General features: G+C 42.0%; 4 protein-coding genes across 17 annotated transcripts; all 4 read left to right on the top strand.

The window, feature by feature from the left end:
* The first annotated feature begins 20,596 nt into the window (after nucleotides 1-20,596).
* On the top strand, nucleotides 20,597-77,469 carry ACSL6 (acyl-CoA synthetase long chain family member 6). 3 transcript variants are annotated; one of them, XM_056502433.1, is made up of 21 exons: nucleotides 20,597-20,708; nucleotides 47,580-47,800; nucleotides 49,389-49,503; nucleotides 50,133-50,197; nucleotides 50,575-50,676; nucleotides 50,798-50,897; nucleotides 51,571-51,749; nucleotides 52,602-52,634; nucleotides 53,582-53,633; nucleotides 58,516-58,589; nucleotides 61,607-61,684; nucleotides 64,167-64,301; nucleotides 65,386-65,520; nucleotides 67,285-67,380; nucleotides 68,185-68,257; nucleotides 68,650-68,738; nucleotides 69,287-69,403; nucleotides 69,661-69,804; nucleotides 70,529-70,630; nucleotides 71,576-71,647; nucleotides 73,487-77,469. In XM_056502433.1, the coding sequence occupies exons 1-21, from the start codon at nucleotides 20,660-20,662 to the stop codon at nucleotides 73,625-73,627; spliced, it is 2,172 nt and encodes a 723-aa protein (XP_056358408.1). In that variant the 5' UTR covers nucleotides 20,597-20,659; the 3' UTR covers nucleotides 73,628-77,469. The 3 variants fall into 3 exon arrangements, with proteins under 3 accessions (XP_056358408.1, XP_056358407.1, XP_056358409.1); XM_056502432.1 differs by lacking the exon at nucleotides 61,607-61,684 and adding an exon at nucleotides 61,472-61,549; XM_056502434.1 differs by lacking the exons at nucleotides 20,597-20,708; nucleotides 61,607-61,684 and adding exons at nucleotides 34,501-34,609; nucleotides 61,472-61,549.
* A 1,860-nt stretch (nucleotides 77,470-79,329) lies between these two features.
* On the top strand, nucleotides 79,330-89,991 carry MEIKIN (meiotic kinetochore factor). 2 transcript variants are annotated; one of them, XM_056502528.1, is made up of 14 exons: nucleotides 79,330-79,656; nucleotides 80,686-80,773; nucleotides 80,990-81,068; nucleotides 82,049-82,109; nucleotides 82,758-82,898; nucleotides 83,334-83,453; nucleotides 83,688-83,727; nucleotides 84,924-84,985; nucleotides 85,766-85,860; nucleotides 86,190-86,363; nucleotides 86,697-86,774; nucleotides 87,258-87,413; nucleotides 87,699-87,822; nucleotides 88,918-89,991. In XM_056502528.1, exons 1-14 carry the CDS (start codon nucleotides 79,380-79,382, stop codon nucleotides 88,962-88,964), a joined length of 1,542 nt encoding a protein of 513 aa, XP_056358503.1. In that variant the 5' UTR covers nucleotides 79,330-79,379; the 3' UTR covers nucleotides 88,965-89,991. The 2 variants fall into 2 exon arrangements, with proteins under 2 accessions (XP_056358503.1, XP_056358502.1); XM_056502527.1 differs by having other exon boundaries at nucleotides 86,694-86,774.
* A 2,888-nt stretch (nucleotides 89,992-92,879) lies between these two features.
* On the top strand, nucleotides 92,880-155,758 carry FNIP1 (folliculin interacting protein 1). 4 transcript variants are annotated; one of them, XM_056502823.1, is made up of 18 exons: nucleotides 92,880-93,082; nucleotides 119,614-119,740; nucleotides 128,106-128,249; nucleotides 132,388-132,488; nucleotides 132,739-132,813; nucleotides 133,305-133,396; nucleotides 135,844-135,927; nucleotides 136,889-136,960; nucleotides 137,824-137,959; nucleotides 138,490-138,691; nucleotides 139,074-139,159; nucleotides 145,346-145,492; nucleotides 146,463-146,632; nucleotides 147,795-149,220; nucleotides 149,578-149,746; nucleotides 151,117-151,314; nucleotides 151,649-151,764; nucleotides 152,551-155,758. In XM_056502823.1, the coding sequence occupies exons 1-18, from the start codon at nucleotides 92,994-92,996 to the stop codon at nucleotides 152,627-152,629; spliced, it is 3,513 nt and encodes a 1,170-aa protein (XP_056358798.1). In that variant the 5' UTR covers nucleotides 92,880-92,993; the 3' UTR covers nucleotides 152,630-155,758. The 4 variants fall into 4 exon arrangements, with proteins under 4 accessions (XP_056358798.1, XP_056358800.1, XP_056358801.1 ...); XM_056502824.1 differs by lacking the exon at nucleotides 92,880-93,082 and adding an exon at nucleotides 112,618-113,064; XM_056502825.1 differs by lacking the exon at nucleotides 135,844-135,927.
* A 13,197-nt stretch (nucleotides 155,759-168,955) lies between these two features.
* Nucleotides 168,956-283,272, top strand: RAPGEF6 (Rap guanine nucleotide exchange factor 6). 8 transcript variants are annotated; one of them, XM_056502815.1, is made up of 31 exons: nucleotides 168,964-169,358; nucleotides 193,596-193,666; nucleotides 194,216-194,272; nucleotides 195,181-195,264; nucleotides 203,558-203,627; nucleotides 208,252-208,395; nucleotides 238,429-238,560; nucleotides 243,055-243,238; nucleotides 244,071-244,207; nucleotides 244,702-244,860; nucleotides 245,091-245,243; nucleotides 245,398-245,562; nucleotides 246,452-246,559; nucleotides 246,899-247,102; nucleotides 247,787-247,895; nucleotides 249,601-249,844; nucleotides 250,451-250,608; nucleotides 251,745-251,759; nucleotides 253,908-254,148; nucleotides 255,190-255,573; nucleotides 257,742-257,953; nucleotides 258,817-258,940; nucleotides 261,317-261,340; nucleotides 264,043-264,263; nucleotides 266,272-266,463; nucleotides 267,718-267,852; nucleotides 269,204-269,317; nucleotides 271,327-271,552; nucleotides 273,329-273,840; nucleotides 276,697-277,002; nucleotides 278,698-283,272. In XM_056502815.1, exons 1-31 carry the CDS (start codon nucleotides 169,290-169,292, stop codon nucleotides 278,721-278,723), a joined length of 4,980 nt encoding a protein of 1,659 aa, XP_056358790.1. In that variant the 5' UTR covers nucleotides 168,964-169,289; the 3' UTR covers nucleotides 278,724-283,272. The 8 variants fall into 8 exon arrangements, with proteins under 8 accessions (XP_056358796.1, XP_056358797.1, XP_056358794.1 ...); XM_056502821.1 differs by lacking the exon at nucleotides 276,697-277,002 and having other exon boundaries at nucleotides 168,956-169,358; XM_056502816.1 differs by lacking the exon at nucleotides 251,745-251,759 and having other exon boundaries at nucleotides 168,965-169,358.
* The last annotated feature ends 3,944 nt before the right edge of the window (nucleotides 283,273-287,216 follow it).

Below are 287,216 nucleotides of genomic sequence, written 5' to 3'. Positions count from 1 at the left end.
CGTGACTGCCCTGCCACATTCCCCTGTGCAGCTATTCCAGAACCATCTACAGCCTGGAAAGTGGGACTCAAGGAGAGAGACCCCCAGACAAGCTGAAAAACATGGACTTGTGAAGCTGGTGCCTGTGTGCTGTGTGTCCCACACGTTCCCAGAGCCCAACATCTCTTGGCAAACCTTCCCTCAGACCTGCTTGTTGTGGTGGCACAGGACAGCTGCCACCATTGAAGATCTGGAGAGCATCCAGAAGATTGTGGCTGGTCCTGCACAGGGTGGATGGACTACTTCCACCCTTGGAGTGCTCATCACAGATCTCATGAACACAGGCAAGTCTAGGCATGTGGTCTGCACCCCAAAGGAGTTTGGCAGACTGGAGGGGGTCTGCTCTGCTGTCACTGTGTGGGAAATGGGTTTTACCGTGAATAATTTCTTGTTTATCAAATGAGGAATGCTAAATATAACTCACACCTACAACTTCTAAAAGTAGCACATGGCTCTGTGCAGCATACTTTCCCCCACTGTGCCACCAGCTCACACATTTTGTCCCCCACTGAGGCTCACAGAGCTGCTTTTTCTGCTTTGGTGTAAGAAATGCAACAATAATTTTTTGACAGAAAATCTACTTCCAATATAAACAAATCTGCAGCAGCCCTCGAAAGTCAAAGTCACAGCTTAGCTGAGACATCCAGGGAGGGGTGTTTTGTTGTATTATGGAGATGGAAGATGCCTGTCAGGGCTGTTAGAGCTGTGATGAAGCTGTTTGGGTTATCATGTTCAGGCAGCTGAGCTTTGTGCACAGGTGCTGTCAGTCTGGGGATAAGACTGTCTCACCTGCTGAAACCAGGCATTCCCTTCACTACTGTTTGCACAACAGTTTCTGCTTGGCTTAATGGTATCAGCTTATTTCGGAGTCGGTGTGAGATCAGAGATGACGGCAGGGCCCTTGGAAGCCCCAGCCAAATGGACTTTGGCCTTGCCAGGGCAGGGTAGTGAAGAGAAAGGGCTGTGCCAGTCTTGAGAGCTTTACAGGCTGCTGCTGGCATTGTGCCTGGGAGGCCTGTGACCTGCTGCCCCACTGCCTGCATCCCACTGCCTGCACCCCACTACCTGCACCCCACTACCTGCACCCCACTACCTGCATCCCACTGCCTGCACCACTGCCTGCACTCCACTGCTTGCATCCCACAGCCTGCACCCCAATACCTGCATCCCACTGCCTTCACCCCACTGCCTGCATCCCACAGCCTGCATCCCACTGCCTGCATCCTGCAAGGCCCCAGAGCTGTCCCACCAGGCCGGTGCTTTCCCTGGCCGTCTGCTGCCCTGGGCAACAGCTCCGGCTGCCTTTTCCTGCAGCCAGCCCAGTGTTGACTTAGAGTTATTTAATGCTTCACTTTTCCCTCCTGTCTGTTTGTCAGAATTTCCTGGACTGCTGTGCCAGGAATGCTGAACCTGATTAATGTTTCCTCCATAAAATCCTGGTAATCTTCTCCTTTTCATATACATGTGATTCTGAGACTTCCCATTTATCTGAAGGGTGAATTTAAAATTTAGTGTAAAACATTTAAATGTAATTTCAGATAGTGTATCTGAAATATTAAACACTCACTGCTAAAGAAAACTTTGAAATTCAGGAAGGATTTCTTCAGGGTTATTACTCCTAGAACTAGTACAGCACTGAATGAGATGGAGATCAGGAGCAGAGATTTTCCTGACTGTTTAACCTGAGGGAGTTCATCTGGATACTCACTCATTCCTCTGACCTTAGAAAACAGAGTCAGGGTTTGGTTTGATTTCCATTTTTCACAGTTGTTACAAGAATTCAATATAAAATAAGGTATAGTGATCTTGCTTACAGAGCCTGGGCAGTTTGTGGTACCCAGGGACAGTCAGGGCACTTGTCCCCATCCAGGGCTAGCGGCTGTCCACCACTGTGGGGGTTTTTGAGGCTACTAGCCCTGTGTCAGGAGATGAAGTCTCTGTCCAGCCTGACTGGGCTCTGCCAACATACAGTGTTTGCATGGGGAGGTGTTGTTTGGATGCAAAGCACCTGCTTTTGTTTCAGCCATTGGAAGGGTGCATCTGAAAAAAGGGATGTGCTCTGCACCATAGAAGGGATGGGATCTGTGTAGGAGCTGTACACAGCTCCTGCTGTAGCAAGCCCTATCCAGGGCCACCATGCTGTCATCAGGGAAAAAACACATTTTTGGAGGTTTCTGCAAGGGATTTCTGTCTCCATGGGTGCTTGCCATGGTGGCTGTATGTCTCTGGCTCTTTGGATGTTAATTTCTGCATCACCTGGGCTGTCCCTCCATCCCAACCCTCTTGGTGAACATGGATGCTTCTCAATTTTTTGGGGCTGGGAGCTCTCCACACCAGTGAAGGCCAGGGGATGGTTCTCAGCTGTGAAAAGTGAAAGCTCTTTTGCTCTCACATCACTGCAGGTGTGGCAGGGACATGGTGCAGCCAGGAGTGAGTTATCCCGGACAAAAGGACACATCTTAAAGGTTCAAGAAAATATGACTCAATAAAGCTGATTTCAGGGCCAGGCTGCAGCAGGTGGCTCTGGGCCTTGGGAAGGTGAAGGTAGGTGAGGGCAGATGTGGGGTGCTTGTCCTGATCAGGGGCATCTCCTCTACTGCTCGCAGCACCTGTTGTGTCCATCACACTTGGAAATCAAACAGCTCCTCTGAAGAGTGCTGAAACCACTCATCCTTCACAAATAAAGCACTCTTAATAATGTAGGAAAATTTGTTTATTTTTGTAAAGGTGCATTTTCATTAATGGCAGGTTGCAAACATTCAATAACAGGTACATAAGTATAGGCAGCACGTGACAGAAGTCCTTAAAAACCAGTCATTGCAGGGACACTCCCTTTCAATGCTCTTTTATTAAACATTAACTTTCAGAATCTTAACTGATAGCTTTACATGGATATGTACTTTGTGATTACCTGCCATAGCTATGGCTACTTAAACAGTTTGAAAAACAAGTATTGTCTGATTCAGTTCAGTAGAATTTAGCTCACATGAGATGTAGAAACACCTCGTATCAGCTGAGAAAACTTGGAGGAAAAACAAACAAGACCCCTTTGCTTTTGTGTTACCCAGCTTGGCTGGATTTATGGCTCTGCTTCAGCAGCAATAAAACATGTAGTGGCTGAAGTTACCCCCTGGTCTGAACCCTCAGGGAGAGAGTGGAGGTGGAAGTGAATCTTCTCCAGTCCTGGAGCTAGTTCAGGAGACAAGGGGAAGTGAATGGGCTGGGTGGCACCAATGGCCTCATCCCTGTCCCACAGACTGACTTTGACCCAGCTCTGAGAGCCCTGGCGCTGTGGCTTGGGACAGTGTGAGAAAAATATTGTGACAGCCATCCCTAAGCAGATATCCAGAGCTCCTCCTCCCACCCCATCACACAGCAGTTTCCTGAAGCAAATACTTAAATACAGCAGCATCACAATAAATATTGCAAAGTCTCCATAAATAAATAAATAAATAATAAAACCTGCTTTTTCATTATGAAAAAGACATGTTAAAATATTAAAATTACCTAAAATATATAAATATTTAAGTGCTTATCTTTTCAAAAATCAGCGTATTTCAATCATTATAGTGAACATGACTGCTGTTGTAACATCACTTTTTATACATACATACATACATATATATATGTATATATATGTGTGTATATAAATATATATATGTATACACATACACTCAACATATCTCTCTATTTAAATATTCTATGGCCACATTCCTGAGGATAAGTTAATTGAGTCACAGTTTGGTTGCAGTTCAAGTTCTCCTTCTCAGATTTGGACGAGTTGCTCTATTTAGGCATTTTGAATTTTCTCAGAGAGCAATCTCAAGAACCTGTCTAGTGTGTCCAGGAAGTCATCCCATGTTACTTGTGCAGTCTTACATTCCTTATCGAGATCCTTTAAAAAAAAATAACAATGTAATTTAGCCACGTGACTTGGATATCACATCTAAGTCTATGGTATTTGATACCTCAACTGACAAGTGGGCTGAAATAGCCCACAGCATGTTTTGGAGAGCTGGGTCAGCTGCCCCTGGAGGTTCCAAGACAGGGTGATTATGTGTGGGTGACAGCTCATCACCTGGCAGTGTGCACAGGTGCCCTGAGCCCCACTGATGTCCCAGCTTCTACTCACATTTGAGATTTTTTTTCATATTATTATCTTCCTGGCTATTTGGATTACTACAGAAAAAGATGTCAGAGTGTGATCTAAGGAAGAAGGTGGATGTATTTACACCCTTCTTAATCATATCATCTTCAGAAGAGATTTCTAGTGTGCACTGCAGCCAGCTCAGTGCTATCCCAGCTGCCACAACCCATAATTGAATAGCCTTTCCTGATTATTTTGTGTTAAGTACCAAAAAGCCAAACTTACTTTGGGGAGGATGTTTTTGTGAGTGTTAAGTCTGGTCAGTTTTCTGGCAATGACTTTGCTGTAAGTGTCAAGACCTGTCAAGGTGCTAATAAAGGTTTTCAGGTGGCTGTGCATGCATCTCTCCACCTGCAGGGATAGAGAAGAGTTATTTCAACAATAATAATTGGTAGCACATAAACAAAACATAATATTCCAGGAATTTAAATACCCATGAAAAATAATAACCTACAGGAATTAAGAGCCATGTTTTTTCAACTAGCCCTGATTCTGTATTCAGCCACTTACTGGACACCAAATTTAGGAAATCATTTTCATTTAAGAACATGCCAGGGTCCAAAAACTGCCAACTGCCTTAAGTAAGTTACAGGTGCCACTAGAAACTGGACATACTAAATTTGGATGTCTTCAATTCTGGAGATATTTGTTCCTCGAAGAAAAGCAGGGCCAACCCTGCATTAAGGCATCATTTCTTTATGTCTCTCTTGAAACTGGATCAGAATTGTCTTAATGAAATAAAAGTGATTATTGCTGCTGGTGTGAATTTTCAGCTTTTCTCCCTGAAATTAAGAGGGACTGATGCCCATTTGTCTTCTGTTCACTTGTAATAGGAGATGGGCTGCTATTTCTCACTGGTACTCCTTGTGTCCTCTAGTGAAAGCTCATTTCTTCACTGGATTTCTGGAAAATACAGGTCAGTGAAATGAAAGGGTCTGTATAGGATATGGATTAAACACCCTGTTCTAAACCTAAGGGATCAGAGGGAATTTGTGAGGCTTCCAGAGGATGCTGGTGCACATCTAAGAACTTTGCCTGCTGAGAGACCTACAGCATTTTAGCATGGGCAGCAGCTTTCTGTAGGTTCTTGGAAAAACTTCTCATTTCCCTAAGTTTGTAAAGTTATCTTACTGCTATTAGAATTCTGAAGTGGGAAAGAAATTTGGGGATTTTAGACAATAATTTTAGATAGAAGTATGTGGTTTCTTACCGTACCATTCACAGTTACGAGGCTGGGAACCTGCTCAAGAGAAAATTAAGTTAGTAAGTTCAGAATAGAAGCTGGAATAGAAGGGCAGCTTGGGATAAGTAATTCAAAATTAAGGAACTTACTACATTTAAATTTAATTTCTTCATATCTTCGAGAAGTTCTCGAATGATGAATCCCACCAAAGCCCTGGAGCGCTCCTCCTGCGGTTGTGCTGAGCTGCCCAGCACTCCCAGACCCAGCAGAGCCACAACCTGGACCAGCATTTTGAGAGTCAGCTCTGCTTCTCTGCTGGGTGAACTGTGTGTGGCTCTGCCTTGGGCTCTTTTATACAAACAGTGCTGCAGGAAATGATTAATATCTCACCACAAACATGCTTATGCTAAAGGGGAGGCGGGGAAGAATTACCTGAGGAATGGAATCTGCTGGTTATTCAAATGAGTAAGAGTCTATGTACTTTCTGCATCAAGAGCTATCTTATAGACTCTGTACCTGAACCTCTTTGCAGTACATATTTCCAAGGCAAACTGTGCAACCCTTTAGTGTGGATAAAGTGTAGACAGATATCTGTATCCATCTGAAGTTATTGGAGTATGTATTCATAGACTATACATACACATATATAAACAAATGTCCACACAACTGTGGATGCTGGAAAACTAAATCTTACTTTATATTAGTTTCTCAGCACTTCCAAAAATTTGGAGGTAATTTAAAGAAAATGTACAGGTTTCAGAAAACTAGGTTTATAGTTCTCAATATTAGTAGATTTGCATTTTTTAAAAGATTTTAAATAAAACTACCAAAAGTATTAAGTATAATTTCTATGGGGAATTCTGCCTAATTCAGGAAATATATTACAGCCTGACTGAGTTAGGACTGAGATTCCAAGGTGTTGTTCTTTTTAGGAAAGGCACTGTGGCCTCAGGATATATTTTTCAGCTATCTGTGGAGAAAACAAACTGAACAGTAACTGAGAAATTTTGCAGCCAAACTTCATTTAATATGGGTGGAGCTGCACAGGACAATCTAATTATGAATATCAAGTGGAGAAATTCGGTAAAGAATAATTCAGAAGCCTGCTGACCTATGAATATAAAAAAAATCAGATTTCATAAGAACAGCTGTCCCCTGGATTGCTTTAGAGAAAGATCACCACGGATGCTGCTGCTGCAAAGAGAGGTTAGATCAGCTTTACCCTGGACAGAATGGTTGTGTCATCTCTCACTGACTTGGCCTGGGACTACAAGCGAGGATGGGAACCAAGCTGTAGTTTTCCATGTTCTATTTAGCATGTGAAAAAAGTGTTCCCAAATCAGAGTGTTACCAGGATTCACTCGTGGATTACTGAGGATGCAATTGTAGGTGCTGGGTGAGGTTGTAGCTGTATCCTGGGAAGGAAAAGGAACCCTCTACTCAGTATTTTCCCCATACCTAATACACTTTCACAGCCAGTAGTAGATGTACACACTGTCATCCAGAAATTTTGTTAGAATGTACTTTTCTCTTCAATATAATTTGTTGATGAAAATCCTGACTAATACTGGACCCAGACCAGATCCTTACAGACAAGGCTAGGCACGACCTTGCAAGCTGATGATGAATTGCTTGTACAGTGATATATTTAATTCATTAATTTCAGTTCTTTTCGCCTAGTTTGCTTATGAACACGTGGCTGTGCCTTTGGACAAAAATCTCAATAAATGTTTTTCTACTAACCAAAGCAGAAGTCAAGTAAACCATTTTTAGCAAATGTTACATATTAGATGATTTCCTTTGCTCTCTGTGTTTGTTATTGCTCTGTAGAAATGAAAGAAATTTCATAATCAGATTGTCCCTTGAGCATGCTGTGCCATTATTCTGGATGGACCATGCTGAGTGATATTCAGGGACAACAACACTCCCCAGCCTACATGCAGGTGCTTCATCACCTCCAGCTCAGGTTTTCCTCCTGTATGGTCAGGTATGTTCAGGTCACACTCAATTTTGCATTTTTCTATCTTTCAGATGCATTTTGTTAAATCCATTGAATACATTCCTCTCCTGAAAAGTCAAACCTATGATAACAATCCCCTTTTTTCCAGTTGTATTATGAGAGCCCTTGCATTGTGACAAACATAGATGATACTGTGAATTTGAATATTCTTTAAAAGATGTGAAGTAAGAGGGGAGAGGAGAAAGCATATCTCATACGTCAGTGCTAGATCAGATCACATTATCAGCAGGGTTTCTTCCAACTGCCTCTGTTTCTCCATATCTATATGGTTCATCTCAGGGGTAGTTTCCAGCAGTGACCCATAGTTTCCTCGAAATTTTACTAGTATTTCAGCTGTGCTTAACAATTCCTTCCACATTCCATCAATAATCTATGACATTTCTCTGGTAATTCCCAATTTATTTAGTACAGCTGTCAGGGTCATGCATATTTCATGATTAATTTTTTACCGTCCTGGACATACTTTCACGCCCAGGCAGGGGACACGATGTGCAGGCGAGGGCTGGAGACTGGCTGAAAAACAACTAACAACTGTAAAATGTATTAGTAAGAAAACTTCAAATACAGCAAGTGATTTACAACAGGCAAGCATAAAGCAGTTACTCATACACTTGGTTACATCCTGCAATCAGGGCACTTGCCAGAAACAACAGAAAACAGTGTTAAAATCTGAAATTATAATCTGAGATAAGTGCCAGGACTATGACTTTTACAATTACTTTCTTGGATTCAGTCTAGAGCATCAGAGTGAGTAAAAAGCTATGCTGAGGAGGCTATGGAAAAACAGTGTAGCTGTCTGTGTCAGCATCATCTTTCTGAGGGAGTATTTTTTTGGGAAAAGGCTTTTGCGAGATGCTTTGTTATGTTTGCAGCGATGTGCAGGACAGAATAAGCATCTGTCATACTTTACATCTCCACAGCTTTCTTGTACACAGGGAGTGTGCACATTTATAAAATGGGAAGCAGGAAGAAAATAAATCAGAAGAAAAAAAAATAAAAACACAAAAATCTGCACCAGGCAAATGTAGCTGATACTTCTGATCCTTCAGTGATGCTTGGCCACTCTGTGTGTGTGTTTTGGCCATTTGCCTCCCTAATCATTGCACTTTATATCTTGTCTTCCCAAGAGCACATAACATTTAATTCTGACAAGGATTGCCCCTGGTTTATGATCCAAAAAGTTCATAATTACTTTTTAAAAATTATTATATCTGGATCAGGAAACTGCCTGTTTGGGAACCTGCTCAAGAGAAAATTCCATTGTTCTCCCTCCATTTGATAGGAAGTCATCCACAATGATGAAATGTTTCATTCTTTGAAGAAAATGTCTTCAAACATTACAGCATTTTAGTCCCCAGCCTGTCATGCCAGGATCCCAGAAATCCTTTCACCCTCACCCACATCAAAGAACAGTTTAACTGTGAACAGCAGTGTCATCCCAGCTCTACACTGACTACTTTAAAATGCTCCATTTCTAGAAACATTCAGGGCCAGGCTGAGCTGGGTGCTGAGCTACCTGGTGTGATTGTAGATGTCCCTGCCCATTGCAGGGGGTTTGAAATAGATGCACTTTAAAGGTCTTTTCCAACACAAGTTATTCTATGATTATATGAAATCAATCACCTTATTTTTAGTAGAAATGACTGGTGGAGAACTGGTTCCCAGATCCTCCCACAGCTTAAGTTGAACTGATTGCTCTCTAAGTGGCTCCTCATCTTTCTACTGGTCCCAGGCTGTGTTTATCTTACTCCACTCCCAGAAATTCCCACAGTCCTCTGGGTTTTCCAGGATTGTTAGCAATCATCCACAGTCACACTGCACAGAGCCTTAGAAGCTCAAAAATTAATTGCATCATGTCCTGAAGACTTGGCTATGGTTAGTTTATTTAAATAGTTTCTGCTAGGGGATTTTTTTATGAAGACAACTCTTATGTTTTGTTGATGTTCTACATACATCCTGGTTTACAGAGTCTTTGCTCCAAATTTCTGCAATCGATGAGTAATAACTGTTGTGTGTTTGTGGCAAAGGAAGATTCTCAAAAAGACAGCCCAGTTACAGGAGACTATGTGGTCAGCAAACAGGTGGTCCTGTACAGAGACATCTCAGAGTCTGGCTCATTCTGTATTCTGTATTTGTACTTAAAGGAAGTCTCCCCAAAGCCTTGAACTTCAAACTTGAAGAGCATTTCACAAAATCATTACCATTGAATCACTGTGACAGTTTTCTCAATCTGTGAAACAACAAATTCCTTCCAAATATGTACAAGTCTGTTCTAAGAAACCTGCAAAAGCCCTTTCTAGGAAACAGGGTACCTCTGGCAAGTTAGCTATGTTGACCTACATTGGAGAGTGGAGTAGAGGGAGATTTGTGTGCAGCCATCAGTGGAAATTCCATCAGCCCATAGGCTATTTCTGTATTCTCAGAGGTGCCTGAAGGTGTCTAAAGTCCAAGAAGTTATTTTAGTCATGGAGAACAGTGCTGGAAGACATGGTGGGAGGAAGGACACCCTCTGTTCCCGCTCCAAACAGAATCTCATGTTAGCGAGATGGATTTAATTTCCCTGAATGGAGCATATTGCAGTAACCTTGTGCTGCTAATACAAGTGAATACTGAAAAAATCTGTATGTTTCAGGCTATAGTCCAAGTGGCAAGTGAGCCCACACCCACAGGATTCATTGCTGCTCATTACATGCAGTCACACAGAGAAGTGTTTGATTTCTTCTGCTGTACTGCAAGACACTGAATTACTCTACTCTCAGCTTCCCACTAAACTGAGCTGAAAATATGAATATTTTTGGGATGCCCACTCTGGAGTGCACTTGTGCAAAATTGTACATTTCTTCCATGCTCAGTAATCTCAATTAATTTACTTTTCTTCCAATTACTTACTTTGAAATGTTTGTATGTTTGCAAATATATAAAACTTTCTCCTGGAATTATCAGGACCAACTATTGGGTGATCTTGATTAAATAATTATGTTAATTATATTTACTTAACCAAATTCCTGAGGGAATAAAGGAGTAGAATCATAGAATCATGGAATGGTTTGGGTTGGAAGGGACCTTAAAGATCATCTCACTTTCCTATGGGCAGGGAACCATGGGGAGAATAAGAGAAATATTTGTGTCAGAAAGTTAATGTATCTTATCTAGGTTTTAGTTCCACTTTCTTATGGAAGCTTTATAGATGTTTCGTCAGGAAACCCACAAGTGCAGATAGCAAGTGCTTTCGTGTGCTTAGTAAACCTTTTGTGAGATCAAATGAGGGCACCAGAGATGCAATGGTATGATGAGATCTTTAACTTCCCATTCGCATTTGCAAATTCTCACTGCTGTGAAATGCACCTCTGCAAAAGCTGCTCAGAGTTGTGGATTCAAATACCCCTTTAGGGCCCCCTTGGAACTTTCTCCCCTAAGATAAGAAATCCTTCCTTAGGATGACTCATCCTAGAGAAATGTTCATCCACTTGTAGACCCCCATGTTATCTTTTAGAGTTTTTACTGGTCTTTATCTCTTCTAAGCAATCGGTCACTTCTTTACCCAAAACCTTAAAGTAATTGGATAGCTTTCAACTTAAAATTCCATTGGTCACTTTCCAATTCAATCCTACATAACCCTTTTGATATTCTATGTATTCGGAAACTCCTCTTCCCGGATGTGATGAGCTGATGGTGCTCACAAGTCATATGGTGGTTTCTGTATCAGAGGAAAAATGCCACCTGTGCACAGTAACTGCAAAGACAAACAAAACCAATTTTTTACAAGTAGTTGTGGATTTATATATTAATATCTTCCATGAAATGGACCTTCAAACCTGAGAAAGGAATTATCATCACAGCCACAGCTCCAGGATTCTTGTAGCCAAAGATTTTACTTGGGCATTTTTTACAGGTTTGTCTGGGATAAAAATGACCTGGTAAAACATTTCATAAATCTGACTTCTTGTCTTTGTAGTGAATCCTTTTATCATCTTTTATACCTTATTGTGAATAAAAACAAAGTTGAACACTGAGAAGTTTTTCTCAAGGGTCTTTTACAAACTAAATAATTGTATAATTCCTAACAAAATACTAAAATGTAGTTTGCTTATGTGACCATATATTGGTATCCTTACATCATGCTTTCAAACTTTCTTTAGTTATATTTTGCCTATTTTTCCCATGAAAAATTAGTTGAATCTTTATTTTGCTGAGGGTGGACCTCTCTTGAGTGGCAGTTTTTCTGTAGCATTTCTATCTTGTAAGTCATTGTTTTGCAAGCTAATAATCCTTTAAAGTATTTTTTCCCATGTAATTTTGGGGTTTCTTTTACCAAGTAAACCAAACCCCAAAATCCCAGGCAATGTACCTTGTGGAACCACAGTGATACCAGCATGGTTAAGAATTCAGTGAACTGCACTGTATAAGGCCATAGAGATTTCAAACAAAAAGTCATTTCATGTTTTCAGTCTTACTAAATATCTTTTTATACTAGGTCCTATTTTTAGAACCTACTGACATCTTCCAGATGAGTCAGCATCCCAGTCAACATGGAAAATTTTGTCCTGGTGATTAAACATTGATAAGTCTGTTGAGAAAAGAAAATGACAGCTAACACATGAGGCTTCCCACAAAAGCCAAAAGATGCATCTTTTGGGAGTGTGCTAGGAAAAAGCATCACCTCCATCTTGGTACAACCAGTGGGATTCAGTGAGATGGAAAAATACCTGGGGCTGTGTGGGAGCTGGTGATGCACCCCAGCTCCTCAATGGCAAAAATGCCCAGAGTCAGAGGTTAAAGAGCCCAATATGGAGTTTGTGGACAAAGTCTCAAGGCACTTTGTGGCTGCAAGAAAACCTGCTTGAAAGATTAATCACATCCTTTGGAAGTTTCTGACATCTCCAGATCAGCTGAGAGGAACATCAATGTTTAGAATTGCTATGCTATTTTTAAACAAACAAGAGAGACAATTTATTTTTAACTGATTTCAAACAACCAGGATATTTTTTCTCTCTGTCTCTCAGCTTGCTTTCCCCACAGTGCTATGGAGAGGGCAGCACACAGCCCATACCCTGCACACTGAGCAGGCCAGGGCCCATGGCAGTGTCCCCATGGCTGTGAGCAAACTGATGTTTGCACAGGTAAGAAATCACATATGTATCAATGTCAGTTTGTTGTATTTGGGAAAAAAAAAGGGGGAATTTTCAGGTTGCTGTGAGGGTTTCAGTCTGGTTTTCTACACTTGAGTACTGAGAAATAGGTTTCTAGATCTCATTTGATTGTCTAATAAACTACTGCATTCCAATACCTCTTACCCTTGGGAAAAGAGAAGTAGGTTCTGGGAGTAAGTGTGCTACTTTAAAGCAACAGCAGACATCATTATCCAGAAGTGCCAGGCAGCACAACATGCCTTTTGCTTAAGTGCTGCTGGCTGGCAGCTCCTGCTGCTCCTGCCCTGCTCCTCTGGAAGGCAGAAGGAAACATTGCTCTCCAAGGAATGGCTTGGTCTGTATCAGGAAAAGATCTTGATGTCTCTTGTGTGCTTAAAGGCAGCTGCTTTAACATTCAAGAGGTGTTTTCAAAATACTGACATAAATGGAAAATAAAAGCCTTCTGGAAAAGCACTTTGCTATGGAGAGCATCATGTGTTTGCACATGGCAGTGACCTGGAAGAGTTACCACTCTAGGGTGTAAAGAGTTTAGCTCAACAGAAACATTCCTCATGTCATTAAAAAAGCCATCTCACTCTCTGTTGTACTATTTAGGTTATGTTTTCTGGGTGCATGTCTTTGCTTACCAACACTGGGGTTTTTGTGCCATCTTCTTGCCCAACCACTTATCTTTGTTAGATCTTACTATGATGCCTCATAGTCAAATTCAGAGAGTACTTTGCATCACTCCAGTCCTTCTCAGATTTCATCCACCTCCTTTTCCAGAGGACATTAAGCAATGCAGGCCTTTGTTACTGTTAATTCTGGATTGAAAGGCTGCTGCTGAAGCATGGTCTTGTGAGCACTTAATTGTTTCATGCAATAGCTTTTCCCTTTGACTGAAGTGATCCAAACCACTCATCACTTTGGTTTTATTTATGCCCCCTTTTTGCACATTCAGTCCTGCATCCATTCATTGAGACTGGGATTTGGTTCCCTTACATCCAATTTATTAGACCATACTGTCTATTTTACTCCCTTTCAAGAAATAATATTTGAGTCAAAATACTAATAAAAATCTACTATTTAATGGCTACTTTTGCTATTACCTTGATAAACAGTGAGTTTCCCCTGTGCAACAATCTCAATGCTGATGCTTCTACAGTACTTGTAAAAGACCATATTATTAAGGTTCAGCTCTGATATTCATACCTCTTTTACCTTTGTTTTTGAATGGTTTTCTAAATTCTTAAACTTGCTATTATAAAAATTTAATGACCAATCAATTCTATCCTTTAATTAAACCAGCACAAATAGGCAGCTTGCAGATGGTCATGGCAAGAAGGCAAATGACATCAAAAGCCCTGATAAACTGGGCTAAAGGGCTTTTTTTCTGCAACAAAAAAGTTTGTTTAAAAGATGTTCCATTTAAGTACAAGCCGATAGAAAATAGTGAATAAATGTGTGAGATGATAGATAATAATAAAGTTTTATAAAGGCATTTCAGCCTGCACTCTCAATGGGGATATTTGTGCAGCTCTTTTACTTTTAATGCTTTTACTGGAGTTGACTCTCTCCCAATTGTCTGAATGAGTTTCTGACAGCAGATGGCATCTTCCTCAAAACCAGAAATCAAAAAGGGATTGCTACAAAAGGAAACAAGGTAGAAAGCTCATTGCCTTGCTCTGCCAGTCTGCTGCTATTGACAAGGTCACATTATGGATCAATGGCAAAATTTGGCTATGAGGACTCTCTCTGCTCACACAGGCTGGTGTAGCAGAGTCCTTTACTGGAGCACTTAAGCTAGAAAGAGCCTGGATGCTTCTTAAATGACAGGGTTGACACTTCAATGGCTCACCAGCAGGAACAGTCAGTTGCTTTGCCCACACAACTCTGCCATGAACAGGTCAGTACTCAGCTGCCTCCAGTCAAAATCTGTGGCAAAATTACTTAATATACATTAGATATCACTTAAAACTCCACCTAAAGTTGAGGAGTTCTGAGCTTTTGGATATGTTCAGGTCTTGGCTTTAACCTTTAATTACTTTAGAGGTGTGGCTCATAGGCTGCAGGCTGAACCACAGTACCTGTATTTGTCCATTATCCAAATCCCAAGAGAAAAGCTTTTGTCTAAAGAAAGCTCAAAGGTCATTACAGTGTATGTTTATATCTATATAGAAGCTGAAGGTTTTCTTCCAGTCTGATGAAGGTCTAACATAATTTCCTGCAGTAGTATTAAGCTCTTCTGCACAGCATAAGTGTGACCAGAGCTTGCTCCACTTTATTGACAGGATCTTTTTGGATTTGAGCTGTGAGTATGTTCTCTAAGACAGAAGAGGTTAAGTGAGTATCACTTATTTTCTTAATGTGATTTCAGCATAGCTGCCATGAAAGGTTATGGGAATAAATGACTTCTGTCAAACTCTGGCATCTTCATTTGTTCCATAACAATTGTAATAGAACTACTTGTTTTCTCCCTTCTTACTGTAATGTAAGATAAGTGGGTCTGGGATTTGTTTTTTTTCTAAAAACCCTCTTGTTACTTTCTTTGCAGTTGGGGCAGCAGCAGAGCAGCAGTAGCACCTATGCTCCTTGCATAACCCTACCAGAAGTAGCTCAGAGAGTTAATGGTAATTATTGCAAACAGAAATGAAAAGAACAAACTATGTCATTAAACCACTTCTAATCTAATGCTTGTTGGTATTTCTGTATCCTCAAAATGAAATATTCTATTTTTCCTTGTTTTTCCACAGTCAATCAACTATTCCTGTGAATAGTTGAGTGGAGATCTTGTCTCCATTTCTTACAGCCATGAAGATTTTGGCACTAAGGTCATTGATCTCAGCTAACACTGATGCATAGGTGTAATTTTATGAAATTAATGAGACATACAAAAATTTGCACTTGGTAAATTGCTTCAGAGTCCAAGAATTATAATTTGTGTGTATGTGTGTATATTAAAAGTATTAATAGTGAAAGTTTAACAGATAAAAGAGCTAATTAGTGCTATTTCAGAATCATGTGGGACCTTTGTTATGCCAAGTATCTGGAGTCAAACATTAAGAGACTGCTCTCAAAGAAGAAATATTTTAACTTTTGGAATCCTGAGAGCTCTGAGCTTTCAACAGCAATTAGAACATTCTCTTGGCTATGAGATGCAAAAGAGATTTATTGTAAGGGCAGTCCTACCTCTTCATCTGGATTTGGGCTGCTAGTAGCACTGATCTGTGCACTGCCCCTCTGGTAAATAAATCTTCCCATCCTGAGCACACCTGCTGCCTCCAGCCCTTAGGCAGAGGCCCACAATCATCTGTGGGTTGACCATTGGGGAGTATGAGGAGCAGCTAGAGGGGCTCAGAATGGAGAAAAGGCATCCCAGGGGGGACTTTTTCTCCCTTCAATTCCCAAAAAGGGGCTTGGAGCCAGGTGGGGTTGATCTTTTCTCCCATGGAACAAGTGGCAGGACGAGATGAAATGGCCTCAATTTTCACCAGGGGAGGTTTAGATTTGCTATTAGGAAACATTTCTTCAGACACTGGCAGAAGCTGCCCAGCTCAGTGGTGGAGTCACTGTCCCTGGAAGGTTTAAAAAGGTGTAGTTGTGGCACATGTTGAGGACATGGCTTAGTGGTGGACTAGATTACCCCAAAAGCATTTACTAACTTAAACAGTTCTATTAGTCCGGCGCAGAATGGACTTAATTATCTTCTCTTCCACAGGTAGAAAAAGCTAAAATGGCAGAAGAGGAGGCCGGTGATGAAGAAGACAAGGAAGAAACAACTGCAACTTCTAGGGTAATACATTAATCACTATTGCTATCTCTAATGTTGGCAGTAACATGGAACACAGCAGGGAGTCACTTAGAACTGCCAGTGATTTAATGGGGCGAAGAACGGCTTTGTTAATAAATAACAATAATTACAGGGCTGCCGCTGTCCGTGGTGCTGGAGGTGTCGCCGGAGCCCCCGGGGACCAGGCACGCCCCGGCCTTGGTCTTTGAAAGGGCCTCGAGCTTCCTGTGTAGTGTCAGGATCGGGACGGCTCGGAATAGCTGAGAAAAAAAGTGAATGATACCTGTAGGGCTAGACAGAAAAATTAATTCTTCCTCAGGCATGTTTTTGCATTCCAGGTCTAAAAGAACTACTGAAAAAATACCTTAACCCCACATACATTTGCTATATTACTTGTCATAAATCTGTCAGCTGCAATTTTAGAAAGTTAAAGTTGAGAAACTAACTCAGCTGAGATCCCCAGCCAGCCACTTTAAAGTCACTTTCTTCCAGAATGTCACAATACAGTAAAACAACCACCTCAATGGCAGGAAAATCCATGATGGGCGAATTCACACCCTTTTAGCTCTGGGGAAATCCAACCATGAGGTGAGAAACCACAGACTTCGCAAGTTTCACTGTTATCAAAAAGAATTTCTTCTAAATTGATGACTTGCCAAAACCTTTTCATGCTCTCAGACTTGATAAATTGAATGACTGTAGTAGATAAAGTATTGGCTGGATGGTCACACTCAAAGAGTTTTGGTAACAATGGTAACTGGTTCACCAGTCGCCTCTGTGTTGAACTGAAAGAAAGGATAAAAGAGAAGACTCAAGGTGTAAATACAACCTTCAAAGCAAGGTAAATAAAAAATAAAAATAAAAACACCAACCGGGAACCCACAAGAACAGAAAGCAAGAAGCTTTCAATACTAACAGAGAGATGGGGACCTTCTGCTCACAGTCAAACAGACAGGGATATTTTGGAGCTGGGTGTGTTGTGGTTTGATATGAGACAAGTTCACTTGGCAATATAAAGCTCCAAAGAAACACTGAGAAATGATGGAAACAATTCAAACATCTTTGTGATCAACACAAAAGGAAAGTTGAAATAGCATCCTGAATAGGTATGATCTTTATTTATCAGATTCTTGCACTGATTCCACCAATAAATGCTGAGTTTCTCAAGGAAAGAATGATATTTTGAATATCATAATTCTGCAATGAAACAATAAAGAGAAGACAAGGTTATAATCATAAGAAACCAGAAGGGTAGACAGTGCTGCTACTGGAATGAGAGGGAGTGCTGAGTCACTGCATTGGTTGCTGCCATAGTAACTGTTTACCAGCGGGTTGGGAACAAGCACAGACTGAAAAATCTGAAATAATGTAAATCCCAGCCTGAAATGTATTTCATATGCTTTTAAAAAATTTAACAAAATTGAATACCTCTGAAGGTTTTTTATATTAGTATTACTTGGGGCAAGTAGATTATATTGGACTACTGAATAGACATATAAATGTATTCAAGCAAGAAATGAACTGATTTCTTCCCTGCTAGGTTAATGTTACTGTATCTAATTGTGGGAGCAAGTAGGAACTGGTTTGTATTCATAGAGAGGTGATGGAGTTCTTGTTCTCTATAACCCAGCCTAGGCTGTGATGCAAAGAGAAGATGAGAGTTCTGAGAATAACAGCTTCTGGGGTGGATTGGAAAACTTAACATACTTTCGAGAGGTGTAAGCTCAGATTCCTAGGCCAGTTTTTTCCTGATATTGCTCTCTGCTCTGACTGTTAGTAAGGTCACTGCTGGTGGTGGCTTTAATGTCTTGGTGGCTGAAGGTGCCCTGCAGGAGAGATAGCTCTTGTGTAGTAGTGATTTGCATAGTTCTGTGAATCATAAGATTCTGGGTGGTTTCCTAGCATGGAAAATTTCAGCATCATTATGACAGGTGTCTGTCACTGTGACACCTTCAAAGGCAGAACATCCACTATTATTATACCAGTAAGAGCACTTAAACTGCTGTTGAGGTGTGGTCAATCTCAGAAAACTGTAGGTGGGCCTTTTGATAATCAGTTTAGCCAAGTTTGCCATGCACTGTTACAGTGAAGCAGAAAGCTAATAAAGGTTTTGAAGCCAAGAATAAGAGAGGTTTATGAGAACTCTGCAGAGAGGCAGGAAGTTTGTGGTGAAACACGGGAAGTCACTTGGCTTTTTTTATTCTGTGTAGAGCTTCAAGGAGCTGCTGCAGGAGATGCTGAGGTCAGAAAAGCTCTGCTTTGCAGAGCATAGGCAGACACCTTGCAGCTCCCCAAAGCAAGGGCACAGAGGTCCAGCTGGGATTTGTTGTGCCAATGATCTTCACTGTTATGGTAGATGAACAAAAGGTGTTTTCAGGACTCATTGTGCAACTGCATGCATAGATCTGTTTGCATAAAACTTAGTGAAGTTTTGGGAGCTGGTACTCTTCAGCCAGTTTCCTCTAATCCCTCAACTTCCCTAAGGAAGTATTATTTAAAAATATCATCTCCTCAAAGATCAAGACATCCTGAACATTTTGGATTGGAAGGGCCATCTAGTATAATTCCTCTCCTGTGAGCAGGGACATCTTCAGTTAGATCATGTTGCTCAGAGCCCTGTCCCACCTGGCCTGGAATATTTCTAGGATAGTTTGTTTTGTTGTACTGGATAGCTTCAGTATTGTGATTTCCAGCTAACAGATTTCAGGAGTCCAGAAGCAAGGCTCAGTTAAAGACACTGGCGATTCAAGGAGAAGTCTGGGCTTGCTTAGACACAGAAACTGTAGGATGCAGGTAGCCTGCAGAAGATGAGACATGCTAACAGCCTTGCAACACAAAATTTACCAGACAGGCAGGTAAAAATTGGCATAGAAACTGTTTTTCATTCTCAAAAAAGAGGCTGTAGGAATAGGCTACTAATGTTCTTAAGTAAAATAGATTGTTCAGTGTTTAATCTATAATCTTTCTCACTCTTAAGCAAAATAGATGGCAGTAGAAATTATTTTGCCAAGTCCTATTTTATAGCTGTTATATTTGATTTTATGGCACTTGAAGGTGTAGCTGAAGTCCCAATTGCTCTACAGGCATTTACTATAAGAATTGCAGTCTGAGGAAGCAGATAAAGCTCTCTTTGGTTTTTCAGCTCCCTTGTTCGAATGCTTGATGATAGTTTTCTGCCTTGAGACTTTGAGTCTTGAAAGACAAAGAGCTCTTGACTAAAATGGACATGACAATTTTATAACAGCTTTCAGGAGTGGGAAGTGATAACTATTACAAATTCCATCAGGTTTAATCAGCTGCTGGGCTTTTGTACACAGGAAGGTTTTTTAAGTCCTTCTCATATTGAATCAGAAGGAAACCACATGGTGATTTTTTTTTTTTTTTTTTTTTTTTGCCATGTAATAGAAATACTTCATTTTCATATGCTTCATTTTCACCTTTAAGAAAACGAAAAATTTTTATCTGCAAAGGAAATATGTGCCCTTCACAGCTGTAATCATACCTGAACTAGTGTTAATTCCTGGTACAACCAGGGAATTTTATTGGTGTATCTTGGCCCACACTCTCAAAGAGTTAAACAATTGCATATCACAGCTTGGAACAGGCAGCTCTGCCTGCAGTGCAGATCTGCCATGTTAGTGACTCAAATGGCCGAAAAAAAAGACAGCTGAATAAAAAGACAGCGTCTCTTCTACCCTTTAGCACTCCCATCCTGTTTATTCCACTGGCACTCTGATTCCCAGGGGGACTCAAGGCGTGTTCTCACCACTGGTGCAGCCCTTTTAACACCTTCTTTGGCAAAGCCCTTCATGTACCATGGAGCTGGGACACTAATTTTTTTACAACGAGCTTGTTCAGGGAAGAGTCAGAACATAAATCTGCTCATGTCTCCATGTATTTACTATCACACACAGATTGCCTCCTTTTTTTATTTAAGTAGCCATGAGCTGCGTGATGATGAGATGTCTAGAGGCAATGCCGATCTGTCCCTGCTGATGAAGCCGGATGTGTTTTAGCATCTCTGATGGTCTTTAGTACCGCTGTTGTGTTGTACAGGTCATCGGCCAAAGGTGAAAATAAAGCTATAGAGGAGTAAAATTCTCCCTCCCCCTCGCTCCCACCCACCGCCGCTCATGGATCCGAAGGGGCAGGGATGCTCTGGCGAGCATCCGCGCACCGTCGGCAGCGTAGCCCCTTTTAGGAGGGATCTGGAGGGCTCGGCAGGATGGGGAGAGGAGGAGGGCTGCTAAAAACCCCACCCTCTGCCGGGGAGCGTGCGGGCGGTGCGGGGCGCGGCGGTGCGGGGAGCGCCGCAGTGCGCGGAGCGGGGCGCGGGGGCCGCGCCGCAGGGATGCTCGCCCCGCTCCTGGGCTCCGCGGGCTCCGGCTGGCTGCTGCTGGGTGAGTGGGCCCCCGACCCCCCTCGCCAGCGCGGGTTTGTCCTTCTCCCCGCCCCTCTCCCTGCTTCCCGGCTCCTTTCTCCGCAGCGGGTGGGGACCCGCTCCCCGCCTTAGTACGGTGGTAGCGGCCCGAACCCTCCGAAGCGGCCTCTGGACCCGCTGTCCGGCTCCCCATGGCCCTCCCTGCTCCGGGATAAAGGGTATTCCAAGCTCTTTATGGGGAAGAGGCAGGCGGGAGCGGCACTGTGCATGGGGATGGGATGATGTGCGGCGGGGAGCCGGCACCATGAGCCGCTATGGCATGGTGCAGAGAGCTCAGCGGATGCATTACATAATATCTGCCAAATAGTCCTGCTGGTTTGTCCCACCAGTCCATCTCTGGTAAATTTATTGGGGCACTGTGTCTGTAGTGGCAGCGTGCTTGGAGGAGTGTGTGCGAGTTAAGAGCTGCTGGGCAGAGGGTGATGCTGGATCCCATTGTTTTATGGGCAGGCAGTGACGATTCCGAGTGGGTCTGCATTAGGAAATGCTTGCAAGTCTGAAACGGGAAGATTTCTGTAAGGTATTTAAAGGTTGATCTTGAATTGATCTGCTCTGCTGATTTGAAATTGAGTCCTTTGAATCTGTGTGATGTGTCTTTTCTAAAGAATGGTAATGTTCAATATCTGCGCTATTTCCCGCTTTATGTATCAAAGACCTTCCCTCTAGACAAGCAGTTTTCCAAGCAGAAGTACAAAGGGGGAAATTATTTTAAAAGACAACATCTTAGCATCATTAGGTAAATGTTCTGAGGGGAGTGTTGATAATGGAAAAGATTGTAATTATTTATGTTCACACCTACTTGCTATTTTTGATTATGAAAAAGGATAATTCACACTGAAAAAAAAGGGAACCTAAAATTGCTAGCCTGAATTTTGCCTCTGAAAATATCCTGGTGGCTCTCATTAAACGCAGTGATCTTATAGCTGCTTATATCAGCAGCTTGAATCAGCTGCTTTAGAACTGTAGTAAAACTCACGCAGTGAAATATGGGCCAGAGAGAATTACATGGGGGAAGCAGAAAGGAGGACTTGGCTGGGAAGCTGTGGGCAAATGTTTGTTACTGTATTTTGGGGCCCAAGGCCCTAGGGACTGCTCTGAGCCACATTACTGGTTTCACCAGGATTGTTTATGACAACAGGAGGAGAACAGAACCCACTGGGAGCAGGTCTCCTGTGCAAGCTCCTACCCTCAGTCCTCCACATCTGCCCTGCGGTATTGATTTCTGTGCTTCACATCTCAGTGCTTCTGCTGTGTCCCAGCTCCCCTCTCTTGTGCATCTGACTATCCCAAAGTGTGTGTCTGGGGCCTTGCTTAATGCCACTTTATTTTAGTGTGGGCAGGACTTCAGTTCAACGCTTCTGTCTGCAGAATAGTTGCCCTCAGAAGACAGATGTGTTGTTATTGCCTTTTGCACTGAGTTGTATGCCACCACGGGTCATCTCTGTGAGATGGATCCCACCAGAGAGCCAATGGCTCTGCCTGACCTGGCAGTGTGGCATCTGCTCAGCCCTGGAGCAACAGCTGTTGCTCTCATGTCTGGTTTTGGCTTTCTGGTGGCCCCATCCCATCAGTCATAGGTCCATGTTGCAAAGGACTCACCATGGCTGTGCTGATTTACTGAACAAGGAGCTCCTTGGCCATTAGAGCCCAGTGAAGCATGCTTTAATTCAAATTAATTTCTGGTGCCATTAGAAAAGTTTTAACAAGTTGAGAACAGGTCTATAATGTTCATCTCAGTGAAATAATGGCAGAAGTCAGTAAAAGTCAAAGTGAACTATTTCCTACTGTGCAGCCTTGGATGGTCTGATGTATGCAGACAGCAGTATAGTAAACAAAACACAAACCTAATGGCAAATTCCCCTAGGGATTTGAACATTGTTGGTTTGGTTGAAATTGTCCAAGAATTCACCTTACCCCTTGAATCTTTGGGATTTCCAGCTGTTACTCTTCTGCTCTTCTCTTCCACACGGCTGCAACCATGAGCCTCTTGCCTGCCCTGTCAGTCCTGTCTTACAGAAACAAAGTCTTTGTTCTCTTGCCTCCTGGCAGCAGCTGGAGGCCAGGCAGGCACCTGCATCCATGTGTGGAGGCACAAGAAGGGAAATTTTGTCCTCACAGTGTCCCTTCTCTCTGGCACCAGTGCATCTCCAAATATTTCTTGGTGCATGCTTGCAAAGAGCTGGGAGGTCATCTGGGGTCACAATAGACTTGTACAATCCCACTCTTGATCCTGGCTCTCATGCTGTGACAGGAGTCCTTGGTGATGCTTTGTGTACAGAGGAGATGCCCAAGGCTGCTCAGCCCAGCCTGTGGAGTGCCACGTGCTGCACCAGAGGCAAAGCTCATGGTGTTGGTTGAGATACATTTAGTAGCTTTTATTCTCCATCCCTCTATTACTTCTCCACTTGAACATTTGCTAAATACTCTCAAAAGGAAAGAGTAGATACATTTGGATTTCCCTGCCCCCTCACAGGAAAAGACAGGACATAAAAACTCTTCTCTGCTGCTCTGGACTAACCTAGACATTTATATGATTTGTCTCCACAATAGAACTATGAATATTATAATTATATTCAAGTAATAAAAAATAGGAGGAAAACCTTGAAGACAGATGGTAAACTGAATTAACTGAACACCCTCAGAAATAAGAAAGCTGACTTGGGAGTGAGCCAGAAACAAAGAAATGCAACATTACATCAGTAAGGATATAATTGCCCTTTGATGTCACCAAACACTGCAGAGCACCAGATGGTTTAAATGTTTCATTGTGAGTACATTTCTGAGAGCACTTTGAGAAAAATACCTTCTTCCTTTGTCACTGCACAGTTGCAATCAGCACCCGGATATCTTACAGGTAACTGGAGGCATGTCTGGGTGAGATGGAAAGAGATGGTGGATAATGTGACACAGGCAGTTACCTTCTGGTGGGTTTACTAGCGTCCTCTTTTCCAATGGCTTTGTTCTTAACTTTGCTACATTATTTCTTCATGTAGATCCAAATAAAATGATTTAATCACTCTCTTCCTGATCAGAAATCAACACAAAAGAAAAAAAATCTGTTAATTCATTCTTTTATTTTTAAGTGCTCTGCATACATTCTTTGGGGATGGGCCAATATAAGTAATGAGGTTTTTCCATCACTGCTATTTCTGTCTCTAGTGCTACTGTGTGAAGCCAAAGCCCTGCAGGTCCTTGGCACCAGGGACCCATCTGTCCCTGCTGTTGTCCCTGCAGGGACAGCTAGGAGGAGGGACAGTGCAGACCTCCACTCCTGCAGGTTACTAGTCTTGTTGCCTCTGGAGAAGCTACTGGTGGTCCAAGCTGCTCCATCCTCTCACCTCTTTTCCCACTGAACAGGAGGGTTTACAGAGCTCAAGAATCCAGACACCCTCTTACCCTCAAATACAGTGGAGAAAGGTGTATCAGAGAGCATGTGGCTATAATATATATATATATGTGTGTATATATATGCTTGAACTATACCTGTAAAATCCATTAATCTCCTGCAGGGACCCTCATGCTCCTTTCCACACTCTCCTGCATTTTGCTGTGAGCCATGATTGGCTCTCCAGGAGCTTTTCTTCCCAGATATGCTGATTCAGAGTTTTTGCAAATCCTTTTTGGAGACTTCAAGGAACTGAGTGTTGATTCTGTAAAGCATGATACAGGGATATGTTTTGCCGGGCTTGGATTTATTACAGTGTGTCACCAGGACTAATTGATGACAACTCATTTGCTGTGTCAAAGCCTCCTTGCAGCATAGACATTGTCACAGAGCCTCCAAGGTGACCTGAGGCTGGTGGGAAGATGGGCACTGAAGTAGACCAGGGGCTTTGCCTCATTCTGCTTCTTCCTACACTCTGTATTATAGGTAAAATTATATTTTACCATCTTGCTGGAGACTGCACTGTGGAAAACACAGTAGCTGGTGATGAGAAAGGAAGACACTAGAATGAGTGGGGATTTTTAGTCAGGAAAGAGTGTCAAAGCCAAAGGGGTAGTTCAGCACCTGTGAGCTGGTCTGCAGCTCCCTGTTGCAACCATGCTGCAACACCCTTTACCCATTGCTTGGGCTTTTGCAAGCAGTGATGCAGCTGCTTCAGCTACAGTGTGGAGCAGATACTTCAGAAAAGCATGGCTGAAAATGCAGCCTCTTCTTGTCATGGGCTGAGTCCATAGCAAGGTTTTGGCAAAACCCCATGACGATTCCCCCACAACCCCCAAATTAGTCACTTGAACTCCCCTGTCAGATACACAGGGGTTTTTTCTGTCTTCTGTATTGTGTAGGATATTCTACTCTCATAAACTTGGAAAGAAGCTAAATCCAACCAACCTCTCCAAGTCAATTTCTTCCACACCACAGGAAGAAAGTGTCACTTGTCAAAAAAAAAAGTGTCATTCAGTGAAAATCACTGTTTCTCTAGGAAAGCCCCAGTTCAGGGAGGAAAAGTCTTTTTATTCACCTGCCATGTTATTGCAAGACTGCAGCTCATATTTTCATTTGCTCAACAAAGCGCTTGGGTTGTGTAGATAAAATCTCAGAGACACCACCATATGTGAGCTACAGTGAGGAGTTTCCACTAAGCACTGTGGCAGTCACACTGCAAAATCCCAAAATCTGTGCTGAATGGGTTGGTCTCTGAGAGTAACAGGCTCCAAAGGCACCTGGCACTCCACAGGTTTTTGGGCGACTTTTCTCTTTGGGGTCAAGTGTGTCACTTGGTCCAGAAGCAGCAATTCCAAATGATGAGTTATTTGGAATAACAACCATAGCAAAGGGTCTTTTGTCCACTGTTGCCTGAGGCAGAGGTGGGTGGTTATCTGTGTAAATCCATCTTTTAGTGACCAGATTCTGAGACCCTTCACTGCTTTCACTGCTGTGGGTTTTGAGGCCAAGAAGGAGAAGCATCAGTCCCACACCTGGGAACAGACCTGGATGCTCCTCCTGGTTGCCCGAGTTTGTTTTGACCACAGAGGAAGGACAGCCACACCAAAACTATCAGCCAGATCAGTCACTGCAGTGAGACTTTTTGCTCTTCCAGAAGAGGTTTAGGTTAGATATTAGAAAAAGTTTCTTCATGAAAGGAGGGGTCAGACATTGGAACAGGTTGCCCAGGGAAGTATTGGAGTTTTGTCCCTGAAAGTGTTCAAAAAACACGTAGATGTGGTGCTTGGGAATGTGGTGGGCTTGGCAGTGATGGATTAACCATTGGACTCAATGACCTTTGAGGGCTTTTCCAAGCATAATATAATTCTATGATTCTGTAATATTTTAAGAAGCAGAAGCGCTGAGGTGGCAGGGACCTGGTGTGTGGTGCCATGTCAGGTGATCCTTCCACGGAAGTGTGACTCTCCCTGCTATGAACATACTTTCATTTGGGAAAGTTCTAGAAACTACAAAATCGTCCAGGTTTTCTCTCAGATTTGCTTATGACTAATCCAGATCCTGCTGTTTTGGATGCCAACAGGATGTTTCAGCCAAGCTATTTGTTTTTCCCCAGCAATTTCACCCCAGACAATGGCACAGCCTCCTCTCTGGGACAGTTGCCCATGTGGCAGATCTCTACCCCATCCTGTCTGCTCCTGGAGCTGTGTCCCCTCTTCAGCCTGGCATCTTTTGTGCTTGGAAAGGATGGGTTTTTCCTGCTGCTGAGAGCATGGACAGTGCATGGATAGGTGCAGAAGGCACCATAGCTCACTTTGGGCTGCTGCTTGTCCTGCTGTTGGACGGAAAATTGCACAGCCTTCACTTCCTTTTCTGAGCAAGGCACTGTGCTTGTTCATAGCCAAGAATCAAAGGTGCTGGCTGAAATGACCTTTCCTTCTCCTAGCAGGCATTAGGAAATTGAGGCTGAATTGCCCCCATGCACAAGTTGGAGCAGCCCCTGGGCTGTGCCCACCCATGTGGGCCAGGGATGGTGCCCAGGGGGAAAGGGGGTCAGGAGCAGCCTCCTTAGGAAGGGCCTGCACATACCTCCAGGTGGTAAGGGTCAGAGCCCCGCTCCTCTTTGCCTCCAGAGCAACAATAAACTCCTTTCCAAGGGCTATGAAATCCCTAAAATTACCTTCAGGAGCCATACTGACATTGCTGTGACTGCTGGGGTGTCCCACTTGCTGCTAGATGGCCCCAGCCAAAAAGGCAAAAGCTGCAGCAGGGAAAGTACTGAGGTGTTTGCTAAACTGCCTTCTTTTTTTTTTTTTTTTTTTTTTTTTTTTTTTCCTCCATCTCCAATAGCAAGTATGAGCTGGTCGGCACAGGAACAAGCACTAAGATTGTGAAACTGATTTACGTTTTATTTTCCTCTTTGAAAAATTATCTGGAAAAAAGTCAATCATTCTGCTGTTGATTGAAGTGAGTTGGAAGCGATCTAAGCACTAAAATTATTGAAGATGTGAACGATGCAAATAATGTCTTTTCTGCAGAAAACAGTACTTAGTTATAAGAAGTGGAGAAAATATTTTTTAGTTTGTTGTAAGATTCTTTGCAATGCTGGAGAAAAAATGTATTGGAACCCCTCTTGAAATGTTAAATATACTGTATTTAGTATCTCCAATTGCCAGTGGTTAGGATTTCTTCCTTTTTTTTCCTTTCTCTCAGGGAATTTTGTCCCATTTGATGCCCAAGAGATAACAACTGGTTAAGACTTAAAAGAACAAAATATGTGCATGGGAGAAGAAGGGGGAAGGATGCAGCTGGCTACTCTCTTAGCTGAGGGGTTTTCTCTTGGGAAGGGCAGAGATACTGCAAGATTTTGGCTGGGAGTGAGGAGCCAGGCTGAAGTCCTCGCTCTCGGATCAGAGCGGAGATGGCTGGGCTGAGGCTGCTGTGGGAAGAACTCACTGCCACCACAGAGTTCTGTCACTGAAACAGCAGGAAAACCAAAACCCTTCCAACAACATTTTTAATGTTAGAGAGTCAAGGCATTACTTTAATTTGGCCAGGATGTTGTTCCAGCTAGGATGTACCACAGAAATAATCTCATCCACTTATAGCCTGGGTGTGCAGCGAGAATCATTGCACGACGTGTTTTTGCAGGATTCCCCCCTAAACTTTATACAGTCAAAACCCATAGAGACATATTGTTTCAAAGTTCATTGGTCTAGATTTGAGCGACATCTAGTATTCAGTTTTCCATTGGATCCGAATTTCTTTGCCACTGATGTTAATTAGATCTTCATTCTTTGATTTTCTTATCAGTCCTTTCTGGACCAGATGTCCCCAGCTTTGCAAGAGACAGCATCTAAAGGTAGATGTTTGTAGGTGGCCCCTGATGCTCCATTGATGCTCTGTTGATGGCCTTTTATCTTTACTCCCAGTCTGTTCGTATGTTAAGCCCATCTTCTTAGAGTGATGTTACATCTCTCCTAAAAAACTGAAGAAAATTCCTTTCTCCAAGGCAAAGTCAAGTCAAACCTATCTAGAAAGAAATAATAGAAATTTTAAACTTATATTGTTTCCAACAGTTCCATTGTTGCTATTGGGCTAGGAGAATGGTGAAAAGGATGTAGCAACAATACTTCCAGAAGGCAGAAGACAAGCAAAAAGCCCTTTATTAAAGAAACAAACTACACTTTTATAGACTAGATCGTAGAACTGGGGATAGACTTGATCTCATTGGTGCAAGGAAGGTAACACCCTTTGTCACGTCTCTCATGCACCCTGCAGGTGCTTATCTTTATTATTAATTCTTTCTTTTATGTTTTCTTTGAGCAGCTTGAGAAAATCCAAGGCTGCTTTTCCCTGGCTTTTATCAGTATCCACATTCCATATTTTACTGCTTCTCCTACCATGAGCGAGCCTTTGCTCATAAAAGCAGCTGTTGAACTGGGATCTGATCAACACCTGACCTCACTGGAAAAGGGCCCTCACCACCTACTGGGTGAAAACCCAGGGCCCTGAGCCCCTCCCAGGGCCCTGAACCCAGCTGCTGCTGCACAGCCCCGGCCATTTTTTGCCACTGCTTGTGGTTTTTTTGCTGCACTTTATCCTGACCCCCAGCACCTGGCAGGACCCCCAGCTGCTCCTGCCTCTGCCTTCCCTCAGGGCTGTGCTTTCTTTGCCCCACGGGCTGCGCTGTCTCCGCCCCTCTGTTCCCGCCGCCCTCTGAGGTCTCTGCCGCTGCCCCTGGGCGGATGCCAAGGAAACCCCGTTTCCGTCTCTCCCGCCCGCTGTGCAGAGAGGGGCCGGGCCCGCGCCACAGCGCCCCCTGCAGGCGCGGGGGAGTCACTGCGCCCGCCCTGCCCGGCCGGGAGCCAGCAGCGCCCCTGCCGGCTGTGACCAGAACTGCAGCACAGGGAAAGGCTGGCAGCTGAGAGAGGCTCGTCGGGTTTCTGCTTCTGTTTGTTGTTGCTGCCGCTGTTGTTGTTTGTTTGTCTTGTTATACACATACATACTAGTAAAGAACTGTTTTTCCTTTTCCCGTTTCAAAGGGGGGGGGGTTTGCATTTTCCATTTCAAGGGATGTTCCTGCCTTCTGTGGCAGACACCTGTCTTTCAAACCAAGATACCAATACAGCTCAGTTTTAGGTAAAACCATTCTCCATAACCCCAGGTAATCTCATTCAGAATTATCTTTTCTTCAGCCAAATGTTCAAATTGCTCCTTGGAGCTGTGAGCAACTTGTGGCTAGCCTGTGAGAGGTCACACAAGTTGTGCCAGTGTCCTGATGTCCTCTGAATCTTTGTTCACTGTGGGTCTCCCCTGTGCACCCATTCATGTTTCTACAGGGCAGGGACATCTGTCACTAAACCAGGTTGCTCCAAGCCCCCTCCAATCTGGTCTTGAGCACTCCCAGGGATGGGGCAGCCACAGCTTCTCTGGAAAGCCTGTGCCAGGGCCTCATCACCTTCACAGGGAGCCAGGGTTGTGAGGTGCCAGGGGAGCCATCCCCAGTGACCTCCTCACTCTGTCTCCTTGGAATACCCGAGTCCTGCTTTTTTTTTGCCTGAAAAGGGTCTTTTTGAGCCGCTGCCTCCTCCAGCCCAAATCTCTCACAGCTGAGAGGCTGCTGAGGGTGGTGTGATGCTCTGACCTGCCAACAACAATTCAGGGCTGTGTTTCCTCTTGAAAAAGACATTTGCATATCCTCTATTCACTTTATTTGGTTAAATATATTTGAAAGGGCAAAAGCTCTGGGTCATTGAGACTGCAGAATGAGCCGTCTGGGGCCTCCTCCATCTTAACCCTTTGGTAACCCTTTGGAACCTTGCTGCAGCATCCTGGAGGCTTAAAATATTTAGAAAATGAGATTTTAAGGCTGTTTTGCAGCAGGTATGGGGAAGGAGGCTGGAGACAGGGAAATCCCTGACAGAAGTCAGCAAAATGTGCCATATACATTTTAACTGAAAATTCACTTATGTGTATTCACAGACTGACTTGCAGAGAGTTTGCAAAACATGGACAGAAATGCCTTCAGGGTGACTTGAACGCACCTGTGAAAACAGGAGAGCAAAAGCAAGTTACAACAGTGTCAGGCACAGAAAGGTGCAGGGTGCTTCAGGGTGTGGGATCAGCAAAGGGAACTTTCTAGAAACAAAAATAGAAATAACCTAATTGCTGCTTTAGTTAACAAAATACGTAAAAAACCCTGAAGCAGCAACAAAGATCCTGAAACATAAACCATGTATTTGAAAATAATTCAAACAATGTAACTGTTTGTTATTAGTTTCAGGAGAAAAAAATATTTCAGCAAAGTATTTAATTTGGAATATTTAAGGACATCTCAAATCACAGCCAAACCACAGATTTCTCAAAAACCCTCCATGAGATGATGCCAAATCCCCCCTTTCCCCCCATTTTTTAGCTCAGTGCCAGTCCCTTGCTGCCAGAGGAGGTGGAGCTGGTTGTGGGATGTGGTTGGGGGTCTCTGGCTGGTGGATGCCAGCCCTGTTGACATGCCAGGGTACAGAAAAGATCCCCTTGGACTGGGCCAGATCAGAGCCTCTGCACCTCAATGTGTGCTGTATCTACCAAGCTCAGCTGCAATGTGGAGACTGTACTTCTGGATGCCTGTAAAGTGTTTTGAGGATGACAGCTGGGAAGAGATGCAGAAGCAATAAATTAATCATACTGGGTTTATTTTTGTTACCTTGCCACCAGTTGGCATCCCTGTGGTGTAAGGAAATTGAGGGCTAGAGGGAGAGGAGGCAGAAACACTTGCCCAGTAACATAATATTAATGTTTCTAATTATTGAATTAATCCTCTATTTGTGCTGTATGCTTTCTTCCTGCTGCTCTTTGGAAGTGTTAAAAAATACAGGCTGTATAAACATAAAAGCATATTATCTGACCAGAAGATATAGAAAAGGAAAGAAGACCACTAAAAACACATACAAGGCAGTAAATTTCCCCTTTCTTACACATTATTTGAAATAGTGGCTGTTTGTTATTTCTACTTGAGGCAGAATTTTCCATGGATGGGCGTTCAGAAATGTAGAGATACTTTTGGCAGATTTCTGTTCTGTAACTGAAGCTAGCACTCTGGTTTATGGTAACGTCCTGAAAACCATAGCATCAGCTGGGGTTTTTCTGAGTTATCCTTGGGATTCTGAAGGGCCAAGTGGAACTCTTCCACAGAGCAATGGAAGCTCCCAGCAATCTCAGCTCTGTGTGGTTTCCTGGTGGTACAGCCTCGTTTAGCTGCTCTGATTACTCTGCATAGAGTCATAGGATAGTTTGTTTTGGAAAGAACCTTTGAAGTTCATCTAGTTTAACTCCCCTACAGTGAGTGACATCTTCAACTAGACCAGGTTGTATCAAGCCCTGTCCAACTTCACCCTGTATGTTTTCAGGGCTGAGTCATCCACAGCTGCTCTGGGCAACCTGTGCCGGTGTGTCACCACCTTCCTTATAAAAAAATCATTCCTTATATCTAGTCTGAATTGACCATCTTTTAGTTTAAAACCTTTACACCATGTCCTATACATGTATTCTCCTGGCTATAAGCAGCAATGTTTAAACTTCAACCTTAATCTTTTAATTTTTTCTCATTAATTTTGATAAAGTGTAAAAGCATAGAGAGATTCCATAGGTTGCTATCTTTTATAGGACTCTTTAACTTTGTCTTTGGCTGAGAGCATTAAATACACTGTGATTTACTGATATTTCTTTTTCTTTTTTTTCCCCTGGATGGGTCAGGTCTCAGCCAAATCCCACAGAAGTCCTTTGAAATCTTTACAATAATTTTACTGGTAGGTGGGTCTCACTGGGCTTTAGACTGAGCACAAAAGGTGAAGTTTAATTTCCTTTGTACTAGTATAAACATCCCTGCTACTTAATGCTCTAAGATGAAGGCAAATTTGGAGCAGATTTCTACAGAAGCAGAAGTCACCCACTCCTGGTTTGAAGCTTAAATGGTTTTGTGGCTCCTGTTGCTGACGGGGTTCTGGATGCTCAGCATCTCCATGCTCAGCCCCACCAGCTCTCAGCTTTCTGTTCTGCAGAGTGCAGCTCACACATCTGCAGGAGGATCTGAAAACAGACTTGAGCTGTTCCCTGTGCTCCCATGTCAAAAGATCTCATAGCAAATCCCTGTTTATGGAGAATTGCTTGCTTTCCCTTGGCTGTGAGTCAAAAAATGATGTTGTCTTCCCATAAAGCCCTATCCCCATCACTCTGCCCTGCAAGTTACCTGGCAGAAAATTCTGGGGCAGGGGAAAAGCTTTTGTTCAGTGTTTTACTTAGAGTATGCTTACATAATTTTTCCCTTAAGATAGTCAGCCCACATCCAGCTTCCTCTCTTTGTTCTTCAAATATCTCCAATCTTTATTTCAGAGGGTGAGCCCATATAAGTATGTGCATGCAATGAAAGCAAGACAATAGAAAGGGAATTACTGCTCAGGGTATTTACAGAGTAGATAAAGGGTATTTCAGACTCTACCATGTTATACTCAATCTCACCACCTATGCTGAGGGTATATTGCCCATGGTGAGCATCATCTTGGTAGGCAAGACCAGCCCTTACCAGCAGGAGCTTTAAATAAGGGCTTCATAGCACAATATGTTGTTTTTAATCCAATAATCATTTGAAATCAGGATTCTCACATCCTCTTTAGGGCATTTCATCATGAACACAGATATGCTGAGACTGTGGGCTACTGGCTCTGAAGCACCCAGTCAGCCCAGGACTATCCACACACCTGAAATATTTTCCTGACTACAGAGATTCTGTCAAGCTGTGGCTCATAAGGAACAAAGGGGCAGGAATCTGAGCTGGTGAATATTGCTGAGGTCCCATTAAGCCAGCACTGTGATGCTGATTTGCACCTGCAGACCATTCAGTCCAGTACTTCCTGCCCTACCCTGGCACTTTGATGAATTAAGCCTGATTGCAGAACACCACGTGACCCAAAAGAGTGATATTTGACAATCTTGCCTGAAATCTCATTAAATAGTCTCCTCATTCATGGGTGTTAAGTGCTCTTTGAGAGTTCTCCATTATGAACTCCAATATCAGAAGTAAAATTTAGTACAGGTCAGGCAGAAGCTTTATTAACTACAGTGAGTCTTCAGACAGCTGTTCACCCTCTGCTCCCCCCTTTTCTGCCAAGCAGTTTTGGGGATCCAGCCAGGGAACAAAGGAGTTGAGGAAAACAATAATTTCAGTGTTTATAATGCCAAATACTCAGCCTCTGGAAGGGCAGACCCCTCAAATGCCTTCCTAACAGCCAGAGTCCTAAGCAGGAATTGAACAGTAAAAAATGAACAGTAAATAACTGATGATATGGAGCAAGGGTGGCACACCCATGTTATCTTTCCTCAGGAGTGGGAAGCTGGAAGCTATCAGACACTGTTGGCTTTCAATTGAAAGGAATGTTCTTGTAGTTAAGAGTATCTCAGCCAGATCTCTCAAGTGTAAATGTTAATAATTTGCCATGACAAATGAATTTCAAAGTTCTGTACTTGTTATTTTGAGTGTAAATTAACAAAATTCAGTTTGGGCTGAAATATCAGGGTGTTAGGTTTTTTTCTTTTAATATATGTAGCAGTATAAAGATGATATTGGCAATAGTTACTCTCTTACTATTTTATTGATTCAGGGGATTTGTATTTATTCCAATTGATCATCACAGAATGTTTTGGGTTGGAAGGGTCATCCAGTTCCAGTCCCTCTGCCCTGGGCAGGGACACCTTCCACTAAACCAGGTTGCTCCAAGCCCCATCCAACCTGGCCTTGGATATCCAGGGGTCAGGCATCCCCAGCTTCTCAGGACAGCCTGCTCCAGTGTCTCACCATCCTCACAGGGAAGAATTTCTTCCCAATATCTAAAGTAACTCTGCTTTCTCTCAGTGTGAACCCACTACTCTTTTTCCTGTCACCATCTGCCCATTTAAACGTCTGCCCATATCTGACCTATGAAGCTTCTAGCTCAGCAGATCTGAACTGGTGGCCCAGACTTTCTCAGTGTAAGAAACTTTCTTTCTCGATGACTCTTCCCAAAAGAAAAAAAAAGAAAAAAAGAAAAAAAGAAGAAAAAAAAGAAGCTGTTTCTAATTTTAAACTGCGCATTTGCAGGAAGGTATTACAGTTTTACACCGAAAGCCTTGCTTTCAGCCTGTAAATCCTCCAGCATGACAGAAATGTGCGAAAATACTGCAATATTAATGAGGGGAGAGGGTGGTTCCTCTCTGGAAGGCGGCTCCCATCGCCGGGATGCGGAACCTCAAGGGTTACAGCGGGCACCGCTGCTGCTGCTGCGCTAATACAGCCTAAGCCGATATTAGCCAAGCTTAACTTCTCTCAGCCGCTCGCAGATGGGAGGGGGAGGGACGGCCTGCAGTCAGCAGTTCTGTGCGGGCAGCGGGACGGCAGAGCCCGGGCCATGAGCTGAGGGCACCGGGGGGACCGGCAGCGGCGGGCGGTGAGTGCCCGAGGGGTTTTATTGTCACTATTGCTGCAGAGCGTGCGAGCAGCCCGGCGGGGATCCGGGAGCTGCTCCGGGAAAGGCTCGCCTGGGTCTGCCAGGACCCGGGAGGCTCAGACGGGACCCCCATCCCAGGCGGGACCCTCATCCCAGGCGGTCCCGGGGGCTCCGGCGGAGCCGGGCTCCGGGAGGCTGAGCAGAGCCGAGTGGCAAAAAGCAGAGCGGCGGGAGGGTGCTGTGCAGAGGGACCCCGGTGTGCCAGGGCTGGGTGGGCTTGTTCTGCAGGGGGCGATGCAGGAGAGCTCCTGGCGGGGCTGTGGGACGGGGCCACTGGGCTTTGGGGGTTTCCATCAGGGCTGTGGGATGGGGGTCACAGGGCTTTGGTGATTTCCCGTTGTTGCGGGTGTTTCCAACAGCCCTAGTGAGGGGGAAGCCCTTGCCCGGCTCTGGCTGGAGTTCTCAGTGCTGGAGGCAATGGCCCCGTTTGTCCCGCGTGGGCTGCGGGGCTCCAGAGCACGGGGTGACAGCTCTGGGGCCAGAGACTTCCCCAGCGCCCCTGGGATCAGCGGTGATCAGCTCTACCTGCACCCAGCCAGGCGTGGGGGCAACTTCACTGGGATGTGGAGATGGAGCCAGGAGTCTGGGGCTACTCTGCCCCTCCTAGTTCACTGCCCCAAAGTCTTGACTCTACGTATCGAGGCTTGTTTCCCACAGCAGGAGCTCTGCAGAACCCAGCACACCTGTATAGTTGTGGCTGACCTTGAATCCTGTGTTGAGTTTTGGGCCCCTCACTCTGAGAGAGACATTGAGGTGCTAGAGTGTGTCTAGAGAAGGGCAGTGGAGCTGAGGAAGGGTGTGGAGCACAAGACTGATAAGGAGCAGCTGGGGGAGCTCAGCCTGTGGAAAAGGATGCTCACAAGGGACCTCACTACTCTACTACTCTTACCTACTCTGCAAAGGAGGTTGAAGTTATGTAGGGAGGTTGGTCTCCTCACAAGCAGCAAATGGAAGAACAAGATGAAGTGACCTCAAGGTGTGCCAGGGGAAGTTTAGGCTGGATATTAAGAACAATTTGTTCACCGGGATTTTTCAGCTCTGGAATAAGCTGCCCAGGAGAATGGTGAATTGCCACCCATGGAGTGATTTAACAAATAGATATGTAGATATGGCGCTTTGGGACATGGTTTAGTGGCAAGCCTGGCAGTGCTGGGGGAATGGTTAGATTACAGTCTTAGAGGGCTTTTCCAGCCTAAATGACTCTGGGATTTTGTGACATCCTTCTGGTTTTATAGGTTTTGTGTGTCTCAACTTTCAGCCACTCAGACTTCATTGTAGGCTCTTTGCAATGTATGTCTCTGCTTGAGGGATCTCCTGGAGCTGGTGGCAAAACTTGCCTTTGCCCAAGCTATGCAGCAGTAGTAGGTTGCAAGCATTCAGTGTACTGTGTGATGTTGTTCCTATTTCCATGCTGTGCATTCACACTTTCCCCAAGCATGGAACCGTGGGCATGCTCCATCCACATGGGATGATCCTGCTGCTTGTGAGAGCTCATGGGGGTGTCAGGGACAGACCATGAAAAACTTATCTGTAGCCATGAAATCCCCTATCTGGACACAGTGTAGTTTCTTGCTTGCTGTGTTGTGTATGTGCCTCTTGCTGGTGCATCCCTTCCTTTGGCATGCTGGGGACAGAGAGGGTTGGGGATGTGAAGCAAATGGGAGGATGATGCTTTCAGTAGTTTCAGAGAGCCTCCTGGAAGGTGGAGGGTCCCTGCTTGCTCCTGGAGGTGTACCATGTGCTTGGCCAGGCATGGCCCTGGTACAGCTGCAGAGGTGACTGTGTGCACTGTGGGGCCTCCCTGGAAAACCTTCTGCACCTGGGAAGTGAGAGTGTCCCTAACACCATGACCCTTTCTGCAGTAATCACTCTGCAGTTCTTACTGATAGTATGCAAGAGAGAAACATCAAGTAGTGCTCCTTTAAAAGCATGGTGATACTCTCAAGCACAGAAGAGATTATTTTGAGAAGCTCTGGCTCTTTGCAGGCAGCGTGTTTCAGTTCTGACTGTAGGCTACTGGCACAGGGCCCAGGCAGGCAGAGGACACAGCAGGGCTGGCAGGTCTGGGGCAAGGCTGCTGCATCGTGCTGCTCCTGCCCCAACTGCTGTCCCCCACCTGCAGTGGGAGGGGGAGTTGCTTTCCTTTGGGTTTTTGGCACACAGTCTGCCTCTTTATTTTCTTGCCCCTTACTGCACTGCAAGGTTGCCAAATAAGCCTTGAATAACTTTCTAAGCTGCCTTCAGTTTCTGGTTTGTTTTGGAATAAGACCTGGAGCAGATTCAGGCAGTAACAATCTATGTGCACAGGGTCTGGGTAAAACTCTGCTCTCTCCATATGTACTTAACCTTTGGTATCCCCTCATTCCTTCCCATCTGTGCAGACAGGGTCCTTTAGAAAACACTACAGCTACTGGGCCAGGTTGGATGTAGCCCTGAGCAATCTGACCTACTGAAGGGCATCTCTGCCTGTTGTCTGGGGGATGGCTGGATGATCTTCAATGTCTCTTCCAAGCCATTTGTGATTCCATGAACTTGCAGGGCACCTTCTTGGTAATTAGCCAGGTCTAATTACTTGAAGAGAGGGATACAATTGTATTTGTTATAGTTAGTGACACTACAGTTACTTTTTTGTAAGCTCCCATTTTGATGTCATTTTCCATTTCAGTTTCCAGTGTGACAGTTGTAATACTGTCTTCATGTGCATGTGTTTGACACAGAGCTAGCAGAGCCTTTCAGTCCTCTCCTTTTTCATATGGTTTTGCTTTAACTGCAGTGGCAGGTCAGTAAGTATTGGAGCTCTTCAAACTGTAGAATTGGCATAAAGAAAATTGCTCCTTATAATAATAAAGGCAGTGTTTAGCTATGATATGGCCCAAACTGTGAGGTGTCTCTCTACATCTGCAGCAGAAGATGAAAATCTGTGGTGTGATAATGCACAGGCAGCTTCTTGCAGACAGCAACAGGCCAAATTTCCAGGATCTTCATGACTGGAGACAATGCCAGCTGCAGTCTGGCCTGGTTAGCCCTGCTGTGAACACTTGCTACATAATTATTGATATTGCAGAAGGCAACACAAAATTGAAGTTTGACCAAGTAAATATTTTGGTCCAGTCTGAGCTGTCAGAGAGACAGTGCAGGCTAACACCTGGCTTGGAAGTGGTATTCAAGATATTCCTGTTCTTCCCTGTCCTTTGCAGGACTAACTCTGGGCATGCCACTGTGTCATGTCTTAAGCATTATGGAAGATTTTCTGTTATGAGCTTGTTTAGTTTTCTGTGTCACTCTGGATGAAGCACTCCCATGCTTTCCTGAATGCAATGGGCTGGCAGGATACTCAGAGGGTTATTCAGAAACCACTTTATTCTGGTACTGCTGCCAAAAGAAATGGCAGCAATGAACCCAAAAAGGTTTGCAGCTGGATCAGAACCCCAGGACTGGTGCACAAATATTTGTGCTGGTGCCTGGGAAAGGCAGGATGGGTGTGGGAGTGATGGAAGGGGCAGATAGTCAGGAGGACTCCTTGCCCTGGCAGGCCTGGAATACTGTGGGGCATCCTAGCCCCTGTGGGCTCCACCAAATTGTGCTCCAGGCAGGGATAGAGGTGAATGTGTGTGGGTCAGGGAGTCATGCAGGGAGGACATGACCCCACCCTGGCACCAGGATGCTATCTGATCGTGCCAGGAGGGGATTTGCTTGTAAACTAGCCACTTTTTCTGATACTATAGCAGGACAGTTATTTCTGTGCCAACAGCCACGAGGGGCCCCAGTGTGCATGGCTCAGTGCAGCAGTGGTGTGAGTTGGGGCCATCCATCCTACCCTGCCAGAAGCCAGCAGGAATCAGACCTGTGCAGTTTGTGCATGCAGCAGGAGGGCAACCAGGGCCAGGGCTGACCCTATATGACTGTACCCAGTCTCACACAGTGACCCTCCAGATGCAGCCAAGGGCAGGGTGTGAATGGTCATGGAGAGCTGGGAACTGGCAGTGCAGGGACTTGTTTGCATGTGTGTCCTTGTCTGGCAGTGACCTGCTGTGGGGACAGCAGAGCAAGCCCTCAACAGCCAGGACAATGCATAATTTGGTACCAGCTCCTTCCCTGCCTGGTGTTGTACCCAAAATCTCCTTGCCTCTACCCAACCATGGGTTAGGGGCTTTGTAGAGTGAGATGGCCACAGAAGGCCTGGCTGTGGCATGTTCATGTGCAGAGACTGAAAATGAGCTGGGCAGTGAGCTGAGGAGAAGAGTACATCCCACCTGGGTACATTGAAGGGAAAGTCCCCTTGTGGTCCCTGCCCCTCTGCACTGCCCAGCACTGGCAGTGCTGCAGAGCCTTCAGGTGACTGAGGTTCTTAGCTTGGACCAGGGCCTCTACAGACAGTACTAAGGTTTATTTAAATTCAGTATTTAAAGGCAAACATCAAAACTTTTCCTGGCAACAAGCCATCAAGCTCTTTGCAAAGCACATTCACATTTCTGCTCTGCCAAGCCAACTGTCAGGGGCACAGCTCCCTTCTCCCTTTCCATTCAGTGCTTCTCTTTGTACTCTGCCCCAGATAACTATTTTTATGCCAGTCTTTAAGCTGTTTGCTGCCTGACACAGTATTCAGGAATCATATAGTATATGGGACAATCAACCATCAATGTCATTAAAAAATAAAAAAAATGCCAAAACCCAACCCAACCAACCACATTCTTCACAAGAACTGAAGTTGACAATTGCTTATAGGTACTTCTGGAAACAGGGGAGCTTTGCAGATGTTCTATGAGCAGTGTCCAGAAGGAAGCCCCAGCCCTGGCAAAAGCAGCCCCACGATCAGGATCCAGCCCTGTGTGACAATGCCAGCAGCACATGGCACTTCAGCCCAGAAAACTTGTGCAGGGTTCGCTGCCACCTGCAAGCTTTGCCATAAGGCTGAGTGGCAAATTCTCTCCTGCTTTAGTCACCTCAGTGGGATGCTCCTGCGGACTATGCTGCTTGTGAGCCAGGGAATCAGACAAGGAAGGAACCCCTCCTTTCCCCAGATGGAACTTTGCAGCCCCTGTGCTGATTTTGGCACAGTTGTGTGAGCAGGCTCCAGAGAACTGAAGACAGCCAGAAAACCCCACAGCTTTGGTGGTTTGCTTTTCCTTTTGGCTGGGTTGTTTTTTAGCTTGGAGGAATAGCCTGAGTTTGCTTGGGGTGAGCACACAGAAGCTACACTGGCATAAGGGGACCAAGATGAATATGATGAGGGGAATAGTGGGTGCAAAAATATCCTAAGTAGGTTTACCCATCTGAACTCCATTTTCTGCAACCACAGGCTGAGGTTTTTAGCCTGATCAATGAAACCTTGTGACTCTGGCTCATGCCAGTGCTGTCCTTTTAAGGATGTTTCAGCAGTTAGAGGAGCTTTTTTGTTACTGTGCCTAAGGCAACTGATGGACTTCAGAGACAGCAGAGCTGTTGAGCTTTTCTCTTTTGGTAGGAAACTTAAAATGCTTGTACTCGCTTCCTGATGCTTTGTTTTCCACAGGAGTGGCAGATTTGCACCAGATTCCCAGTCATAGCTTTTCCATATGTGTGAGTCCTAGTGGCTTCTGAGGGCTGCTGCACTGCTCTGCTCAGGGATGCAAAAGGTATTTGTAGGTTGGTCCACATGTGTGAGATGTGATGAGTGGGTGAGGAGGTGTGAGATGAAGGATGAAACTTTCCACAAGGATTTGGTATCAGTGGATGAAGAGGGATGTGATGCAGAGATATGAGAATGAGTTTATGGTCTGTGCATGGCTCTGAGCAAGGGGCATTTCCAGACAGCTGGGGCTGGATTTTGCTCTCTGAAAAATCTCAAATGTCTAAAGTAAGATCTCTGCATAGCACTGAATAATTTATTGAACAATTTCTCTAGGCAAGGGACTGATATGCTGTAGATATTTTGGATACTTTAAATACTTCTATTTACATGTGATTACTGGTCTCTTTCAGGACATTGAGCTCCTTGTTAGCATTTTTCCCTTTTTAGTGGATGATTGCAAAGATCTTGTGTTTTGCAAATACATTTCCCAGCAGTGCAGAGCAGGAGGGAACAGAGGCTAATGCTGCTACTCTGGTTGGTCAGATATTCCCATCCTTTGTCTGTGCCCAATAGCTCTGTCCCCAGGGACCATGGAAAAATATGGTGCCATGGTCACACCCAGGCTGTTAATGCACCAGCTACTTAGTTTTTTAAGGTTAATCATCAGTCACCCAGAGTAGGGGGAAAATCTACTTTTTATATTTATATCTTATATATGTGCCCATGCACACACAAGCATTTGCATCCACACACACAGATATATAATTGCATGTGTGTAAATACCATAAATGAATGGGACCCAGTACTTTAGCAGCCTTTTCTCTGAGACATTTTTTCTGTCCTGAGTGAAACTGCTTGTCTCCTAAAAAAATAATACACCACTGGGCTAAGTTTATGCCACAGCCTCTGCTACATGCTGATGCTGAACTGGTCTCTTTCATTCATCCCTGTGCTCTCACTCACTCACTCACTCACTCACTCACTCACTCACTCACTTCACCAGAGGACACAGGAAAGCATGGCTGGACTCCTTGCTACGCAGTTTATTTGCTTTATTCTTCTCCCACAGATTTAAGGCTTGACCTGGATGCAAAGCCTTTTTCCACTGTGGATAACTCTGTCTTGCTGAGTGGGAGGGAGGGCACTGGGAGGAGGTGAGTGGGGAGGCAAGGGCATGGGGACAGTCCCTGATGGCATTGCTGCAGCCCCATGTCTGCTCCCATGCCCCAGACCCTGAGTTCAGGGTGCACTGAGCCCCCAGCCAGCTCTGCCAGCACAAAAGCAATTTGAGCTAAAGAGGCTTAGGTACTATTGAAACCCTGTTCTTTAATAGTCATGTTGGCAAAAGGCCAGACTCACAGATTGGATGGGTCTGCTTCTCAAAGGAAAGGGAGAAGGGTATCCTTTGCTAGTAAAAATAGAATATAAAAGTTATAAACTGCTTTTATAACATTTCTTGGTCATGGGGTGCTTCTCCAGTGTCTGCTCCCCAGAGAAGTGCCACAGCCTCACAGACACTGTGTGCCTGTCCTCCCCTGTTTGCTATCCATCACCTCTCACCCTCTCTTATGTTGCCTGAGCACCAGCATAATAATCCAAAAAAAGAAATTTTATCTCTAAACCAGTTCCTTTTGTCCCCCCTCTTTTTTTCTCTCCTTCCCAATTATAACTCATTGAGTTATAGTGGAACCACAGTCAATGAGGCCAAATGCCTTGGCTTTGAGTCCTGAGTATTATTATTTGACCCTGCAAAGAATTGTGTGATCTAAGTAAAACGCAGTAATTGTGGTTGTGCATTGGAGAGGCAATTATTTCAGTCAGTGGGTAAAATCAAGCACCTGTAAGAGTTCAGTTTGGTCTGGTTTTGGTAGCTAGGGGGCATTTTTTTAACAGAAAACACAGTTTTAATGAAAATGCACTGTCCCAAAAATCCCAAACATAATGTAGAGGCTGTGGTAGTTGGCTTATCTGAAGGTGAGAGACATTTAAATGGAGAGAAGGACCTATAGTGAGTTAGGTCACTTTAGAGGAGCAAAAGCAGGTATCATTTCAGAAAGTTTTAAGTAGTATTAACCTTGGCTTGATCAATAATCCTAATAATTGCTGAATCCCATGTGTGGCTGATTAATCCTTGCAGGGTACAGAGGGTCCCTGTTCATGCATCCAAGTATGTGTGGTGGGTCAGGGCTGTGGGGTCACCCCTGCCCAGGCTGCTCTGGAGGGATGCAGGATGAGCAGTGAAATGTTTTGGGTCACTGTTGTGGTGATGTGTTTATACCACAATTGCATGCCTGGGACAGAAGCTGTTAGGTGTCCTGCAAAACTATGTGAGCCAACTATTGCTTGTCTCCTACTTCATTTTGGGGCTGTTTGCTGGATTTCCACACAGCAATAATTTCAGATATTTCTGGTGTTCCTATTTTCCCCACTTCTGGTGTTCCTAATTTCCCCTTTAGATTTATCACACCCTCTACTCTTTCTCAAGCAGTTTGCAAGCTTGCAGACTGCCTGGCTTCCTGTCTCACAGCAGGGAATTGTTCTGTAAGGTTTTCAGTAGCTCTCTGTAATGCAATGCCCAACAAATACATAATGGTATTTTCTCTCTGTAATTAACATTGGCTTTATCCTGCTGTAAAGTGTAGCATTGCCATTTCCATAAACACTATAGTGTGAAATCATTAAAACAGAAGAAATTGACCTGATCTCTAGTTGAAAATAGCAAGGTGGCCAAGTGCCATGAGTTTTCCAAATTTTCCTGTTTAAATAAAACAAATGAGAATGAATCTGCAGGTTTGGATTAAACTGGGTATTGCATTTGTGGCTGAGGCACTGCACAGTCTGTAGTAGGAGATCTCATTACATCACTTGTACCCCTAAAATCTAGGGAAATGTGAGCTCAGCCTGCTGCAGAGTGGTCAGTGTCCCCCTTCCTCACCTGAGCCCAACCCACACCGGCTTCAGGATGAGAACTGAAGGCTCATCCAGCTTCTCATCCTCGGTGCCCACACTGGGAAAACTTGTGGAGCTGCAGAGCAGAGGCTGACTTGGCATCATCTCTCTGGTTTTAATTACAGCAGTGATTAGGAATCCTGTGGTGTCCCAGGAGCTTCCTGGCCAAGTTGGAGGTCAGAGCTGCATTTAATGGCAGAAGCTCCTCCCAGGGTTGATGTCCTACTGCATGCCTACATGGAGTTTGAGGAAGAAGGAAAAATAAGAATGATTATACTCTGCAAGCAATACACAACATCCCCAAATGCCTCTGGCTTGCATGGCTGTGGCAGCCTCTGTGCTTGTTTTCATAAAGATGTTAATTATTGCAACAGCTTTCATTTAAATAAACAAATGATTTCCAGTGATGCAGTCTGACTAATAGCTTTATGTGACCCTGGGAATGCTGATGCTCCCTTTCTCCTTGGCAAATGGAAACTCTCTTGTAGTGACATAGCCATAATTTGAGTGCCAAATTTGTGATTTGAATCCCTATTGCAAAGGCTCCTGAGCCCTCTGTACAGAGCACTAGGCATATTTTTGTTCTGCACAGGAAGATAAGGGAGAGTGGTCCAAGTTTTGCTGGATGCTTCTTTATGCAAATCTTCTGTCACTGACCCCATTTCAGGAAAGCAGCTATAAACCTCAGGGTCTGGGATCTGCAGAACTGAACGTGAGAAGATAATTAAAGAAGCTTGTAGTGTTTCACTGGAGTGAAATCCCTCTAAATCTGCCTGTCCAGATTGAGACGTTTTAGATCCTGTAAATTCTGTTTCCTCAGTGAAATGAGTGAGCAGGCAGTGCTGTAGCCAAGGACATGGATCCATGGTGACTGCTGGCTGACGGATGTTCCAGCTTGCTCCGAGAGAAGCGGAGGGTGTGTGGGCTCTGAGCCATTGCCTGCCGCTGGTTCTGCTTGGTAGTTCCCCACTGCAAGAAGATAATTCTCTCAGACATATTGAAAAGCTGGGTTGGTTTTGTGCTGTGAAGTCTGTGCTGTAAATAGCCTTTTCTGGGGCTTGAATGGGATGGTGACGGGACGCTTTGCCCATTTTCCAGGACAAAACGAATCACCCACCTCTTCCCCATCCCACTGTGAATGCAGGGGGGCAGGAGGATATGGGTGCCCCAACAGGGGTTGTTCTTCCCAAGCAGGCACTGATGGAATGGTAGGAGGGATGTGATTGCGTGGCCACAAAGGATCTGTAAAATTTTAATTGCTCAGAAATCTGAGGCAGTTCCCATGCTGGCTTATGTCACTGAACTCCATTGACTAGAGTTACAGAATCACTTCCCGTAGAAAAAGATGAAAACTAAATGGTACAAGAGAGCCGTTTGTTTCCAAAAGAAATAAATAAGCCCTGTTCTGGGGGTGACTGCTGTGAACACAGGCTGGTAGGTGACCTGGAGCCAGTGTCCCTGCTGGCTGCCCCAAGGCTGCAGGAGCCCTGCTCAGCCTGGACCCAGGCTGGGAAGTTCCCCTGTGCCAGGCACCTGCAGCTCTTACTCATGGCTGTGCTCTCTTGGCACTTCTCCAGCTCTCCTGCCTGCCTTCCTACCTACCCACCACTTTTTTCTGTCCTTCTTTGCATATTTTTTCTCTTTTCTTTGCCATGAGAATGTTTTAGAAATTGGGTGATGTGAAGTGCTATTAGGAATAAATGGAAATGTCCGTGTTTCCATGTACCACATGCATGGATGCTGTGCTCTGCTTGCTGGCACCCAGGGCTGCTTGCTTGTGGGGAACATGAACTGTAGCAGGGTGGTAGATCCACTTTGGGCAACCCAAGTGGGGCATAAAGGTAACAGAAATATAGAGAAGTGGTGTAGAGAGTATCCTGCTGCTGATCCTGGGCCTGAGGTGACAGCAGCAGCTGCTTGCTGTGTGCTCTGGAGTGCAGCCCTGCCTTGCTGATGGGTAACCCAACCCAACTGTGCTGTACTATTATTTATTTTCCTGATCACATAAGACATGTACTCCCAGAGCATGTGACCATGCTTGTCTTGACTCGTCAGAGGAGGCTGTGATCCAGGCAGCCCTGGCCCCTCTTTCTGTAGGTACAGAGACGGGGTGAGGCAGTTCTCTCTGATCATCCCAAACACACCTGGGCCCCTTTCCTGGGCACCATCCCAGGGCAGGTTGGCTGCTCTGAGCAGATCAAGTATGGGCTCATCATGAATCACTTTGGCATGCAAAACCTGGGATTAACTATTGCAAAAGGCAACTTTTTTGTGAACTCTGCAGTGCCAGACTTGTATGTGAACAGAAATTGCAGCCCTGACTCTCATGATCCTTCTGTTGATGCTATATGATGAGCTCTAGATGTCTGTGGATGCCCTCGACCCAGACAGATGTAAAGGCAGCTGAGCAGGGCAGAAGCAGAACAGAAGCAAATGGCTGTAGCCAAGCATCCCCTCATGGCAGTGCTGTTCCCACAGGCTTTCCACTTTCAACTTAACTGCAGGGATGGATACAAAACAGCACTTACAGGCTGCTGTTGAGGGAGTAATTCCCAGGATTTCAGTGTAACCAGCAAACTGGGTGGTTGCTTTTGGCAGGACAGGCTGTTTCTGGGAGCAGACAGTCTTAATTGGGACTTGCTGGAATGCTTTTGCACAAATAGGCAATTCATTGGTAAATTAATAGCTCCCTTGCTAAGCTCTCCCAGTTTTTATAGTAAGTGTGTTTGTCAGGCTGCTTTCATAGTCTGGTGTCGAGAAATATTGAGGGGAGAAATCAGTACTCTGTCTCAGTTCATAGCATCATTTTATCCCAGAATGGTTTGGTTTGAAAGGGACCCTAAAGCTCATTCAGTTCCAACTGCCCTGCCAAGGACTCTTTTTGTTATACCTGGTTCCTTCAAGCTCCATCCAGCCTGTCCTTGAACACTTCCAGGGATGGGGCATCCACAGCTTCTCTGCGCAACCTGTGCCACCTCCACAGTTCATCCTAACATCATTGTCAGTATTTTATCACATGTGGAGATTTCTGAAAAGATTCTCAGTCTCAGGAGAAAATTGCCTCCTGTGTGGGTATTTCCCAGTAACATCATCTGGATGTGATTATTGGAGGGGTTCAACCATTCTTGAAGAGGCTGGTAGCAGTCCTAGAGGGTTTGCACAGTTGGGAGTTCTCTGGGAGCAGAGGTGACTGTGGGATGTTGGGCCAGCATCAGGGAGCAGCAAGGGGCAAGAGGGACATTTGGGCCAGAGCTCTCAGGGGGAGACAGATGACCCTGAACATGGGCTCTGTGTCACTGTACCCTAGCTGCTGCCCTCACCGTTTCATAACACAAAAGTAAGTGAGGTTAATGGTTTGTTATGTTGGCTTTTTTCTTGTGCAAACTTATAAACCTTCTCCAGAGCCTTGTGCAGGGGGTGCCCCTTTGTTCAACACCTGGCCTGTGCCAGCCCCAATGCCCACTTGGCACAAACACAGGAGAAGGCTACTGGAGGATAGTCCTGACCCTCAGGACTTCAGGATAATGCAGGAAGAAAAACGCAGGTTTATGTTAGTGGTGCTGTCGTGTGGGAAGTCCTGGCCTCCCCACGGAAGTGAAGCCATGTTCCACAAGCTGGAGCAAGGCCAGAGGGCAAGAGGGAAGGGGATGCCTGAGCTCATGTGGCTGAAAAACTTTTTTAAGACCTTGACTCTTGTAAAGTCGTAACTAGAGCTGTGGGAAACCTTAACTGTTTGGATTCCCCCTGGGCAGCACCTGCTTGGCTCATCCCTCAGAGGGCTGGCTGATACTGGAGATTTCCCAGTGAGGAGTTGATAGGGGCTGTCACTGTAAACGGGAGTTATTTAAAATGCTGCTTGTGTACTCAACACCCAAACATGAGTCCCCTGAGGACAGCCTGACCTCTCACTCAGTGAGCCACCTGCCTGGCTCCTCTATGTGCAAAAGGGAAAAGCAAGGCCAGTCTAGATCGATACCCGATCCGTAGCGTGACCTTGCCTTCCCCTAGGAGCAGGTCCCACTCTTCGAGCCAGCACAACTGTTTGTGTAGTGCTGCTCAGGGAAGGCAGAGAAAGTTTCTGGCAGCTCTGAGGGGTTGTAGCTGGATCCCAGAGCTTTTCCTAGCAGCTCTCACTCCAGATAACTGCAGCTGCATCACCTCCTGTACACTGGTGCTCAGTTGTCCTTAGGGAGCCAGCTGCCTGCTCCTGCTCACCCTGCTACAGATGTTTTCTCTTTTCTTCTATCCCTTCCACAGATGCTGTTTTTCTCAGTTAGGGTGGCTGTTGGCTCAGCAGAGCAGGGTGTGTGCAATGGCTGATAAGGCAAAGCGTGTTCCCCCCTTCCCAGAGCCCTGTGCTGCCTGTGCCCATCTGCAGCCTGACCTGACCCGTCCCTGTGGCTCTTGCAGAGTTCGCCGTTTCGCTGGTGGAGAAGATGCAGGCTCAGGAGATCCTGCGGAGCCTGCGGCTCCCCGAGTTCGACGACCTCAGCCAGTTCTTCCGCAACCTGCCGGCCACGGCGCTGGTGGGCATCGGGGCCTTCGCGGCCGTGGTCGCCTACTGGTTTGCCAGCCGGCCCAGGGCCGTGAAGCCGCCCTGTGACCTGTGCATGCAGTCGGAGGAAGTCGAGGTGAGGCCAGGGCAACCCCAGCTGGCTTTCCAAGACCGGCATGCCTGAAAGTCACGGAGCGGTTTGGGTTGCAAGGGAACTTAAAGATCATCGCATTCCGACCTCCTGCCATGGGCACTGTCCCAGACTGCTCCGAGCCCCATCCAGCCTGGCCTTTAACACTTGCAGGGACAGGGCAGCCACAGCTTTTCTGGGCAGCCTGTGCCAGTGTCCCATCACCCTCACACAGGAGAATTTCTTCCCAACATTTAATTTAAACCTACTTTATTTCAGTGTGAAGCCACAACCTCTTGTTCTGTCACTATGTGCCCTTGTAAATAGTCCCCTTCCAGCTCTCTTGTAGTCCACTGTCATTAAGGTCCCTGTAGCCTTCTCTTCTTCAGGCTGAACAACCCCAACTGTCTCAGCATTTCCTCATAGGGTAGGTGTCCCATCCCTCTAATCACCTTCATGACCTCCTTTGGACATGTTTCTACTGATCTGTGCTCACAGGGAATGCCAGGAAGGCTTTTTTGCTGTTGTTTCAGTAGTTCCCCGACCTCATCCTGAAATCAACCATGTAATGCATTGTGCCAGGGGTCACTTCACCCCTTAATTCACCTTTTTCTGTAAACGAAAAACTAGAATACAGCATGTTGTTCTCTTAGATTTTCAGTAAAATGTTGGTTTTAGCTTTGCTTAACCATCCATGACCAAAAATTAGAGGCACTGCCATTGCATGGGATAAACAACTGAAAGGCAACAGCTGTTGAGACCAGATCACCTGGCATTCTTCATGTGTGCCCATTGCTGAGTTTGGTGCTGCAAACCTGGTAATAGTAAGAAAAAGTAAACCTGAATCCACACTTAGAGGCTGAGGAGTTACTAATTGTTATACTTGCAAAAGGCTTTAATGATGCAGCTCTGTTTTAAAGAACAGAAATATTTCTGAGTATTGTCTCAGCTTATTTTAATATCTGATGAGAATTTTTAAAGCCTTTTGTGATGTTCCCTTCCTCTTTGTCTTTAATTCCAGCTTTTTAAAAGAATGGGAGGAATTTACATTTTTCAAGCTGTCATTTTCCTGTACTTAGGGTTAAGTTAGACTTTTTTTTCTGGCTCCAACTGTACTCCTGGTTTGATCATTCTCACCCTGGTTGCCCACTCCTAGAACACCTCTGTCAAGCTCATGGCACTGGGGGCTGGCCTCTGCCTTAGTCTGTATTTCTTGTTTGCCTTGATGTCCTTGTGGAGGTTCTCATGGTGCTAGACCTGGAGACCTGTGAAGCCCAGAGCACTTGGATCCCCCAGCACATCCCTACTTTCAGATCCATAATTCCTTATTAAATTCCCTAGGTAACTATCAATGATCTCAGTGCCAATGAGCTGGGTCAGATGCTCCTCTGTGACCAGAGGGCTCCTCGTATCCCTGAGGTGCTGAGATCAATGTCCCCCCCTCACATCCCTCCGGGTCTTGGGGCAGGTGCTGGTCACAGAGGTCTTGCTGGCATTTGGGAAGAGTACTGCTTTGTGGTGGGGGTTTTCCCATCTCCCACCCCTTGAGCAGTGCTGAAGGCTGTGTAATCTGGTGTCCCCTCCTGTCACCCAGGGCCTGGCCGGGGCGCGCCGCTCGGTGATTGGGGACAGCCCACAGCTGCTGACGCACTACTACGATGATGCCAGGACCATGTACGAGGTCTTCAGGAGGGGATTCAGCATCTCTGGTGAGAGCACAGTGGTGAGGAGGCCTCAGAGCAGAAACTGGGAGAGGTGGTGTCCTGCCTCACTGGATACAACGTCATGGTCAGATTATTATTTTTGGTGCCATAAAAAAACTCAGTGGAACTGCACATATTCTGCCCCACAGGAGAGGGGTAAATGAAGGACTCGGTAGGTCTATGGAGAAATGGATCTCTGTAAGTAGGTACCATTAGCAAATCATTCAAACTTTTCAAATTTTCATCTGGTCACACACTGCTGCGTGTTGTTTTACCTTCCTCCAGAGCAGGCTGGACTAAATATAGTACTTTTCACCTTTTTAAATTAAAAGGCAGCACAGGCAGTGGGAACTGGTGTTTGGGATGAGTGCCCTTGTCAGACACTAATGCTCATGTGACCTTTGGAAAAGTGTCTTTTAATGAGGTTGTTTGTGGCAAGCTGTTGCTGTCAGTGGGAGGACTGAAGCCTTTTTGGGGATCCCAGCAGATTGTCTCCCATCAGATGCACTTGTGTGTTTAATTTGCTGGAGATTGCTGTGAAAGCCAACCCAATAACTGTGCATTTACATCGTGGGCCTCATGTGTTAATTCCTGGCACTGTCCCCCCATAATTCATTATCTCTTGTGTCTTTCAGAGAATGGCCCCTGCCTTGGGTTCAGGAAGCCCAAGCAGCCCTACCAGTGGCTGTCCTACAAAGAGGTGAGCTCGAGGTGACACTCACTGTGCATCCTCTTGCCCTGCCCAGCACAAGAAGGGGCATTGGGGTGCCAGGAGGTTGCTCATGCACTGTGTGATGCTTCCCCACCTGGGCACAGCCAGGTGTTACATGGGTGTGTCAGCTTTCAGGGGCTGGTTCCATGCCATGAGCCCACTCCTGAAAGCAGCACTATGGAGCCATGGGGCATCACTGGCCTCATCAACTGCTAGTCAGCTAATGATGGCTCATGATAACATAAAAATTGGAGTTTTAGGTAGGAAATGCAATAATTTGAGAGCCTCTCTGTAAGTATTTGCTTAATTTGGTATTGTTTATATTCCTCTTTTTTTCAATGTACTTTTTCCTTTCCAAATTCCAGGTGGCTGAAAGAGCAGAAGCTCTGGGTTCAGGCCTTTTGAAGCAGGGCTGCAAGCCATGCACGAAGCAGTTCATTGGAGTCTTCGCTCAGAACCGTCCAGAGGTGAGATTTTATGTCCAACTTGATATTGTATTAATAATGTTCCTGACCTGTCAGCTTGTTCTCAAGTTATATCTACTGCCATGGACCCTTCTCACCTTTGTGCTTCCATGCTCTCCTGCAGTGGATCATCTCTGAGCTGGCTTGCTACACCTATTCCATGGTGGTGGTTCCTCTGTATGACACCTTAGGTCCTGGAGCCATTCGGTACATTGTCAACACAGGTAAATCAAAACTGGTGTGATTTTCTCAGTTTTGTTGCTCAGAATGGTTCATTTTCTGCTTCTAAAGGACTGATGATCATAGAATCCTAGAATGGTTTGGGTTGGAAGGGACCTTAAAGCTCATCTGGTTCCAACTCCTCTCATTGGCAGGGACACATTTCACTAGATGAGTTTGCTCCAAGCCTCATCCAACCTGGCCATGAACACTTCCAGGGATGGGACATTGTGATTATACTTGTTGAGTGTCTTGAATTTACTTAGAGAGGTTCCTGAGGAGCCGTGTGTCCCTGTGCTGCCTCTGTTGCATTTTCCACATGCCCAGTTGTACGTAGCCATGGATAAGGGCTGCTCTGGATGTGGGAATTACTCTATGGCCACCCACTCCTGTGCTGCTTGATATTTTGCCTCCTAGATTTTTATATCCATGTGGGGACTAATTTTAATATTTTGAACTGAATCCCCGAATATTTGTAAATGTCAGCTACAGCTTTGGCATTGATTTAGGGTAGCTAAGATTGTGGTTTTTTCTCATTTTTCCAGAGAAGCATGTGTGTGCTGGGATTTCTGATATAGCCTGGAGTGACTATCAGAACTGATACAGTGTTAGCTATGAGCCAGTCTTGCATTAAAAAAGATTTACTGCAAACAGCTGGTTTGGCTGTTTTTCTTGCAGCTGACATTTCCACGGTCATTTGTGACAAGCCTGAAAAAGCCAGGATACTCCTTGACCATGTGGAGAGGAGAGAAACACCAGGCCTGAGATCTATCATCCTGATGGACCCATTTGAGAAGGAGTTGACAGAGAGAGGGAAGCGCTGTGGGGTTTGCATCCAGGCCATGCAGGAGGTGGAGGTGAGTTTGCTCTCCTTCTCCTTTTACTGTTTTTTTTTGTACTATCTGTAAAAAGACAGTACAATGTACAGGGCCTTGTGAATTTCGTGCCAGGTTCAGTGTCTGGAGAGCACAAAAGAGCAGCTTGTCACTGATAATACTGATGTTTGGTGCACTTGTCTCTTGGTGTTATTCCTTGTTGATAGCAGAGCCAACATTTAAATTCTTAATCCTCAAATATGCTATCAGCTGCTATTTAAGCATGGGAAGGGGTTTGTTATTTGAGACACTGTCCTACAATGTGACCAATAAGTAAAACTTTACAAAAGGAAGGCCATGTAAAAGCAAGGCTCAGACCTGTTATTACTTTGGCTAAGTAGAAAAGGACAGTGGGAAAGAGACTCAGCTGAATTAGAATTAGAGGTAGGAAAACAAGTTATATAACTATTGCGTGGTCACATTGTGGTGTATGGTGGTTGGCTGAATTGTGTTTGTTATGCTTTAAAACTGTGGAACTGCTAGTGGGCTAACTGCTTAAAAAGGCCTGGTTTTTGCAATAAAGCAGCTCTCCTTTGCACCTGCCTGGGGAGTCCGCGTCACTACAGACCCTCCCACACACTACATGCAATCCTACAGCCTCACACTTGTTTGAAACACTCTGGATGCAGCTCAACCAACACAAACACTGCTTGAAATCCAGGGAAGGCACTGCAGTTAGGGCAAAAACTCAGGATAATGAACATGACCACAGTGCCAGCTAGGAATTTTTCTGCTTTAGCTCACTCTCCCTTAGTGGTTTGCAAACTAATAGCAAGTGAGTTACACTGCAGGAGCTAAAGTGGAAATCACTTTTGTTACTTTAATCTCTTCCAGGACTGTGGCCGTGAGAGTCGACATGTGCCTGTGGTGAGTGTTGGCACGTTGCTTTTCCCACTTACAGCTGCAGCAGAAGGGACCTTAAAGCTCATCTCATTCCAACCCCCTGTCATGGGCAGGGACACCTTCCATGGCTGCTTAGTTGCTCCAAGTCTTGTCCAATCTGGCCTTGAGCATTTTCAGGGATGGGACAGCCACAGCTTCTCTGGGCACCCTGTGCCAGGGCTTCATCACCCCCATAGGGAACAGTGTGTAGTATTTGCTTTATTCCTTCCACCTGAAACACTCAATTGAGATAGCTCATCCTGCTATGAATATGTTAATGGGACAGTAATTACATGCAATTGTTAAGCTACCCTATTCCACTACCTTATCCTGGTGGCACTGGGGGAATGTCACTGTACCCTTCACTTTCTGCTGGGGCTCCTATAGTTCAGAAACACTACTTGGCAGTGTTTATATGGGATATTTTGGAAAAACTGCTTTGATATTTTTCACTGGCTGCTCATATTCATACACTCAAAAGCAGCTTCTGATATTCAAGCTGTTTCTTTAGTCATTCATGACCCAAAATATTGCACGTATGGAGTGGTGGTGAGAATACAGAGATGCTGCTGGAAATGGGAAAAATCAGCAGCTTTGGAATCTTGTCCCCTGTTGTGGACTTCTTTCCAGAATTGATCTTGAAATTGATGAATTATCTTAAGTTGTCCCACACATCTACAGATACAGGTGGTGGCTTGGAAAATGCTAACTGTAAAACAAACACTAAAGCATGCCCTTAGTGCAGCTGGAGCACAGCATAAAGGGAGGAATAGAGTCTGCATCAACTGAAGAAAACTAGTTATATATGCTGAGGGGAATTATAGCTTTTTATGTCAGAACAAAAACATAATTGGTTTGATCTTTAGGTTTCTACCACTGATATGTTTGCATTTGACTGATGTGATTTTCTTAATCTCCTTTTGTATTTCTAGCCTCCTCGACCAGAAGATCTTTCAATTGTCTGTTTTACTAGTGGCACTACAGGTAAAAGAGGCATTTTAATCTTGAAATGTTAGAATATCTTATGAAATTAATTATCCCACCTCAATACATGCAAACTTGCTGTTATACGGATATGGCAATTATATTTCTAGGCTATACATAGATTATATACTTCTGTAGATTGCAAATTTAAAATAACAATATATTTATTTTTCAATTGAATTCTCTGACATACACTTCGCCAGTATGATTTTTCAGTTGTCTGAAAATCTACCCATGTGTCTGCTTCCAATTTTGCTGTGTGGTTGTGAAGCACTTGGTTGATTGGCATTTATCTTTTGCAAATGATTCTTAAAAAAAAAAAGCAAATGTGGTTCCACAGCTTTCCGTTCTCTATATCCAAAGCACATTGATGTCTCCAGCCTCACCAAGGTCCTTGTCACCTCTGTCTCCTCTTCTTGTGCATTGCTCATGACACCAAGTGCTGGGGAGGTTCAGGATGGGCCTGGGCACCCATGGTGCTGGTACTTGTGTGCTGCTGGCCTCTTTTTCTTGGAGAGAGGAGCAGCATCATTTTTCTGCCTGTTCTTAGCAGAGGCAGTGCTTTCTCCTCTCTCCAGACCCTGGTCTTCATCATCTTGCAAGAATTTCCTACTCTTGAGAACTCAGCCTCTGTAACATCTCCCTGAAAGCTGTGTAGGCAGATGCACAAGGCATCACTGCTTGGAAAACTGCTTTTACAGTTGCCAGTGGAAAAGGATTGTGCTCCAGGGACTGCTGGAGCAGCTCTTCCAGATCCACCTGCACTCTTGGGATTGCCCAATGCTTTGTCCTACGCCAGAGCATCCTCAGTTTGGTCTCAGCAGAAGATGCTGGGAGCTGCTGGTGCTTCTCAGATGGCGGGTCAGGCTGAACACGAGGGAACACCTTCATCCTCCACCTCCTAGAAAAGACCTGTGCTTCAGACCAGGTAGGCAACTGCTTTACCAACTCCAAGTACTAGCTCAAGATGTATTAAAAGGGTTTGGGTATTTTACCTTCATGCATGGTCCTTAGTTTTGAGATCAGCACTTCAGGCTGCCCAGGGCAGAGCACTGAGGGAAAGAAAAGAAGCCTGTGACTCTGCTCTGTTCCAACACTGGGAATTCCTAAATGGGGAAGAATGAATTCAGTGCTGGATGTTAATATCACAGCCATGTAGAGAGTGAGTACTAAGTGGCCAGGCACAAATGGGAGCAGTAGGAAATGGAAGGAGCCATGCCATGGATACAGCAGGGCACAGTGTGTTTATGTGATGTTCAAGTGCAGAGTAACTATTTTTTCAAGTCATATTATTGTTGATATTTTTATTTCTAATACGAAATTCTGCATAGAGAAGGTTTCCTTTGTTTTTGTTTTTGGTTTTGGTTTTTTTGGGTTTTTTTTTGTTTTGTTTTAATTTCCAGATGCAATCATGGGCCAGTTTCTGATTTTGTGCTTTTCTTAGAAACATGCCCAGAGTTACAGAAATAGGACACCAGGAAGTTAATTGCCCTTTTCCCATCCAAACCAGAGATTTCCAATTTTGCAAATCATCTCGAACTGAACCCTCTCATAAGAACACTTTGTGATGCATGAACCCATCCTCTACTGCTGCAGGGCTTTGCACATCACTCTCTTCCTTTTCCAGAGGTTGCATCAACACTCTGGTCTGTTTTCTACATTGTGCTTTGATGTAAGAGTTTTATATAGTCCACGTGATTTTTAGTGACTAAATTGAGAATTTATTTCCAAAGGATATGTTCTCTAGGGCTTTTCCAGTTCCAGAGGGCTGTAAAAATTTTTGTATGGTGTGAAAGAAATCTCTGTTGTATAGTTTGTCACCTGAAAATTGTAGAATTGGAAAGAATTCCCCAGGAACAGACTTTAACACTTGCTTTTCTTTGATAGAATCAGATGTCCCAAGGAGAAAAGAAAGGCTGAGATTGATGATTTTGGATGACAAGACCAACTTCCATGGTTGTGCCAAGAAGCCATCAGCACTTGGAAACGGGCCAAAGGCACATAGATATCCCCAAACTGTCAGGATACAATTTTTCATGTTGGCTACTCCAGAGAAATCAACTTTCATTCCCTCAAGGATCCACTGGTAACCAGGAGGACAAAAGTTGCTTCCCAGTGGTTTCTTCCAGCCTGGCAGTGCATGCTCCTTTTTGCCAGAACTCCTCAGGGGAGGAAAGTGCTTGCATCCCAGAATGCTGATGGATCACACCATGAGATTAGTGCTGGAGCACTTGAAAGACCCATTTGGCAATGTGGAAAATGTTCTATTCTTTAAAGGTTCTACTGTTGTTTATAAGAACTGTCAAATGAGCCTGGCACCAAGATAAGGAGGAATTGATATTCCTGGGCTATTAATGGATTGCAAGGTATCCATTCTGTATCAGGACACTCACTGGGTTTGTCAGGAAATTCAAACAAGAACATCCTTACAGAAATTGCATTGATTTTTTAAATAGAAAAGTAGCATCTGTGCCAAAATTCTTCTCTCAAAGTGGTAATTCTGGGAAAGGGCTCATGGAAAGAGACACCAATTTTGCTAGATTAACTCTTAGAGCTACTAAGGAAGGTCAAAGTCTACAGGAGTCTCCCAATCCAAAAAAGCTGCAGCTGTCCCATAACAACATGGTTAGTTCTGGATTTCTCCTGATGGAGGCTCTCCTGGCTCCAGCACTGCTGCTCTGTTCAGACACCATCATCATTGCAGCCCGTCCAGGTTGTTGAGCCTGTAAGGGATGCAGAGGAAGGAATCAGGATGTTAACACTGCTTCCAGGCATGGCAGAGATACTGAATCTGCATTCAAGTCAGAGGTGGAGTGAGTAAATGAGTCAAACATCTGAGAAATCTTATAGAATCATGGAGTTCGGCTTGGAAGAGATATTTAAAGTATATCTAATTCCAATTCCCAGCCATAGCAAGGGACACTTTCACCCAGACTGGTTTGCTGCAAGCCCCACCCAGCCTGGCACTGAACACTTGAAATCCTCAAAAAAAGTCTGAAGGATTTTGTCAAGGTTCAGGGACCACCTGTGTGCCAGAGGGCACAGTTTTGAGTTTCCAAACCAGTACTGAGCACATGCTCTCCACTGGTGCCTGAGCTGTGTGATGCTGCAGGAGCTCAGCTGCTTCTGGAACTGCAGGGGCTGAGCACATGTGTTTGGCTGGACACACCTCAATAACAAAAGTGGTTTTTGAGTCGTGGTGTGTATGTACAACTGACACCTGCTCATGAACTTTTCTTGGAGCCTGGATCCATGTGTGCACCCAGCTGTGAAAATAACCTGCCAGACTGATTTGGCACCTGTAAACCTGCTGGTTCAACACATTAGGATGGAAGCAGCTGGGCCTGGCAAAGCTGTCAGCTTCACCCCTGAGCTTTGGATGAGACCAAACCAGCCTCCTGTGCACCATGTTCATCTACAAGTGTTTGGGACTGAATTACTCAAGGCACTTGGAACAGCAAATAGAGATTTTCAATATAATATATTGTGTTAAAAATATCCTGCTCTGTTGCAATAAATGTATGCAACAATTGCTACTGCTGTTTGTGCCTGCCTTTAATTATTTGGGAGATTGAGTAGGAGTGATGGTGGTGGTGCTGGCAGGGCAAAGGGCTCAGTACTAAGTGTGCCCAGGTCTGTGCCCCTGCCCACACTGGAGGGCTGCTACAACACAGCCCTCAAACTGTTCTGAAAAAAGAGGATTAAACATACTTTCCTGTGCTGAAACATATTCACAAAGCACCACAGTCTCTTCCTAATCTGAGGAAGACAGAATGATTTTGTTACATTAACTGCAGGAGCTTTGCCAGGTTCCTTGTGCCTACTGTACTGGGGACACATGGGGCACCTGCAGGTAAAGCTCCTCTGATCTGCCTTTGCATGGAGAAACAGAAACTACCTGGTAATGGTGTGATTGAATGAAAACAACCTGCTTAAAAACATGTTGAAAAGAAAAAGGATGGCCCCATTATCTTTATTTGAGATGTGCTACACCTTCTTTTCACAAGTAAAACCTTGGGTGGTAATGAAAAGGGACAGTGCTGTGACAGAAGGACAGGCAGAGCCCTCCGTGCCACTTTTTTGTGAACATGGAGGTTCCAGCCTGTGTATTTTCTGCTTAACAAACACTGTGTTATGGTGTCCAAACAGATATAAAATGCAAGAGGTGTACCATAGTCAGCTGAAAAAGGAGTGTGAAAAGGCAAATATTGATGGTGCTGAGGTGCCTGCTGTTGGTGGATGAAATGCTGCAGGGGCATGTGCCCAGCTCTGGAACAAAACACAGGGGCTTTGCTGGCTCCCTGGTGATTTAGGACTGTCTTCAAGATGCCTTTGCTGCTGATACTATTCATGACTTCCCTTAATTGCAGTCTCAAAGCATCTTCTTGTATTCTAATTTTTGCCTGCACTGCTCTCTGCATTTCTCATGTTATCCAGAGTACTGGCTAAGTAAAGCAGCCTTATTGCAGCCTTTTAAACAGTGTTTCTTGGTGTTCAAGATCATTCCTAATCAAAATCTGGATGAAATAAATCCTCCCAGGAGAGGCTGGAACAGCCAGCCAAGTCTGATGGCTGTGCTCATTGAGTAGCTCCATCTGAGCACTCTCAGAAATTGCTGTTGGGCTATTTCTGCTGGAACCTGTTTTCCAGAATCTCCAAGAGAAATATTTCTGTTTGCAGTATCATTTTATTAAGTTTTGAGTATTGCAGTCAGTGTTTTTGATGCATATTAGTGCACAGTAATGATGGTGAAAATTACCTATGTTTTAAAACTGAAGAAGTAAACATAATATTTTAACAATTTCTTGGGGGGAGGTTTTCTTAAGTTTTTGAAAGTTACCTTCTGGCTCATCTTTTAAACTCCCTCTCTGTTTCCTTTCAGGAAATCCCAAAGGTGCTATGCTGACCCATGGAAACGTGGTGGCGGATTTTTCAGGCTTTTTGAAAGTGACGGAGGTGATTACCCTGAGCTAGAAAACACTGCCATGTGCAGAGCATGGGGGTTAAGCTGTGGCCCTGCACGGGCTGGAAGTATGCTCTTGCAGATAAAAGATGACATTTTTCCTGCTCAGAGGGCCAAATCCATGGCAATGGAGCGAGGCTGAATCTGCAGAACTGGAGGGCATTAAATTCTCTTTCCAGCCCTGGCTCCCAGGCTCTGTAGGGCACTTAGGGCTTTTGAGAAACAATGCTGACTTTTGTAAATCAATTCATTAACTCTTTTGGAAGAATTAGGAGAGCACACAAGGCCTGTACAGTCGTGACAGGCCCTTGAAGAGGAGCTCAAGCTCCTCTTGTGCTCTTTGTGTCCCATTGTGCCCAAAAATGTCGTCATTTATTTGAAATCTCTGCATACAAAGTGTGTGTGTGTGTATAAATATACATATATAAGAACATAGATGATTTTTTACAAGAATGGTTAATGGTTAATTCCATTGATATTCTAGTATATGTCAGTTTTTGTTATACATATTTCTAATAGAGCATAGCATAGTGCTGGCCAAGTGCCTTTACAATACGTTTCATTCAATACGTAACCCATGTTTAGAAACAATAAAGGAAGCAGAATCAGTTTACTGTGACATAAGTAAGGGTTTTATACACCTTATATAGAACAAACATAAATAATCTAATTTCTGGTAGTGAACAGGCAATTCTATAAATCCCATGTACATGGGATGGACAATTGGTTACCTCATACCCCTTACTGGTCTTATTGTTGATGTTGAAATTACTGCAGTCTTATTACTTTACTCCTTGAATTTTCTGAGATTTCTGAACCACTGGTGTAAAGAAACTCAGACATGTGATGTAAGAAATCCATCTGAACTCACATGTTCCAATGTTTGCAGGACTGTGTCTCCACAGTATGCAGGATGAAATGCCAGTGCTGCAGTGAGGGCTCCTCAACATGGAGCTCTGTGGTTTCAGTGGCAGCAAGAGGGACAAATGAAAGCTGAGGCGTGGGGAGGCCTGAGCTTCAAAGGGAAGGAATGTTTATTTTGGAAGAGCACTAATTTAGAGCTGAGGGAACTTGGCATCTTCCAGGAGACCGGTCCATAAAAATGGATTTATTGTTTGCAGACAGCAGTGAGACCCTGATTAATCTCAAAGGTATCAGATAGAGACCCAAATCTGGTGTGATTGTAAATTTGATATCTCCAGTCACCAGAGTATTGCTGGTGGAGGATAAATGCCTGTAGCTAATCCACAAGATTTGGGTAATATCTGACCACAGTAATGAAATAGAACAAAGTGTTAAACACTTGAAAATAGTATAAATTAAAGAAATAAAGTGAGAAGTTCTGTGGGTTTGTTGTTTACAAGTTCTGATGGCAGTTTTGCTTAGTTCAGTGATTTTTACAAACCAAACATTTTTAAGTGAGTCCAGAGTTTTATTATAAGATTGTTCTCAAGTACCAAGAAGTTGCTTGCATTTTTACATTTAACTGGACAGCTGTGCCAACTGTGAAATGCTATTCAATGGCATAATTTTAGTCTGATTTAAAACCAGATTATTTTGTCTAGGCCCTTACAATAGCAATAAAAAAACCCTGGTTGATATTAAAGGTTTTGCATTACTGTGCTTGCAGAAAATGAAGCCAAATTGAAATAATGTATAAATAGATCTGCAGGCCCTAATGGCTTCATTCAGACTGAGAGACACAATAATATGAAGTGGGATGCTGAGGACACCCGCATGGTCAATGATGTTTGACTTTTTGATGGTTGGGAGGCCATACCCAAATCTGACCAGCCCAGATTTAAACTTCAGTAAAATATCCCCTGGGGGATGAACTCCTCTATCTGCCTCCAGGTCATGGGCTATTGATTCCTTCTGAGTAGTGGAGGTGCAAGTGGGTATAAACTGTTAATACTGTGAGCTGATAGATTTTTATACCCATTTTCCACTAACCACTGGCCTTGATGCAAATTATTGGGCAGCCAACCTTTCAGTTTTTCTAATCCATAATATTACAGCAAGCTGTACCCTAGAAAATGCAGATGGAAAGGTTATTGTCTTTTGGGGAATGGGTTAGGTAAGGCTCTTACTTATTCCAGCCTTCAAGAGAGAGTTAAAAACTTGGCAAAATCAAGAATTTGGCCACTTTAAAAAAAATTTCTCCAACCTTCTCTTTCCCTTGTCTGTGAGACAGTCATAATACCCTTAAAATCATATTTTAATCACTTAAATAATGATAAATACTAACAGAAGTAATTGGGCTTTTTGAAGCCTAAGATTAAATCATTAGTTTTCCAATACAATCTGATTCAAATCAATGATTAATCAAAGGAAAAGAAAAAAAATTGTTAATTTTGACTAGTAACACCGTGATTCTTGGATGGGCTGTATGCAAAGTGGGAAAGTGCTGCTCCTGCAGAGCCCTGCTGTTGTCCAGGAGGCTCCTGCAGGTTAGCACTGGGATCCTGGGGGCTCCTGCAGGTTTGCACCAGGATCCTGCTGTCTGCGCACAGTCGAGAGCACAGATCAGGGTCTTGGCACCTCCTGGTAGAAAGCAGTGAATAAAAATTGGATTCTCTGTCAGGGTGAGCCTCCATTCCCAGCGTGAGCTGCGTGGATACAATCTGCCTTCTGCCACGGAGAGCTCTCTCACTGCCCTGTGTGTACATCTCCATGCTCTTCGCTCCTCCTGCTAACTGAGCTCCATGATGCTGTGGCTTTAACGCTTCCCTGTGTCCGCCGCTCCCTCCTCTCTTGACAATCTTTACCCTTTTGCTCCTCTGGTGCCATTTTTCTTTTTATTATTTTATGACTTTCTTGTTGTCTTCCTGTCAGTGTTTCTTTCCTTTCTGTCTCCCATGCCCTTCACCTGCAGAAAGTGATCTTTCCGAGACAGGACGATGTGCTCATCTCCTTCCTGCCTCTGGCTCACATGTTTGAAAGAGTTATACAGGTAAGAAACCTGTCTGAACTGACGAGGCCTCGTGGGGCTCCTTGTGTTTTCTTCCAGAGTCAGTGGTCTCCTACTTGTGAGGATGTACACATTTCCTATTTGCCTTTAGCACACATGTTTGAGAGAATGGTACAGGTAAGGTCATGGTGTCAGTGGAAATCATCTTTTTTCCACGCCAACAAAAAACAAACAAAAAACCCCCACTAAATAACCAGCAATACCTTGTAGCACTAAAAGGCTTGTACTCCAGAAGTGCCATGTGCATAACACCAGAGTCATGGTCTCAGTGACATGGCTGTGAGTCCAGAGAGAGGCCAGGAGAGTTTTCCCAAGTTCTCCAGCTTACACCTGCCTCAGGGTTTGAAAAACAGCCCTTCAGCAATGAGCCAAACTCATTGCTCATTCATCTCATAGCTACTGCTACCTGAGCAATTTGTGGGACATCTTTTCAAAGCACTCTAGGATGAGGTGTCATGTGAGTCAAGATAATTTCATGCCATTTTCTACATCTTCTAAAATTATTTTATTGCATAAATAACATAATTTACAAAAAAAAACCCCAAAAAAACAAAACAAAAAAAAAACAAAAACAATTTGGCAGACACTGAAAAAGAGGAAACAGAGATAATGGTGTGAGACACATGATCCTCCTGGCAGGGCAGCATGTAGTGGGCATTCACTGTGTCCCCTGGGAATTATGGCAGATCCAAGCACTAGCTCTTGCCAGCCCACAGAACTGACTCCATGTCTCTTTGGGAGAAAAAAAAGGGTGATGATTTGTGCTGCAATTGGTGAGTTAGGCAAGTCAGGTGAGACAGCTATATCAGGTCTCCCAGCCTGAGAAGGTGCAAACTTAAAATTGATCCAGTATGTTAAGATGGGATCTGGATCTGATTGCAGCTCTATACTTTCTCAGGGAGGTCTGTTGCAGGCTGAAACCATACTTTCTGAGTCAGACAAGTATCTGAATATAAACCTCCCACTCCTTAGTAACATCTGTGCCAGAAGTAATATATTTTTTCCCTGTTAAAAATCTCCAATTACAAATTGGAAGTAAAAGCCCATGCAAGATTTGGAGAATTACAGCACAGCCTTTCTCCACTTGCAAGGCAAGTTGGTCAGTGTGCCAGCACTGTTCAGGCAAACAAGAATATAATTACTCAAATTCATCTTAAGGGAGGCAAAAAGAAATTAGAAACAATGAAAATGCTTTCATTTCACAGGATATTGCTGTACTGAAAGGGACAGCCTCCAAAGGATGTCTTATGTTTATCCTCCCCTCTGAAATGGCTTATTAATATAAAGATTTTTTCAAAAGGCTAAAAAGTCATTTTCAAAAGCATTCTGAACAGAAAGTACTGCATCAGTATCCCTAGTTTTAGCCAACGTTATTCATTCCTGGAATTTACAGTTAAAATCATACAGATATATTCTTTAAAGCTAAAAATTTCTAGTTATTTTCAATTCCCCATGAGCAGACTGGTTAAGTTTTCTTTTTTAAATTCATGTGCAGTGTAAAGCACAGATTCAGCAGTGTGATTTTCATTAAACGCACATCACATGTGCAAAATTCCTGTGGTTTCAGCTGATGGAGACAGTCTCTAACTGCCTGACAGAGCAGTGGGAGCAATTTGGTTAGTGTTGCAGATTTTTAGGAGCAGCACAAATGACGTCGATGTCTCTTAAGGAATTTTCAACTTATTTAGTTGCCTGTGGAAGACTAGTAACAGCCCACAAAAGGGAGATGATGTTTTCAGTCTACTCAGGATGGCTGGGCTCAGCTCTGGCATCACAGATGCTTGCTGAGGACACTTTCTCTTCCATGCACTGTAAAACCATGGGAGAACTGCTGGTCTTCAAATATTCTTCAGTGATAAAATGCCAGTTTGACCCAGTCTGTGATAGTTTCTTGGCAGGGTTACTGGTTACCAGTAACCAGCTACCAGTTGGCTCATGGCCAGCAGCCCCTCTGCCCCATCCCACATATTGACCTCCATTCTGATCTGAGGAAAACATCCTGCTTTGTTTTCAAGTACAAGGCTTCTGGATTTGTAGTTTCCATACAAGTCAAGCACCTTTTATGAAGTGGGCTTCTATTTCTGGGATACAGGATAAAGCTCTGTATTGCTAACGTAGTTTATATTGTTGTATTTAAACAAAACTAAAGTATTAACATCTAAAAATTGGCTGCTGCTCTGTGTGTTATGATGTTTGTTACTTTGCATTTCTGTATTGATGATAGGTCCTCATGCTGTGAGCTGCCATGGGAGGGCTGGGCTTTAGGAAAGTCCTGATCCAGACTCTGACCATAACTGGGACTTTTCCATCCCCATTGCTGGGGACGAAGGAAAATCCCCTCTGAAAAATCTGATTCCTTGTTCTTCCAGAACAAGTGGGAAATTTGGCAGATGCTGAATTGTACTGAAAAATGCCCAGAACTATCCGGATATTTCTATTCAGTGCAAAATTTATTGTTACTTTATTTTATTTCCAAAGTCCCATTTTTGCCATATTGGAGAGTAGAAATTCAGAAAATGTGCTTCTGCGCTTGGGAGAATGCTTTGCTTTGGGAATTGAAAGCTAAGGGGTTACATGTGCTCCTCTTTCTCCCCATCAGTCTGTAGTGTACTGCCACGGAGGGCGAATTGGCTTCTTCCAAGGAGACATCCGCCTCCTGTCTGATGATATGAAGGCACTGAGGCCAACCATCTTCCCTGTCGTGCCACGGCTCTTGAACAGAATGTATGACAAGGTGAGTTGGATTTTGATTTTATTGTTTTTGGAACCATGGAGTTTATGTCCCTTTACTCCTCATGTGGAAGAATTTCCTTAGTCATGGAGATTTCTCAAGCAGATTATACTATTTCTGCCTTGCTGCAGACACATTCTCACCCTGTGTAATGGATACAGCTCCTTCAGTGTGTAATGTACTATGACTTACACAGACTCCAGACATAGTTATCATGTGTGAATATGAAATCCCTCTGTATTAGCCTCCTACCCTGTTCTCACTAAGCTTACCAGTGACATTTCTGGAGATACAGGACTTTTGCATCACAGAAACATCAGTCAAACTGCACAAGGACCTTCTGATCAGAATTGAAACTCAAATCTCTCATTCTGGTGGCAACAGCAGCTGGAAATCAGAAATTTCAAAAAGCCTTTGAGAATTTAGGCAGTGTAAATGTGACAGTGGCTTTTGGATTTAGAAATCTTTAAAACTAAGGTAAAGGTATTTCAAGGTATTTAAGACAGGTACGTCTGGTCATCATGTTAAACCTGTTTGATGAGCTGGGAATATTTATTCCTTAGAAGACTTATCTTCTAAAGACAAGCTAAAGCACAAGCTAACTGATTTAATTTTTCCCAAAGGTCAGGGCTTCTGTGCTTTATTTAGGGGGACAGGCACTGGGGGCTTTCTCATTTGTTGAGGTAGAGTTTGTGCTGGTGCGTGATTAAGCTCAGGTAAATGCAGCCCCCATCACCACATCAGCCACCACTGATGCCTGTTCATATTGCTCATTCCCTGTTGCTCAGGTTGCATGAACTTCACTAAATCCTATCACAGAAATGATACAGTAAGAGCAGCCCTGTCAATCTAGTCAAAGCCTGCACCACCATCCTATCTTTACCCCCAAAGGAAACATATACAGTAGGGAATGGAGCAAAACACATCATTCCTTTTCCTCCCCACTAACAAACTCCAGTGTAGCCTTGTTTACCTGCGCTGCAAATGTAACTGTATCCACCTGGCTGGGTGGGTGTCATGGAAGAACAGGTGTTGATGTGCTCTCTCTTCTCTGTGACACCTTGTCTGCCATCCTGTGCTCCTGCAGATCTTCAGCCAGGCTGACACATCCCTCAAGCGCTGGATCCTGGAATTTGCAGCAAGACGGAAAAAAGCTGAAGTTCGAAACGGCATAATTAGAAATGACAGTTTGTGGGATAAACTTTTCTTTAATAAAATACAGGTAAGTGGTTCAAGAAGTGAGTCTGAAGTCAAAAAGCTCTTGTTTCTTCTAGCAATGACTGGTTTTCTGACAAGGGAGTTTCAGACAGTAGGAAGAATTTCTTCATGGGTAGGGTTGTCAAGCATTGGAATAGGCTGTCCAGGGCAGTGATGGAGTTACCACCCCTGAAAGTGTTAAAAAAGGGTGTGGATGTGGCACTTGAGGTTATGTTTTAGTGGTGAATATGGTGCTGGGTAGATGGTGGGACTTGATGATAATCTTAGAGGTCTTTTCCAGCCTTAATAATTCTATTCTATGATTCTATGATTCCTTAAAGTCAGTGTAGTCCACTTGCCTGATGATGAACTGTGGGCAATCACTATTCATTAGGTACCAACAGACTGGAAAATGGAACAGGAAAAGGGAACTGAGCAGTTTGTTGCTCTGTGAAGATTTGCCATATTCATTTTTATTTTTTTGCAACACCATGCATAATGTCAACATTTCAATTCTCTCAGGGATAACTTGCCAGAGGGAAATGGAGAAACACAAGGCAGGCTAAGATGACGTTTGCCACATCCTTCTTCAGAGCACCAAGAAATCACTAATTTATGGAATAGTGCCAAACATTTTTTGAGCTCTCAGATAGAAACTGCCTCTGCAGGAGAGGAAAGGTATCTAGGGATGAAATTCAGAAAGGTGGTCATGAAAAGAGGAGTCACTGATCAAAGAGATGTTGCTCCAAAGTTTTCTGCAAAATCTCAATAGATAGGATTGGATTTAGTGTTGGGTTTCAATTGGGCATATTCAAACCTGCTTTTCTTCCTAGGAAAAGAATAAAGTTGTAAAGAAAAATGCACACATGAATCATGGTTTAACCATGAGGAAAGAAATCAGAATGCCCTTCTGTTTGCCACACATCTCAGTAATAAAAGATATTAAATTGGCTTTAAACCATTTTCTTTTGCGCTCTGTACTACTCCAGGAGGCTCTAATTACTTCATTATTTTAATCGGATGACTTATCTGGCAACATGCCACTTTATTTTTAACTAAAGAAACTCACTGTACTTGGAGTCTGTGGATTAGTTGTCCTCAGTGTGCAAAGATAGCAGAGTTCACCCAGCCAGGAGCGAGCCAGGCTGCATATTGATGTGAGGGCTGGCAAGACAGGCAGATTTAGTCAGCAGTTGTTTCCTTTTGTGCTGGGTTTTCTTTTTTACTTCTAGAATAAAGAAAAGGAAATGAAGGGGGAGTAGAAAGAAGTAAAATGGGACACAGGAATTTATGTAATACCCTCCAGAAATATTTGAAGGTCATCTGCCTTAAAAAAGGGACAACATTATTTTAGAGGGCTTGGGAGGCAATTCATTAAAACCAGTGAGGTGTAAATAAGCAAAAAAGAATGGATGGGGGAAGAGTCTGTTTTTCCCAGCAGTTCCCAGAGCCAGGTCTGTAGCCTGCCCAGGCACAGCAGTTGCAGGAACCCAGGCTGAGCAGCTTGTCCTACCAGGGATGTGGGCACTCCTGTCTCTGTACACTGAATGCAGTTTTATCCCTCAGGAAAGTTTCAGAGCTAATTTATATTTCCACGCATGGCCACCTCACATGTGGCCACAGAATGGTTGGGTTTGAAGAGACTTGAAGATCATTTAATTCTGATCCCTTGCCACGGGCAGGAAATCCTGCACATCTATCGTAGGGAGAGCATTTTGTGCAAGCTCATGGTTTTGCCATCTACAATAGCTTCTGATGCTTTCTTTTGTTTCCTCCTGCTACCAAACAGGCAAGTCTTGGGGGGTGTGTCCGCATGATAGTGACAGGTGCTGCCCCTGCATCCCCAACTGTCCTGGGCTTCCTCCGCGCGGCCCTTGGATGCCAGGTGGGTTTGTGTGGCTGTTCAGGGGTGTTCATCCACTGCTAGCAAGAGTGCACATGGGATTTAAAAAAGGAGATGGGTTAGACCCTAAGGAGAGCTGTACCAGGATGGATCAACAGGGCTTGGGGCAGCCATGGAGTCCTAATGCACCCAGAGCTCAGGGGGGTAGGAATAGCCCTGGGATAGTACTAACAGACAAGAGATGTTTTCACTCTGGGCATCTCCTGGAAAAACCCCATAGACTCATCCCACTCACCTCTCAGCACCAAATTGAGAAAGTGTAATTAAATGTGTTTGTGCAAGTCTTGAGAACTTCATTACATGAGTTTTATACTATATGTAAATGGAGAGAACTAATCTTCAGATTATCAGCCTAACCCACTTGAGATGTCCACTGAATTATTTCTCTGTGATAGGAAGCCCAGGGCAACCAAAAGGTCTCATTTGAGAGCCTAAAATTAATCAGGAATAAAGAAGGTGGATTTTCAAAAAGTCCCACAAAAATACCATTTTTTCCCCACTAATAGGTTATTCTCATAGTGTAGTATATGTCCTGACTCAAAGGCTAAGTGCTCAGCTCATCTTCTCTCTATTTTCAACATTATAGAGCCATGGTCTTTTCTAGTTATGTAAATGGAATTTTGCACACAGTAGAAGCCAGGGACAGTGTCCCCGTGGCAAATGGGCATCCACACATTGCAGCTGTAGGATCAGCTCACAGGACTGTGCAACAGGGAGCAATGCTTGGGGTTTCAGTTTGTAATAGCGAAATCTTTTATATTTTAAAGATACCTCTCTCTTCATCAGGTTTATGAAGGCTATGGCCAAACAGAATGCACAGCTGGATGCACCTTTACAACTCCAGGTGACTGGACATCAGGTAATTATTTTCTTCCAGCATTTGAAGAAATAAAAGAAATGCACATTCCTTTAGGAAATGATGGACTGTAACAACAAGGCCAAGTTGGATGGGGCTTGGAGAAACTTGATCTAGTGGAAAGTCTTCCTGCCCATGGCAGGGGGTTGGAATTTTAATGTCCCTTCCAATCCAAACCACTCTATGCTATTTCAGAATAGGTTTTATATCCAGAGGAGGTGTTGGTATTTAGTTTTAATAGTGCAAAACCTTAATTAAGGAAATTATTTCCACACGCAGACACAGCTCCTGCAAGAATATCCAGTGTATCTACAACTATGCAAGTAACTAATGATAAAATTCTAATTATTGTTTGTAGAAGAGATGACAAGTGACTTGATAACTTTGATTTCCAGGTCATGTAGGAGCCCCTTTGCCCTGTAACTTAATCAGATTGAAGGATGTGGAAGAACTGAATTATTTTGCTTCCAAAGGAGAAGGAGAGGTAGCAAATCACATTTTTATATTAAATTCTCACTAGTTAACTCTGTATGAAGTAGTTTATAGAATTATTTTACCTTTGTAGGGTGCATGGTTGCTGGCATGTTACATAGTACAATCAGGAAAGGAAAATGGCAGTTTAACAATAAAGCAGCAAAGAATTAATGAAAAAGGAGCTGTGGCAGTATTTCCAGCCTGATTCCTTGAACTGCTAAGACTGAATTAATTAGTTCAGCAAAGAAGAGCTGAATTGATGTGATTTCTACATTGCTGTCATTTCTATACTACATAAAAATTAATATTGCTGAAATAACTTTTTTATTTTTAACTGCAAATGGAATGCAAATCATGTTCAAACAAATCAGTTTTTCAAACTCTACTTCATATTTCCATTAGCTTGAAAAGAAATCCATAGATAGTTTAATAATGCAATCTATTTTAGTTTCCTGGAGCACAGTCGTTAAAATATTTCAAATTCTGTGAGTTACTACTTAACTTGTATTTTTAGCAGAATAAGAAAATAATTCATCATCATCCCTGGTTGTTTTGCAGATCTGTGTGAAAGGACCTAACGTGTTTAAAGGTTACTTGAAAGATGAAGAGAGGACAGCTGAAGCGCTGGACCAGGAGGGCTGGCTTCACACAGGAGACATTGGAAAATGGTTACCTGTGCGTACTGGGCACACACAGAGTTCTAACAGCAGTTGTATTATCCCATGTAAATTTTCAAGGACTGAATTTAAGGTCTCCAAGCAGGTCTATCTTTGCAAAGGATTAAGTTTATATTTGGCAGAATAAGCTTGATATGTCAGTGAAGCATTTGAAAACACAAAAGGCAATTGAAAGCTCTGTTAAAGACAGACTGCTTGCTGAATTTCTGTGGTTAAATAACTTCTCTGGGAATTCTCATTTCTTTCTCCTAACAGAATGGGACCCTTAAAATTATTGATCGGAAAAAGCATATATTTAAACTTGCTCAGGGAGAATATATTGCACCAGAGAAGATAGAGAATATCTACATCCGCAGTGACCCTGTTGCTCAGATCTACGTCCATGGAGACAGCCTGCAGGTATAAACCAAGCTTTCAGAAAATCTGCTTTACTCTTAGTAGTTAGAAGATAGAGTTGGGCATGCACAAAGGGAAAATGTGAGTGGATAATGCCACATTGTCTCCCTCCTGCTTTGGAGCTGGCTGACAGCCAGGCAGCAACTGAGCTGCTGGTGTGACCCTGAGCAGCTTAGAGAATGCTGTGACCAAAGATCAAGTCTTTAATAAGTTGGCTTTGGTGTCACTCTGTGTGTCTCCAATGCTGTCCTTTGCCACCATGCCTGTGGTAAGCCAGGCAAAGGCAAAGCCTGCCCCCCACACTGCCTGCCCATTCTCACCAGTCTTGTTCTGTTAATTTGCACATTTATATGCACACCTACAGCTTTTGAAACCATGGCAATTCATCCTCTGCATTCAAGGCTCACAAGCATGAGCCTTCCCTTGGCATCAGAGTTTGCCTGAGACTTGCAGGGCCATGTGAGTTATTAATGTCCAAAAAGAGCACAGACCAAACTGAGGATATTAAAACTGCTGGTAAATGCACAGTCACAGACAGCCTTTTATCTGAGAAAAAGGCACAGACATCAGACTGTACTTCATGATGATATGTTAGCAAATTATTTACATAATTAAACAAGAAGTGGTAAACATGCAGAAATTCAGCTGGCTTGTGTATTCACTTCAGTGTAGAGCCTGAAATGTAGTTCAGCTTCCCCCTGCAACTCTCCCTCTCCTTTACCTACAGGCCTTCCTGGTGGGAATTGTGGTGCCTGATGCTGAAGTTATGCCAGGTTGGGCAAAGAAAAGAGGATTTGAAGGAACATATGCAGAACTCTGTAAAAATAAGGTTTGTACCTGCAGTACAGTGCACAATACTGTGTCTAGGAATGGCAATTTCAGTGACAAGAATTATTTCCTCCCTGAACATTCAGCAGGGTTGACCTAGATCCAGTGATATGTGTTGACTGGTGGTACTGACCTCTGCCAGCTCTGGTGCAGGAGGCCCAAGAGGAAATCTTGCAGAGAACAACAGTACAGCAGGAGGAGAGGTTGTGTTTGCTTAGATTTCTTAAATAAGACAACTAAATAAGACTTATTACTGGCCTTCTCTGTGGTGACCACCAACAGGATCAGAGAGATGGGCCTGAAGTTGTATCGGAGGAGGTTTAGGTTGGATATTAGGAAAAGGTTTTTCCCAGAGAGGGTGGCTGGGCACTGGAACACGCTCTCAAGGGGACTGGTCACACCATCAAGTCTGACAGAGCTCAAGGAGCATTTGGACAACACTCTCAGGTACATGATATAACTCTTGGGGCTGTTCTGTGCAGGGCTAGGAGTTGGATTCCATGATCCCTGTGGGTGCTTTCCAGCTCAGGACATTCTATGATTCTATAAAAAGGTCTTAAACACATACTCTCTAATACTGAGAAACTGCATTTGATAACATCAGTGAATACTGATGCCACTGAACCAACCCACTGGTGTCTGTGGGCAATGATTCTGCATTGAAGTCTGGCAGATGGCTGAAGGACTGTAAATTTAACAGCTATGTCACACAGCTGGTTTGAAAATAGACCTTTAACTTTCATACCAAGGAGACACTTGACATCACCACACTTAAGTGTAATGTTTATACACTACAATAGAAATTTGCTAATTACATATAAATTGCTAGAATTACATATAAATTGCTTGAATTTTACTCAGAAGCACTTTTTTTGTGACAGTGAGCATTAATTGCCTGTAAGATTGATTATGGTAGCTCATGAGGAATTTCTGTGTTTTAATGCAGGAACTGCAGCAAGCGATAATGGAAGACATGGTACGATTAGGGAAGGAGAGTGGGCTTCACTCCTTTGAGCAGGTAAAATGAAACATCATTCAGTGTGGTCAGACAGGCAATTTGTCTGTATAGAAGAGAGATTTGTCAGCAGTTATGATGTTGCTGAAGATCTTCGTTGCAGCTGTACATAATGTTTTTAGAAAGAGCTTTATTGCTGGCAAGATGTATTTATTCCTTTGGAAAAATGTATTTGCTGTGATTCTGCTTCCCACCCATGTTTGAAATTTGAATTGAATTTAGTGAAAGTTTTGGGTGCAGAGGTCAAAATCTGAATTGGGGACATGGATAATCTCCAGACTGACAACCAGAGGTCAAGATAAACATCTGTAGGAGGCCTTGATTTTGTGCTACTGAAAGCTCTGTTAGAAATTAGGTCACTAATTACTACTCTTACACCTGACCTTGAAATGCTGCTGGTTACTTTATTTTCAGTCTGGGCACTAGTTCTTCCCTGCTTTTGTAAATATTTCTGCAACAGAACTACAAACACTTTAGAAGGGGAGATCTGAAATCAACCATGAATTCCATAGCACTCAAAACACAGAAAAATTATACACCCTATTTTAAATGTCAAATGCTTATTTCTGTTTAAAAAATGAACATCTTAATCATTTCATATAATTAGCAAGGGCCTCTTTGCTTTTGTTTAGACTGTTTCTGGCTGATAATTCTAATGAGTAGTTCACCATATTGGAGTGGAGCAGAAGCATCATTAAAGATAGCCCTGTTTTTCTTATTTCTCAGTTACCTATGCAAATGAAATGATAGCAAAAAGACCTTTATTTAAAAATAATTCAGTATAAAGCATAGTTTTTAATGCATATAATTGTCTGTGCTAATAAGTCTTGTTTGACTCTGCCATGGCCTTCACAGTATGAAATATCCTCAAGTAATTGATTCCATCAGCAGTTTTCAATTAATAAAGTATGAAGTAATGAGGAAAGCCTTGTTGTCTTTCTAAAAATTGGAATAAAACAATAATAGAATAGAAAAAAAATAATTAGCCACAGATACTGGTTTCCAGGACCTGAAAGCTAGTGTAGCAAACAGGGGAGCATTAATAGCAAGAATACTGATTTATGAAGGATTGCATGGGGGCAGGACCTGGACCACGATGCTTACAGGGAAAGATGAATCGCATATATAAGGAACAGAAAATGGATTTGCAGCCTATATGGCTACAACTCCCAGCCAAACAAACTGCAAAGCAGTCTGGCTTGGGTAATCACAAAAGCAGCAGATGGCTGGGGAGTTTTATCTTAAATCAGTGTGCTCTGACCAGTCACGCAGCAGTTTTCTGTTTTCTCCCACACCAGCACGGGAAGGAAAAGCTCACTCCCATCTGTGCTGCCAAGCTCCCCACTATGCACTGCCTCAGAAAAGGGTAGCCTTTTGAAATGCATTTGCGCAGACTAAAAGACTTGTATCACTTTAATTATTTAAAGATTATCATCATGTACACGCTGCGTGCCTGCAAAGCTTCATGATAATTTTGCAAGATTCAATCAGTGCTGTTTACTTTTGCAGTGGGGTTAAGTTGACGTTTCCTAGCACAACTCCCTGCCCTTGCCCTCTTCCCCTCTGCCTTTCAGCTGAATGAAACTGCAGTGATGATATTACGCTGTCCCTTGTGCACTGCCTCGCTGTGCTCTGGCCACACTTTCATATTGAAAAGAAGTTTATGTGCTCATTCTCTTGGACAGCTCCCTTCTGTGGGCAGGGGATGGAAATCCTGGGGACTCAGCAGAAGAGTGCCCTGGACTTGAGGCACTACTGAAGGGAAGCACAGCAAAAAAGTTAATGTTTATTCAGAGTGATGCCTGTAACCTTTGCTATAAATATATTCCTCTTTTATTTTAGGTCAAAGCCATTTATATTCACTCTGAAATGTTCTCAGTGCAAAACGGTTTGTTGACACCAACATTAAAGGCTAAGAGACCAGAACTCAGAGATTACTTCAAAAAACAAATAGAAGAGCTATATTCAAGCATCTCCATCTGAAATCACTGGAAGAATCTTCTGAGTAATGGACTTCATAGCAATATTAGAATAATACTCAAAAAGTACAGAGCCAGAACGACACTGCTGAAATGGATAAGCATCTGAATCTTACATTTGAGCCTTTCATTTTTCTAGGATTTCATCATTAACCATATTTTCCCTTTCTTTTTGCCATCAGGTGTGATACGATTTCTTTTTTACTCTAGGTACACAGTAAGGCACTACTAAAAGTTATGCTAAATTGCCACAAAATACACAGAAATTTCAATCTATGGCCAAGTAAATTATGGAAGCATATCTTATAAATAACCACAAACATTTCTAATTAAAATAGGGAAAAATTCAGGTATGTCTGTTGATATTGATTGTATATAACCTAACCTATTAGAAACTAAAATCATAAATAATTCAATATTGTTGTCTACCTCAAATAATCAGTGATTGATGGTGAAAGTAAAAGTCTATTTTCTCTGATTCGGAACTTCAAGCTGGATATTGGTTTATATAGTAAGTGATAGTTTTTATATTTTTCAGGACATAAACAACGTTTATTTGATTTATTCATTGATGACTTAACAACCAGAACAGAAATAGGAAGGAATTTTGTTTGTACTTAATAGACCTATTAGTATATTACATCTAATGGATTAATGTTTCCTTGAAATTAAAGGAACAGGGCAGGAAGTAATAGCACAGATTTCCCTCTATTTCCTTTTCATCCAAACACAGTTTATCCGTGGTATGCAGATTCTGCATTAGGGCTCCTTCAGTCCAGTGACGTCTGAACTGCTCAAACTGAGAAGGTCACAAAAGCATCACTGGCTCTGTGGTGGCTTTAGGTGGGAGTTTACGATAATCCATATGCTCCCAATCCCTAATTTATTACTTCACATGTTGTTAATACTGTGTAGTCCAGCTGGACTAACTCCTGTTCAGAATCAGTGCTAAAGAAATGGAGCACAAGGAATAAGCTGTGATTCTGGATGGAGCTTAGCAAAATGAAAGGGTTTGGGAAAAGGCCAGCCCGAGGTGCAGCAGTGGAGGGCATCCTTTATCTGGCCATGGAAGGGGAAGGAATACTGCCCCAAAGGACTCATGGGGGTGGGCTAAAGGCTGTGTTAGGCATCGCTGTGCAAGACGTCACTGTATGGTGGAACAAGGGATGTGGTGGCAGAAAGGCCTGTTACAGGAATGTCTTTATTGTCAGACATCTGGAAGCATCAAGTCCCATTGGCATCACTTCCAATGGCTTCTCTGGAATAACCAGCAAGTTGTCTGGATAAAACAGATTTTTGTGGTCATCAGAAAGGGGATAAGTCTCACAAGAAGTAGGAACAGACTCTAGAGCTCTCTCTTGGTACAAAGCCCAGTACAAGGGAAAGAGAAAACTGTCACATCAAATTGCTTGAACACTTGGACTGTCGATGGCTTCTTTCTGCTAAACAGGGTCCTAAATATCTGTGTATTTTACTAGCTGATGTTTGCTGCACCAGTGCATACTAGCATGGAGCTGTGCCTGCTAGATCTTTGCTAGGACAGTGGAAGCACACTTATTTTCTTTGCTGGAATCCACTGTAGACTTTTGAAGCTAAAAGTTTAAATTTTTAATCTAAACAGTATCTTTTTTTTTTTCTCTCTGAAGTTCTGGTGCATGCTTCCAAAAGAAATAAATGGAATTAATAAGTTAGTGTTATACGAAGACTGATTTATTGCAGTGATTTCAGAATAAAATGATACATAGGAAACCATATCAGTAACATAATGACTCAAAGAATGTGGCAGTTTGATTTATCAAATGTGCGTTTGTCTGAATCCCTTTATGCAGCTGACTCCTCATTTGATTTCAGTGCAATGACTCATATCAGTCCAAAGTAAGTAAAGAAATACCTGAGATCTGATGGAGTCATCATTTTTCATCAATGTGTGCAGCAATAGCATCCCTGGGGAATTTGTGTGTGCCTCATCAACGGAGGACAGGGATTATTGCATAAAGTCTGGCTCTTTAGGTCAAGTCATAAAGGGTTTTTATCTCAGTGGACTTTAGTTCATATCCTTTTTGTATCAGCCAAAAGACAGTCATTACATACACAACCTTCACAGCAATGGAGAATTAAATTCAGTACAATTTCCTGTCTGTTTTAATGCAACAGTTTTAAAATAAAAAACTCCAAACCCTAGTCATTTAAGTAAGTAGAGAAAAGCTATTTTTTGCCATTTGAATTTAATTTACTTTTCTTCTAAGATGATTTCAGGCTTTTGGAGAAAACTAAACTCTGTATGAAGATCCCAATATGAATTTATTTACAGCTTAGATGGCTATTATTTTTACATATATGATGCTGAATAATATATTTATATTCTTCTTTTGGTATTTGATGCAAAATGTCAGATGCACTAGAGCCAAATATGTGAACACCAAAAGAATAAGAAAAAAAAGATTCAGACTTGGCCACATTTGGATGATGCAAAATCTGAGTTGGTTTTTGTCACACCAAAAGTGTGAATGCCTTCAGAACTTGTGAAAAATTATATAAGTAAACTAAAAGCTCTCTTTTATACTTGTATAATCAGATTTTCCTCTGCGGGTCACTCGCCATAATAATAACAATGTTGTAAGAGATTAACACCTGAAAAAGGGACATAAGGCATGAGCTAGGCTCAATCCTGCTTCTCTTCAAATTCCAGGAATATTTATTTTGTATTGAGCTTTCTTAAACTGAAACACTTCTTGTGACCACCAAGGACCACCAAGGAAAAATCCCCAGGACTGTCCCATAACCAGTTGTTTGGTTTTTGTTTTTCGGTTTTGTGGGGCTTTTTTTTTTTTTTTTTTTTAATTGGGGTGGGGGGGAGGTTGTTTTTTTTGTTTGTTTTTTTAACCTTAAGATACTAATTACAAAATTACTTTCTATTATTCATCTTAAAGAATGGCAACTCTTTCTGCAGTCAGTTTTACAGTTGCAGTACTGCATTCTTGGACACGTTAAACATGGGAGGTTTTTCCTGGGCCAGGTGCTATGCCTGTGGAATCACTGGAAGTCTTATACATAAAAAAACCACAATAAAATAAATTTTTCAGGAAGAGACTTTTGCTTAATTATATATTTTGTATGTTCTTTGCTTGATATATTACACAGAGAAAAATCTGTCCTGCCAAAATGCACTAAGTGTGAGCAGAAACCAGACCAGAGTCTTTAACCCCATGTGGGCAGTAAATACATGGAATAATTCTGTCCTGAAAGGCACGTTTGCAGGTTGAAGTGCTTGATGCACACAAGGTGAGACAGAGACAGTGAGTTTTATTGATAAAGTATCATACTGCAATTTGCCCTCACTGTTAGTCAGTATCTATCAGCAGTAGTAAGGTCCAGTCTCATTTTTACCATGAGTATAAAATTCTCATGTGTAACAAAATAATCTAACCTTAACGTCTGGAATGAAAAAATTAACTTAGATTTTTTTATTTTAATTTTACATGTGTTAAAAGCACAAATTGCTGATCTATATGTAAATAAATGCTGCAAGATGAATGTAAAATGGGAAAGAATATACTATTTTTGCATGGTAATAGGTTACTTAAAGACCTCTTGATGCCTTAGAAAGAAATTGAAAAAGCATTTTATTTAGAGAGGCAATTCTCTTGCCATACTTTTTGCATCTTTAGTTCACTTTGGTTTTCTCTAGGGGAAAAAATTCATAATTAAATCATTGTTTCTTATTGGAATTTATGTTCTTCAGTATTTTGCACATTTTGTGGTTTCTATACCACCTTTGCACCTGTGAAACAATGAAGCTTTTCAGAGAAGAAATCTGGATGCCTGTAGCCCAGAATTTTAGATCCCTTGAATTCTTCCAAAGAAAAATGTTTTCTGAGGCATCTGGAGTTCCTTTAAGGCCTTCATTTCAGCATTTTGTTATGTATTTTAGCAAAGCAGCCAACAAATGAGGCATTTTGGTGTTGCCTATTGTATTTTCAACTGAAAGTGAAGGGGGGTAAAATTTAACATATTCATTTGTGTAAAAAAAAAAAAATCCTAACTGTTATTAAATTTTTTTCAGTTTTGGTATATTAGCATGTGTATCAAAGAGTCATCTATGGAAACTTTTGTAAAGAACTAAATTCTCACCTTTCTCAAAACTGCTCATAAGATTTTCTTGCGGACTGACATAAAATAATAGCTCTTTTATAAAATCTGTTGTTCCTCCAGCACTTTGTCCTCACCATCAGTACAAAGTAATTTGGAATGTCTGCCTAAACCAAATGTATTGTAAAAATAAGAAATCATGTAAAAAAAAAAAAAAATTATAAAATGCATATTGGGACATGAGATTGATTTTAGCAATCTCCTATGAAAACAAATTATTGGAAAGTTCAAAGTTCTCTGAAGATGCAGCAGTCTTTCTGTAATGGTTTCATTTTTTAATTTTAGATCAATAATAATATAACCAAATGTATATGCTTGTTTAATATGAATTGACAATTGGGAATGCATAGTATTTTTTCAGACTGTGTCTAAACCAATAAAGTCTCAAAGCATTCAGGCTCTATTCCGGTTTTTGTGTGCACTTGTATCTCCCTTCACTTGGAAATCCAGAAACGCCGGTAAGTGCCCAAAGCCAGGCCGGATGGGGCTTGGAACAACCTGGTGTAGCAAACTGCGTCCCTGCCCATGGCACGGGGCTGGAACAGGATTGTATTTGGGGTCCCTTCAACCCAAATCATTCTATGATTCTATGAGCTCCATTTTGTCAGGTAACCAATATTATTTTTGAGAAACAACAGTCTCGATATTCAGCAAAATTTAGACTGCTTTATTTTATATAGACAGAGCAAGCAGCGCACTGGGGATACATGGGGGCCACCGCCCACTCCATGCTCACCGAACTTTGGTTTGCACCTCCCTTTTATACCGTGGTTTCCATGTAGTCATTAATAATTGCTTTTTTTTGTTGTTGTCATAATTTTGCCAGGTAAGCAGTGGTGGTCTGTGGGATCGCTGGACGACATGAGTCTCTAGACAATTTGTCAAGTCCCAGAGATAACCATCTAGTTTTGGTAGATAAGAAATGACACAAGTGGGGAAGTCTGGTCTCAGGATGCAATTGATTACACAAAGGCAGGAAATTTGATTTTGCAGAATCTACTGGCTGTGTGAAAGCCTTGTTTTGCAAACTGTTAGTAAAACAGAATGATTTAATCATATATTTTCCTTTCTTTAGTGTCATGCTTCATTTCAGACCTAAGTATTCTGGTTTATACAAACCCCAATACTTTTATGATTAACACGAACCTTTTATCGCTTATCACACGAAGCAACGAGATTCCTCCTCTACAAACTGAAGCTAAAACATGGGGTCGGATCAGTACAAGGATTATCACACACACGGTTTATTTACTCAATTTTCACACAGGAGCTTTTACGCTGTGAGGGTGCTGAGGCGCTGGCATAGGATGCCGTGGGAGCGTTCCCCACCGGGCCGGACGAGGCACTAAGCCGGCGGACCCGGTGAAAGCGGAGCGATTTGTGAAAGCGGAGGGACCTGGTGACAGCGGAGCGATGTGGTAAAAGCGGAGGGAGCCGGTGGAAGCGGAGGGACGTGGTGACAGCGGAAAGAGCCGGTGAAACCGACCCTGCGCACAGGGAGTCCCTCACGGGGGCCGGCCCCTCAGCGCAGGGCGCGTGCGGCCGCCCCGCGCATGCGGGCTGGCGGTGCGGGCCGAGGGGCCGCGGGCGCTGCGGGCCGGGTTACCATGGAGCGGGACTGCGGGCTCGACGCCCCCCGCACCGGGAAGGCACCGCGGAAGAAGCGTCGCGCGTCCCCTCTGCCGGGGGCGGCCGCTCTCCCGGGCAGCCGGGCCGGTGTCTCTCAGGTGTGCCGGCGGCGCCTGTTCGGGGGCGCGGGGCCTCGCGGGCCCGAGCCTGCCTGTAAGCGCCTCTCCGGGCCGGCGGCGGAGCTTGAGGTGCAGGAGGCTGAGCCGGTACCGGCAGGAAAGGGTGGCGGAAAGAGGACCCGCAGTGCTTTGTCCGGTGTGTTCTCGTGCGTAAAGGTGCTGGGCAGGGTAGTTCGGCCAAGGTTTTTACCAATACCGTCCTCAGTGTCCCCCCGAAGGTTTGTTCCTCACTCGTGTGCCCAGGGCAGCGGGTGTGAGCTTAGAAAGTGGTTTCTTGTTATCCATGTCCCTCACCACTTGGAGAAACCAGACTGCTGTTCTAGAAGCAGGAGTGTTTCTTCTATTTTAGCTGCTAATTAGTAATAGGAAGGATTTTTCCTTTTGTAAACTGCCTCCCCTCCATTTAATGGAGTTGGGAGTATTGAGAAATGGCAAGCTTTGCTCACCTTTGAGAGAATAACAATTGCTTAAAGTCGTTACTCAAAAGGACCTGCCTCGTTTATTGAACACAGTGCAACAGATACCAAGCTAAGAATTTGAGACCTGTTAAGAAAAAAATGCAGTTCAAAGGATGGGAATCCAGTGAAGGCTGACAGAGTATGGGGAAGACCAGTGTGGGATGTCAAAAGTAGAGCTTTGCTGTTAGAGGGTACTGCAAACATTGGTTATTGCCTGCTCTGCTGGCTCCTGCTCTTGGATATATTTAGTGCTCCTGTGCACAGGACTGGGTGCAACCAGCTGCCTCAAGGTCTTCCATATGCTTGAAAAAGAGAAGGAAAAGGATGAGTCTTGTCCATACATCATCCTGTTCTGAATTCCCAAGAAGCTTCAGCCGAAGAGCTCTGTGTCACCCTGGGGAAATGCAGTGACTCAGACCCAGGTTTTAGTGTGGGGATGGATGTTCCTTTGTGGTCATAAAAGTGTAACTCTAGAGAGAATTTCTAGCTCTTGGACAATGAAAGCAAAGCACAAAGCTAAATGACTTAGAAAATTGGTTTAGGTTAAGAAAATACGTCTCTGAAATTTACTGGTTGCTGATTAATTGTGTCATTAATAGAGTCAAAAACTGTAGAAGGTGGGAACAGCTAAAGGTTCCCTGTTAGAAATAATAATCTAAATTCTAATGCTGAAATTATCATTATTGAACTAAATATTTATTCTCTAGGCAGGAATAAAAAGGTCCGTGGGAAAAACCTACCAAAGATTAAAGAAAATGTTGAATATACTGAAGAGAGCTCCTCATACAACCAAAGGTCAGCTAGAACTCATTCAAACACACCATTGTTAAGACTTGCTAGTAAATTATATTGTTTTGCCTTGTTGGCTCTTAGAGCAATGCAGTCTGAATTATTAGTGCACTGATGTTTGTCATATTATTTATTGACACCCCACAATGACATTTTGGAGTTGTTGCTTTTGTCTAAAACAGTGTAGCTGCGATTTAACTTGGTTCTGTTCTTCAACTGCAGTAGTCAAGTGACTGTCAGAAAAACAACAGACTTCAAGATAAAAGAAGAGGAGCCAGAGGAAAGCTGTGTACCACTGAAGGTGAGAATGTTGTCTTGCTTTTTATCTACTAGTGATGGAGGATAAATCAGAGAAATGTTACACATTCAATTCTTTTCCTATTTGGTTAAAATTTCCTATGAGTTATGTCTGTGTGTGCCCAGATGCTTTCCAGGCTGAACTTGGTCCTGTATTTTGGATTACATTTTGTGTGTCTTTGGCCAGAATAAAAGCTGTTGGAGCTACTGGTAGCATAAGAAAACATCAATACTAATTATCCTGGACAAGGCAAGGCTGTAAGAATTGTTTTGTGTGGAAGAGATCTCAGTAGATCGTGATTCCAGAGAATTGCTCACTTCTAGGTCAGGCACAGACCTTTGACAGGTCGCTGATGCTCTTTCTTGTGTTATTAAAACTGGTAAAAAGTGATTGGAGGTGATGGTGCAGAAGTGTTACAGGACAGTTAATACTGCAATGGCAAGAGAATAGTGAACCAGGTGTGTTTGAACTGACATCTGCTGCAGCAAGAGACACAGGTGGCACTGGTATAAAACTATTTTTCTTTAAAATATTAGCTCTTCTTTAGAGTCTACCAATTATTTGCATTTTCTACAAAATGCCTAGTATTGTAGAATCTAGTACCTACACATCATAGATGTTTGTATTTACAGAAATGGTGAAGGATTCTGAAAATGAGGACTGAGTGTCTGAAAAAACATAAAATCAAAAGACAGTGAAGTTCATTACTTCACCTCTGTTGTGCATAAGTTCAGTCTCAACCAGCAAAGATTGCAGGATCAAATGATGGGATATTTGTCACGAATTTTAGAGCTGTAAGATTGCAGATTTGTTAAAGTGCCTGAAAAACCCTGCTACAAATTACACTGTGAATAGCAGCTTAAATGATGAAGTACTAGAAAGTGAATTTTTTCAGCATCTGTGAATGTCGGATGATATTTAAGTGCCTTTCTTTGTCTACATTCAGTTTTCTCAGGTTGTTTGTATTGGTCTTTTAATTTTAGGAATCCGAAATAATCAACTTTGAAAGTAAAGAAAGTTTGAAAAATTCTGAAGTGACTTCAAGTGAGTATAATGGCAATACATTATATTATTAAATATATTTTATATCTATGTTAAACTAAATGTAAAATTCATTATATAATTTTATTTCTATAAAAGTACTGGTCTTGTGCTGTTGTTATGCTGGTTCTGGCTGTGTGATATTAAAAAAGTGAAGATTTTGATACCACTGGCTGGACTTCTGCCTCTTACTGCAGCCTGTGGCTAGGCTCACGTGAAGTGGTTATAGGCAGCACAGACAGACCCACAGCACCTGAGACAGCCTGTTGGATACCACATGATCTTGGTTTTATCATTGACAGAACTAGTTGTAGACATGAGTTCTTCAGTTTACTCAAACTACATTTCTAAAAGCATGCTGCATTTCTAAAAGCATGTGACCTATATAAGAATTACCCTACTAGAGGCTAAGTTTTTCAGGTATGTCCTGTGTGCCTTGGACAAAGAAGGTATCTTCTCTTGGCTTATGATAGTGTATGGAAGTAAACAAAGGATGCCCTTTGTTTGCTTCTATTATGACTCATTATAAGATATTGACATGACAGTGTTTAGCTCATTACAGGAATGAAACTCAGATAAGGAAATCCTGATGGTTTGTACAAGATGATAGATTTTTTTTTTTTTAGCTACCTTTTTTGTCTCTTTCTCTAGGTATGGAAATTACTCTTCCCACAGGTGTTTCCACCATTCTTATGGAGTGTTTAGATAAAGATTCGGCTGCAGATTGTAGCACTGCTAGCGACAGCCCTAAGACTTATTCATCTCCTGAAACATTCAGAGATGATGATTTGGGTGAGAACGTCTGGGTGACTTTTTTTCAGTTTTATTTGATGTAGAAAATGTTGGGAGACTGTCTACAATAGAAAGACAGGGGCCTCCCTTGGTGTGACTCACTGGGTCACATCTTTGCTGTAAACCCATGCTTAACATGGAATTCGTGTATCTGTCCTCTAATCTGGTGTGAATCAGGTCCTTGTGTAATTTGAATCCGACTTTAAACCTAAAGTATTCACTGCTGACACGATCTGTTTATTGGGAATTACCCACAAATGTGTGTTCAGTCAAATTCCTTCCAAACTTTTCTGCAGCTGTTTGAGCCAATACAGTGCCTTAATTTTGCTTTTTAGTCCCTGTCCTGCAAATGGGATTGCTTTCAGTTTGGTCACAAATTTAATAAGTCAATGAATTTCTGCATATTAAATCTGCACTTATATTTTTTATGTCCAGAAAAATGCAATTTTTACTCTGTGGACCTTGGCAAGTACAAGAACTCTACTCTCTTGGACTCCAGCAAAGCAGTGACCATAGATAAGATACCACAGATCTCAAATCTTTCAGCAATATTAGGTAATTATTTTCTACAGTACTTCAGGATATAAACATTAACAGATTTCACTCTGGTGTGGGGAACCTGTATAAAATATGTAAATGATCATTGTATGTAAGGTCTGTCTGCATAATAGAGAGCAGCTCCCTGCTAGTGGTCTGTGTTTGCTTCTAATATTGTGCTTTATAAGTTAGTTTGCACTAAAAGATTGTCTGGTCTAAGATGGCTTTTTCATTTAAAGTTTTTTTTTTTAGAACCTGTACCAGAGGATTTTCCAGACCGATGCATTAAAAGGTAATTGCTACAGCAGACGCTTTGATGCACCTAAATGTTCAGACTCTTCTCTTCTGAGAGATACTTAAAAGAAAGACCAGTACAAATAAGCTTCTGCTCCTGCAAGCACTTCTGTGGAGTTTCAGCTACTTCACTAACTTAGAAATTGATAGAATTTGAAATTGGTCAGGAAAAAGTTTGCCTTATAGACTTCTAGTTTGGCCTTGCAGCTGTAGGGAAGTCAATGTAAGAGAACTCAATTAAGGATTTTATGGAAGGAGATGACATTTATTTACAAAATCCCTAAATAAGTGGTTTTTATGCAGTTGCACTAATTCTGTCTGATTTCATTCAGTCACAGCAAGAGGGCTGTGCTCAGGTGGTCTAGCCAGGCTTGTCTGTGCAGTAGAGTGTGAAGGGTACCTGTTGTCAAGTCTTCATTCTGCTTGCCCAGAGAAAAATCAGCTTTTGGGCAGGTCTATTACATTCTTTAGGAATCATCAGCTTACATGGGGTGCTCTTCTGCTTTGGAATCCTGCTGACTTTATAATATAATCTTGGGCCAGGTTACTGCCTGTTAGTAGTGTTTCCTTACTCAGAATGTATCTGCCAGGAAGTAGAATGGTGTGTGTGTGTGTGTGTGCTGTGCTGGCACTCTGTTGACACCCTCCTGTTGCTGGGTGCCGAGTTTTCTCTGTGGTGAGGTTTTATCACAGAAGTGTCTTCTATACTTGGCCTTATCACAGAGGTGCCTTCAGGTCCTGACATAAAAAGCTAAGGAACATCAGTTTTTCTAGGAACAGCATCATTTCTTTTAACCCTTGTGCTTCTCCTTCTCATCCTGGTCTTATATGCAGATATTTTCATTCATAACATATCAATCTTAGTGTTACAGATATCTACACAATTGATTCTGAATTTTCTTGTAAACCTAATTTCCCCTGCATCTTCCTTAAATGTTCTGTCCTAGAATACTGAAGTGCTAAGTGTTTAGTGAGTCTTCTGTGGGTCGTAAATCGTGACAATCCTCAGGATGTGACTTGATAAACTATCAAATAACTGTAAAGGGTGATGAAGCAACTCTGTAACAATATTTTTAAAATAAGATTTATCCCTTTTCATTCAACCTATATTTTCCTAGGATTTTCTTATTCATAGGTTTGTTTATAATGTTAACATTCTTTCAGAATAGTTGTTCTTTTCTTCTCCTCTTCTAGAAAGAGACCATCAAATTGCTATTACAGTTCTTCAGCATTAAGCACTTCAACTACACTGGCAGGTAAAATATGAAGCAGTTGAAGAAAATATGAAGCTGTGAGAACTACCAAACTTAAATGATTGCACAGTATCTAAACCAGGCTTCTACTGTGTAATTTGTCTCCAGCACAGACTAAACTCAGTTGTGTCTAGAAGGGAAAGTATAAAGTGAAAAATTGTGCCAGCAAATAAGACTTGGTTGTAATTAATGTGTTAGGAGAAGAAAACAAAAACAATCAACCAACTAAAGTCTCAGACCCTGCATATTTCCATTTAATCACCCATGATGCTCAATTAAAATTGACATTTCTTATTTACCTTACCCAGGAACACTGTGTCATGCTCTTTACTTATTTCATCTCAGTTTATTTCATATCAGCTTCACAAATACATTAAGTCCCTGATGTAACTACAGTTTGGATCTGTGACTGATACAATTCTGTCTGTGGCCCAGGTAACACATAATTTCCCCCTGTTTGATTTGGAGTGTAATGGCAGCAGAAGTTGCCACTGGTAGAGACTGCTGTGATCATACAGATCTCTGGTCCCAGAGTATTTACCCAGCTATGAATAGCCAGATGAGCATAAGATTAATAAGCAGCCTTGTTTACAGAATGGGAGAGGAGCAAAGCAGTGCTGATGGTGGGGAGAAGGAGCCTAGAATTATATTGGAGGGAAAACTGTGTTTACATGGGTGGCTTTGGAATTACTCTTCTTTGAAAACCATCCCATAGGACACGGGGTGGAGAGTAGCTGTTGTCTTTGTCTCAAAGTTAATTAATGTGTTGGAAATCTGTCACAGGAAAAAAACTCTGTAAAATAACAGCTGCAAGAGAGAGAACGCCAGACCTAAAAAGTTGTATGCGCTGTCCTTCACTGTTAGGACCGGAAAACAAGGTGAAAGATCCTAAAAAAATCAGCAAGATTGTATCATAAATGATTTGCTGCTTGTATGGGTGGAGAACTCCACCTAGAGGAGTAGTATTTCCTGCTACACTTACAAAGTGGTGTTTGCAGGCAGGGCAGAGTGAAGATGTAGCTTGCCTCTCCCTCAGAGCAATAATCATGGATGTCCCCAAGCTTACTTGGGTTTTCCAGACCGGCTGTGTTAATGGTACTGAAATGGGTTGTATAGAGCTTGACTATGACAGGGGGACTCTTTTAAGTGCTTACCAGGCTATAGAGATTCACTTTGTAACACAAAATATAATTGTTTTGCTATTTAGCATGATAAACAAACAGCTAAAGCCAAAAGGTTGAAGAAAAAAGAAAGCAGTTTTAATCCCTTAGAAGGAGGTTCATCATCGTTTAGGCAGCTTGATGCCCCAGAAGACGTGTCAGCCAGATCAGAGGGGTTGACAGCAGAAGTTCTGCCAATCAAACCAACAGATGTTGAGGTGGTGAGTATTCCCATTGTGCCCCACTGATTAACACTGGCATGGAATGGAAGTAGGAGTTGTGAATCCTGACCAAAGTTACAATTAAATAGAAGTGGCAGGAAGTGCCACATCTGAAATGTCTGTGCTGTGGTAAACTGTTTGTCTTAATTTTGGAGAGTGTAAGACCAAAAAAACCCTGAACGACAGGAATTCAGTACTTAAATCTGAAGAATTAGTAATAATTCCAAATGGAGTTCTTAAGGTATTGTGTACTAGGAAAATACTGTAAGAATAATAATAAACAACAAAGACTCTGAAACTGATACTGAGTTCTTCTCTGTTTTTGTTTAGCAGATGACTTCTACCATGCTAATCGTGGAGGAAAATAAAGTCCTAAAAAATCCTGATAATGCTCAGCCTGTAGAGTTAGATGTGAGTGCCTGTCTGGTTTTTCTTTTTTTTTTAATTATTCAAATCTAAGAAATTATTCATTGTAGCATATTCAGTTTCTGCTGTATATATGTTACACAGCAAATTGCACAACTGGGCAATAAATTCTGGGCAATTAACAACACCCAAACAGCCCAATCTAGGAATTTGTTTTGTATTTTTACAAATGTAATGTAAAACCAAATATAGTATCCTTACTTGCACAAACTTATTGATTCAAAATTCATATTTAAATGCCAGTTTGAATTCTTTGGCAATACAGGTAGTACAGTACTGCTACTTGTCTCTTTACACCTGACCTAGTGCATACTAGATTAATAAAGAGAGAACATTGAATCCCTAAATTTTATTTAAGCAATAAAATGTCTTTTGCACGAGCCAACAAGCATTAGCTGATATGTATTGTTGTTTGTTATTTAACTGGACATTTATTCCTGCATATTTTGTGTTTTGACGGAGCTGTAGCTTATCTTGTCACCGGTGCGTAAAGCCTTACCTGAGGAGGACCTGTTCCTGAATACCACAAGTCCATTTGGAAATTCAAAAGAAATTGTTCCTGCATCTCTGAGCTCAGAAAAAGAAATTATTCCTCAAAGTCCAGAAGAAAAGAATATTTTAAAGGTTCTGATTTTATTACACTTCTTAAATCCAGTTTTGTCATGCTAATTTCTACTGTACTGTATATTTAACCCTTATGGTATCAAAACTGCTAAAGAATGTTTAAGGCTTTGAAGCTTTCTATCACCCTTTCCAATAGCACGTTGAGTGTACACAAGTAGTCTTAAATGTTTTCTAGTGACATGTCTTGAATTCTGCATGTAATCTCTAATTTCCCTAGAAGAAAGCTGAAAGAACATTTCTTCAGTGGGAATAGTTGTGTGAATGAAATGTCATTAATCTTTTCAGCCTCTGTGTGACAGAAGAGAAATCTGCTCCATTGTTAGAACATCACCAAGCCAGAGCCCTTCCCAGCTACAGCAAGTTCAAGTTAACTGGAAAGAGTTCTTCCTTTCCACAGGAGTGGCTGAAGGTAAAGGAGTATAGACTTGGTTCACTGTGCAGATGCTAACTGGTTAGTTGAGTGTTAAAAAGTTGCTGGGCTTTTTAAAAAGTCTGAATATTTGGAAAAATTGCAAGGCTAAAAAGAGTGAAAGATGCAGAAAACTTCAACTCTCTGGCTTAATAGTGTTCTTGTGAAACAATACTTTATTAAAACTGCCCTAACATTTTCTGCTCCATGGATCTTTAGCATAGGAATTAATACAGTAATAGGCTACTTCAGAATTAAGGCCTTACTTTATTTCTAGGGTGAGTAAGCCTGAGTTGAGCTTTGGTATTCACCACCACTCCTCCACCAAAGTAGTTCAAGTTATCAGTAATGCTTTTCTTTAAAAATGATCAGTTTCTCATATGATTTCTGTTCTTTCTCCTGAAACCCTTAACATAGGGAAAGCTCCTTTCTTCATTTCCCAGATTTTTGTTAAACAAAAATGAGACAAAAATGAATGAAACTGTCTCATCACTTAACACAGGTAAAAGCCCCTCCCTTTCCCATTTCTCATGAAGTTTCTTGGTGTACCACTGGATGGCACGTGTCTTCCAAAGTTTAAACTAGCTCTTCTCCAATTTTCCAATATAGAGATACTGCATAAGTGTGGCAGCTTTCAAAAATACTCAATACACAAAAATTTTTATTTGTGGTCTCTTAGGTCCAAATGTCTTCCTACTTTATTACTGGTTATTTGCAGCATCTAGAATGCAGGGAAGTGCTTGTGTGTGTATATGTATTAATTAATGACACTCATATGATGCTTGTGTACAGATCAAAGAACTGGGATGCTAGGTCGTGCCCAGGCAGGTTGTGGTAATACAAAACACAGGTTGTACTTGGTGGGCAAATGATTCAGAAATCAGCTAGTAGTGTTGTCAGAACAAAAGTTTGGTGTTCTTACTCCTTTTCTAGAGGGTCCTGGTATCGGGAATTAGACTCCACTGTGGTGAGGGTTTATGCTGGATATTTTATTCTCTGTTCAAGAAGTCTTTCAGATGATGCATTGAACTTTCTCTTACATGTGAGAATGTACCACTTTACTAATAATGATTTATCACTTTTTTTTTCTCCTAGATATTATTGCACTTACCAGAAACTGCATCTTCTATAAACAGAAGTGAGATTTTTTGCTTTCAGCAGGAGTTAACAGAAGAAATTATTGTCTTGCTGCTGTGGCAGGGTGGGAAAACAGAACTCTTAACTAGTTAATAATGGTTGTATTTTTTTTTATTTTTTTTTCCATGCATGCATGTATGTTGTTTTGCATGCATGCATGCTAGTATTATGTATTTCAGAAAGCTAGTAAATACTCAAATACTTTATAGTAAATTGTTTTGTATAGCATCTAGATCCTGTTCTGGACATTATTCTGTAAGGATTCCATAAAGATGTTTCTTCAGTTTGTTTAGATTTTTACAAAGTGTGACTGAAGAACAGCAGACCAAATTGCTTTCATAGAATTACTGTTGGCTCGCTCTGCCAAGAATTCTAGTTTTCTCTAGCAGCATTAGTATCTAAAGATGTGACTCCTGTTTAAGTGTTGACATTGGCTATGAAGGTAATTCGTGCATGCCCTGGGAGTGGCTATGAAGGCATTCATGTACTCTTGGGGACTCAGAAGTCAATACTATGCTACCATTAAACTCATTGAATGCTTAGGTTTGAGGAACTTTAGCGGTACAGGACTGTGTGTTCTGCTGTAATTTGATTTCTGAACACCTCTTTACCCCATCATCACTGTGAATTGGCTCTTAGTGATCAGCATTGTCACCATTCTGGGCACATCCACTGCCATCTCAGAGTTCTTCCTGTTTCATCTCAGGTATTTTGTAATACCACATCTCTCAGTCATTGTTTCTTCTAGTGGCTTTAGACTTAGACAGAGAAAGTAAACGCCTTACATGAAACAATGGTGGGAAAAACCCTTTTATAGCTGAACTGTTTGAAGAGATGGATATTGACATTCTGGATTTTCAGGTTACTGCTCACACTGTGTCCATACAAGTCAAATTTCCAGTGCTTCCTGTTCAGCATGTGGATTGTTAATTAATAAATGTTCTTAATGTGCTGAGTGTGTCAGAAAACACTGTCAAGAAGACATTTTTTTCCACTTGAATTCATTGCACATTAAAGTAATTTGGACCCCTACAGTGTTCTCACTACAATATCCTTTACTCAGACTTTATTTGGACAAAAAGGAAGTTTTTTAATGTTTCAAAATGCTGGTATGGCTTTCAAAAGTTAGAGTTTCTTCCCCAGTATTATCACCCTGGAAAATAGTTCTGTATTTCCAAGAAGAGCATGACAAGAAGACGTACAAAATCCACACCTGTAGTTCGACTGCATTTGAAAATACCTGCAAAAGTTCAAACCCTGATCTTTTCCCCATTGCTTTGGGGTAGGAGGAAGTGCAAATAATTGCTGCTGGATTAGTCTGTGAACAAGTATTATATAAACATTCTGAATGGCTCAAGGTTAAAAATTATGCCATTAAGCTATTTTTCTTTTAAGCATTAGTAGAATTAGTTCTGCCAATAACTTCTTGGAGTCCTGTCAGGTATGGTTTTAATTATCAATATCCCTGTTCTTGCAAATACTAAGTCACTAGCAATTATGCAAGAATCTAGAGCCCCTAGGAGACAGAGGTGAGCTCCTTGTAGCTTTAAGCAGAATTGAATGTTACATATTTAGTAAGTTGTGTTTATGATGATTATTCAAGTAAAGGATGGTCCAGAATAAATATATGTTTATTGTAAGGGCATTCTGGAAGTCATATGAAAAAATACTTATTCTGCCCCAGGCCATTTGGTAGTGCTATACAAAGAGACTAATACTGGCAAACTAATTGGAAAGTACGGAAGGAAAGTATGGAGGAATATACGGCTGTAACTGTGGAATTGTACAGGTACAGCCTGGTACAGCCTGAATATTTCTGGGGTTTGCTTTTGTTTTTCTTGATGTGATGGGGCTGTATAGGACAGAAATATCATGAACCACAATCTCTTGTCCTTCCCTTCAGTTATGAAAGCACTGCTTCTTATCATCTTTTGTCTGACTCTTAGAGAAACTGTAATTAATTACCAGGCTAGCTCTTTGCCCCAGGGAAGGAAATTAATTTTGAGGCTGCAACAATCTCTACTCTTCTGCTGTTCTCAAAGGAAAGGCATCTTCCCATAGTTTAGTTTTTAGCTGAAAAATTACTATGTAAAATTTCATTTGGAGTGGAAATTGGCTTTTCTGTATAGGTAGATAAAGGTTATGGGTCATGGCCAGTTAATGGGTAGGACAGAGGAGGTTATTTGTGCAGTGATTCAGAAGAAGAATCTGTTCAGTGTCACCAGGGCTGCTCTGTCACATCCCAGGCTTGAATGGAATTGCTTCCAGTGAGTCAGTCCATGCAAGAACTCTGATAATCCTTTATCACCAGGAATTGTGCATGGCAGATGCATGTTGAGTAAATGTATTATACATAAATCTGTAAGAGGTTTTTCATTAACACTGTTCAGTTATTTTTGTTATCTGAAGTGCACTTCTAGGAGACACTGACTCCAAGTACTCAGAGATGGTGTGGGTGATGTTTCTTGTACTGGAGTGTAGCAAGGGTACATGTACAGGCTGGTGGAGGATAAAGCCTTACATGCAAATGGGTCTGGTTTAGTTCATAGTCTTTAGACTAGAAGAGAGATGTCTGAGGCCCAAATCAAAATATGCTGAATGTATACATGAGTTCACTTACATTTAAAGGGACTCCATCAGCTTGAATTGTAATGCACTTGAGCTTAGGTAAATCTTCATTGCTGTAAGTTGTGAAAATACTGAAAGCTGAGTTACATATCCTGGCCAAAATTCTATTATTTTGTTTTGTTCCCTGAGGACTTTTTAAGACTGTATTTATGCGCTCCTCTTGAAGCCAGGAGGCTTCCACATAGTGAAAGGACGTAAAGGCTGGTCACGTAAAAATCTGTGGCAGGCACGTGTGTCTTCTGTACAGAACAAGGGGGAAAAGATGCATCTAAACATTAATTCTTGTTTTGTGTTAGAATTGTCTACAACTTCTGGTAGACGGAAAACAAAGTTCCTACAGATAGTGAAGAATCATCATGCCTTAAAAATATTCTGCTTAATTTACTCTTACATCATACATTGTTTTAGCTTCATTCCATTTTCCAGGGAAAGCAGATGAGTCAATCAGTTTTGTCAGTCCTTAATTAAACTTCCTAGCAGGATTGTATCTGAACAGTGAGACACTGAAGGAGACTGTTAGCTGTTACCAGGGTTTCCATTTCATTTAAGTATTACTAATAAAGAGTTTTGTGAAAAGCCCTAGATACTTTTGATTTTACAGAACCTATCACACTTTTTTTTTTTTTAATTTTGTTTTGGAGTCAGTTGCTGGGCATTATGTCCTAAATATTCCTTTGTGTATGAAGTTTTACGTGTAATGATGGCTTCCTCTGCCATCAACTACACGCGTTCCACGTTCCCTGTAGGTTTTGACTCCAGTGCGTTTGAGCTGAGCCGTTCTGCTACAGTTGTAGGAGAATCGCTTAGTGTACCTGGAAGGAGAGCGGGCAGGAGCTGGATTTTCGAGGTTTGGGGTAAAAGACGTCACCCTTCTCTAGTGCACCCCTGCACGCCGAATCCCGAAGGCGCTGGGTGCCGCCACGAGAAGAATCTGATGCCTCGATCGCGACCTCCTCTCGCCTTCCTGGGGCTCCAGCCTTTAACTTCCGTCCGAAGAAGGAAAACACAACAGCGGCGCATTATCGCCACCTCCGGGGGATTCCCCGGCCCTGCCCCCGGCTGAGCCCCTCCGGGAGCGGCCGCTTTTCCCGCACACCCTGCGGCCGCAGGAGCCGCCGAGGAGCGAAAGGGAGAAACTCCGGAGCCCCGAGCTCCCCGCGGGGCTGGCCGGGCTCCGCTCTTCACGTGGGCCCGCCCCACGGGCCCGCCCCGCCTGCCGGCCGGCCCCCGCTCCCGCCGTCCCTCCCCTCGCTCCCTCCTCCCCTCCTGGCAGCGCCGGGTGACTAATTTCTGTCATATGACTGTGACACCGAATGGAGCGGGGCGGGCGGAACTAGCCGCGGCGAAGGGACGGCGCTGCGCGGAGCCCAGCGCCTCGGCGGCGGGGGCAGCGGCAGCGCCCCAAAATGCCGCCCACCCTCTTCCAGAAGCTCTTCAACAAGAAGCACGGCCTGATCTCCCCGGCCAGGGACGCCCGCGACGACTGTGTCTTCAGGTAACCGGGACGCGGCCGCACTCCTCCCTTGCCCCAAACTTCTGCTCCGACTTCCTCGCTTCCTCTGCCGCTCGGAGGACGCGGGGGCTGACAGATTCTTCCCTGCCCCATCGGCAGCTCCTCGGCGACGTGCCCTGCTCCTCCCAGCCCCGGAGGATCCGTGCCCCGTGCTCCGCAGGAGCCCCGGGGCCGCCCGGGCCGGGCCCCTCCGGCGGGCGCGGGGCGGGAGCCCCCCGGGACGCCACGTCGGGGCCGCTGCGGTGCCTCCGCTCGGCTGCCTCCTCACGGGGCCGCCGCTGCCAGCGCCGCGCCTCGCCCCCAGCCCGCGGCTGCCTCCCCTTCCCCGGCGTGTGTGAGGCCCCGGCCCCCGCGGGCCCCTCCGGGGCTGCTGCGGGCCGCGGGAGGGCGACAGGCGGGCAAGGTCCCCGGGGAGCAGCCTCAGGAACGAGGAGAAGACGTGAAGTTTTGGCCAAGAGGGTAGTGGGGCTTCCAGTGCGATTCGCCCTGACCGCAGCAGCGCTGGCTCGGCCGAGCGGGGCCGAGCTCAGCACGGGGAGCGGGGCAGGGGCCCCGGGGCAGCCCGGGGGGCCGCGAGGGCTCGCACGGCCGGGCCGGTGCCTGTGGGGGCCGCGGCGGGGAGAGGCTGCGCTCGGCTGCGCTGAGGGGCCTGGGGCTCGCCCGGGGTTCCGCGGGCTGGCTTGCTTGGAAACAAGCAGCTTTTGTTCTCTTCCACACGTGAATAATGGTCAGGCTCGAAAGCGATGCCGTGTCTGCGTCCTGGCAAGGAGAGATCATGCAATATCGTTTTAAAGCGCAGTTTGCCACCTGGATGCAAATAAAATCTGCTTCATTAGTAAGAGTTACGCGCTTCTTGAAGCACTTCTAACAGTGTGGTGAAGCTCTCCTCCCACCCGCTGCCTTGAAATTTACTGCCTACAGATGATCAGCCCTTGGGTTGCTCTGTGAAGGGACATCTCTGATGGGCTTAATTTTCTGTAATTACCCCTTTTAGCTGCAATATTTAGCAGTTTAGATGGATACGAGTATCTGCAGTTATCTAAGTGCAAGCGTTTTCAAAAAATACTGATTGGACTGTATGAGTCCTCAAGGAGTCAAGACATGCTCCTGGACATTACCTGGCACTCACACAATTTTTGAAGACACTGTTCTGTAACTGCTTTCACACCTCTCTGATGTTCACTGTGGAGTGAATCCTTTTTTTTAAATTATCTTTTCTAAGAAATAAAATGTTTTCATGGTGTTGATGTCATCTTATTTTCCAAATCGTGTTAATACTGGGACCAGAGCCCTTGGTGGAGAGGAGAAGGGGTACTTGGACTGCTCTGTGTGATTGTCTTGCCTTTTGCCTCGCCTTACTGATGGGTTTGTCTAGAGACTGGTGGTTCATGCAACAGCTGCAGTTCAGACCTGGGGCAGAAATGTGGGAATCACACCCGTAGTGAAAGGATGAGAGCGAGTATTTGGCAAGGTCTGTGTTTCCCTCATCACCTGTGTTATTCTGCGCCAAACTGGGTCTGAAAATTATGGTGCTGTTTGATACAGGCTTTGTGATATGAGCTGTCTGCTGGTAACTGGTGAATTTGCAGTTGTGGTTGTTTTTTTTTTGGTGGATCCACAGGTATAATATGCAGTGAGAGGCTGGTGAGGCTCTGGGGAGGGTGGGAGATACAGCTCTGACTTAGGAGAGCCAAGTAGTATTTTTGAAGATTAATATAAATGCTCTCTAGGCATATTGCCTAATGGCTGCTTTAATTTTCCAAATGGGGCTAAGATCACAACTTGTTAGGACTGTCAGTTCCTGGTGAAACTTTCAGGTAATACAGAAAATAAGGGCTGTTATTTATGACAGCTGAGTCTTTGGAGACTGGAAACAAGCACTTTAGAGTTTAGACTTGCTGATTCCAGCGAGCCTGAATGCAACAACCTCATCAGTTCCATTGGGGCAAGGTGATTTTTAATGGATTGATACATTATATCTGTTTACAGTCCAAATAACAGAGCATTTCCCAAATACTCTGAGCACAGGTACTTCTCTCTGTCTTCACTTTAAAAACTCGGGTCTCTTATTGAGACTGTGTAGAACAACCATAAAAATGCATAAATTCTCTTACTATATTTTGTGAATAATATGTACTTGGGGAGAAGAGCCCAATTATTCTGGCAATGACATTAGTATAGCAGAACATTTAAGGACAATTTTGCATCTCTTATTTTATTTTTTTTTTCTATTAATATATTTGGCATTTCCACCAGTCTTATTGTGACAATTCACCAGTTCTATTTATCTGACATTACACTGTTTCAAAAATAAAACAATACTTTTTATTGGAAACATTTTGTTTAGTTGTTGATTTGTTTGTGGTGTATTTTAAAATTTTTTTCATTTTTGTTTGTTTGTTTGTTTGTTTTGTTTTGTTTCCTGTCAAGAATCTCTTTCTGTGCTGTGGGTGTGTGAAATTTTGTGAGCCTAAGTCTAGCCAGACTCTGTAAAATCCTTGAGGACTAGGTGCTGGAGGAACAGTAAGTTAGCAACTGTAAAATATTTGCTGAGGTGCCAGTTTGCCACTTATACAATTTTTTAATATATGTATGCAGTTTATTTTTCGGAAGAAACTTTAGAAAATCACAGTAGATTCACTACTTGTTAGCTCTTCCATTTAATCCAGGGCAATTGGCAGACTTAGCCCTTAGACTGAAATCTCTTGTCAAGCTGTAGCTTGACATTCACATAGTGAGCAAGAATATTCAAATTTTAATGGTAAAATCTGTTTATAAGAAACACAGAAACACCTGCAAGTAATCTAGGAGGGAATAGTCAAGCCCTTATATTCCAAGATGTAGAGTACCTGCTGTCTACTGCAAATAATACTCACGTGAGTGGATTTTCCCTGAGGGTAACTCTTACTATAAATAGGACCTCTTTGCCATATTGTAGCTTCTGGCACAGGCTGCTGCTGGTGACAGGAGAGCTCAGCCCAGGCTTGAGCTGCTACAGTTATTAGGAAGATATAATTTCAGGTAAGCAGCTTTCTAGAATTTTAAAAATCAAAGTATTTCTGTTGTAAAAATATGTAAAGGTGTTGCCATGAGCTGTAAGCTCTAAAATGGAGATACACTTTAAAATAGTACATAAATGAACCCTGTTCCAGTAAGATGGAAATAATCTTATAAAAACTTCCTTAAATTAAGCAGAAGCAGCCATGCATTTCTGCTATATATTATATGGGCACACAAAACATTCCACTGCACGTTCACATTATTGACTGTTACACATAGTGATTTTCAGCTGCTATGTCTTTCCTGGCTTTCCAGGGATCCACTTCAGCCCTCTGGAGAAAAGGAAGCTGGTAAGTCACTGAAAACTCAACCAGCTTTTTGTTCTTCAGAATGGGCTCAGTAGATTGAGCCCAAAGCTCAGTAAACTACCAAGAGGGCTGAGGCTTTATATCCTTGTCAGGATGTGTGGGCAGTATTTCCAATGGTAAATACAGCTGCTAGAACTGCAGACTTTCTACAGGAGGCTGTGGGGATCCTGATTGGACTTGGAGCACTATTAGCATGTGGCAGAGGGAGAGGGGTTGTCTTGGAACATTGAACTACAAGACTTGTACGTTTTGGGGCTTTATGTAGAAGGGAAACTCAGTGGGGATTTTTATCCATCTTATGTATAAAGTTCCAATACTTGTTCCTTTCTGTCTCTAGACATCCTGCCTGCCTAGCTGGAGGATAGAGGGATTATTAATCAGGAGTTCTTTTTACACTACAGCCCAATAAAAGCTTCAGTGTCTCTTTTTTTATTTTAATCTAGGGAACTCTAAAGAACCATCTCACCCCGAGGGGCATTCCACTGATGTTTGCAAACTCTGTTTTGCTCTTTTTAAAGCACCTGTTGTAGAGGTACAGCTGTGTGGTAATTGTTCAAGCTTGACAGAACCCCTTCCAGTTTCAAGTCTTACCAATGGTGTGGGGTGTCTTTGGGCACATTCTTCCTTTAGGGCTTGGTTTTGCTTATCTAAGTATTTTTGAGAATGATCGCTGTTTTTCAAGCTGGGAGATACAGGAATAAATAATTTAAAATGTTCTTTATGATGGAGAAAGCCATTTTTGGTTGTCCTGGACATGTGCTTTCTTGGGGTCTTCTAGTAATATGTGCTGCTCTTTTATTGAGAGAATAGGTTGCCAGGTTCTTGAGATAGGAAAGGCCTCAGGCTGACTGCAAAGTCGTGTTTCCTGAAATCTGTCTAGGCAAGCATTCCCCATCAGCCCAGACTCTTTCTGTTCTCTGTGGCAGTGACTTTAAATGGTATCCTGAGATTTGTTTCCTTTCTTGTAATTTTTGGCAGTGGCATTCATCAAGGGAATAAACCTAGAGTTGTAAATGAGTGGCTTGATACAAAGATGCTTCATGAGCCAGTTCTTCTGCAGAGCTATTGTTCTTGCACAGTAAAAATGGTACATGCTTTCTTACAAAGGCATAATTGCTTCTTGAACCAAAGGCTAATTTCTTGAAATAAAGTGCAAAGAGACTCAGAGACATTTATTATTGTGTAGCCAGAGACTACTACAGCTTTTTAAAGTGGAGGCTGGAGTAAGGTGAAGGAGGAACAGGAAAGTTGTCTTTACATTGGTATTTCTAGTCAAAAGTTTTACCCACAGAACTTTTTTCTCAGGAGCAGGTAGCTTTGTGTACAGCTTGGCTGAGCCCAGGAAAGTGGATCTCTTGCCAAATTGTGTCAGTTCTTGGGAGTGATGCAGTGATCCTGATAGTTCTGCACAAGGCTTTTTAAAGTTGTTCTTCAGCAGTGCATCAGACCAGCCTGACCAGAGCCTGTTATTAATGAAACAGCATGTTTTGATGTTTGTTCATTTCTGGCATTCTGCAAGGTTTTTTGTCAATATTTGTAAAACTCCTGGAATTTCACCACCTCAGAGTCTATCTTCCAAAAGAGCATTAGCTTGACCTCATTTTGTAATAGGTCCAGCTTTTTATCTTTTCCAGTTATCTGATGAATTTAAAAAGCTTTCATGTAATAATTTTTAAGACTACTCAAATTCTTAAACATCTGAAATGTTACTGTGATTTAAGCTAATTTCTGCCCCTTAATGTCCTTTTAAGTTTTGATTTTTTTATAAAAATCCATGTCTTCTGTAATCTCTGGAAGAGTATGGTTTTGGCTTTTAGGTTGCATTCATTAGCTTGAGTGCACCAAGTTTTAATAAATACTTCACTTTGATTTATGCACAGCTTTCTTTATGCTATGATGACTTTGGCTTGTGTTTTGAAATATTGTTGCTGTTTTCTAAAGTACTTCTTTTTGCCAAAATCTGTTTTGTGTTTCCTGTCATGTAAGTTTTTATGTACCTTCCAGTGCTTAAAGTCAGTTTTCATATTGAAAACAGAGACAAACAGGCAACAAGATTTCACTGAGCACCTCTGGAGCTTGGAGATAGTTTTGACAATTTCTTCTGAAAAGCCACTCTCCAAGCCCTCCTTGCCACCATTCTCTAGATGTCTCAAGAGCTTCTCCAGGTGACAGTGTGGTGTTCCTAAAACCAGCATGTCCTTGAGAATTAGGTGCTAGCTCTGAAGAAAGCAATGCTGCAAGATGAGTCTGTACAGTGACTGAAGGAGCTGATAATCAGAGGGTTGGCAGTCCATCCAGAGATTATTTGCTTATATTATCACCAGATCTGAAGAAATTAGTGTGGATTGATATTCCCAGTTTGCTAAGTGCATGTGAGTGCATGCTAGGTGCAGAGAATGATGAAATAATTTGAAAACCGTTGGGGTGCTTGTGTCTGCCTGGCTTTGTGCCTTGGAAAGTTTTTCCTTGCCCTTTTGGGACCTCTGCCTAGCCCTTGCTTCACCTTGGCTTTTTCCCATCACCAGTGGAGTAGGGAACATGGACGGTGGGGTGAAAAAGCCCTCTGCTCATTTTTTTTCTTGCTTTTTAGAAGGAGATAAAGCTCATTACAAAATAAGCTATCAGGTGAAGGGTCACCCTTATTGCCTTTCCTGCTGGCATATCCTGTGGTGGCTGGGAGCTCGTGGTGACTTGAGAATTTGGCATCACGAGGCTGCTGTGCCCATCCTGGCCATCACGAGGTCAGCACTGTTAGTGTGCACTCGGCTTCCTCCCAGCCTGCAGCATCACTTCCTCCCTGTGGCATGACCTGGGTTGTCTGGGGATAGCTGCAGGCTCCTGCCTCATTGAGTGGCCCTTGGAACAGTCACTTTCTTGGTTCCCCTCCCTGCATTTCAGCTCCTTCCTCTAAATTAGAACTCTTTTTGAGGAGAGGTTGGAGTGCATCATGTACGTAGATATACTCAAGTGGAAATACTTCACACTTGGGTTATGCTGGCAAGTGTTGTAAGGAGATGTTTCTACAAACCCTTGGGTTCTGTTTCTTCCCTCTCCTACTGCAGGTGAGATCATGAGACATGAGGATGTCCCAAGAGCACGGAGTGTATGTACCTGCTTGTGCACTGTGATGTTTTCTCCTTTCCTGAAACAATTCCAGCGTTTATTTTCAGGTGACTGAGGGTGTGTTACGTGTCTCATGTTACAAACCTTGTTAACTTGGGATGATCAGGTCATCTGGTTGACTGATAGATTGTTCTTATGTTTTCAAAGGGCTTTATATCCCTTGCTCTGTGTATGCTCTGTGTATGCTTTGAGTTAGCATATGCTCATGGTAACAGCTTGGATGAAGCCAAGCTTCTGTTCTAGAATAAACTGGACCAGTGTGACTTGGAGCCTGAAACTTGTGTTGTAATTTTGGCTGAATGCTCTAGGTGACCACTTCAGCAGTCTGTTTTATAAGTGGAAAGTAATGCACGTGGTGGTTTCATGCTCAGTGGTTGTGTTCCCTCCCAGTGCTACATCTGGAGCTGGATGTCTGCAGGATCACATGTTTGTGAGTAATGTTAGGAAAAATGCAAAGCTCAGTTGCAGCAGTGAATCTGCAGTGTGGTTGTGCTGGGCTTCCAGAATCAGCCAAGAGCAGAATTTGTCTCTGAGGACTTGAAAAATTTTTCCTTTGTGGTGTTAGATAGAAAGCCTAAATCTGTAAAATACCTGCTGGAGGAGAAAAGTTATGCCCATTAAAAACAGGAAATAACCTTATTAATCGGTAATTGGTTTGCTAATGCACCAGCTGCTCCACCTTACAGTGAGTAGTAGCAGAATTCATATATGGGAGATATTCAAATATGGGAAATATATTTGCACAGAATTCATGTGATTCCGTTGTGCCCATAAACACTGCATTCAATCATTAATTCCTAAATACCTGCCCAAATGTGTTCTGCTTCATAGACACGTGAGTGGTTATTATGTAGTCTTTGTATTGAAAAGGATTTATTTTTACGACTATGCACAGTTAACAATGTTGCTTAGTGCTCAACCAAAGCTTTTACTTGAGTTGATTCTGTACATTTGTGTAAACAATTTTTTTCTTCTCTGAAACAGCTTCTGGAGATACTATTAATCAGAACACAATATGTTGCAGAGTAGCTTGTTCAAACATGTGAATTGCAGCATTAAATACTCCATGAACTACATATAGAATATTAACAGCACATGTATATGAGATGTATCTGCAAGGGAAACATGCTTGTAATAAAGTTTTTTGTCTTTTCTAATTTCATAGCTCTTATCAAGTAGTTAAACCTTTGGACTTAAACAGTTTGGCTGTATGTAAAAACTTTTTATGTTTAACAGTCTTGCCTGGTGCTTTTGTGTTGATAACCTGGGTATCTTCCAGCTCTTGTATATTAACTGTCTTTAGAATTCTGGCCTTGAAAGAACCCATTTTGTACAGGTGGAGGATTCTGCAGTGCTGCCAGTGTTATTAACAACAGTCCCAGCTGTAGGTACCCCCTTCCCACATCAACAATCCAAAAGTGCCCTGTGGTTGGCTGTACCCAAGTGTGTACCTGCAACAGCCCCTGCTGATAGCAGTGAACTTCAGGCATGGGAATGATCTGTCACACGCCACTGATCCTGCTCTGTTCCTCCAGGATCGTTCCACAACATCCTCAGTAGTTATTTTGGTATAAAATGAGTAAAATATGTCACAGAAGAATATTTCCTTTACTTTGGGCACTGATCAAACTCTGCGCATTCATGGTGTTTCATGCCCCTCCAGATTGGAGTGTGCCTCACTCTCAGCGCCTTCAAATGTTTTTCCCCTTGCTCAAGCTAAAATGTCAGCAAAACATAAAATTTGTAGTAGTACCAGAAACCTTCTACTCTTTCAGTTTGTGTGATATAGAGCTGGGAAGAAACGGGAGCCAAATTACAGTTCTCTTCCATCTGTTGTAGTTGATAAATGAGGAAACTTCAAATGCAGTTCGGCCCTGACTTTAGATCCTGGCTTTGTGCCTGTTTAAACCAGAGCAGTATCTTCACCCCAGTTCCTGTGTCATTTACTACTCAAAGGGAGAAGGTAAATTGTTTTAGCATTGGCCAAAGAAACTGTTACTTTGCTATATGCCTTCTTATTCTGTTTTATTTTAGCCTCAGGAGCTGTCAAAATGGTGGCTGACACAGTGCAGTGCTTGGTCTTGCATGCCTCTCAGTAATTTCTAAACCTTTTGATTGATTTCTGTCATGTCTGGTGGAGAATGTGAACAGAAGTTTGAGTGAGCTGAGTTTCTCTAACTTCAGTGGAAATGCTGTGGGTGCTGTTGGGTGTCTCCTGCTCGTTAGCACCTGTGAAGCTGTGAGCTGTCTTTTGCTTTGTCCATTCCTGTTCCAATGGCTGCATCCCTGGGAACAGCCAGAGTATGAGCATGTTGGTGGAAGACAGAAGTCATGTGGTTCCATAGTTTGCAGGGAACAGCTGTAATGTGACCTCAAGAAAGGCCAGTCCTGGACTACTGTGAATACCAGAATATCAAACCCTCTGTTAGCCAAATTATTCTGCTTTCTGACGAGTATTACAGCACACACTGTCTGCTACATACCCACGTTTCTCTCGTCTCGTGCATGTCCAAGGTTTAAATGAGGTCTCCAAAGCCTGTGTGCTCAGCACTTAGCTTGTCATCTTTGTGGGTAATTATGGAAGACTTCATTTGGGCAGAGGGAAGCACATCACGTGTGAGCAATTCAGTGGGAAATGAATGAGATTCTTGATGAGTATTTTTGCACTCTCCTTGTGCTGCTCCTGTCAAGCCTTACCTAGAAAATGTTCTTGCTATTTGGAGAGTTGGCTGAGTGGTTTGTTTACTCCTCTTCATGAAATTTGATACCAGAAATTTGTAGCGAAAAATTGTGTTAGATCAGGTGTTAGTGAAGAATGGGTGCAGATGATAAGCTGTGTGGTTGGGTGTGCAGGGAACAGGCTGTGGATCTTGGTGGGAGCATGTGCTCCTTCTCAGAAGCTTGTTCTAGTTGAATGACATTATCTGAACATCCAAGAAGCTGCCAAAAAGTCTGCCAGAATTTTCTTGTTCCTACAGGAAAAATAACAGTGTTACCCCTTAAGACAGAGTTAAATGCCTCAAATGTCAGGACAGTGAATTGGCTTACAGTGCTAACTGCGTTTCTATTTAAAGGCAGCCCAAACTCTGACATAGAACTTAAATAGTCAGACAGAAAAAAGTGGTTGGTTTTTTCAGTACTTAAACACGTTTCAGCTGCTGTGAGTTACTGGAAATTACTGTACTTGCTCAGTAGAAAAGGAAATTGTTCTACTGACAGCATGGAGTACTAAGAAGCTGTGAAAATGAGCATGGTGGTTTCTTAACTAGGTATATTTGCTAGTCATACAAGAGATGCTAATCATGAACTGCTGATGTCTTTTTTTTTAACAAAACGGAAATAGTAAATAAGTGTAGAAATGAAAAAAAATCAAAGCAACTTTAGTTTCTTTTGAGGCTATAACAGAATTTTATCTTTGTATAAAGAAATACTTATCAATTTTTTTTCAGATAAGCAAAAATACCACTTCATAATAAGACTAATTTATTTTACTTTCTTTAAATTTTAGTAGGGTTTTTTTCCATAGTATCTTTTCTGCAGTTATCAACAAATGAATAATTTTTGTTAGTCTGAACATGTAGCTACTTTAAAATGTGTCATCAGATTTTCAGTTGAATAATGTTCAGAAACTGCTAAGTAGCTTATGTTTGTATGTTCTGTTAGGCTTTTTCTCACATTGGGGTCAGAAGATAAGACCAGGTGTTACGGGATTTTGTTTGTTTGTGATATTTTTGGGTTTTTCCCCATCTGGGTTTAGTTTATATTCATTTAAACACTGGTCTTTTCTATTAGTAGCTCGCAGGACAAATCAGCTGAATTACACTCAAGAGGTGACATTAGTCTATGCCCACACTCAAGAAAAAACCTGTGCAAGATAATGTAAGATTCAGTAAGGGCAGTTGTTCTCATCTGTATGGGTAGAGAAGACAGAGGAGAAGAAAATTTAGCGGGAACGGGGAGTTTGAGAAGAAATTGGCTTTTATATAAAAATTAAAATAAAGAGAAACTTAAACATTAAGGCTAGTACCACGTGGCCTGGTTCTCTGAAGTCCTCAGCATCCTCACTGTGGTTTGAAGGCTTTCAGTGCCAAATCCTTGAGCATTGCTGAAGTATATTCATGCTGGAAGAAAAGATCACAAGAGCAGGAAAGACCTCACTGTTAGATCTGTGGCATGCACATATATATTTGTCTGTGTCAGACAAAATACATAGATCTGTATATTTGAAAGTATACCCAGGTGCCTTCATTTGCTGTCATGGCTCTGAGTGTGCAAGCACATGTCTCAACTCACAGTAATCAGGATACCACAAAGCAGAAACTTGCCTGCCTTGCTCAGCTGCTGTCTGTGAGAGAAGGACACTGCTGTTTTCCCCCAGCAGTGAGACAGGTAAATCCATTACCTGTGTGCAGTGTGTAGACACCTTTGCTTCTTAGATCAGAACCAGATTTCTGTGATTTTGGCAGCTAATAAATGCTGTACAAATAGAAGCATTTTGTGTTGAGAAGGTTACAAAGGTACATGTGCAAGTGTAGTTGGAAGCAGTTGTATGATGCTGCTGTGATTGCATATGTACATTTTACAGGATATAATGGTTTTGTGGGCACAGTGGTGTTCAGTCAAATGTTGGACTTGATGATCTTGGAGGACTTTTCCAACCTTAATGATTCTGTGATTCATTTTGCTTGGGATTTTTTGTTCCTTGTAGTGATCTCCCTCATTGTCACTTTCCCTGTTCAGTGCTCTGCTTTGGGAACTTGGATTTACACACATGCACTCACACACAACAGAAGACAGTTAAAGCCCATTTCACTTTCCCTTCTGTTCTTCTGCTCTCTTCTTAGTGCTGTGCTGTCTGAGGCCTGCAGTGCTGCCTCTCCTCTCTGAAGGGCTCCCCTGGGTGCTCTACTGTCCCTTCCTCCTCCTGCAACAAGCAGTGGGGTGCATCCTGTTAGGGGTTACTGTTGTGTCACATGAAGTGATGTGCAGGAGAAGGGGAAAGGGAAATGACAAGCAAAGGGAGCAATTACTTTGCCAGAAGCTCCTTTAGAAAGACCACGAGAAAACAACCCAACAAAACAAACCAGTCCAAAATGTCCTGCTGGCATTGACAGCTATTGCTGTTCAGCACATGAGCCTTTCTTTCCTCTTGATGCAGTGGAATAAATAGCTTTGTGTGTTGCTGTGGCTGGTTCACAGCAGGTTACCTGCAGCACTAGGCTTCTTCATGTTCCACATTTTAAGGATGCTCATGTGGACAGACTGAAATCTGCTGGCAAGCTGTGGTGGTTGGGAGTGTCTGGAATTATGTTCACATCAATACTGTTACTACCAGCTAAGAGGGGTTTATTGAACATACACTAAATATACATATGTATCTTGATTAAGTGCAGCCTCTCCCAGTAGAACAACATAGGTTTTATCAAGTGATTCTGTTGATTCTGTCAGGCAGAGCTGGTTTGGACTGTGTGTTCCGGCTCAGTTCCGTGATAAGGAAGGTGTGTGTTTGGAGTTTCAGTGCTGATACCCAGGGAGGGCATGTTGAGCTGAACCTGCAGTTTTCTTTATCAGACACAAAGATTTTAGCAGCAAGAAGAGTTTTGGAGCATGTAAGGGCTGTGTTCAGCTGATGCTTGAAGCTGCCATGTATCTGTCATGTGGGGTTCTCAGTAATGCTTGATCAGTTCAGTCTTTCTGCTGTGGAAAATCCTTCTAGATGGATAGTTGTGTTTAAAAACTTAGGCAATAGCTAAGGCAATGGCCTACACTGTATTTTCTATTCCTACCATTCTTGGAAACCCAAAACTGTGAGCATGTAGTGAGACTTAGAAAACTGAAGGGAATGGCAGAAGGCCTGAGGGTGCAGAGCTCCTTGTGGCAGTGAGCAAAGCACAATGGAGCAAACTCAGTAAAGCACATTGTTAAGCTTGGTTTAAAGATTGAGCAGGTCTTGGCTGATAGCTAAATTTTTACATATTCTTCTGCTTCAGGGAACCAAAGCATTTAGGACTTCACAGTTAAGGTGCATTTACTTGAAGGTGCCAGGCTGCTCCAATATTCTGATAGTCTGGTTTTTTTTACAATATTAATGAAGGTGTGGCTTGTTCAAGCATCTGATTTTTATTTGTCCTCATGTCCTTATGAGTTACATGAAAGTGAAGTCAACCAATGTCTTTAGTGTCTGCTCTATATAAATCTACCTGAAATAGTCTCAGGTCACCTTTACATGCTTAATTTGGAAAACAGTTGAGCAGCGTGACTCTTGCCTTGAAGAATTAAGCAGTCTAGGCTGCTCACAGTAGTCTTGGGGCTCTTGCTGTATCTGCACAAATCAAGATCTCATCCCTTCTGCAAGTTAAGTAGGGGCCTGTTTGACTTGTAGAGCCAGTAAGGGAGGGATGTTCAGTGCATGGGTTGGAGCCAAGTTAGAAAAATCTTCCCTCCTGAAAAGCAGCTGTAGGATAGATCCAGTACATCTAGGTATTCGTTAGTGTTATTTGGCAGATCTATGGAATCATTCCAAATTGTTTCTGGTTCAGAGCCTGGCAATAGTCTTGAAATGCAGTGTACTTTACTTGTAAGGGTTTTGAGTTGTTATCTAGAGGGATGGGTTAAAGTCTTCTGGGCTTATGGCAGCAGGAAACCACTCTGCGCAGAAAGATTGCAGAATTGGGCCACATCAGACATCTGGAGGTGTTGGACAATGCTTAGATGGCAAGTGACCAGTACTGGTGTCAGGCAGTTGTTGATTCATGGAGAGTCTCTATCACTAGGACTTGTGGCACATTGATGTTAATGAGCATCACATACGGATAGGGCAGCGTGGGATTTCATTCCATGGATGTGAATTTGTTGTACATGCTTGTATAATCTCTGTCTTTAGTTTGCAGTTGTTCCTGTGTAACTGAGATGGGGTTTTGGTGAAGGCTGATGGGGGCAGTAAGACTGAGTCAGCACTGTGCTTAGGCATGTGCTCTAAGTCTGTAAGTAGTTTGACTGCTCCCAGTGAACTTGCTGCTGTGCTTAGCACTAGGCACGTGTTTTAAATCAGTTGTAAAATCTGCACAAATGAGGAGGGTGAGACTACAAGCACACAGTGTGAAAAATCAAAGATTTAGGGGGTTGCATTCTTCAGGAAAAAAGCTTTTGGCATTTATTGCATTTCAGTGACCTACTGAACTTAAATGTCACCTTCATTGGAAAAATACTCATCATCTATTAATTTTATGTGACTGTCTTGGTAAATGACCTGGTAACACAGCAAGCTAAAGTTGACTATAGTCCTCTACAACTCAGGCTTTGGCCTGAGAGTAGCATCTTGGGATTATCCCCGCACAAATCTTGTCTGAACTGGGTACATATAAATAATTGTCTGCCAGCTTTTCCTGTTACAAACATACACAGTCGGTGAAATTGTTTTACCACGTCCTGAAAATTTCTTTGATATTTTTAAAGCCTGTTACTATGGGAACCAGACCCCATAACAGAAAAGCTTTTTGGTGCTAAGGAGGCCAAGAAATTCACTTAATAACGGGAATAAAGCCACAGAAAAATAGCTTGTATTCTTTTTCCAAAAGCAAATAAACCCCAGAAGAAAGCTTGATATCCTGCAGCAGCTTGGACCTATATTATCAGATGGAAGGGGGACACTGCTCTCAGGCCTTCAGAGCCTGGCCAGGGAGCTCACCCTGTGGACACTTGTGCTGGTCCTGGCTCTTACAGGCAAGAATAATCAGGGAATTCACAAGCACTTTTCTCTGAAATAATTCATATGTCTTTTTTACTTTTTTTTTTTTTTTTCAATATGGAAAGGTTGAAATGATGTGATGGATTGGTTTATGGGCAAGAAAACACAAGTTTTGCTTCTCAGAACTGGATGTCCCCTTTGTGCTTTGCTAATACAGAAACTGGCAGAACAGGCATTACTTTGACGTTGGGGCTTGCAGCCCTGTTTCCTCGTGTCTCATGACTGAGTGAATCAACACCTAATTAAACAGTCACATGAGGGACAGAATAAAATGCTGTTCAGGCACTGATCCCTGTGAATCTTTGGAGAATAACTACTTACCTCTGTCTTCCTCCTTTTCAAAGGCACCCTGAACAGCTGCAGCTCTGCTATTTTTTATTATTTTTATTTGTTTCTAATTTTTTTTCCCTGCAGAGAAAAGAATAGCACATAGACCTCAGCTAAAGCAATGTGGCCTATGCAGATAAATGATATCTAGGGTAGGGGAAAAATTTAACTGAGAATGTGAACATTGGGCAAGGGAGTTGGGAGTGATCTGTGGACTTTCTTGGTATGTTTAATATTAGCTGTAATTTTACCACTTGTAGCTTGTTATGAAGGTCCATAACAATTGTTTTCCATCTGTGAGTGACAAATACTTGTGTAGAGATTTATTAGGCTCTCAATTATCACTCGGTCACAAGTGCAGCCACCTTAATCAATTACAGGACCGTGGCCTGCAGCCAAAGAATGCTCCAAGCCCCTTGCTGCCTTGCCTGTGCCGGATGACTTTCACCACCAAGGCCATATTTTTTCCCCTTGTAAAACTCCCCAAACAAATATTCCAGGATGTTTTAATCAGCATGAGCAGATGTCTCCCTGCCCCCCGACCCAGCAGAGGCTGCCGGGTCTCGCGCAGGGCTGTGCTGCAGGTGCCAGTGGCTGCAGCCAGAGGTTTTGTGGCTGTCATGTGCTGGCACTGGAGGTACCAGTGGTTTGGGTGCTCCATGGAGTGGCTTTTCCAGGCTGGAGGTATCCTGGCTGCCTGCAGCCAGCTCAGGGGGTTTCAGGGTGGAAGAAGCAGTGTCTGGGCAGATGCCCTGGCAGGGATGCACTATCTCCTGACACCTCAGGCACAGCATCGCCCACCCTGGTACAACTCACACATTAAAAAGCATGACATTAAAAAATTGCAGCTGTTTACATTCTAGTCTTTTCGCCTTTAAAAATGTATTTTTTAGATGTATCTGTCTGATTTAAAATGAAGCTTATTTAGATGTGTTTGCTTTGTACAAGAATCAGCTGACATGTCAGGCATAGCTAGAGCACACTGGCAGCTTGGTTAACTCTTGCAGCTTTTTTCTTTTAATGTCTCCTGAAGTAATATGTTGAAAAATCTCAGTTTTCAGTTCTGCAAAAAGAATAAAACTGTCATAGTCCTTATGGCTTCTGGGAAGTATTTGGAAATAAAAGCCTTAAAGATACTCTAAGCTGAAGATAAATGCAGGCAGTTCAATATTTGTCTATTAAAAAAATGAAAATGGTAGGAGTATTCAGCCAAAGTACCCTTATTCCATGAGGAATCTTTCAAGGGTTTATTATTAATATTAGGGTTGATAACAATAGTGGAGCCTTAGTGATTCCTCTAAGATGTCTTCATTTTAATGACAAGAGAGGTCTTGTAGTCAGCCTTGACTCTCCTTTGTCTGTTATCTTCATTGTCTCATCTATTAATATTCAGTTTCCAAAATAAAAAGCATCAATTCACCATTAAGTTCCCTAAGCAAACTTTCAGTTGATAAACCTGAGATGGTGAGCTTGATTTTGTTTTGTCAAGTTAGTTTTGTATGTGGATTTAAGGATTGTTGGACCTATTGTGACATCTCCAGAACTACACAGCATAAGGGAGGGAACACATTTCCAACAACTATGCTATTTCCAGCTATGTTCATCAAAAGCAATTTGTATTGGAACCTTTATCTCCCCAACTCTTCATTAAACACACACAATACTGAGTTATTTACACTTTATTTTTAATAGCTACAGCAGAAGAGTCTGCTCTGCACACCCGAGTGTGCACAATAAAATAGCTGTTTGGCAGGGGGAAAATGCCCTGTTGTCTTGCAGTACCAGTTGGTATTATGGAGGTTTGTTCAGTGTCTTATAGTAGATTGTGGTTAGAAATGCTGTGCAAAATGAGCACGAATGTTTCAGTAGCCTAACCATGCATCAGATTTTTACTTTGATAGCTATTTTTATTTTCAGAATTTTTATCATGATGTGCAAAATTACAACAGTGGATAGTTAATCTGCTGAGATCTCCACGTTCTTAAAAGAGAGAGAATTGTTTTGTGTCCTACCCTCCTAGAATGCTCATAAGCAGATTTGTAGTTGCTGATGCTCCTTTACAATGCTGGTAGAGACAGTTTATTCCAGTCATGAGACCTTGTGTTTGTAGTGAGAATCCTGTGTATGGAGAGTCTCTCCAGCAGTGAGGAATTTTTTTTTTTTTTTTTTTTTTTTTTTATTTTTTTTTTTTTAGGGATACGAAAATGCACAGAAAGCACATTTTTTAGAAATCCAGCTCAGTGGTAATCTAATCAAGTATTTTGTGGAGAAATGGTATCCAAGTATTTCTATTCAGATTTCAAATAAAATCCTAATTGTTTTTCTCTCTTTTCGTCTAGTGTGGCTTCCAGCTCCTACCTTCATGCATTACTAAGCAGTAAACATGTCTTGGCTCACTCACTGGCTCTTTGTTGTGTGCATTTACAACATGTGTGATGGAAGCCTTCCTTCAGAAGAAAGACGGAAAAAACTTGTTAAGGCAGTGAAGACCAAAAATTTATAATTTCATTACTCTTTAGTCTGTGGTTGGAGCAAACTGTCTTGTCTGGTTGGTTTAAAATCACATGATTTATACCCCAAAGGTGCATATGAGCCTTTGCAGTAGTTTTAGGTGTTTTCAGAAATACCTTTGGATAGAGTGAAGCAAGTGATTATTTTTGGTGCTGTTTGGTTTTGAGGGTTGTTTTGCATCTGTGTTTAAGAACATGCCCCAGCCTCAGTTGGATGGGGGGTCTGCAGAGGGTCCATTCAGCTCTGGGCTGCTGGATGTGGTTCAACTCCATCACCCACGTCTTTCCCATCTGCAGCTGGGTGCATGTGCATGGATACTGAAATATCTCCCTGGCAGGTGATGGGCTATGGCAGGAGATTTTGCTAACTTTATTTTTTTAAACTTGAGTGTTTTTCTGAAGCAGGGTAATATTACCAGCTTTGTTTTTCAAGCTCAAATTTTAGACACAGAAAGAAGGAAAGGCTTCACCCTTTTAAAGAGAGGACTGGATATACACCTGGAGAAGAGGATGGTGCATACCTCATGTTAAAGATGCCCCAGTGTTTTCTTGGATATATCTGAATTCCTTCCTCAAGCAATAAATATTCACTGATTTGGCTAAAGCACTGTTTACTCTCTGTACAATTTGAGTCTGTCTATTTGCAGAGAAATTCCTTCCAATATTTTTCCTGGTCAGTTGATGGATGGAGGCTGGGTCAGCTTTCAAAGCACTTCTTCTAATATGCATCAGGTTACCCTGAGGTAAAATGGAAACCTTAGATGTTACTCCTGTAAATAAATGTTTACATAATACATGGCACTTCTCAGCATTGCCTGTCTTAGAAAAAAGGTCACTTTTGACATCAGTAACCTTTAAAGAGTGGTGTCTTTGCCACACAGGTAAAGAAAATTACTGTACACTGCACATTCCTTCACTAGATCAAGAAGGTAGGTAGGAGTGGTCAGATGTTACTGCTTTTACCTCCTAAAGCTTGGCATTTTAAGCTTTAAAGGCAAGATTTGGGCTTAAGGCATGGGTCCTGTAACCAGCACGTGCCCAGTTTTGCTCATGTGAGTAATTTCATTTAATTCCCTGACTCCAGTCATGTATGAAAAGCCAAGTCTGTAATGTACGTGTTTGTGGCATCAGGGCCTCAGTTCTTCATTTCTAGATGAGAAACTTCCTGTAAAGCATGGTAACAAAAGATAATGGTTTTATCTCTCTTTTGTTTTGCTGCTTTTGTGTCAAAACACTTGTCCAGCACCAAACATAAAAATATTACCATCCAATAAAAAAGCAACAAAACCACTGTGGTGGCAAGAGGTTGATGATTTCTCTCTGAACTTAACCCATTGAGATGTGTAGCAGAACAGGGAGCTTCATGTTCTGCTTTGGAATCCATTCCAGAGGACAAGCAACATCTAACCTCTTGGGATTGTATGGTCTTGGAACCAAAGCCCAGGAACGGGTGCACCAGTTCACCCATTCTGTGATACAGGGGAACCACCGATAGCGTTGGGTTGTGGGATGCAGTGGAACAGGAGACCTTGATGATAAATCTGGTTTTGCTGCTTATGTATTTAAAATATTGACAAAATTTGTAGGTTCTCAGACACGGGAAAAAAATAAAGTAGGGACTATGATGCTGTAGCCTTCTGCTTTTGTGTATTATCTGAATGAGTTTTATCCAAAGATCATACAGATTTAATAGCATGAGTGGTTGGCCCCACCCATGCCTGTGACAAGACTAGATGGCTTTTAAAGTGCATTGCGCTTTTGAATGCCCAGTTCCTTCTTCACTTCCCTGTCCGTCTGTCTCATTCCTCTCCCACAGCTTAGAGATAAAAGTTTGTTGAGTAGTTCTTTTCTATTTAATGTTTGTTAAAACGCACTTTGCTGTTGTGATGTCTGGGTACCCTTCCTAGCATGACCCAGGTTACCGCCAGAGCACAATCAGGAAACCTTGTTTACAGCCACCCGGGTTGCTCGGGTATTCTTTGAGCGCATTATTTTGCGTATTTATTTTTTTCCCCGTCTGTGGCCGTCCAATTGTCTTGCATATCCCCGCTTCTTCCCGTGTAATATTAATGAGTCCTGGCAGAGCACAGTGCGCTCTTTGTTCGGGCGGGGAGGGGGAGCGGGGCCGGGCGGGATGCGGCTCCTCGCTCCGTTCACACCGAGCCCCTGCCCGGAGGAGCGCCCCGAGGCCGCGGGGTGTCGCGGGGGCTGGCGGCCGCAGGCGGCCCCGGTGCCCGCGGTGTCACATGATGGCTGCCGGCGGGGCTCGGCCGCCCGCGTACCCGGGCTGTGCCGGGAGCATCCCGCCGCTCCGGGGGTGCGGGCGCCGCGGCTGCCGGCCGGGAGGAGCCGCCGTGCTGCGCCCCCCGCTCCTCGCCGGGCGCGCTGAATTCCCGGCGGCCGCGGCTGCCCGCTCGGGAGACGGGGCCGGGAGAGCCGCGGGCAGGAGGCGGATGGATGGCACTGACAGCTCCGGCCAGCGCTTGGCTGCCCCGTGAATTGCACTGATCTCTGCAGCAAGCCCTGGGAGAGACGAAGGAGTGGAGAAGACGGGCGCTCTTTACTCGAGCAGAAATTCCAGGCTGTGCAGAACTGTGGGGCAGGATTTGGGTCATGAAACTTCGGGACAGCCTGGTGCAAACCCCGATACTGCTGTCCTTAAGGTGGTTTCTGTGCTCCTGTTGCTAGGATTAAGGGTTTTGCATTGCAGCATGGAGAGTCTTTTGTTTGAGTTAAATTCAGACCTCTTGATATGTCACCTGACAGTCTTGTGGTTTTGGATGAATATGGCTCATAGCTATTATTAACCTGAGTTGGCAGCCAGGCACAACAGGAGTTTATAGGGATTTTGGAAAGTGGAACTTCTCGGGGGACAAAGATGCTTCCCAGGTATGGTCACTGTACAGTTCTTAAGATCATTTGGGTTATTTGAAAGCTTATTATTTTCCCCTGTGATGAAAATACTTCTCCTCCAGTAATGTGAATCTTCTAGAGGTTTATTTTTTTGTGACTCTTACTGTAATTTTATGCTAAAGGGCGTAATATTTTTTTTGCCAGAATTGATTCTGTCTAGTAACTTTGCAAAGGGAAGTGCAGTCCGTTTGTATATAATGTAATTTTGTTCAGTGCTAGTGAATTTAACTGAAAGGAGCTGTGTCTGGTTTGTGTGTAGTTTTTAATTAAAATGTATTTCAAGAGAGCTTGAGACTTGTGTGTGTATGTGCAAGTATTTGCATGCATACATGTACCTAAATCAGCTAAAACCTGAACAGGTGGTTTTTGAAATGACATAAGTGGAGTCGTCCCAAAAATATTTTATGAAATTATCAATAGAGGTTGTAAATTCTGCTCGGTGTGTGAATTGCAAAGTTATCCAGCATACTACACAGCTTTAACAAAACCTTCTCACAGATTTATTTTCAGTATAACACTCCAGATTATGATTACTGTGTTGGCTAGGCTGCACCAAACCTGTCAATGTTGTCTTTTTGGTTGTGGAAAAACATCTGGCTCATGTATTAGACTTTAGAGTATAAATTAGGTATCTTAATAAGAGTCAAGTGACTCTCCTTAGAAGGGAGAAAAAAATGAAAACGAACTAAAGTCAGCTTCATATGCAGATAAAGAATTGCACAGAGCTAAGGAGCTTTGCAGCCAGTTGAAGCTGAGGTCCAGCTTTGTTATACCTGTGAAATACCTGGCTGACACACTTTGTTCCTGGTGTACAATATGTACTTAGTATAAGCAGCACAAGTTTCCTGGAGCTCAAGAAGTGCATCTATTCCAGGTGAGGATTGCTAAACTGGTAAATAATGAGACCGGCTTAGAGATGGAGCAGGGAGCTGACCTCTACAGTGCTGCAGTGCCTGTGGGCATGTCACTCTCTTTCAAGACGTGAAAAGCAGGGGGCTTGGATATTTTTTTTTTTTTTTTTGTATTTTGAAGAAACATTATTTCCATGGGATAAACCTGAAACTACAAGCAGTCAAGGGTGGTTGTCTCTGAGATGATCCACCATCTGTCTATTCTTCCAGGCTACTCAGAACCCAGGTCCTGTGACTTCTGTGAAAGCCCAGCTGAGGTCACGGTGGCAGAGGGCAGAGTGAGCTCTGGCTGAGCTCCTTCGCAATCTCCCCTCGCAGGCTGCTCCCTGCCCTGGCCAAGGCACAGACGCTGCTTTTCTGTGCAGAATCAGCAGCTGCTCACCACCACAGTCACATAGCCCTGACGTGACCTCAGCTCTCGTAAAGACAAGTATCTTGCAAAATTTTTTCTAAGCATAGGCCCCCGTGGTTTCTCTACTTTAGGGAACTTTCTTCCTCCTTGCAGCCTTATGGTTGTGTTCTGTCTCCAGCACTTAAATGGAATCTGTCTCTTAAAATGCCAGCTTTGCAAATCAAACTGGATCATCCTTGTCTTGTGAATCCTGAGAAAGTTCTTTTGTGTTTCAGGTGCTGTTGTTAAAGAAATAAATAACCTGCCCATGACTCTTAAGAGATTATGGCCTTCCCAGGCTGCAAGCATCATTAACACACATTACAGTTCTGTTTTCATTGCTTCCAGATTAGTTGTGATCTTTCAGAATGGTCTGTGCAGCTGTTTTTGCAATAATGGTCAAATAATAAATGAATTACTGAGATGCAGTAAGAAGGTGTTAAAGTATATACAAGACCCTCCCCTCCCCTCATTAATCCTATATACTCAACTTCTGTTTTATCTTCTCAAAGCCAAAAGAAAAAATAATCTATTAAGAAATCATAGAAATCTGCAGAGGCGTTTGGGCAGGAGAAGGGAATTCCTGGTTGGAAAAGGCATCTCAGGGCCAAGAGGAGTATGATAGGATAGTTGGACTAGGCAAGAACCATTTTCCTTTTTGACTTGATTACCATTCCCTGTAGCAAAGCAACTGCAGGATCCTATATGCTGGGCTGTATAGTACAGGTGGATGTGCTTTGATGTGGATGTACATCTCCATGGAGTATGGAGATAACCTGAAATCCCAGTGCACTCAGTGGAACAGTCTCATATTAACAATGTTAGCTCTTCATGACAGATGTCATGAAGACTGTCAAAGTCTTGTGTAGAAGTTGTCTGGCACAACTGCCACAAGGATAATACCTAGAGAATCATCTGCAGGCGCTGGAGATAAGCTCTGGAGTCCCTGTGCCTCTGTTGTGATGCTCATCTAGCAGGAGTGAAGGGAGATGTTTCCCTCCGCCAGAGCTGACGAGGGGAGCGTGGGGCCAGGTGGGCCCATCTGCTCTGCTGGCCTGTTCCTGTCACCCTTTAAAAAGGTGCTAACATGAAAACCATGCAGAACAGATAAGCTGGCATAAACTATAAATATCATTTGCGTAAATGCATTTAAAAATAGTTCCAAGTGATTCATCACCAGGCAATTTTTATAACTATGGGTAACATGATGTAGGAAAACAATAGTTTGACAGATAGTTTCAACTTACTTTTTACATGTTTAGTCCTATTCTGGTTTTGAGCAACCTTACTTTTTAGAAAACTCTTTCCCAGTTCCTACCTGCTTAATATACCCGTTCATTTTGCTTCAGTTGCTTTACTTTAAGATTTCTAAAGTATCTGGTTTTATTAAAAAGTAACCAGATATTATCTAAACTGTGTTAATATAAACAGTTTTAAAAGTAAAGTCTCAGCCAGGAGGGAAGATAATACTAAGCTAAACCTTTAATGTAATGAAGAAATGTTCATGTTCTAGGTGAGAATGAGGAAGAAAGAATGTACTGGGATTCAATTACAGGGGAAAATCCTGTATTGTTGGAGTTGTGACGAAGGATTTCTGTGTCTGTTGTGTCATCTGTTAAAACTTGCACAGAATGAAATACCAATTTACAGCCATTCAGTTCTTACTGAGAAGTGTTGATGGTGATAATAAACTCCAGAAACACAAGAAAATTCATCCTCAGAGAGCAGTTGGAATTCTGGATTTCTATGCATCTCTATAGTAGAGGTGTTAGGAAGCATGGAATGTATTTTTAAGTGTAAGCTAAGGGTAATATTCCTGGTGATTAAAGGTAAAAAAGGCAGAAAAGCAAAAAGGACAAAAAAAGGGAAGAGCTGAACAACAGCAGGGCTTAAGTGTGAATATGCATTAAAACACCATTTTTCAGATCTTGATCTCGTTGCTAGTTTCTAGTAATTCCATCATTAATCATATGGAATTTTCCCTTTCTTTCCCAAATAATTCATTTTCTTTTGCACTCTGTACTTGCATGAGTGTCTGCGCAGGGTCATTGGATCAGATACCCTCCAGAAGACCCTTGCAACCTAAACCAGTCTGTCATGGTGTGAGAGCTGGGTTTTATTTCTGAAGCATGCCATACAGCATTTACACATCAATGGATTTCTACTCCATATAGGTAGTTTTGAACATCTCATTCTAGAGGAATGCCTGCTTGTGTAGTGGAGATTTCCACAGGAGCAGTGTCCTGCTCAGAAGGAATTTGTTTATCACCATGCCCAAACTCACAGCACTGTGTGGCAAAGTCACAAAGGTTTCTACTGGTGAAAGGTATTTGTGGTTTTCTTAGTGGTGGTTTTTATGGAGGTTTTTTTGTCCTGGGTTAATTTTGGAGTTTTTCTTTAGATCTAATCAGTTTCAAGGAAAGATTGAAGAGTGGCAGATAGGTCATGCAGGAAAAAGTCCTCATTAGGAAGCTGTCATTTCCAGAGCAGTGTGGGAAATGGAGACTCACCTTTCATTAACATTGCTAGAACATTTGATTCCATGGCTCCTGGTTTTCCTGTAGGAATCTCAAGAAAACATCAGTTAAATGTCAAAGCTAGTTTCTGTTTATAAACAGAACTAATTATATTCAGAAGATCTAGGTCAGTTTTCATCTGCCTGAAGAGGAGTGCTGGAGTGCTGCCCTGTTATATTTGTTTTGAGAATGCCTCTTGCATGCAGGAATTTTATGTTTCTGGGGATAATCTTTTCAGATATCAAGCTTAATGGTATTTTAAATCTGCTAACAACAAAAGCAAAGCTCTGTGTCCTGCTTCCCCCTCGCTGGTGGGGGTGAGTTAGTTGGAGGTGCCAGGCTGCCTTCTGTTTACTGTCTGTGTGAATGAACTTTCCCCCAGCTCTCTGAAAGGCTCTTCTGGTTTGGGAAGTGGCCTGCTATTGCCAGGGAATGTTTTTGCAAGGCTGAAATGTGCTTAAGGATGCTATTATGTAACAGAGATAGCGCTTCTTTGGAATTATCACGATTATGATGGATAATAGCTACTAAATGCTTGTCTGGAGAAAGTTAAAATGTCATGTGAAGAAGCTGAGAAGTAAACAAGCTCTTGTTACCTTCATCAAAGATGTTTCTGAATACAGCAAGAGTTTTATATTTAGCTTTCTCTCCTCTTAGTGTGTAATCTGCTCTTGGAGCTTTTTATAAGTAGACTTTCCTAAGATCTGTAACAGCTATTGCTTTCTTTGCCAGTAATTTCATAGTCAAATATCGAAAGTACTAGGTAATGAAATGTGTGAGTGTAGAGGAAATTCAAACATGTTGCAAGGGTGGAGCAAGCAATACCACCCTTTTGGCAAGCAATTCATTGTTATTGTCACACAGTTTCTTTATAGGAACTACAGTGGCTTCTATGGAAAAAATATTCATTTCTGGACTTCCACTGATTTAATTTTAATATATATGGAGGCTATTCCTCCAGGAAGCTTGTTTATCCAGTGGTCCTCCTCACTTCTAGCCAAAGTCATGCTCTTACCAGGTACCATCCCCAACCCTAGTGCCTTTTGTGCCTCTCAGTTGGTAACACCCCAGATGTGTGTCAAACTAGGGTAGGGATTTTGTTTTCTTACATTTTCTGAAATGCAAGATGAGGTTAATTAGGAGAGCCTCTGGTAAGTGTAAGCTTGGCTCTGAGTTTGTCACTGTGCTTGAGTTTTGGTACAGAATTTGCTCAGTTTGGTGTCTGTAACCTTGTGCAGGCATTTCATGCTGCAGATAACACTTGGCTTTAGGTGCCCAAATGAGAGGGTGTATGGCTCTCTGCCCCCAAATCTAGACATGAAGTTACTTCAGCTCAAGTTGCTCAAGGTTTTCTTTCTTGTAATAAGTTGATTTGCACATTTGTTGCACACCATCTTCTCTACAGCTTCCGTTTTTCTCTCTTGTTGCTAAATGGTGGGGATGGGCAGGTTAGGAAATAGGTTCCATCTCAGGACAGTGTGTAACTACATGTCTTGCTGCTTAGTTTCACCTCCTTGGGACTCCACTAGCTGTAAAATTTGTGTACCTATACTGAGCAGCCTTAAAAACTTCTGATTGGTGATGATGACTTTGGTGATCAAGTGGATTTTCTGCTGTTAGAGGACTTGTTGGTCATATAAAACGTGGGTGCAGAGCAGGAAAACTTTTGGCGTAGAGGAGAGGAAATTTTACTGTTGTCTTGGAGTCTAACATGCCAGGTTTAACCCAGGTTATGTGTGTCCTTGCTGAAATACATGTATAGCCTCTTGCAAATTGGGAATCTCTGTCCTTCATTAATGGTGTGTTCCAGTGCCTTGTTTCTGGCTTCTTGAGGTTCTTGCTAACACTGCTTGCCTAAAAGCCAAGAATAAGGAAGACAGAATTTCACTTGATCTAGGAAGTGGCTTGTAAACTAGCTGAAAGATGATTCCTGGTGGTTACATGGTACAAGATACAGCAGGTATCTTGTTTCCTGTCTTCCAAGAATTGAGATCGTGTCAGTGAAAATGGATTCCCAAGCCAATGGATGACAATGCTTGCTGGGCTTTAAAGTGATGGCTGGTTTTTTAAAATAGAAATTTAAGATGGTGACTACAAAGCGCCCTTAAAGGGAAGATTATGGAATGGTTTCCAAGCCTGATCCCTGCAAGCCTGGGTCCCTTTGAGACCTCCTCTGGAGTAGTGGCACTAGGAAGGTTTTGAGGCTTCAGGAAAGCTCCTTCTCATGGAAGGAATAGGTGTGTTAGGACTGCTTTGAGTGGTTTGCTGACCATGCCCTTGAATCACAGTGGCTTATGTGAAGGGAGCCAGGTGGTTCTTCCAAACCACCCTTTGATTATTCATCTTGGAGGTTTTTTTGTCTTTAAACACAAAAGCTAAGTTCTGTGACGTTGATTTTAGATAGCTGGAACTTGAAGAAAACATATCACAAGACAGAGCACACGATCTATTGATGCTGCACATATCATTTTGTGCAGTTGTAGAGGATTGGTGCAGTTTATGGCAGTGTAATTTGGTACATGCAGGGGAAAGAGAAGAAAACAAGGGGCGTAGTTTTGGCTACAGGATCAAAGGGTTTGATGAAATGGCACTGAATTTGCTTGACTCCATGTTTTAATCAAGCTGTATATACAGATAATGTAGAAAGAGCAGTGTAATAAAGACTTGTGGTAATTGATCCTTCTGCTCTTTTCTTTTTTAATTAAAGCTGGCCTTTGCCGGAGTTTGACCCAAGCCAGATCCGACTGATCGTGTATCAGGACTGTGAAAGAAGAGGACGGAATGTCTTATTTGATTCCAGTGCTAAAAGAAAAATAGAGGATGTGTCAGTGTCGGTGAGTATTCTGCTAATTTACATGTTTATAATTGTATTTTTTCAAATGGCCAAATTGGTAAATTGCATATGTTCTGTTTTATTCACATTGGCATTTAAATGTTGGTTATATGCAGGGCTATATTTAAATGCCTGTTAAGTTGCAAATTATTCAGGCTTCAGTGGTTTTACCAGCTTTAAATACTATGGTGATCTCTTTATTCTGGGATTTATCTGCTTTCTGCTCTTTCAGTGAAAAGGATTCTGTCCTGGGGCTGCAGCAGGCAATGCTGGGGATTGAAACAGGGCATGAACTGGGATTTATTGATCTGGTTTTGTGCCACAGTGGGGTCTGGATTCTTAATCAGAAGTCTCCCCAGCCCCATGTCCTTTTGTGCCCTGTTTGCTTAACTTTTGCAGATTGTTGTGTGTATGCTTTGCTGACAGGTTTTTCACACCAAGTTACTTGAAAACTCTGTTTTTCCTTTTGGCATGATTTACATGGTAGTCTGTTAATTGAAACTGTAATGGATGAAGTCAGGTGAGGGTACTTCCTTCTAAGGGCACTGGCCAGAATATTAGTTTCTGGCCACAGTTCTACTGAAAGTGGTGGTGTGAGGCTGGACAACTTACTTTGCTTTGAACTTCCTTTTCACCATTTCTAAAAACATTCACGAACCATTTTAAGCTCTGCAAGCAGAAAGCATGGTGTGAATTGAAATTATTGATCCCAGCTGCTTTTACCTATGGGATTTATGGAGATCCTTCTGTAAGCAGTACACAAAATAGCACATTACTTCCAAACCCTGGCTTTCCTGTTGAGTATTGGAGTTCAGCAAGAAGGTTTTTCATTCAGCTTTCCAAACTCTTCCAGCCTGTTGCCAGCCTGATGGTCTTAACTCTGGTCTCAAGTGCTATGTCCAATATCCATACCTCTGGTATCTGTCTTACCAGGCACAAACTTCCAGGCTTCTCCATTGCTTACTCCAGTTCTTTTATAGCACGAATCAAGATCCCAATTTCCTAGTTTTTATAGAGAATTTGTGAAATAAAGCAAGTTTTAACAAATGTTAAAAAAATGCATCTTTCTTTTTAATTTAAACTTGTTAGAATGGTTCTATTAGTTCCTGTTCTTCCTGATGTTCTTGCCAGGGGGACAGGTTTTTCAAGACAGGAGATCTTTAGAGGTGGTTTATTGGTATGAATTGCTGGCTGTGCTTATCACTGTTACTTCATTAATAAGAATAACTTACAGTATAAATCCTCTTGCCGGATTTAAATTTTAATTTCTTGAAAGGCTAAAATTTCTTTGAGATAGATGTGTTACATGCATGCTGAACTTGGAAACTTCACTGTTTTGGGTTACTTCAGAAAGCTCATTGACTGTTGCATCTCAACAGCAACAGGATAAATGACTGATAATGGAGCTGATATGGTTCTGTATTAATCTTTTCTTTGCTGAGGGGGAAGGAAAGAGCTGTAGTCACCCATCTCCACATGAGACTAGTGGAGGAAAACTATTTCCAGGGTGTTTGAAATACCCAGAATTAATTTCTAGAAACTTGATACATTTATTTTTCATAGTATTAGGATTCTTAGAAAGAGGATATATTGAAACATTGGTTTGCCATGTACCTGCTTTCTGCAGCATTCAGATAATGTCATGACAGGCAAAACTTTTCTCATAAAACAAAAGTTTGCAGGTAAAAACCTGCAGGAGAGTCTTCAGCTTGGCTTGATGTGATGTCAGTGTGGGCTTGTGTGGTTAGCAGGATGTACTGGCCATTTTCAAGGAATTGCATTGTTCATTTCTCTCGCTCTTTATCGTGATTTTCATTAGCAAAGACACACCCTGCCAGATCTTGGCTCTGAGCACATTCCAAGGCACTCTTGCCCTTTTGCAGCCAGCCATGTGTGGGCTGGGCACTCTCCCTTTTGAAAGGGTATCTGTTCAGCACCCCACAAAAAGCAAGGCTTTCTGCATCTCTTCCCCCTCACCCCCCATTTCCTAACGTGACTTATACCTCTGGATCTACAAATAACACTGGGGGACACTGCAAGAGTGCCTGACAGTGGCCAGACTGTTCTGGGTCAAGTCAAATCAGCCTAACACAGAGAATCTCTGCTTCACTTTGCTTTGTGGTGCTGTGCTCTTCAGTTCCCATTTTCTGTTGTTTATGAGACACAAAGGCAATTACAATTTAAGAGTTGTATGCCTGCAGCAAGGTGAGATGTATTTTGGTCTGTTTTATATATATAATCCCTACATATGTCCAAAGTTGTGTGTGGTGGATTGAGGTTGAACATGGCTCAGTCATTTGAATTTTGTAGGTGAAGGTGTGGTCATAAAATTTAAGGAGCATCAGAGAAAATTTTTGCAGACACAGATGTTTCAAGAAATAAAACAAGCTCTGTCTTTTTTGATCAGGGAAAACTGCTGAGTTTGTGCTCACACCAAACTGGGTGTTCATTAATAAAGCATTACTAGGTTCATCTTACCTGTGAGGGAAATGTGGCTATAACACAAATAAGGACCTTGTGTTTTCATTGGATATTAAATCAGCCTCTTCATGTCTTCAGTAATGGTAAATATTAAGTAAACAAGAATTTGGGGAGGGTTTTGCACAGCAGGACACTGAAGGCAGTCAAGAGTTTGCAGCATGGCCATTACAATATTTTAATAAAGAAGTCATGATTCCCCCAGTCTTGCTAGAGTTAAGCTTGGCAAGGGAAGCTGAGCAGCAGACTAGTGATGGAGGGCTGGTGGCTATTCCCAACACTGTGCTGTGCTGTGCCAGGTGCCTCAGGCACTGTGGGCACTTTGCAGGAGAAGCAGAGAGATCCTCTTTGTGAGTCCTAAACCTTTCCTGGTGCTAAGCAGGAGACGTCCTTCCCCAGCTTTCCAGGGGATGGGCTGTTGGTAGCTGGGCTCTGGAAGCAGAGGGAAAGGGCTGCTGTCTCCTGAACATCAGGAAATTGTGTGTGTGGGTTCTGCCAGGGTATCCCAGAAAGAAAGGCTGCCCCTTCCAGCCCTGTGGCACATGAGCAAATGTATCAGAACAGGCATTTGCACACTGAATGTACCAGGGCAGTGTGTGGTATGAGGAAGAGGCATTACTGATGCTTTACTGAGCAGCCTCTGTCCTCACCCAAGCATCCACATCCCTTGAATTTTTTAGTATCAAAAAACTTCTATGGGCAAGCTTGTGGGTTTGAGCCACTGTCTCCTCAAGAGAGTTACTTTTTTCGTTCCTCCTGGGCAGTAGGTGTCTTATTTCTAAAGAGACTGTTACTTGATGTTCAGGTGATAGTGTTACAACCTGTGACTGGTTTCTTGCTGTTAGACTCTTTCCTTTTGCTCTGACACCTCCTCTCCTGCTCTCTGCTCCTGGGTGCCACCAGCCCTGCTCTCCTCCCTGTGCTGTGGGCTATTCCGAGTTCCTGAGCCCGGAGCTGTGTGTGAGCACAGGTGTGTTTTTCAGAAAGCTGTGGTACCAGGCCTCCTTTGAATTTCAAATAAGCACAACAAGCAGCTCTTTTTTTTTCTTCCTTAAGGTGCAGCAGGTGGCCCAGCCTGTGCTGGGCAGTCAGCCTCAGCTCTGCCTTTCCCTGTGCTTGGCTTCCCAACCTTGACGCTGCATCCACGCTCAGCTCTCGCTAAGGCTGGCTTGTGTTTACTGTGTGGTGAAGGAATTATGTCCCCATAACTGCCAGTGTGCAAAGGCTAGCTCAAGTATGAGGAGTTCACCTCCAAGGGCTGGTAATTGATTGGGATAAGGATGCCACAGGAATGATGCCACGAGGCAGTGAAGTAAAGCAGAAGCTGAAAAGGGGAACCTTGGATCGTGGCTTCCCTTGGAACAGGCAAAGGGAGTTCAGAGACAGGGACTAACTGTCTCATTTCAATGCTCATTTTCCTTTTTGTGTTGTCCAGTGGGGATTTATGACAAGACAGTGGTTAACATTTAGGATCTAGCTGGTGAGAGGTGCTAATGGTACATATAAGAGCTGAAAGATTTCCTAAGTTTAAAGATCAGCATAGAGGAAGGTATGAAGTACAAGGAAGAAGGAGGGGTCCATGAGACCATGAGGAAGAGAAGGGAGGAAAAACAGAAACTGCACTGTGCTGAGCAGAGATATAGAGTTTGGGCATGTGGTAGGAAAGGGGGAAAGACAAGGAACCAGAGAAGAGCAGTGACTTGTTGCCAGGACCCAGAGGCAGAAGAAGGTTTTCAGAAGTAGCATTTGTTTTGGTTTTCTGAAGAAATGCAAGAGAGACCTGGGATGCAGAATTTGAGATGGAGAGATGCAATAGTAAACTTCAATTTGGACAATGGAAAGTTCACTTCTTCCACTAGCTGTCTTTATCTTTGAATAATTTCACTAAAAGGTCATATGATACTTGATCTCCTTCAGCAGCAATTTCTTTTACTCCGAATGTCATATTTATCCCAAAGCAGAGAAATGGCATGCTGTTTGAAACAAGCCAGGATTAGCCACGTGTTCTAATATACTTCAGCACTGGATAAATGTTGAACAGCAAATTGCTTTGAGGGATTAGTAATTGGATAGTGAGTCTTTTGCTTTTAGGTGAGTTGTACGAAATGGAGACTCTGGACACTGTCTGGCTCTCAGGACAGGTTTCCAGTGAGCAAAGCAGAACAGATGGATAAAACTGTAAGCACAGAGATCAAGTCCCACCTTCTTAGTTCTGCTTATTTTCTCTAAACAGACATGGAAAAATACTAGTGGAGTAGAGGAGCACAAGGTTGTCTTGACTTCTTTCACTGACCTCTGAGTATTAGAGGAACATGACAACTCTAGAAATTAAGAGAGATTACAGCATTTGGCAGCTGCATTTTAAGAAAGGTATCTAAGATTTTTACATGAGCACTTGAATGGGAGGAATGAATGCCTATTCAGGTTATTCCGTGTCTTATGTGGATACATACATTTCATTGCACATACAGACCAACTCATATTAGTACAGCAAAAGAGTTAATTTATCTGTTATGAATTTTTTTTTTTCTGGAAAGCCTGTTTTGAAAATGAGGAACAGAGCTCTTGAAGAGTAGCAACTTTGTTTGGAAATAAAAATTTCTCTATCACTGCCACCACATTGGTATTTGAGCACCTGCTGCTGCAGAGAAGTAAAAAAGAGAAAAGCATACGATGACATTTCTCTTCCCTTCTGTCACTCACTCACAGCCCTAACACACCTACACAGAGTCTGATTTAGTTCAACACACCAGGCTCCTTTCAACTTTCTTGTTATCCCCAAAGCAAAACCTACCCAGCAGAAATTCCTCTTCCTATTCACAGCACTGGACATGTTTTTTCCAACTTGCTGAGGATAATAGAGACTTTGTGTCAAAGAGTTAAAAGTCTTTGCTGACACATGTGAAGAAAAAGGGACTCCTGAAGAGGAGCTGTGAAGAAAACTGCTTTGTACCCTGTACCCTATAAAGACATTTTACTCTAAGATTTCTTCAGAACTACCTGCTAGGTCTCCAAGAATTTCAGCAAACAATGATCTCTAATGTCAGAACTGGGACTGCCAGAAGTCTTTGGAGCTGGGTGGTATCTGCAGTGAGCTGGCAAGGAGAGAACAAAGTGTGACCCCAGCAGGGAGAGCAGTGTGGCAGCCAGGAGCAGAGCTGCCCACAGCATCCTTCCAGCAGATGTTCTGCTCTCCAGCAAAAACAGGCATTTCAGAGCACTCCAGCACCACCCTGCCCAGGGATCGGATTTGGTGCAACTGTGTCTAAGTGGGAAGAAAATTCACAGCTTTGAAATGTTTCCTTGTACAGTTCTTAAATAATTAGGTTACTTTTTTATTTTTGGAAACCTGACTTGAATATCTTTGGACTATTATGTAGGAATGCAAGTAATCCCACTCCTTTGATGCATAATATCTTGAGATTTGTAGCATCTAAAATTTCATTGACATTTGGAGTCAGAAATTGCAGAGGAGAGGTCACTGCAAGTACTTGATCTCATTGTCCAACAAGTTCATCTTAAACACATGCTAAGTTTGTGAAAGTGCAAACACCAAAATTCATCAGTGATCTGCATTTTAGGAGGGATTTACTGTTCACAGGGTTCTGAAAAGTGGCAGCTGAAAGATTCTGGCCTCCTTTTAAGACTCCTTGCACTAGTTTTGGTTCATTAACCTACACTGTGAAGACCAAACAGCCATTTTCTTGGTTTGCTATTTAAATTAGGCAACTATTACTTCAAGTTACCTGACAGCCCAGTGGATCTGGAAAAGCTGCTGTGCAGAAAAATGCAGTGATAATGAGAAGAAATTATGTAAAAGTAATTAATTTGCAAACTCAGCCTATTCTTTTTAATGCACAGCATTTTATTTTCTCTTGTAAGTAAATGCATTTCTACAGTCTCAAGGAAGCTTAGTTATAATTGTAACATTTTAGAAGGAACTTTCAACATCTGTTGGAAAATGCAAGCTGAAATGTGGTTTGCCTGCAAAAGCTGCTGTAACCCTGTGGATTGTATGTGGTTTTATCACATGATGCTTGCCTAGCCTAGGACATTGTTTTTTGTGTCAGAGATAAAATGCAATTCTAGCTCACGAGCCCCTACTGAAGTCATATGATGATCATTCACATGTTCCAGCCATTGTGCACTGTGCTCAAGCCACAAATCCTCAGTAGCCTTTAGCAAATCTACATATTGCAGGATTTCAACGAGCTCTCCACTATGTCGAAAGGAGAGGACACTGCTGTGTGTCAGGAAAGCACAGGGCTGGGGGAAAGTGAATACTTCCCTCCCCTCTGCCACAGAATTACTAATTTCTCTGCACATTTTTCCTTGAGGCTTTCTGTGGCAGCAGCTCTCTGAGGGAGCAGCAGTGCAGGCTGCCACATGGGACTCTATAATCCTGGCCATTTTCTGCTGCTTTGCTAAACCTCACCCACAGTTAGGGCCAAATATAAGTCACCTGTCTGTAAAAAAGTAACCTGGACAACCTGGGACAGAGGCATTGGACTCCCATCCCTCTGCAGCAGCAAGGCCAGTCATCTTTTTGAACAGCTATTGCTGATTATTGAGCAGGCATGGAGTTACTAATGTGTGCCTTGGCTATTTCACCCTCTTCTTTATGTCTTTTTCTTAAAGATTGAAAAATGGTCATGTTTTTGGATGAAGGGGAAGCTTGTGGCAGGGAGCTGTGAGTCCAGAGATGAAGCTGTGACATGTAACAGCACTTCTGTGTTCCTACCTGTCCCTTAAACCTTGCTTCCAGCAGGGTTTGCTTCCAACTTGCTCCTACTGGTTTGGTGATTGTGTAGGAAATGGTAATTAAGGAAGTCTTGGGCCAGAGTTAGTGTGGAATTTTGAGCAGTGTAGGCTATTTCTGGCTTCTAGTGCTGCCCACCTGCAGATGTAAATAATGCCAACCTTACGTGGGTGTGCTGAAGTGTAATGAGTGTGTGAAAAATACATTGAGATCTTTAGGTGAAGAGGGTTGGCAGTGCTGGTGTAAACTGCATTAACTTGGTGGGTGCTGATTCTGCTCAGGATGCTGGCATTCTCAAGGGGAATCACAAATGCTTTTAAATAGTGAATGAAACATAGTGGAGCATTTCCCATTCCAGTGATTGACAATTCTCTGAGTGGACACAGATCCTGCCCATCCTGTACATCAGTTCCAGCTCCATCTGGGCCCTCTAAACTCTTTTCTCAGCTGTGCTTTCTGTCTGAATCTCTATCAGAATTTACCTCTTGGATTGATTCTCCATAATTTTGTGAATTTTTTCTGGCTTCTCTATAGCACTATGTTTTTCAGCTTTGTCCATTTTCAGCCTCACAATTCCCTCATACAGAAAACCTAAGGAATGTGTCACCTCTGTGCCACCCTGTAGAAAGCCTAGGGGGCTTAGACTCACCTAGGGAGAGATCTACGTAAAACAGGATCTTTTCTCTCCACTTGCCCTTGTAACATGAATCTCCTGAATTCTGTGTTATTCTTGCTTGATAATTAATGGTGACCTGCTCCTTCCTCTGTGCTGCTTACACTCCTGTGTCGTCTCCACTCCAGTAGGCACAGGGAGTATGGTGGACATTGCCATCCTTCCTTTAAATGCTTTTGTACCATCCTCTCTCCTAATCCTGGGTCTAAAAAAGTCTGCTTAGGGAGATAGAGTTGGAGTGACCTGCTGACTCCTGGCTAATTGGAAGTTAAAGAGCTCAGCTTTCCTTTGGACAGCCAGGCTGCAAGAGATATGGATATATGTTCTATTACCTGTTTCCTGGGGCATGAACCTTTCAGCTGTTAAATATCTTACTTAAACAGGTAAGTACAATGATGCTAACAGTGATTTCAGGTCATGGGTCTTAGTGTGTCACATGTATTGTCTTTATTTCAGAAACTCTGCAGTGATGCTCAAGTGAGAGTTTTTGGGAAATGTTGTCAACTAAAGCCTGGAGGAGACAGCTCTTCTTCCTTGGATAGTTCAATCAATTCATCCTCCTCGTTCTCTGATCCAAAAGAGCAATGCCCAAAATACCAGGTGAGTTGCTTTTTTTTTAATAATACATGTGAAATGCTAACAGCAGGTGCAGTACGACTTTTAAAAAACTTGAAATGGGAGGCTGGCAGTGGAGAGCAGTTTTCAGTCCAAGACCCTGATTATGACTCAGGAATGTTTAACACTGTAGCTTTGGGTATTATTAAGTCTAAAACCAACCAGCTGGTTCTCTCTGGATGTGTCTTGAATGGCAGTGATTTCTCCAGGGCATTTGTTCCATTTGTTGACCCAGGTGATAACACTCGTTCGGTGTGATCAGAGAAGGCACAGATATCTTGGTGTAGATGAAGTAGTTTATTTTATTGTCAAATGCCTGGGAGATAACAGAGAGACATGTTGTCTGTAGGGATAGTCTGTGTAACAGCTTTATAGAGGATTCAGTGCATTTGAGTTCCATTTTATATAAGAGATTTTGGCCATGAGAGTAGCTAGAGTCATCTGACACGGATATATTTTTGTCATCTCTCCTTTCACGGATCACAAGTGTTTTATATTAAGCCACCCCAAAATAGAACTAAGCCCTTTTCACTCTTTGTAATGAAGTAATTGTGTGTTTGAGGGAAGCTGCTATCTCCACAACCAGCTCTGGAGTACAATACTACTGATGTCTTAATCTCCCATAGATAGAAATGAAGAACCTTCCAATGCTGATTTTCCTACTGTCATGTTAACTCCTGCTATATTTGGCAACCTGTGTATTCTTGTTTTCTCTTTCTCACCACACTCTTTTCCACAGCTTGGGTAAGGTGGCTGAAGATCTGTTTTTTGTTCCTTCCTTTCTGGCAGGGCATTTTAACTGCTGTTATGAAAGGAAGAGATGTTTCTGTCATCAGCTCCCTTCCAGCACAAAGCAACCTCCTTTGTGCACTGTGTGCCCAAGAAAAACCATGCCCCCCACTACCCAGAAACTGTCTCTCCTCCAAGCAGGCTTTATGCCAACAGTGCTCAATGTTACAAAATAAAATAAATTTTAGTGCTTGGCATGAGCATGTATTTTAAAGCTGTGGAAAGTTTTCCATTTGAAGTCCCCATTTCCTCCAGTGTATCACTCACTCAAAATCTTACTGAGTTGAAGTGAAATCACACTGTGCCACACACTTTCAGCTGAAGTTGGTCTTCCACAGCATATTTATTGTCAGCTATCTCCTGCATTCATCAGACTCCTTCCAGGCTTGCCCAGCAAGTGAGCAGAGAGATAAAAATACAAGAATTCTTTAATGTGCAATAAAATTTAATATTGGGTATACAGAGGGGCCAGAGAAAATTTGTCCAGACTTCACTCAGCGTGGCATTTCCTATGTTCTGACTGCTGTGTCTGTAACCTCAGAGGATACTTATTGGATTGCAGTATGTATAAGTTATCTTTTTTTGTTTTTTATAAGGCTATAACATGGAAGTTCAAATAATAAAATACTATGGGATTTTTAAAATGCTGGTTTATATTTTCTTGTTTAAATACACTTAGATTATATATGAAAAACTTTAATTGCAAGGTGAAATACAGAGGTTTTGTTCCAAGCTTGCTATTTGTAATTATGTCCCATGTTTAACATTTATTTCTTTATTGCCTTTTTAATTTACAGATCTACTTAGTTATTGGCAGGACAATATGTACAGTAAGGGGAGTATTAAAAGCTGTAAATATGTTCAGAAATGTAATTTCCAAGTCTTGAAAATGTTACTACCTCTAATATGCTAATGTGCAATCACAAACACTTGTGGGTATTTTATGATCAGTTTTTATGGGAGCTCTAAACTGTGACCTGAGGAGTTGGTTTGTGTCCAGGCTGTCAGTGCCACACGTTGTGCCCTTTTTGCCAGATGCTCCTTGGCTACTTTTTGTTTGAGTTTTTAATCTTTAACCCCTTCCCCATTTGGTTGCACTCGGCTTTGGTCTTGAGTGACCTGTATTTTGCAGCATTAGAGGCCCAGAGAGTTGAGCTGTAACCATGTTTCCATACTAAATGCATTAAATATGTGTCTTTGGTTATGCATGGTAAAATTATTAAGTGTTGATGAAATGCCAGACTGAGCCATGAGCTCATCTTGTCACGCTCTTTGCCTTCAGCAGGGCTTGTCTGTCTTTTAGAGGAAAGGGAAACCCCTATAATTAAATTTGAAAGCAGCTGATTTTCACTTTAATTTGGCTGTCTGACAAAGAAAATCAATACTTATAGATAAAGTATTTTTACTGAGTTTTAGAATTATATTTTCCCAACAGCAGAAAGTTTAAATCAAAACCCACCATCAAGGGCTTGACATTTAATCAGAATTGTGTCCTTCATTTGGAGATCTGCAACAGATTTAAAACCAACAATCATAGCATGAGGCTGCAGTAATTTGCAGTGTTCTTAAGTCAAGATTTTGTGATGCTGGCAAACCTGTTACTTCCTGGAGTCATTAACATCTATACTGAGATTTCCTTGGAGCTGCTGGGTCATACTGACTGGCTTTAAATTCCAGTTTTTCCAGTACTGCCTACAGTGCACCTGAGCAGTGGGATGTCCTGGGAGGCAGAGATGGAAATTTCACTGAGGCCCAGCTATTGATCAGGCTTTCCCTGTCATTGAACACTTACAAACCTTGGAGTTGTACCCTCCTTTTTACAGTTGTGGTTTCTGCTTTCAGTCATCTCCTCTCCATGCAGGGATAGATTTCAGAGGTTAAAAGTACCATCAGCTTAACTGAGAGTGCTTGAAAAGAGCTAAAAATTGAGAAATGTTTTAAGTGTGTTGCCTTTTGGCTGATGTGCATTTCCTTGTTCCTGCCCTATTCTGTGGGCTGGTGTGAGCAGAAACACTGAGTGGGATGTTCACAGCTGTTCTTGCTCTCTGTGTCCCCTGTCCTTCGTTGTGCTCCAGGCTTAGCACAGGTTGCCCAGAGAAGTGGAACTATGGTTGCCCTGTCCCTAAAATGTTCAAGGCCAGGCTGGACTGGGCTTGGAGCAACCTCATCTAGTGGAAGGTGGCCCTGCCCATGGCAGGGGGTTGGAACTGGATGAGCTTCAAGGTCCCTTCCAACCCAAACCATTCTGTCATTCTGTATTTCAGTCCTGTGTAGAATACATGGTTATTCAGGATACTGGTTGTTCAGAGCTTGGATAAGGAATATGGAGATGCACTGAGCATCCTCTAGCAGAGTTGTTTCTCTGAGTGGTTTAAGGGATCTTTTAGAAGGATTACTCCAGGGAATGGAGTAATTACAGGCTATCACACATCTTGAAGGAAACACATTGCTCTTTTTGCACAGTGCCAGACTTCCTCACCTGAGATCTGGCTGAGCTCTGTTAGTGAGTGATCCCCACATTTTAAATTATTACAGGCAATGTGCAGGTGGAGACCCAGTACTAATACTCTGCTAGCCTAGAGGTGAAACAAAGAGACAGTAATCACAGTCATTGAAAAGAAACATATAAGAAGTCTGTCAGCAGAGCAGTTGTCTCCAGTTGATTGCCCTGAGTAATTTTTTAATTTCAGGGTTTTGTTTGCAGAATTTGCCCTAGCCTATGATGCAGAATAATGACATTGCTCTTTGGTATTTAACCTGTGTGCCTCACAGCAAGCTCCTGCCACCAGGGAAGCAGGAATTACACCACTTTAGCCTGGTGCTGCTGATGCTGCAGCTCCTTCCTGGTTCCATCACATAACACCAGGGAGAGATTCATCCCATATGAAATATCATCCATGGATAAGTTATGAATCAGTCTTTGTCAAGTAAACATTGGTCCAATTTGACTCCATTGCACAGTCTAACATCTCCAGTGAACTGGTGATTCTTCTTGTCAGGCAGGAACAAGGTTTAGGCTTAATTCAGTAAGATATATAACACATCATTAAAAGTTTAGTCCCCTGGCTCAGTGCCATTGGAATCTGCTTCCTCTCACCTAGGTGGGTTTGGTTTGTTGCATGGTTTTAGCGGTTGAGTCAGTGTGAAGATCACTTTCTCTGTTATCATTATCTTGATTAAACTGTTCAACTTAGCATGTTCAGCAGTATTCCAGCAAGATATTTTGCATATTTATCTTTTAAGTAAGGAATATTTTCTCTCTTGTATGTTGCCTTAGTAGAAGTGTGCCTCTAAAATTCTTAAAACCAGATGTTGGTGGGTTTGTTTTTTTCAGGGTTCTCGGTGCTCCTCAGATGCCAACATGCTTGGAGAGATGATGTTTGGCTCTGTGGCCATGAGCTACAAGGGCTCCACACTGAAAATTCATCAGATCCGGTAAGATTAACCTTTTGCTGCTGGTGTTTTCAGAAGACTCACTCCTTAGTGCTGATAAATAATGAATTGAATGGCACAAGTGCAGACTAAAAGGGATTTCTGTGTTTGCTTTAAAGTCAGTCTGATGTAATTTTTGAAATAAAAGTCTCTTATGTCGTGTTAAGGTCAATGAAATCTGGTGGGCTCTGAAATGGAAAGCAAAGCCTGTCTGGTGCTGTTTCTGACTGACATCTTCCCTCCTGTTCCCCAGCTCCCCTCCCCAGCTCATGCTCAGCAAGGTGTTCACAGCTCGCACGGGAAGCAGCATCTATGGCAGTCTGAACACGTGAGTTCACTACACTTTGTAGCTATTGCACAGAAGCAGATGAATGTAAGAACACACAGGACTTTCTTTGGACCTTTTGGACCCTTAGATTGTTTCTAAGAAAATAACTCCTTGCTACGTCCTGTCAGTAGTGTCGTTACCTTTCCCTCACGGTTGTCTTCACCTCAGTTGGCTCTAGGTGAATGAATGAACTGTTCCTTCCACACTGATGTGGTGAGGCTTGATACTGTAAGGTACTAAAGTACCTACCTGCTACCTGGGAGATTCAGTCCAAGATGAAGAAAAAGGTGTTACCAGAGTATCTGGCTTCAGAGGGTTCCATGTTTGGTTTTCTGTTATTAGATGATCCACCTGAGGATGTGGCTATGAAAGCTTTTTCTAGTGTTTCTTGTGTTCTTACCTCATCTTTTCCATTTTGACCATAATGAACTATCTTTGTTCTACTGAAATGCAAATCACTGGTTTTGTTATATATTTTATGTTTGTTATAGGTTGCAGGACAGTCTTGAGTTCATTAATCAAGACAGCAATACATTAAAGCCTGACCACAGTACAATTATGAATGGACTTCTTGGGAATATAGGTAATTGCAAACAGCTTTTATTTGCTGATATCTTTAATTGAGTAATCATAGATTCTAGAATATGCAAATCTTTTAAATGGAATACAATTTTTAAAAAGCTAAAAATGTAACAGAAAATTAATGCTGATGGAGCTTGGAGGAGAATTAATTGGACTGTTCAGGGAATTAGCAGTCATTCAGTATACACAGCTGCATATATGTATATAAAATACATAATAGAAATATTTATATATACTTAAGTCCAAATACAGAAAATGTTGGAAAAATAACATTCTGTAGAAATTCCTAAACAGTGTATCTCTGATCAGGCAGGATTGATTCTGCCTGGCTCAGTTCCCCAGTTTTATTTTCGTTAATAATTCTCGTCCTGCTCTGTACTCTGCCCACCTAAGCATGTGTAGGCATGTGTCCTGTGTGAGTCTCAGTTAACCTTGCACAGCTACACTGGAACTTTGGATCAGATTAAACAGAATATCTTTGTGTTCTCTCCTCTGGCTGACCGTGGGAGCTAAGCAGTCTTGAGAGACCATCTGGCATCCTCAGTTCTCAGCCTCCCTGGAAGAGTTGTGGGTGGAGGCTCCATGAATGTTAGATAACAAAGGTCTTGGCTTTTCCTCTTGGGAACAGTTGGCCTGATAGGACTGGATTTCAGTGCTTGGTTGTCCAGTGTAGCAGCCTGATCCATGGCTCTACAGCATGTCCTCCCTTTCCCTTCATTTTGATTGTTGACTTTCCAAGCACATGTCTATTGCAGGTGGAATAAGGGGCTTATTTTCACAATTGCTTTCCAGGATATTGCTGTATGTAAAATATGCCTGTTGGAAGTAAGGAGCATATTTGATGACTGTGTTACTCTTAAATGGGTTTCTGACTTTGATGTGGTCTTAGATCTTAGAGGTGTTTACTGCTTTCCTTCACATTGACTTTGGTAAGACTGTGCCCAAGCATGGACTTAAATGCTTCTCAAGCTCATATGAGCTGTATACCTCATTAAAATAATTCACAGTAGTCCATTTGTAAGGGGAACCAATTAGGGTTGTAAGAACCTATTATCTATTAGAGGCTTCCTGAATTCACTAAGTCAGGAAAGTTAAAAAGATGGCATTTTTCTTAATATTTAGTAGTCCTTTCAGACTTGTGATTTTTGCAGTGAAAGAGGTGCCTGATCCAAGAGAGAGGAGATCACCTTTGTCTGCAGTTAGGGTTTGCTGTGGTTTGTGCCTGGCAGAAGTTTGCTGTATTTTAGAGTGATCTCAACTGCAGGTTCCAGTTCAGATAATGCAGCTCTTAGGCACCTGTGCCTAAGTGAGGTGACTCTGGTGACTGCCCCTAGAACTGAGCAGGAGATGTAGGCACCATGGAGCAAGGGTGTGTGGCAAGAGGCACAAGGTGGCCAGCAAGAAGAGGATGCTGAAGTTTTCTTTCTGATTGAGCTGCACAAGTTTTCAATAGTGTTTGTTTGCAGTTCCCGTTTGAGCACAGAGGGAACCCTGGGTAAAGCAGGGAGAGGAGTTAATCTGTAACTACAGCATTTCTAATAACTGTGCTAAGCAGCAGGGACTGCTCCTGACGCACCTGTGACAGGAGGAGGGTCTGTGTGTTTTGGCTGGGAACTATTTACAAGGTGCTTTTTTCAGATGTCCTGGTTAAAAAAAAACAAACAGCCCTGGTCATGAGTTCCCTTTAGTGGATGGAGGCCCAAGAAAATGGAAGGGGGCTTTGAGGTGCAGCCTTTGTGTTTTGTATAATCACAAAACTTTGAGTGAGCATTGCCTTCAAATTTAGGAGAGGCACTGGCAATTAACTCTTTAAAAATACTTAGGTGTTTTTTCTGGATCTGTGTACAGTAAATACACTGTTTCCCTGGTATATCTATAATACAGTATTACTTTTTAAATGAGCTACTGAGACTGCTAACATTTATTTGCTATGTGATCATTTCACTCAACTTATGTACTGACTATGCTAAGAACTACTTTAGCCTATAATTTTCTTTTGGTTCTACTAAGATGAATTCCTGCCTTCTTTCTCCCCCTTCCTCCTTCTCTTCAGAAGCAGTGTTCCTAGCCACCCCACCAGTGGGGATGTTAAAATAAACATTATACTCTGTGATGAATCTCCTGTTTGTGGTCAAGTTAGGCTTTGAGCCTGCATAAATTAATCATTTTTCAACCTTAAAAAAAAAAAGTTCTTTTGATAAACCCCATCCTTGTATGGGAGACAGTGGAAAGCTGGGTCTATTATTTTAATCTATAAATACTGTATAGCCCAGCTGTGAGCCTCATCCTTGCATCAGTATTCTGGTAAAGCCTCAGAGCTGTTCTCCTGCCTGTGTTACTCTGCATTTATGTTGGCTCAAACCTTCTCCCTGCCCTGACCCCTCCCTATGGACTGTTCTGCTTTACTAACCTCATTCTCTGATGTGTATTTTACGTTTTGCCATGTAGGTCTTTCCCAGCTTTGCAGCCCCAGGCGGGCATTCTCAGAGCAAGGTCCGCTCCGCCTCATCCGGAGCGCCTCTTTCTTTGCAGGTTTGCTGTGTGCTGTGCTGTGGGGCTAGTCTAGCTGGGGTGACAAACTGTGTGGATTTGTAGTTCAGCCCTGCAAATAAGATCTCACATTTAAAAAAAAAAAAATGAAAAAATGGGCAGTGTTTGCTCCCTTACCTTTCTGGATACATTCCTTAAATCCCCAGAGGGCAGCAGGCATTTAATAGTTCTCTTTGGGATTGTCCGTGTTGTTTTGTTTTGGAAACTTAAATATTTAAATATGGAATTAATATTTATGGGGATAATATTTCACGATGATGTTAAGCTATTTTGATCTGGATTGGTTTCAACCAAACTGTAAAAATTAGAGCTAAATTGGATTAATTCAAAATGGACATTTTTTGCTTTTAGTGGCTGGGTCTTATTTCCATGGCTGAGTAGCTTTATTTCACACACATATTTATAAAATATATCACATTTGAAGACTATTGAGCCTGAAACACCTTTGATTTTTTCTATACATGGACTGTGAATCTGGACAGCTTACAGCTTAGTTGAACAACCAATGCACTGCTCATAACTTAAAAGTATCAATTTCTTCAATTCAAAGTTATTTTAAAAATACATATATAATAACTGAGACAGCTGGTATAGGAATGAAGCTGTGTTTATTTTGAGTTTTGGTGAGTACACTGAGTACTACAAATGTGACCAGCATCCTCTTGGTACAGTAAAATTTTACTTAAAATTATCTGTGGAAAGAAGCAAAGTCCTAGTTTCTGTTGGCACGAAAATAGGTGTATGGACTTGAGAAAAATACATACAGGCTTCTCAGGTAAGTGTTTTGGTTTGTTCAGCTAAGCAGCCTTTCTTGGTGATGGACTTGTGCAGTGCTGTTGATCTGAATTAATGAGCATGTTTTTGTTTCATTAATTACATGGAGATCTGCAAACAAGAAAGGAACTGTACATTCCCCTGCTAATTGGTATTCCTTGTTTTACAGTTCATAGCAACCCTATGGATATGCCTGGGAGGGAGCAGAATGAGGACAGAGACAGCGGTATAGCAAGATCTGGTAATGGCAGTTCCATGTGTTAACCCTGTAAACTCCAAACATTTTCAGTAATATTTGTCATGGGGTCTCTGCATATCATGAAGTAGTGCTGAAATGGGATGTTCTGGTTTGCTCTGTGTGACATTAATGACACGTGTCTGTACATGTCCAGATGGTGCAGGTGTTGAGGGTGTGTATTGGGCACCTCACAGTAACCTGACAGCTGTGCCTTTCATTAAAGCAAGCTGCAAATAAGCAAGGCAGATTAAATATTGAAATGAGCTTGCAGCATTTCTAAACAATACTTGCTGTCACCTCCTTTCCAAATCCAGGAGGCCAGGTTGTGTGGGGCTTGGAACAACCTGGTCTAGTGAAAGATGCCTCTGCCCGTGGCAGGGGATGAAATGAGATGAGCTTTCAGATCCCTTCCAACCCAAATAATTCTGTGATTCTGTGTTCCTATGATGGTAATGTTAAAACATTAATTGGCCTCAACAATACCCCTTTCCTCCTTCTGAATGCAGGATTTGGAAACTTGGGTTAGGATTATTAACCCAAGGCTGTTAAAGGCTGTTAAAGGATGTGATCAACACTACTACTTTCCGCAAGGAATTTAGTTCCTGATACACAGGTTGCTGAGCAAGGTGCATCCTGTGCGTTGCCTGTTATGTAAATTAGCAAGAGTGTCCCACCCTTGTTGTGCTTGTATGGCTTGTTAATGTAATCATAAACTGGTTATTTTTATATTAGAAACATAGATAAGCAAAACAGAAGGCACTTGAGAAGAAACACCAGGGTATCTTGAGAGACTTCCTTTAGTTGCTGGTGTTACATTCCAAATGCTCTTTCTTCTGGGGAGATTTTTATTCCTCTTTTTCTTGCAGCATCTCTTAGCAGCCTGCTCATCACTCCTTTCCCATCCCCGGGCTCGTCACTGAACAAGAGCTGTGCCAGCAGCTACCAGCGGCGTTGGCGTCGCAGCCAGACAACCAGCCTGGAGAATGGGGTCTTCCCTCGATGGTGAGCTGGGGGTTGAGATGCTGCTTGCTGCCTGCCCACACACCTTGTCAGCCTGATTCTGCTCTTGCATATGTACATCTGCTCTTGCTGATGCTTTTGATGGGGTGTTTACAGAGGTGTAAGTCAGGCTGATCTTTTTTAAGTCTCTGTTTTCCTCATGGCACCCATTGTTTTTTCACTAACTGGAACAGCAACATGTGAATCTGTAGGCTGTATTTTTGAGGGTAAGAAGCCCTAAAATCATACTCAAAACAGAAATTCTTGGCACAGATGGGAGAGAACTAGAATACCATATTCTGATCCTACAAACACTTTGAATCTGGTTCCAGACTTTTGTGATTGCAGAATCAGATAATAGTTGTTTGTAAAAAATCCCAAAGGGGTTGTTATCAAAGACGATGGTTTGACAACACATGCAAGCAAAAAGTGTTTGTAGAATCTAAATGTTCAAGAACTGAATTACACAGGAAAGCAAAGTAAAACTTTAAGCAGTGGATTACATTAACTTTCCCTTTTGTTCATGCTCCAAGGTCCATGGATGAAAGCTTCAACTTGTCAGATGACAGCTCTGGTCCAAACCCAGGAATCGTTAGGAAGAAGAAGATTGCAATTGGGGTTATTTTTTCACTCTCAAGAGATGAAGATGAAAACAACAAATTTAACGAGTTCTTTTTTTCACACTTCCCTCTTTTTGAGAGTCACATGAACAAACTGAAGAGTGCAATAGAACAGGTAAACAGTTGCTTTGGCTTCTTGCACTTGTACTGCTGTATGTTCTCCCAGCCCTGTCAGATTAATTTCTAACTCCTGTTGCTAGTTACAAAAGTGGGATCAACTTGATGTTGGGTGTGGGAATTGCATCATTGCTGTTAAAACTTTGACCCCTTTTATGCCATGAATGGTGAAAAGCACAAAAGAGGCAGAAGCTGCAAATGTTCCTCACTTGTCTTCCTTCAGATGGGAAAGTTGACACTTGGACCGTCACTTAATCACTTAAAAAAATTATTTGCATGACCAATTGAATGATAGATAAAGTTAAACACATGACTTGGTTTTCCATTTTCTGTGCTTCTGTAGCTCTGTGTTAGTTACCTGTTTAATGATTGTTTTCAAGGCCATGAAAATGAGTCGGAGATCAGCTGATGCCAGCCAGCGGAGCTTGGCCTATAATAGAATTGTGGATGCCCTAAATGAGTTCAGGTGAGCTGTATGTCTCCTGTCTTTTCTGTCTCTTTCTTCAAAAGCACTTGAGCCTGTTTTAGAAGGATCTTCTTAGTGCAGGACAAGTAACTTAAAATGTCTAAAGTCTGTAAAAGTTAGTGCAGCAAAGGACTAGTGATACCAAGCCATTCTAATGCATCTGAGTTTTTGGATTTTTCCAAGTGTGTGTGTCCATCAGTCCTGTGTGAACAGGACACAGATGTTTAAAGTTTTCTGTGCTTTAGGGGGTAAGGAAACTCCCAGTGACTTCTTAAATGGTCTTTTGTGGCCTGTTGTGAGGGGGAAAAGCATTGCAAAGCCCTGTTAGGGAAATCCTCCTCTGTAGTGTGTATTGTCCTGATGTGTAAGCAGAGCTCATCCCTCTCTAAGCTGTGCTCTAAAGGTGTTTCAGAAAAACAGTTAGGAAGAGGAAGAGCTGTCTTTTCCCACAGTAAAATGCAGTGCTTTAATCTCTGGCTATTGGTACCTGCAGAGCCTCTTTGTTCAAAAGTTAGTATTCAAAGTAACACAGATAAGCACATCCCTGGCATTTAAGCTGTATTTTCTTCCCATAGCTGAAATCATGGAGAGGGAGTTAAGATGGAATCCGTCTGTTTCGAGTGATTCATCTCCTCTCAGATGGGAGTGGCAGGGTGCTTCCTTTTACAACCACTGTAGAGCTACTTTTTAGAGACATTATTGAAGACAGTGCTCTGATGTTATAAAAAGAGATTTCTGACATCAGGATGTGTTTTACTGAACAGAGAAGGATCCTGAGGACTCACTTATTTTTCTACAATTCCACTTCCTACCTGAATGCCATGGATTAGGTGGTGCTGCAGGATGAAGGCACAGTGTATTTTAAACTTTTTTAGAAGCTCACCTCTAGGCAGTCACAAGGAAAGGCAGAGGATATGTCCTGTAGGGACAGAAGGCAGAAAACAGGGAGCACGTGGGCCTGTGGTGAGAGGTGGATGGGATAAGCTGTGCCAAGAGAGGGAGCAGAGGGAGCTCATGACTGCTGGGAGCCACTGATCCTGTCCAGGGCACTGGGAGAAGTTCAGCAGCTCAGAGCAGCCACAATGATTCCTCCACTCCCACAGCTCTGTTCTGCCCCTCCTCCCCAGTCTCTCCCTTCCCTTCTATGCCTTCCCACCCTCTGTTAACACCAGCTCCCCAGTTGTTTTCCAAACCTTCCCCCCAAAACACTCCCCCTCAAGATACACTCAGCGGACTTTGCCTGTTCTCCTTTGTCCTTCCAAGTTAAACAGTTCCAGAGGGCTGGGGAGGGCCACCTACCCCAAGTCAAAAGTAGGAAAAAACCCCCTGAAAACACAGGCCAAATGTCCTGTGCTGACTTTTCCTCCTGGAAGGACAGTCAGTGGGATGGAGAGAGGAAGGCTGCTGTGGTGAGGCTGAGGAGGAGAGCACTGTCACAGGGGACATGGGCAGATTGGCACTCACTGCACACCAGGAGCTGGGATCATTCCCATGACATGTCCATTGCATAACCAGCACTTGGAGCATGTAACCACCAGTTTTATGCAGAGGTTTCCATGGTGATATAAATATTACTCTTTAATAGTGTAAAGAAGTAAATTAAATCCAGTTTAATTCTATAGAAATGAATTTCCTGGGGCAGCAGCCTTTGAAAATTTTGGGTTTTGTTGGGGTTTTTTAAGGGATTGCATTCAGAGGTGGGCAACAGCTGGTGCCCCCAGTCTAGGCAGGGTCCTTGTGCCCCTGTGACATGCAAGAGCATGTGTCATCCTCATTTCTCTGTGACATGCAAGACCCCCTTGCTTTTCAAAGCAATGCAGGATATGTCTGGTAAGAAGAGAGAGATATATTTAAATACCAAAGGCTGGATGCAAAGATACTTTGGCACAGGTTCATCAAACCCATTTAGGATACTATTATCTCTTTAGGTGTCTGCTTTCCCACTGAAGTCACGGGGAAGTCAGGAGATGAGTCCTTTGGTGAACCTGAGACTTGAGTTGATTCCTGTCCTCTTAGCAAATTGTGCTGGAGGGAAGAAGGGTGCTGACTTCAGTGAGCTGGTGATTTTAGAGTGTAATCCTGTTGCTGGTTTAACTCATTGCAGTCTGGTTGGTTTTAAGGAGAACATTTCTCTTCTTTAAAACCCCCAGATTTTCAGAGGTGCTCAAGAGTAACTGATGTGCACTTGTCTGGTGATCAGAATAACCTCAGATCAGTGGGCAGGCACTGGGGATGTGCTGCCCTGCTGATCAGGGAAGGTGGCATGTCACCCCAGAGTCCCCCTCTGCAGGGAAGGGCTGTGGCTGTGGGTCACTCCGCTGCCTACAAAAAGGGAGCTGGGTCAGCAGGCATTTACCTGCTGGTAGTGAAGGGAGGGAAGAGAAGGCAGCAAAACAGAGCCTTTCTTTGCTCTTTTTGTCTTTTCCAGGGAAAAACAAATCTGCCTTCTCTCAAAGAGCCAGACTGCTCCTGCAAATGGAGGCTGTTGGTAAATTTGCCATCAGTTTGGTGCCCAGCTCCAGGCTTACCTTTGCATCATTAGTCACTTTACAGCAATTTTTAATTTTCTAAAGCACTTATAGGTTTAGCTATTAACACTTGACTTAGAGGCTTAGAACTCTCTGTGGATGTCAGCTGTGCAGACACATGACTTACAAAATAAGCTACTGTACTTGCATAAACATTTTGGGTTCCCTGGTTCCTGAGGCCAATGCAGCACATTGATAACACAGATTATACATCTGACTAATACCTGTGTGGCACAAACGCAGGCTGGCAAGGAAACATTGATCTCAGGGCTGGGGGAAACACCTCTCTGCTCTCTGGCAGACACATTTGATCCTATTTCCTGCCAGTAATTTTTAAGCAGCTTATGCTGCTGTGAACTGAGTGCTGTGTTGTGCACAGTGGTGCCAGCATGGGCACTGAGCTGTGGGGAAGCCTAGCTCCTGTATTCCCTGCAGTGGGGATTGCCTTTGTTTTGTTGTTCCTTTTCAAGGAAAAATCATCTTTGGAAGGAAGGAATGAGGATAAAGGACAAACGTATGAGAATTACACTTTATAAACCACTGATTATTTTCTTTCTTTGCCATTATGTTGTGGCTTCTAAAAAGCAGAGCAGCTCTAGGGCACAGTGCTGAGGGTCAGTGTGTTTTCCTTGGGGAGGGAGGGGGCTGCAGCAGGATGCTTTCACCCATGAGGAACTGTCTGGCTTGTTTGGTTTGTACAGCACCAGGGAAAATGTCTCATATTGGTACTGCAAATTGGTTCTGAAATCAAGGCCAAAGGCCAGGGTGGTTTGAAGGTGTGTGTGGGTGGGGGTGAAGCCAGGATCAGCTGTGCTGTGGTGTCTGTGGGAGTAGGGCTGCTCACCTTGGTGCCATCTGTGCCCCACAGGGCAGGCAGACCCCAGGGGAATTGGGGTGGGTTGGCTCAGGGCTTCCTTTTCACTTGGCCAGGCTGGGCTTCGTTGGCTCTCCAGCCCTGGGAGGTGTGAAGGTGTTTCCTGAGGGGCTCCTCTGGCCTCTGCTCGGTGCTTCACTGCTGGGGCCAAGGTGCCTGGAAGCCCCAGCTGGGGTTCAGCCTCCCAGAGGTGTTTCCAAATATAAACCAGAGTGAATATACTGGAACCCTCAAAAGAGCAGAGTCTCTCATTAACTTCCCTGACATGCTGCTGTGTGTGTGAGGGAGGGGAGAGGTGCTGCTGCAGATGGCCAAGAGGAGCGGGGCCAATCAGGTTTTTAATGATTGTTATTTTTAAAATCCAGTTAACTTCCCTGTAGTGTTTGAGGAGGGTTTCTTTGTGTTGCTTTTTTGTTTTGTTTTCATTTTTGCCCTTTGCTATCTGGCAGCAGAGTGCTTCCCTGGGTGTCTGAGGAGCTGGGAAGCAGTTAATCCTTGCCCTTGGTCTCTGTGCCATTGCTGCCTTCGCTGGCCTGGAGGGTTCCCTGCACTGCAGTCACATGCCTGCTGGCCACTGGCCAGGGCAATCTGATCTGGCTCAGAGGAAACACTATCAGCTGCAGATGCAGCCAGGGTTACCAGAATAGTAAATAACGAATCACAAGACTCTGGCTATCTTTTCAACGAAAACAAGTATTTTAATATGTTGGTTTTAGTATAGAAGTAGTTTCTTTTTCAAAACAGCCGAGCTGCAAGAGGCTTGGCTTGGGTTAGTTTGTATAGGATGGAGGAAAAAGCTGTATTTTATGTTCAGTTGTGCTGTTTATCTTCAACTTCTCCGGTCAACTGTGTCTGGGGGTTTTTTTACTTGTTTTCATACTTGTTTTGAGCTTTGAAACTCCTTGAGTTTGAGATTCCTGGACTTGAGGTTTCTTCTTTTTTTGTGGCATTTTTAACATCCACTTCAATTAATGGGCTGTGAACAGAAAGCTTTCCCCTAATAATACCACCCCCCAAGTCCCAGCTTGCCCCTTGCAGAGGTGTGAAATCCCAGTACCCCAAGAGTGTGCTGCTGCAGACCCTGTGGTGCCCCAGAGGCAGTGCTGCTGTCCCTGGCTATGTGCCCCCCTTGTGTCCAGGCAGCAGGACTTGTGCCCAGGTCTGTCAGCAGGCTGGACTTTCCTCCCAGGACAGGGCCAGTGGCAGAGAGTAACATGAAGCTGGTGAGGCTGCTCCAAAGTGACCCAGCAGACAGCAAAGCATTGGGGGGCTAGAGAGTGCAGACATAACTCAGCTGTGCCCCTCTCCAGCACACTGACTGTTTTGTGGTGCTCTCATCATACTTCTGGCACTGGAGGATTTGTATGTCTAACCTTTGAATAAGACAGGGTTGATTTTGTTGTGAGCACAGAGAATGGATTTTGTATTTATGAGAACTGACAGGAAAAGTAAGGCAGAGAATGCCACTGCCCCCTCACCTTCTTTCTTGTGGAGCAACCCTGGTGACCTTGGCCACCTTTGCTGCCCTTTGAGGAGCAGCTCTGGGGTCACCACCCAGCTGCTTCTGTGCCCAGTAACTGAAGTAACTGGGGGAGTGTTTTGCCCTCCTGGGCTGTTACACCCTCCTCCTCCCCAGGGATCCCCTGCACCAGGGCAGGATGTGCTGTGCTGCTGCTCATGTGCAGCTCTCATTTCCTGGGACTTAAACACAAAACCATGGAAGATTTGGCAGCTGCTGCTGCAGTGTGTTTGTTTGCCTTGCCTGGTGTGCAGAGCTTTGCTTCTGAAAGTGTCCATAAATTTTGAGACCACAATATCCAGAGATCTTTATAAATCAGGGGTGGGGCTAGGGATAATGGGATAATAGGATAATATATATCTGCATTTTATAACAAAAATACTTTGCCTAGAAAAAGTAGTGCATTAGGCAGGGAGAAACCTGAATTGATAGTAATTTCCCATGTCCTTTTGGGTTTTTTCAGGCTTACATTTTTACTGTGTTAAAAATACAGCTTCCCATGGTGTCATAATGTAGGCTTTGTACTTTATAACTTGTTTATATTTTAGAGGAGTTTAACGGTAATCTGAGGGATTTTAATCTGGTATTTTACTGCAGAGCCAATTTTTAATCGTACATTTACTGTCCTCTGTAGAGTCAGAAAGGATTTGGTGAGTGTGTAATAGGTACAGCTACAGGGTGACTTGGACTCTCACCTCTCTATTTAAAGCTGAAGATGTGAACTGGTTCCCTGCTCTACTTACCCTCACTTGGGTAGGTTTGGCCTGGAGATACACCAGGTTTTTAAAGCAAGGAGGAAGTTAAGGTATTTTGTAAGTCAGATACATATAATTTTGTCCTAGTCATAAATAAAGCAGAAGTTTGTTTTAAATGAAATGAAGGACAGGCAGGGAGATAACAGCAAGAAGAAATCATCCATTCCTTCTGCATTCTGAGCAGCTTTTGACTTGGGAATGTTGCTGTGTTTGGGATCAGGTCAGGTGGATGCAGGAGGAGCCTGTGAGGTTCAGCTCTCCGAGGTAAAGGGTGAATTTGTACTGTTTAATGAACAACATGGTTTGGATAACAGTTGCTAAGAGAAATTTTGTTTCTGATGGAAATGATAGCTTAATATAAATGTTGCACAGATTCGTTTAAGTTGGGACTTCTACTTTGTTTTGTTTTTTTGGGGTGGTTATTGGGGCTTGGGGTTTGGTGTTTTGTTGTTTTTTTTGTTGTTGTTGTTTTTTCATTAACCTCCTGGATTTTTTGGTTTTGTTTTCCAGAACAACCATTTGCAATCTCTACACAATGCCACGGATTGGGGAGCCTGTCTGGCTCACCATGATGTCAGGGACACCAGAGAAGAACCAGCTGTGCCATCGCTTCATGAAGGAGTTCACTTTCTTGATGGAAAATGCTTCTAAAAATCAGTATGGTTGATTTTAGTTTCTAAATTGAATATGTGGTTGTGCCTTTTTATTTCAAACCAATTTTTAAATCAGTTGTTAAAATCCTGGTAATCCAAGAATCAGAAGACCATCCATAAGTACCTTCTTTTTGAAACAAATAAGATATTATCTCATTAGATTCCTGCTTTTCCACAATCCTCTAAATCTTGGTAGAGGCTGAACATCTGAAACATGTCCATAGGAAGTGTGTGATATGTGTGGATGTCTGGAAGGGGGTGAAAACACCTTAGAAAATGCACCCGCCTTTCAGAATCAGTTATCATATGATAAGCAGGACATTCACAAAGAGCTGAGAGTTTGTAATATTGTCACACCACAAATTGCTCTCAAACCTTAAATCATTTTAAAATGCCACTAAAGAACTGCTGTGCTCATTAGTGCTCACTCACCTCTCTGGCCTCAGGCCCCAGCTGTGAACAGATGCTGAAAACTCAGAAAGAAAAAAAGTTCCTGATAAACTGGGGAGAATCTGATAGATTTACTCTTTTGTCAGTACTTCATCTCCTTTCCCCAGGGCATGAGTAGGGGAAGTTTTTAAGGAGTTTGTCTCTATTAAAGTCCTAAAAAGAGCACAAATGTAGTTTGGCTGGGAATGGCACTAGCAGATCAGGTGCACTGCTCCCTGCAGGGTGGGAAGGGGCTGCTTCTCCCATCCTCCTGCTCTGCCACCATCTTTGTCACCTCTTCTCTACCCAGATGGGAATTTGACAGTGGTCACTGTGGTTCATCTGCTCCTGCCCCAGTGCAATGGGGGAAACTGCAGGGAGTTGTGAGGGATGCAAATGTATTTTTTTAAGATCAGTTCCGGCTTCAATGGAGGCTCTTTGCTGGGATTGTCTCCTTTGATCCCTGCCATTCTGAGCTGCTGAGAGTTCAATATCTTGAGTGTGTATCTGGAAAAAAAAAAACATGTTGAACATTTTGTTTTCAGGTTTTTACCAGCTTTGCTGACGGCAGTGCTGACTAACCACCTGGCCTGGGTCCCCACTGTCATGCCCAATGGCCAGCCACCCATAAGAATCTTCCTGGAGAAGCATTCTTCCCAGAGTGTGGACATGCTGGCCAAAACTCATCCCTACAACCCACTGTGGGCTCAGCTTGGTATGTGGCAAATACCTCTAAACCCTCAGCAGCTTTACATAAATGGGAGTGCATGAGGTGGGTTACTCCCCTCCCAGGGTATTTATTTTTTAATATAAAATGAGACAAAAGTGTATTTCAAGCTTAGAGATGGACACTGTATTTTTTTATACTCTTTAAGTTTTTAAGACATTATGTATTCTAAAATGTTAGCCAAAAACTAAAGCCCCCTTTAGTCATCTGTGTTTGGTCCCATAAGGTCACCTGCTCTGGTGCTGGTGGAGGATTCCAGGCCTCCTCTGGTCCTCCTCCTGCTATAAGGAAAATCTGCTTTTATTTTTTAGTATTCCGCTATCACTAAGCCTCATTCTGGAATGAGAAAATCAAGAAAATTCATCTTTTGATCAGAAGTGCACACACTTTTAATACAACAGAGGGATGCAGAACAGGAAGTCATAGCTTGGCAATCTCCAGGGAAGGTCTCAGAGCCCTGACAGTGGTGTAGCTGGTCATACTGTCTGATAATTGCCCAGTAGAGAAGAGCAGATGAGGTCAGATTGTCCTGCTCTGCACACACACACTCATGGAATTTGATTAGGGAAGGAAAGGGAGGAAGGTTTTATGAGGTTGTCCTATTATTGTAGAGGTAGGAATGGCCAGAATGTTGGCAAGAAAACTTGATTTCAGGCCTCATGTGACTTGAAGGACCCACTGTGGTTAGGGTGGCCTTCAAGAAGACTCCTTGTCCTCTCACCTCTGCAGTCATGCAGTGCCCTAATACACATGGGCACAGGCACTTCCCCAGGTGACTCAAGTACAACCAGAAAGTCAGCCCAGTTTCCAGACTCTTTAGGGTAATTCAGCACAGGTCCCTCCTCTCTCCCATGGCTGTGTAAGGATCCCAGGAGATGAGCCTCCAAAGCTGGAGTGAGGTGGTGTGAATGCTCCCTGATGTGTGAGATCAGATGTCCCCTGACCTGGCTCACCTTACAGATGATACCAACAGCATCTTTGGGATTCTCTTACTGAAAACAAAATAACAGCATTGTTGTTGTTCCTCTACTGCTTCAGTATTTCTCTCTTGTAGATCTGGTCTTTGAAAACTGGCCCAACAGCTGGGCTGTTAGAAGAATAAATTATTGCAAAGATGCCAAATAATTGTGTGTTTAATTTCCTGTCCTAGGTGACCTGTATGGGGCCATCGGATCACCTGTGAGATTAGCGAAAACAGTCGTGGTTGGCAAAAGACATGACCTGGTCCAGAGGTTGCTTTATTTCCTCACTTACTTCATCAGATGCTCTGAACTTCAAGAGACACACCTTCTGGAAAATGGGGAAGATGAGGCCATTGTCATGCCTGGCACTGTTATCACTACCACGCTGGAGAAAGGAGAAGTGGAAGAGTCTGAGTATGTGCTTGTCACAATGCATAAGAACAGGGGCAACTTGCTGCCCACTGAGTCTGAAGAGATGAGAGCTCCCAACTGCAGCTGCAAATATTGCAAATGTCCTGTTTCCCTTGCACAGAACATAGAAGGTGTTGCACAGCAAGAGAGAGAAGACATGCAAAGCACTCCTAAGGTAGAGCTGGAATCTTCCTCAGATGAGAACAGAACCATCGTTCCTGAGGACGGCCAGGAAGATGCTGTGGATGTGACGCAGCCAAGGCCCTGCCTGGATACCAAACTAGAGACTGTGCTGTGCACAGGGTCAGCTTTGCCTGAGAAATGCATGGGAACAGAATCTAGTTTGGAGCCAACAGCAAGCACGTGGAGGAGTGAGGATGGGCTGGAACCAGGCATCCAGGTGGGAGGTGGGACAAGGACACCCGGGATTGCTGTGGAGAAGAAGCCGCCTGATAAGCTCTTCATGGACATGTTTCCACGCAGCGCTGCCGAGGCTCAGACAAAGGTGACTTTCCTCATCGGAGATTCCATGTCACCTGATTCAGACATTGAACTCAGAAGTCAGGCAGTAGTGGAACAAATTGCCAGGCATCACAGCCCGCCAGCAGCGGAGGCAGGAGTGTCTGCTGATCAGAACTGTGAAGCTAAACAAACTGTTGAGGACCAAAATAGAGACTGTGGGACAGCTGAATCCTTTCCTCAAGTTTCTAGTGAGCATCAGAGCTGGAACCCAAACCCATACAGTGCTGAGAGCATGAGTCTGTTTGATGAGTATTTCACTGATGACAGTTCAGTTGAAACCCGGACTATTGATGATATTCCAGGGCAAGCAGCTACAAATCTTCTTGCTCGAAACAGTAGTTTAGAATTTTCTAAAAAGCTGTGTACAAAGGCTTGCAAACCACCTAGTGCATTTTGTAAATTTATGGACTCTGTTCGACAAGAGACCTACAAGAACTGCTTTAATGAGCAGGACCAAAGAGAGAAAATCTCTATTCGTGTCCCCCATGGGGACAGAGAAAATGTAGAGAAAAAGGTTGCCCCAGGAATTGATTGGGACATTCCAAGAAATGAGAGTTCAGACAGTGCCCTGGGTGACAGCGAAAGTGAGGATACAGGCCATGATCTAACTAGACTGGGCAGTAACTATTATGGAGGAGAGCAAGAAGACTGGGCAGAGGAATATGAGATTCCCTTCCCTGGGTAAGTACTGTTCAGCACTAATAGAACATAAAAAAGATGGAGCCTCTTCTCATGTCACGTATTTGGAGGACTGTAGCCTAACTTGGCATCATGGGTTGGAAAAGTGTCTCTTGAGCTTGCTGGTTGTTGTGGAATATTGAGAGATCAATGGTCTGGAAAAAAATACTAATGGTGTATCGTGATCTTGGCTTGTATTCTCTGCTTTCATGATAAGCTGACTGCAAAAGCTGACTGTAAACTTTTTAAAAAGTGCTGGACTTCAAGTTAGAAGAGTTATGAAAAAAGTAGAAATGCAACCTCTGTAAGATGAGTTTGCTGTTTACTGTTGTACATCTCTTTGACATGCCTTTCTTGCAGGTCAAAATTAGTTGAAGTCAACTCTGTCCAGCCCAGTATTGCCAATTTTGGAAGATCCTTACTAGGAGGCTACTGTTCATCTTACGTGCCTGACTTTGTTTTGCAAGGAATAGGAAGTGATGAGAAGCTGAGGCACTGTTTGGTGTCAGATTTGTCTCATGCTGTGCAGGTAATTAAGCTATATTTGGTAAATGTATTTCTCACAGTAGGGAAAGATAAATGTTTGTGAAGGTACAAGCCTGCTGGAAGTGGAAATATTTCCTGTCACAGCTCCTGTCAGATTTCTCCAGTCCCAGGTCACCAATTTTTTTCTCCTCTCTCAATTAATCTGAAAAACATGGATATTTCACTGCAAATCTGGAGCACAAAAGATCAGACTCCCACTGAAACCAGCTGGGAGGCTTGTGCCTAGGAAGATGGATCTCAGTGCTAAGCTGCATCATTGTCTCCTGTAGGCTTAGCAGCTGATGGTTGTGTCTCCACAGGATGGAATGATGTTAAGCAATATGCTGAGGTTGTGCCTCTCTTCCTGGGCACAGAGTCCTTCTGCAGTGGTGCAGAAGCTCCCATTGCTCCCTCCTGTCCCTGCATGTCTGACCAATGTGCTGCTGCTTGTGCAGCAGTTCTCCATCATGAATGCTCAGTATTTTGGAGACATTGCTCCTTCTTTAGGGTGGTAGTCCATGTGTCCAGTAGTGTCTCATTGGAAAAGGAGAAACCAGTGTAAAGATAATGGTTTGATGGGAATTCGTGCTTCTGACATGTTGGAGATAATCTCTTTTCCACAACAGTTTTTCCCTAGATGAACTGGGGCATGACTAGGAAGTTTGGTATTTCCTCCTCCTCCTCCTCTTACCAAGGAAAGAAATAGAAAGCAGGCTGTCACTGAAAGTGTGACATCTGCTCCCATCTAGTTTATTCCCCAGAGAATAAGGAAAAACAGACTGGTGAGCAGCACTTTCCTGAGACTTTCCAAAAAATCCCCTTTTCCCTAGTTCTCATTCCAACAATGTGTATTAGACCTGCAGCCCTTCTCTGCATGCCTGTCCCCCTACCTTGTGCTCAGCCCAATGGGGGCTGACTTTTGCTCCCTAAGTGGTTGTTCCAGGGGCTTGTTTAAGCTATTTGAGAAGTGTAATTCAGCTTCAGGTGAGAGGGGCAGCAGTGTGAGGCACCTGCTGCTGTGGCACAGATGTGTCTGAAGTAAGCCTAAGGAGAGATTCTTGTGCTAATCATCAGGTAAAACAGTAACTGCATCCCAGTTCCCGTGTGAAGCCCTTGCTGACTCTTTGAAAGCAGATAATTGCTAACAGTTCAACCCAGAAAATTTATTAGGGAAGGACAGTGGGTTTCCAAATACTCCCTTTTTTGAACTCTTTTTCATGGCTTTGGAGAGGTGGAACACCACCAGGGGGGAATGGCAAGACATAGGCTTGGTTCCTGACTCCCTCTGCTGGCGTCCTGTGATGGTGAAGTTTTGTGAAAAGACCATTGTCATTTGTCATTCTCAGGGTTTTGCTTTTCATTTTTTGTTCCTAGCACCCTGTTCTGGACGAGCCCATTGCAGAAGCTGTCTGCATTATTGCAGACACGGACAAATGGACAGTGCAAGTGGCCAGTAGCCAGAGGCGAATGATTGAGAATAAACTAGGAAAAGAAGTGTTAGTCTCCAGTCTCGTCTCCAACCTGCTTCATTCCACTCTTCAGCTTTACAAGCATAATTTATCTCCAAACTTTGTAAGTCTAAATGGAAATCACGAGGGCAATGGTTTTGAAGCACCCTTTAACTTCACAGGTTAAAGATATGTAAGGCTCTGCCTAGTGTTTGTACTCATAGCCAGTGCAACTTCTGGTGTAGCTGTTATGATGCCTATTGAAATGCCACTCTAATCAAAACATCTGCCTCATTAATTTTGATTTAACATGTAATCAAAGGCTTCTGCTCAAAAATGAAAGACCTGCTAGTGAATATCTCACCTAGACACAGCCACAGAACAGTCAAAAGGGATACGGGATCTGTGCTTTCTGGTTTGATTCTGTCTTCTCCCTGACACAACTCTTTGCTTTTTAGTGTGTGATGCACCTGGAAGATCGGCTGCAGGAACTCTACTTCAAAAGCAAGATGCTGTCCGAGTATCTCAAGGGCCAGATGAGAGTCCATGTCAAGGAGCTGGGCATGGTGCTGGGGTATGGTCACAGACTTCTCCCAGCAGTGCTACCCTGGGTGTCTGGGTGCCACACCTTCTGCCTGGGATTGTTCCTGAGCACTGCAAAATGGATTCCTAAATGTGCCCATGGCTTCAGACTTCTTAGCCATTGCTCTGTCACAAGGATCCCCCAGTCTTTCTGTCTTCCCTGCGAGCAGAAAGATGGGCTCAGCACTCTAGAAGTTATCAAACTCCCTTTTCAGGTGGTCAGTTATCACTGAACAACATGGGGCACCTGATTCCTCCAGGCTGACTTTCCCTACATGGCAGGAAACACTCTCTGTGTCATGTAAGGCACATAATACATCTCTGTGGGTGTGAGACATGCACAGAGGAGCTATTTAAGGAGTGTTTATAGAAGGCTCTGAGTATGTTTTCCTGCAGAGGAGTACAGGATGAGCAGGAAGGCACACAGAGCATGTGTGATGCTGGACATGGCAGCTTTAGCTGGTCCTCTGCTCCAGTGCTGTGTCCCCCAGCTATTACTCCCTTTATTCTGAGGTAAGGCAGGAATTTTCCTTCCCCCATCTGCTTCCTCACCAGTTTGTTGGCCCTGTTAAAAAGCCAACAGACAGGTGGGAGTTCAGGCAGTGCTGACACTGAGGGACATCTGGAGGGGTGGGAGGTACAGTTTGGCAGCTGCAGTGTGTAACCCATGGCCCAAGTACAGGTGCTGGGGCTCGAGCAGGCAGTGTGGGTTCTGACATGTGTTCAGCCCAGTGATGTTTCAGGCTGGATTAAACTTGACTCTTCTGCTTCCTTTCAGGATTGAATCCAGTGACCTCCCCTTGCTGGCAGCTGTAGCGAGCACTCACTCTCCGTATGTTGCCCAGATATTACTTTAAAATGCCAGAGGCCACAGACTTTTGACTTTTTGCCTCTCTGGAAACAAAGTGGAATACAACTTGTTCTGGCTCCTTTCTCTTTGCAGCAAGTAAAACAAACTGCTTGTTGAGCTGCAGCACCTCCATATATGACTGCACAGTGTGCAAACAGTTGGAGACTTCTCCTCTTTCTCCTCTCCCACTTGGCCACTTACAAAAAAGGATAAAGAAAGGATAAAGGAAAACAGTAAGCCCAAGATTTCTGCCATAGGAACGCAGAGATTCTAGCAAAGCTGAAAAGATGCATTTTCTTTGCAGTTTCTGCCACAGTGGTTGACTGTGACTTATACTGGGAAATGGAGGAAGAACTGCTCTGAGAAATATGTGATGCCATCATCCCTTACAAACTGAAAAAGAGAGCAGCTGCCTTCAGCCAGGCTTCAGCTGATGAGGATCACGTAATTCTCAAGCTGCAATGATTTGTAAACAACTTCTACTTTTTCATGTCATAGTCCAATTCTGAATACTTCCCAGAGGAAGAATGGGCAGGGGCCTGTTTTTTTTTGTAAGAAGCTTATTAATGACAGTCAGCCACAGAATTTATTTATGATCTTTCTTCTGGGAAGAGGAAATAGTGCGGGACAGAGGGCAATGGAGAACGGAGGAAGAGGCCAACAGATAAACTAGTGATGGAGATTCTTGGCTGGATGCTGTAACCAGTATTAAATGTTTATAATGTTTAAATGTTGCTTTATACTAAATTATGCTTTTCTTCCTCAATGTAATCAAAATGTTAAAAACAAAAATAATCTAAAGAGAACGTTTGCTGAAATTTCCCCATGGGTTCCCCAGAATGACATGACAATTACCTCTAACTTTTTTATGATCTATAAAATCTTGGACCATCATATTCTTTTTACAGCAGTCAGTCAGCTATTGAAAGAATTAACTAGAAATAATTGTACCAAAGCATTGGGGACAAAACGAGTAGACTTAATACCCTTAATTGCTCAGGTAACTAATTGATACATTTTTTAAAACCGTTCTACACAAAAATGAACATTGATTACACCACAGTGTAGTAATATCCAAATTATTTTTTGACAAATATACTCTTGCTGCAGATGACTCCCTTTTCTACTCACTTGTGTAATTACCAGCAGGAAATGTTGTTTATTTATTCTCAGCATTTCTCTTCTACTCAGCCATCACTGGTTTTGTCATTGTATATACAATAGCTGTACGAGTAGCTGATGGACCCAACCTGGTGTAAGTAATGTAAATAGACAGTGGGAGGTGGATTATGTTTTTGAAGGCTCTACTACCTCAGTTTAACTGGAGACTTCATTCTAGGCTTTGTTTTGCATATTTGTCCTAGCAGCCAATTAATGTTGCTGATTTTTAGCTTCTGTTTTCATCTGTTATGTTTAGTATATTGAAACTCATGGATTATCCACACAAGTAGGAGGCACGTATTCACTTGGTCGCTAAACTCTATCAAATTTCTATAAATACGTCATTCTGTAATCATCTTTTCAATAGTACAGCACGCCTGCTATTGTTGTTTGCAGAGTTACTTTAAGTACAAATCTATTTTAACCATTTGATAAACTTGAAAACAATAGGAGAGATCTCTGCCCCACCTCTGTCAGTGGCAGAACTCTCCTCCCTTCCTTCTCTGGGGCCAGGATTCACCTAGAGTAGTTTTTCAGTACTATTTAAAATCTGTCACCTAAAACTCTGTTTGAGGGAGATCTATGTGGCAAACCGACCCCTCCCTTCCATGTAGGACTGAGTCTACATCAGGAAGTGACCCCAGCATTAATACAGGCAGTGTCATTGGAAACTCTTGTATACAAAATCTAATGCTGACTGCTGCAGGGGAAAACCTCATGTTTAATATGTGATCCAAGGATTTGTTTCTCCCATTTTTCAAATGTCCTTCCCTTGCCACACAATTATATTACATCTGGCTTTTGGAATGAGCACAAAACAGGGGCCCAGTTGTGTAAACACATTTCTAATGAAATATAGGCTTGCACTCAGAACATGAAAGTTTAACTCTTTGCTAGGATATACGGTATAGGCAGTAGTTAGGATACCATGTTGTGCACAGACTGGCAGTGGTCACCTGGCGGTGTCTGTGCAGCTGGGGCTGGCAGAGGAGGGTTCCTGCCTGTGCCTGGGGAGGTTCCATGGTGAGTTCATCCACAGCACGTGCCCAGAAAGCTGGGCAGCTGCACCCTCACCCTGCCATCCCCCAGGACTGTGCTTAGAATGATCCTTAGAGGAGAATACTGATTCTCATTTGAGCCATTACTGCATGAATTTTTGGGGTCACTCTGAAATGGTTTTGACTCTCCAGAAGGGCCCTTGCATGGCTTGCAATGAGTACTAACATGAGACTAGAAGGAGGTGGCTCTTGGGTGGCAGCTTCTCTGCTTCCCTCTGCCCAGCACCACTCAGTAATGGCATAAATGATGTGTTCATTCAGTCCCAGATGGAGCTTCCTCGTCATCCTCCCACAGTGCCAGTCCCTCCTGGCATGGCAGCACCCTCTCCACCTCAGAGAGTTGTGGGCAGAGCACAACCAAAACCCTTGTGTGATGGGAAGTTTTCCTGTGAGTTGACTTTTTGGGTACATGAACAATGTGGTACGTATGTCTGTTTGTTAAATAATATGAAAAGGGATTTTTACAGGATATTGCATTGACTTTTTAAAATATATCACAATTCTTTTATGTGAATAGAAAACTAATGTTTAATTTCTTTTTTCCACTATTCCCAATCTCCATTTTTAACATGTCTTATTCTTCTGGCTGAAACCTAAGTGTACTAGGCACACAAATTAGCAAATTTGATTTTGTTTCAATTGGCAAACACTGGGCTGCTAAGAACAAACAACTGTTTAAAAGAACAGATTTTACACCTTGCATATGTTTTCCCTATTAGTTCTTAGAGATGTTTTATGACAATTTTTTGCTTTCTCTAAATTATTTAGATGGTGGTACTTGTAAAATGCTGGGTAAAATGTAAATACTTGTTATCTCTTCTGTTTTTGTATATATTTCCCAAGATGTGCACTTGTATTATAATAACCATTCCCAATTTTAGGGGAAATTTGTGCAATAAATACAGTATGTCAGTTTAGTTCTGGTACTGTGTCCCTTTTTTGACATGTGCTATGAGTCTGTGGGTGAGTGAACCATCTCACATTTGACACCTATCTCCCCTGAGCTGCCCATTTTGGGGCATTGATTCTGGCACTTGGCAGTGCTGCAGCCATTTATTTTGGGATCTCATAAGTAATTAATTGTTTCATAGAGGAATTTGTGAGTGAACTCTCTGTCCCTTCAGTTGTGAATGTTGTTGGCCCCCAGAAGGCAATAGTGAGATGGGAGAGAGGTCCTGATCCTCGCTACTGATGCTTGACTTTGTGTGAGGTGAACAAACATAAGCAGGAAGCCATTGTCTTCCACTGGTTCATACATTCATTCCTAAAATGACCTGCAAAGATGTTTGTCCTGAAAAACAATGAGGAAGATGTAGCAGAGTGTACAAATGAGGCTTTAGAGCATCTGGGTTAAATAAGGTCTGTGTTCCCAAAGAATGGAAAAAAGACAAGCAGAAAATGGAAACCTTTGCCAAAAGCAGCTGCATCTTCTATTTTTGATAAATGCTCTGTGGTTTCCTGCTGTGGTGTGTACCTACCCAGGTGCCCTTGCCACATGCAAGGTGCAGCATGAGCTGAGGGATGAGCTGAGGTTAGTGTCCCTGAGCCCTGTCTTGCAGTGACCAGCTGCTGGGCAGGGAACACTGCGGGTCCCACATTCAGCACAGCCAGACAGCACAGGAGCCTTCTAGGATTTCCATTTGCACCTGCCAAGTCCTGTCTTGTAAAAGGATGCCCATGATGGGAGTGTTTGGAAGATTGGAATTTGTCCTCTCAGAGGAATGAAAGCCACAACAACCGACTCTTGGGTGCTTAAACCGGTCCTGTAACGCCACCGTGAGGCTTCCCTGTGCACAGGGATGAATTGCTCTGGCTCTGCCTTCTCTGCTGGCATCCCAAGTAACACTACCAATGGCTCAGTGCTCCCTGAGTGACTCAACAAAGCAATTAGCACAGGATACCTTGCCTTTGAATACGGATAACACAGGGGGTTATGGCTGGCCTGGTGTACTTGTTCCATGGTGGATTCACAAGGCAGAGCCTGCAGTCCCACAGCAGCACTGAAGGTGCAGGCAGCTCCAGTAGAATCTGCAGCAGAAGATGCTCAACTTTAGCTGGGAGCTCTGCTATGGAACACTGGAGATATGCACTGTGCACTGTCAGACCTCCTGCAGGGCTTCTTGGGCTGAGTGCACCTGACAGAGAGCAGAGAATTTTGTGTTACCAGAGTAGACGGTCATGAGGTGTCCTCCTGACGAGGATGGCAAGAGTAGCTGGAGTCATGTGTCTGCGTGGGTGTTTGGCAGCAATGATGTGAGCAGTAAATTCAGCAGTAAAATCACTGCAGCATCTAGAAAACGCTGATGTTAAAGCCCAGAATTTATTTCTTTTTTAACTTTCCAGCTAGACTGGGACATAGCACTTGCTAGCCAATATTTTTAATGTATTGTTACTCCTTTTCTGTAATTCCCTTAATTTTCTTGAAACAAAAGTGAAAGCTAATTCACTTAGCTGAGGGCAGGAAGGAAGCTACAGCCCCCCAAGTACCATGACATCTCTCATCTCCCACATTATTCCCAGGGGTCTGCAGAAAAGGATATGATTATTTTCTGAGTGGCTTAGAGCAGAGTAACCACAAGACAATTTCTGGATCTATGGGTGGGAAGCAGCTCAGTGTGTTGGTTGCACAAAAGCACAGAGCTCCTAACAGCTCTCTGCTGAGCTCCTGTTGCTTTCTTCTCTCTTAAACATTTATGGTTAAAAAATAGTGACCTTGTAGAGGTAAAAGTAAGCAGAGAGCCTGGAGATACATGTCTTCTGAATCTCTGTGCTGCAAGGAACATCTCTGTTTATGTGCTGCAGCATGCACATTCTGTTCCAGCCATGCCCTCATTTATTTTGTGGTACAGGAGCAGTTACAGGCTTTGCACACCACCCTGCAGCCTTCTTGTCTTCCCTCTGTACAATCAAATCATTTTTGCTGTTGCTACAGGCAGATCTAAACACTTCAGATTTTGAAAAGTGTTGCTGGTGCTGGCTGCAGATCCTTCTTTAGTGGAAGCAGCACTTTTCTGTTTTGACTGCCAAAGAAGCACAAGTTCAAATCCTATGGGATCTGTCCAGGCTTTTGGAGCAGAACCTATTCCCCAGCAGCAGTGGCTTTGCTTTGAGAGTCCTCTAGCAGAGGAGCTGGAAGGTGAAATATCTGTGCCCAATATGCCTGGTAGCTCTCCCAAAGGGGTGGGTAATTTTCCCATTGCTGTGTCAGTGGGAAGGAACAGACATTGCAGGAGAGGCAGCTCAGCACTGAGGAGCAGGGCTGAGAGCACCTGCCCCGACTGGCACAGAAAGTGCCAAAAGGGAGCATCCCACGGGCTGTGGGTCCCCACAGGAGCCTGGGGGAAGAGCTGGTGTGAGGGGTCGTGTTGGAGAGGTGCTGTGACTCTCCTTTCACCGAGGGACCACTGCTGGGCAGCATCTTCTGCCTCAGCAGTACCTGCCGGCCTGCAAGGCTGTACAGTTGTGTGGCCTCTGGAAATGAACAGCTTCATGTGAGCCATCACCTCCATGTCATCCACTTGGGTCTTGCTCAGGCTCTCTGCCAGCTTGTCTTCTGCTAGAAGCATAGTAGCAGGAAGCAGCATGTTACTCCCATGCACTTGTTTATTTTCATTACCAAAAATATTTGTCCAGCAGCAGAATTTGATTTCCAAAACCTCTGTGTGTTCCAGCTGTTTGTTCCCAGCAAGAGCTTAAGCCATCTGCTCCGAGGGTGGGGATCAGTGCTGAGCTCCTGCCTTCAGCTGTGCCCCTGGGAACCAGCTGCAGCAGGGGCCCGAGAGCTCTTCATCCCGTCGCTGGTAGATACGGCACAAGAAGGTGCAGGAGCAAAGGCAGGTGACACCAAGTAGCTGTGGTTTGGGATGTCAGTGACGAGGAAAGGCTATCTAAAGCACATCGGGAATGGTTAATGGTGAGGCGCCCGCAGCACCGCCCACATCCCGCACGGCCTCAGAGGACACGGGGGGGACACGTGCCCTTCCCCACCACGATAAACGCCAGCGCTGGGCGCTGCCGCGGCCGGCCCCTGTCGCTCAAAGGCTCCGTGCCTGAGCAATGCCGCGGTGGCTGCGGCTGTGTGGGCAGGGCAGTGTGTGCAGCCGGGCCCGGCCCGGGCCGTGCCGCCATGGCTGCGGCCTCCACAGCCGGCCCGGGGGCTGCTCCCTGCTGGGACTGACTCGGCCCTGCACACCCGCTCTGTCTCCAGGCCAGGCTGCCCCGGAGCTCTCCCGGAGCCCTGCAGTGCAGCCAGGCAGTGGCTGGGCGCTCAGAGAGCAGCGAGAGAGGAACCGGGGCTGCGGGGCTGAGCACGGATGAGCCATCCCGGCCCAGCCAGCAGTCCTTATTGCAACATCCCAAAGGAAGTATCTGGGCCGCAGGCTCGTCCCGGATTTCCAAAGCAGCACAGGAGATAAGCAGATGCCTTTTTCTTATGACTCAGCTGCTCTCCCTGTGCCCCAGCTTTGGCCAGGCCCCCGGCTGAGAGAGGAGCCCAGTCAGAGTGCTGCTGGTGACTTCTGCTATGATTCACCTCTCATTCCACCTTCCCGCTTTCAGTTTCCTGTTGTTTTCCTTAAGGACTCGCAACCCAGCACCTTTAGCAACAGTTTTTCTGTAGATAAAGCCTCTTAGAAATGAAATTATAGACTAAGGAAATTCTTAAGAAAGAACGAGACAGGGGTGGCAGGATGGAAATGTCCTGCTCTGGCTCATCTTTTTTGCCTTATAAAATCAGAACCTTGTGTGACAGGAGGGAGCCACTTCCTCTGATGCAGGTCACAGGGGAGCATGGGGCTGGGCGAGCCCTGTGGGGCCAGAGGTCAGGGCCATCCCTGGGCCCTGCCTTTTAGCCCATCAAGACATTGTTTAATTGCTGGTATTTTTTGGTTTGAAGATTTCATCTATCCTATGCTTTCTAAAATGCTAAGAGAGAGGAACTCTCCCTGACCACTGTGCTTTGCCTGCTCCTGTTCAGTTTCTAGCACTAACCAGAGTGTCTGTTTAATCTGGAACTTACTTTTCTTTCTTTGTTAACTCCTTAGGATGAGCTTGGATTCCACTGGTTGGACAGACCCTGCTTTTTTCATATGGAAAAGCAATAAGGAGGAATGGGGGGTCATGCAGGTCATGTGCAGCTCTGCTGTGCTGGAGGAATTGCAACCAATGCTGCTCTCACCATTGTTTCCTGCATGAGCAGGATGGGCTGAAGTTGCAGCTCTGGGACACATGAATGTGTCACTAGAGGCAGTGCTGGGGCCACGTGGAAGAGCTGAAGGTGGAGTTTGGCCTAGGTTCTTAATGGAAAACAAACATTTTCCTTAAGTGGCATTGAAAATGAAGGCAGTGTTTCCTATGGAAGTGCATGTAGCTCGGCTGAGGAAGAAGGGTGAGAACATTGCCTTGAGAAATGAGCTTCTTACTTCCCAAAGCCTCATTAATTTAGTTTTCTTTGCTAATCAAATGAATTTCTAGAATATTTTCACTATTGTCAACAAAGGAAAAGTGGTTTGTAAACAGCCTGGAGCCAGCAGAGAGCACAGTTGTGAGGGTGCCTGAAGGCAAAGCTCAAGTCTGTGCAGGGGTGACCCCAGCAAGTCCCTTGCCCAGCTCCCAGTGCTGACACAGGGTCACTGGTGGGATGTCTCCTGAGCAAACACCCTCATTTGTAGCCTTTGGGGTGGCAATGGCAAGAAGTCACTATGCTACAAAGGTGTCTGTAGACAGTGACTTTAGGTCAGAGGGTGCAAGTGGGTTTACATGATTGATTTTCCTGCCAGGGATGCTTTTCACTTTGGAGAACTTCAATGTGTTGGAAAGTGTTCAGCACTTTTTATAGTTATTTCTACAATTACTTCAAAATTACAGCCATGAGCAATTAAAGTTTACAATAGCTTATTGAGTGCACTGAATCCTAAGAAATTAACTACCACATTTTCAAGGAGTACATTTATTAATAGCAGCTGTAACTAGAAATCTTGTCTAATTTTGATCACTAACAGTGGGTTTAAAAGACATGAAAAAATAAGGGCTTCTGTTTCATGTATTAACAATATGACTGATAAAATTTGTGGGAGATATTCTGGGTGAACAAAAAAATTACAGCTGCGTTCCTTGTGCTGCAATAATTAATGATCATGCACTTTATTCTTTAAAGCTGGTTTTCTTGTACAGTTTAACTAAAGGTCTTGATCTCTGTCATTTCACATGACATTGTTTTGAGGCTGGTTAGGCTGTAAAAGCCATCAGCCTGAAGGAGAATTTATTTTTCAAAATAAAACTTAACTCTCCAAACTATTTCTCAAATTATAGGTTAGTGAAAAGCCGGCCTTTCCCATGGAAACAGTTTTTTAAGAACTGTAGACTTGAACTGATTTAGTATTAAAATCAAGGGCTCTGTCTTAGGCTGATAAGAATGCCCATTGCTCCTGGCAACTGCAGCTCTTCACAGCTGTGAATTGAGACACGTTTTTCAGGGGAAAATAGTCCTTAACCTAAACACAACTTTTCAGATATTTGGAGATTGACCTTCTCTTCCTTGTCTGTTTTTCCCAGGTTGTCTGGCTGGGAAGCTGCTGATCTCACTGGATTGCAAACTCCTACAGCAGCTCATCCTTTCAATGAAGGAATCATGGGCCCTCCTGGAGCCCATGCAGGGTTTGTCCAGTGCAAGTCATTAGTCTCAGAAATATGGGGTGAATTCCTGCTTTTTCGGGATGCCAACAACAGAGGTAGGTTTGGAGGAAAGAGGAAATGTCTTCATCAGAAATGTCTGTCCTCTGCCTTTATCACTTACAGTCATAGCATGAAAGCTCATTAGGTGTGATTTGGCTATTTCCTGTTCAGGCTGTCAATTAAAGAGGCAGCTGAGCAGCATTGCTGGTGCATGTGGTGGTCTCATTATCTCAGCAAGGGAAACACTCTGCAACAGAACCCTCACCCCCTCCTTGCCCATGGTGTTCAAACTAAATGATTTTAAATGAAGAGAGGGTCAATTTAGGTTAGATGTAAGCAAGAAGTTTTCTGCAGTGAGGATGGTGAGGCCCTGGCACAGGATAACCAGAAAAGCTGTATCTGCCCCATCCCTGGAAGTGTTCAAGGTGAGGTTGGATGGGGCTTTGAGCAACCTAGTGAAAGATGTTCCTGTCCATGGCAGGGGGTTGGAAGAAGATGATCTCTAAAAGTTTCTTCTAACACAAATCATTGTGTTATTCTGTTATTGTATAAGTTACTGACAGCTTCATCTGCTAGACCACCATCACTGCATTTCCAGGTTTGGGGTGTCTCTGACACCTGTCTCCAGCTCACAATCTTGTCAGACCCCAGCACATGGCTTTACTGGTGATTCCCACCCTGGGCACAAGGTGCTGCAGAGCTCTGCTCTCTCAGTTTCTTGCTGCAATACTCTTCTTGCCAATTTTGATTACAGATTCTTTACCACATATGTGCACATCCTTCTTTAGACCACAACTGGAGAAAACTCTGGGGTGGTTCCTGCTCAGGGTCTCCTTAACTGCAAACCCACAAACTGTTTCCATTTCTCTTGGTACCTTCTTCAAAAGCACAGCAGTTTTGTAATACCCTCCTAGCACGAGACCCAGTGATAGTTCACAAACTACTACAGCAATAGTTTATGTAAAAGAAAACACTTCTACTGCAAAGGCAGTTTTGCCTTGGATAAAGACAGCAATGAAATCCAACTGTTCCAATGCAACGGACTGCCAGGGAAAATGTCTGCCAGTCTGGAAAAAAACGTAAGTCACTAAAGCAGTTTGAAAAAAGGTAGTGAGACAGCTGCTGGTACCATCTCTGGCTTTTAGTGTGCTGGTATGGCACTGAGAGTGTCCCTGACGCAGGGAAGGCAGTAAGGGCACTTATGGGCAGCTCCACTCAGCTTTCTAGAAAAGTCAAAGTTTGATAGTCGACTTGTGCAGTCACTTCATACGCAGCTATTGAAAATCATACTTCCTTGACAAGATTGTTTTTGGTGTTAGGGTTTTTCTGGAAGTCAGTGTGCTTCCTATGGGCCCAGCAGGTCACTGCAGAAATTTGATTATGTATGAAGACCCTTGGCCCTACCAGGGAAACTTCTAGTGTGATGCCCTGGAAGAATCTGCCACAGGCTTCGAGAATGCCTTGCTACTTGGAGTGACACAAAAAGGCTTCCCCCATGGTGCTCTGCAGCACGATGTTAATCTACCTCAGTTCCCTACAGGTCATTGCCCTTTGCCCTGCCCTTGTACCTCCCCTGTACCCACAGACCATTTTGGCCCCTGACCCCATACTTAACCAGGACACTGCATTGATTTCTGTCTTTTGTCACTGGACTTCTTCAGCATGACTTTGCAATAAATCTCACTGGAATTCTATACAGGAGATCCTTCCCATCTTTCTTTGCTGACGTATCTGTGATGTGTGTGAGTGTGGATTCAGTGACTGGCTGTGCCTGCCCAAGTGATTTCCTCATAAGATGCTTTCAGAGACGTAGCAGCAATCACCATCCATTTCCATGCTGCTACAATTGTGTTTCTCTTTTTAATGGAAATTGCAAATACATTTCCAAAAATAGCTCTGGAAATACCCAGCAGCCTCCATCACCTCTTCAGTGTTTTGGACTGGGGAGTGCTTGTGTCTCAGCTTTCACCTACATGGAGTGAAATGCCTAAAAATCTTAAGAAATTGCAGCTGCCTTAATGTCATCACTGCTATCCTACCTAATAAATATTTTCCTAAAAACCTCAGTCCTCTCTCTCTGAGGAATAAGATTACTTCCATGGGGGTAAGCAGTCATAGGTAAGTTATATTTGTGTACTTGGGTGACATCTGTTTTACTGGGCAGGGCACTCAGCTGTGCACTCAACAGCTTGCATCACCCTCTGATTCATGCAATCATCTGACCTTCATCTAACTGCTGCTCTGCTTTTATTTCCTTTTCTCCTTGCAAGTTACAGTAAAGGAAGTTCTTCCTGTGCTCCATACACAATGCTTCCTTTCATTCAAGATTTGGTTGTACTTTTAGCATTTAAAAAACAACCAGTACAACCATCTACTGGAAAAGCACAGGATGAAATATCATGTCCCTCTCCCCTCACATTCGCTGTACTTTGGACAGCCTCACTTCCTGGGTGAAATCCCAGCTGGGAGATTCAGCAGCCCCTCTGAGTGGGATGATGGGGTTTGCAGTAAGGGCACCTTACTGTTTGGTATATGGAAAAGTGGGCAGGTCTCCCAGGAAGAATCTAACTCTGCTGGCTGTCTGGTGCTGTACCTTCAGCTCCTGCTCTGCCCTGGTGAGGCTGTTCCTCTGGGTACACACTTGTGTCCCTCCCTTACAGCTGAGGAAGGACAGTCATCTCCCTGGATGTCTCAGCTTTCTGAAGCATGAAAGTAAAATAGAGTCTGGTGGTCTCTGAGCAGGAGCATCTCAGGTGTCTGAGGCAGGAGAGCTTCTGCTCTCTGTGGTCAGAAGAGGCCACCACAGGCTTTGGGATACTGTTGGAAATCAATAACCCTTGCATAGAATTACTGTATGTTACCAAGGGCAGGGTCTCTAGAAGGAAGGGAGGAAAACCACATTGAGTGGAAGAAGAGTCATCTGCAGATCTTTCTAAAGCTAAAAATAGTTAGGATTTTGTCTGCAGAAGACAGTTTGTCCTGTTATGCTGCTATCATGTGAGTGGCCGTATGCTTCTGCATTTGAAGACTAAAACTGACATGCTGAAAACAGGAACTTTCTGGAAATTCCGCATGCCTGAGATTTAATGGTTTCAGTGAGTGTCCTGATATCATCTCATCCATATGGTTGTGCTTGGATGGGGGAACTAAACATGTCATTAGCTCTGTGTGACAGCTACAGCTGGTCTGTAAGCTGCACAAAAAATTTGCCACAACAGAACCAACTTGATCAGCCTAGAAGTAAACAAGTCCCTTGGTAAGAAAATGATAAGCTGGATTCGAACTTAAGCTGGGGACCCCAGACAATCCCATTCAATCCTGAATGCAGACATCTAGATGGCCAGTGAGCTGGGTGGTGTTGAGACCTTGACCAATTGAGTGTTCAAGCATGGGAATTTTGAACACCCTATAAAAGGGGGTGTTCATCAATAAACGTGGGCTGTTGTTGCGTGACCTTCGGATGAGTTCAGTTGTGTGCCTGTCTCCAAACTGCGACCAAATGTAACAGGTCTATAGAGTCATTAAAAGTCAGATAAGAGTTCATAAGGAATCATAAAGGATGCCTGACATCCTGTGGAGACAGATGATAAAAGGAACTGTCCCTGACAGTGAGTGCTTCAAGGCAAGGGAACCCAGTTTAAGAGCATGGAGGAGCTGAACTCTTGCAACTCATGTCAGGAGTTGTTTATCCCCTCTTCATCACAAAAATCAGACTAACACAATCAACATGTGGCTAAAACCAGAGGATGATACAGAGAATTCTGGCCTTCATAACTCTGCAATGACTTCACCAAGCATTCTTGGCTCCCAGGCCTGGACTGAGTCTACTAAACTGTGCAACATTTCTTTATAATCAAATTATAGTTTATACACACACACAAAAACACAAACAGAGACCTGTATCTTCCTATAAATGCACCAAATGTGTGCAAACAATGATCTGATGCTGGCTGAATTGTCACTGTGGTCTGAGCTACGATAGCAAAGCTTGTGGTTGCAAAGAACCTGGACAGCAGCAGCAAGAGAACGGTAAGGAGTGCAAGTCTTCCGCAGCCTTGGTCTCGATTCAAATGCTGTAACATTTCTCGTAGGATTTCACAAGTAAGTAGCATGTATTTGATTGCATAAAGCAGTGAAATTGCCGGTCAGGCATTTATTCACGGTTTCTTTATCTAGATGATTGCCAGTTAAGAAAAAGTCTAGACTGTTGGCCTGCTCTTTGGCAGAAGAGAAGATTTTTATTATTTTTCCACATGCTCGGAAAATTACTCCATTTACTTAAAAAAGGGGAAGGACTGACATCCTATTTACTCTAATTTTTATCATATTTAAACTGGCTCCTCTCTGTAGGCATGCCCCATTCCTTTACTAGCTCAACATTGTTGGCTAAAGTAACAAATGCCACAGATACACAGAATGGTCACATTGAGTTATGCAAGTGCTTGGCTTTTTGCCTCTGAAAATAGCTACTCAGTAGAAAAATACAAATCCCATTGCATGGGTTATAACAGGTCACAGACACAAAATCCTCACTGTTTGTGAAATCTCCTTGCAGCTTATAGTTGTACAACTTTTAACATTCCCAAAAAATTAATGGAAATAAGATATGTTAAATTGGCAACTGATACCAAATTACTGGTGGAGAGTTTTCCATGCCAAGATTGTTCTTTCTTTTTGTTACTTAAGTCTTCATCTTTATCTGTGCTCAACTCATTCTTTTACCCACCTTCCATTTTCTAATGGTTTTTGGCATGATGTTTCTGATGGTGAATGAAGAAAATCTTTCAGTTGAAGCTGTAACCTGATTATAGCAACAAAGAACATGCAAATGGAGTAGTCAGGATTCCAGATTACCTACTGTCAGGGCAGGTTTTCCCCTGCCACCCCCATCTTTAATTTTTTTCAGACTTAAGCGTGGACATCTGTATACTGTTTCTGGATACCTCCAATATCTAGACAGGTCCATGTGCTCTTCTGGGTTTTGCCAACAAAATGCTGGGACTGGCATCACATATCTCTAGGTTGTGTGTAGTAAAAATAAAGTGGCAAAAGGCACACAAAAAAATTGATACAAGAGCCTGTTTCTGACAGAGCTGTTCCACGGCAGAGTGTGTAGCAAGCCAAGCCACCAGGGCTTGGAGCAAAGCAGCAGGGGTTTAGATGTTATTTTGTAAATATTTTCAATGTTTTTTGCAGTTCATATTTTGCTTTATCAAGACACTGTGGATAATGTTGTACACTACATCATGCCTGGTGATCCAGTTTGGATCCCTCATTGCTTCTGTGCCTGGCTGTAAGCTGGTGTTCAGTATGGGAATTTGTGTGCGAAAGAAAAACGAATTTTTAGGCTACTAACTTTATTCCCATGGTGAGTGTCCACTTCTGTGTTATGTTCATTGTAGGATTGCTGAACAACTGGAATAGGTGGTAAAACGAGTTCCCTTCTAAAAACCAAGAATAGGGCTTAAATTATTTCAGATCCATGAGAACTGTGAGTGCGCAGATTTCACCAAAAGATGGGGTTTTCTTGCTAGCTGTTTGTTATTTTTTTCTCCAGCCATCTGCACCTGAGGAGCATTGACTAATTTTTTACATGATCTTTAAATATAAACTGAGCTGGTAAAGCTCTTGATTTGCTATTACATCTCTCATTAAAAAAGGGGGGAAAAATTAGAGAAAAAAAAAATCTCCTAATAAAGAAGGATTTATGCTTCAGTTCTTTCTTATTTTCTTCTCATCTCCTTAGTTACTCAGGAGGACTTTTTCTCTCTATCTTTTCCATTTGGTTCCTGGCAGGGAATCTCTGAAGATTCCCACACCACTGGAAACAATATTTTATGTACTAAAGTTGAAAGAGGATAACATGTTCTGCCAAATAACTAGTACAAACTTCTGACCTTTGGAACAACAATAGACATGATATTTGGAAATCTTACATTTACAACAAAAGTTCAAAGAGAAGGGGGAAAAAAAAGAAAGAAAATAAGTTTTGATAGATTTTATGAGACTGAAATCTGTGTCTTTCCCATCAGTTTTGGGAGCATCTCATATTCTCTGTTGTGCATGCAGTGTAATGACTGTGATGTTAAGGGTAGCTGCTCTTTAGATCCCAGCTGTCCATCCCATGGTTGTTGTGCCTGCAGTGATACCAGGCACAGCATCAGAATAGTCTGTGTTGGAGGAAACAATATATTTCCTCAGGGCTTTTTTTTTTTGTTTGTTTTTGTTTTGTTTTTTTGTTTTGTTTTGTTTTTTAAGGAGACAGTAGAAATATTATAAAACAATGCGGAAGGGACAATCAAATCCTTGAGCACAACAAAGGGAATTGTGTCATAAAGGGCAAGTGCTAAAGAGAATGGGAAGGGGTAGCTTGAGAAAGGGCAAGAACAAAATCACCCTTGATTATTAGGAAGGAAAGAGGAAAAAAGAAAAAGGCTACACACAACACAAGTTGTGCGCCTGCAAAGCTTTGATCTCAGAAATTTACACAATCGCACTTGTAATAGGAAGGAAAATCTTGCGATGCGCGTTTGGTATGTGGCTGTTTCCTGTTGTCCCCGAGCGGCCGTCAGGACAAGGAACGCAGAGCTCGGGAGTTTGTGAAGTTTGTGAAGCGCCGCAGGAGCCCCGAGCGCGGCAGCGCCTCCCGTGTATTCAATGCCCGGCTCCGTTCGGCGGCTCCGGGCGGGGAAGCGGCACCGAGCCCGGCCCGGCGCTGCTCCTCCAGAGACCCGAGCCAAAGGCCTGGAGAAGCTCAGGAATCACGGAGGTCAAAATTCCATGAATTGTAGTGCAAGGGGAATGGGGAGCGGTGCTGTGACACCATGCCTGCTGTTATGGCTGCTCACGGACACTCTGCTCCCAAGTGATGCAGAAAATGCTTTATGTCGGATGCAGATTACTGAAGAAAACGCCTTATGTCGGGCGTACAGGCAGCACAAAAGCAACATTCACGAGAAGCCCGCGGCCTCCTGAGGGCCCGGAAGCGGCGCCCCCGCAACGCGCACGCGCGCGGCCCCTCCCAACCCTCGCGAGCCTTCGCCCCGCACCGCCCGCGGCCCCGCCCCCTGCGCACCCCGCAGCGCCTGGGGGCGGGGCTCTCCACAGCCCCGCCCTCTCCCCTCCGCCCCGCCCCTCGCCCTGCTTGCTGATTCTATGGGTTAAAGCGCCCGCTCTCGCCCTTTTCCGTACCGCGGGATGCTCGGGGGGTGACCGGCGCGGGGGGTTCTGGCGGGGGCGGCGACTCCCGGCGTCTTCAGGGGACACGCGGGCTCGTACCCTCCCGTGGGGTTTCTTTCCGGACCCTGCGGTCCCGCGCCGCGGAACAACTCGCCCGCCCGCATCGCTTTGTGCGGACGCGGAGGGCGGAGCCGCGGGGGCCGAGCGCGCGGGGAGTCCCGCTCGGGCCGGTAACTTCGCACACGGAGCGCTCGCGCCGCGATGGGGAGCGGCGCCGGCCGCCCCGGGAACGCGCCGGGAGCCGCCGCCAGCCGCCCCGAGTGCCGCCGCCGCCGCTGAGCCCGAGGCGCCCCGAGCGCCGCCCGCCTGGTGAGCAGCCAGCCCGGCGGCGGGCACCGTGCCCGGCCCCGCTCCCGCCCCGGCCTCCCCCGGTCCGCTCCCCGCCCGGGCCCCGGCGCGGGGAACGCTTCGGGCTGCGTCTCCGGTGGGCCCGGAGCGCGGCGGAGCCCGGGTCGGAGCCCCGGCGGGCGCGGCCCGCGGCCGTGCCCCGCCAGCTGCTGCCGAGGCGCCGCGGGGCGGGGGGCGGAGGGCTGGAGGATGAGCGCCCCGGTGGAGCCCAGGATCAAACAGGCGCTGCGGAAGAAGCCCGCGGAGCGCACTCCGGAGGTAAGGCGGCTCCGGCTCCTTCCCACTTGGTCTTCTTATTTACTTTCTCACTTTTCCTTTGCGTAAATCCGTGTTCCGACAGCGCGGGGTCCGCGGTGCGCACACAGACCGGGCTGGCGCACAAACTTGTGTCTGGAGCTCGGTTGTTTATTTCTTTCTGTCCAAAGTTGGTCTTCTCGGGACCAGCAGTGGTTTAAACGCCCAGTTACACGCTGGGTAGAGGCACAAGGCGCTTCTTGAAGTACTTCGGGGCCAGCTGTTGGAAGAAGAACTACAAGAAGCAGATCACCGAAAAGTAAAATGTTGCATATTTAAGTGATGCAAAACTTATGGGAAAACTTAGGGAGCAGAAAGGCTTTGCTTTACCTGTACGGTGATGCAGATTTAAACAAAACCAAACTAGTTATGCTGCCCAGACTTCATAAAGATGTTTCTGCAGTGAGTGGGAGGGTAGAAATGTGTGAGGCTGGTAAGCTACAATAAAACGCATTTTCCAATTAACTGCCTTCTCTGTCCCTTCCCCACAAGCTAGTCTGTAATCAGCCATGTGTTTTTGGGAATGGTAATGTCGTGGAGCATTAAGTTAGTAATGAAATAGGTTTGGTATCGTTTTTATTTGATGAAGGTCTGATTGGAGTGTGTTTGCTTACTTACCCTTTGCCTTCCTTTATTTGTTTCTCTTGCTGTGATTTTTTTTTCTTTATGTGTTCAAGAATTAGTGCTATGAAGTGATACACTCTTGAGTTTTTCCCTTGGAGACTGGGAAACATCTGTTCTCCCTTGGTACTTCATGGAGAGCAGAATGTCCTGTCCGGTCTTCCTTATAAGTTAATTATGGAAGGGTTACTTAGGGAGCTGCTCAGAGGCTGCTCCGGACTCATCCTACCAGGACAGAGTCCCTGCTTCGCTTTCAAATCAGCCCAGTGAGTAAAGTACAGATGTTCAGTTCTGATGGTTACTTGCTTGGGATATCCTTCACATTACTCCTTGTATCTCTAATTTAATCGTTAGGCAGTCTCAGTATCCATTCTTTTTTCTTTACTTTTAGCACTCTCCTCTTGCTTCACACCTTTCTTTCTCTTCAGCTGGAGTCTTCAGTTAGCAGAATTCCTTTGCTAGTGTGGCTTGCGGTGTTGGGCAACTGGGCTCATCACATAAGTGTCATTCATGAGTTGGCATTCTGTGCTGGCTTGTCAGGGGTTGGACTTTGGGGGACAGGTAATCTGGCCTGGCCAAGAACCTCTACTCACCCCTGCTCCTGTTTGCTGTACCAACCTCTGTGGATGTGTAGGGCTTTTTGTTCTTTTTTCTTTTTTTTTTTGAGGCGTCCCTAATTTTTCCCCCAGCAGCTGTCATGGAATTCCTTATGGTTGTCACCTGGTTTTGGCTAAAACAGCCTTAAAGTAATTATTTTATTTAACCTTTTAGTGTTAAACTGTCGGATATCACAATGACTGACTGCTTGTGGGTTTGTGTGCATTTGTCTAATCTTTGCTAATCTAAGTAACAGTACTTCTAAAGTGATTTTAAAAAATCTAAATTCCCTTGTTAATTTGCTCTGTTTTGGCAGGCCAATTTTAGAGACACTGCACAGTGACACTACTTGTGAATAAAGTTGAACATGTACTTAATACTGGCAGGATTGGGTCTTGGTTCTTCCTCCCTGTCGATGAGGAGATAGTTACAGTCAAATCACTTTTGTTTTAGGATACCTTTTTTTACATAAATTTAGAAGGAAAAGCTTTTCCCTGATTTGATAGCAGGGTGTACCTGGGGGTCTCCAGTCTGTATCTGTGCTACCTGCTCAGGTACACAGCATGGAATTCCCTGTCACAGTCACACTGACAGATTTTCCAAACATCTGCTCCAGGATGTGAGGACAGATGGATATAGGGTGGTAAGTGAACAGGAGAAAAAAATTGCAGTGATGTTCATTCATTTATTTATTCTCAACATCCTGACTTGTCCTCTTTCCTCTGTAGGCTGCAAGACTAGGGGCAGGGAGGCTGAAACCTGTTCAGCACAGCCATTAGGATCAGACCCAAATTTCAGGTGTCCCTGCACAGGATGAATGATCTGGTGACTCCTGTCTTGAAGTATCCAGTTATACAGAGACAAAAGCGTGGCTTCATTTCTCCCCTCCTACTCTGGTGGGAAGGTATCATCAGTTCCTCCCACACGAAATCAGCTGCATGGTGCTGCTCCTGCACTTTGACAGCATTTTTGTACAGGAACCCCCTCATATTCCCCAGAGCCATGATGGATATTTTATGATAAGCCAAAGCTGCTCATCCACAAGAATTTGAATCGCTTTCAGTCCCTTTCTGCCCCCATCTCTCTTTCTGATCCTGCAGTTTATATGAGCAATCTACCTGGCTATTTACTACAAATTACAGGGTTGGAGCTGTGCTGATCAGCAGCATGGTCTGGTGCTTCGTTCCTGTCATCTGTGCAGCAACTGGAAAAATACAGATAAACACTCCACATGCCAGATTTTGCTTGCAAGTAGTACAGTTATTGATATGATTTTGATTGTAAGTCTTTTTCTTGACAAAATATTTTAATTTCCAAGAACTAAGCAGGGAGATATTAAAAAATTATAATTTACTTATTTTGAATTTTTTCTCACTGTCTTGCTCAAGTAAATGTTTTAATTCTTGATACTACAGATATTTTTGTTTGGAAAAATCTGTGTTAGGGCAAGTTTTCGGTGTTGTGGTAACATTCCAATGTTTGCTAATTGTTAAAGTGTATAAGTTATGCATATTAGGCATGTATGCACTTGATATTTTTTTTAGTTGTTGTTGCTCAGATACTTCATGTGTTATAATCTTCAGTTTATTTTGCCAGAGGGAATTATTTTGATGAATTTGTAGGGATTGTAGCAAGAATTTAATGATGCATACATTTTTATGTAATTGCTGTTGTGTTACTCTGTTTAGAATCTTTTTTGGAACTACTGAAGGTTGGCAGATATTTTGCTCCCCTTCCTTTCCTTTGGTGCATCACTGGAGGTGCATGTTCATATGTGATGCAAGTGTCTTCTCATGTGGAAAGAGTTCCAGAATGTTTCCTAGTGGCCTGATGCCCGTGTATGTAGCAGGTGTTACTGTAGATTTGTGTGAGTCCCATTTAGTCAAATGTCTGCCTTGCTGGTTTCCTGATGGTCTGTGACCTGTACTGACACTGGAAATAAATCTGTGTACCTGTATCTCAGGTATGGCCTGAAAATGCAGAATTTGTGACACTTATCTCAGATATTAGTTTTGATAACAGATTATCCTAACAAATCATCCCTTCGGTCCTGTCAGAGGGAGGAAATTCTAGCAGTAGTTGGATACTTAATCAGTTAAAGAAAATAAAAATCATACCTATACTTAAACAATAGGATTTCATACACTTGTTTAATATTTTAATATCTGAATTTTTCTCCCATGGTTATGCAGATGTCTTTGTGGTGGTAAATCTGTGAGTGTTTATACATGCAGATCCTCCAGTTTTTGCTTGGGAATATGTGATTTACTGTGCAGTGTTTTAGCTGTGCCTTGTCACAGGTGGGGATATTAAATTAGTAATTTGGGAATATTTTAATAGGAGAAAATCTTTAGTTCAGAGCAGTAGGAGGGAAAGATGAATGCTCATGCCACCATGTGTGTACTCTTATTAAAGATTTAAATTTTTTTGAGGCCTAGAATTCCTTATCAGATCCATACAAAGGCTCTGATGTTGGTCCTTAGGGGAGTTGTTCATGCTGCTGCAGATAAGGACTCAGTGGTTGATAGGGCCCAGCAGCAAATGATTGTGCTCCTTTTTCTTTCTTTCCTTCTCCTCCCCTCCTGTGAGCATGCTCTCTTCCATTTTTAGTGGAAACTTCTTCCCAATATAGTATCTTTAGTTCTTCATAACCTTGTTCTGCACGGTGTTTACTTTTTTTGGTTCAGAAAGCTTTGCTTTTATTTGACTTCAAAGAGTTGGAGTTTATTTTTATACTCTGAGTTCTTGTATTTTCCTAACTTTGTCTTCTTGCAGTAATTCTTGATTAATGTTAATTCGACTTCATTTGGCAATACTAATTCCTTCTTCTCTTCCTGTTCCCTTTTTATTATTACAGTGGAGAGAGGAAAAAACCTAATTTGCAGGATTGTGTAATGACAGTGTCTGCTGTTTGGAGCGTGTATGTGATGCTTCTTGATGTCTTAGATATAGAGAAATGGATCTGCATGAATGTAAATCATGCACAAGTAGTACATTGATAGGCATTATGAAATAGCTGTAATAAATAAATTATTGCTGACAACATAACAAAGGCACTCTTGTATTGTAGCACAGCTGAGCCAAACAGAGGAGAACATCTGCTTCTTGTTTCCAGAAATAACTGGTATTTTGAAGTGGGTTTTTTCATCCTTTTAATAATTTTCTGTAAACTCAGTAGGTGAAATGGGATTAACCATTGTAGAAATCTGTTGTATCTAGAATCTGAGGTGAGCTTTTAGGAATGTAACTGTGTCATGGGTGTTGGTTTTAGATAGCCATTGAAAGCAATTAGAATTGTGAAGTCACCACAGAAGTAGAGATGCTCGCTGTAAAGACAGAAGAAATTTGTGTTAAATGAATTTGCAGATACTGGTTTCTATGTAATAGAAACAGCTTACTGTTATTATATAGACCTCTAAAACAGGGACAGAGGAGTGATAGACACCTGACTCCTGCCATAGTTTTCTACTACCTAACTGCTGTCTTACACTTTGATGCCAATTTTTGGTGAACTGTTCTTTTATAGGTGTCACTTTGTAAGACTTTGTCATGCAGTTAGTAGTTCTGGAGTTCAAACTGAAGATGAGCAACAGCCAGCTGTTGCAGAATCCTTGAGACTGTTCTCTATCTTTTTGCTTTGGTGTCTTTGCCAAAGAACCTCCTGAAACCTTGATCAAAGATGCACTGACCAGTGCTACATAACTTTTATCCCTCACCACGCAGAGTCTTGGGCTGATGTTGGCATGTGACTGTGCTGGGAAGCTGGAAAAGACCTTTAAAGTGGAAAAATTAGTTATCACTACTGATAACCAAAGTGATAGGAACACGTACTGACGTGCCTGCAGTTCACTGCCAATGAATTCCTTCCTGGGTCCTTGTGAGCCCTGTGCAGATCACCTTTCTGCACTCATAGGGCAGCAATTATATTTTATAGTTAGAAAAGCATAAAACTTTGTAATATTAATAATTTATGAGTAGTTTTGTGAAGGCAACAGTTACAGCTTTATTTATGTTTAGTATGACTGAAAAATCAAGTACACAAAAATTGTTTCATTGACAGAAGTGTTGAGTAACTGCAACATTAGAGAGACTTGGGAGTGCATGCATTTCATTGACACCATATTCCATCAGCTAGGACTTGGAGAAATCTAGACTTGTGACGTTTTCTTCATTAGATTAGTCTCTTTAAATGAAATGTGTTGTAAAGCTTTTTTATAGCCACCTACTAAAACCAAAGTTCAGAATGGAGAGGTGTATGAGGAGTGGCACATTGAGTATCGTGGTGCTGGCTGGCAGCTTTTATTGAGTCTTACTTACAAACAGACTGTAGTTTCTGTGTTAATGAAGTTGAAATTCTTACTGCTTTTAATGAAACAAAACCTCTCTTCCTCCTGTGCTTCCCTGCCACAAAACTTTCAGTTGAAGGTAAAACAAAACCACATTCTTTTTCCCCCAGCTGCTCATTAAATTAATGTATTTAAGCTCATAGTAAATACAGCACTGACAGTCCTGGAGGATTGTCCAGCAAGCCTCAAAGCTTAGGGAAAATGGCTTCTCTTCAGCTGCCAGCTTGATGCATTAGGAAGTTTTTAGTGCTTAGATTTTGCTCTATTTTGTCTTGTGCTTTAGGTGGGTAGTTGTCTCTTATTTTGTTTCTTAACACAGTGGAGTATCATGCGTCTTCATCTCAATTAGACCCGTGGTTTTCCTGTAATAAAAAAAAGCCAAGCATGCAAACTCTTGTATTATTATTTCAGTAAATGCTACTTGATAATTAATTTTCATAAACTTTGTATATGGACCTTGTTTTCTGAGGTGATAATGAGTGATGTTCTTTGACAGATAAAATATATCTGTTCAGATAAATACCAATCAGTGCATGTTGGCAGTAGTTGTTCAGTCTTCCTAAACATCCCTGGGAAACCAGTGCAGATAAAATGTGGTGTCACCCTCCCCAAGACTTGGTAGGGTCAAATCTCTTCTCTGAATAATTGAAATTAATCTCAATTAGCATCTTTGATCTGTGACTGATCACAGGATTGATTTTTGAATTCACAAGTCTTGCTTAAAAATCAGTGGTGTTTGGTTATTTTATGTTTTCATTGCCATGTGGACACAGTTCTGTGCTTGTAATTATATTTACAGTTATATATACAGACAAATTCTTGGCCAGAGGTACTCAACAACCTGACATATATCAGTATCCAAATAATTCAGATTATCACTACTTGGAACCTTCAGTACAACACACTTTCTGAAGCTGAAATCAGCTCTAAATTAGTTGAACATGAAAAATAAAATCCATCTGTTGTTTCAAATGAACCAAAATAAAATATTGGAACATTTGCCAGTTTTAACAAACATTAATGTGTGTAAATATTCAGCTGTATGGACATCACTATCTGTCTTAGGAATGTTTTTTGCCTATTTTTGAACATTTTTCTGAGTTTGTTGTTGTTGTTGTTGTGCTTTCATCAGCAAGCCTGAAGGTGTTGCTCATATTGATCTTTGGATTATTTATGTCTCAGATGCAGGTAAGAATATGTTAAGCCTTGGACAAGGTGCCTTGTTCACAGAGGAGAGGTGTGGTTTGGCTGTTCTGCAGCTTTTGTCTGGTTGGTATACCTGCAAGGAAACTTTGCCTGTAGTTCTCAGAAATAAATATTTTTTCCAGCTTTCTTAACAATAATGCCTGTTGACTTTAGTCAAATAGACATTTGTGGTTCCAATGAAATATATCAGGTTTCAGGGCACTGTTTTTAGCTTTGACTGCATTTACTGATTTTACTGAAGTGACTAATTGACAAATTGATTTTTCTTAAATTTGAAGTGTTTAATAAAGTTTCCTTTTTCAAAAAAAATGTTATATTAGACAAGTAGAGGAAATTAGCATGCACGTTTTGGGATGGGTAAGTTTTTTGGTTTTTGAAGTCTCTGTCCATATTAACCTGTTCTATGGGTAAGGATGTTGAGCAGTGTTTTGGAAAGAAAAATCTGGGCAGGAGTGAAAGGATTAAAATAAACTGTGATGGAGACAGGGAAACACTGTGATGTTTAAGTTGCCTTGGAGTAGGTGTATATAATTTGTTATTTATTTTTGGAAGATCATTGTGAACCACAGCTGTTAAAAAAAAAAAAAAAGGAAGTAAAAACCAAACCCACAAAAAACAAAATGCCAAAGAAAGTAGACTTTTAATAAAAACTCTGAGAAGTAAATTAAACTGAACATTCATTGTTTATCACCTAGTGTAGGTGGAACATGCATACAGTTATTCTGTGTAAGAGCTGTGACTTTGTGGTATCTGATCTCCTGGCAGTTGAGGGATGATCAGAGCTTCTCCATTGGTTAAGTGAGTCCTTGGTGCTTCCATCATTGCAATGTAAAGTCATGGGCATTGCTCCTGTAAGTGTCCCTGTAATTGGCTTGGAGCAGTGCTGTTAAACCTGGTTGGGGTCATGTTGGTTTCTGAAATATCTTCTTTAAGTATGGGTCCTTGAAGGGTCCTTGAGACTGTTGCTGCTGCTTTCCTTGGTATGGGCAGACCCTGTGGTTTTTGTTTTTAGTGGTCACTCAGAGCTGTGTCTCTAAGCCAAACATCTTGGTACCCTTTGGGAAAAATGTTGGCAGGCTTTAGCCTCTCCTTGTGCTGATACTGATGCCTTGTGTAGTGAAGTCTCTCACCTCTTTGTCACAGAATCACAGAATGGTTGGGACTGGTAGGGGTCTTAAAGCCCTCTTTTCAGCCCTCTGCCATTGGCAGGGACACCTTCCACTACACCTGTCCAGCCTGGCCTTGAACACTTCTAGAGATGGGGCATCCATGTTCCAGTGCCTCACCTTGTCAGAGCAGAAGTGCACAGATGTTTTGTGTCTGCAACAAGTGATGCTGTTGGTTCTCTGCACAGAATTGGAAGGGTTATTCTAAAGTTGTCTGTGCTGGCCCTTTATTCCTACGTTTCGCTCTGCTATTGGGCCATGACTAATGAAAATTCCTTCATCCAGTGTAAAGTCTGCTTGCCAGAACATGGATGTATTAAAGAGATGATGAAATTACAGTAACCCCGTGGACAATGGCTTATGTGTATTGGCATTGTTTGCAGAAAGTTGAGGGTTTGTGTGTAGTGAGTCACTGAGTTACAGATGACAAGGTAAAAAAGCTGTTCAACTATCCTTGTTTGTCTCCTGCATGTAATTTCCAATTCTGACTCATTGAAATGAAGCAGTGAGCAGGAATGTGGTTCTGTTATGGGATACAAGTGAGTGGGTAACTTAAAGCACTGGCTCAGCCTTTTCAATCATGAGGTGCACCTCTTCCCAGTGCTAGTCCAGGTTGGGCTAGCTGAGAAAGAGCTACAAGTTAAGCTTGGGGAGCTTGAGGAATTGTGTTAAAATTTAAAAAACATCCTGAGTTGAAAGGGATCCACAAGGATCCAATTCCTGTCCCTGCACAGGACCACCCAAAGAATGAGTGGGACTGATGAGCACAGCTGGTGGCTTCCAGTATTTTTTGTGTCTTGGTGGAATCGTTGAATCTGAAAGTCCTTCTAAAGTGCAGTGGTTTTACAGTATCTGTTGTACATAGTTACACAAAAAAGTCAGAGGCTGTTGCCTAATTTAATTTGCCTATGCAGGTTGAGGTTTACCTGAAGGAAGCAGGGCCACAGCAAAAGTGGTAACAAAATATTTTGGCTTTGTAATTTGTGTGTTAGTGTCTCTTGCTTTCATGACTGGTCTATGTTTATGTGTGGGTGCCTGCTGCACACCTTGTGTATATAATTTTTAGATACCTTTTCTCCAAGATTTATGTACAGTAAGGATTTTAAAGGAAATTATATTCTAAGGTACTCTTAAATATATGACTCTTGTATGAGAGGAAAGAAGATGATTGTGATCTGTGTGTATTGGTGGTTCTGCAGAGCAAGATAGGTCAGAGGGTGCTTAGAGGAATTCTGCTCTCAGACCTGGGGGAGGAACTTTCCCTGATCAGTGATGGCAGATGTCAGTGTCTTCCCTCTGGGAGAGCAGTCTTCAGCCTGAAGGAAATGCTCTTGAGTACTTTTACAGAATCCTAGAATCATTAAGATTCATAAAGTCTCCAAGATCAAGACCAACCATCAACCCAGTGCCACCACCATGTTCACCATTAATGTGTCCTTAAATACCTTATCCACACTTTTTTTTGAACACTTCCAGGGATGATGACTCTTCCACCACCCTGAACAGTCTATTCCAATGCTTGACAGCTCTTTCCTAATGTCCTAATTTCCTAATATGAAGGAAGTTTTCCTAATATCCTGATTGTCCTCTGGTGCAGCTTCCTGATCTGCCTGTGAAGTTAGTCTCAAAGCACAAAGTATTCTTCAAATCTCCATCCTTTATCCTTCATCTTCTTCAGGGTGTTTAGTGTCTGATACTGATGCTGTTTTGTATCTGCCTTGGGATGTTCTGAGTGCAGCCCTTGTCTCTGTTCAAGCTTTCAGGGGGATGGTAGGATGTCCTGAGAGGGCTGCACATCCTTTCTGTTCTTTATATTTTGTTCCAAGGAGGTCTTTAGAAGGTTCACTCACTGGTTCTGGGATTTTCTGGACTGATGATGCAGTTGTCAACAAAGCTTTTGTGTTGGAGATGTGATTGTAAAACAAACTCCTTGTTTTCACTGTGTGGTTCAGAGCATTTTAGAAATGTATACATATAGTATTTAGAGATGTTTTTCAAGCTATTGGCCATAGTAACTGTAACTAAAAACCAGAGATCACAGCAGCTTGTTTCATTATAATCTTCATATTAAATGCAGGATTTAGGGCTCAGCAGATGTGATTGTGCAGACTAGGTCATACGTTAGTATTGATCAGATATGTCAAGGCCTCATTCTCTAAACTCTGATGGTAGGGTGATGGTAAATTTAGCTTTTAGGAGGCTGAAAAATTACTCCAATTTCTGGCCATTGCTGTCACAGAAAACACTTAGTGCTCCAGAGCAGCTGTGGGGACCTTGGGAGCCACAGCTGGTGCCAGCAGGGAGGTGATGCCTGCAGTGTTTCCTCTGTGTTCTCCAGGTTACAAACACAGCAGGCTGGGGACAGGTAAGCTCATACCTTGACTTTCCAAGATAAGATTGGTTTGGTTCTTCCAGAAGGTAATATGATTTCTGCTTCATGTAAGTCTTGTTAAAAGAGCAAGTGGAGTTAGTGTGTGTTAGGGTGGCTGTTCCCAGTGATCTTCCAAGGCCCATGTGAAATGTTATTGCTGCAAGATTACTTTTCCTGTCCTTGCTTCTACTTTCCTGAAAACTGTTTTTTTTCATTTAAGTCACAGCTGTGACAGCTCTGAGAGTAAAACCAGAAGTTATGATGAAGTTTTGGAATTTTTTATTGGAACTTACTTCCTTTAGTATATACTTTTCCCCATGAAGTGGGGTCATGCACTTAACTTTGTCTGTGGAGTGATAATTTAACTAAACGTTTTCATTTATGAATTAAAGTTTAAATATATGATGTAATATTTTTCTACCAACCTATTTCTTATTGTAGTATCTGAATTAAAAAAACTTATTTCAAGAGACTCGTTGGGTAGTAAAGATATGTTTTTACAATGTTTAATCTGACCTAAAATATAAGCTTAGTGCCTTGTTACTGACCTTGCAATAGGAACTTCTTGGAGATACTAGAATAGTGAAAAAGGGCCAGAAAAGGACGTGGAAGGAGGTGGGAGAGAGCTGCAAGTATACTTGGCATTCAGAAAAGCTGCCAAAATGGAAGAAGGCCACATTTCTTTTCTGCTTTTGTTCTCCAAAAATGCAAAGGGTGGAGGATAAGCAGTCAAGATGCGTAGGTGTTAAATTCCTCGTAGAAACAGTATTAAAACTGCAAAACATTGTAGTAAATAAAGAGTGATTTTCTACAGAAATGATTTTCAGAAGAAAATCTCTTCAGGTAGTAAACCCAAATTTGTTTTGTATAATCCTCAGAGGAGTTTTTCTGTAATGTTTATTTTAACAAAACTGTTTTCTTGTGTGATGTTGTGTAAGGAAAGCTGGATATCTGTAAGAGAGTAGTAGCCTTATGGAACTTGTGTGAATGTCTGCTGTGAGAGGAAACTGAGGTGCCAGTGCCAGGTTTTGCCCACTTGTGGGCAGCCCTGCTGCTGAGGAGCAGGAGGGAGGAAGCCACACACCTGTAAGCAGCTGTCTGACATCCCTGCTGTGCTGCTGAGTGATCACTGCTGCTGCTGTTTACTCCATGGCTCTGTCTAATAACCCTGGTGTGCAATGGCTGGTGCTCCCTCCCAAGAGTGTAAAAAAGCTGGCAGTCTCCAGGTGGAAATGAGCCCCTTGGCATTAAAAGGTGGCTTGTGGTGGTCTCCTCACTGGAAAGGAAGCTGCACACTTCCCAGGACCATTCCAGATAAACTTCCAGTTTGCAGGGAAGTGCAAAACACTTTGCCAGGAATGTGCAAAAATGAGTTTTCATTGATGAGTGTATTGAGATTAGCTTGATAAAGTCTGTTCAGAGCTCTGATGCCCTTCCTTGTAAGAGACCTGATATTGCTGTAAAGGAACTCTGCTTGTGTTGGTATTGCCAGACAAGCTGTTTTTAAAACTTGGAGGTCTTGTTTCAATGGCTTCGGGCTTAAAATAAAGAGGGTTTTCCTTTGTTTGATGGTACTGTGATACACCCTTCTTCCTCTTTTGAACATTTCAATGCAGTATTTTGGAAATACCCTAATTCAGGGAAGCATGCACAAATTAGTTAGCATTCTGTATCTGGTTTCTCAAGGTTCCTTAGCTCTGCTAATTATTGGTTAGCTTTTAGCATGTCAAGAGTATAGCAAGTTCTTGATGAATAGAACAAAAATAACTGCCTTAAGGGTTTCTCTCTTTGTAATCTTTTTGTGCCTGCTTAGAGCACTGACATGTAAGCAGTCCCTCCTTCAAAGACTGATCATTAATGAGCCTCAAATGATGGTCCTGTTGGTCTGGTGGGAAGGAATTCTTGTGGTCACTTGTTGCATTTGAGGCACATAGTTTGGCCTTTTAACCAAATCTGAATTCCTATATAGAGAGAGTTCCAGAGCTGTTGTAATGTTGTAAGTGAAATGTAATTCACTTTGGCAGGAGTGAGAAGTGTCACTGTAAACCATATCATGGGTTTAGTGTTGAAAGGTGATGGTGCTGTTTTTGTTGCACCTTGATTTTTGGGAGCTTTATGATGCTCTTGTCACCAAAGGTTGTGCATGTCAATGGGCACTAGATACTGTGGGGAGGTTATTGTACTTAAATCTGATATACTTGATCCTGCATTTTCAGGCTTCTTTGTAACATGTCCAGCTTCCAGTAGGCTGTGTTGATTTGGCTGAGTAAAATTTTCTTTCTGGCTATTGCAGAAGTTGTTTCTGTTCCTGTTTCCCATTTGAAGTAGGAAGGAAACCAGCAGTCCTACGTCAGACTGCTGACCTTCTGTCAAACATGTTTACTGCTTCCCTTGTGTTGGATAGGAAGGCTTCTCTCAGCAAACTCCTCTGTAGATGCCATTATAGGTGACTTGTAAGATGCTTGTCAAAGTCATCTTGTTCTGGTTCTTCCAAACTGACATGCAGTGGATACAGGGATTAAAGGGTATCATTCAATTGGTGTGGTCATTGGAAAAGGTCTATTACCCTCCATATCTGGCCCACCATTTCAGCCTGATTCCTGAGCCATTAGGGTGCATTTCCTGGTGCAGTCCACAGCTCAAGAGAGGAACTTTTTTCTGTTTTGTTTCCCCTCTTTAGGTAGAAGGCGATTATGGAGTACAGCAGATCTGTAGATAACAGGTGCTTCATAACCTGTCAGAGCTGAGTACAACCATGCTTTAAGAAAAACTAAGAATTTCCCTTGTGCTTAATTTTGGGGGTCTCAAATGCAGCAAATCTGGGTCTCTAAAATCTGGAGTCATTGTCTTCATTGTTTAGTATGGCAGATAGTAATGTTGCTTTGATTTTTCCCAAGATATAGTTTGACTCTAGTAGAATGTTTTTTTAAAATGTCTTTTTGTATGAAATATAATTACATAGCTTTCACAGTTGTGAATGTTAATGTAATAAAGTGAGAAGCCTTAGATAACAGGTTGGACTGAGTGTACTTGGTAAGTACTGCAGTGGGCCAGCTGCCTGAGTGAGAGGCTGAGACACTAAATGCACAGCTTTTCAAGAAAACACACAACAGAGATGTCTTAATTTTCAGTGTAATTATGTAAAGTGTTGGAGCTGCAATACTGGATCCTTCTGTTTCCCCTGCACTTAGGGGGACTGTGATCTAGAGTGTGTGTTCTTCATGAGATCGTGGTGGTGGTGTAATATTTATTGCAGCATTCTGATGCTGTGTCCAGACATTGCCTTTCATCACCCTGTGTGAATTCTCTATTTTAATGTGAGCTGATGAGTCAAAAGTTGGGATATTAAAGGAAGGCATTGCATTGCTCTTTATTAATCCAGCTTTGCTCAGATTAAGTTTAGTATTAGCAGGATGGATTTTTTTTTTCCATCTTCAGTAGTCTTGCTCTCTTAAAATAGAAGTCTTTTTAGGTAAGATCCTTGATTTGTTGAAAAGTGGGTTTGTTGTGCCTCCATAGGGGCTGTGGTTGGCTAACCCTAGAAGAGCAAGAGGTTGGAGGAATCTCTGGTGTGGTGCATTACAGATTGTGTTGATCATGGTTTCCTAGGAATGAGAAAAGTGGTAGAATTGGCTTATTTTAATTTTGTAGTTGTAATCAAAGCTAATTGTAACCTCTGAAGTGTTTGGTCTGCCTAAGGATTGAATGGCTCATTGGAGGTTTCCATATCATTTCATATACTGCAACCCAGCTGAAGGAGTCCATGTCTCCTGTTATCAGTTAGTACCTGTATGATTTAGCATGGAGGAGAAGACAGTTCCTCGGCATCTTCATCTTGTCTGTACTTCTGTGGATGTTAGTCATGCAGTTTGTTGCACTTTGTGAAGCTGGGTGCTTGGCAGGCAGGCTGCAGGATTTGGAGCTGGAAATTCCTGTCTAACAATATTGTCTTATGCTTGTTGTTCCTCTTAATGTTGAAGTTGTTAATTTTCTTAATTACAATTATTCCCTTTGTAATATTATGCATCAGTGATCAATGTAAAGACTAGGGAAGTGTACAGGTATCTGTACCTCTGACATTTGATTTCATTTCAAACTTGAAACCTATTTACCTAGCTAAATAATATGCATATGCACATATATATATATATATAAACTCCTCAGTTTGGATCTTTAAGGTTCTTTGTGGTTTATTGCCCAGGTATTGCTGAGAAATACAGAAGTAGATGTTAAAGTGGCAGAGCATCAGTTCCTAGAGTTGTTCTGTGGTGGTTTACATTCAGATGTTGCAGTGAGGTAAATCTGGTTAATTTCTTTGCTATGAGCAAAGATGCAAATAACTACTGATTAATCTTTTTTTTTTTTATGAGGTATATAAATGTTTGCCATTGTGTGGATACAATGAACACAGGTACATTAACCTTTTCCAACATGTGAGAAGATACTGTAGTTGTTGAGATATTAGTGAAGTTGGAGGGAATCTATATTCAGATAATTTAGACTCTCTAAGAAATATTGCCTCTTATACATTGCAGTAACTTTCTTGGAATTGCTCTATTTGCTAGTGCTTGGGTATCCTGGTACCAGGATGCAGAAGGAATTACTGGTGAGTGTATTATTGCTGTCCACTACAGGAATTCCTTCATAGTTCACAATGACATTATTATGGGAATTAAGTAGCTGAAGGTTGATTCTTCTTTTTTTTTTTTAGTGGCTTTATTGGAAAAGACTGTAGGAGAGCATTGCATTTGTGTGATATTTTATTCTTAGTTATAATCTCATCATTCTCTTCCTGTTTTACTGATGCACCAAAACATTTTTACGCAGTTAATAGAGCTTTATTCCTCTCCCTTACCTACATACTGAGTGGGTGATTCAAATTGCAATATTGATAAAGATCTCATTTTGCCTTCACTGCTATTGATTTAGCAGGACTTACTTTCCAGACAGACATGATCTTTGCTTGCTTAAATTCACAAAGAAGTAAGAAATTGCACACAGAAAAATCATAAATGTGCCATTACAAAAATAACAATATTCTTATCCATGTGTATAAAATTCTGACAATAAAGATGATGGAAAAAAGCTACAGTTAAACTGCTATTATTGTGTCTGCCAGTCCTTCTCTGTGTGAGATACCTGTTGAGCTGTAGTATGGGAGCTCAGTTATAACATTCACTTGCTGCAAAGGTACATTGGACAAAACACAGTGAAAACATTGACAATGGAGTGTTTTTATGTTAAATAAGAACCAGCAGTTGCTAGTCCAAGAGGGAAGAACAAGAACTAGAGCATCTTCTGCAGTAAGAGCAAAGTCACGTGTAAGTAACAACTCATACGTTTAACATGTCTGAACTGCACTCAGCCTCACTCCCAAATTGTGACAGATGAGCATAGAACTGACCTTTGGATTTCATCTTTTACCTCCTCTCTCCTCATCCCCAGGTTTCTGTACCAAATTTGTTATTTTATAAGGATGTACTTTTTTTCCCTCAACATTTCAGTGTTCTGACCTTTCCTACCGTAATTCTTTCTTTTCTTAAAAAGAAATTTCAGATGTTGACACTTTCCTCTTAAAAGAGCAGGGAGTTTCTTTGTGAATCAGAGGAACTGTTGGTTTTGGAGTTATGACCAAAAGGTTTTAACTGAAAGATTGCTATTTGATGGATGCTTGTCCTTTGGAATGGAGGTGGTAATTCTGACAAGTGGTCAGCTGCTTGACTAACAAAGCGTTGATTGAACTGGAAGCCACCTATTTTTTTAATGGATTTTGGGTGATTTTTCAAGAGCCTGGGTTAGGAGGCTGATTTTATGATCTTTGTATTATTTAAAAATGTTTGGTATAAAGTCTTGCTCTTTGATAGGGGCTAATTTTTGTATATTCTGTGCTTCCCATCCTGTTGAACTTCAGGAACACAGGGTTTTTGAGGCAGCATGCTTTTCTATTATTGATATATAAGTCTGAAAGATACTTTAAAATTAAGTAATATATGTCTGGGAACTTTTTGGTAGTGTTTTAATTCAATGTGCTTTTTCATAGCTGTGCTTTTATTCTTAACTGTGGAAAGGGCTGAATGGTGCTTCAGATTCTCAGAACTCTTCCATGAGCTGCTTGCTTTGAAGCAGTGACATCTGTTGTTCTGTCTCTCCAGTTCAGGGCCCTTGCAATTTCACTCTGCAAAATCAGCTTTTCCAAAGGAAGTTTCTTTCTCTGGCAGAGTCAGAGTTCCAAAAATGCTGACTCTGTGGTGAAACAGCAGTAAAAATAATATGAAATTTCCCCTCCCTCATTCCTTCAAATGTTTTTCTTTCTACGAAAGTCCTATATCAACATAATCCAGGGTTCTGAGGTGGAAGGTGTTTATCTGGATTGGGTGTGGGGAATGATTGGTGAGTGGAGAAACATTTTGTTTTATTTTCATGTGGAAAGACTTCAGTTCTTTTATTTTGCTTTTAGGAGCATGCCACTGTATTGAGGTATTTTCAGTCCATCAAAAACTATCATAGTGGCTCTCAGATCTCTGTATTTAAAGATCTGGCTTTTCCAAATTTTTTTATGTGCATGTTATAATGAAATATTAGAAAATAATATATAAGGAAACTAATGTGCCCCATTGAGGGACTTATTCACAAAAAATAAAATGAAAATCCAAGTGTGCAGATGATACTTCTTACTATTTGCAAAAATAAGAGCCAGATTTTAATTTTCTATTTGTGTCTGTATTGTTAGTAACAGATGCTGTCAATGGGAATTGCTTCCAGGGTGTACAAGAGTGAAATGAAGTCTCTCTTAATCTTTTTTCTCCTGCATAAAGATACTATAATAGACTGACACTTTCTCATTTGAAAAAAGTGTCATTTGTGTAGGTAAATGGGAAGTTCAGGGTTTAGGGAGGAGTGCTCTATCGTAGTCACAATACAATCCAGAGTTGTCTGGTGGTTGTGGGCTCCAGGAGTTTGGGACCATCCAAAAGACCATAAATCAGAGAATTCAGGTTCTTGGTCATTTGAAGCTATTTCAGCTTCTTTATGTGCCATTCTTTCTGAATAATGGAATATGGCTCTGAAGTAGCTGAACCAGTTTATTGTATACAAATGTTACTGTGTACAGTTTCAGGCAGTGACATAAGATCATGCAGGAGTTTGCTGTTATGTTTATGGAGAAGTTCTTTAATTAGGCTTTTTGAATTAGTGGTGTTTCCTACATGGAATGATGAGGCTTCATTCCTTAGGAGTGCTGCTTAAACTCGGCCATTCTCTGCAAGGTACTTAATATCTTTCATTCATAACATTTTCATTTGTCTAACTAATCCATCCTTTCTCTAATAGTGTCTCAGTGCTTGTATTTAATTTTTATTTTTGTTTTTAAGTGGCCTCCAGCTAAATAGGAGGCTACTTTAGAAGGAATTGTTACTTTAAGTGAAGAGCCTGAGCTGACATTCTGTGGCATCACTTGCGTTTTTATTGAAGCCCAATGTCTGTGCCACTGAACAAGGAGTGTAAATAAGTTAAGATGGAGGAGTTGCTTTCCAGTTCATCTCATCATCTTCTTTTTAATTTAGGAGTTATATACTCTGTTACATGTCTTTAAGTGGGTATTTCTGCTCCTCCCACAAGTTTTGAGGGTAGCTGACAGTGTGTAGGGTGGACTCCTTGAATCAGCATCCCTCAAGCTGGTGAATGTCCTCTGTAGATATCTGAATGTGTAAAATATGGATCTGAGAACTACAGCATGGTTCTGTGTTTTTATTTATGGTATTACAGTATCAGGAAAGAATTTGGGAGTACTATTTTTAAATTGGCCTTAAACAGAAATTCCAGCCTTCAGTGAAGCAACAGGAAGGGAAGCAATGAAAACCGTGCTGAGTAACATTTCCTCTCTTCTGCTACACCCCCCCCTCCAAGGGTGACAAAGTCTTTATTGAGCCTGACAGGATTCCTAATAAAGCTGCATTCAATCTGTACAAGGAACCTGCTGAATCACTGAGAGCAAGTAATGGCATTGGGTTGGAGGGAGCCTCCCACTTAGAGCTTACACAGCTTGTGCTCTGTGCTCCAGGAATCACCTCTGTTTGCTTTACTGAAATCTAGGCACTTTAAATAACAACCTTAATACAGAGAAATTCAGACACTGTCCAGGAGGCTATTAAAATCCTTGTCCTGGTACCAAGTGAGTGCTTGATCCTGCTGGAGTTTGTTTCCAGCCTTGTTTCTGCTCAGAGCACTGAGAAGGGAGAAGCAGCTAAGCAGCATATGAACAGGAAGGTACCTTTCAACCATGTGGCTTCCTTCCCTGGAGGATTTTGTACCATGGTCTTTTTGAATGCCATTGGAATTTGGGAAGCTGTTGCCATATGGTTTAACTGTTGGTTCAAAGGCAGAAATGTGTGTCTATTTCTTTTAAAGTATATTCCTGGTAATATCCTGGATCTCTAACATGTCTTTAGAAAGTAGTAATATTTTGTTTGCTCTGAAACATATAAAAAAGGCATCCTGCTAACTGCCATAGCTCAGTAAAGGAATGGATGCAAAATCCCATCCATCATCCTTGGTGCTTTTGTAGAAGCAGGTTTGGAGTGTAACCCAGGGAATACTGGGTGGCACAGCAGCCTGTGTAGACTGGGTGTGGGGAGTCTTGAGTGAGCCAAGCATATGTTCTTGCAACAGGAATTTAATGTGTGAGGGGTGGATTGAGAGACAGGTTCTGTGCAGCTCTCTGGGGCAGGTTTGCATGTGAGAGCAATCTGTCTGGAACTTGCTGACACAGCTGGTTTTACCTGCAGCTTTGAAGTGCTGCTGCGCTGCTGCAAGTTTCTGCTCTTTTCTCACTCCTTGGGCAAAACTCTGGGCTGACTGAATAACACTGAATAATACATGCTGGTGTGCTTTCTTTGGGAGCCCTTGTTTCAGGTTCAGGGTGGATGTAGGGTGTGTGTGAGGCCAGGTTGTTGGGGAGCGTGCCTGAGTGCTGGCCCCGCTGCAGTGAGCAGCTGTCCCGGCCGGGGCTGGGCTGGGTGCAGCTGCTCTGGAACGGGGCTGAGTGCTGCTGCCATGAAGGACATTACATGGCAGGCACTGCTAAAGGGAGTCTCTGAGGATTTATCACTTCCTCAGCATCCCTAATACCTGGCTGCAATTGCTGAGGCTGTCTGTGTGTGAGATTAATCAGAATTTGCAACTATGAGGTCATTTCGGAACAATTTATTTTCCTTAGAAATAGACCAGATTTCCTGTTTAGAGTTTAATAATAATAATAATAGTAATAATATGTTACTGGAACACCTGTCTGGGGTCACATGAAAGGAAGCATTCGTTTTTTGTTTTCTGTTTTTGAGGGGCAAAGTTGCTTTTGATGCAGTAATTCCATCCTTGTTTGAGAGCTGGTTTTTTTTGCACTGCTTGTATCCTCTGGCAGTGCTAAAAGGGGGTAAATCTTGGACCTTGTTGTGGACTTACAGCATCTGGATGCAGCTCATGTGTATTACAGTTGTGCTGGCTGAGTTGTTGTTGGTTGGGAAGCTTTGTGGTCAGAACTCTATGTTCGAGAGCACTGTTGTTCCACTGGAGCCTTAATTCCCAGCTTTGTAAAGATGCTCTTTGGATTACAGGCCAGAGATTGGGTGAGAAGCAAAAGGAAGCGATACCTACCTGCAGAATTTGCTCATCATTGGTGTTGCTGCACTGTGGTGCTTGTTCAAAGCATGCAGATCTTGGTCATATTTTAAAAAGATGCCATTAGTGAAACATAACGGTGGCCACCACTTCCTCAGCAACTTTGAGTTTGGAGTTTATTCTCCTGATGATTTTTCTGGGTGACAGTACTTACTTCTTTATTTTAAAAAGTTGCATCTTAACAATTAAGAAACTAATATTTCACTGTCCATGCAAAAAAAAGGAGCAAATTATTTTCAGAGAAATGTTTTGGAATAAATGGGTGATGGTGGTAGTTAGCTGGTGGCTTTACTTTTGTGTGGTGAGTTTGTAGTTGATGCTTCTTTTATTTTCTCCTTTATGGCATCTCTGAGAGTTAGCATCTGGCAGGGAAAATGAGAAGTGGTCTGAGTATTCAGGTGGCTCACTTCTAACTTTGAGATGAGGATGCTACCATAAAAGAATATATATTTATATTACATGATATTGTTACTAAAATCTCTGTGTTTTTATACCACCTTTGGTTTAGCAGCTGGTTAAGCTCTTTGCTGGAATAATGTGTGTGCTGGAGATGATAAAAACTGGTGCTGAAGGAAGCTGAGGCTGCTGGTGACCACACTTGGTGATAACAGCACCATCCACAGAGCCCTCCCTTGGTTTCTGCACTGCTGCTGAAGCACATGCTGTTTTATACAGTGTATTCTGTCATGGGAAGAATTTGAAGACACAGATGTCCTCTGCTTTTTTTAAACACATCTGCTGTGAGAACTGGAGGCAGAGAATGATCTGTCCAGGACAGCTTGGGGCAGGATCACTGCGGTCGCAGTGTTCGTGTTTCTTCTCTATGGCATAGAAAATCTCCTTTCTAACAGGATTAACAACTGCCTGATTACTCTTTGCCCAGTTTCCCACCTTCCCTTGGGGTGATGAACTGCAGTTTTAGCTAGTTGGGTAGGTAATGTGAGTTACTTTCTCTGTAAATAAGTCAAGGTTGTTTTCTGTCAAAGATTGAAGAATCTGTTGTGGGCACAGCATTTGCAGGTAGATCCTGTGCTTCAGTTTCAGCTGATGAAAAGCTCTGATGAAAAGACTTTTGCAAAATAAAATCATACTGACCTTGTTCTCTCTTCTGAGCATGTGAAGAGTGTTTCATCAATAGTTGTGTCTCAGTTGGATTGTGACACGAAAAAGTAAATAGAGATTATAAAGAAGGAGATGGAAAGGGGCTGTAAAATTCCAGTAAATATTTTGTGTTCTGCTGCTATGATGCTGTTGCCCTTTGGCATCACTTTTCATAGTGATTATCGTAAATTACCTGTGAAAATGATCCCTACCCTTTGTACTGAGGTTATGTGCTTGTTCACTGTTTATAACTGCTGTGGTGAAATAAATGTGTTCTTAAAACTGAAAATCATATTAGAAACTGTTAGAGTTAGAGGAATAAATGCTTTCAGCTCTGTTGGAGGAGGGTTTTTGAAAGTGTGGTGCAGCTGGACTTCAGCCTCTGTCCACGAGGTGGCCACAGCCCCTGCCCACGTCTGGCCACCCTCGGGTTAGTTGATGTTCCTTGCCAGCAAAAATACAGAATGAGATTCTAAATACAGTATGTCAAATGTAATTTCAGTGCTATTTTAAGCACTCTGTCTGAAATGAGTTGGAATTATTGAAGAAAGCTTCACAAACTATGACTGATAGGTAATTTTAGTTTTATTGGGAAAAGCTGTACCCTCCTGTGTTAGAATATGAAATGGCACATGAGGGAAAGGAGGAATTCTACCTGGTTGTATCTATTTAAACAAGCGAGAAAGACTTTTTCACCAAGGCATGGGAAACACATTGGATGGATGCATTTGAGGTACTGGCAGTAAGAGGCACCTCACAGCCATTCCCAGGAGATTGCTGAGTTAGTTCTTTTGCTCAGTGGCACTCAGAATCACCTTCTCTGCATGACTAGGACAGGGGCTTGCTTTAAAAGTCAGGTATTTTTAAGAAAAGTGTTACAGATCCTGATTTAAAACCTCCTATAGAAACTGCTGTGTGAGTAGCCAATGTGTTTAGCTTGTTGATGTGTCACCTGACTGGGTAGTGAATTCCATTTATCATGTAGTTTATTACATTTATCAGCATTAGAGCATTGGGCAGTGTTAAGTTAAATGCCTTCTGCTGGGTGAGGGAATAGGAACCTTTGCCTTCCCTTTGCTGTGCTCTCTGCCCATGAGGTTGGATTGGGGGATGCTTTTCAGGCATGTATCCCTAAATAAGGAAATGTTTATTTCCTTAATTTACCAACTGTTTGTTCATCAAGCTCCTCAGTGCATCGGTGCAGCAGTTCTGTGTGCTGCAGGTGGAGTGCAGGACTCAGTCCAGGCTGAGTGAACTTGCAAAGGGGCTGCATTCTGGAGTTGTAGAGAATTCACAAGTCAGGATGTGATCATTTTTCATATGCAGAAATTAAAAGCTTTGTGATTAAAAGGGGAACGTAGTTTTCTGTAACTCGTAACTACAGAACTGCTTATCTGAAACATTTTTGAGATGTTCTGTTACATCTTAGTCTGAGTTATGTAAAAAAGTACTGAAAAATGTAGGAAAACCTATATAGTCACAGTGAATTATGTAGACTTAAAAATTCAGCTTTAATTTTAAACAAATACAGATTCTCTCCTGGCTGCCCAGCTTTTACAGGAGTTATAAGCATCCTTCTTTCGGCCTGGGAGAGTCAGATATTGACTACAATGCCACTGTATGGTCTGAGTATACAGTTGCTGCATTTCTGTGTGTAATGCTTTCAGGGGGAGAAGTTGAAGTAGTTCCCTGCCCAGAAACAGGGAAAGCTCAGTAGTGGAGCTGTTAGTTATCTGAAATGACCCTTTGGCTGCCAGGTGCCCTTTGGAGTCTATCCCATAGCTAGTGCTCCTGGATGGTTCCACTAATTAAATCACGTTTGTGGCAGTTTGGAGGTTTAAAATGAGATTGGATTCTGTGAAATTAGTGCTTTGTAAATGGGTTACAAATTCAGGCCCTCTGTTTAATTTTCATGGCATTTGGAAATGACATTTAAAAAAAAAAACACCCAGTTTTATGGTTTTACATGGTCTGCAATTACATCTGACCTTTCATTTGATACAATGGTCCATGTAAGTTATATTGCTAAACACAGACTATGAAGCCAAAGAACTTTTCTGAAGTAAATCCATTGTAAATTCTGAGGCCAGCCTTCATATTGATTTATCTTATGTAAACACTGGATAAATGCAGCACTTGAAAATTCAGAACATACCTTCTAAGGCCAAGCTGGAGAGACTGCCCTGTGGTGTATAATGATTTTGTTGTGTGTGTGTTTGACTCTTAACAGCCCACCTGTTCAGGACAGTAAATTAAGTGATGAATAGCCCTAGTGAGCTGTTCCCTGCCATGTGGTCTGCACCATCAGTACATATATTTTTGTGACTGAAGAGAATTCTGTCTGGTGAGAAGTTTAAACAGCTGTATGTCCTAATTACAGCTTCTATGGAAGTTTATAAAGAGAAATAATCTTCATGTTTTAATATTTTTATTTCTGTGGTTGTTAGTGGATGACGCTGGTGAGATGCTGACTAGTGGTAGAAGGAGTGAGAGACCTCTAAAGCTTTATTGTTTCCATCTTTCCCAAAGAGTATTTTGAATTTCTTTTTGATGTTCCCTCCAGACATGGACTGAGCAAGAGAGGCAGTAGGATGGTGTAGTTTGTAGTGGGCTTGCAAGCTGCGTCTGAGGTGGACATGAAAGAGTTTTTTCTCTCTAAATACAACCCCTTTGCTATGAAAAGGTAGTCTAGTGGTTCTCTGCACCCTATATAGTGGCTTAAGTTTTCACTGGTTTTGAAAAATTTCTTCTTTAAAGAGATCTTAGAAGGTTTCAACAATTTTTGACCTCGGGTGAACAGGCCTGCTCTATTTGACTTATTCTGCTTGTTGCTTGCTCCTGTATTCATTCACATAAATAATATTTTCAGAGATATTTGGAATAATTTTTTTGGGGTTTTTTAGGTCAGTGTTTATGTATCAGTTGCACTTCACTCTTTTTTCACTTCCACATGTGAACTGTGGACAGGGTTCTTCAAGTCTATGTGTGTCCAGATCTGTTAATCTGGGTTTTGCATAGTTCTGTGTAATTTACTGCAGAATCTGAAAAGTAACACTGAATGAATAGATATGAATGAGATTGCTTATGTTTGTTTGTTTTTTTCCCTTCTCTTTCTTTTTAGGACTTGAATACTATCTATTCTTTCCTTCATGGACTGGACATATTGTCACATTTCAGGGAACATCAGCTAAGGTAAAGTATTCTGCAGTTTGTTTTTTTAGCATCTATGACATTTTGTGGAGATAAGCAGAGGTTTTGTCTGCCTGCAATTTGAGGTGGCTGAGTATTGGCTAAATCCATTGCTGAGTTAAGTCACTGCAATGATGTGGCAAAGAATCTAAACTAATTAGCTCTTCTAAGAAGGAAGGCAGAGCTTACTCCCATTTGCCTACAAAGGACTATGTAGACAGTGCCCTGTCTTAACTCCAGATTACAAAATATTTCTAATGCTTCAGACATTCAGATGGTCTCAGAATCCATAAAATGGAAGGCCAACAAGGCACAAAAAGTGCTTTGAAAGTATTTTAATTCCTTCAGTTCAGTTGCTATGGGTAATTTTATAATGAAGAACACCATAATAACTTGAATTTTCTGGTTAAGCACATCCTTTATTTAGAACAAAAAAATAGTTGAATTTGAGGTCTTAGAGCCTGAAAGTGGTTCTACTGAAATGTGGTGATTAATGGCTTATGATCTTTGGGGATTAAAATTGAATTTAAACTTCTCTTCCTCTTCCCTCAGAATAATGTCATCCAGTGCCCGCTATGAGAGGTACAAGGGCAACCAAGTTCTCTTTTGGTGAGTACATAGCACTTGTTGGAGTTCTTCAGCAGAAACGTGAGCAAACCCAATGTTTTGCATATTATTATGTGTAATTTGCTTTTCAGTTATTGTCAATAATTGGTTAAAAACTTTGGCAGAGGTGGTTTTAGCAGTAGTGCAGTGTTTGAGAGGTGCCCATGAGCTTCCAGCCCAGCTCCCATGGACAGCAGAGGGGGATGTGTGTGTCAGTGACACGAGGTGACTGAAAGGGAGACAGCCCTGGTGACATTCAGTAGGTGGCACTATATCCCTGGAGCTGTCACTGCCTGCACAGCTCCTTGTCCAAGCAGCCTGTACTGGAGGGGGATGGAGCTCAAACACCATCACTTTACATTGCAAAAATGAGTACTTTAGCTTATGGTTCTCTGCGTTCTTGCTGGGAGGCAAATATACTTTTATTTTCCTCATATTTTAGCATTGCTTATGGCATATTTATTGTCTCCCAGGTAGTCCTAGCTTTCTGTAAAAGGCACAGCTTTTAGCACACCTGAGTCTAAATGAGATGCCACCTACTAGTTGGTGTGGTAGGTATGTGTGGCACACACCTGCTCCAGTAGCAGGTCATTATCTGTGTGTAGGGTTGTGTGCTGCCCTGTATTTACAGTCTTTGTGTATGCTTTCACTGGAATAAAATATTTTCACTAAAAATTTTATTTTTATAAAGTAAATTTTTAAGCTGAGTTAAATGTCAAAATGTAAAGTATAAAAACCATTCCTTATGTGAATGGTAAAAAAAAAAATCCTGGTCCATTTGGAGTTCCCACGTTCTTACATATTGAACTGGTAGAGTGATAAATCATTATTTTACTACAATAATGTTTTGGATAACATAATTCTAAGGTGCTGTAAGGAGAAGTACATATCACTGATTGCTTTTCTTACAGCTCAGAAACTATTGCAAGATGCTGGTATATCCTGCTTTCTGGATCTGTGCTCATGAAAGATTCAATGTTTTTGCCACCTTGCAGGTATGTAAAATAATTGAGTTGCTGTTATTTAAGGCAAATTTTTAAAATAAATGCTTCCAATGTATTTGTGTTACTGTAATTTTTAAAGAATTTAAAAATAATTTCATAATTTTGTTTTTCTAAAGTTTGATAGTGAAAGAAATGTTCAGCTAATTCAATTTACATTTTCTCAGATTTTTCTGCACGTTGAAATTTCTTTGTGAAATACTTAATCTAGTTTGGCTTTTTAAGTTTATAAAAAAATTTGTAGTCAGCTTATTACCTTGGGACCTCTTTGAATAATTTGTATTGTGTGGCTGTTCTGGATAGAGTTCCCTGTCACAAAAATACAACTGCAGATGCCATTTGGTCAGAGGCTGTGTTTAATGGCACATGATTTTTAGGTGAAGCAGCATCAGCTGTGGAGAGCTTGTGCCAGGAGCCCGTCTGTGTCTCGGGGTTGAGACACAGTGAGCACTGACATGCTTTCTCTGAAGCACATTATTAGACTTGAGCTGAACTTGGGCAAGTAATACCCTGAGTACCCAGAGTAATACTCTGCTTGACCTTGTAAATCACTTTTTTATGTCACTGTGTTTCACTTGACTCAGCATGAGCTGACCATGAGTGGATAGACTTAATGCCAGCTCCAGCTTACATACATTTCCATATACTTGAATTTCATAGTAAGTACTGGTAAGAACATACAGGACTGAATTTTTCAACTCAGTTAATTCTAGGCTGGGTATTAAACACTTCATGCTCCTTGAGTGACTGAAGGTCCTTAAATGAAACTGTCCAGAGAAGCTGTGGCTGCCCCATCCCTGGGAAGTGTTCAAAGCCTGTTTAGACAGGGCTAGGAGCAATATTTTCTAGTGGAAAGTGTCCTTGCCTATGGCAGGGGGTGGAACAAGGTATGCTTTCAGGTCCCTTTCAACCAAAATCATACTATGATGAGTCAATTATAAGTTCAGGAGTACCAAAAGTGAGGACATGGCATGCTTGTATTTGCATAAAAACTCTCTAAAATCATTGTTTTGTGAAACCTAGAGTATGTCACCTACACACACACACACATAAAAATAATTGGTAAAGTAGACCTGTTACAGTTAATTCACAAGATTACAGCTACATTTATTATGGATAATGAGGATGTTAAAGGGTCACAGAGTTCTGTTAGATGGAGCTGCTGGCAGGTTACAGCTTACAAAGGATGGTTTCTGGGATGTTCTGTCTCCTTAAGAGATTAAATAATGTGGAAAGGAAGAGAGTGGATTCCTGATAGATATCTAGGGTGTTCAGCTCACTTCCATTTTGTTTGAAATACAGTCATGTTCATGCATTAAATCGAATGCCTTTTTTTTTTTTTTTTGGTAGAGTGGGATAAACTTCAGTTACTTTCTGTGTTCTGAAAACCTGATCAGTCACATTTCTAGTTGAGGAAGCTGCAGTCACCAGACACAGATTAATTTCATATGAAATAGTGCCTTGGATAAGTTAGTAGTATTCTTTCATAATTGTAATTAGCACCATTTTAGTTACATTTGTAATAAGACTTAATGTCACTCCTTATTCTTTGTCCCCAACCAAGTTCCTGATTATGTGAGTCATTCTGGAAGGAATGTTAACTATACATCTATAAGAAAGCACAATATTACCTTTATTCTCATTGCCTCAGGTATTGTAGAGCTATTCTGTATCACAGGAAACAAATATAAGAACTTGCTGCCATGTTCTTTTTGCCTGGTGAGCATATGATCCTAGACTTCTAATATGTTTGTGAAATAAACTTTATGGGAGAGTATGCTATGTGGGATACTGTTTTATTCATGCTTTTTTAAAATTTTCACAGCAGGAAAGTAGTGGAAGAGAGTAAGGAGCGAAATGAAAACAAAGTATTCTGAGGCTGCTGAAGGGAAACATCCCTTCAGCCACTTGGATTCCTGATAGGCTGCCCAGACATGGCATCAGATAAATCCTACCTTTTTGACTTCTCCAATATGGTATAAATATATCAGCATGTGAGCAGAGGTGGGTGAGGTTTAGAGACAGGTGTCTTCTGGAGGGGACTGATGCAGGAGACTAATGATGGCTTTGAGTTGTCTGGGGGTAAATGGAAGAGGACAAAAATAGAATCCTTAATGGGAGAAAGGTGGTTACTACCAAAGATGAGGAGTTAGGCTTTAATCTGGAAACCTGATTGAACTCTGAAGAGGTCAAGAGCCAAGTTTGAATAATTATCATTTTGGAAGTACTGGGTAGATGGAGGCATTATGTAAAAAAGATAATAGCTAGCAAATAGATTCGAGTTTGAAACTCAGTCCTTGTGTGGTTCATAACATGCCAGATGCCCTGGTTACCTCTTTGCCAGATTGATAATTTCAGCTTCATATTTTTCCTCTGGAGCATTTGACAAAGACTTTGTCTTTAAAGAACTTCTGTACGTTTTAGGGTTCTTTCAGAATACTGGAATGGTTTTTATAAAATAGTTTGCTTTGTAAAAGCAGGATATCAGTGTTTCTCAATTAGAGGAAGCTTTTCTCTGGGCAATAGTGGGGTTTAAGGCCCCTTTTTCTTCTAAAATTGTTGGTTTCAATTTGATTTATGTAGCAGTCGTTTTTTGAAATCTAGCATTGCACTAGAAACTAACTGTCCAGTGACTTTTGTTCTACAATTATGTAAGAAACTGCTGTTACAATTGATAGTTTAAGTGAGATCCTTGCAGTCTCCATAAATAATCATTGCCAGTGGAAGGTGGTATGGTTTAGTAACTGTTTCTTGGTGCATCCTCACAATATTTGTCCTTTTTCTGTCATCTGCCCTGTGATTACCTTGATGGATAGGAGGGAACTGTAGTAAACAATTGTAACCTGAAGATGCTGTCCTGCTTTTTGCATACCCCTTTCATCCCCTGTCTATCAGAGGTTTGGGAAAACTTTTTTTTTTTCTTATTTTTTTTTATTTTGAAATAAAATATTCTGTGGAATCCAAGCTGAGAGAGGCTTGAAAACATAAGGAGGTGGGCAGTTACTGCTTAATAAACCTTGTCTAAGTATTTGAATGAGTCAGGATGGAAACTGGGGCTCACTGTGCTTGAAAAGGGCTTTTTTATTGACTTGATGAACTTGTATTCAAATTGTAATTCAGAAATTGGTTTAAAAATTGGAGGAGTAAAACTTGCATCCAGGTACAATAAATCTATTCAATATTCCAACACTGATGCTCATGATGAGAGAAGCCCTGGAAGATTTTTAAGGTAAGAGGCAGATCAGTCAGTAATACCAGGTACAAAGATGGCATAATCTTGATTATCCTATTGGTTGGAGAATGGATTTGTTAATAGATTTGGCATAGGAGAAGAATTTGCTTCTAACTTGAAAGGGATGCCCAGAATAAAAATAACAGGATTGATGGATTTGTGGAAGGAAAATCACGTCAGCAAGTTAAAGAGGTTCTGTGTTAACCTTGCTTGTTAATAAAGATAATTCATGTGAACAGGATAATTGAAGGAGATTACTCACACCAAGATTAGCCATAGCAGATATATCAAGGACCTGGAGGAACTTTTGAAGCCAATTATGTGGCTGACAGCCTCCTACAGCTGTGAGAATTGAACCTCCAAGGGGAAAATACAAACTCTTGAAACATTCAAGATGTAGTCTTACTAAAACAAACACTTCTCTTTTCCCAGTCCTTCCAAAATCTCTCAAGTGGAGAAACTTGGAATCATTGTTCTGTTCATGAAGTGCATTTCTTGGCCATTATTTAAAATGGCCTCATGGTTGTGCAGTGTCTTTTCATGAGAGTTGTAGATGCATCAATGACTCAGTGAGCAATTTTTCTTTTCTTTAGTAAAAGGAGAAGACCCAAATGCTTAGATCAAGAAAATGGGCATAATGAAAGAGGAACTCCAGTTTTGCATCATGAACAACAGCTTGGGTTGAAATTATTTTTAGCTTGTTTTGTGTTAGTATTTGTGAGTAACAATATTTTTACAATATTTTGCAACTGACTGTGACTGTTAACAGTGTTTGCATCTATTCTGTATGAAGTGCCAGAAGCACAGAAAATACTATGCTTTTATGGGACTGTAAGTGTTGGAACATTAGAATACGTGATTAAAGATTTGCAATTTGAAGAACTGAAAGATTAACAAAATGCCATAATTTAAATTGTGATGTATGTAACTTTGTTCTCAAACATATTTATACCTCAAATGCAGCATCTAATGTCAGATCAAGTTTACTTCTGAAGCCTGTAGTGCTGCTTTCTGCAAATACTTGTGAATTTGTACCATTCACTGCAAAAGTAAACTGGTGGCTCATAGCTCCTGTACTCCCAGCTTCTGCTAGTGCACATATACTGGTCCTTTTGTCCCCTGATCCTTCCCTTCAAGGTTTAACTTGAATCCTGCTTCTGCTTAGACTGTACCTGCTGTGTCCAAGCTCTGTCCCAGTGCTCTTCAAACTCTAATCTTCCTCTTTCCAGTCCCAGTGTCTGGAGTGTGAATAGTTTTTCCTCCCACATTTTGCATCCTTGTGTGCCAGTCCCCGCTGCCATACAGTAAACCTAATTTCTAACAAACTGGCAGTTGCCAGTAAGATTCTGAATTGTGATAATTGTTGCCATAATTGGGATTTAAGTTTCTTGCTGTGTGACTGTAAATACTGCAGTCACAATACAATAGTCTGAGTGTATGCCTGCTTCACACTGGAAAGCTCTTCCCAACTAACTGTTGTGGATTATTTTCTCTGCTCTCTTAAAGGGAGCTTCAGGCTTACATCCCTGTGATTATCCAGTCTGAGAGATTTAGTACTCAGCACAGGATAAAAGCAGTGGTGATTCAGTGCATTTGAATTTTTGAATTGAGATGATGTTTTCCCTGGATGTTTCTGTTTAGTGGTGGCTGTAACTTGTAGCATTGCCTGACAGCCAATAAATGAAGCAACAATTTGGGAATGCTACCAATAAATGTATTTGTAAAATTAATTAATTCAGATGGAGTTGTTCAGATTTAAATTCTTCTGTCAGAGCTAGTGCTGGCATGAAAATACTCTGAGGGCAAAGAGAATGTGGATGAGAAGAGGCAGCACACTATGAGAAGCTGTGTCCTGGTCTCCCTGAGTGCAGTAACTTGTGTTGGGCTTGCTGGTGCTGAGTAGTGGCTGGGAAAATGTTTCAGTGTAGAAGTACATGGTGCATCTTGTTTGATATAGACTAATCTTCTAAGAAAATAAAAAAATGAAGAATGTGTTCAGACCTGTCACAACCAAATGGCTGAATAATCTCTTCTGTGTCTCCCTTGCACCAGTAATTTCCTTTTGGTCTATTCATAGTTCATTACAGCATCTACCCTTTCAGAAATTTTATGGACTGCAAAGGATGGTGATTGTGCCACAGAAAGAGTTTTTTGTTGGCTGAACTAAAGTACAAGAGAAAGGAAATTAGAAGGAAGGGGTTGTATGTGGTTTGTTTGTAACTAAAATACAATTTTACAAAGGCTTTGCAATCCCATGATCTGGAATAGCTGGAAAGCTGGACAGAAAGTGGTAGGTGAGAAACAAGCTTCCTCCAAGGGTCATCGTGTTCAAAGTATAAAGTAATTAATAGAGATCTTGAGCTTGCAGCCTGCAAATTGAGTAGCATGTTACACAGCCTCCAAAATATTTTCCACTTCAAACTTCAGCAGGCTTAAGAGATAAACCTGCTAAATGTTGTTATTGAGAGCTAATGCAGAAATGGGTTTTGATGACTGAACGTTAATTGAAATAGGTATTTTGTATTCAGCTGTGTATCTTGTGGTGTCTGGTTTCCTTTAAACCTTTCCCTGATGGAGTTTAAACCTTTTGCTCATGGAGTTAAGTATTATAATATTTTTCTAATGAAGTTACTTCGAGGAGCTCAGGACTTGCACAGCATATCACATAAACTCTACCACTTGTATTTGCTGAAACTTTTGGTCTGTGCTGATGGACCTTTTTTCCATCTCCTTTTTCTGTTCCACAAATAGAAACATTTGGGGCTGCTCAGCAGCTGCTGTGAGGGGGCTCCTGATGCACCTGCAAGCCTCAGCCAACTCCCCACCAGCCAACCCCATTCTTCAGATCATGGTTGGGCTGAGACAAATCTAGTGAAATTGAGACCTCCGTGGAGATGCCCAGAAAAACCTTTTCCATTTACAAACATTTAGGAATGAATGTTGTTCTGAAGCCTTGATTATAATTGGCAGATTAGTGAAGTATATTGATGTCAGCAAAGCTCTTAACTGTGATAGAGAAGCTAAACATTTGTATTCTAGAGGAAAAATATGTAATAGGTCATTAAGAAATTTAAGACCCATGTCTCTAAAACATTCTGTGTATGTAAATTAAGAATATTAAAATTTGGTATTTTCAAGACAAATGGTAGTTATGGCTGGGGAAAAACCATTTGTGGCATCCTCCTTTGGAAGTAGCTCTGCTGTGGAATAATCAATAAACTATCCATGGTGTGTACCAGGAAATAATGAAACTTGACCTATTGGCTTATTAATATGAGTAGTTTATTCTTTAGGATTAGCTGGCTGGGTTTTGTCTTTGGAAGCTGATGCTTTTCCAAGTGTTTGGTTGTTGTAAAGTGCCTGATGGAGTAGAAATGATAGGGCCAAGACTGTGACCTTTGTTCCAAGCATTGTTCTTGTCCCCATTAGTGTTTACTGCCATTACTTAATTAGCAAATGCTGCAACAAAGCAGAGGGAGGCTGGACAGTGGGTGAATTTGAGGAATGTGTTTATGTAAAACAAAACAAAAAAGAAAACAACACCTCTTTGACCTCCAGGAGTTTGATAAAATGTGGTTGCACAACAAAAATACTTTGCTTGAACAACCTGCAACAGGAAATTGGTGGTTTTTTCTAATTGCAGGGTATGTAGCAATAGTAGTAATCTGGTCTGTCATAAAACTGATAATGACTGTTTCTGGTTTTAAAAAGGTGCAAAACCTGAAACTTCCAGTTGCATGTAATTCCTTTATGATTTTAGTGTTTTGGAAAAGAATATCTCTTGTCTTTAGTTTTCTGCTATAAGGAATAGAATAAATTATTATAAATTATTTAACTTTTTTTTTCTTTTTTAATTGAAAATGGTCCTGTGGCAAAGTTGGTCTCAGTTTGGTTTTTAGTTTCTAGACAAATCCTAACATGGATTTCAGTTCACCTCAGTGTTGGAGCTGCCATTAAAAATTATAGTTCTGTTTTTTCTGAACTGAATTAACAGTTGTAGGAGGGAGAGTAGTTTAGCCATTCTTTTTATGTGCTGCAAAAACACAAGGCTCTCATACCTGTTTGGGAAAAGCATGAAAGAAGACATGAAAATTTGAACTCTGAGTTTCTTAGCATAGATGTGTGAAAATGCCAGTTTTCTATCTGAAACTTGTGCTTGTTTGGTCTGGGTGAGAAAGTTTTAGTTGGTACGTTGTTTACGACTATATTGCAGTCATGTAATTTAAATATTTTTTCTTTTTCTTTGGTAGACCATTAGCAAAACCAAAACTTGGAAGCTGCCATGCTCCTATTAATTGTTATTCTTTCTCCTAATTGGATTTCACTGAGAATTTCTTTGTTGCAATAATCGGAAGCTTCACTTGAGTAACTTCACAGTTTCAGAGAATCACAGAATGATTTGTAATGAAAAGGACATTTAAGCTCACCTGGTTCCAGCTCCTTGCATGGCCAGGGACACCTTCCACCAGGTGAGGTTGCTTCAAGCTCCCTCCAGCCTGGCCTTGAGCACTTCCAGGGATGGGGCAGCTACAGCTTCTCTGGGCACCCTGTCCCGTGGCCTCACCACCCTCATGGGGAAGAATTTCTTCCCAATATCTAATCAAAACGTCCCCTTCTTCAGCTTAGTTTAGTTTAGTTTAGTTAGTCTTTTGGCTTCAGTTTAGTTCCTTAAATTCTTTTCCCATAGTTGCATATATCCCACAGAAGTTCTAGAGTGTTGTTTGTACCATGCAGTCACAAATGGATGGATTCCAGAGGTTATTGGTCTGTAACACACCCATGCATCCCCCAGGAATAATGATTTTACAAAATAATATTCTTTATATTTGGACTTTACATAGCAGACTGTGATGAGGGATGCTGAATAAATTAAAATATTACGGTAATGATACTATCTAATTGCATTTTTAATATAATAGTTTTCATCAAATTTTCTTTGTTATTTTTTGTTTTTTAACAGCATGGACCATTGCCTATTATTTGTGTTATTGAAAAGGTAAAGTAGGCTGTTCATCTCATTCCTTTTTGTTTGCTTTTTTTCCCATCCCACTCTAGTTTTGGCAAGCAGTCTGGGGGAAAGCGAGGATGCGAATGTATCATACTGGAACCTTCAGAAATGATTGTGGTAAGACAAATTTTTTTTTAATGTATTTAAATGTATTTAAATCTATTGCTGGTTTCAGCAAATTCTTTCTCATTTACAGCAGAAAGCTTATTGTAAAGTATTCTATGAAATTGCAGTAAAATTGCCTTGATTTCAATTATTCCTATGGCTGCTCTAGTAACAGCAGTAGCTATATATATTTAATCTAGATGGGTAAATGATGGTGATGATTAGGTCATTCTTTCTAAAATTATGCTTACTTGAGTTTCAAAAGCCTAACAGTCATGGCTGAGCAGAGCATTCCTGAGTCAGGCTGTGGCAGCCTTCTATCTTGAATATTTATTTACACCCCCATTCCCCATTTCATGGCTTTTATTGGTCATGTCTGGGTGGAAAAGCATTCTTCCTCCAGGCCTTTGCAGTGCCACACAATGTGAAGGCTTGTAGGTAGGAGAAGAAACATGAGAGTGCTTAGCCAAGCTTGAATGTCACCATCCTTAATGTCCAGGATTCCTTCTGCTTCTTCAGAGCACTTATTGATGCTGCTAAGTGCATATATAGATCCATACATATGTGCTTAGAGAGTGTAGCTTAGTCCTTCCCAGGTTGTTGTACACATGCTGTGAGCAGTTGGAATATTAGGATTGCTTTTCCACAGTGAAGACCAGTGTTATATCCCAGCAGTGTGCCTGGGGACACAGGCAGATCCCTTCCAACTTTCACCTTGGATGTTTTTAATGGAGCTGAAACAAAGCTGTTTGTTGTGCTCAGAACCCATGTGTCTGTTAATCAGACTCTGATCTCCAGACTGCTATTGATTTAGCTGCCCTAGATCTAGATATAGTAACATTAAAACTAATATTTGACAGTGTCTCTTACTGAGCATGTAAATATTCAGCTTCCATAAAATATTTGTTTCTCACAGTGCATTACCAGCAGGGGTGTCAGCAGTGTCCTGTACCAAGTCCACTTGCTGTCCTTTGTGCAATTTGCTGTGTGCAATGTCAGTCTGACCCTGCTTGTGGGCTCTGATAGCATCAGTAATATGCTCTGTGCTGCAGCACATATTTTAAGCTACAGTCTGCTATGAAGTGCAGGTTAAGAGTGCAGGAAACCTCTCTGCATGCTCTGGAGTGAAACAGTTAATTTGTTTTACTCTGAATTGTCCAGTCTCTTCTCAAAGCTGGAATTCTGGGGGGAAGGTTTATGGCTGGAGGGATGCCACAGGACTATTGGGTGGCAATGTATGCAGCCATGTCATGGGAGTGCCCCAGGCCCTCTGGTTTGCATTTGCTGCTTTGCATTTTTACTTCTTAATTGCAGCTGGCAAGGATCTGGTGTGCTGAACTGACCATCTGGTATGCTTAGTGTGCCTGAGTGCTGTGCCTGGGCTGAGCTGAGTCTTGCACCCCAGTGCTCCTGTAGCAGAGTGACAAACACTCACTTACCCAGTCATATCTATTATTAGGTGTTAGGAAGGAGTTCTTCCCTGTGAGAGTGGTGAGGTCCTGGCACAGGTTGCCCAGAGAGGCTTTGGCTGCTCCATCCCTGGAAATGTTCAATGGATGGGGCTTGGAGCAAGCTGGGATAGTGGAAGACTAGACCAGCCTGGTCTGGCTGATGACTTGACTCACTGCATATGTAATTTTATATAAAAACGTTTCATGGGCAAAGGAAGTCTTAAGAAATACCTATGTGCTTCATTGGTCATATCACCATTGCAATTAAAAAAAAAAAAAAAAGGAAATAAAAGAGGAGCTTCTGTGCAGTGTGTGCTTCCAGAAAGAAACTGACCCTATTGAAATATTTATTGAAGAAATTAGTGTTGTGTGTGTAATTTGAGTAGGCCCAACTGTGATTACAGTTTCAGGGTATCACAGTAGCTGGGGAAGCCAGCATTGGCTGTGTCAGCAGCCTCACACTCTGCTGGGTGTTCCTGGAGACAGAGGCACAGCCCAGACAGCTGTTTGCTTTGTTTTAAATCTCCTGAATTCTCTTTAATTGGAATTAAATGCCAGTGAGAGAATAGAGACGCTTGAAAGTATTTTACATCCTTCTCTGGAACTTCAGTATCATTTTCCATAGGAAAATCAGAGAATTAAAAGTGCAGAGTAGTTTCCTCATCATATGTGTGATCATATTTTACAGATAAATGTAGCTAAAGGTACTATTAGCTGTATTTTCTAGGAAGCACTTCAAATAATGTGAGAAAAAAACATCAATGTGGTGGCATGCACTTTGCTTGTGATCTGCACTGACACAAGGTGTTACTTGGGTTTCAGGTCCCTGATTAACTCTTATTAATTCATCTTAATTATTTTATTTTCTCCAGTTTTTAATTTGCAACATACTAATGAGGTTTAATACATAGTGAATATTTATCTTCAAGCAAAAGAACTAATTAGCTGCTTTAATGATGTTAAAGAACTCTATAGTTTCCTGCTGGTGACTGATTTTTTTGATTTTTTTTTTTTTTTTTTCCTCATCTCCTGTCATTTTAGAATGTAAATCAGTTTTGTAGTGGGAATCCTCTGGGAACAGACCCATTTTAAAGGCCATAAAATGTGGTCAACTTAAGTTAATGAGGATAACAATGTGTGAATGGGAATTGTAACTCGTATTTTTGGAGGCTGAGCAATGTATTGAATTAATAATAGCCCCATTTATTGTTTAGGAAGATGACCCAGAATTGCAGCATATCTTGGTGTATTGAAGTGTCATTACTGTTGTTCATTGGTGCCTTCATTTTCTTCTTTGGATCTAAGTGTAAGATTTCAGAAGAGCTGTGTGATGCTTGCAGGTGGAAAATATTTCATTGCTGGTTTGGACTGCAGAATGAAACAGGGTAATCCTATGGTTCTCCTTGATTTCTGTGTGGCAACCAGTGCCTGGGTGAAGCTGGTGGTGTGGGAGCATCCTGCTGCTGCCAGTGTTTAAAGCTAATAAAGAACACAAGAACACTTTTTGATTAGGATATGGCCAGTTAATGTGCTATTCTGTGCTCTTCTATTTTGTGCTAATGTGTACGAAACCAAAATTCCTTATTTCTGGAGAACTTCTGTAAAATTTGAGAGCAATATTGTTTCTAGCTAGAAATACATATTTATGCTACATGAAGAAAGGCTTCTATATCAATCATTTTGATGCAATTTTTGATGATACAGGGTGGCCCATTTAAAAAGATTTTTTGCTTCTTTTTGTGTTTATGCCTGCATGCACTATATTCTTTACACTCTTATACCACTGTGCTTACAGCAACACTGCAAATAGATATCTTTGTGTGTTGTCCTGCTCTTTTGCAAAGAGATAATAAAATTAATAGTGAAAGGTGTGGTCATACCTTGCTGGGGGAACTCAGCTTTTCTGAATTGTTTTTTTTAAAAAATATTATGCTGTGAGCCTCATTTTTCTTTTCTAACTTTCCTAACCGTTGTGTCTTTAACCTGTGTTAATAATGTATGATTTCTGTATGGAATCAAAAATAAACCATAAGACAAGCTCAGCTGCTTGCACCTTCCTTTAACTTCAGACAGACTGTAGGTTTTTGGAAAAAGTGATGTTGAAGGTAGATGTTATCTTGCTTTTGTGATGGTGTAGTTTGGTTACTTTCCTTTTTATGTCTGTTAAGTCTTTCTGAATTTCTTTTCTTGGTATCTTTTGAATTTTAATTTTAAGGTCATTTACTTCAGTATGTGAAGTTGAGAGCTGTTTAAGATCATACAGAGGTTCTTCTCCTCTTCCAGTATTACAGTCTTAATGTTTTGGATCTTGCAGTGAAATTTGGAGGAAAAAAAATAAATTAAAAATAAGACATTGAAGATAGTAGAATCTTCTACATAGTAAAGATATTGTGGAGAAGCTTCTTGTTTGCTGCAGCCTATTTGCATGAATGTCTGCCCTGCTTCCTGGTGGGAGATTTTTTTTCCAAAAGGTCAAAAGGAAATGGGAAAGGATGATACTGCTTTTTATAGAAAAAAAAAGAATTGTAGCTATTGAGATAAAAGGTTTCATGTTGGCTTTTACTAAAAAGATAAATTTACTTAATTTTTAATGTTTACTCAGAAATAATATTTAACATGAAGTTGTGAATCAGGTTCCAGCCACTTCTACATAATCTACTGGAAGCAATTAGAAGGCAGTATGACATAGGTGAAGTAGCTATTTATAAAAAGCTGGATTATTTAAAGTTGTTTACCTATGACTGGTACTGGAAATAAATTTTGATTTTAAAAATTACGCTACTAAAAATAGGATATAATTCAGTATTTTTGCAAGATTGTAAATACACAAAAATGGTATCTTCTGTGTTGAAGATAAACTTGAAATGACCAGTGCCTGTAACTCCTTCATGATACTTGTGACTGCAGAAGGATTTCTGCTGATGAGTGACATTGTTTAGAGGATATGTGTGCCTTTTTTTTTTTTTTTTTTCTTAAATACTCTTGTTTCCTGGAAGGAAACTGTGGCCTCGGTTTCATTAGGCAGTTCTGAGATCTGCAGCAGTGGTTCTCTGAAACAACCACAGTAGTTTTAGCTGCCCCGAACTTATGATTATTCCTTCTCCATGAGCTTTATACAGCTCCGCCGGCTCTCGGTGCTATGGAAGAACTGGATGTTTAACCAGGAGCCTGAACGTGTGTTTCAGGTGGAGAACTCTAAGGACCATGAGGAAAGCATCTTGCAGAGGGAAGTGCCGCTGCGGCAGTCCCGTCGGAGGTACAGGAGGATCAACCAGCGGGGCGAGCGCCAGACCATCACGGACAGCGTGGATCCCAGCAGCTACGTGTCGGTGAGCCTGCCCGTCTCCTTGGCACCATGGGGTCTGCCTGGCTGGCTGCTGAAGGGAAATAGCCCATGCTGGCCATTTTTGAGAACGCTGCTTTTCTGTTGAGGGGCAGTGAAGTGGTTTGGATTGGAACACCATAGGTGGAAGTGAAGGTAGTAATTGAAAAAGATGGGGGTTTTTTGGTTTTGAGATCTTCGGCTGAGCACTATAAATAAATCTTAACATGCTCACTGGATAGAGAAATGGTCATTCTTCATTTTTTGTTGGTTTTACCTGGAGTTATTTTGGTAAGATGTAGGAATTGGTGGGTTTCTTTTTTTTTCCCTTAATAAATTTGAACTGTAATTTAGAGTTAATTGCAAATGTGGATCAATACAGCATTGACGCTCTTGTACTTGGTTGTGTTCACTTGCTTAAAAATAGTACAGTGGTAGTTCAGGCATCAGAGTAACAACTTGTCTGCTAGTCTTAAATAGCAGCAGATACTATAAACTCTGCAATGTCTTAAGGCACATACCTCTGTGGTTTCAGGGCTGCAAAACATGTGAAGGTTTTTCTTCACCGTTATTTTTCAAACTTCCTGTTTGGTAACAGGATATACGTGATCTAGACAAATAATTTAATTGAAAATAATTGTTCTGGATAATTTGATCTGCTTTGAAAATCAAAGGTTAAAACCAGTACTGACCTTGAAGTACAAGCCTGGAATTCATGCTCAGAAGAGAAAAAACTTCTCCCCCTTTTCTCCATTCTTCTTTTAATTTCCCTAAAAGAGAGACATTTTCAGTTGATAATGCTTCAAAATATCTGATGTGTGCAGTCAGGTATGAGCTTATAACTTACATAAACTGATCATTTTTCTGAATGTTGGTAGCAGTTGGGTCGCAGGTGGTGATTTTACTACACTGCATTACTATATCTGTGACAGGAAGAGAATATGCTGCTTGAAGTTTAACATCCTCTGCCATCTCATTTCTAGAACTGTCACATATGTTGGATTTTATCATTAGTAAGACATTAAATTAGTTATTGCAGAAATACTGTTGAGATTGTTGAGAGAGGTTGGATCCTCACACTCTGGGCGGGTATGCATAAAGCTTTATTAGGAATTAAATTCCAATCTGTGTATGACAGAATCTATCTCTGTCTCTTTGGTGTTTGTGACAGTGAATAAGCACACAGATAATAATTCTCAGGTTTCATTGCTAGGAGCAGGAGAATCCCAGGAACAGCTGATGCTGGTGCTACCTATGCAGCTTCCCTGGAGGGATGCGTGAGAAGGGACTTGGCGTCTTTGTTCTGAGAAGGACCAAGTTTCACGGCTTCTTGAATCATTTCAGAGGCTGTCAGTTACAGCTGCAAGGAGTCAGGGTGGTACACTCACAGGACTGTGGTTAGTCAGCAGATGATGTCCTCATTAAGAATTTTCTTCAAGTTGGTTTATTTTTCTTCGTGTTGATTTATTTCTCGTTGTTACCAAAAATACAGAGCACCTGTGCCTGTATAGTCACTTGTATACTTGATGGCTTCCTCAGATTTGTGAATATATTTGTGTATATATGTATAGGAGAGTAAGTCAAACTTCCATTTTACAGGAACTTGCCAGTAGGGTTTCTGCCAGAGTGGGAAAAGTGTTTCCAAACTCTTTAGCAGATTTCCTGTCTGGCGTAATGCTAATGAATGAGCACAGAGTTGTATTTCACTCTCCAGCCCGTTGCTGAGTTCTCTGTGACAGGTGCTGAATGCAGCCTCATGGAGCTTTTGTGAGTACTGTGTGCTTTGGGGAGGGCTTGGAGCTTTCCAGCCTCCACATGGACTCCAGCCCATCTCCCGTGGTTGGTGTTGGAATGCTCAGTATGACACCATTTAAGTTTTTACATGCCTAATCCCTCATATGCAAATAGTTTTCTTCTTTCAAAAGAAAACTCAGATCGTTTAGGTACTGAAATTCAGTATTCTTTTAACCCAGCTAGGAACATTTCCTTTAATATAAGGTTTCTTTGCTTTTAAGGGGAATTATCTGTACAATCTCTGTTAGCTCCTTGGAATGTACATCTCTGCACGTTAAATATACTGTGATTATATTTATGATTAAGGATAATCCGTGTTTTGTAAAACATTACCTATTGGATTGTGGCGTGAGCTAACATCATCTCACATGGAGTACTTCTTGTTAGTGCTGGAACTTGTTCTGTAGAAATACCTGTTTGGTCACAAAACTAATATTTATATGCAGTTACTTTAAATGATATTTTAAATGATTGATAATATCCTTGAAGTTCTTCTTTTCTCTTATGCCTCTTAATTAAGTAAAAGAATTCTAGTTCTTGATTTAACGGTATGTCTTCAGGATAGTTGACAGTCGAATTATTGTGGGTATCTTAAATTTCTTCCCTCTCTGCCTTCCCCCAAATGAGCTAATGTTATAAATGGATCATTTGGTTGGTTTCTTTGGTGAAGGTGTTACAGTTTAGATGCCTTCTCTACATTTTTGTGGTTCACAGAACAGTGTTATTCCACAAGAACACTGGTTGTCTGCAGAATGGACTATTTGTAGTTGTTTGTTGTTGGTTTTTATTTTTTCCCCTTCCAGGTAAATAAAGTGAATACATGCTGGCAGTGTTCCTTTTCCCTCAGAGTGAACAGGTTTATGTTTCTGTCTCTGTTTTCAAAGTGCACCGTGGTGTGACTTAGCTCTTGCAGTTGCAGGGAATGCCAGCACTGTTCTGGTCATTGGTGGGCAGGCTGGCCTCTCCTCCAGATCCAGAGTGCACCCAAGCCGTGTGGAGGCTCTGCTGCATCTGGGAATTCTTCCTTTCTACAGCACAGCAGGCCAGCCAGATCTCAGGGACAATTGTGTATTTGGCAAAGCACTTACCAGTGTTTTTTTCAGGGTTCACAATAGCACTGCTGCCTGTGAAGGGCTGGAGGAGGTGGCTCTGTTGAGGTGGGACACGTGTGAGGCCACGGCCACGGTGGCAGCCCGAGTATGTGTGGCTGTCAGTCTGCCTGGGGCAAGTCTGAGCATCCCCATAATTAATCAGATCTCTTCATCCCTGGGCATTTCTGGCCTTTTCCATTTTTGTCACAGTAATTCTGCATCTTGCACATCACCCCCACAGTAATGTCCTGACTGTGTGGGGAGAAAGTGAGGTGGGGAACATTTGGTAAAAGCTCTTGCTCAAAATGAATGGATTAGGAAGAAATGTGCCATAGGTGCCAGCTCTTGCATCACATCTGATTTGTTAGCATGACTGAATATCTTGGTGGTGATAAGCATCCAGCCAGGAGCTGGGGTCACTGCAGCAGGGCAGTGTCACAATGGAGATGAGTGAGTCATTTCTGTTCTCAATCTACTTCTCAACCCAATTAATGCAAAATGTGTTTTATGATTACAAAAGAAGAAGTTAATAGTACAACCATGTTTTTTACTTGCAAAAGAAAGAAGTAATTGTGATAATCTCTGTTAAACTATATCCCAAACTTCTGTGCTCATGCAGTAGGAGCTTGCAAAACTGCAGCCAGAATAACAGCAAGTGACTTTTTAGTGATAATACTTTAAAAAAAAAAAGTTCTGGTGCTTTATAAAAATTAATTTGCTGTTTTGATCTTGGATCAAGTAATAGGAAAGTAAACCATTATTTATCTTCACAGTTAAAAAATAAAACCTGAGATGGTAAGTTTTGCATTTATATTTCTGGCAGTGTTTGATTCCAAACAGGGTTTAACAATTCTGTACAAATTTCCATGTGACTCAAACTTGTAAATGCAAATCTTTTTTTTCATTTCAGTAAAATTTTTCTAGTTTGCGTTTCTGGTCAGTAATTTGAGTTTGTGGACTCCCCATCCCTGGAAGTGTTCAAGGCCAAGTTGGATAGGGGATAGGGCTTGGAGCAACCTGACCTAAAGGAAGGTGTCTGTCCCTGCCTTGGGCGTTGGAACAAGATGATCCTTAAAATCCCTTCCAACCCAAACCATTCTGTGATTCTATGCATTTATTACCCATAAACATTTTTGACAAGTGTCTATGATTTTTTTTTCAAATTAAGACTATTTGTAGCTTTAAAAATGGTGTATGATGTAATGCCTATTTCTGTGGAGTTATGACAACATACTGAATTTTTTCACCTGTAAGTTTATGGTAGAGTAGAATAAAGAAGTTAGTACCAAACTTTAGTAGTAATCCACTTCCTCAGGGATGCCATTTTTTTTAAACTACTGTAAGAGGATGATGAGGTTTAAAAGATTCATTATAATGCTGCGTTTTATGGACAGTATCTTAATATTTGCGCTAAGTAAAATTTGTCCTGGAGCCTTGTAGAAGCATTTATCTTCAGAGAAGTCTGTTGCTGCAGACTGCTTGAGTGGCAAGTTTCTTGTTCTTTGATCATTACTTAATGTAATCCTGTCACAGGCTGGAGGTAGAATGGGGAATCTCATAATTGGAGGGAATTAAGTCACATTTCAATATACTGGATCAAACCCATTAGGTGCTTTACCATCACTAGGCCTTTTCTTTTTAAATGCAGTAAAACACTGTGGGTCTTTTATAATCTACTTTTAGCTACCAGATAAATTTGCAGAAATGGTACCTTTTATTGATATAAACCAAATAAGACTGACTTAGAGCGTGTCTCCAGCTGCCTGTTGTTAAACCTGGATCAGCATTGCTGGCTTCTGTTTATTTGGAATATCAGTTTATTTTGATGAGGCTGTGCCTGATCTTGAGTGGCTGAAATGACTAGTTCTTGAGCTGGAGGATAGTTCTCTTTGCAGCTCATTGCTTTTCATTCTGTTTGTGTCCACACTTCCTCTTTTTGAGACTTTAAAAAAATACTTGACAGAATTTAAACTATATTAACTAATGATGACAGGCTGAGAGAGTTGGGGCTATGCAGCCTGGAGAAGGAAGGCTCTGGGGAGACCATAGAGCACCTCCCAGTGCCTAAAAGGGCTCCAAGAGAGCTGGAGAGGAACTTTGGACAAGGGGTAGTAGGACCAGATAGGATGGCTTCAGGCTGGCAGAAAGAGTAGGTTTTAATTGGTAAGAGGAAGAAATTCTTTACTATAAGGGTGGTAAGACTTGTCACAAGTTGCCCAGAGAGGTTGTGGCTGCTCCATCCCTGGAAGTGTTCAAGGCTTTGTTTGATGGGGCTCAGAGCAAGATGGGATAATGGAAGGTGTCCCTGCCCGTGGCAGAGGCTGGAGGCTGGTTTTTTTCTAAGATCTTTTCCACCCCAAACTGTTCTGTGATTCTATGAATTAAAAGAAAATTCAGGTCTTGCTGAAATCCATGGGTCTTGTAGTGCACTTACAGGATTAATTAACAGAAATTAATGTTGTTGTTATGTCTCTGGAGGTGTTGTACAAAGAGATAATGCAGATTCCTTCTTCCTGATGCTGTTTTTTAACAACATGAAGATTTTCTCTAGTCTCTGTCTTTAATTTTGCATGGCCTCTGTAGGATCCCAGCTCTCAAGTGCTCAGGTCCCAGAGCACATGCCAGAGCCTCTGTTAGCTGGGCACCCTACCTGGGACAGGACCCTGGAAAAGCCCACACGTGCTGTCCCTGTTTGCAGCTCTTCTGAACTCCTGCATATGTGTTTCTGGCTTCTGTGATCAAAAGAAGCAGCATCTGCAGTGTGTTCACTTCCTGTGTGGGCCCCTGTGGTTTGATTTGTCGTGGGCTGCACACAAAGGGTGTGTGGGTGTGGATCCAGCACCGTCTGGTGAAGCAGAGATGTACATGGATGGAGCCCTGTGCTTTCTGGAAGGGAAATTACTGTTAGGCTGGGCTTTGGGGGAGGGGAGGAGGCTGTGAATCAGGTAGTGGTTAAACAGCTCTATTAATGAACGTCTGCTTCTCAGCCAGACATCTGGGGAAGGGTCTGCAGCATGAGTCTTGATGAGGAGCTGGCAGGGCTCTGCCTGGAGCAAAGGAGGCTCAGAAAGGACCTGCTCATATCATCAACTAACTCCCTGACAGGAGGCTGGAACCTCTTGAGGGTTGTTCTGTTCTCCCAGGTAACAAATAATGGGATGAGTGGAAACAGCGTCAGGTTGAGCCAGGGAATGTTTAGGTTGGATATTAAGAAAAATTTCTTCACAGAAAGAGTTGTAAAGCATTGAAACAAGCTGCCTATGGCAGTGGTGGAATCACCATCTCTGGAAGTGTTAGAAAAATCTGTGGATATGGCAGTGAGGGCATGGTTTAGTGAACATGCTGGTGGTACTGGACTGATGGTTGAACTTCCCAATGTTGGAGGTCTTCTCCAGCCTTAATGATACTGTGATTGTATGATTCTGCTGCTTCACTGGTGGAGCTGGAAACACCCTCTGGCAGGGTCCCACTGGCATCCAGCATGGGAGCCTGTGCTCAGTGTCTTAAACTTGCTCTGGTCTGCTGAGCTGTCCTTGGGCACTTCCTCTGCTTTTCTAAGCAAGGGGGAAAATTGCCAAATGCATGTTCTCTCATCCTTTATTTTACATATTGATTTTGTCTGCTCATTTTGTCAGTAGTGTTACTTTCAAGGGCTCCTTGAAAGTCTGCCACTGATTATGGTGGTCATTAGCAAAACACCAATCCTCAAAATGTGCTGTGCATTAAAAATCGTCCTAGGAATTTCCATTGACCACTGGTGTTTCCTAATTCAATTAATGAGCGCTTGCACTTCCAAGTGAGTAATGACTTGAATAGGCTTTACAGAAAGTATGAAAATACTAAATGAAAATACTGTTAAAATCTGTGTTTTTCAGATTTCTTCTTTAAACTAACAGTGTAATGCAACATCTCAACCACTTTCATTACAGATAAATTTGGGTTGTTTTTCAGACCTTATATTTAGTAGTTTCCCTAAAGATTTTATGTACTTGCCAAGCAGGTTATATGTAAACTGTGATTTACAGGAACCACCTCAGTTTGGAGGTGACATGTGTAGCTGTGTAACAGCAGTTAAGAGTAATGCACAAATGAAACTGCATCAGACTGAAACTCAGGAGGGTTTATTTTAAGCATGCACCTGTACTTACTGAAGTCTGGCTGCTGGCAGCACTTTACATCCCTTCTCATAGCCCTGGGGAGAGCCTGTGGTGGGGGGCACAGACATTGTCCTGCCCTGCCAGGCTGTGGCTTCTGTCCTGGCACAAGGTACTGAGTTGCCATTAGGGAGAGTCTATTCTGAGGTTGGTAATAGAACCTGTCTTCTTTGCTCTTCAAGCCAGGTTGAACAAGGCTTGGAGCAACCTGGTCTAGTGGAAAGTGTCCCTGCCATGGGAGGAGGATTGGAACGAGATGAGCTTTAAGGTCCCTCACAGCCTGTTCTCTGATTCTTGCCTCAAAGACTTGTTTTTGAACCTTTCTCCATCTCAAGTAAGTTTAGCAGTCAGCTGTACACCTGCACCCTCCCCAGGTGTTGGGGTGATGATGGGCCCCCCTGGCCCCAGGGTCATCTCACAGCAGGTTTGTTTGTTGCCTCCCCTTGCTCAGCAGAGCAGCAGAACTGTGCTTGTTTGTGCTAATTCAAGAAAAACTTGTGGCTATTTTTACACTGATTTCCTACTTGCAGTTCAAAACATCAGTCTTTTTACTTGGTGACCACTCTCACCAGGAAGCTGGGAACTGTTTGGAAGCAAATCCAGACCACAGTCTGTCCATTGCAGGGAAATCATCCTACTCTGTTGACTGGGGTAAATCTGGAGAGTTGCTCAAACATTGACCTCAGCTGGTGCTGACAGTACTGTGGGAGGGATGTACTCTTGTGGCATAAAAACCTTTCAAAACTTCTAAATATTTTGCAAATTGCTACCACAAGAAGTAAAAATCCAGTCATTACTGTGCTCTCCACACAATAACCACTTATCTGTTTCTTTCTCCTTTTACCACATAGACAAATTTACACCATGGTAGAAATTAACTCAGTTCCTTGGAAAATGCCTGAGAAAATATTTTATGCAGCATGTTCAGAGAGTTAATCTCTGTTTTGATGGACCCTAAGGGTTTGGGTGGCAGTTCCAAAGTCATTAATTCTTTATAAGCAACCTCTTATGCAAACTCAGTGGAGAATGATGTGTGGGGATTGTGCCCAGTGGTCATAACTGCACTTGGGGGTTGATTGTAAAAGATGTTCTTTCAAAAAAAACCATCTCTGCACCAGAGAGATGTTTTGTTCCTTTTGGAAGCTTCTTTTGTGTGTGAGTTGCAGTTCTTTTTCTGATCCTTGTTTTTGACATTATTGTTTCAGTCTCTTGAAAGGACATATTGGGTGGCTTCTTGTAGGAATCTGACAGGGTAGTAGCCAGCGAGCTAGTCTCCCTCTGTGCAGGGAGATGGTAGCATGCATGGATCTGTTTTTTATTTCCTCTCTTCCATCTGGGCTGCTTCTGTCCAATATGCTCTACTCAAATATAACAGCCTGGTTGTAGCAGGTTGTAGCCAACTCAACCTTTCACTTAGGTTGGGTTTCTCCTGCCTTAGAGAAAAGTAGTTGAGTGAAGGGTTATTTTGTATGTTAGCCTAGTAAAGTTGTAAGTTGGAGCTGGGTTGAATGTCACATAGTACTGAAGGATTTATTTACAGGGCTAAGACGGTGTTGTCTTCAACTTTATGTTCAAGGTAAAATGGATTTCTGATCTAGAATGTGGAAATTCACATCAGTTCAGTCATGTTCTTCATAAGCCTCATGGGCCATTTTAGAGATGGAGAATACCCTGAGCAATTTTCAATAAAAATCACCATGAGAAAATGTCAGTGCATAATTATAAGCATTTAGATGCTCTGTTTTCCTTGGAAAAACTTGGCATAAAAACCACTGCCTGTATGAGAGAATAGCTACATAAGTATCTTTGGTTTTGGCATAAAACTGATTACTATCTAATGACATTTAACAGCATTTGTAGATTTATATTTGATATGTGCCATCTTTCTTAATAGTGGTATATCTGACTGTGCTGGTTTTGCACATATGACATTTAGTGAGGAAGGAAGAAGACATCCACAGAAACAACTTTTTTTAAAAGGGGCTGCTGAGAGCTTCCTCTGTGTCTCACAAAAAACAATCAGTGATTAATTTTTAGAATGGACAACCTGTGAAACCACTGAGGAAGCTGAACACGCCTCTGTGGATGCATATTTTAAACTGAAGAACCCTGGGAAACTTCTTTCTTGTGCCTGAGTACAGGGAGCAGGCAGGCGGGGCGGGAGGCTGCTGCCTTGGAGACAAGGAGGAGGAGTCAGGTCCCAGCTGGAGGAGGGGATGAGATGTCTTGGACTGAAATTCTCTTGTAAGCTATGGAGAGAATATGATTGATAAATCAGACTCTTTTTTTTCCCTGTAACTCATGGAATGTGTTTTGGGGGGATGAAGTGTTCTAACCACAGCCATGAGCAGAAGCACCAGTGCTGAAGTTAGCAGATGTTGAAGTAGCTGTGATCCCATGAGAAGTTTGACAGAGAGTGAGAGAAGAGTGATGAAGATCCTTTGCCTCCAGGGAAGAAGACCTCTGTTCCCAGAGCTGAAGATGACTTCAGAGTTAGATGAAGAGAATTCGTGCTTTTGAACACTTCTGTCCTTAAAAATGAAAAATTAAAACAAAAATCAAAATCTCATAGGTTGACAAGATCCTTGAAAACAGTTGTGGGGAAAACTGTAAGTTGAGGAAAGGGAGTTTTACACAGTGATCAGGTTTCCATTCTCCAGGTGGCTGATTCACTGTGAATTGAAGCCACAAGAGAACTGTTTCTTGTGGAGGAGTCTCCATAGACTGAAGAGAGAGACTCCTCTCCCTAAGTAAATTGGAGAGAGACTATTTTAGAGATGGTAAACTGACTGATTGGTTTCTGTACATTGTCAGAGTGAAAGAAAAGAGGGTGTGGGGGGAGAAGTGTTCCGGGGGTTATATTCTGATTATTATTATTTTTTCTTTTAGTTTCTGTTAATAAAGTTCTTCTTTATACTCTTCAGAGTTTGAGCCTGCTTTAGCCTTCCTTCTAATCCTGTCTCACAGCAGGAATGAGTAAATAATAACTCTAGTGGATGCACTGGTGATTTAGCCAGTGCAAAATCCACCACATAAATTGGTGCACCAGCCAGGAATCAAACCTGGGTTGCAAGAATGGGAATTTTGCATGATACCACTACACAAAATTGGTGTTTCCACACAGTTTTGAACTGAAACTGCTACACTGACAGATAAAATACTAGACTAAGTGGGACCATCACTATATCTTATTTTGTCATTGTTCCTTACCTTGTTCTTGAAGGTCAGACTTGCTTTTTGTCACTGAGTATTGATGGGTTTTGTTCTGATGTGATGAAGTTTTTAATTGGAGGTAAAGTAGCCACAGTACTTGTATTTATGATTTTGATTTTATTTCCTTTAAAGTTTCGTTAGCAGTTGTGTTTGTCCACCTGAAGTGCAGGTATGGCAAGTGGCTCACCCCTTGCTTTATCTGTTAGATCAGTTTCTCAGATTGGGTGAGAATAGCTGGGGTTTTCCTGCTGTTATGGCCTCAGTGGATGGGGAAAACTTTCTCTGAGCATACTCAGCTTTGCATTTTTAAAGGTGATGAAGGCTGGATTTTACCAGAAAATGAGAACGTTTAGAAATCATTGAACTGTGATGCTCCATCTGATGACAGAAGCCTTGCAGAGCTGCTGTAGGGTCTGTGCCTTGTTTCCCCAGCATTGCTGGTCTGGGGATCCAGATCTCAGGATCTGCAGATCTTGATTGCCTGATATCCTCCCTGTTATTCCCTGTTCACTCTATTACAGAACTCAGATAGTGCTGAGCCTGGCTGGTCCCAGCCTGAGTCCAGGGCCAGCCAAGCTGTTTGCATGAAGTTTTGCCTGAGTCTGTCAGGGTGGGACTCCTTCCAGACACAGGGTAGACTCCTTCACTCTGCAAACTGGATGCACTGACCACTAATAAATAAGAGTGGGCTGTTCAAAATTACCCTTCCTTAGGAGAGAAATTTTATAGGAGTCAAATCTCTCCCCTCTTCCCACTTGCAGGCTTCCAGTTTGGTGTTAATCCTCAAGCAAAAAGACAAAAGAAATACTGAAAGTGGCATTTTCATGATTTTTTTTTTAACCTCGTCTGTTATGCATTAATGCATTATTCTCAAGGTTGTTTAATCAGCAGCCTTTTTCTTGTGAAAGGTGTGGTAGTACCTTATATTCTAAATAGCCTTAATCTACTTTGTTTAACCTCAGATGCTGTTTTGAATAATGGAGGAAAGGAAAAGTGGTATTTTGTATGGGTTTTTGTGTCAACTTTTGCAGAATGAGAATAATATATATACAGCTTATGGGCTTTATGGTCTATTTGCAAATGGGAGACCCCACCTGGCTTCCCAGGTCACTGTCAACTGAGGAAATCACAGCCAGGTCCGTGTGAGGTTTAGGAGGTGGTATCACATTTGAGACTAGATTGAGGTTATGTTTAGTGAGCAAAATCCTGAATGCGTTTGGGAAATTTTGCTGTGGGATATTAACAATTTTGTCCTTTCTGTGTCTCTGAGTGGATTAGTCCCCCAGACTGGCCTTCTTGGGGTTGGTATCCACACCTCTTCATCACCAGGGATTTTTGGGTTGCAGACCTTCCCAGACCTTCCCCACCGCTTGCCGAAATGAGATGTCAGGGAGGAAGGGAGGAGCATTGCATGAATCATCTCAGTTCAGACCATTGAAAGGAATTTTATTTGTTTGAGTCCATAGCAAAGGGGGCTTCCCCCTTCCCCTCCAGTGCCGTCATTGCTGTTTGTGATGCGGATCATGCTCTGCCCAGCTCTGCAGAGTGTAAGTGAAACAGGGCTGAGGAGAGAGCTGTAATTTATAAACCTATTATAAACCATATAAATCTGAATCGTTGCAAATAGATGACCTTTCCCTGCTTAACACAGCAGCTGAAAAAAGAGTTGGGGTAGTGTGAAAGCAGTGGAGAAATTCAATCCATGGTGCCTTTTTATTGTTCCTCCTGTGTTGCTGGTGCTATATTTAGAAGCTTACATCACTTAAGGAATGATGACAGTCTCTGCCCTCCCCCTCCAGCTCTCTCCCTCGCTCCTTCCCTTAGGATGGATCATGTTTTCATACTACTTATGAGTTCTGCAGATCTTTGGGTAGCATTTTTCTACAGCCTTTTAGTAAGTGCTACTGTGGAAGGCGTTGTGTAAAGATGCAATGGCACCATAGAATGTCACCCTGAAGGAGAAAAGGAGCTTGTGGTGCTGCTTTCCCTGCCTCCCCTTCTTAAAAGAGTCAGAAACAGGGTGGAGGTTGTTTTTTCCTTTTTTTCCTGAGAAACCCTAATGAGGGGATGACCATGCCATGACAATACAGTGAGTTGTTTTTGATGTTTAAATTCAGAGGTGGGGAGAACCTCTGAGCAGCTGGCAGTGACGCTGTGCCAGCATGACAGGGTCTGCAGCAGGCTCTGCCTTCTGCACCCCTTGCTCCCCATTGCCTGTCTGTACAAAAAGATGTAAAGTACTCAAATCTGTGGAAATAACCTCTTGATGCAGGTGCCCTTAATGCTAAAATATTTCTGCATTATGCTGCTACGTTTGGCAATTTCCACTCGGAAAACTATTAAAATGAATTATTTTAGTCTGAAGCATCTTTGCCTGAGTGTGTGCAATGACAGATCGCCTTCTGAGCAGCGGTTGCCTTCCCCAGCCCCCACCTTGGGCTCAGAGTCAGGACGCGACCAGAGCTGCTGCTCTGGAAATGGGGGGGCAAGTGGAGGTGCCTGCTCATGTCTGAGCACTGCGGGAAACAGTGTGGCAGGGACAGTGTGCCAGAGCTGCCTGCTCTGAGGACAAAAGGACAGAAGTCCTTAAGCCCAGCTTGCAGCCCCAGGCACCTCAGCTGGCAGCTCCTGCCTGTCAGCCAGGGCCCTGATGGCTTTGAGACCGTCACTGTCCTCCCCGCTGGAATTGCACAATGGGCTTTTCTTCCTCTGATTGATCAGGAAAAAGTCCTGCTGCTTGTGGGGTACCTTCTGCCAGCAGCTGCCAGTGCTTCCCGCCTGTGCAGGGCTTGCATTTGTGGTGTCCTTAAATAAGGGAAGACTCTAATCCTGCCTAGCTGAATGCATATTTAAATTATGGAAGGCTTTACTATCCTTTTAAAAACATCCTATTTTTCAGGGACTTACTCTTGTTAGACAATTAGAACGTGCAGATTCGGTTAACGGTCTGGAGGATTCAGGTAGCATTATGGGAGGATAGAGAGAATGATGCAGAGGAATCTATGGTGTGGTATTTCAGCATGGAAATAAATCAGTGTTAAGGAACAAAGACTCCATTTACTACAGAGATTGTATACTGTTTTTTTCCTTAAGATCTTCTTAAAACTTGGATTCTGGCTTAAAATGTGAGTGGTGATTTTCTGTTTGTGATTCTGCTCAGTGCTGCAGCTCTTCTCAAGTATTTCAATTCTGATCACTACCAAGACTTTGTATCAATTTTTTTTCATCTCAGAGTTGCTCTAGTTTTAAGATTTGTCATTAAACAGATGATTTATAAAAAACTTGCAGCCCTGTGCTGCAGGGAGCTGGGGCTGCAGAGAGGCGTGTGTTAAAATAAATAAATAAATAAATGGAAGCAGAAAGGAGTGGGGGGATGCCCCAAAAGCCGGGGTGTGGAAGTAGGTCAGGTTTTCCCCCCCACCTGGGGCTGGGTGGGCAGGGCTGCACAGCGTGGGCTGCAGCCCCCCGGGACCCCCGCTGCCGCCGCGCTCATTGGCGGCGCTGCTACAGGGATGATGTCATCTGCACTTAAAGGCAAAACTAGGAGGAAATAGAATTTCGTTCCCATTATTGAGCTGGTGTTTACAGTAGTTGTAAAATACGGCATCTGCGCCAAGATCTGTGCTGGATCGGGTTTGCCACACAATGCAGCAGGATGAGGCTGGGAGGTGGAGATCTGCCCAGAGAGCTTTTGGGGCAAGCAGGCAGGGAGGGGGTTCTTGCAGCTGCATGGGCTCTTTTCTCCTTGATACAAATTGTGATTATTCTAACCATAACGCAGGTAACACCACATGGAAGCATTTGGATATTCATTGCTGCTGAGGATTTATCACTGTTGCATTACAGACATTTAAAATGCTTCTAAATACAATTTTATGAATTATTAGAAAAGAGGCAGTGCAGTCGTATGTAAGATGAAGCTCACATATCCAGCCTATTGTTTGGTATTGAAAAAGCAGTGAAAGAAACAGCTATTTGGGTAGCTGTGTAGTGCTTTGTAAAAATTTAAAGCAGTTAGAATGTTTTCAGCTTTTAATAATCAAATAGACTTTGTGTTTGCAAATTTTGCAAGCTCAGGATTGAAGTTCAGTCCTTTAAATGCAAATTAAACCCAGTAATACTTATGGACCCTAGTTGCATTTATTATTTTTATTGTTTGATAAGAGGCTGAGTAAATTCAGACATTGATGCCAATTTTTTCCTTTTAGGATAATTTTGGGAGGCATCAGGGGAAGGGCTTTCTTGGTTAAGGTGCAATTCTCATCCTAGATGTTGGACATTGCGATCCTTGTATGTCTCTTTCAACTCCAGATATTCTGTGTTTCTGTGATAATTTGGGTTATACATGGGAAGACTCCAGGATGACTGATGATGATGATGATTGGTGTGAGATGGAGAGTGGTGCCTTGTTGGTACAACTTGGCTTCAAAAATGTGAGAATCTCATTCCCCATGTCCCTTGGCACGGTAGATTAAAAAAAAAAGAAAAACAAAAAACCAAACTTCCTGTGGATTGCTCAAACTGCCTGATTCAATATTCAAAAAGAAGCAAGCAAAAAAGGCATTTTTTGCCCTCACTAGCAGCAGGCCCCCATTAGTAGCTCTGTTTGTGCGCAGGAGGTACAGCCATCATCGCTAGTTTTGATTTGGAGACCAACCCTCAAGTCTGATGTGGTGACAAAAATTCTTTCCAAAAAGAGGAAAATGGTAACAGTGAGTGCCCCTTCTTGCAGATGAAGTAAATTATCCAGAGACCAAAATAATGGCTTTAACAGAAGCAGCACCCTCTGTCCCCTTGGCTGTCTCCTCCCTCCTGCCCTCCTTTGCGCAGTAGCAGAAGTCATTTGCCTTCTAGGAACCAAAAGCATTACGGCAGACCCGGCTCAAGGGTTTGGGATCTCAGAGATCCTTCCTTGGAGCATCTCTCCAGCACCCTGGGCTGCCTTCCAAGGCACTAAGCTCCTTTCAAATATATCAGTTTTTAGTTGCAAAAAGAGATTATAGAACTAAATTGACTACTGCAGAATTAAGGCAAATTGGGTTGAAAACAGAATTGGTCTTGACTGAGTGAGGAAAAAAACCCCACCCCCCAGAACTTTTAAAAACTGTTTCAAAACCATTAAAAATGTGAGGATTATAAACCTCACTTTTTAAATAAGAAATTTGCTTCTCATTCTGGATAAAATCTCTGTATTGTATAGGATGAGATAAGAGTGTTGAGTATCTAGTGTGGTACATAATAAAAGCAAATTTTTTTTTATTGTGTGCCAATAATGCATGTGTCTCTGTACATGTGAGTGGCTGCAGATATTTATTTTACTTATTTCTAAATTCGAATGCAGAGATGAAAAACAATCCTAAATGCTGCTGAAAGTGTTAGTAGATACATGTGATTAATAAAACAAAAAAATAGAGAAAGGAAAATAATCAGAGTTTCAGCACATCCCTGAATAGATATAAAATGATATAAAAACTGATGTGAAACAGGGTGTTTGCTGAGCAGTTGTACTGATATGTGTGTTTATATTAGGTCAATAAAGATGCTCTGTTGGCTGCATCTGCAGATCCAGTAGCCAATTGATCTAATGCAGTTTCTAAAGGCTTTCTATACAGGTGATGTCATCCTTTTAGCTCCGTTCCCCTCCCACTCTCTTTCCTCCTTATTAGATATTTCATCTTGCTGCGGAGCATCCAATCGATGGGAGCTTCTCCTGAGGGAGCTGCTGAGAAGCAAGCAAAGATAGTAGGAATTAGGACTCCAGCAGTCAGCCTTTCTGTAGCTGTGGATGTCCTGTTTTGTTTGGCATTACAGAAATGTTTTAATTGGAAAAGCTAGGCGTGGATTAGTCGTGCTATCTGACTGATGCATTAGAATACTGAGCAACACTGCAGAGTTGTAAACGGCATTAAAAAAAAGGAGGGGGGCAAAAGAGAAAAGGGTTTGTATTGCAGAGGCTTTTAATACATTCCACAGTGCAAACCTGTTAGAGCATATATCCTGGAGCTACGGTCCGGATGCGAATTCAATTTCTTCAGTTATGATGGACGTGAGTATAAAGAAGAAACTTTAATATCCCAGGGTGTGGGATTCCTGGATAGCCTAAGATGCTGAAAAACCGTTGCAAAATTTCGTCTCCAATATTAGTATGAAGTTTCTGAAAAGTGGACCTGAAGATAAGCCACTTGTAAATGCATTTTAGAAGAGAAAAAAATAAATTTGAAGAATTCATACCTTGCTTTTTAATGTATTGTTGCTTTAACCTGCAGTTCTAATCCATTTCTGAATTAATTCAATTTAAGCAGCCCTTTTTGGGTGCATGCCTCTTGCCTGGAGGATCGTATGGATATTTGTATTTGAGAAGCTAGGAAACATTTTGATTTGAATTTATGTGCTTGTTAAAACTGGAACATTTTTATAGGAATTGCTGATGCTGCTGCTGCTAACTCCCTGCAATACTGAAAACTCCTCAGATCTAGTGGAAGCTGTAATCGAATTCAGTGTGAAATCCAAGCCTGAGAAGTTGCATATATGCACATTGCTGCTTTATGATTTTTAAAGAGAAAGCAGAAGGGATTTTTCTCAATTTTCCCCCTGTGGCTTTTATTTGAGAAAGGAAACTTTTTTTCCCAGCCTCAGAAATGGCTTTTCTTGTTCGATGTTACGCCAACTGCCTACAGCCCTGGGCCTCCAAAGTAAGTAAGATTTTGTCTGTGCTGCATTTCTGTGACATGTATTGACAGTGCTGGTGCTAGCTGCATATTCCCTTCTCATCCCAGCAGCATGCTGGCTTGGAGGTACTGGAATCCTGGCTGTGCATGAATTATTCTTCTAGAATCATTTCTGAACAGGAAGGGGGGACCTAGAAATCATGGAATTGTTTTATATACCAATAGCTTAAAAATTACCAGGAAGTATAAAAAAATTCCATTTGCTTATGAAATGTGTTAAGCTTGTTTTTTGGCCTATGAATATGAATATATGTGAAGCCTGTAGATATTATTGAAGTGTAATATTTTTATAACTGCTGGCATATTTTGCAAACTTGAAAATACTGGTATCCAAACCCACTGATGTTTTAATTTTCAAGCTGTACTGCTTGTTTCCTTTGTGCACCAGTATGGAATTGGTTAATTATTTAGCTGAACTGTGTAATTACAATTAGCTTTAAAGGACACAAATTATTTTTTTCTGTCTGAGAATGCAGTATTTCTGTGAAACTGGGGAGGGAAGGGTGTTTCTTTTAAATGACATAATGAAAGCTAGAACATTCGAACAAACCCACCTTTGAAATAAAAGCCTTTAAAGGAATTAAAAATACAATATTTATGAGACTCTTACTGTTTGGTATGCTTAGTCAGAAAATTAGCTGAGTTTCTGGTATTTTATTAAGGCTACTACCAAGAAGTAGTCACTAAAACATGGGAACTGCCTTATAAATCTGGGGCCAGGCATATATTAATTATTGTGTTTTTATTATAATTTTGTATTTATTGGGTAGAATAAAGACTGTGCAACTTTCTGGTATTTGGAGGCAGTGGGCAAAAGTGCTCATGGCAGCATGAGATACAGCATTGACTTTGGAGCAGGAGGTTGCTCTTGACTTTGGTCCCAAAAAGTTTAGAGTGTCAGTGCCATGGTGGTCATGTGTAAAGGCACAGGGAGAAGCCAGCTGGGTGTGTGGACTCCCTGTCTGGGCTGATTTTCCCTGTTTGGTTTTTAAGGCTGGTGCAATGTAAAGGGAAGCTCGTGGTGTGTGGGGTGAAAGCTCTGGGCTGTGGGGTTTCCTTGTGTGGATGCCAAAAGCAGGGTGGATGTGTGGTTTGGCTGTTTCATGTGTGCTGAGTCCACCCCATCATCAGGTGAGGTGGAGCTGCAGGTACTTGTGGTCTTGGGGGGTGGCTGGGCACTGTGTGCTCAGACAGGTAATTGCAGCTCCTCACCTTGGAGTTCCTGCTGGCAAATCCTGGCCTGTTTGTATTATCATCCATGCCCCAGTGTCCATGTAGACTCTCTTCCCTTCCTACTCTGCAGACATTTATTATGAAAGGCTGAGTTTACTTAAGCTTGACTTACCTGCACTGTCATTATTAAGAAGGTTTGAATGTTGTAATGCTGCTTAAAATCTGGGAATGTGTTAGTCACTTTGGTACTTCAGCTGGGATTGTACTCTCTGCAGAGTTTGGGCTAAAGTGAGAAACCACAAAAAAGCCTGTGCTCAAATAAAGGCTTCATAAAAGGGTAAAATAATAATATAAAAAGAAGGTTTTTGACCCCTATGTCAGCTTTGTGGACAATATCCAGTGAATTGTTGCTCTGCCAGCCAAGCCATTTATTCACTCAGTTGCTATTCTTAAAGGAAATGGTATAAAATGTTAGGAAGGGGAAAGTTTATTTTTTTTCTTTTTTAAAAAATTGTTTATGAGGACCCATTAACTGGTTTTGCATTCCAGTCCATAGCTGACAGTTCTTTACCTTTAAAGCCACAAAAGATAAAGCACTTCTGTTTATTTCTGAAAAAGCCCACAAGCCCCCCCAAAACTCCTACAGCCCCCCCAAACTTTTGAAGGGATCTCTTCATGTTGTTCAGTAACTCTGAGAAGAAGTGTGGATAGGATTAAGGAAACTGATGAGCTGAATCAGATCTGAGTTTGTTCCATTTTGGTTTTAGCTGAGCTTTGTACTAAGAATCTGTTTCTGTGGCAAGTTTTTTTATAATAATACATAATACAGCAAATAATTCATGTCAATTTTAAACATGTATGTTTATAACTTGAAAATGTCAAGTATTTTGTGATACTAGTTTTGAAACTAGAACTTGGATTTATATAGGTCTGTGCCAGTATTGCCTTAATCAGTTGTTTTTAAACTGGTATAGGACAGTAATCTGAAAATGGGCTGTTGACTTGGTTGTAATTAGCTGTTCTGGATGTGACAGTGTGATGATCCATGGATTAAATCAGAGCAAGATGAAGTCATATTTCTTATGACTAATCATAAAGGTAGGCTTTTATGAAGGTAGAACACTTCTGAAGGTTAACCTTAGCCTAGGGAAGTTAACTGGTGTGGCTGTGCAGGAAAAAGAAGCCAGCTTTGGGAGCTGTGTCTGCAAATACAGAGTGTCTCAAGTACTGGTGACTGGTCCCCACCAGTTTCCATAGCTCACACTGGTTAGTGCTGCACTCATCCTCATCCCCCAGAAACTCCATGGCTTCTGGTTTCTGAGTGTAAGGGTGCAGAGTAGGCTTGTGTTAAGCAATCAGTGCATTCTATTTCCCTGCATCAAGAGCTGTAAAAGGAGGATGAACAGCAGGAGAAAAGAGTGAATGTGTTTCTGCAGTGCCCTTTCAGTCACGTTCTTGTGGAGATCACCGTTTCTCAGGACTGCTGATAATTGGAAACACGTCCAGGAGATCACCCTCTCCTTGGCAGGAAGAGGTGATGGCCATTCTCTGTCACTGCAGCTGGAGGAACCAGCAGAGGGGCAGAACTGCACATTGCAAGGGATGTCTCTACCCTTCCTTTCTGGAATGAGACTGTGGAAGATGAGGTAAATGGATGCAGGCATTTGTAAGGAAAAGTGGTGAGGATGATAAGCAGCGAGCAGTGTGGTGAGCAGTGATCAAAGCTGTCAAGCCACCGTGGCTCTGCAGAGGATGAGGGAAGATGGAGGATTTGCATTGCATTTTGGAGGTCTGTTTCCACAGGCTGGTAGTGTTGGCAAGGACAAGAGACATTTAACTTACGTTAAACAAAACTCCTGCGGTGCCATTGCAGTACTTTAAAGCAAAAACATAATTCACAACTATCTCAGCAAGATTTTGGTTGTCTTTGTAATTCTGATCATAACTTTCTCTGTTTAGTTGTCTGTGATGCACTCTGTGTTATTGGACTCTAAACTGTGACTGTACTATGAAGTCATTATGGAGGAGAGCTCTAAACTTAACAATTTAGATGTGGAGGGTTCTTCTGTAATAAAAATTTCATGCACATTGTAGGAATTTTCCAAGCTTGAAATGTACCCACAGTTACTGTGTTTGTGAAGCATGAGTCTGATGGGATGGGGGAGATATGGAGTGATTGGATAATGTTTCTATAGAGGATATTTAAAAGGGATGCTTTCTGAGATAATGTACTTTTTATAGAAGAGTTTTTGAATTAACATTTAAGGGTTTCATTTTTTTTTTCCTGAAGCAAAATAGTTTAATTCAAGATCCCAGGTGCATGTCAAACTTATCTTATGGCATTAGACAGTAATTTATTTTTTCTAGGCTTCTGTGGTCTTCTCTTTCTGCTGTTTAGATAAAAATCTAATATTGTGAAGCATAATAATGATACATTTGCTCTGTAAAAGTTTGTGTTTGGGTTAGAACAGAAGACTCTGAGTCATTTTTCAGTCCCATTCCTATTTCTGGTATCATCTCAGAGGGATGTGATATAATTTTTGGTTATTTGTAACTAAAATCAGTGTAACCTCATCATCTGATTCCAAAGGGCATCAGTTTGATCTCCAGGATCTTGAGTTGAAACCTTCATGCAATTAAAGATTTAGTTTCAGTTCTTAGTAGAAAACCAGAGCTTTGATAGTGTGTCCTTCATTTGATTTGATGTTATCCTTATCTTTGCTAACATGGTTACATGGAAAGTAGTCTCAGTAGTATGAATTTTAAATGTTTTGAGAGCAAATAGAGTAACTGATCCTTTGCTTTATTTTTTCAGTCAGTTTTGCTGAGGTCTTTCTCTTCCTCTTGGTCCTGCCTCTCCCACTAGTCTCTGTCTGTGCCTGCAGCTTCCAGCCCAGCTTTCAGCATTGCAGAGCTGGGCCCTGTCATCCCTCAGTGTGATTGCTCTCAGCTCCTCTCTTGGCTCCTCGTGGTTCTCTTTCACCTGGCAACTTTGTGTGGTTTAGCCCTCTTTGGAATTTTGGAAGTTTCAGCCAGCTCCTCAGAGCATTCGTAGTCTCTCCCACCCAATATTTTCTGATCCTTTTCCCCTTTATCCACTGCTCAGAAGGATTGCTTTGATTTTTCATGTTATTTGTAGGAGGACAGCCTCTTGGTTCCTCAGTACTGTGATCCCTGAGCACTTGGAGAGCAAGGACTTGGACTGACAAATGACAATTTTTCTTACGCTTAGATACAAGTTTTAACTCTGTTTTCTGTAACCACTTGCAAGATACTTTTTGTAAAACTTCTTAAATGCATTTTTTTGCTTGATAAGTTTAAGATAAGAACAGTTTAGTATGAGCTATGTGGCCATGTACTCTAGTAAACTTGGATTTTCTTATACTTGGTATATAATGTGTTGAAGTTCAGTGCACATTGTGCTACTTTTCAGAAGAAAAAGCCTTTTCCTAAAGGCTATTGTTTTTATGGGAAATTGGCTCTTAATATGCAAATAAACACCTATCTGGTCATTTATTTCCTCCTAGACTTTGATTTAAACCTGCTTTGTTTGAATTCTCCTTACAGCTAGAGCCTAGGTTGGGACCACCCTGTTTTGCCCCTCTTGCTTCCATGAATGCATTTTTTGATGAATACAGAAAGAAAACATGGAAGCACCAATGGAAGATTGTGCTTATCTGGTTTTTGCATGTACAGTATGCAGGGGTCTCCTTACTGAGGTCCTGGCTCAGAGCTGATGCTGACAGCATCACTGTGCTCCCCTGCCCTTGGAGCCCTGCTCACTGCATCCCCAGGGCTGCCTGTGACCTCTGTCATTTCTGGGATGTGGGCTTGGAGCAGCCTGAGGATGTGTGCAGAGAGATTGACATCCTGCTGTATTCTACCAATCTGTGCATCCAGGAGCTGATAAATTATTTAGTCGATGTAGATGTGGAATTTTATGTGCTGTGCAGTACTGGCTTAGGAGGAGAGCTCCCAAACATCAGGCTGCTGCTGGCTGTGGAGTTGCTGGGCTCCTTGTAGAACTCAGAGCATCACTGTCACATTTTGTTTTCTACTGTAATTATTTAGACAAGGTGCTTTTTACTGTTTTCTTAATTTTCAGTGGCGAGAGCAAGGCATAAAATTTGAACTCTGGCACTGAAAAGAAGTGTTTTTGAACATTCCTGTTCCATATTCAAAATAAAAAACACGAGTCTTGACATTTTTAAAAACATTAGTTTGTGAATGAAGCAGAGAAGAGTTGATCTTAACAGAGTTAAAGTTACACTTTTTGCAACCATCAGTTATGTTTACTTGCTGGATACTCCCTTTATAGTGGAGCTCCCCAATACTGGTGCAGGTTTTTGTGGTGAATTTTCAGACCCACTTCTCCTGAGATGTTTGCGTGTCAGACACTTACATTATCGTGAGTTAAGGCATAGTAGTAATCCATAATTTAGACATGAAAACCAAATTAAAATTGCATTACATGTGTGGTTTAAGGCAACACCAGAATTTAGTTTGAAATTCTGTCCTCATGTCACCTTACTGTAACTATGGAAATGTAACACTTCAGAGAATTTTAATCTCTGTGGGTTATAGGAGCCACAAAGACCAAAAAGCTCTTGGCTACCAGAGGTGTAGAACAGACTCTAAGGATTATTAATTCTTTTGGATGGTTTTTTGTGTGTTATGTGTGCTTTTTTTATGTTTTTGTAAATCTGGAGATATTTTAGGAAGGCTTTGGGAATAGTTTTTGAGGCACTCAAGGCTGTCATGAATGATGTCAACTTGGTCCTTATTTCTTGGAGATTCATATGTGTAGTACTGATAAAACCAGGAGTAGATACTGTAGATAGTGAATTGAAACATGTTTTGAAATAAATATTGTCCTGAAGTTTGTGTAGTTAGATAGGCACTGAGTTTTTTGTAATTGAAGGGCACAGGATTTTATCTGGACCTCTTGGGGAAGAAGCTTGAGCCATCACTTGGCATTAAAAACAACAAAAAACTCACCCCCCAGACATCATTAGTGCATTTTAAAAAGCTGAAGAAACCTGGTTTTGTGCCACTGGTGAACCGTCTGTGGCCTTTAAGGAGGAAATGTTTTTGTTTGCATGAAGTCTGAGGACTGATGTCAGCATGGGAATTCAGCTGGGCTCATCCTTTGTGTGGACACCTCAGTGGCCTCTCTTTGTCTGCCAGAGAAGCAACTTTCTCCTCTCCCATTAACACAGCTCTAAATGTGTTTTGAACTGGAGGAGAATTGTAGTGTGTATGCAAAAGGTTAATATAAAGCAGGTTAATTTATAAAAATCTTTGTGAAAAAGGTTACTGAAAATTCTACAGAATAACTTCAGAGAAGTCATGGGTTTTAGTGGTTTCTTGTTGATTTACAGGCAGGATATATGAGATGATTAAAATAATTTACTGATGTCAAGAAAAAGCATCCAAGAGGTTTGTTCCTTTTGCATTTCTTAGATGGAATGAATGGAATAGAGGAGAGCAAAAAGTGGGATGTGGCAAGGATTGCAGGTGAGAGACTGCTGTCAGTGGGAGTGAGCAGTGCTGCTCCTGTTTGTAGGTTGTAGAAAGGAAAAATAGAACAAATTAAATAAATCAGTTATCTTGTATAAATCAACAAGCTGATAATGGGAACACAAGCACATAGTGAGACCATCAGAGCAACTTGCAAATAAGATGGTGGAATGCAGAATTTGCTGAAGAACTAGTACAATATTAAAGGTAGTTGAATCAAGGGTATCAAAGAGAAAATGGCATTTGAAGGGACTGGAAGGATATGGTCAGTGAGAGGGGAGAGGTGGGAGCTGCAGAAGTCCTGTTTCAGAGAACTGGGGTCCTGTTCAGCTCTTTGATTGTGTGGTCTTTTTAGTTTGGCAATGTAGTTTAATTTCTAAGACCTAAGGCAAACATATTTGGTTTTTTTTTTAACTGGCTTCTTGTGACAGTCCTGGCTTTCTGTCCACTTGGGTATGATGGAGGCTGAGCAGGAGTGTTTCCTAAGGCTCAGAGGTTATCCAGTGTCATCACAGCTAATGCTCAGAGTGTGTGTTAATGGGCTCCAACAGTGAAAGCCTCTTAATGGAAAACCTCAATAAAATAAACAAAATGCTCAATAAATGTGCCTTAAAATTGGGACTGTGTGTCTCATAGAGCTGGTTTTCACATTGAGGTGGCTGAGTTGGGGGTTTTACAGTGACCCAGCAGCCCTGTGTGTGCCCTGACACTGCAGGACTGTGCTGTGCTTGTCCTCGGGTGTTTTATGGAAAACAAATCCTGTGTTGTTTCTGAATATTAGTCTTGCTGGCAACATTTCAGGGAACTTCAGAAAAGCAAGAAAGGTGTAAGGTTACTGACAATCTGTAACACCAAGGACGGAAAATTTGCTTATACAGCCTGGAAAAGGACAGACTGTTCTCTCAGAGGCTGATGCTTCTGCTCTGTCCAGACTGCATCGATTGCTTGTAGACATTCATATGGGCTCCTAGAAAAACTGATAAAAAGCTTTGCTATCAAGTATTAAAGTGTTAAAGGAAGGGGCAAACCTTTTGATTATTTATTGCTTATTTTCTTTCCTTAATTTGAATTTGGAATGGACCAGAAGAATTCAGTGGGTTGTGCTTCTTTTATTAGTTTTTTTCCTCATGATGAGTCCTTTGGCCACTGTCCTTATTGTGGGATCTTTTTGAATATATTTAATAAACATAAAATTTACAGGTTAAAACACAGTGATGAAGCTTCTACATATAGGAAAAGGTGATCCATATGTTGTGTCCCTCTGTCAAAACTATTTTGCAAGTTCATATTGGCTATGCCTTTTCAGTATGTGTTTTTTTGGTTTTTTTTTTGTTTTTTTTGGTTTTTTTGGTTATCCAAAGCATAGCAGTAAACACTGATACTTATTTCCAAAACTTGTAGCACAAAGGCACAGATATGGCTTTTCCTTAGGGCAAAGATACCAGCAAATCCTAAAGTAAATCACTGTGGAAATAAAGGATGAAGAGCATGGTTTCTGCCAAAAGAGGTTCTACTGATTCCTTTCTGTGAAAGAAAATGGGAAGTAGAAAAATATCTCAGCTTGGCCAGTCTGTGACAAAACTTGACTTCTCTGGTTGCCTTTCTCTCTATTTAAACTCTGCTATGACTTTCTATAGCCTTTATTTTTAGCAAAGCCTTCATAGGGAGCACATGAAGGGAGGTTGTCCTCAGCCTGACCATCACTTTTGGTGTCCTTTTCAGACGAGTTGATGGGCAGTCATCTTGTCAAAGGTCACGTCATTTGCTCTGTTGGACAGAGCATGTGCAATCTTGAAAGTCTGTTACCGCAAAATGAGGTTTTAATTGAATTCCTGAGTATTCTGTGTGACTTCACTGCTGAGAGTAAATGGTGTTTACGTGGGAAGGAAATGTCACTGCAGACACACTGTCCTTGGTCTGCTGGGCTATGAGCTGTACCATGGATCAGAGCTTAAACTCCAATTAATTTCAAAATTACAGACATGAGACTTGATTTAGATACATTTACTCACCTTTGTTAGACTTTGTACTGTTCTTGCTGGAGAGCAGTGGGAAACATCAGCTGTCTTGGGGAGAAGCCATCATATCATTATTCTGCTCTTGTTACCAAACTACTTTTAGAAAGACAGTAATTCTGTATAAAACCAAGATGTCCTGATGTCTGTGAAACAAACAAAAATAATCAAATAAAATACTTAAAAGTAAACTTTGTATTATGTAATAGGAGAAAGGACATGTTTGGAGCTTGCAGAGGTTTTTTGGAGTTTCTCTGGTTTGGCAGCAGGAGTTCTGCTGCCCCTTGCAAAGGTGCTAGGTGGCTGAATCTGTTAATTGATGGAAAAAGCCAAGCTTCTGGTAGACCTTTGGAGTCTTCACCTCAGGTTTTCAAGGCTGCTGTGGGGAGAGTTTAGTACTTTGTGCATGTCATTTTTTATTAAATGTTTCTCAGTGCTGGCTTTTACCACTCCTATGTCCTCTCCCCACATTTCCTCTCTTTCCTGGCTGAGGTGACTGGCTGTGTCCTGACAAATGAGATGGGATCAGCCTGTGAACCCTCTTTGAAAATTTCAAGCTCCTTTAACAAAAACAAGTCCAGGCTGCTGGTGCATCTGGGTTTGTGTGGCATGGCAGGCTGATGCTACCATTAGGGTGAGCTTCTGAAGGATTTAGTCTTTTTTCCTCTCTCTTTTCCTGTTGCAGTTTGCAATATTGCTTTAAAAATTCCTTGTTGATCCAGGATTTTTCAGTGTAATCACCAGCTGTGTTTTCCTGACTCATGGGGGTGCAGAGCTGTAGGTGGATGTGCCAATGATACCTTCTATTTTCTTAACTTTCTTTCTGCTACAGTTCTGAATTGCAGTGTGGTATTTCAATGGGGGGTTTGTTCCTAAATATCCCTTTGTTGGGAAAGGTCAGTCACAAGAATATGCTGGCACTGAAGCAGGGACAGGCTGTGCCAATGTGTCAGATGCACTTATATTGCAATTCTAGATTATCCCTTCTTGTGAAAAAATGAAATTGTTGTGGTTTAAAGTGGCAGCTAAGTAGTCTGTTGGTGTTTATCAGAATGTGGGTGTTTGGGGTTTTCCTGTCTGGGGGTGCTGGGGCACACAATTAGCCAGAAGATATTGCAGATAGAAATATCTGCCTCCAAAAGCATCTAATATGGGCATAGTTGAACGTTGCTATGTGGACCTTGTTTCCCAGTGCAGGATTTTTCAAGATGCTGATGCTGTTGTAACAAGAGTTTCTAAGTTTCAGAAAAGAAAGTCTTAGTCACCAATAGTTAAGACAATTTTATGTCACTTCCTGCAACTTCCCTGCCACAACCAGCAAGAGCTTCTCGTGTTTGCTGTCATGTTGGTTCAGAAACATCCTCTCTGTATCTTGCTGCCTAGTGAGTTCTGCAAGAAAGAACAATCGCTTTGGGTAATAAAAATGGTATACAAAAGACAGAAGCTGTGATTTATTCTTGGAGATGGAGTAAATTGGAGTAGGAGTAAAGTACTTTAAAGGTCACTTGTCTCAAATAAACCTTATCTCCCTCTCAAATTTAAAGAGATATTGTGATGTTTCCTTGCATCTAACTTGCATTAAATGTCTATTGCAGGAATATATTGCTGAGTCCAGCAGGAATGTCATATATACCCATTGCTTTATAGGTGATGGAAGTGGAGTGCTGGCAGGGGAATTGAAGAGCAGTTTTGATTAATTAGTTGTTTGGAAATACTCCTTTGGAAGGCTGGCAGTGCTTTGAGTTGGTCATCACTGAGTTTTTGTGAAAATGACACACAGCCTGATATAACAGATACACACAACCTGTTTGAGAGCAATGTCTTGTTCCATCAGTACTTAGAATTACAGAATCACAGAATGGTTTGTGTTGGGAGGCACCTAAAAGCTAATCTTGTCCCAGCCCCTGCCATGAGCAGGGTCACCTTCCACTAGACCAAGTGGAGCCCCACGTCTCAGTCTAGGTACTGAAAACAGTGTTCATCACAGGAATCTTAAAATCTCAAATAAATTAGAGAAGACAAACTGTGGCAGTGTCTATATGTGAGTGCTGGGATGTCTTTGAGCCAGAACAGGCTTTAACAGCATCAGTAGTTGGTAAAGAGAAGCACCTGCCATTGTTCTCCTGGGAAATCCTGCAGAATTGGTTCTATTCTTGGTCCTGCTCACTGTTTTACTGGAGCTGTTTTGAAGGTTTGAGAATCTGGAGAGAAGGGAGCTTAGATTTCCTCGTGCCTGTGTTACCACAGTCAGCATGGGATTTGATCATGGACAAAAGGATTGAAGCTGAAGTCAGAACTGTTTGTTGGAATAGGGAGGTTATAAAGGTGGGGACAGCTGAAGAGTTTGCAGCAAACCTGTGGTCTTGAAGCTAGAGGCAGTGAATCCATGTGGGCTGATTTGTTCTGTGATTTCCTAAAACTCCTGGATGTTTCAGTTCCACTGACCTTCAGCATTCCAGCAGCTGCCAGCTGCCTTGCCCTGTCCATTTGCCAGTGGGTGGCACAGTGCTGGTGGGTGTGACCTCCCTGGGCAGTGGTGCTGTACCTTGTTGGGCTGTGGCTGGGCACTGCAGGGTGCTCCAGGAGCAGGGTCACCCTGCAGCACAGGCTGCTCCCTGAGTGCTGCCACATCCTCCATCCACTGCAGGTGTCACTGGGGACACCTTGGTGCCTTGACCAACGTCCAGGTGTCCAAGGCTTTAGGGAGGAGAATGTGGTGCTTCCTGCTCATGCCCATTGGAAGCAGAGCCTGGAGAGTGCTCTTCTGTGTGAGGCACAGAAATGGGCTCTGTAGGCAGTGGCCATTTGGAGGATGTAATCAGCCAGTGCTCCAGACCAGAATTAAATCACAATCAAATCCCAAGTTGACTATTGCACATTTTGTGTAGTTGAGAGGTCACACCTTGGTGTATGTCAGCTCTTCCCTGTGTGCTGACAGAGAGGTGGCCTGTTGGCTGCTGGATTGAATTTTGTCACCTGAGTGCTTTGACCTTTTTGCTGTTCTCAAATCCTGAAAATAGGTATTTTCAGCCTGTAAAACTTTTTATGGTGGCTAAACATAGACTTAAAAGTGTTGTGTTTCCTTTGTATTTAGATCAAATTCACTTCAACTTAAGCTCCCTAACCCTCATTCTGCTGACCCCCTTTCTTCCCCCTACTGCTTGGATGGGATTTTTTGTGTGATTTTCTGTGACTTTAGCAACCTTCAGCTTTTCAGATTTTCTCGTTTTCATGGGACCATAGATACGAATTTACAGGTTGAATATTTTATACTTTCTTTTGTTAGGAAAAAACAAAACTAGAATAAGGCAAAAATTAGGATAGTGAGGAAGAGTAGTGTTTTCTTTCATAGCCCATATGGATTGTTGTATTTGAGTAGTGATTACCAATGAGAGTGTCCCTGGAAGTTGTAAGGGATGCAAGATTCCCCCATGTTCCTTATCACAGTTTTGATAGTAAAATTATATTGCATTTGTCAGAGGGTCTCAACTTTTCTTTTTTCAAGGGTGTGGGGAAGGTTTGGTTCCTGAAAACATAGGTGGTGCCACCAGTGTTTTCAGAAAATACATGAATTGGTGTTTGGTGAAGTACTTCTCTTGTGTGCTCTTCAAATAATTGACATGGAATTGTGATGCTAGATCAAAACCTGTTTATCACTTCTCTTAAACTTAGTCAGTATTTATAAAGTTAAGACAAGCTCAAGAGTATTTTCCAGTATTGTCCTTTCATTTGTAGGACTGAATATCTAGTAGCTGACATGATTGCATGGAAATAGGGGTGCTGTTGTACATGTCCCCAAAATGCAGAATATTATTTGTGTTCTTATTTCTTTAAAGAAAATTCAAAGCCTTTTATAGACCCAAAAGTTTTGTTTAGCTTACATTATTTTTTGTTCTACATTGATATTTTCTAAAGGTTATTCCTGAACTAAGGTGCATAAATTAAGCTTATAAAGAGGAATCCTGCTTCTTCATAATGGATTGCAACATCAGCTAAGGTTAAATACTGTGGGCTGTTTGCCCATCGTCATATATTTGTCATCTTGGGGTATGTCACTTAGCTGTAAATATCCCAGACCTTTGTTTTATAGAAAGGTGCATTGTTTTCCATCAGTTTTATGAAATGTGAAGTGTGATTGGGTCAGCTTAGTCTAAACTAGCTTTTCTCAAAGTTTTTGTCAAGTTACAGGTTTAAATTCTGTTTGATTTTGATTCAATAATTCAGCAATTCAAAAACAAATTTAAATGTGTAATGTAACCAAAGTTTTATAAAAAACTTAGTCTTCAAATCAGACTTAAACATCTCATTTTCCTTTTTCTCCCTGCCTTTTCCCAAATTAATTCTATTTCCAGCTTCCAGCTGACCTCACCAAGATGCATCTCACCGACAATCCTCATCCTCAGGTGACACACGTCCCTTCAAGCCAGTCAGGCTGTAGCATTGCCAGTGACTCTGGGAGCAGCAGCCTCTCTGATATTTATCAGGTAAGACTGCTTTGGTTTCACAGTTTTCCTTCCTTGATGTTAAAACTATTCCATAAATAGGAAGAATGACCCCTTATCCAAGACTGGGTAAAGCCCTTTTGATGCTTCCACCTCTCTCTGTGCTGCCCATGGGATTCATGGCACCCACAGACACAGAAATGCAACAAGCTGCTTGTAAGGCTCTTCTGTTGCTTTTCACATCTTTCTATACCACCAAGTATGCTGTGGCTTTTAAAAGTATCATTTGTTGATTCATGGGATCATTTTCCTTTCTGAAATGGAGCAAATCTCTTGAAATCAACCTGGTGTTTCCAGTTGATATTCCATCCTTGATTATTTGTATTTATTGCTAGTAGCAGATGTTCAGTTCTGCAAACAAAAGTGTGGTAATAAACTCACTTTGCACTAATTGACTGTGGAAATTCTAGTGTGGCTTCCTGAGAGTAGAAGTTGACTGAAAGCCAGAGGTAGCTTAATTTGTTTACTGATAATGCATTAAATAAGTTACTTGTCTCATGTCATATCACAGAGCTCCTTTCATGGGTGTTTATGTTCTGGTTGATGAGGGGACTCATCTTGGGTTTATGTTGATCAGTAATTTCACATCTTTTCCACTCAAGTTGCAAGCTGACCACAATACAGAGTGTAGAGCAGTTGTTGAGCTTGGTGTAGGTGTAACTTGATTTTAGACACCTGTTCCTTTTCCTTAGCTGCTGCTTAGAAATATTATTTCTGTTCTGGAAACAGTAATGATATCTATTTACAGCAATATATTGGTGGACTTGAAAACTTGAAAAATAAGACATTAAAGCAAAAAAATTACTTTAGAACACTAAAAGTATCTCTGCATTTTGTCCTATTTAATCTACAACCTTACTACTTCTTTACATTTGTGTGCTGCCAGCTAGATCAGGAGTAGCATCCCTGAGAGAGTCTCTCCAAGGTGCTCCATGAATTCTGTTATTTCTGAGAGGCTGTTCTGGAAGATTTATTTTGTATCTTAATTATTTTACTGTTTTTTATTTTCTGAATCAAAACTACATCAGAATTGATACAAGGTTCAGTTAGGGTTGAGATTCAAAGAGCCTACAGCTCCAGGAGCAGTGGGCAGGACAAGGCCCCCCCAGGCCAAGGTGATCATGGAAGGGTCATGTGTTAAATAAGTGAAAAAGGGTGAAAATCTATATTTTTCTCTCTTGTCCTGTACTGTTCCTATTCTCTGTTGGAGATTTCAGGTTTTTGGTGTCCTAAACATGGACACCAAAATGGTCAAATGTGTGTATTGTAAATTCCAGCTTGCTTGGAATACTCCAGAGCAGTTATCTATCTGTTGTGCTGCAGACCCTTTTTAATTATAGAAAGAAAAAGTAATTCCCTACTATTTTTAAAGTAACTTCTTGCTTGAAGGGGGTTTTAGAATTTTATTTTTTTTCTTTCAATCCTGTCTAAAAGTATGTTTAGTTTCAAAACTATGATGTTCAGCTGGAAGTAGGGGAAGCTGTTTGGTTGTGCATATAGCAGTTGAAATGCAGGTTTGTACAGCTGCTTTCATCTGTTACAGGAGTCCTCAGGGAAAAAGAATTCAGTGGGTATTGCATAGGGAAAACATCTTTCTTTGCCCTTTTATGGGACAAGGTTTAAGGTGCAGGGAATCCAGGTTGTCTCTCCTAGATGTGGTTGGATGGGGTCTCACCTCTACTCTCAGAAATTAGTTTCTTGTATCAGTACCTGCCAATTATCTTCTCTAAGTGACCACCTAGTTTGCATCAAATTTTTTTACCTGTTTGTTTCTGTCAGTACTGTGCTGAAAGTTTCTCTCTCCTTTCACATCTTTCAAGATCCTTTGTTTATTTCTTTGGGAATATGTCTTCTTTGGGGGCAGCAACATCATTGTTCAGCAATAATTCCAATTGTGGTTAAGGCTTTCTTATTAAAATGGATTATCTATAAAATATTTATCAAGGATGTGGATTTCAGTAGATACCCTTGTGTTATGGGCTCAATCATGGAAATCCATGTTTGTAGGAGATTTGAGGATTGCATCTTCTGGTTTTGTTTTGTACATCAGTAGTTCATAAATGTTTGTGTTAGGAAAGATTTTTATATTTGATAATGGAAACAGCTGGAGCATTGTGGTTGGGAAGAGCAGCTACTTGTGCTGATGGCTTTATGAGCAAAATCCTTCCTGTTCCTTCCAGCACTGTCTGGCCTGCCAGCATTCTGTCAGCCATGTGCATGGAATCTTTGAAACACAGCTGGAGGACCTGCTCCTATTTCACAGTTTGATCAAAACATAACTTATTTATCAAGAAAGGAGTTGATTTGTCTATTTTCTATATTAAAATATTTCTATTTTATAAAAAATTTGGTAGAATCTGTAGCCTCAGTTTTTCTGGTTTAGCATGGGTGTATCAAGGTAAGGATTGGTGCTGCTGTTTGTCTTAGCATGCAGAAGTTGATATAAATTGTGACTATTTAGATGAAGAAATGCTAGAAAAGTCCTTGAATAAAAGGCTGTACTGATCATGTGCTGCTGAGACTCTCCAAGTACAATTTGCACTTGGGCTTAATTCCAAAACTGTTAATGTGAGCTACAGAAGCCAGTAAAGTGATGTAATGTAAAACAGATTTAACCCTCTCTATCTTATTACCCTCCTCTGAAAGAAATATATATTTTTAAATCATTTAAGCTTTATTTATTAGGTTTGCTGGCTATTGACCAAAATGAGGACAAGCTCCAAGACCCAAGGTTATATATCAACATCAGTATGTTTTTTTCTGGTGTAGGAAGACAGAGCTGTTCCTCTGTGCAGATATTGGGGCTCACATCAGCATGGAGTGTGTAGGGAGATGGAGACAGTGCAATCTGGTGTGATTAAATCACATAAAGTGAATATTGATTTATGTGAGGCCATAAGAACAGGAGAGCAGTGACCAAGTAAGGATCTTCTGGTGAAAATGAAGCACAAGAAGGAGATGCATACAGTGAAATCAGGGACAAGTGTCCTGGGAGGAATACAAGGAGCACTACCCTAATGTGTAGGCTTGGGATCAGGAATGGTAAGGCTCAATTTGAGCTGGATTTGGCAAGGGATGTGGCAAAAAACAGGCTTTTACAAATACAGTAGTAAAAACAAACAAACAAAAAAAACCAACCCAAAAACCCCAGATACATATTGTGCTTCACTCTCCCACTACATAAGGCATGAGAGCTGATGATGTGGAGAAGGCTGAAGCACTCAGCAATTTTTGTCTCAGTTTTCACTGGTTGCTCTTCCCACATCTCCACTCCTTGAACATCAAGGCAGGGACTGGGGGAACAAAGTCCTTCCCATGGGAGGAAAAGGTCGTGTTTGAGACCATGTGTATGAGTCCATGGGACCCAAGGCAGTGCATCACAGGGTCCTGAGGGACTGGTCTGAATGAACTCTCCATCTGGTAGTTGTGGCAGTTACCTGAAGTCCCCAGAGACTGGAGAAAAGGGAATAAGACTTCAGAGATACCTTCTTGCACCCTGTCAATACTTAAAGCAGATTTATTAGAAAGACTTTTTATCATGTCCTGTAGTGACAAGGACAAGGGACAGTGGTTTTAAACTGGAAAAGGATTTAATAGGGAAGAAAATCTTGGCTATGGTGTGGGTTTTGAGGCACTGGTACAGGTTGTCCAGAGAAGCTGTACTCTGTACCATTACAGTGTTCAAATTTATCCTTTATTTTGGATGTTTTGTGAACATGCAGGGTACTTGATGCCTTAATTCAGTGTTTTTGTAAAATCTCAAGGATTGCTTCAAAGTGAAAGTGAGTGTAAGTCTGGTCATTTAAAAACAAACTCAATTTTCTGCAAGTTTCTATATAATTGCCTTGTACTTTTCAGTGACACATCTTGTTGTTCAAATTTCTGAATTTAAACAGAAAAATGGTTTGCATTCTGGCTTAAGCTTTAAAAAAAGTGACTGAGCAGCTACTCTGTAGAAACCGAGAATTTGAAACTATTTTTTTTTCCTCTTCCATCTGTTTGGAAATTTATTTTCATGCCATTACATCATTTAAACTGTACTGAAGGAATTAGTGCAAGTGATTCCTATATGATTCTGCTTTATGTTGCTGGTAGTTTGTTCTTGTTCACCCTTGTCTTTTGTGTCTGCTCATGTGATGTCTGTGTTGCCATCCATTGAAAGTAGAAATGTGTCCACAGGCATTGGGTAACCAATGGTATTAATAAACTGTATTATTATTTTGTTAATACTATAGATTCAAATTGTGAAAAAACAATGTCACATGAATTCACAAGAAAGAGAAAATAAATACTGTAAAATGAGAATCTAGTTGATTTCAGCATAACATGTTTTCCTCAGTGTTTAGAAAGGAAGCTGTTAGAGATTCTAGTTAGACTTGTTGGTCACAGAATTTAACTTTTCTCAAATTAGCCACCTCAGACCATAAATTATCGAACTGAGGACACTGAACACTCTGTCTGATGTTTTCTTTGTAGGCTACAGAAAGTGAGATGGGAGATGTTGATTTAACAGGTCTTCCAGAAGCACCTGTAGACTCTGAAGATGAAGAAGAGGAGGAGGATGAAGATATTGACAGAACTTCTGATCCACTTCTAGGGCGAGATGTTGTCCGAGAGTGCCTTGAGAAAGAGCCTGCAGATAAAACTGATGATGACATTGGTGAGGAGAAAAAATACAGTAGTAAAATTTACATAAGGCTACTTCATATAACATCTGTAAGAGAAACATAACTGAAAACTGTTTAATGTGTTAATGTTCAATGTATATTTTAGTAATTGAATGATGCCTCACTTTGCTGTATTGATGCTCTTAATTGAATTATGTCTTCTCTTGCTATCTGAGAGAGTATTTGATCTGAGAATCCAAGCCTTTGAAGAGCAGTCTTTGTGATGCTCAAGATGAGAGGTTTTACAGTTATTGTATGTGTTGATGTAATGGGACAGGTAGCAAGGTAATTTTGGCTGCCTGAAACTGTTGAAGTAGTTATTAAATAGCAAAGAGAGCATACCATTATTGAGTCTATGTATACTTACTGTAAACTGCAAAACAGTTAAAATGAAGATAATTTACTGCAGTGTTTAGCAAGAAATTGGCATAGATTTCAATAGCAAAATTTGCTTTCTGCTGTGCTTCAAATTGTGTCTCTGAACACTGTAAAATCATTTCATGCTCCTGTCTAGCTTATAATTACTGTACCTGGGGGTATTTTTAATTTTTCTAAATGTTTAAAGCAGAAGTGCTTTTACTTCTAGCTAGAGTGCTGCCCTGAGAGTCAATCAGAGCACCAGCAAGGCTGTGGAGCTGAGTTCTGGCTGTTGATGACAGAGTACACACTGGGCTCTTGTAGCCACAGGCACTGATGGGAAATATAACATCACTGAACAGTTTTCAAATTAATTTAACTGGAGTTTAGGATACTTGTGGAGAGTAAGGAATCCAAGGAAACCCTGGGCCTTGCAGTCATCATACAAATGTTTCCTTTGTCCAACAGAACAATTATTGGAATTCATGCATCAACTCCCTGCCTTTGCAAACATGACCATGTCTGTGAGGAGAGAGCTGTGCTCAGTGATGATATTTGAAGTTGTAGAGCAAGCAGGAGCCATCATACTTGAAGATGGCCAGGAGGTAAGTCACTGCTTCCAGAGGAGGTGTTAAATCATTCAGTACTCAGGCTCCCTACGTAGATGCCCTGAACCACTGTCTTGAAATCTCTCTTCCTGCTTGGATCAAGGTATCTGGAATGGCATTTGCTGTTCATCCCCCCAAGAAGGGGTGAGGTAGGCTCATCTCTGGTAGTGACTAAATGGCTACCTAGGAAAAGAATGCTCATTCTCACCAAATGGTACAAATACATCATAGCAATTAGCCTACTTACTAAGAAAATAATCTGTTAATCAGCATTTCTCCTTCTAGAATCAGTTCTGAAGTGAGTGAAGAAAGCTGAAAAGCATTCCTTTTTCAGTCTCCACCTCTTGCCCTACAGTGCAGTTTTGGTGAATTAAATGTTGCAGAGAGGTGGTGATAACAAACTGGAGGCTAAAAGAATGAGCTTTTCTAAGATAAGAGCTTACAAAAATTGTTGAAGCTTCACTTCTTATTTTTTTTTTCCCTTTCTCTAGCTTGATTCTTGGTATGTTATTTTAAATGGCACTGTAGAAATCAGCTATCCTGATGGGAAGAGTGAGAGTCTCTGTATGGGAAATAGTTTTGGAATTACTCCCTCTCTGGACAAACAGTACATGAATGGAGTGGTCAGAACCAAAGTAGATGATTGTCAGGTAAGGCTGCAGTTCTATATAACTACCTCTTATTTTAAAGCATCTAATACGAGAAAACAGGATTGGAGCAGGTCCAGAGAAGGCTTCAAAGGTGCTCTGAGAGGTGGAGCCCCTCTGCTGTGGAGACAGACTGGAAGAGTTTGGTTGTTTAGCCTGGAGATGGAGGGGATAGGATGGGGGTACATTCATATATTAGATACTTTAATCACTGCTGTTGTCCTTGGGGACAGTTTGTGTGTATAGCCCAGCAAGACTACTGGAGGATTCTGAACCATGTGGAAAAAAACACTCATAAAGTGGAGGAAGAAGGAGAAATTGTGATGGTAAAGGAGCACAGGGAGCTGGATCGCAGTGGAACCAGAAAAGGACACATAGTTATCAAGGTGCATTTCTTTCTATGCTTTCCATTAATTTTCCTGAGTTAATAACTGAACTTTCTAAAGGGATTATACTGTTCACGTGGGTTCATGTTGAATTACTCTTTAGGGAGAGATAGTGATGAGAGGTATCAGTTATTTTTTCATTTGCTTTTTTAAGGCAACACCCGAGAGACTCATCATGCACTTAATAGAGGAACATTCTATTGTGGATCCAACCTACATCGAAGATTTTCTTTTAACATACAGAACATTTCTAACAAGTCCCTTGGAAGTTGGAAATAAACTCTTGGAATGGTTCACAGTGGACAGCCTCAGGGATAAGGTTGGTTGGAGTTTAAGAGATTAATATTTCTGGTGAAAATATATTTAAATTTATCCCTTTTTGTATGGCTGATAAACTAGGATAAATAAAACCAGGTTCCACTCTATCTAACTGCACATTCATGAACAACCTTAATAGTCTGGAACTTAAATCATGAGAGTTTGTTGGTTCTTAGCCAATGTTTTTATGTGTTCTAGCCTTGAGCTGAGGAAGTCCAACATACTGTCAAAACACTAGATGTTTTGTATAGGAAGTTGTGCAGAGCCTGTTGTGGTTACTGCTTCTCTTCTTACCTCTTTCCGTGCTTTTCATTTTGGCAACTACTGGGTATTAATAAAAGAAAACATACAGAGAAGTGCATCATCATACAAAAGCCGAAATTGTATAATTTTAGAAGAGAAACTACTATAGACTTTTTTTTTTTTTTATATTATGGGTAGATAATATTATTGTCAGACTGACTTTATCATGAATGGTACTGACTCTGTAGCACCTACAGAGGCAATCTGAATATCTAACTAAAATTCTTAAAAGAAAGCTTTTTATTATCACAACTAGAACTTCCTGTAAAGAAATCATTAGGATGCTTTCAAAGGTGATTTTCATGAACAGTGTCAGGAAGGCTTAGCTGAAGATGGATTTATGCACCAGTAGGTACTGGGTGATGTAGCCAGTATTTTTTTAGATATAAAAATACTTGGATTTTTAAATTTTTCATTTGCTTCCACAAATAAAGAGAAAAAAAGATGATTTCAAATGTAAATGTCTTTTTCCTATCTGCTTTGTGTTGTTCTGCCACATCCAAGTATTCCTCTGTGTTGATAGGAGAAGAACCATAGATACCTTTATATATGTATATATATACACATAACTTATTTTCATTTTACAGGTTACCAGAGTCGTGTTACTCTGGGTGAACAATCATTTTAATGACTTTGAAGGAGATCCTGCCATGACTCGATTCCTGGAAGAATTTGAAAAGAACTTGGAAGATACGGTAGGAGCAAAAAAAGAATGAGTGCCACATTTTCTAGTGCTACATATTTCAATTTTTGAGTGTTACCAGTGCCTAACAGCTGTAGTCTCTAAGTGTAACAGTTAACAGGTGGCTTTTAACATTGGACATATTTGTTCTTAAATATAAATTAGATATAAAGGCCATATGAAGTAATACCTATGGCACTCACTTAGGAGTTTCTGCATTTCTGCAAAAGACAACAGGGTTAATGTAGTAAGATCTGAAAATCTGGCATCAGAAATCTATTTTCTGGCACTTGTTTTTCCATTTCTGATAAAAGAAACATTGCACTGCATTTTGTGTCTTCTTTCTTAACAGAAAATGAAAGGCCATCTCAGATTGCTGAATATTGCCTGTGCTGCCAAAGCAAAATGGAGACAAATCACCCTGCAAAAACCTTCCAGAGATTCTCCCCTGTTTTTCAGCCTTCTTGGAGGCAGTGACAAGGGGTTTGGTATTTTTGTAGAGACTGTGGAGATAGGCAGTAAAGCAGCAGAAGCTGGACTTAAGCGTGGTGATCAGGTACAAACAGTTATGTTAATTTAAAATGTTCTGCTTCACCCACCTCTTGGTTGTTCTCAACAGAAATGTTATTCTATGTACTAAAACCAAACCAGTAGCAAGCATGGGAATGCCACAGCTCAGCTTCCATTAATATCTGTTAAATGGGTTTCTATTAAATAGTTTTCAGAATATGGAAAATATTTAAATATCCCAAAAACTGAATGAGAAAAGAAACCAAGTTATGGTTATTTTTTGAAACTCTCTGATTGGAGATATGGTTACATTGAAACCATCAGAATGTTTTGTGGGATTGATTCTCATATAATGTGTTTGATCCCAGCTCACTGAGGCAGGTGGAACAGTGGCTGGTCACACTCAGTGAAAATCCAGCTTTTGAAGTGATACTAGTTCTGTGGTTCATGATCCACCATTTTTGATTAATTACAAGAATGTCATGATACTATAGAAAATGAACTTATTTAAAGCATTTTTCAAGTAAAAACGGAAGTCCTGACTTACTTACAGGATATAGCTTCTCTGATGTGATGCAAATAGTTATTTTACATGGAATGCTTTCATTCTGTAGCTGATGTAAAGATGATATGCTAATTTCTGGGAAGTTCTTACTGGGCCTGTATTATCACCTTTCTATTTGTAAGTCTGTCAGACATGTTCTAATTGTCCCATTTTTATTTCTTAAAGATAATGGAAGTAAATGGACAGAATTTTGAGAACATTACCTTTGTAAAAGCTCTGGAAATCTTAAAAAATAACACACATCTCTCCATCACTGTAAAAACAAACATTTTTGGTGAGTAGACTTTATTTAGGATGTATTTTTATGTGTGAAGAAATAACTCCACTCTTTGTGGTTTTTAAGTGCAATAGGGTTCAACCTTTTTTTTTCCAACTTCCTCTTGAGATGAGAAGTTGTGCAAAAGTCTCCTCATTGTGCCTCTGTTTGCTTGGATAAATTCTCAAGTGCCAAGGGCTGCATGTTGAGTGGCACAGAGCCAGCACAGGCAGCTCTTCAACTCCTTGAGAAATTGTCAGATGACTGTTTTAGCTGATTTAATGTCCCTCCATGCAAAGCCAAGGGATCTGGACCAAAATATTTTTGCCAAGAAACAGCAAAAATGTAAGACTGGGAATTTGTGAAACTTTTTTTTTAATGACTGTAAGAATGAGAGGATAAATTACCTTTATAATTGAAAAGGGGATATAAAAAGTTGTATGGCATATAAATGTTGGCTTTTATTTGTCATCATGAATATAAGTACCTAAATACCTCTTTAAAATCTCAAATTATCCATTCTTTTTCCATAATCTTGTTCAGGCAACAGAATAACAAGAGCTACAGAAAGAAGGAGATTGTGTGCAGGATAGTTCCTTCCTCTGTAGTTGTATCCATATCTTCTGATGATTTTCTTTTCTTATTTCCTTCCTCCAGTTACCTGCCCTTGCTGACTTTTGATTTTCTTTTCAATTATTATACAGTGTTTATCATTGTGCAGCTGAAAAGGTTCATGCTCTCAGCAGTTGCTATTTAGCATAATACAAAAAAAACTTGAAACAACCAGAGTCACTGGTGGTCCAGACTAATGTGAAATGATGTGAAATGAAGCATCACTATAACTAAGACAGTGATAAGTTGTTAATTTTTATTGTAAATTTGAGCAACATACATTTCCAAGTGGGTTCTAATCTCCTCCTGCTAGCTAATAGAATTTCAAGGTGATTTCTCTGATAAATTTTAATGAATTAATATCTTGAAGCTTTTTTCAACAGTGATATTTATTATCCTAACTTTTTAATTGACTGTTGAGCAATTCCTGTTATTCTATTCAAATCCATACTGGGAAAGCTTGTAGCCTTAGCTTTTATTTTACAACAGAAACGTACCATTTAACTGGACTTTCTTTACAGAAAACCTTGGTTGCCTTGCTCATAGGGACAATCTGAGTAATTTGCTTTGTTTTCAGTTCTGGATTCGTCCAGTATCACCGTATTGCGAACTGAAAATATTGAATTTCTACTTGAAAGATTTTCAAAAGATTTTTAAAGGATCTTTAAAGAAATAATTGATGTTGGCAAGACAATTTTAGCATTTTTTCACCATATATATGTGGAAAGAAACAGAACAAAACCCCTATAATTTCCACGGAATTCTAGCTTTGAAAAAGTTGGTGTGGGTTATAGACTAGCTTAGTTTCATAAACACAATAGGAAATATGATGCAGCTTCTGTTCAGTAGTGTTAGTAGAAGCAAACAAACACAATTTGGGAAAATATCAGTCTGTTTTGTTGTTACTCTTGAAAAAGCATGTGCCCTCCATTACCTGAAAGATGCAAACAGAAAAGCCAATAAATGCATACTGCTTATTGCCCTGAATGCAGTGTTTCCTTATTCTCTCTCTGGGATGTGGGAAGCAAAAGGTTTGAGGGGAAGGGAATTCATTGTGAAGTTCTGAGTGTGCAAAGGTTACTCACAACAACTGTATCTTCTTCTCTTACAGTGTTTAAGGAGCTGCTCTGCAGGATAGGACAGGAGAAGAATGGAATTCCACATATTCCAAAAATTGCGGAAAAGAAAAACAACCGTTATTCGATCCCAGATATGCCTGGAGATGTGGAACAGATGTTTCCCCGTGAAAAAGGAAACAAGAAAATGAAAGCAAACACTGTATCTGGTGGAAGAAACAGAATCAGGAAAATTTTAGACAAGACCCGTTTCAGCATCTTGCCTCCAAAACTGTTCAGGTTTGTCAGACTCTTTTGTCAAAAAGTAATGGTTCCTAATAAGGTTGGGATATTTTAATCATAGAATCATAGAGTGATTGGAAGGGGATTTGGTTTAGAGGAAACTTAAAGATCTTAAAGACTATCCCATTCTAGCCCCTTCCATGGGCAGGGGTATCTTCTCTACACCAGGCTGCTCCAAGCCCCATCCAGCCTGGCCTTGGACACTTCCAGGGTTGGGGCAGCCACAGCTTCTCTGGACACCCTGTGCCAGGGCCTCCCCACCCTCACAGGGAGGAATTTCTCCCTACCATCTACCTAAAACCTACCCTCCTTTAGCCTCAGGCCATTAAGAGATACCAATTGCTTAGTATTTCTAGTCATTATGTTCACATTGCTGATGTTTTTAAAAGAATCATGGCATCTGCCCATGAATGCAGAGCAAGACCAAAATAACTTTTCTCTCCTGATGAACGCTTTCAGATCTTTTTCCCCATCCTTATTTAGAAAGCCTGTCTACAGTGTGTAATTAAAACAGCTGAACACCATTATTTTGCTTAGATTCATTCATCCCAGGATGAATAGGAGGAGTTTAATGCAGACAATTGAGGCAGAGCTGTTTTGCAGTGATGGCAGCGTGAGCCAGTCGCAGGATGACAGCATCGTGGGGACGCGGCAGTGCCGGCACAGCCTGGCCATCATGCCCATTCCAGGCACCCTCTCGTCCAGCAGCCCTGACCTGCTGCAGCCCACACCCAGCATTCTGGATTTCTCTAACCCTTCAGGTAAAATGGCATTGAGGTTGGTTTAGAGGATGGTTAGCAGGGCAGCTGTGGCAAGGGGAAGATTGCAGCTGTTACAGCATCACTCCTGCTGAGTGCAGTTGTGTGTGCATCCTGTGGCCCTAGCAGGGCCAAACTGGTGATGTACTGAAGATACACACTGCCTGAATCTCTCTTACCTACTTTTCTTAGATAATGGGGGACTTACTTATTTTTTACAAAGAAATGTATTTTGCCATTTCTGAGAGCCTTTAATTTACTGGAGTAAATTGGCTCTGGTGGAAGGAGATTGTCGTTGTTTGCTCCTTTCTCCTTTGCCATCTCTCCTCAGTGCTTTGACTTTTCCATCCTTCCATCTAGCAGTGTATATTTCATGCAGTATTGTGGGTAGAATAGGACTATCATGTGCCTACACAGTGATGTTCATGGTTCATGTTTTACAAACATTATGTGTACTCAGTGGTATGTCTAAAATCCTAAAAAAGATGTTTTGGGGTATGTGGTCTGGGCTATCGTTGCTGTTGCTGTAGGAATCCAGTTTACTGGTGGCTGCAGGAGGCATTTGTTGCAATATGCAGCTGCCTGTAAACATGTCTAGTCAGAATCTTTCATCCCTATTTTAAGTGTAAGTTCTGTATAATGATATCATTCCATAAAGTGTTTTGTGACTGTGACTTATGTGTACATAAGCTTGCAGATTTTCCCTTTAAAAGGGGTGTGCACAGATACATCCTATCAGGTGCACAAATGCCCATAGCAGAAAGTTCCCTTTTTGCTGCAATTCCAGATCCTTGCTGTCTGCATGAGAGCTACATGTTTTCCTGGAAATCTTCATTTAATACTATACAAGTTATCACTTAATATGGTGGTAACTAGTTCATCTTGTATAGATTCACAGAGTGATTTGGCTTGGAAAGGGTCTTTAATAGTCATCTATTCCAGTCCCTCTGCCATGGGTAGGGTCATCTTCAGCTGGATCACTTGGCATTACTTTAAGCTTGCTGTAACAGATATGCTGCCATGTTTGAATGTCAGAGAAAACCAAATTATTTCTGACAGTATACACTTGATAAGTTTTGTAAGCATCTCAATCTTGATTTGGTGTTGATACAGTTTTTTTCTTTTTCTCCTGTCTGCAGCTGTTGGGTTTTACTGTAAGTATCCTCATGTAAAGCATCCTGTAGACCTTAATATTGCATGGCTTGCCTGTAAATTTAACACTATCAGACACTGCACTGACATAGTTATTACTGTAGGGCATTGGATAGTCCTGTCCTCTGTAATTTTCCTTAAAACAAGTTCATAGGTTCCTATACAGGCACAGTGCTGTGCTGAGGCTGAGAGCTGCATTTTATTCCCATTTCTGCCCCCAGCACACTGAATGACCTTTGGCAGGTTCCTCTGCTTCTCTGTGGCCTTGCTTTGAGGGGATGAAGTTGCTTGTGTCTTTCATAGAACTGAAGTTTCAGAGGATAATAATTTGAGATTTAATTTGTTCTTCTGTTGTACTTCATAACTAAAATTCTGTGCATGCCAGCTTGATAGGTGCTTTGTATTGTCAAAATGAGCTGAATAATGCATTAAAAAATTTTAATTTAATAATTTAAGTTTGCCCACTTAAAAGTAAAGACCATGAAGACAGAAATGTGCCTGTAATTTATGTTTCCCTTACCTGTTACAAGTTACATTGTTTTGGTTGCATGGTTCTTTTTCTTTTTTTAGTTTTTCTCCCCAATTAAATTTTAGATTTCAGTTTTCCACCTTGAGTGTGCTTTGGTTTTTAGGTATATTGATACCAAAATATAGATGTTTCCCTCTTCTGTTTCTTTAATATCACTTTTATGAGTGTAGGCACTTCTCTAATTATTCAATATGTCATTTTCACCCTGAAATAAAGTACAAAATACTTACTTCTCCCTTATATTGCCCCTATTCACATATATACTGAAATTCTCATATTCAGCTAGAACCCAGCTTCTGATGAGAATGTTCTGATAATGATTTAATCATAATCATGAAACTGTTAGAGGAATTAGCTTTCAATCAGAATTTTTAAACCCATGTTTTCTTCCATCTTAAAATATATTTACACTGATGTTGAGCATTTCTTTTTTCCAATGGGTGGGACCTTTGGTGCTGGATCATAGATTACCTGCTTACTTTTTACCTTGAAATTCCTTCTACTTGTGCCCAGAATACCTTGAAGTCCTGATGCAAGAAAAAGTAACCCCAAAGTCACTGCCTCTAAAGGGTTTCCCTGTGCTTGAAATAACTGTGCATTTTGATTCTTGATATTTTTTTAAAAAAAGTTTTATTTTGAAAATCAAACTTTCTGTAATAGCTAATAGAGCAAATTATTTGCAGTCATCAAGCTGTGAATTAAACACGTTTCTGTAGATATTTATTACCTGCTGTAGATTGCCTCAGATAAAGCTGTTCTCTAATACATTTATAATACATAAAATGTGCTATAAATAAGTACATCAGCCAACTGCTGGCAGCAGCTTAATTCCTTCAGGGGAGAGAGCGAGCATAAAAAGCTTGTGGCTAGTTCTGGGAGCAGCCAAATCTCCTTTCTCTTCATATCCTCCCACCCCAAGCCCATCCATCTGTACTTGGTGGCTTCCCATCCCTGGGAAGCGTGCCCTGGCATGGCTGTGGGTCTGCCTTTCACAGACACAGGAGAGCCAAGGAAGGAATGATGCTGCCAAGGTTTTTAAGACACACTGTGAAGGAGCAATGCACAGCCTAGTTACATACCTGGAGGTCTTACATTTTGATTGGGGTCGTGGGATGGTAGAGTAATTGAGTTGTAAAAGAGCAGAGAGGAGAAGAGTCTTCTCTTTTTCCTTACAAAAATGAAGAAAATCCCAGAGTACTTTAAATATTTCTCAAGTCGAGTTTTTTTTCCCAGAAGCTGGTTGATTTTGTTTCCTTATGGTCAAATGGGGCAGTAAATCATAGAATTATGGAATGGTTTGGGTTGCAATGAACCTTAAAGATCATCTAGTTCACCCCCTTCCTCCCACTAGACCAGGTGCTCCAAGCCCCATCCAGCCTGGTGTTGGACACCTCCAGGGATGGACAGTCCACAACCTCTCTGGGCAGCCTGTGCCGGGGCCCCACCCTGCTCACAGGGAAGAATTGGTCCCTAAAATCTAATTAAACCTGCCCTCCTTCAGCTTAAGCCAATTCCCCCTTGTTCTGTCACATGCCCTTGTGAAGTATCTCCCTGAGTGACCTTGTGTCTTCTCAAGAGAAAAGTAACCTCACACATTGAAAGCGTTCTGCTCTTTTTTTAGATATTCCAGATCAAGTGATCCGAGTTTTCAAAGCGGATCAGCAGAGCTGTTACATCATCATCAGCAAAGACACTACAGCAAAGGAGGTGGTGAGTCATGCTGTGCATGAGTTCAACCTGGCAGGAGCCCCCGAGACCTATTCCCTGTGCGAGGTGTCCGTCAGCCCCGAGGGGGTCATCAAGCAGCGGCGGCTCCCGGATCAGTTCTCCAAGCTGGCTGACAGGATTCAGCTCAATGGACGGTACATACACCTCTTTTGGGGGCTTTTTTTTGGCTTTCAGGATTCAAACGTTGTATGTTGGAAAAGACCTCCTTGAAATAGAGCCCAGCATCAGGGAGAGATGATTTAATTAAAATAGAGAGGTGTCTGGTGGAAGCACCAGCAGGTAAATGCCAGTAACTTACATTTCCCTTTCTTCTTTGGGTCACCTTCCTCTTCTGCACCCAAAAATCCCTCCCTAAATCTACAGCAAGCTTGCTTGATGACAGCTAAATTTAGCAGATCAGGATAATGTATATAGTGGTTTACACTTAGAGAAGAAAGTTGTATTTGTTTTGACACTTCCCACATGTACTTGAGGATTAAAGTATACAATTAATTTCTTTCTCAGTGTCATTCTGCAATGAACTGATACTAACCTGAGATAAATTCTTCCCTTTTTAAGTAAACTGTTCTGAATGTTTCTGAAATGTTAAGTGCTTTGGTTTTATCTGATGACCTGATTCATACCAGAAGAAAGTTTATTAAAGTAAAATATTCTGTAGTTGTCTGTGCTAGGCAACAGAGGGAATTTGTGAGTAATAAACTTTTGTGCATCTGAAACTGATTTACCTGGGACTGTGGAATGAATTTTCCAGATTTATTTTCACTTCCTGAATACTGTGTGCAAATATTAGTATGCCACACTAAGTTTAGGGGGAAAAACACACTAAATCTGTGTAAGAAATGTAGAAATACTTTAACAGGAGATTTCTCAGGATTAGTGTTTTTTGAAAAGCTATTTTCACTGCTGAATTTAGACATGGAAAAGTAACGGACCTTTTTCTGAAGGTGAACACAGCAGCATATTACAGAGTCAGTGTAAAAATATTAACAAAGAGCCTTTGAAATGTTTGTTTACTTAAGCAGTGGTGTTATTTTACATTAACTGAAGTACAAGGTTATGTTGTCCCTTCTTGTCTCTGTAATACTCACAGTGATTGGTATAGTTCAATGTCTTTGTATTCACAGAATCTCTGAAGAGCATCTCTAATATGTTGTTGTTACTCAATTATTCTTCAGGTATTATCTGAAAAACAATATGGAAACAGAGACCTTATGCTCAGATGAGGATGCTCAAGAGCTGCTCCGAGAGAGCCAAATTTCCCTCCTGCAGCTGAGCACCATCGAGGTGGCCACTCAGCTTTCCATGAGAGACTTTGAATTGTTCCGCAACATTGAGCCCACGGAATACATTGATGACCTTTACAAGCTGGACTCCAAGACAGGGAACGCTCACCTGAAACAGTTTGAGGATGTCATAAATCAGGAGACCTTCTGGGTTGCCATGGAAATTTTAGCAGAACCCAACCAACTCAAAAGAATGAAGATTATTAAGCATTTCATTAAAATTGCTCTCCACTGTCGAGAATGCAAGAACTTCAATTCCATGTTTGCAGTGATAAGGTAAAATACTTCCCTTTTCTTAGACTGGTACTGCCACAGGCAATTCTGTTAATCCAAATGGGAAGGAAAGAAATGGGAATATCCTGAGCAGACTGTGGTTGGGGCTGGATGGTGTTCCAAAGCCAGAGTGATCAGAAGTGGATTGTCACTGCAGCCTCTGCACTGTCACCTCAGCACTTCAGTCTAGGTGTGACAGGGTTTTTCAGTGGTACCTTGCAGGAAAAGAGAAGATGGGTGCAGAGCACTATTTGATTGATGAACTGCAGAAACCTGCTGGAGCATTGTGTGATATTCTGTGACTTTGGCACCCAATTTCCCTTCTTTTTGTCAGTCATTGTTACTTTTCCAGGATGCACCGAGTCATATATGTGGTGATGAGATTATTTTATTTCTTCCTTCCATTGTAAGGACTTCCTCAAATCAGTCTTGTTTTGGCTTCATTTTCCTTCTCATTCTTTCCTGCTCTCATTCTTTCATCTGCTTGCTACTCTGTTTTATTTTTTCCCCTCTCCAATTGCACAGTTAAGCTTTCTCTTCTGATTTATTCTGAATGCTGCTGCTTTAACAGCATGAGTTCAGCATTTCCTGTATTTGCAATTATCTTACACTCAGCCTTTACTGTAGGAAAAAAAAGGCACTGTGATTCATCAGACAGAGATCTGGATTTTGCTCTATCTTAGCAGCATTGTTGGAAACACGATTTTAAAATATTTTCTCCCATGTCTAACCAGTTCATCAAGTGTATTGGCTTGTGGTTAGTGATTAAAGAATTCATGAATTTCTGTGAAGGGTATTAGACAGTCCTTGAGACTGTGGCTGCCCATTATGTGGGAATACACACATGGATACTGATTTATTTATTTGTTTTTTGTATTCTGCTCCCTAATTTTTCATGGTTTATTGTAGGTAAGGAAATTATACTTTCTGCTTCTCAGTTAAGTCCAATCAGGCCATGACTAAAGTGGTCTTTAGTCCAAAAAAGAAAAAGGCAAATAATTTAGTTTTTGTTTTGCCCTTATTTCCAGAAGAATATCTTTTTGTTAGTGTATGGCACAGGGGTTCTCTTTCTTTCATTGTCCTGCACAGCAGTTTGGTGCCATATGTCTCATGGAATAGGAAGATAACCATCCTGATGTAGCATGGAAAAGAGGAGCTGTGGGCTGGTATACGTTTGATTTTTTTCATGTCAGAGGAGGTTTTGTTTGGCATAGCAAGGAGAGAAATTTGTCTAAAAAATAGACCAAATGTAAAGTAAGTTTTTGATAAAAAACCCCTGAGAATAGCAAATTCAGTGATAATGTGGCTCTGGATTTGCTAAGCAGTGCTGGAGCACATCCCTTTCCAGTTCTGCAAAGATGAGGACTTTGCAATTATTGCAGAATTTCTTGAGCATAAGTGCTGACAAATTATGATTGGGAGGATGGGTTTAATTTATTTAATGTTCCTATTTAATGGGGGTTTTCTGCACCAGAATAATTCTGGATATATTTTTACTTAGTGGGAATGAGGGCACAGTTACAAGTTTTAGCATATCTGCTGCTTCCAGTTGTCAGTCTGTTGCTCATTTACAAATGCTCTTGTCTGAATCTCTGAAGTCAGAGAATCACCTTAAAGATAATCTCATTCCACCCCCCTGCTGTGGGCTGGGACACCTTCCATTACACCAGGTTGCTCCAAGCCCCATCCAGCCTGTCCTTGAATACTTTAGGGATGGAGCATTGACAGCCTCTCTGGGCAGCCTGTGCTGGGACCTCACCACCTTCACAAGGAAGAATTTCTTTCTAAAGTCTTGCCACTTCTGCTTGGGATGAGCTCTACACTGTTCTCACTTTCTGTGCAATCACTGGTTCACCTCATGCATGTTTTTACTGATTTTGTTCTTACCATAGCATACATTTTTACAGGACAGAAGTGGTTCTTAAGCAGATGCCAGTCCTGTGTTACAGAGATACTATTTTGGCAGTAATTTGAAATTTGTACCTTGAGCAGTCATGGTTTAAGCAACAGAGGGTTCTTGTGGTGAACTTGTAGCCTGCTATTTACCCAGCTTCACAGTTAACCTTGGGAAAGCTATTTTTAATCCTTAAAACAATCCCCCAGCCCTTCACTTCCTTCTGAAGGGTAACAGTTCTACTCACAGCTAATAATGAAATGTTTCTGCCTTGCAGTGGGTTAAATCTTGCACCAGTAGCTCGTCTCAGAGGCACTTGGGAAAAGTTACCCAGCAAGTATGAAAAGCACCTCAGAGACCTTCAGGATCTTTTTGATCCGTCTCGAAACATGGCAAAGTACCGCAACATCCTCAGCAGCCAGAGCATGCAGCCTCCAATTATCCCACTTTTCCCTGTTGTCAAGAAAGATATCACATTTCTGCATGAAGGTAATGTCAAACAGAGAGAATACAAGTGAAGCACTGAATGTACTTTCTTCAGTGCTCAGTGTGTCAATATGTGTCTAACAAAGCTGCCACCAGTAGGATGCTTTTGAGGGATCCTTTGTAGGAGTAAAATAAAATAGAACTGGGAATGCCTAATGGAAAAGACTGGTCCTAAACAAAAATTAAAATAAAATGCATATTTTTAGTATTTTGAAAGGAATGCTGTAATCCTCCTCAGCTGTCCTAAGGTTTAGGGTGGAAGCATAGGTTAGTGTGCTGTCTGGTAGTTATACTACTTCAAATATATTCTATTACAAAAAAATTTGTTGCTGTAATGTTTACAGGTTTTCATTCCCTGTTATGACATGCACACAGCTCCAGTGATATACTTTCTAGTATTGCTTTCAGCATTTTCAAGGGATTTTGTTTAAATGTTTCCATTTTGTTCCCTTTATACAAAGTCCTGTTCACAACTGGTTCAGGTGAATTTCCAAATGTCCTTCGTTGTGATGTCAGAACTATTCGAACTTCTTTCCTAATGTGAATGTTGTTTATGTTAATTCTGTATTTATATTAACATTATGCAAGTGGATTTGGGCATAGTTCACTTACTCCTTTTTCCTCCTACTAACACTAGTTACTTTAAAAATAGATTAACAAAAAAATATAGAGTAGTCCAAGTGGGTTTGATTCCATCAGTGTTTTGTGAGACCATTGTGTTTTCTTGCTACTTTGATTAAAAAATTGTGTTAATTAGGGGATAGGGAAGGGAGAAGGGTAACAAGGGAAGAAGTAGAATCACAGTGTCTATTCAGAAATAATTATTACTTTTCTTTTTTCCTTATGTGTGTGTTTCAATTATGTAGGCAATGATTCTAAAGTGGATGGCCTGGTGAACTTCGAGAAACTCCGGATGATTGCCAAAGAAATTCGCCAAGTTGTCCGCATGACCTCAGCAAACATGGACCCAGCTGTGATGTTCAGACAAAGGTGTGCAATGGGAAGGGCAGTGGCACTGAAGGGGTCTCAGTGTGGGGTGATCTGGGTCTCTGTGTGCATCAGCACGTTGGTATTTCATTGTGTACCTCATCATTAACACCTACCATCAAACCACAGCCTTTATCAAATTACAGTAAAGCAGTTGAGGCTTCCCAGACCTGTTTTGAATGACTAATAAACCAATTTATTGGCTTTAAAAAACACAGAACAATAGGTCATAATTTTAATGATACGTATTTTGCCAAACGTTAGTGTCAGTAGAGTTTTGAGAGAGGTATGATATTACAGGGTACTATATTTAGATATGAGAGAGAGATAAAAAGCATCTAAATCACTGATGTATAGATCTGAAATGTTGTTTCAAAACAAAACCCCACTGATAACATATTAAATTCAAATGAAATGTTTTTTATTTGTTCTTAGCACAGCTTGTTCCACTTACATAATGTTTGATATGTTCAGGCTTCAGCAGGTGGAGGGTGTTTTCTTGGCTTATTTTTCTTACTATTTCTTTTTATCCTGATGCTCAACATCACCAGGCTTGGTATTAAGTGCAGAATAAAAGCAACATAACTTCTAATCTGGTGCTGATTAGCTCCAGATTTTATTTAGTGGAAATGAATTATTTCCTGCATCTGTTTTCTTCCCACTGGCTGAACTAAAAGCGTCAGTGGCTCTGTTGTGTCCATGCAGGGTCCTGATCCTGTAGGTGGGTGGGTGGGTGGTGCCCTTGCTCCTTGCACTGTCTGCCTCAAACTGATGGGCCAGACAAGAGCCCTCAGGGTGCAGCTTGGGTGGGAGTTGGGTCATGTCTAGTGCTGAACAGCACATGGCTCTGACCTCAGAAAATGACAAAATACTCTCTTGAGCTTCCCACACCTGTGTGCACCCAGCAGAGGAGAGCTCTCTGAACACCCTGGAGGGAGTAGTGCAAGTAGGAGACACAGGGGACAGTTTTTGGGTGAAGTGTGCTTCATCCACCTGGAATTGCAGTCACCTGTGCAGTTGTGATTTTCTGATGTGTGAATTCAGTTACATCTGTGCAGTGGAAGGAAATAGGGTGTGCAAGGACACAGGGAGCATTTATAAGAGATAAATAGATATTTTCCCTGTGGTATTCCAGTGGTCAGGATTTATAGAGGATCATCAGTTCTGTCTGGCTTTTGTTTGCAAGGCTGGCTATCAGGAAAGATTTTTTTTTTTTTTTTAACTACAGGCTTTTAAAGCCAGCCTGGACTGGGCTCTGAGCAGCCTGGTCTAATGGAGGGTGCCCCTGCCACCAGATAAACTTTAAGATCCCTCCCAACACAAACTGCTCTGTGATTCTGTAACTCTAAAAATGGCCCAGTCTGAAGCAAAAATAACAGATCCTGTTAATGTTATTTAAAGATGGATTTGTTTTACAGTGGAGATTCACCTTTATACAATTGGATTTGAATTAGCAAGATTTCATTTTTAGTATAAAACTATAAAGTCAGTTACTGAGAAGTTGTGATTACTTTTCAGAAATTTTGGCACTCACAGCTGAAATTAGTTTATAAATAAATTTCCCTGATAGCCCATGCACTTCCTAAGACCTCATGAAGTGTAATCATTAAATAAATGTAATAGTAAATAGTTAACCTTTAGTATGTTTTTCAGAATTACAGAACACATTTGAATGACTTTAATTTAAATTATGCACACTGCCATAAACTACTTAGGCATCTAATATTAGAGATAGTGCCAAACATGAAAAGAAAATAATTCCATGTTTTCATGTCATTTATATTAATTTTCATTGCCTCTTGTGTTTGATCTATCAGTTTCTGTTATGAAGCACCAAATAAATGCTTTGAAGATGAAAAGTCAACAAGAAAAGATGTGTATTAGTGGCAACATGAGACTTGCTCATAAGTTCATTACCAATTATAGAGAGCATCTAGGCTTTCAAGAATTATTGGCAACTGACTTGTTTTCCAGCCAACAATCAAGAGAAAAAAATATTGATAGCAGTGATTTCTCACACACTTTTAACAGGCCTAATGCAAAGAATAAATTAATTTAATCCCATTTTCTGCAATATGAATGAGTTGCACTCTATCAAATTTGAATTTGACTTACAGAAAATAAAAGAAATTAATGCAAGTTTAATTTTTTCAATTCATAGGTTAAACAAAATCTGATAGATACTAAGTATTTGTCAAGTCTTGCCCTTGCATTTCATGAAAACATTGTGTTACTGTTTGAGAAGAATTTGGCTGTATAGAAATTTTCCTTTTCTGTTCTTTCCTGTCTACATCTTTCTTCCTGACTCTCAACTGTTTTATTTTTCCTGTGCTTTTCTGTTCAAATACATGCTTCAATGTATATGGCTCTTGCTTACAGGAAGAAGAGGTGGAGAAGTTTGGGGTAAGTGTAGAGCTGAATGCAACTAAGATAAATAAAGATTATGCAATTCTTAACAAACTGCATCTTCCTCGTTAGTGCATGCATCTGAAATACAGCATGCATTTTATTAACCCTACAATACATGTTTTTGAAAACAGAATTAAGGGGTTACAGCCAATGTTTTACTGCTGCTATAAGAATTCTGAGTTGCTTTTGTGTAGTAGATAAGTTGTTTGAGTTTTGGCTTTGTGCATTGAAAAAAAACCCTGCTGTGCAGTTATATTGGAAGGCAAACTATTTTGGGAAGTAAATGAAATAAGTAACTTGCCTTTTAACATGTTGCAGAGAAGTTGAAGCCATTCTGCATTTTCAGCTATAAGGACACTTTGAATTGTGGTAATGATGTAGTAATTTCCTCCCTGAAGTTTGTGTTCAGGCAACCTTCAAAGTATTTATTTTTAGTATATGTTTAAAATGTATCTCACATTTCCTGCACCAAAATCCTCATTGATACCACTGGGTGTGTTGGTTGTGTAAGGTCTGGATCATGGAATGACTAAAGATGAGAGTTCTAATGTTGGCCAGGGAAATTCCTGCCTGGTCCAGGGCAGTGATTTTAAGACTGCCATTGTAGCCATGTTTTATGTGTATTTTTGCCCATAAAGTGTTACCTGTGTGCCTTTGCATAGCAGTGACTGGGACAGGGCCAAGATTTGGGCTGGTCATACTGGGGTTAACAGGTTTGGATACTGGTCCCTGATACTGGTGTGGATGCCCTTGGGCAGCATTTGATTGAGCATTTGGTGCTCAATAATCAACTGCTCACAAGGCAGCTCATGGGGAGAAATAGCCAGGACCCATGGAGCCACTGTAATTTCTAACCCTTGGAATTACTGTGAACACAAGGGAATAAGGAAAAATAATTGTTAAAGGAAATAGAATTAAATTGCCTTAAAAAGTCAAATCTAGACTTGAAAGAAAAAAACCCAGTGTGTACATAAACAATAAAATACTTCTATCATTAAAAATAAACATAATTTCCTGATGGTTGTAGAATAGCTTTGTCCTTATCCATCAAGAGACAGGAGTGTCCCCTTAGTTTGAATAGCTGTGAACACTTCATCATGCCTTTTGCTGCTCCTTATCTCCAGTAATATTACCTTTTTACTTAATTAAGCTATAAATTGCTGACAGTTTTTAAGCTTATGTTTTCTGTCGGAATGTGTTATTTAACATATTTGAAAATATTGCAGTCATCTGTTTTCCAACATTTATTTTCTAAGCTCAGTGTACTCGATTCCTTGGATTTTCTCTAACAACATGTTTCATTCTGACTCCTCTGGCCATTGTGGCTCTTCTGTACCTGGTGTTGTTTATTCTGCCACTTAAGATTCTGTAAACACACAAGATCTTGATAAATTTCTTCATGTAGCTTTAAAAATATTCAACTGAATATTTAAAAATCTGCAGAAAAACCCAGTTTTGACATTGACATTTGACTTCGACATTTTCCATTAGAATTTACATGTGACTTGTACTGTGATCTCCATTTATTTAAAAATACATCAGACTGGTGTGGCTGTAGGAGTTCTGGCAGTTGAAACAGAGGTGACTGTTTAACCTATACCCAGATCAGTTGTTTGGTCACTCTTTCAGTGTGAATAGGAGTGACTGTCAGTGAGAGTCACATTCTCTAACAATTACAGTATTATTTATTTTTGCTTCAGTTACTGATGGATTTGAGAGCTCAAAATTAGGATTATTGGAAAGCATCCTCTTTCATAGATGCAATTCTGTACAAACCTGGGTATATGTATATCATCACTGCCTTCCTCACCTTTTTTGGATATTTTTTTAATGAGCTGTTCTTCTGTGAAAGTTTTTAGTTAAGTGTGTAAGAAGTTAAGTGTGTAATCAAATGCACTTTGTACATTTAACATAATTTGCCCTGTTTTTAACCATTTCTTGTTGAATCAGTTTTCTAAGAAGATTGCAGTGGTCACTCACTTCTGTGCTCAGCTGAGAGCAAGAAGTTTCTGTGTAAGCACACAGTGTGTACCCAGTTCCTTAAACCAACAAAGTTACCAAGTTTGTCCAGTTTTAGAATCTACAGTTGAATTAATAGAGCTTTTAAGGTTGGAAAAGACCTCAGATCATAAAATCCAACCATCAACCCAACACCCCACCATGCTGACCACAAACCATGTCCTCAAGTGCTTTAAGTGTGTTTTGTGAACACTTCCAGGGGTGCTGGAACTCTTTTGTTTTTGAACACTTCCAGAGACCCCACTGCTGCTCTGGGCTGGCTGTTCCAGGTCCTGACAACCCTTTCCATGAAGAAGTTTTTTCTAATGTCCAGTTTAGACCTCTCTTGGCACAACTTGAGGCTGTTTCTTCTCATCAGCTGCAGATCTTGCAGCACAAGCCTGCGGTTCATTAGCTGAGCTAAATGAGTTCCACACTCAGCACTACCCCTTGTTCTTCCCAGCTCCACATTTCCATGTGCAGTCCTGTTCTAGACTCAAATTGCTGCTCTCAATTTACCCAGATATGTTAAGACAAGTGTTGTTTTAATGCTGTTCATCTTTTTTAACTCATTTGCATCAGCATGCACTAGCCCTAACTGGAGATTATTGGTATTAATCTGCTTTGGCCTGTGCTACTGTAGCTCTTTGTTGCTGCTGAGAACTGAACCTTTACTGCTTGGATCTTTTCTCTTGTAGGTCCCTGAGCCAGGGCAGCATGAACTCGAACATGCTGGACGTGCAGGGCGGGGCTCACAAGAAGCGCGCCCGCCGCAGCTCCCTGCTGAACGCCAAGAAGCTCTATGAGGATGCACAGATGGCCAGGAAGGTGAAGCAGTACCTGTCCAACCTCAGCGTGGAGACAGACGAGGAGAAGATCCAGATATTGTCACTTCAGTGTGAGCCTGCATACAGCACTTGTAAGTACAGTGAGCTACAACAGCAGCATGCTCTGCGGCATCTATAAAAAATATTGTTGTACCTTCTCTAGAAATACTCCTTTAAACTTTTCCTCCAAGGAGACAATACTGTAGTAAGTGTTGTTTTGTCAGTTCCTGTACTGAGAGCTTCAGCAAGACAGCAGAGTGCTCATGTTTTTGTTGAGCTCAAAGAACATCTCTGATGTTTTTTATTTTGACCTTTAGTTCCTTAAAGCTGTGTGTCTTTCCATCAGTCTGGCAGGAAATTCAATAGCACATCAGCTCTGTTGGTGCCCCTCTGTTCTTGCACAGAATTAGGAAGGATAAAAGTAGTGTTTACCACATGAACAGCAAGAAATAAAAAGAGATAAAATCAATATAGAAACTGCAATGGATTACACCATAGAATAAATGAAGATTGTTGAGAAGTTGGGTCAATATTGACTGATGAGTTTGACATGGCTTGACAGTCACAAATTGCAGACTACAGCAGGACAGCTCTCATAATTGGAGCTCTTGTCAAACAAACTGTTGTCTGACCTGCTGTCTTACATGGTTCAGTAAATTCTTATTTAGAAATGAGAAATTATAATTGTGTTTTATTTAGATAATCTATCAGTTTTCACTTTCTTGAAAGGCAGATTTGTTTCAAAATGGATGAGTAACAATTGTGCTAAACAAAATAATGTTTCCTGCTTTGTTTTTTTGTCCAAGTACAGCATTTTAAGGCTTTTTTTTGTCTTCAAATACTGTTTTGTCTCTGAAGTAAGTTCAAAGCATGAGAGGAGATGGCATCTTGAAGATAAAATTTTAAGTCCTTGCTGTTAGCTAGTATTAAGAATGCAAATCCTTGTTATTCCCTAAGATGCTGTCTTATGCAAATTTTATTTTAGCATTTACTTTTAAATAGCACTGAAGCAGGAAACCTGGAAGTGGCCATATTTAACTCCCTTTTAAAAAATATTAAGTCCTTCATATTTGAACTCTTGATAGATGATTTATGTGCAATCATGACAGGTAGAAGGCCCAAGAGAAAAACATAAATGTTATCCAATTGGTTTTTCTTTGTTTTAAAAAAATAAATTAAAATCTTACTTGCACAGTGCTAGCCATAGATATTTGGAAGTAAAAATAGGAATATATACTGACTGTTCTACTTCATGTAGTTAAGCAAATCAAGTCCATGTTTTCTTAAACATGAGAAAAGAAAATGAAATTTAAGTGGATATACGAATAAATATTATTAAAAGTACCGTTTTTAAAAACTAGGGAAAAAGCCCTAAACCCCAAAACCCAGAGGTAGTAGATGCAGTTGAGATGACACTTGTTACAGATCTGGGAGAAATATTTGAGGAGTGATATGTAGCATGAGGGGGCTGCCAGCCCCTCGTGATTTTAAATCAGGTGGAGTGAGAGCTCTGCCCTGTCCCAGGGATGTCTCTTTGCCCTTGGTTGGATTACCCACATTCAGGGTTCAGCTCCCCCATTTCTTACCTCAGTAATCAGCTTCTGGCCTTGCCTGTGGTAGGAATGAGCAGTAGTGGCACTGCAATCCAGAGTTTTCCAACAGAATATAAGGAGAAATTGGATGGCCTTAACTGCAGTCTGTGAATTGCTGTGTGACTAAAGCAGGAGCTGAACCAGTGCCCTGTGCTGTAAATCACTTGTGCCACCTAGTGAAACATTTGCTGCCAGTTGCAAAACCACCTGATTTTGAAGGAGGTGCTGTTATGCAATTGCACCTTGCATGCAAGCATTTAAAATACAGATAAAATTTTTTTATCTTTTGATTAAGTACTTCTGTGGCATTTTAAATAATTTAGGGCTTTTCTTTAAAGTTCTTTCACATATCATCTTCAGTGTGATGAGATTTGTAGTGTTTGGACTAGAAATGGTTTAAAATGCAATTTGTCTTCTTTATACACTGGTTCCTTTGTCTGGATGGTTATACTGCAATAATCCTGCAACTGAAAGTGCTAGATTTTTATATGCAGTTTTTCCTTAACAGTGACAAAGAATTTAGGTGAGAGAAGAGGAGGGAAATCCTCTGAAATGTCTCCAGTGCCCATGAGATCAATTGGCCAAACCACAAAAGCCCATCAGCATCAACAAAACCGAATGAGTCAAGTTCTTCAGGTCCCAAGTGTGAATTTGTACCCCAGCAGGAAAAAGGGACTGACAAAGGATCATGTCACATTCAGTGAGTATCTTCAGTTCACCTGGCTGGGGAGGTTTAAGGATGTAAGTAAACAGGAGGGAGGAGCTCTTTGTAGCTGGGTGATTTATGTGAAATTCCACTGTGCTTCATGAAATAAATTCATTTTAAAACAGCTGGTGCAAATTGCTAGGGTTTAAGGCAGTGTGCTTAGTCATTTGCACAGTCTTTTATAACTTTCCTTAAAACAGTTAATTGTGAGGAGCTGTCTCCAAATATGCTCTTGCTTCATGAACTCTAATATATTTGGGTGAAATCACTGAAACAAATCACAGACATTTAATATTTTAACCTCTGAGACACCATTTTAACAACATTATGGTCAAATGGAGCAATATATATTATTGGTCGCTCCTAGTGAACATAATTTTTTTGTCTCTAAGTTTTCTAGTTGTAAAGCTGTATATTCTTTATTAGAAAGCTTTTGTTAGATTTACATAATGGTTGTATAATTTGAAATTATTGAATGAGGTTAGCTGCAGTCAGTAACTGATATGAAATTATTTTATAGTATATTTGGCATCAACATCATTTAAAATATCTTCAGAAAACAGTATATTACAGCATATAAAATACTTGTTCCATTTGGTATTCATTTCAGTTCTCCTCTGAAAATCCTGTGCAGTTTGACAAGTTGCAGAAAGTTTTCTCAGAGGTGTTTATTCATTTGTGTGTGGTGGTCCATGCTAATCTAACAAGTTAGTGAGAACTTGAAATAACTCCTCAGCACTGAGTCCTCTGCAGGATGGTCAGATAGTGAGTCAGGAGACCATGTAGGGGACACTGCTTTTGCTGAACTGGCCAAGCTGTGGATAGTACCATGAGTGTTGGTTTGAGAACACCTGCTTGTGAACATCTTGAACTGACCTGGTGGCTCTGACAAACATGGTTTTTAATACAGCCCCAACAATGCTATGGACAAGGATTTCCTCCAAGGTTTGGTTGTTTTTTTTTAGCATAGTCCTTTGGCAAAACCACAACAAATGTATCCATTGCAGTGGTTCCTGTTGGAATATGGATGCTTCAACACAGTGCAGAGGAGTAGCCAGCAGTAGCAGTGGCCACAGCTGATCTAAATTTAAGTGGAAACTGCCTCCACATGCAGAATTCTCTGAACATCTGCTCCTCTCTTTGCTGAATATTCTGATTGTTCAACATGGTGCTTATTTGTTGTTTAAACAGAAATCAGTAATTCAAAAGAAGAATAATATGCAGTAACTGATCCCATTGTTTTCATAGGTACAGGCTCTCCACAGAAGTCATTAAGCTTGTCTGAGGAAGTAAGTAGTAAGAAGCAAACAGATGACACTATGTCCATGGCATCTTCTCTGCACTCCAGCCCACCTGCTTCTCCTCAGGGCTCCCCACGCAAAGGTACGTGTGGGGCAGCATCAGTCCCAGGAACTGTGGCTTAAACCAGGCTGGGTGGTGGCAGGAATATTTGTTGATAATGACACATAAGAGAAATGGTAGTTTGGAATATTCATGTCAAGAATAGAAGCATGTCTTTCTATGAAAAGACATGATTTTTCAGTGTATTTGTATATTTTGGCCCTTTAAGTCACGTAGTATTTAAAAAGAAAAATTTAAAAATAAATTTCTTAAAATACTGCCTAAGTGCTTTTGGCAGAATTCCCAATAGATCTGAAGTGCTGACACCTGCCATCATGCTAGTTCAGATTTAGGTGGCCACTTAAATAAATGGGATTCGCAGACCTGGGGATTTCTTGAAGACAGCAGTGTTGGACAGAAACTGCAGCTATTGAGACAACTTTTGGTCTTGCCCAAGGTAGCTGGAATACCAGGTGATTAGATAGAGCTGGAGATGGAATGGTGTCATAGTTCTTCAGGACAGGTGGTTTAGGTTGCTGCAGGAGTGGTGGATCCATCTAAGTCCTCGAGTCGCTGTTCATATTTTTTGTTCTTGTGCACAGGGCTTTGTATACATCCCTGTCTCTCATGATGCCATGAGAATCCCTTTATTTTTGATGTCTTCATCTTAAAAGACGTGCATCACTTCATCATTAGTCAGCCTTGGATGGAAATTCATTTGAATCTCTTAACACCACTCAGTAGCCAGCCTGGTGGTTGGTGTTGGATGGCGTAAGGCCTCTCTCCTCCCTTCTGTGCTGCTTCCACTCACTGACAGCCCAAAGCCACTGCATTGGCATGGCATGGCATGGTGACCTGCTGCATCTTCTCACCCTTCTCAGTGGGAGATCAGGCTGGTCCATCCACTTCTGCCTTCACAAGATCCTGTTTCCTTTAGGAGAATGCCACTTACTTTACTTAAACACAGCATATATATAAAAAGCTTAAATACTTGGGTTGCCAGATCTTGCTCCACTGACCATAGCTTATAAATATGTTATTTTTGTTAACTTTTACCTAGTTCTTTGAAAATAATGTTTTGTTTTTTGGGGATTATTTCATTAATTCAACTTGCTTTCAGCATGGATCTCATTTGATTGAGGTGATCTGTACTTTGTTGTATGTGTTGTGCTAACAACTCATTGATCTAAAATTAGATGCTTCACAGACAGCTGAAAGATGTAATTTTAGGCATGAACACATTCCACTTAATCTTAGATTTCATTTTCTTTTGAGCTGTACCCAAGTGATACACAAATAGGATTGAAGAAAAAGGATTTTCAGTTTGGGTGTTATTTTTGTTGTTATTTATCTCATCGTCTCTCAACATCTGTCTGTGTCTACTTCATTGTAGTTGGCAACATCCAAAGGTCGGATAACTGCAGTCAGATGAATCTCTCTGGCTCTTCCTCATCACTGGCCAGTGAAACCAGCAACAAGAACAGTGGACAGCGCAGCTATGGAATAGGTGGGGCTTATTTACAAAAGCAAATTCGGATGATTTGCCAAGCTGGAGAGAATCCGGAGAAAAGGGCAAAGCTTGACAGAGAGAAAGAGAGTGGAAAGGCAGAAGCTGAGCATGAACCTACAAAAATAAAGGGATTCCGATTTAGAAGACTTAGGGAAAGAAGCTTCTCCAGGGAAAGAACACCTTTTACTGCAAAAAGGGAAGCAGAGACCACTGAAGCCTTAGAAAGCAGTGGAAACCAAAAGGACAAGGACATTGATAGTCTGAGTACAGCAAGTATCTGTAGCAACAGCAGTGTGTACACATCCTACTGCCTATGCACAAGGCTTAGAAGAAGGAGGAAGACTATATAAAGTATTTTTAGAAGGAAGATTGATGTCTGTGTTGTGTCCAATATCCTGAGTTTATCTAAGTTATTTCAGCTTTATCCATTTACATGTTTAAGATGTTTAATGTGTTTCCCTTCCAGATGTTTGTGTCAGTTCTTTATAGCTAATCACCCTTACAGTGCAGTGAAGAAAATAATGTGAAGTTTAGAAAATCAAGGAACAGGTACAGTGTCAGTTCAGTTATTATCTAGTGTGTCACAAATGCCAATGAAACAGTAAGTTCTGCAACATCTGTTAATTAAACAGTCCCTGATATGGGGTCACTGGAATGCTCACTTCCAGCATTAGTGTGTATTCCATTGGTCACATCTTCTGCTGTCCTTTTCAGCCCAGCAAATGAGTATATTTAGTCTGTTTATACACATGTGCTGGTTTTTTATGGCTCAGATAGTATTAGTTCAGATAGTGTTAATTTCTTTAATGAAGAGAAGCCCCTTTGTCCTCCAGATAGTTGGAACACTGTGAGGACATTTCTTACTGCAATACAATTGTGTCAGTTTAGAGTCCCTTAAAAATGTAAAGAATATAAAATATTAGTTATTGCCAAATGAAAGGAAACTGAGATTTAATCTTAAAAAGGCCGCTCTTAAGTACATTTTAAGATTCAATTCTATAGTTTGCTAATATTGATATTTACAGCTCATATTTGCTCTTAAAATCTTGCAGCAGCAATCAGTGTTAAGCTTTGAAATCTCAAATGATGAGCTCTATCCTCAGTGGCTGTATGCCAGTGTCTCCATTGCCATACTGTGTCATCTGTATTGTTTATGCACTTAAGGGCATTGGTCTTCTGTATGAGTTGTGTGTATCACTGGCTTTTACACTGCCTTGTCATTTCACTTCTTCACTTAATCAATGTAAATATGTGAAAGGCACTCACTGAAAGGCACATGTGCAGAAATTTAGGAAAAAAAAACTCGGTTGAGGTGTTATATAGGGGTGTATCCTTATTTGTCTCTGAAAGAAGTTATTTGAGGGTAAGCCAAGCAGAAAAAAACCCAAAACATTATACATTTTGCTGTGTGTCTGGTGGGATCTTCAGTTGTTCCCCTTCCATGGGAACGGCACTGGAGTCTGGTCCAGCTCCTGCCAAGGTTGTACTTCCTGCCTTTGCTTCCTTCTCTGTTAGTTTTGGAGCAGATAATAAAACTGAAATGGACCATATGGCTAATCCCTGAGTGCTAATAGCTGTCTTTTACCTTAGTTAGCATCTCCTCCTCCACTGCCAGAATCTTTTTTTGAGTCTTGCATGGCAGTATGGCAGAGACATAGTGGGCAGTGTGCTGTGTTTATACTGGAGGAGTCAGCACTTGCAGAATTGGAAAGAGCTGATCTGCCTGCCCAGTACTGATGCAGTAGTCTGCTGATTCTGGTTTGTATAGGTTAAAGCTGCTGCTCTGGAGAGCAGTGGAGTTGCAGGTGGGTTATTGGTATCTCTGGACTTGCATTAGTAAATCAGTGCTAGATGCTGAAAGCTTTAGTACCTTAAAATCCTCAGTGGACTGATTGTATGCAAACAGGGTTTGGTTGGTTTTCTTCTAAGTATCCTCACTGTGAGTGTCAATACTTCGTTGTCATGTGTTGATGAAGACATTCTCCTCTCATCTCTCCTGTACTTAGGCTATGCCCTAATACCTTCCACCAAATCCGACAACTTCTCGGACTCCAGTCACAGTGAGATTTCATCGCGCTCCAGCATCGTCAGCAACTGCTCCGTGGACTCCATGTCAGCAGCACTGCAGGACGAGAGGAGCCTGTCCCAGTCCCTCATTGCAGTGGATGCAGGTGGGGCAGAGAGGAAGGAGCATCCTCAGGCACTGGCAGATTATGGCCAGCCCTGCCCGGGGTAAGTGCAGCTGGTTCTGCTGGGGCTTGGTGTCAGAAGGGGTAAGGAAGCTTTGGCCAGACACAGCTGTGCACCCCACTCTGGTTATTAAGTTTTTGTTGGAAGCTGGAGAACTGGCTGCTGTGTGTGAGCCTGTTTCCATAAGAAGCTTACAGTGTTACTTGGGGAGATAACAGCTTGTTCCCATTGGTGGGGTTTAGCTGGATATTTCTTGCAGGAGACTGGGAGCTTGTTAAAAGCCAGGATGATGCTTAGCAAATTAGTGCCACAGTGAGAGACATCAAAAGAACAACAGGGTATGATCAATTCTCTCTGAGTCAGCAGTGCCAGTCACTTAACATGCTCTAATGTGATTTGTAAGGATTTTTCTAATTATCATTTGTTGCTTAGGCAGACTGGCAGCTTTCTGCCACTGTCTTTCTGACAGTTTCCATGTAAGAGGTCTAGGTCTTGTTACTTCAGTGCAAGGAGAATTTGTGCTGAACTGGTGCTTCCAGCTGGAAGTTTTTGGATTCTTCTTGCTTGATATAGCACCTTGATCCATAGGATGTAATATCTCCTAATATGTCTTGGGATAGGATAGCATTGTCTTCCTCAGTTTTCATGGATTCAGCTAAATGAGACATGCTCCTTACATTTCTGATTTTTCCAGCACATGGAATCATAGAATGCTTTAGGTTGCAGTGGACCCAAGATCATCTTGATCCAGCCCCTCTTCTCTGGGCAGGGATCAGGGTGCTTCCAACCTCATCCAACCTGGCCTTGAACACTTCCAGAGATGGAAAGAAAACACTAATTCAGTTTATTTCATAGGATTAAAATGAGAATTTAAAGATATGCTTCATCAAAGAAAATAATTCCCTTTCTAGAAGGCATAATACACACTGAGTTCATGTTTTGTGCTTGTTCCTTTATTCCATAGTTTCAATGGGTTGTGTGGGAGGAAAGTGGATTTTATCCTAGGACTTACAAAATAGAAAAGGAAGGAAATAAAACCCCTTGCTTGCACATACCTAAGAAACATTCCTTGATTTCACAACTTGTCAGTAAACTGCCGAGGGAGGGTGTTGAATTTTAATGTTGTGCTGCCTGTGCATTTATTAACACACCCAGAAATAGTTGGGAGACTTGAATAATGTCTAGCAATCCTATCTTCATGTATTCTAAATTCATACAAACTTGACTTTATTTTTCCCCCTTTAATTATGCAATTAGAGCTTTCAGCAGACATTTCTTTAAAAAGAAATTTTGGATTTTACTTTTCAGAATCTATCCCTCCACATTGTTCCCACAAATGTTACTTACGCCCAATATTTCCAAATGTTCTTGAAATTCAGCTGCTTCCACTCTGTGTAAACAACTTTATGTTGCTGCCAGTGAAGGGGCTGGATTTTAGTTTAAATATTTATTTTTGTTTTAGTTTATAAATATAAAGAAAAAGGTGCTAGCAGACTAAATGTAAGAGTTAATTTACTCCTCTTATTTCTGTCAGGCTCTGTTGCTGTGATTGGTAGAAAAGAGCTTCTGTGGGCCAGACTTAGGGATCTGGGGTGCAGCCTGGAAATGCATGTTGCAAACTTGTTATTCCTTTGGGAATAACTTGCTTGCTGCTGGGTGCAATAATGATTTGGTAGCAGTATTGTCTCTTGTCACTGCTCCCTCTTCCTTGGGCTTGCTGCTCACCTGATACAAACCCAGAGCTGGCTGTGAGTACCTTTTCTTACTGTAAAAGCTTACAAATGTTTTTTTCCCAATTTCTGTTGTTTTCCCGTGTAGCTGGTCCATCACTAGGCCTGCTCTGATAAGAGGGATGGCATTCACATCTTCCATGAGCAGCGAGGAGATCTCCCACGAGCACATCACAGTCGAGGCAGCAGACAGCGGCCGGGGAAGCTGGACTTCATGCTCAAGTAGTTCTCATGACAATTTCCAGAATATCCCAAACCAGAAGAGCTGGGATCTGCTCAGTTCTTACCGTCACACCCAGCTAGATGGACCCATAGCTGAAGTGGATCCCACAAACTGTTACTCTGAGGAGGGTTATCTGTATTCTGAAGCCTTTTCCAAAGGCAGCAGGCAGTCCAAAGGCAGCGCGGAGCTCGATCAGTCTCGGCAGAGCTGGGCATCCTCCAGCTCCCTCTCTGACACCTACGAGACAAACTATGGGACAATTAAGCGCAGGGGGCTGGAGAACTCCACGGTGGAGCAGATGGAGGGTTTGGACTCTAAACCAGGCGCTGATACAACTTACAAAACTGTTACTTCCAGTACAGAAAAAGGCCTGATAGGTAAGACAAGCCAACAGCTCGTGGAAGCTGCTACATCTGTTTTACATTTTGATACTAAGTTGTTAAGAAATGATATCACAGGTCTGGGGCTGCCTGGCATGTTGAATTCAGCTTCACACGTGGTTGTAATCAGAGCATTATGAAGTGTCTTTTCAAGCCACCTTCTTTTGCATCAGGAATATCAAGATAATAAACAAGTGCACTTTCCCATCACTTAATGGGTTTGTAGGAAAACTCTCTTCAGGAAAATGTCAACCAATTATTTTCTGTAGTTAGCTATTTCGTTTTTTTTAATGATTTTTGGAGATGTACTCACCACTGTAGATGTTCTTCTGACAGGGGTCAGTGATCCCATACTCCTTATAATACAGACTTCCCAGGAACCCAGAGGGAAGAGCATGACTGCAGAGTGGTGTGGAGCTCACCTGCAGCTTTGGAGCTGGGGCACCTTTCATCCACAGGGCTTTGGGCTCTGAAAGCTCAAGGGCAAAGCAGATTCCTTTCCTGCCTTTGCTATTTTAAGATGCCATTTATTTGATTATACAGCTGCAATTTGGCTGCTTATGAAAGGAGAAAAAACGAAAAATGTTCTCTGAAATATGCATAGTTCTATCAAGCAATATGTTCTTCCCCCGTCCTAGTAAGTTCAGTAGCCAAAATTAAAGGAACTGGGTTAGTAGCAAGATAAAACATGGAATGCAAAGCTTTCTAAGACTGATGCAAGGGTGCAGCTGAAATGCAATTTAATTACTGAGTAGATTGCTGGAGGGGTTGGTTATCAAAGGTAATTGCCTGAATAAACATTGCACGTAGGGCAGAGGTCTTGGATTCTGTTCCTCCTTCTTGGCTTTGGAAAAGAAATCCTGGTAGAGCCTTACAGAAAATTTGCTCCCAGCTCATTGTTGTGCCTATGCTCTGCCCTTGCAGCCTTTCAGAGGTGTTCCTGAGCACCTGAGCTGTATTAGGGGATGGCAGGTTCACTGTTCAGTACATGCTGTCTTTGCTGACAGCACTTGACCTTCCTTTTAATTCTTTTTCCATTCTGCACCATGTAGCTGTGAGGAGCATTCAGAGTGCTGGAGTAGGGCATGAGTATGTCTGCTCAAGGAAAGATCTGATATGGGTGCATATAATTAGTTTGCAAATGCAAATCCATTAGCTGTTCACCATCACACAGTATGCCAAAGATATCCTCACTTTATTTCACTGTTTGTAAAATACCATTAGTTGGAACTTGACAAAGGCACATATTATTCTTAGTAGACTAAAGGTTAGCTCTAGGGAGCTTGAATCTTTTTCCTTTGAAGGAGAACATGCCCACCCTCATCATTCCTCCTGAAAATCCAGCCAAGAATGAAGGTGAGAGGAGGACTCAGCCCTTCCCCATCCTTCCAAGGAGGAGCAAATCCTCTTCACTTCCCCTGTTTTTTCAGGGACCTCATTGAGTGCTAGTTAAATGAAAGTAAATCCTGTAATTCAGTAGTATAAATTTCTGCCTGTACCCATGTGTATCTGCTAAACCCCTGACTGAATTTGGTTTTAGTTGTTTTACTGTCAGCCCAAGTATGAGCTGAGGCCATCAAGTACGAACTAGTTTGTGTTCCTGATATCAAAACCTGGAATCTCACAACTCAATAAGAAATACTCCCATTTTTTTTCACGTATTACATTTGCTGAAATAAATTAAACTAATGAACATGCACTATTTAAAATAGATTCACAGGAAGAATGCAAATTCACTTAACTAAGAGATTTTAAAAATTACCCTGGCTTTGAAACTCTCCTGTTGCAACATGTCCATGGATAAAAAGCCCAATTTAACATGCACATAAGCCTCAGACCTGGGGTGGGAGGAAGGGGAGGCAAGAAGAGGTAAGAAGAGTTAAATTTTGGGTTCAGAGCCTCTGTGACTTGAACTACTGCTGAACAGGACAGGAAGGGAGAAGATGAATTATGAGGCATGGACATTGCAAATAAATAATATTGATTGTAGCCTTTTCATGACTGCACAAGGTGTAATGCAGCACTTCCAAAGGCTGTTCCAATAACTGTTCCTGGTTTTTTCTCATTGTAAACAGAGAACATAGTTTAAGATAAAGGTATAAAAGAAAACAAAACAAAAACCAAGGGAAAAAAGTAAGAAATCAAAATTATGGGTGTGATAAGCCATTATTCACTCTGTGAAAATGTGAAATAATTAATGCAGGCTCAGTACACAGTCTGCCTCATAGGATCAATTTTAAGTGATGCTATTTTTTTTCTTCCTGTGGCGTAGCCTGATAACCATGTCTTTATACACATCAGTTATCTGGTGATATTTTATTATAATGAATTTGTGTTAAGCAGCTGACATCTTTTGGGCAATGAAATGGATGTTGGAAGTCAACCAGCAGTTCTTGCTGTCAAACACCAGCATGCTGTGCGAAGTAACTCTGGGCTGGTTGCCTTAATTCCTTCTGTTTCAGTTTCCCAGCCTGTAACAGTGGCAGCAGACTTGGCTGTGCTGCCGGGGAGCTCCAGAGCATCCCCTGGTGTAGCAGGGCCACAGCAGCAGGGACTGAAATAAAAGGTGTTAATTGCAGTCTGAATGCACACAAGCATAGAGTCCTCTTTCCACTCAGTTGACATCTCACCTAAGGGAGTTCATGGATTCTCTTGCTACTCTGACTTCTTAAAATAAATAGAAAAAGGAAATGAAGGCATATATACCTGCTGCTGTCGTTATAACCAGTGTTTCTGCATTTGCATTTTGTTATCAGTTTCTGTTTTGCCATTGTAACATTTCATGATTTTTTAACATTTTGTTTCCTTTCTTTTTCTTCTTTAACATTTCCATTGCTTATTTCTCGTGCCCAGTGTACTGTGTCACCTCACCTAAGAAGGACGATAGGTATAGGGAGCCACCGCCCACCCCTCCAGGATATCTGGGGATTTCTTTAGCCGACATAAAGGAAGGATCGCCCCACCACCCACACCTCAAACCTCCAGACTATAGTGTGGCAGTGCAGAGGTCAAAGATGCTGCACAGTGACCTCTCTAGACTTCCAGCAGCTGCTGTGGGCAGCGAGCCGGTGGCCTGTGTCTCCTCCAGGACGCCCCCGTGGCACGGCCCGTCCAGCCCCAGGGTGGCAGAGCCGCCTGCCGCAGATAGTGAAGAGGATGGTAGGTGAACAGCCGGCTCGGGGGGGCTCTGCAGGGCGCACCTCTCAGCGATGGGCTGGGCTTTCTCTTGGGTCGCTCTCGGAGACAGAGAGCGGATTGAATCTCTGAGCACACACTTGTGTCGGTGTGGCTGTGTGCACATGTGTGGCTGTGTATGTCATGCAGAGCTGTGTGCATGTACGTACATGTTCAAAGCAAAGAAGAATGCCTTCCCCCTAGAAAAAGCATGTTGGCACCAAACAGACTCAAAGTATATGTAAATAAATAAATTTACGAAAATATACGTATCAGATCTCCTAAAGTACGGCTGAGACACTTAAGAGCATGTAGATTTTTTTTTTCTTTAAAATCAGTCCCCTCTTAAACAGTGATGGGACACTGACAGGCTACATGTGGAAAAACTCTAGCCTCCCTGGGTTAACTGGGGTCCCAGTGGTTTGGCTGGCATCAGGGTGATGGTCTAAAATGAGTGATTTGGATTTGGTGGAGTGAACTTACTTCATTTGTATTTGAGTGTACTGCCATTGAGCTGCCTTATGCCTCAGCAAATATTTTTGGAGATTGAGTTTCAAAATATTGAACAAAATAATAGTGAACTTCTGTTCTTCTGGAGAGTGCATTTGATGAAACCTGTGTTCTCTGCCTAACTTGGCCTGACAGTGTCTCTTCCAGTTTGTTTTCTATGATCTTGTTTGAAGCAACAGCCAGTGCTGCCAAGCATGGCATTTGTGGGGTGACCAAAATGTGGGAGGATTTTCCAATAAAGACTGCTCTTATATTGTGTCAAAGCTAACTTCAGGTCAGGGGAATTTCTGCTTAATTGTTTATCTGCTGATTTGTTTTTAATTTCTGTGCACCGATGTGATCTTCTGTACCTTTTGCTGGTGAACTTTTTTATTAGAATGTTGTGATCATTTCCTTCCATTTCAGTCTGATTCAAAATGAGCCTGTGTTTAGATTTTAAAAATTTCTTATGCAAAAGGATTGTATCTTGGCTCTTTAAAATGTGTAGTAGTTAACGTACATATTAGTACTGTAGTTCAAACTTACAGTGAACATAAAATTGCCTGGCATTAATTCTGTTGTGCTTTTGATGTAAAAATAAGGAAGTCATTGCTTCAAACATTTTTAATCAAATGTTTTCTAAGCTAAATTTAACTGTACACTTTTAGAGGCACCTATTTTACGATTTTTAAAGTGCTTGGCTAATTTTATTTGGGATAAAATGCTCACTGCATGGAAATTTGCTGGCTTTTTTCCCAAATCCATAGCTTCTGGCATACTGGGAGCTGCATGGTGATAATTTTTGGAGGATCTGGGATTTTCTGTTTTGCAATATGTCTTTATCATATGACCATCATACCTCAGACTGCAGAAGCTATGGATGCCCCATCTCTGGAAGTGCACAAGTCCAGGCTGGATGGGGCTTGGAGAAACCTGGATGGTGTCCCTGCCTATGGCATGAAGTTGGAATGAGATGCTTTATAAGGTCCCTTCCAACCCAGACCATTCTGTGATTTCCTGAGGATCTGATAAATGGTGATATGGAATGTGTAGTGATAATGATAAAGACAGTGGAAACATGAAGTTGTCATAGACTCACTGTTACCACCTCGCTGGGTGCTGGTCTGAGCCCTGTGTGCCTGAGGTGGGGACTGGTGGAATAACTGCCTGTTTCTTTATCTTGTTTTGCAGAAGATGAACAAGTATCAGCAGTTTAACCCTTGGGCTATTTATATAAACACTCACAACACAAGCCTGTGGGAGAAGGTCTCATGGTTCTGTTAGCGACCGCTGACGACTTGCTGCTACTGACCTCAGACCTTGCCTCTGTCCCAGACGAGATGGAACAGGTTGGATCACCTCTTCACACCTTCCTTCACTCTGCCACCACCACCTAAGAAGTTATTTCTGCCTATGAAATAGAAAATTCCTGTTCAAGGAATGTGCTGACTGCCTGGATACCAGCGTGGGTACCCAGGGATGGACCAAGTTTTGTGCATTGGGGAGGACCAGTTGTCATCACCACTTGAAACTTGGGAGCATTTTTCTGTATGATACCATATAATCCTTTGGTAGTTTCCATTGTTGTTATTTTCTACATGACCGTTAGAAGTCTGAGAGTGTATTTTATGAACTTCAAAAAAAAAATTATATCAAGATGTCAGCAAAAGGAAAGGATGTTGCTGAAGTATCTGAAAATAATTTATTAATTTAATATTTTTAAATGGGAGTTTCCTTTATGTGCATTGGGAGTGCTCTGGTTGGCTAATATAAATGTTTAGTCAAGGTGACAGTAAATTAGCTACACATCAACTGTTGTGCTCTCGAAATAAACACAGAAAAGTAGAAATGGGTGCAGAAATTTACGGATTTTAGAGTGGGTTTACATTGAATATGAATAGAGCCCAATGCCCTGCAGAGCAGTGTCTGTCAAGCCAGCACTCCTGCTGATCCCCTCCTACATGGACACAGCAGAAACCTCCTGTCCAAGGATTTTTAGAAATTATTTTAGCTGCCAGCCAGCTAAGGCAACAGTTGGTGCTCTCCTCCCCTGTTTAGGTGTGTTTGAAATGTGGAAGCTGTAACTTAAGGGGAGCATTTGGGGAGATCTGAAGCTTTCCCAAAAGAGTTTTAACCAGGTTTTGCAGAGTTCAACATGCAGAGCATGTTCTAAAAGTCAAAACTCAGCTGTGTGTTGGGGTTTTAAGATCATCTCACGTGTCCTGGCCTTTTCCCAGAACTGCACAGGTTTTGGTGCAAAGGTTATCTTTGAAAAAAAAAACCAACTAGAAATCACCTACATTTCGCAATAATATTTGTGAAACTGAATAATAAATGATACAGTGCTTATAGAAGAGCATAATAAATTTTATGATGGGTTAAAAAACCCTGTAGTGTTTATCTGGAAAATACAGATGATCTCAAACCATTTTTTAAATCCTAGTTGAAAGTCCTGGTGTTGTTGATGTCAGTGAGAGTTTTGACTTACAGCCAGCCAGTATTAACCCATTATCCTCTAGTTTGACTGTGATAAAAAGAATTGCTTCTTTGATTTTACATTCAGCCAGCCAGAGCGCAGAGGGGTAGAACTGGAAATGCCTGCAGGTTCTTTTCTTTTTCCTTCCTTTCCTTCCATACATGACACCCCATTCTAGTGTTAAAATCAGACATCAATGTGTGAATATGTATTTAAACATTTAATTGTAAATCTTTGTTGTGATGTTTACAGCCTAAGCTAGAAAGATGATGTTTGTCATTTTTACAGTGCCTCAAAACTGATTTCAATATCCATAGTTGTGAAGAGCTTTAATGTTTTATTTTTTTTTTTTTTTACCTGTATGTGTGCAGGGGTGCAAGGTGAATACAACATTTTGGGAAAATGCCACAAGTACCAAAAACAACCCAAAGCCTTTGATGTGCTTTCTCCATAGCAGCTAGTGGCTGATGCAGCCAGATGGGTGTGAATGACCCAGCCTGTGTCTGCCTTCAGAGCAGTACCAGGTTCAACATTGTCTGGAATGTACCTGTCGTGATAGGAACTGGGCAGGTGTAAATGAACAGTGATGCTGAGGAAGAGGATTCCTAATTTATAACTCACTGGTTGGCTGTATGAATTTTTGGCACAAGTATCAGAGAAGCAAATGGTTGAAAAAATATATTAAAATCCACTTGAGGTATGGCATAATAAATGCATTTTGCTTTCTCAAGGCCTTAATGTGTATAATGAACTTGCACAGGTCTTAATGACTAAAGATTAATGTTTCAAAGCAATGCAGGGCAGAGTAGGTGTTTTCAGCACATGCAATATTGATAATAGAGTTCTTGAACTGATATTCCTGTGGGATATAAATCCAGGTCCTGCCATCCCTCTGTCACCTGTAGTTGCTTGTTAACTTCTACATGGAAACAGCAGGCTTTGAGTTCCATCAGAAATCATCTGCATTGTGCCAGGTGAATGAAACCATACAGTTCCTTGGCTTTGGGGGGGAGCTGCAGCTTGTTCCAGCCTGTTGAACAGAAGTGTAGGGGATGGGGATTACTAAAGTGGCTTCCTTTTACCCCAAAACCCAACAGTGCTGCCTTTGAGGATGCAGGGAACCCTTGTGGGGAGCAGGGTCAGGGTCTTCTGGCAGTCAGCAAGAGCAGCTGAATAAATGACCCATCCAAACATGGTGTTTGATGGTGTTTGCACATCAGCAGCATCCGTCTGTTCCACAGGCCTTGGCCGACACTGGAAAGTTCTGGAATGAGTGAAAGCCTCACTAGTAGTATTTTCCTAATAGCCAACACAGCTGGTGTACATAAATCATTCATGAGCTATGGACAGATGAAGTGCTCCTGCTACTCCTGCCTTGCAGTGTGGCTTCTCTGCTGCTCCTTGCTGGGGTTTTTGTTTGTTTTTAATTCAACCGATCACATTGATTGGGGCCAATAGCCAAATGTAGAGTGTCTGGTGTGGGTTTGAAGAGACATTATCCCTTTTTTTTGTAATGCAGACAGAAGCAATATGGTGGCTAGTACCTGTTGTACATTGCTTTGTTGAAGTGATGTCTTCTGGACCACAGATCCCTGACTCTATACCTCTGCTAGGTTCTTCTAACTCGGGCTCTGATGCTGATAAACAGTTCAGGTGCCTCATGCCATGTTCTTCCACTGCCATACCTGGGTTTGCACACTTCCTGCTTGTAGTTTGCTCCTGACTTGTTGGTGAAAGGTGCATTTCAGATTCCTATGATTTAAGCACACAGTGTTCTGTTATAAATCTTAAATTTCCAAATAATTCCTGAGAAAGCAGTGTAGTTTGGTAAAATTGAGTTGGCTTCTCCAGTTTCAGAAAGGGGAAGAGGAGATCACTGGGCCTCTGAGCATCATGTTCATCTCCCAAGTACACAAAAAATGGACAGACAGTGGCTGGGGATGTTTGCAGTTCACGGTTTTGCAGTGTGGACAGGTTTTGAGTGTTTGCCAGCAATGGACAGTGTGGGACTTTCCTGGCTCCTTTTGCCTTTTCTCAGATAAGCTTGTAGGTATGACCTCACCTTGAGTCCTGTGTGTGATTTTTGGGCACCATGATATGAAAAAGACATGAAGCTATTAAAGAGCATCCAAAGGAGGCCACGAGGATGGGGAAGGGTCTGCAGGGGAGAAGCCTTATGAGAAGTGGCTGAGGGCACTTGGTCTGTTCAGCCTGGAGAAAAGGAGACTGAGGGGAGAGAGACCTCTGCAATCTGCAGCATCCTCCTGAGGGGCAGCACTGATGTCCTCTCTCATGGCCAGTGACAGGTCATGAGGGAATGGCCTGAAGCTGTGTCAGGGGAGGTTGAGTGTTAGGAAAAGGCATTTCAGCCAGAGAGTGCTGTGCACTGGCACAGCTCCCCAGGGGAATGGTCACAGCACCAGTCTGGCAGAGCTCCAGGAGGGTTTGGACAGTGCTCTCAGGGTGGGATGGCTGGGGATGGTGCTGTGCAGGGCCAGGGGTTGGACTCAGTGATCCTGACAGGTCCCTTTCAGCTCAGCAGATTCTGTGATGCTTCTCTGGAAGGTGGTCAGAGCCCATTGTTTGAGGTGGGATGCTCTGGGGGCTGGTACCTGCTGGAGGCAGAGGGTGTCCCCAGGGGCTGAACATACCAGTGATGCCACTTGCAGAGGGGCCTTTGGGGTGTTCCAAAACCTCTTTCATGATGTCCTGAGTAATTTTACTGCAGGCAACAGTGGAGATACAACCCTATCATTTAAGTTTTTATAAAACATTAGTATTTTTGAAGGATAAACTTATCACTGCCTTTGCAAAAAGAAAAGAAAAAAGGGATACTCTCTCTTTAGAAAAGCTTTACCCATTATATTTTAGAATGCTTGTATAGAGGGTAATCTATCTTGAATTCCCAACCCAGCTTTTGCTTCAGTTGTGCTTTTTATTGTTTTATCTTTATTTCTGATATACCTGGAATGCAGTTTAGCTTGGTATTAATTAAATTCTAAATATGTGAGCATATTGGCAAAACTGCACAGATGTAATAATATTCCAATAGCAATTGTACTGCACAAGTCAGTGATTGTAAAGTATTCTGTAACAAGCAATGTTTGTCTCCTATTTTTTTATACCTCTTACACTTATGTCTTTTAGAAAGACAGTGCCTCTGTATGCTTTTTGTATTTTTACTGAGTGATTGTAAATATTTGTTATATTTTTGGTTAAGAGAATGTTTAAAAGTACTGTTTATTATCCAATCTATTAATATGTTGGAATCAATAAACAATCAACATGTATTAATTGTTTTCAGCAGCTGTTTTCTGGCAGCCAGGGGAGGATGGAGCTGAGGTGGTTCAGAGCTGGGGAGAGCCTGGTGGGAGTGATGCTCATCCTGGGATCAAAGAGGAGCCACCACTGAGTCATTTTGTTGTGTCTTCACACTGAAGGCAGTGCAGACACGTGGTGTTCAGAGGGCTGGAGCTCCTTTTCTGTGAAAGAGGCTCAGGCAAGTTGGAGTTGTTCAGACAGAAGAAGAGAAGGACCTGTGGAGACCTTAGAGCCCCTCTCTGTGCCTAAAAGGGCTCCAAGAGAGCTGGAGAGGGACTCTGGACAAAGGGGAATGGCTTTAATGTGAATGATTGATTTTAGGAAGAAATTCTTGCCTGTGACAGGGTTAGGCCCTGGCACAGTTGCCCAGAGCAGCTGTGGCTGCCCCATCCATGGAACTGTTTGAGGCCAGGCTGGACAGGGCTTGGAGCAGCCTGGGGCAGTGGAAGGTGCCCCTGCCCATGGCAGGGTTGGGGGGGTTACAACAGATGACCTTGAAAGGTCCCTTCCCACCCAAACCATTCTGTAATTCTGTGATCTTTCCCTGGGTCCAGCTCAGAGAGCAGAGAGAGCCTGAGGCCCCTGGGCAGCCGTGGTGCCTCCCAGACCCTGTGCACACACAGATGGAGGTGTGTGCTGCCTCAGGGTGGGACCACACAGCTGACAACAGTTCTTTCTCTCACCCCCTCACTTATTTTTACACCTCAGTGGTGCTGAAGGAGGGATGGGCACGGGCAGCAGGAGCTGTGCTCCTCCCTGCCCTGGCTGCCATGGCCACTTCTGGCTGCGTTTTCCCTCCATTCATGTACTGGTCATACAAAAGCTACGTGGGAACTTTATGGGAAAGGACTTTTTTTTTTTTTTCAGGGACAGGACACTTGTGTAATGGGTTTTAGAGTCTACAGCTTGTCCTTTGCTCCCCCAGTGCAAATGGCATTTTCCTCCCTCCCTCCCTGTGCAGCCCCTTTCCCTGTGCTGCAGGTGGGGATGTGGCTGCACCTCTGCTGCAGGTCACATTGCAGTTGAGTTTTATTTTCACCATTTTACTCATCCCAGTGGGACTTTTCAGTTTTAGAATCACAGGATCAGAGAATCGTTTGGGTGGGAAGGGACCTCACCCAGTTCCAAACTTCTGCCATGGGCAAGGATGCCTTCCACCAGTCAGGTGGATCAGAGCCCTGTCCAGCCCCACCTTGTCCTCAGAACCTTGTTCAAAACCAGCCGGGTTTTGTTCCTGGGAATCTTTGAATTTCAGCAGTTTCTGGGAGGTTTTTAATTTTTAATTTTTTTTTTTTTTTAAACTTCTGAAAACTTCCCTTCTTTTTAAAGAAGGAAGAGGAGCAGAGCTGCCACAAGAGGCCAGCATTGCCTCTGTTTTTGTGAGTGGCCATGTTAGTGTAGAAACACAGAATCAGAGGATGATTACATGCAGGTGCTTTTATTGAAGAGCTCTGGGAATCAGGGGCACAAACCCAAATCTGGCTCTGACATGGATTCGAGATGGACATGTTTTTATACCCTTTTCGATATAACTAGATATTAATTATTAAACCCATATTGTTCTATGTATACATTGATCTTATCCAAGCATGTATTCTTGTAATTTTCATCAGGGCCCCCAAACATCCTTTCTCATGATTGTTGTTACAATCACATCGTTTCTCATGATTCTTATTACGATTAATTATATTCAATTACCAAGCAATCATTACATTTAACAATCATATTATTTATCATATGATGATTATGCAGGTGCAGTTTCACATGATCTAATAAAGACAAAGCTCAACATTCATTCCCAGGGCTTAGTTCCCTTTCCCTGGCCTACCAGACCCAGCCTTTTCTCCACCCCTTGAATCTATTGTATACAATTGCCATGTTTTTATTAACATTTTAACCCTACACTATCAGCTGTGCAGGCTGTGCAGGGGCTGTGCACGCTGTGGCTGCGATGCTCAGCACCCTGGGGGTGGCACTGGGGACACCCTGGGGGTGGCACTGGGGACATTGCCCTGGTGCTCTCCATTCCTGGGCTGTGCTGGACCCTTGGCAGTGTCTGCAGGGACAGTGTGGAGCCGTGCAGTGCAGGAGGATGTCAGCCTTAGCAGGTCATTCTGCATTTAGGACTTCCCAATTTCTCCTTCACGTGCCTGGATGATCCCTTTCCACCCATGATAGTTATCCTCCCTTGGGGAAGCTTTGTCCTTCTCACTGCTCTCCATCCACTGCCAGAGGATGGCTGGGGTATTTTTTCCCGTGGCAGAAGCATCAGCAGCTGGCAGGACAGCATGGGGAGGTAGCAGTAGCTCTCAGATTGTGTTGGAGGTGTAGTGCCAGGATGGCCTGACTGCAGCCAGCAATTCCTTGTGTAAAATCAAATGGAGGAGAAGCAGTGTCATTAGTGAGCAATCCACTTAATGAGTTACTTGGATTTTCTCTTTCACCTTCTCTTTTCAGGTGGTGGAAACCCAGCATATATGTGCAGCATCACCTCCCATCCTCACATTCCCTGTCCAAGCATTTGGGTTAGACCTGGAGCTGTTGGAGTGGTGGGAGCTTCTTGCTTTGATGGAGCTTCATATTCCCTGTCCTCAAGGGCTTCTGAAGCTGCATCATGGAGGTGCTGACCTAAACTTGAATGTATTCCCTGGGGGTACTCAGCCAAGGCTTGTTCTGACTTTCTGCTGGAGAGTCAGTATCAATCAGATTTTACTGGGAAGAGTTAACAATTGCTTGTTAGACTGCAGTAGTGTTATTTGCTCATGGAGAAGTTGAGAATTGTCCCTCCAAAGTAAATATGAAAAGAGAGATGAATTCTCTCTCCCTGCACAGAAGGTTGCTTGCCCAGCAGATGCTGCCTGCTGGAAACATACTTTCTTTTTCTCTGAGGAAGAAGGCAAGACCTGCACTGGCAGCAGCAGGGTCACAGCCTGAGGTGTCCCCACCACCTGGGGACTGGCCAGGAGGGCTCTGCAGGCAGGGTCAGTCAGTGCTTTCAGCCACTCAGCATTTATTGAGAGGGTACAATGTGCTGGAGAAACCATGTTTGAGCACCAAGAGGACTAAAACCTATCTCTGCACCATTCATTCCTCTGGGTTGAATTCCTGCACTTTTGAGGATGGAGTAAATAAATTTCTCCTCATCCAGCCTGAATTCAGGAGGAGCACTTCAAGTCTGTGGTGTTTGTGCTATGAGCTTTCAGGCTGTGGCATCAGCTCTTGTGGTTTGCCCCAGAATTTGCAGTATTTTTAGCTTTCCTGAAGATCCAGGTCCTGGAGGCACGTGAAGACATGAGCTGATGACATTTGAGGGTCAGGGGGAGGGTATGTAAAGCACCTCTTGTTGCTTTGAAAACCTTGAAAACACAAACTATAAAAAGAATTCTTTAAAAAAACCCAAAAACCAGTGTTAAGGAAATGAAGATCCTTATTGATTTAACCTGCCCCTGGCTCTCATCAGCACTGAGCTACTGGCTCCTGATGCTGAATTCCCTGAATTCCCACAGCCCATCAACAGAAAAGCACAGTGTCTTTCCCCAAGGTACTGCCCTGAAGACTTTTACTTGTCTGAGAGAGTCAACACTCCTGGAAATGAAGGAAGAACCAAATTGTTTGTACAAGATGAATGTTAAATGGGCTCCACAAATATTTCTGTTCATTCCCCTGAACTTGTGAGAGGAGGAGAATTACCAGTGTCACAGTGCTGCAAGTCAGTCTTGGTTTGGGAAAGAGGGAGAAATACGGGAATAATTGAAGTTCCAATGTAGATATAGTTGCATTTAACACTTAGGAGTAGCAATAAAGATGAAGGTTGTAATTGTATATGCAATTTCAAAGCTCACAACATATTTTTTTATGCTCAAACATCTGTTTTAGGATCAGAGCAGAGTGTCACATAACTGGCTTATTTTTA

Source organism: Oenanthe melanoleuca, chromosome 13 (genome assembly GCF_029582105.1).
Source record: "Oenanthe melanoleuca isolate GR-GAL-2019-014 chromosome 13, OMel1.0, whole genome shotgun sequence".
NCBI lineage: Eukaryota > Metazoa > Chordata > Aves > Passeriformes > Muscicapidae > Oenanthe > Oenanthe melanoleuca.
This window is presented reverse-complemented; position numbering and strand designations above follow the sequence as displayed.

Excerpts from the sequence above, each read along its gene's own strand:
- FNIP1 (XM_056502823.1), top strand. The coding sequence starts at position 92,994 with ATGCCGCCCACCCTCTTCCAGAAGCTCTTCAACAAGAAGCACGGCCTG. Across the intron at positions 119,741-128,105 it reads TAGAGGATGTGTCAGTGTCG|AAACTCTGCAGTGATGCTCA; the intron begins GTGAGTATTCTG and ends TCTTTATTTCAG. Across the intron at positions 149,747-151,116 it reads ATTTGTCTCATGCTGTGCAG|CACCCTGTTCTGGACGAGCC; the intron begins GTAATTAAGCTA and ends TTTTGTTCCTAG.
- ACSL6 (XM_056502433.1), top strand. The coding sequence starts at position 20,660 with ATGCTCGCCCCGCTCCTGGGCTCCGCGGGCTCCGGCTGGCTGCTGCTG. Across the intron at positions 20,709-47,579 it reads CTCCGGCTGGCTGCTGCTGG|AGTTCGCCGTTTCGCTGGTG; the intron begins GTGAGTGGGCCC and ends TGGCTCTTGCAG. Across the intron at positions 67,381-68,184 it reads GCGCGGCCCTTGGATGCCAG|GTTTATGAAGGCTATGGCCA; the intron begins GTGGGTTTGTGT and ends TCTCTTCATCAG.
- RAPGEF6 (XM_056502815.1), top strand. The coding sequence starts at position 169,290 with ATGAGCGCCCCGGTGGAGCCCAGGATCAAACAGGCGCTGCGGAAGAAG. Across the intron at positions 194,273-195,180 it reads GGCAACCAAGTTCTCTTTTG|CTCAGAAACTATTGCAAGAT; the intron begins GTGAGTACATAG and ends CTTTTCTTACAG. Across the intron at positions 195,265-203,557 it reads ATGTTTTTGCCACCTTGCAG|TTTTGGCAAGCAGTCTGGGG; the intron begins GTATGTAAAATA and ends ATCCCACTCTAG.
- MEIKIN (XM_056502527.1), top strand. The coding sequence starts at position 79,380 with ATGGAGCGGGACTGCGGGCTCGACGCCCCCCGCACCGGGAAGGCACCG. Across the intron at positions 86,364-86,693 it reads AACCAACAGATGTTGAGGTG|CAGATGACTTCTACCATGCT; the intron begins GTGAGTATTCCC and ends GTTTTTGTTTAG. Across the intron at positions 86,775-87,257 it reads CTCAGCCTGTAGAGTTAGAT|CTTATCTTGTCACCGGTGCG; the intron begins GTGAGTGCCTGT and ends ACGGAGCTGTAG.